At 36.4% G+C, this 288,358-nt stretch overlaps 4 protein-coding genes across 9 annotated transcripts in view; 2 read left to right on the forward strand and 2 right to left on the reverse strand.

The window, feature by feature from the left end:
* Positions 1–5,688: 5,688 nt before the first annotated feature.
* On the reverse strand, positions 5,689–76,836 carry POLK (DNA polymerase kappa). 2 transcript variants are annotated; one of them, XM_045847737.1, is made up of 15 exons: positions 76,502–76,836; positions 50,901–51,072; positions 42,977–43,096; positions 36,345–36,497; positions 31,201–31,332; positions 28,474–28,627; positions 24,531–24,770; positions 22,312–22,436; positions 20,855–21,021; positions 18,380–18,412; positions 13,734–13,830; positions 10,782–10,953; positions 8,099–9,046; positions 7,481–7,523; positions 5,689–7,306 (listed from the first exon to the last, which is right to left on the reverse strand). In XM_045847737.1, the coding sequence occupies exons 2-15, from the start codon at positions 51,033–51,035 to the stop codon at positions 7,222–7,224; spliced, it is 2,604 nt and encodes an 867-aa protein (XP_045703693.1). In that variant the 5' UTR covers positions 51,036–51,072; positions 76,502–76,836; the 3' UTR covers positions 5,689–7,221. The 2 variants fall into 2 exon arrangements, with proteins under 2 accessions (XP_045703693.1, XP_045703691.1); XM_045847735.1 differs by having other exon boundaries at positions 76,487–76,836.
* Positions 76,837–76,935: 99 nt separating this feature from the next.
* CERT1 (ceramide transporter 1) lies at positions 76,936–189,612 on the forward strand. 2 transcript variants are annotated; one of them, XM_045847739.1, is made up of 18 exons: positions 76,936–77,287; positions 83,442–83,576; positions 100,418–100,534; positions 130,033–130,140; positions 131,002–131,140; positions 136,029–136,112; positions 149,041–149,198; positions 154,780–154,872; positions 165,805–165,891; positions 167,798–167,890; positions 168,408–168,485; positions 174,441–174,536; positions 177,152–177,284; positions 178,175–178,245; positions 180,770–180,898; positions 181,473–181,602; positions 183,051–183,187; positions 186,515–189,612. In XM_045847739.1, exons 1-17 carry the CDS (start codon positions 77,192–77,194, stop codon positions 183,176–183,178), a joined length of 1,875 nt encoding a protein of 624 aa, XP_045703695.1. In that variant the 5' UTR covers positions 76,936–77,191; the 3' UTR covers positions 183,179–183,187; positions 186,515–189,612. The 2 variants fall into 2 exon arrangements, with proteins under 2 accessions (XP_045703695.1, XP_045703694.1); XM_045847738.1 differs by lacking the exon at positions 168,408–168,485 and having other exon boundaries at positions 77,044–77,287.
* A 6,190-nt stretch (positions 189,613–195,802) lies between these two features.
* Positions 195,803–219,031, reverse strand: HMGCR (3-hydroxy-3-methylglutaryl-CoA reductase). Of its 4 annotated transcripts, none has more exons than XM_045848030.1 (20): positions 218,910–219,031; positions 213,895–214,083; positions 213,325–213,436; positions 212,744–212,831; positions 211,732–211,816; positions 208,134–208,239; positions 205,749–205,855; positions 205,523–205,639; positions 204,945–205,105; positions 204,573–204,820; positions 204,280–204,458; positions 203,060–203,254; positions 202,531–202,689; positions 202,223–202,380; positions 201,434–201,539; positions 199,279–199,449; positions 198,817–198,957; positions 198,576–198,734; positions 198,011–198,165; positions 195,803–197,871 (listed from the first exon to the last, which is right to left on the reverse strand). In XM_045848030.1, the coding sequence occupies exons 2-20, from the start codon at positions 214,057–214,059 to the stop codon at positions 197,817–197,819; spliced, it is 2,667 nt and encodes an 888-aa protein (XP_045703986.1). In that variant the 5' UTR covers positions 214,060–214,083; positions 218,910–219,031; the 3' UTR covers positions 195,803–197,816. The 4 variants fall into 4 exon arrangements, with proteins under 4 accessions (XP_045703986.1, XP_045703985.1, XP_045703987.1 ...); XM_045848029.1 differs by having other exon boundaries at positions 218,857–218,929; XM_045848031.1 differs by lacking the exon at positions 218,910–219,031 and adding an exon at positions 218,738–218,844.
* Positions 219,032–251,768: 32,737 nt separating this feature from the next.
* The window catches only part of ANKRD31 (ankyrin repeat domain 31), a 119,241-nt gene continuing 82,651 nt past the window's right edge, over positions 251,769–288,358 (forward strand). The window contains exons 1-8 of the mRNA XM_045848253.1: positions 251,769–251,872; positions 261,103–261,176; positions 265,166–265,275; positions 270,942–270,982; positions 273,987–274,060; positions 279,157–279,200; positions 284,004–284,642; positions 287,468–287,739. Coding sequence (XP_045704209.1) covers positions 251,769–251,872; positions 261,103–261,176; positions 265,166–265,275; positions 270,942–270,982; positions 273,987–274,060; positions 279,157–279,200; positions 284,004–284,642; positions 287,468–287,739 — 1,358 coding nt within the window. The remainder of the gene's footprint in view (positions 251,873–261,102; positions 261,177–265,165; positions 265,276–270,941; positions 270,983–273,986; positions 274,061–279,156; positions 279,201–284,003; positions 284,643–287,467; positions 287,740–288,358) is intronic.

Genomic DNA, 288,358 nt, shown 5'->3' on the forward strand with positions numbered 1-288,358 from the left:
GTGTAAACCTTGGTGTCCCATTTTAATGCAGTTGTAACTTACGGGTATTATTGCTTTCTTGGTGGATTATAAAATAAAGAACTTAGGAAATACAGCAATCTATTCTGGCCAGTCTTGTGCCTTGCTAAAATTTCTGATCACGCGCAAGAGCAGAATGTGGAAGGTCGACCAGGATCCCTGCCCTGATTCCACAGTGCATACAATGGACTACAACAAAATAAAATAAACCTGTGGGAAGTTTTGCATATTCTAGCAGGGGAAAAATTTTGAGAGACCTCATAATAAAACTAGATTTGATCCTAGAACTGACGTACCTTTTTTATGTGTACACGCGCGCACACGAGTACAAAAAAGTGCTATTAGGGAAGCACGGTCTATAAAATGCACAAGGCGGTCAAGAAGGGAAAGAAACTGATGAAAGCTGGGAAATGAATTGGAAGGCCAGAGATTAAGCACCTGATATAAAGGCTTGACAAAAGGAATGAAAAGTAGTAGATCTTTTCAAGAGGCCCCACCAGAATAGACAGAATTCAATAGCAGATACGGGTTTAGCAGAGGTTGTGTTTGTATGTGTGTGTAGTGTATGTTCATCTATGTATACGTATGTATGTATGAGTTTGAAATTATAATAAGTTTAAGAGATTGCAGTCGGAAGGAAAGGTTTAGCAACACCTGCCTCTCAATTATCTTGTCTCCCTGAGACTTGTGTGAACAGCAAGCAACAAGGAGATAGTGTCATAAATGAGCGCACACTTGTAAGGTGGGTAGTTCAATATTGAGGTTAGCTTAATAAATGGAATCATATTTCCAATTCTCACCCTACCATCTGAGTTTTTCTTGAACTGTTAATCAATCCATTTGTATATTTCAAAGAAAAGTGATTATCCTTCAATTGCACAGCAAAAGAAAAATTTGTGCTCCAGGGAAATAAACTCCACCTCTCTGTGAGGTTCATCAAAATCCTGGCAGGTATGTTTAAACATATTACTGCTGTTAAATGGAGCATTACTTAAAAAAAAAAAGAAATCAGCACCAGGCACCAGGTATTGTTTTCAAAATGGACTATTTCCTCAAAACTCACTTTAAAGCTCTAGGTTAACTGTCATATTTTGAGACTTCTTCTAAATATTTCTAAGCCCCCCAAAAGGACAAATAATAAAATATTTATAAAGTAAACCATTATCTAAATAAAAGAAATGCAATTCCCTCTTTCTGGAGTGCCCATCCCTTAGGGCCCGGCTTGAGTGGAGCCACCTACATCAGCCACAACCCCGTCTTCCCAGGGCAAAAATAATAATATAGCAATAGACACCACTCTTTGGGCACATATAGCAAAGCTACAGCAAAGAATATTTCAGGGTCTTTATAGAGAGACAAGACCATGAAGGAGTGTCTGATCAGTCTTTCCAGAGGACAGGGATCCTTTCCTGAAGGTGGCCCTTGGGATGAGCTGAAAGAATAGTTGTATACAGTGGGAGAGGCCAAAGGGGCATTCAGGAAGCACATTGTGGGCAGAGGGAGCAACTGAGCAGGACTCCAGAAGGAAGAAATAGCATCATCTATTCAGGAAACCACAAGCTATGCAGTAGGATTTGATTGGCCTTGAATGCCAAGCCCAGTGTTTGGTGTACATCATGGACAGCGATACGTAATGGCTTGTAATGGCTTGCAAGAGCTGGCTGCTGAGTTCTCGGGAATTTTTTGAGAACTGGTTGACATCATGTCCACAGCTTAAAATCTGTTATGGTATTTACACCACAGGAATCATCATTCACTGAAAATCAGCTCCCCTTTTCTCACCCGCTACTGATCCTGGAGAGAGCTGAGAGCTTTGAAATCTTTTATTTGTTTTGTTTCTAACATAAGAGTGACATTATGAAAGTGCTATTTATGGCTAATCTGCAAAAAAAAAATGCACAAAACAGTTTAGACAGGGAAAGCTGAGAAATCAGTTGGAAGGCCATAGTTTAGGCAACTAGTAAGGGCTTGAAAAAAGAATGGAAAGAAATGTTTTCAAGAGGCCCTACAAAGGTAGACAGAACTCAACAATAGACGGCTGAGTGGGTTGGGTGAGGTTCCCTGGTTGGCAGTACTTTGCTGCCTGCATTGTGCCTGGTCCCTCCTGGACTTTGCCCATTTACCTCTTTCCCTTTGCTGATTTTAATATGTATTCTTTCACTGCAACAAACTGTAACTACGAGTATAACAGCTTTTTTGAGTCCTGCAAATAATTCTAACAACATATTTAGCCTGAGGGTAGTCCTGGAGGCTCATCACATAGTAGTAGAGATCACATTTTTAAAAAATCTGTGGATAACCAATCATGCATGCATCATTTATTTAATAGTCAATACTTTTTTGTAGTGAGTCATCTACAATGTCCACACCTATGTCAATACCACTCTGTTAATATGCTGTATTACTACAACTTTATAATAAATCTTGACGTGTAACAAGGCCTGTCCTTCTACCTTCTTATTCTTGGGCCTTTGCTCTTCCATATACCATTTAGGGCCTACTTAACAACTTCCCAGAAAAACCATGAGGTATTTTGTTTTGAATTCTACTGAACTTATAGAATAATTTGAGAATAGTTTTAAGGTAGTCATCCTTCCTATCCTTCCTATCATGTACAGGGTTACACTTCTCATTTACTCAGATGTACAAGTTCATCTTTCAGTAATATTTTGTAGTTCCCAAGTTATTACACATTTTTTGATAGATTCCCCACCTGCTCTTTAAGTACCTTGTACCTTGTTGTTACATAGGAGATTATTTTTATTATATGTCCTAATTGGTTATTACAATGGTACAGGGATGCTACTTCTTTTGTGTATTGATCTTGTAGTCATAACCTTGTTGAACTTTAATTAAACGTAGATTTTAAAGAATGTAGACAAACACACCATCTGACAATAAAGTTTTATTTTTATTTATTTGTTTCCAGTTTTCATTTATATTATTTATTAAATTGACTAGGATCTCCAACAAAGTAATGGAGGGCACCCTTGTGTTATTCCTAAGAAATGCTTCTAAAATTTCACCATTAAATGTGATAATTTATATAGTTTTCAATAAGAAAATTCTTTAGAATTATTAACAGAACCTGGTTCTATTTGGGGTAGCAACATGCCCAACTAAAAACTGCATTTGCAAGTTCCCTATAATATGGGGAAGCCTTATCAGTTGCCCTATGACAGTTTGAGATATAAGTGGAAATTATGTGGGGCTTCCAGGAAAGCTCCTTAAAGTGGGACAAACTTGTTGCCCTTTTTTCATTTCCACTTTCTTGTCTTCCTATCTGGAACACACGTGTAAGGCTGGGTGTGGAAGAGCCCATCTTGTAACCACAAACTGACTGTGAGGCTGAGAAAGTCAGAGACTTTGAGCTCATCTCTGAACTACTGAGCCAATGCTAAGCAATGAAATTCATATTTCAAATGCAAAGTAGATCCAATTTTTTTAAAAAAGACTCTGATTTGGGTCTTTGTAATGCACAGCTGAAGTGAAATTCTAAACTCATACAGAAAGTAGGGTGCTGCGAATAACAAAACCTAATATATAGGATTGACTCGGTATTTGAGGGAGAATTTTGGGGAGTGGGGACACAAACATCACTGGCTAAAACGTTGGTGACTTATTTGGCAGTGACAAAGTATTTGGTCAAGTTGTCAACGGCTGTCCTTTGAAAAGCAGACCAAATGCTGATTGAAGCTGTAGCATTAGGGGAAGTACTAGGAGAAAAACTCAAAATGATGGCTCTCTTTTGCTGTGTTCAGCAAAGTCCTAGAAAAGCAAAATGTACTTTTTTCTCTATTAACACTAGTACATTACAGAGACGGACAAAATATCTTACCAAGCAAAGCAGTTTCTGCCATTTTTTTCTCTTCACTTTTTGTTGTGATACAGGTCACATATGAACAAGAGTGTATAAAATATATTTGTACAGCTTAAGGTGAATATACATGCAATTACCACTCATGATTAGAAACAGAACGCTGTCAGCATCCCAGAAGCTCCGTGTGCCATTCCCTGATCACATGCCCCTCCCGCTCCTCAGAAGGAATCATTATTTTAATTATTGGGACAACTAACACACTTGCTTGTGTTTATAATTCGATCTCATATGAATACACCTGTAAAACAGCATAGTATAGCTTTAACTGCTTGAACTTTATATAAATATGGAATCATTCTGATTGCATCCTTCTACGACTTGCTTCTTTTGCTCCCTATCTTTGTGATATTGGTGCACATTCTGATGAGCTATATCCTTGATTTTCACCACTGGGTAGAATTTTTGTTTGAATATACAATGATAGAATTTAACCATTCCTCCATTGCTGAATGTTTGGTTTATTTCCCATTCTTGGTTCTTACAGTGCTGCCATGAACAATCTTGTATGTGCTGCCTAGGAAACATGTTCCATAGTTTCCACAGGACAATGTATTTGTTAGGGTTCTGGCAGGAAAAAATTGTAATTTGAGATGAGTTTAAGAAAGGGACCATCTACATAGGTGCGGGCAGGGTAAGGGAAAATCATAAAGGATAGTGTAGCACCCCAGGGCTAACGAGGGCAAGGTTCTGTTGCCACTCCTAGCTGAAGAGGTGAGGGAAGGAAAGGACTATCACAACTTGGAGAGACAGCAGAGAATGCAGTGTCACTGTGGCCACGTACAAGAAGTTGTGACCTTCGGTTAAGGGACTTAACAAAAAGGTACATGAAGGCTTAAATACCCAACTTCATCTTTCTTCCTTCCCAAATCTTCTGCAGTGCCCCACCGCCCCCCCCCCCGCCCCCACCCCCGCCACAGCACCTTGCTGAATATAAGGCAGAAGAATGATCTGGAGGGCAAACAGAAAATAACCAGCAAAGGTGTATATTTAGAAGTGTAGTTGCTGGGTTACTGAGTGTGCACACCTTCACACTTACTAAAGAAGGGCATAGTGTTTTCCAAAGTGATTGTTTTCAAAGTAAGAGTTCACATTGCTCCACGTCTTCACCAGAACTTAATTTTTAATGGACCTTTTCATTGTTGCAACTCTGGTAAGGATGTAATGACACATCTTTGTGTTCTTACTTTTCATCTCCCTGTTACTAAAATGCCTGAAAATGGTTTGCATGTTTCTTGGCCATTTAGATTTTTTTTTTATGTCAAGCACCATTTAAAGTATTTTATCCAAATTTCTATTGGCTGTCTTTTTCTCACTGATTCACTGAAGTCATTTACATATTCTGGATTATACACTCTGTTTTTTCCCCAGTTATTGTGTTACAAATATATTCTCCCAGGTGCTTCCTTATATTCTGACCCTATAAGTAGTAAGATTATAGGTGTTTATTCTTTGTTGCTTTGCTGCATTTTCTAAAAATGCCCCAAAGGAAAATTATAATAAAAAGAAAAAAGTGAGTTGGATATTAGATAAAACAGGTAAGAAAAAGATGTGAAAAAAATTTTGGGCAAAGAAAATAGGAGTAAAAGCACTGAGGAAGGAAAAGAGTGGAAAAAGGAAGGAAACCATTTCTATTGGCTAAAAGATCAACTAAATATTTTAAATTTTATTTTGAATTATTATTAAATATGTCTAAATGAAGGGAATATAAGGGGACTAAATGATAAATACAAAAAGACTAAATAAAAAATAAATGTCTAAATGATAACATTCAATTAAATAAGTCCTCTAAATAAAATAATTTAGTATTTAATGTTGAAAACAATAAAAATTAACTTGAGGCAAGACAGAAAACATCTATGGTACCATCTATTTTTCAATACATTAAATCGGTGTTTCACAGAACTTAATTTTTTACAGATCCTGCATAAGTAAATCACACAGTCAAGAACCACAGCACAATGCTGTTTTCACACTTGTATACAATAACAACAGGCATGTGATCGGCATGCTAATAAACAGTAAGCCTTATTTTAAACAATCTAGAAATTTAAAGTCAAGTTACCACTTTTGCCAAAGGCTGGGCAAGATCGTAATTTAAGCTATTCCTAAAATATGATTTCTTTATAAATTTAAATGAGGTGAATTTAGATGAAAAGTAGGTATACAAATATTAAATCATTGTTATAACCTGTAACTTTTCATTTCCCTATTATATAAGGTTGTATGTCAACTAAAAAGAAAAGTAGGATAAAAGAAAACAAAAATCTAAGAGAATAAAAGGTATGGTTCTTTAAAGCAGTCACAAAATGGCTACCATCTTCATGTTTCAGATAAATAATTGTTTCTGATAAAAATTATTACTCATAGCACAAAATTATCTGGAGCAACTACTTAAGCTAACTACTTACTGTTAAGCTGTCTTCTTTCATAAATATTAATAAAAACATGACAGAAATATAACTAAGATACATGATCTAGTGTAAACACATTCATCTTTTGAATTGTGCATTTTTCTCTATAAGGTTTTATAAAAATAAAGTGAGTGCACAATTTATTCTTTATAGATTTGAGAAGAGTACACGCATAACTGCCAAGAAATTAAATATTGCCATTTAAAAGTCCTAAATAAAAAACAATTACTTTATATCTTAGACTAAATTTTTTAAAAAGTGGACCAAGTGCTTATTCATAAAAAAGTAAGTTTAAATTAAAAAAATCAAATGAATAATTTAAGCAAAACTCTTTTAACACAGAAAATAATACTGTGATATTATTATCCTGAAAGGAACAGAACCTCTCATGCTAGTTCTGCTAAGCTTTTTTCATAGAATGTATGATAAATATTAATCAAGAATGCTCATGAGGTACCTGAAGGTAGTAGGAGCTAAAATACAAATATACAAAGTTGTAGAAGATACTAAGATCAATTATGGCAGACCAGTGCCAACAAAACAGTTAAGTACTGAAAAGCTTTTATGCTAAAAAAGGTTTCTGTGAATATCAGAGCCCTTATAAATACATGGTTTTACATTCACTATAAAATTTAATAAAGAAATAAATCACTTATTGATCTATTGATCCCATTCCTAATTTCTCATTTTAAAAGTATCTCTAACAGGAAGTGTGCAATTCTTGTGGTACCCAAAAAGTATACAAAACATTAGTATATATTCCAAATTCATGTAAGGGAAATATCACTGGGGAAGGATTACTACATTGGCCATTTCGCTAAATGAATCTGTAAACTTAAAATGAGCAAGAATACCTTCAGTGATTATAAAAAATAAGTTCCAATTAAAAACTAATGATAAAAAGTTCAATGTTCATTTAAAAAATATATCAAGGGTATGTCTGGGATTGCTTGGTTTTATTTTCTTTGATGCTGAGTACTTTGTCATGGATCCTGATCTGAAATTAAAAAAAAAAATCATTAAAATACAGGAAGAGATTTCAAAAATAATTTTGCAAATAATTGATTTTAAAAAAATTTACTTGATATAAAAGGAAATTTTAACATCTAAAAATTCAACCTTGAAATATGAGTTTTTTAGGTAGCTTTACTCAAGCTCAAATTAGTCATACCTCTTTGTTTTTGTTACAGCCTTCTGCACTCTGCCTGAGTTACCTTCAGAGAGAAGAGAAATGAAGAAATTCCATGATGAATAATAAGAAATAAAGGATTGTATAAAAATTTAAAAAGTTAAAGCTGACTGATATAAAGATAATAATAAAAAGTTCCTTAATACTACCTAGTTCATATTTATACATACCAGAAACTAACTTTACAGCATGATTTATTTATAATTGTTTTATTAGTATTACACTTAATTTTATTTTTGAAATTTGGCCAGAATCATAGCTACCAAAAAACAAGTTAAAGAAGCTTTCTGGCTATGTAATTATCATTAATTTACCACTGTGCCTTGACAAATGTCTGAGTCTTTTTTGATTACATCACTCAGCTCCCTCAGCCTTTGAGTTCATTCTGTGCTAAATCAAGCCCAAACCAAAGTTTGCCCCAAACATAACATCTACTGGCTTCACTTAATTCTAACTTATGGTAAGGTAACTAACATTGACCTAAATGGCAGCATACATAAACAGTCCCTTTAAGAGTGGGTGTTTCAGACCTAATAAAGATTTCAATTTTAATAAAATATTCCTAGAAAATCAAGTTCTTTAAAATGACTACAAACTCACCAGTACTTTTGGTGCTTTCTTTGGGTTGGTTTACTGGATTAACTTTATCCTTTTTAAGTTCCTGGATTATGCCTTTATTTAAGCAAATATCCACATGCACATTGAACTGGGTAAGATCTGAAGTTTTTTGCTCTACATTACAAACAGGACAAATTAGAGCCTGGTCTGTCATCTCTTCATATAAATAAGGCTGGGGGGGTTCTTGCCTTCTCAGTGACCCAGCATCTTCACTTTCCAGTGCAACAGAACAAGAATTCTGATGACAGTTTTCAATATTAAATGACGTGCTTGGAAGGCTAGAACATCCCTCTTTGCTATACTTATTACTTAAAGCATCTATACTTTCTACTTCAGATGGATTGCCTACAGTCTCTACCAATTCAGCACAATCTTCCGAATTGATTTCTGTATTCTTTTGATGGGTTTCATAATCCTGCTTCTCACAGAGGGAAAAAGAATGATGTATGTGTCCTTTCTTGTTAACTTTTGTAGAAGCAGCATGTGAATATGAGAACATTTCACTCATCGAAGGTCCATTAAGACATGCATCTACATGTTTATTAAAGGCTTCCAGACTGATGCTTCCTTGCTCCCGAAAGCAAACAGGACAGGTAAATATCTGATTGTTATCTGAATTCTCTGATGTTTCTAAATTCTCACTCATCTTCTTCTTTAAAACTTGGAATGATTGTGATGTCTGTACAGCGTGTCCATTCACAGTTTCACACTTAACTGTGTCTTGGTGGCTCCATTTCTTTTCTGATCGTTTTTTATCAAAAAAACTCTTCTTATGAGACATTTCTACAGGTTTTAAAAACTGATCTTTGTCATTTTTCTCTATACACCCAGTGCCTGACAGGGTTGGGTCTCCAGCCTGTAAGAAACCAACAATACTCCTTTGTTGGTGTTTCTTATCTTCTTCATTGAGAAAACTAGATAGCCGAACACCTAAATGAAACCAACCACAATGAATCAGTTTCAAATTCAACAAAGCCAACTCACTCATAATCCATCAAAACATTTTGCAAATACTTTTGTGACATATATAAAAAGGGCTGTTTAGAGAAAAGTAATTAGCAACACTATATTTTCTGAATTAAAGGATGTTTTCCCAAAACTGTATTTTGAGCTGAAATTTATACTTTTTAAAATAAAATTGGGTATCACTAATTAGCAGTACCTGCTGGAGTTAGTATGATTATATAGGTCTTTCAATTAAGCTCTTGACACATGATACCATTTAATAAATACTAAGTAAATAGTTGGAGTCAACTACATAGATACTTTAGCTCCTTTTTTTCAATACGTTTTAATTTTTAGAGCAATTTTAGGTTGAAAACAAAATTGAACAATAAGTTCAGAGTCCCCAGATATCCCCTACCCCACACACATAGAGCCTCTCCCACTATCGACATCCCCCACCGGAGTGGTATGTATGTGACAACCGATGAACCTATGCTGACACAAGACTATCAGTCCAAGTCCATAGTTTACATTAGGATTCACTCTAGGCATTACAGTCACTTTGGGTGTTACATATTCTAACGTTGTGACAAATGGCCAATGACATGTATCTACCATTATGGCATCATATAGAATAGTTTCACTGCCCTAAAAATCCTGTGCTCTGCCTATTCATTTCTCCCTTCTTGAAAATCCTTGATAACTACTGATACTTTTAGTGTCTCCATAATCTTTTCCAGAATGTTATATGGTTGGAATAATACAGTATGTAGACTTTTCAGATTGGGTTGTTTTTTTTTTTCAGTTAATAATATAAACATAAGGTTCCTCCATGTCATTTCATGACAGCTCGTTTCTTTTGTGGCTAAATATATTCTACTGTCTGAATGTACCACAGTTTCCACTGACCTACTGCTGAAGGACATGTTGGTTGCTTCCAAATTTTACAAGTTTTAGTAATAATGAATAAAGCTGCTATTAACATATACCCTTTAGTTCTTTTTAGTTAACATATTTTACTCAATTGATCTCAGTGTGTGCTATCTTTCATAAATGAAAGTATGACTAATGAACCACTCTTAGTAGTATACTAAGTTGGCATTTGGGATGCTTATCCATAAATGTTGTTTTACACAGTTTACTTTAAAAACATTTTTCTTTTCTTTTCTTTTCTTTTTTTAACCACACAGTGGCTAAGGATGTGGTTTTATTAGCACCATAGTCCCTTATCTGCAATTCCAAAATCCAAAAAGCCCTGAAAATTGTAAGTAACATACAATAATTGATAGCTGGATTGATGGGAAGCTCTTTAGTGTGTTTACAACTCAGTGTGAATGTTTTTTTGCTTTGCTAAAGAAATATTAGTGTGTTTGATCATGAAGTGCTTCCCCATATTCCAAAGTAGTATTACAAAATATATTCAATATGCTTTCTAAATCTGAAAAGTTTAAAATTTTGAAACAAACCTAGCCCCAAGGATTTCAGCAAGTATTGATAGTAAGGAAAAGAACAACTTTAATTGATTCTTACTGGAATAAGAATGGAATTATAAACTAATAATCATAGCTTCGCATGCATCAAGTTCTAAGAATTAAGGAATATGGCAGCAGTTAAGTAGAAATTCCTAAAGTTTTAAGAAATAAAATGGAGATGAAAATATATCCAAATTGATTCTTTGGGAAAGTATATTTAAGGAAAAGCCAGAAAAGAAAAGTCATACCCATAAGCCTTAACCTCAAGGGATGTGGAAAATCAGCATCAATTTCTGTTCTTAGCAATTCTTTAGCAAGAGCAAATATTTCTTCTGCAGTAGACACAACAGATGAAACTGTAGATGCACGAGTTTTTACTTCAAAATTCACATTCTTCAGCTTAATGGTAACAGTTCTACCCTATAATTAACAGAATACATTATTAAATAGGGCTTTCTAACTTCTGGAAAAAAATATTTTACAGTTAAAAAACTCATGAAGCTCACTTATGTACATATAATACGGAAATATAATCAATTCTTCCTAAAACATAGTAATAAAATTGTCATAAAGAATAACTAGAATCCCAAAGTAATAAAAAATTCCGCCCTGGCTGGTGTAGCTCAGTGGATTGAGCGCGGGCTGGGAACCAAAGAGTCCCAGGTTCGATTCCCAGCCAGGGTACATGCCTGGGTTGTAGGCCATAACCCCCAGCAAACACACATTGATGTTTCTCTCTCTCTCTCTATCTTCCTCTCTTCCCTCTCTAAAAATAAATAAATAAAATCTTTAAAAAAAATTCTATTTTAGCCAATTACTACTTCCCTCCCCAAATGAATTTTTATAAAAGATATTTATATAAAGGGCAAAGTTAACTAATCATATTTTTCCAAAAACCTCTTTTAGAGGTCAATTTAGTACCTGAAAAAAGAAAAAAAATTTTCTAAAGGAGCCCATTGAAAAGGTCTTGTGCACAGCTTATACTTATTGTGTGGCAACTGTATAATAGATAGTATGTTAATTTACATGTAAGAACTCTCTGTACAGTTACTGTTTAATGGACATAAACTTTCAGCTTGGGATAATGAAAAAGTTCTGGAGATTGACAGTGGTGATGGTTACACAGGATGAATGTACTCAATGCCACTGAAATATATACTTAAAAATGATTAAAACAGTAAAGTTTATGTTACATATATTTTACTACCTTCTGGAGATAGTAAGAGTGTATTAAACTTATTGACTCACTTCCAAAGACTAGAGTACAAAAGAGAAAAACAGTAACTTCACAATGGAGAAGCCTAGCAAACATTACCCTAACCAACTGACGGAGGTTAACATCGCCCATGATATCATGTGGTTTTCATACGCAGTAGCTGCCCCTTATCTGTGGGGATTTGTTCCACCACCCCAGTGGGTGCCTGAAACTGTGGACAGTATCAAACCCTATTGATATATACTATGTTTTTTCCTATCATATATACTTATGATAAAGTTTAATTTATAAATTAGGCACAGTAAGAGATTAACAACTAATAATAAAATAGGATATTTTATAAAATTATAAAATTATAACAATATTACTATAATAAAAGTTATATAAATGTGGTCTTTCTCTGATAATGATTTGATAACCAAGACCACCACTAAGTGACTAATGGGCAGGCAGCATATGCAGCGTGGATACACTGGGCAAAGGGATGATTCACATCCTGGGCAGATTAAAGCAGGACAGCATAAGATTTCATTATGCTATGAAGAATGATGTACAATTTAAATTTATGATTTGTTTAATTTCCAGAATTTTCCATTTAGTATCTTCAGACCGTGGGTAACTAAAACTACAGAAGTAAAGTCTCAGTAAGGGGACACTACTGTACCTCCTAGGATGGGATGAGAAGGACTTTGCCTCTGTGGTATTCTTTCTAAAACTCATGCTGCAGTCTGATCTCAAGAAAACCACAGATGAACCCAAATTGGGAGATATCTGGCCAGTGTTCCTCAAGGCTATCAAGGTCATGAAAAACAGGGAAATACTGAGAAACTGTCACAGACTAGAGGAGATTGGAGGAGACAGGACAGCTAAATGCACTGTGGTTCCCTAGACTGAATCCTGGAACAGAAAGAGAACATTAATGGAAAATAGATAAAATCCAAATAAAGTCTGGAGTTGTGTGAATAGCTATGTACTAATGTCAGTTTCTTAGTTTGGACAAATATATTCTGGAAGTATAAGATATCAATAATGAGGAAAACTGGGTATATTGGAGCTCTCTATAGTATCTTGGCAATTTTTCTGTATATCCAAAATGATTCTAAAATCAAAAGTTTATTTAAATATTTAAAAAACAACTCTTCTTACAATCAAGGTATGATAGAAAAGGATTATAAGAAAAATATCAATTATTCCACTCATTGTAATAATGTTTTAATACTTTAAAATTTTTTATTGAATTTATTGGAGTGATACTGGTTAATAAAATTACATGGCTTCAGGTATACAATTCTATAATATATCATCTGTATATTGTACTGTGTGTTTGCCACCAAAGTCAAGTTTCCTTCCATCACCATTTATCCCTCCTTTACCCTCTTCTACTTCCCCCTCATCTGCTTTCTTTCTGGTAATCACCATTACATTTTGTAATTACTCTAAATAACTCTGGTTTGAGAGTGTTAGAAAAACACTAAATGTGGATTGCTCTGAGTGAAGAATATCAAATACAAAGGTCGAAGCCTTCCAGATGTTGTTCTCAATGTGTTAAAAAACCTGCATTAAAGCCTTGAAACAAAATGCTTACTGTAGAAAGTCACTGCCTACATGAGAAAAACATTAATGGATGATGGGAAGTCATTTGTAATATGTAAATACAGTTCTAGGAAAATCCTTCCTTCTTTGCTTTATTCTCTAATACCAGCATAACTCTGATTTTGAACTTATTCCAATGTACTCCCAAGGCAGTATAAACTCCTCTGGAGTTATACTGGAATCACTCTACCCTGCAACTTGTTTCTTCACAGAATGACAGAATGACCCCTCAAATAAGGGTAAGCATTAAATTTCTTTGTTGGTGATGACAATACCCTTATCTGACATTTCCCACTTTGTATTCAAACACAAAATCTAATTCTTGCATTAAAGTGCATTTTATTATTAGAAAACTTTAAAACGGAAAGAACACCACATTACAATAAAGTACCTTAAGTCCTTCTTTCTGCAGATCTTGAGCAAGTTCACTGCAAAGTTCCTGGCACAAGCTGTACTGTTCTTCTGCTTTACTTATCTCACTGAATGTCCTAGAAAGACAAGAATGATTTTGGTGCACAAAGTAAAACTATAATCCAGGATAATTTAGGAATGATATAGTATGTTTCAATGGCTTAGCATTAAGTTATATTTTCTGTAGTACTGAATAAAGTTTTCAGATGAGTTAAGATATAATTAAGTAAAAAACATTTAAGATCTACTTAATAATTGAAGATCATTTAAATAGTTAAGCTGATTAGCAAAGGTATACTTTTATACTTTTTGCTCTTTCTGTAATATTTTTTTTAAAAAGATAATTAAAGCCACCAACAGGTAATAATGCCCTCAGAAACTCCAAACACATTAAGGTATATATGTAGATAGACTCTGCTATAAAGGATTATCTTAAGAAAGTTCAGATAAGAACATCATTCCAATTTATTACACAGGTATTTTCTGAAAGAGCGATATCTTCAAGTAGATTTAAGGGGTTATTTAATGGCACCTAGGTATAGTTATCTAATAATTGAAAATGGAGGGCTGATTAAATGTAGAAATTTTTAGTTCATCTGCACAAGAGTGTTAAAAGAAGTTGAAAGGTCAATTAACCTAAAAGAGAAGGAAACTACAGAGAAATCAGAGTAATAAGTAACAAATCATGTGCAAATGACCATTCAGACCTCCCCTTCTAACTACTCAACTACCCTGTTCTCCCCCCAGTGCAGGTCCAGTGTTGCCAGCTTTCTATTCTTATAAATTCCTCCAGTAATATTTTATGCACATATAAGCAAACAAGCAAATATTTTCCCCTCATTTTTATATAAGCAGTAGAATATTAGACACATTATTTAATGCTTTGCTTTTCTCAGTTAGTCCTGGCCAGAGTTCCCTATGAGTAAATAATTTTCTCATTTTTAATATTCTAGTTTAAAGATGTAAGGTCATTTAACCAGTCCTCTATTCATGGATATTTAAGTTATAATACTTTCAATCTTTTGCTATAGTAAAAAATGCAATGAATAACTTTGTATACATGTGAAATGACATGCAATTACGACTATGGAATGAATTCCTAAAAAAAGAACTGTAGGATGGAAGTACATATGCATCTGTAATTTTGATAGATACTGCCAAATTGTCTGTCCCCTGTGGGAGGCATAATAATGGTCCCCAAAGATGTCCAAATCCTAATCCTCTGAACTGACTACATCACGAAATGGATTTTGCAGATGTGCTTAAGTGAAGTCAGGGAGATTATCCTCAATTATCAAGGTGGGTTAATGGAATCCCAAGGTTCCTTATTAGGGGGAGGAGGTTCAGAGTCAGACAAAGAGAAGATCCTACATTTGAAGACAGAAGGTGGGTCCATGAGCTAAAGAATACAGGCAGCCTTTAGAAGCTTTTGATAAAGAGACGGATTCTCTTCTGGAGCCTCTAGAAGGAATGCAGCCCTGCCAATACCTTACTGTTAGGACTTCTGACCTTCAGAACTGCAAGAGAATAAATCTGTGTTGTTTTAAACCACTAAATTTGTTAGAGTACCAATAAGAAGCTAGCACCCACCCCCCCTCAGAGTTTACAGCTTTTTCACTCCCATAGTCTTGCCAGTTGGTTGTGTTAGAATCTTTCCCAACCTCAACAGTGAAAAATATTATCTCAGAGAACTTTCAATCTGTATTTCTTTTTTTAATATAGTTTATTGATTATGCTATTACAGTTGTCCCATTTTCCCCTCTTCACTTCCCTCCACTCTGCATACCCTCTCCAACCCACATTCCCCCCCTTTAGTTCATGTCCATGTGGCATTCTTATAAGTTCTTCAGCTTCTACATTTCCCATACTATTCTTACCCTCTCCCTGTCTATTTTCTACCTACCATCTATGCTGCTTATTTTCTGTACCTTTTCCCCCTCTTTCCTCTTCCCACTCCCCTGTTGCTAACTCTCCATGTAATTTCCATTTCTGTGGTTCTGTTCCTGTTTTAGTTATCTGCTTAGTTTGTTTTGTTTTTGCTTTCGGTGTGGTTATTAATAATTGTGAGTTTGCTGTCATTTTACTGTACATGTTTTCTATCTTCTTTTTCTTAGATAAGTCCCTTTAATGTTTCATTTAAGGGCTTGGTGAGGATGAACTCCTCTGACTTGACCTTATCTGAGAAGCACTTTATCTGCCCTTCCATTATAAATGCAAGCTTTGCTGGGTAGAGCAATCTGGGATGTAGGTCCTTGCCTTTCATGACTTGGAATACTTCTTTCCAGCCCCTTCTTGCCTGTAAGGTCTCTTTTGAGAAATCAGCTGACAGTCTGATGGGAACTCCTTTGTAGGTTGCTGTCCCCTTATCTCTTGCTGCTTCTAGGATTCTCTCCTTCATTTTTACCTTGGCTAATGTAATTATGATGTGCCTTGGTGTGTTCCTCCTTGGGTCCAGCTTCTTTGGGACTCTCTGAGCTTCCTGGACCTCTTGGAAGTCTATTTCCTTTGCCAGAATGGGGAAATTCTCCTATATTATTTGTTCAAATAACTTTTCTACTTGTTGCTCTTCTTCTTCTCCTTCTCCTTCTGGCACCCCTATAATTTGGATGTTGGAACGTTTAAAGATGTCCTGAAGGTTCCTAAGCCTCCCACATTTTTTTGAATTCTTGTTCCTTCCTTCTTTTCTGTTTGGTTGTTTCTTTCTTCCTTCTGGTCCACTCCATTGATTTGAGTCCCAGTTTCCTTCCCATCACTATTGGTTCCCTGTACATTTTCCTTTATTTCACTTAGTGTAGCCTTCATTTTTTCATCTAATTTGTGACCAAATTCAACCAATTCTGTGAGCATCCTGATCACCAGTGCTTTGAACTGTGCATCTAATAGGTTGGCTATCTCTTTGTCAGTTAGTTGTATTTTTTGTGGAGCTTTGATCTGTTCTTTCGTTTGGGCCATTTTTTTTTTTTTGTCTTGATATGCCTGTTACGTAGTAAGGGGTGAAGCCTTAAGTGTTCACCAGGGCGGGTCAACCCAGTTGCTGTGTTGTGATGTAGTATGTGGGGGAGGGGTCCGAGAGGGAACAATGGCGCTTGCTCAGCTCTCTGCTGGATTTCAGTCCTTTCCATCACTTCCCCCAAGCAAACTGGGCCCCTCTGGTGCTGATTCCTGGGTGGGTGGGTTTGTGTACATTTTAGGACCCTGTGGATCTCTCCAGTGAACTCTCCTGTGAGGCTGGGAGTCTCTCCCAGCATCTCAACCCCGACAGGTATTTTCAATAAGTGTTTTGAGGCTTTATTTCCACTCACTGGGGTCCTGGGTTGCTTGGTCTGTCTCGGTCCCAGTTTTGCCTGGCTTATCTGCGCACGAATGTGGGACGCCCGGTCCACCAGCCGCCTTGTGCGCCAAGTCCCTCCACAGTCCACCGCCTTGCTTGGTCAGCCCGCCGCCGCCTTGCGAGCCCAGGGTCCACCTGCTGCCGCTTTGCTTTGAGTCCTTCTCCGCCCCACCCGGCCACCCAACTCCGCCCCTCCTACTGGCCTGGATGAATGTTTCTCCTTTAACTCCTTGGTTGTCGGACTCCCACACAGTTCAGTTTTCTGTCAGTACTGGCTGTTTTTTTGTTTCTAAATTGTTGTTGTCCTTATTTTGGTTGTGCGAGGAGGCACAGTCTACCTACGCCTCCATCTTGGCCAGAAGTCCTGTATTTCTTAAATTATAAAGCAAATTGGGAATATTTGTACATGTTTTAAGAGCCATTTATACTTCTCTTTCTGTTAACCAGATTTTTGTTCATTTTTTCTATTGATTTCCTAGCCTTAACACATGTTAATAGTTAATATTTTTGTATACTAAGCAGTATTCTGAATAACAGACAAAATGGAAGAAAAAATTCATTAAATAGGACAATACTATCACACTCTCAGATGGTTTTCCTCCCTTTTCCTTTGATTGCTTTTATGTAAATCACAGCCTCAAGGCAATTTTGATCAGTCATTTACTGAGTACATCATCTTGTCAGCCGTCATTCAGCTTTTCTGAATACAGCCATATGCTACGTCTGTAGTTTTGAATGTCTCAGTGGAACTTCGGTGCTTGGAGAAAACTGAGGGACTGCACAAACAATGAAATGTTTTCCAAAACAATAAGGTTTCCATCAAGATTCCACTTAACTTCTAAATAAGACTGTAAACCAATGAAATAGATCACTTCTAAGCTCTCTTACATCGATATCTATTTATTTGATGACTCAGCTGATTCACCAATATTAGAAGAGTTTTAGAAAGAATTTCCATGGCCAATTCTTAAATTTCCCAAATAACTTCTCAGTATAATTTTTTTTTATAAAATATAGAAATAAGATTTAGAATCCTAAAATACTTGTTTTTCACTGAATAGGAACAAAACCAACATTTAAAAAAACAACTGTAGTTAATTTTTTTTCCATCAAGAGCATAGCAAGTGAAGATAATAAAGCACTGTACAGGGATATTTACTTCTGGAACGTGACATGCTGAGAATTGTTTTGTGGTTTGAAAATAGGTATTTTAATTTCAGTGATACTTTTGTAAAAATTAAAAATTAGTTTAAAATAGCATGAATTATGAACAATTAATAATATAAAAATATTACCTCTCAACACTCATGCTTTTCCTCTCTCCATCCCTTGAAATGAAGAAAAAAAAAGATTTTATTTGCTTTTTCAAAGACTGAGTTCCTTTTAGTCGACCAAGAGGATTTAATATACCAAGTACCCTTTAGAGATCTCAGTGTTTGACTCAAATTTATACATCACAAAAAACAGTGAGTTTTTAAAAATCTGAGAATAAATCACCCAGAGAATGTGGGTAGATAAGATGCTAATATGGTTACACATGTCATGGATCAAGTCTATACCTATCAAAGAGAACAAATTTGAAAACAGCTTGACATTGCCCTGGCCGGGTAGCTCAGTTGGTTAGAGCATCGTCCTGACATGCCAAGGTTGCCAGTCCGATTCCTGGTTAGGGTCATCCAAGAAGCAACCAATGAATGCATAAATAAGTGGAACAACAAATCGATGTTTCTCTCTTTGTCTTTCTCTCTACCCCCTCTGTCTAAAGACTAATATATAAAAAAATTTTTAGAAGAAAATAGGTTGATAATATAAATTGCTTCTATTAAAAGCCTGAATATCAAAACCACAATGTACAAAAACCAATAGCAAGTGGTAATGTAATGGCTTGCAGTTATAGGATGTAATTAAATTTTAAATAATTTAATATCAATTATCTAGTTTTTGGCTGAGTACATTAACTTCTCTCTCCTATAGCCTATTCATTATTCATTATATCACTCTATAGAACCTCAGTCAGAGTTTGGCACACAGCAGCAGGATGAACATTGGGAATCTGAAACGTCTAGTTTGGTAGGATTCCACCAGCTCTGACAGGAGTAGTTGACACGGAAAGGCTGAAATGACAGTTAGGTTATTCATTTCCAAAGATTCAATTAACCTGTTATGAATGAAGCACTGTTCTAGGCCTTGGGGATACAGTAATGTAGAAAACAGACCAAGTGCCTGCCCTTAAGGAACTTGTATCTTAATGGAGAGAGACGAATAGACAAATAAAAAGTAAATATGGAATATGTTAGAAGGGGAGAAGTACTACAGATTTAAAATAAGGTAGATTTGTTATTTTATATTATTATATTATATTATTATAACCCTGTGCAATGTTTTATCAAGAACTTTATTGTGTTTAAGTACTACGGAAATAAAAAGAAGTTGATTTTTGTATTAAAAGAGAAAGGCTATTTCTCATTATGTTCAATGTGTGGTTGCCCCTTGAGCATCCCCTACTGGGGACCTGGCCCACAACCCAGACATGTGCCCTGACTGGGAATCGAACTGGCAACCCTTTGATTCACAGGCTGGCACTCAATCCACTGAGTCACACCAGCCAGGACTCATCATTATCTTCAAAATACTAGATTATATATAGTACTGTGATGTCTTTTTCTTATTTTTCATTATTTCCACTGAAAATCAATGTCAGCTAATTGTGGACTCAACTGATTGAGAAGCACGGAGTGCTAAGAAAAGCAATACCACAAGCCTTACAATCTCTGTTAAGATTTAGCAGGTTTAATTGATTACTAAAACTTATTTTACATGCCCCGAGTAATCTTTTGTTCTCCTTTCGTCTAAGACTATAAAGGAACTATTTTGAGGGCAGGCTGACAGGATGATGACAAAACTGTAAAAATAGTGCTGTGTTAATTCCCATTCTTTTTTTAACTCCCTTTTTTGCCCACTCCCAAAAGTACACCCTTCTAGCTCTAGGATACTTCTTTTTAAGACCTAGATAGAACAGAGTAGCAAGGAAGAAAACACAGGGCCCCTCCTCTAGTCACTTACCTGCTAGATCTCCCCGTGGCCGTAGAGATCTCTACGAGAGCCCCTGAGGGTTCTGCCTCTGGATGACCGCAGCCAAGCCCAGCTCTTCCCCAGTCCCCTAGTCATTTTTTAGGCCCTCACTGCCTCACTTCCTTCATTCATTTATTTGGTTACTTTCTATCTCCCACACTAGTCTGTAAACTCCAAGGAGGCAGGACTTTGTCTTGTTTACTGCTGTTATCCCCAGGGTCCAGAACAGTGCCTAACAAAAAGTGAGTATTCAGTACCAAATGAACAAATCATTATGAATCTGGGGGGTCAATAGTTAGTTCATGAAGGTTTTCAAAGAATCATTCAACCTCTTTGTTTAAAAAGTGAACTCTAGAATATAAGCCTTCTTGCTTTTCTGAAAAATCTGACCACTAATCTTCCAGTATTCTTCTGCTCTGAACAAGGAACGAGGCATGTACAGAAAAGAAAGTACCCATCATTCCTCTTGTTTCATGTATCCAACTGCTGTAGCCAACAACCTAGGAGTGATTCTTTATCTCTCTTTTCCTTTTCTCCCACATCCAAACTTTTGACTCTAATTAAAAAATTATATTCCAAATTGAACCAGCCCAAAATAATTGAAAAACATGTTATCCTTATAGGCTCCACTTCAATGGTTAGAACTGTTATTTTGGCAAATAATAAGTGAAAAGTGGAATGAATATACATATAGATACCTTGTCAGGTGTGTTGAACCCAGACCCATGGAAATCTGTAGGAAGTAACGCCAAGATGTTTCAGAGAAAAGAAGAGAAAGTAATGCCCTCTGTTGGTAGAGTTCTGTACAAGTAATAATTCCAAGAACCTTTAACATTTTCTCTGTAACCTTTCCTATTCCAGAAACCTAGAAGAGAATCAATATTTATCATTAACACATTTTTAAATTGAGGTAAGAACCGATACTGTAATCTCATCATACATTTTATAATCAATAAAAGGCATAAATAATATGACTGTATTTCATAAGTTATTTTCATAAGAAAACTGCTTTAATTGCTTTTTGGCATTTCCTAAATTAGTGTTACATGAAAACGTAAATGTAAAATTCCATGAAATTTTTTAAAGCATTAAAAAAAGAGGAGCTCTGTGGTCAAACTTGGGGAATGCTAGGATAAACAAATTTACATTGAATTCCTCACTGTAACAGTTATAAATCTTTAATATATTAGTATCTTTGTGACCCACAAGGGTGGTAGATTCCAAGTTATTTGACCCCAGAACCTTTTTATGGAACACCTATTCATACTTTAAAAAACATATTGGAAAACACTGTTGTATAGCTACACCTTATGTAATAAACTATTCAGTAATCATTATACATTATATATTTTGATACAGTCTTCCTTTTGAGCACTGAAAATGCTTTATTTAAATTTACTCGTACATTATGTTGAATGAGAAAAGTCCTGCCTCTGAGGTGTCCAACTTTTTGACATCTCGGCCACACTGGAAGGAAAGTTGTCTTGGGCCACACAATAAATATACTGCAACACGTAATCACACACAAAAAAATCTCATAATGTTATAAGTAAATTTATGATTTCATGTGGGGCTGCTGGTTGGACACCTCTGTACCTAGGACATCAAATGGTATATAGTACAACTATTGTTTAAATAGCATATATATACAGAAAATCTAGAAGCTTTAAAAATAATAAAATACATCCCCCTTCCTATAACCCCTAAAGTATCATTTTACCATTTTAAACATGGTAAAGTATTTTGATTTACTTTTGTTAAAATGGGTAAAATTCTAAGTCTCTCTGAAGTATCATATGTGTTAATCTAGCAGCAATCTGTACTTTAGAACTAAGATTGTATATTGAGTTATAGTTGAAAGAACTCTTCTCTGTATTCTTTTCATTCCTCTTCTCCTTAGGAGGGGTAAGGTTAAAAGTCTGTCATCTATTACTTTCTTAAAATTTTTCAGCAAACAAGATTTCTAAACCTCACATATTAAGGGTTCAATTGAAAGATTTCTTCCAATTAAATCATCCATTATAGTTCTTGCTTGTTACCTACTGTTTTAAAGCTTTTCAGCTAAGAATTACTATCACCCTAAATAGTATCTCTTCAGAACTCAGACACACACACACACACACACACACAGAATAAATTTTATATAAAATCTCACCTTTCTAATGGGTAAGTCCTTGATGAAATCCATCACAGCTTGTCTGTTAGGGAGAATTTGGTATTGTCCATTTGGTTTATTCTTATCACTGCATACTTTTGCTAACATTGTATTTGGGGCAATGCCTTAAAAAAAGAACACTCTGTGACTTAAAGAAGTTGATATGTATAACTTTAAATGACATGATGACAATATAAGAAAACAATAAATAATGTTAAATGCAAAATATCTGAAATGATGTGAAATGCTATTTTAAAAGTAACAGTGGGTAAAAAAAAGTGTTTTAAAGAAAAACAGTGTGATTAAGCAAAAACATAAAACAAAACAAAAACACTCACAGTCACAGACAACAGTATGCTATTACCAGAAGGAAGTCGGGAGGGGGAAAGTAGAAAAGGGTGAAGGGGGAATAAATGGTAATAGAAAGAGACTTGACTTTGGGTGGTAAACACACAATACAATACAGTTAATGTATTATAAAATTATATACGTGAAACCTATATAATTTTATTAACCAATGCCAAATAAATTCAATAAATAAAAAATGCATCTATGTTTGAAAGAGAATATTTAGATAATAGCAATAAGTCATAATAATATGCCTTGTTAAATAAATACATAAAAATAAAAATAACAGTGGATTATTATCTATCTCCCCTGGGCTTCCTATGGTTTTAGGAAAAAGAACTTTGTTAGTTATTTTCACAACAGAAATGAGGACTATTTAAATCTCTGTTGTATTTTAAAGTCTAAGAGTAATTCCTGAGTTTAAGTGATACCAGAAGGTACCCAAAAACCCCAGAAATTTATTTATAAAAAATTGTGTATTTATTCTTATGTGTTTAAACTTCAGCCACCTTCACATACTCCTCATCTGATAAAATACATCTATCGAGATGTTTTTTCCACTGCTCAAAACAGTTTTTGAACTTGTCGATTTTGATGACTTTTGGTGTTTCTGCCATTTTTTGTTTCACTTCTTCCACATTGGCAAAAAGTTTCCCTTTGAGAATTTTTTTCATCAGGGAAATAAAAAAAAAAGTTGTTTGGGGCGATACTGGGTAAACAGGGAGGGTGGGGCATGGGGATCATGCTGGTTTTAGTCAAAACTGTTGAACATTCAGCATGGTGTGGGCAGGTGCGCTCATAAATCACCCATCATGAAATGGGCAAACGTGTTGAAGGTGTCTTCAAAAAAAATTCACTGAAGCAAATCGAAGCCTCTTACAACACCACCAGCTGGTGCACTGAGACAGAGGGGTTCCTAGAACACTCACCTAGTGGGGCAAGTCTGTACTATAAGGAGCCCACCCTCTAGAAGATAATTCTGGTTTTTTGGGACCTCCCCTTCATATTGTTAACTTACATACCAACTGTAGTAAAAACATAGGCTAGCTTATAGAAAAGATCCAGAATATAAATTAGAATGTATGTTTACTCTTTGAAAAGGTCTTTTGTATAAATTATCCACATAAAAATATCAAAAATTCTGGGTTGTATATTTAAAACAATAATAATGAAATGTGTGCATCATTTTTATGTTATAAAGTACTACTTTTAATGATTAGTAGGAATTGAAATAAAAATATTATAATATAATCATTAAATAGTTCATTGAAATGTTTATACACATCTTCCTAAATTTTATTATTGTTCTCACACTGGTGTATAAAGAGAAGACCAACCTCATCTTAATATGGCTTATATAAGATAATTTAGGATCTTTAAGATGAATATCAGCCTCTATGCTAAGCAGTGTTACCCTTATGGGTTACTGACATATGTAAAGCTCTTTTTCCCTTCACTGGATGGTCCTAGGTTGTTATGTGCCAGTTGGTGATTCTTCAGTCTACTGCCCTGTGCCCATCTGGGGTCTCTCCTGCACTGTAACCCTGGGAGGGCTGCAGTCTTCTGAGGGAAAAGTAATAAAGCACTATGTCCAAAAATAATTAAAATATAATTTGTGCTTAAAAAATAAAAGCTACATGAGATTTATAAATAGTTTCTTTTTTCCTTTGGGCTCCAGGGCTTTTTGGCTTAATTCCAACTTACCTGCAGGTTCTAGGCATTCCAAATAGGTTGTTAGAAGTTAAATTAAAAAATAATGGATAAGTAAATTGTTACTCTATACTTATAATGACAAACTACTAATAATTACACATGACTTAGACAGTCCCAAAATTATAAGTATTACAGCCATCAATATCCTCTTTAAGTACCTGCACTGGCTGTCAGTGTTGTTTTTTGCTCAATTCTGAAACGAATTTCCTTTACCACTTCCTCGGCTGATGTTCCAAAAACAACTGAGTTTTGAATTGTTTGAGGATTATTTTGTTCTTCACTGTTCACCTGGGAAGTGTTTTCTGGGGGCTGCAAATCAGGAGGACTATCTTCAAAAAGTAATGGAGAGATGGATCGTTCATTCTCACTCAGTTTATTAAGTTCCTTTTCTGGCTTACCTAAATTAGAACAGGAACAATAATTCACTTTCATTTTAAGAAGCATATACTTTGTAAATCAGGTTTTGCTACATTCTTTCTAAGCACAAAGTAAATATAGTTTAGTTTTGTTTCTAAGGACTAAGGTCAGTAATGTCATCATTTAGATTTTATAACTGTTTTAAAAAGAAAACAATGATTCTAAGGTTTTTTAAAAATATATATTAGCCATTTCCATTGTATACATTTTAAAAAGAAATATACTAAGTAAAACCCACTAATTATTGTGCCTATATCATATTGCTTTTTTCTTAGAAAATGACAACTTTCTTTTTGTTTGTTCACTTATCTGTAGGGGAAAAATATCCTTCTTAAATTAGAATTTAATAATGAGAAGATATCAAGCAATCTAAAATAAATTCCTGAAAAAATAAGTTTTGTTTTTAGAGGAAAAAAACTTAAATTTCCTTCATTCATGGAACACGCTTTTCACATATTAACATAATCTGAATTTTCTTCTTTCAAATGCTGGTTTTAATTTTGACTTGTCTGTTAATAAAGGATCAATTTTACTAAAGGCATATTTGAAAGAAATAGGAATTACTTCTGGGTATTATATAAATTCTTTTTTTTAATTTACAGTCTCTATTTTACATATGTATATCCATTAAAATATACAAACTCTTAAGGTCTGATCAGAGTAACCATTGTCCCAGGTTCAGAGAAAGAAGCCTTTATTACTATTAATAGGCTGCAAACTACTGTATTTTGCCATGTATAAGGCACACTTTTTTGTCTAAATTTTTGAGGGAAAAATAAGTATGCACATTATACATGGATAGTATTAATTCTGTATCTATACAAATGTTTTTAATTTCCTTAATTTATGCTTATGCGTTCAAAGTGTAATGCTAGAAAGTGATAGCAATATCCATATGCAAAACAATACCCTGGAATACAATAATTGGTTTCCTTCAAATATAAATAAATAAATAATTAGAAAACTAAAATGAAAGATTTTTTTTCCTGAAAGCTTGGGCCAAAATCGTGGGTGCACATTATACACGGGAGCACATTATACATGGCAAAATACAGTAATATTATTATTAGAAAGTAGAATAAAAATATCTATCTGGTTATTACCTCATTTCCTTTGCATTTTTCATAAATGGGCTATAAAATACACTTAAATATATAGTGGTACTAAAATGTCCTTATGAACAAATCCATTAAAGACTTTATTTTGTGGGCTTAATGGAGGAGAAATGCACTTTAAACACACTTATAACTAAGATTAACAACAGAGCTTTCTGATCTCATTTCATAATTTTATTAGATATAAATGCTTTCTAAATTAAGGTAAGTGCAGAAGCAAAAATTAAATTTCTAATTTTAAGACACATATGAATGCATATTACTTGAAAAATGAACTTGGAAGATTTTCTAAAGATAATATAAGCAATATGACAAACATCTGATTCATTTCTAATTTTAAAATATACAATACAAATTAAGTTACAGAGAGATGTTTTCCAAATCTGAATCCCTAGGCCATTACGAAATAAGCCTTACATTAGCTGTTACTTGTGTACTTCAGTTCCTTCCATTTGCCATGTTCTGATTTAAATTGCAAAGCAATTCAGAGGGAATTAAGACTGGTGGTTGAAATGCTATTTACTTAGACCCCCTGTCCCCACCTGGATGGGTGGAAGTCAAGGCAAAGAGAGAAGAAAAACTGCAGCTCAAGTAAGGTATTATACACCTGTCCTATTCACAAGTCCCTTCTGAAGAGCCCTCATGCCATTTTTATGTTCCTCGTGGCTCTATCACCCTGCCCTTGGGTGAGTCACACTGAGAGTAGAACACTACATATGGCAGGAAGCAAAGCATGCAGCCTTCAGTTTCATTGTTAGAGCTGCTGAGTGACGGCATAGTTACCTTTCGAGTCTGTCTACTTCTCTGTGAGGCATGGATGAGCAAGTAAATGCCAAAGTGGTTTCTTATTTGCTTTCTGAAAGAAATATCCTTACAATCCCCTAACTGAGGTGGGTCAGAGTCAAGAACTAAGGTTTCTTATAATCTGAAACACTAGGATTAAAACATCCATTTGGATGGCAAAGTGCTAAAAATGTACAGTATTTTAATTTCACATATTCCTTGACACTCATGATTCAGATTTACATGGCAGAATAAACATAAAATAATTATTTTATTTGTATATACACATAGTAGTTAGCAATACTTTTCCAAAGATCACATCTTTTAGAAAAGGGGCAAACAGCAGAAAACTGTCTTGGACTTTAGAGGAAGCTGCATTGAATCACCTGCATGGCTCCAACTCTCGGCTTCCCATGGCACAATGGGAAATCAGATATGCTCGAGAGTCAGCCCACAGATACTTATATATTTCAAAAAAAGTCAAGCTATTTAAATTGCTTAAGAGTATGAAACATAAGAATAGGAATACATAAATATGTTAAAACAACAGATATTAAAAATTCACATCTTCATAGTGATTCTAGACACATTATAATAAATAAAAAGAACATGAGTAGAGAATGAAATCATTGACCTTAGTCCCCATGTAACTTTTAAAAAACATATATGAAAGTAATTGTTATAGAAGGCCCCCAGGGGATGCTTTGACATAATCATTTAATGCCCCCCACCCCTTTCTCTTGTGAAAAGTAAGGAAATAACAAAGTGAAAATTTAAGCAAAGTGACGTGAGGCTTTTTGTGCCACTTCCCCAAACAATCCAGTTAAACTACGGAAATAAAATGTTTTGTTCCAAGCCTCTGTGCAGAAATCATCCTTGTTTATTTTTAATGTTTCTATTAAAGAGACTTACCTCTTAGAACTGTAAAGAAGGTAGAGAAGCGGCTCCAAAGATTTGAGACCCAAGCAATGTAAGAGTTAGAGTTTTTGCCATCGAGGGCCCACTGCTTTTGCTTTGGGGGCACAGACAGTGGTGCCCGCTGAAGCTGTCAGTGCGTTGTGCACATGGAATGTGGCTGTCGTTGTGAGCAAAAACCCTCTGTTTCTACCTTTTAATCCAGGTGAACTTGGCTCAGGAACCCAGGACCCCTCAAATATTTGAAATAATCATAAGTATGAGAGAAGGCTGAAAGCAGTATTCATAATATCTTCATGTTTCTTGGTATCATTCTGGATAGGTAATAAGGGGACCATTTTAAAAAAAAATCCTCTGGGTCATGAAACTTCTGCTTCATCATATATAAAAGAATAAAAGTAAGGTCTAAGGCAAAAAAAGGGAGTTGGGAATTGTTCATTTGGGAAATGAAGGAAAAAAATACCCAATGTTGTGATATGTTTGAAGCAAATTTTAAAGAAACTATTTGCAATTATAACAAAAGGCCACTTTAAGGAGATAAGCCCCTCAGATTCAATGTATTCCAACCCTTTGTTAGTTCGATTTTAGGAAAAGAACTGCTATGAAATGGCTTTATTCAGGGACTCTGCACAGTCTTAAAGTCTAGATATCTAACAACTGCATTTGGTTTAAGTAGCATTTCACATATTTAACTCAGAAAACCTATTGGTATATTATAAGTTTCTGATTTTTCATTTTTAATAATTTTTCATAATAAAGTATAGCTAGCTAGTCCTACAACCTATGCATGCTAATAGGTTAACTAGGTTAATTCAAATTCAAAGGGTTTTTTATTTGTTTGTTAGTTTGATTGTTCTAATAAATTGCTTACCATTTTCTAGAGAGGTCCCTGTTTTGATGAAATATTTTCTTTTGTCCTCAGGCCAATTTTGTCTTTCCTGTAAGTGCGTTGTTATATTCAAGTAGGCTTCATCAAGACTCATGGCCATAAAATTGGGATCATAATCAGCAAGTATTTCCTTAACCTTCAAAATGAACAAAATAGTTTAATGTTTGCTGCCATAACAAAATCTGTTACATACAGCTAATAAAAAAATTATATTCTTACTTTGCAACTATAGTAACAACCCTGCAATCAATAGTTCATGGATTTAGGAAATAAATGATTTACTGCCAGGGCAAACTTGTCCAAATTCTCTTCCATATGAAAATAGATCATGAATGCAGAAGACCAGGTTTATTTGATACAACCTCTATTTAGCCACCTATATCTAGATATAGCAAGTGATTTAAATAAGTCTCAGACAACACCATTCTGGTAGGCACAGAAAAAATGGTTAACCACTGCAATTCTAAGTAGTTGATCAAAAGTGGAAGTAGGAAGGAATAATAGGATCCTGTTCCCCCTCACCTTTTATGATGGTTTTTGTATATTTTTAAAAGGAATAATCTTACATAATGGTACTATGTTGCTTTCGAAACTAGTTCTATTTCAATTAATTATAACATGCACATAAAACTCCACTCAATACACACATTAATGCATATATCCATTCAAGAAAACAGAGCTCAATCATCAGGATTTATAGTGAAAAAGATGACAAAAATCTGTAGTGCCTGTGGCTGAAACAAATGATGGAGAGAAGTCTGGAGTTGTATCTTAGAATAACAGAAATAACAGAAATAGAGAGATCAGAATCTCTGTATGATTCCAGAAATGACTTTTACATAAGATAGTTTTATTACTCATGAAACCAATTTTTTTTTACTCATTCACCTATTTATTTTTTCTTTATTTCTTAACCTCTGAAATATTAGCTGAAATTAGAGGGAATGGTTGCCAAAATAATATGTATGTTAGAAAAACATACTTGCTAAATTATGTTATGGTTCCATCTAGTATTTAAAAGCTGTCTGCTGCACCAGGAGAAAGCCTTTCTTTATGATTTATAAAAAGAAAGCTTTTTAGCTTAATATAAGTATGAACAGCTGAGTGAAAGGTAATTTTAGAAAATGGTGACATAAAACTTGGCTATGCTTTGCTCAGAGAGAACCTTAATTAACTCTGTTCTTATAGAAGAAACTGTTTTTATGATGTATTCAAAAAGAATCTTTCTAGTGAAAATGAAACTCTGGAAAGTCTGTAGTTGGCAGGCGACTAAGATTACTCTGAATGAACAGTACTCCTCAGAGGCAGAGTACTCACTAACTTCCTTTACACAGGACATGGCTTTAAGAATGAGAATAGACATGTTCCAGTAAATAGCAAGTACTTAGGCTTCAAGAACACTTCAAGCTATCCCATTCTTTTGAATGAAACAAAATGGCTTTCCCTAAACTTATAAACAAAGGCATAAATATTAATATATTTATAGTCAGGGAATTTATGCTATAGTTCATCTACACATAAAAACCCTTTTGTTATCTGCAAATAAACTAGCTAGATCCTACTGAAATTTGAAGAAAGATTTCTCCAACTTATGCAAATAACTAAAGATAACTAAAAACAATTTAGTTCTTGTCATACTGTCCAAAGTTTTATTGAATTAAAGTAGAACTTAAAAAAATCTTTCTTACAAAGTCTTTGAAAGATTTTCAAATTTATTAAAGGCCTACCTTATCATACGTCAGCATTTTATCTCTTTCTAATTAGGAATACAGTAAAACGGATAAGCAGTAACCAAATGTGAATGTGTTTCTCCAACTCACCCCTACCAGAGGTAGGCGCAAAAGTGCTCGCTGCCACAGACTGTTCATAAATTTAAAAAAAAAACTTATGAGGGATATCATTTTAATTTTGGGGGGGTTCATTTCTAGGGGAAATTAGGTGGAATACAAATGAGAGGAATGAATCTAAAGACCATCTGCATGACTAAAAGAGAGTAAGTACTCGGCCATGGTTTTTTCAATGTTTCAATTCAGACAGCAGTCTATAACACATTGCATTTTACCTCAATTGTCTAAAGTGTTTGAGGTAGCATTATAAAATTTTAATTTATGACTTACATTCCAGCACTGCTATGATAGCTAAGTTATCAAAAATAGAGAAAATGGCAGTTTTTCGTACATGATAGTTTAGGCAATTTTAATGTATAATCAAATCTTTATACTTCGGAGATCCTTTTCAAAGCAATAGATTATTCCCTTTTTTCTTTATCAGTCTCCTAGACATTAAATGCTCATAAGCATCTTTACTAGGTTGTGGGCCAAGGAAAGTAGCTAATCAAAATAAGTGAAGTGTGCTCCTGTTTAAAAACATGGATAAAAAAATTATTCAGAAAAGAGGTTCAAATTACCGACTTGAGTAGATTCTGTAAATTATAAATATTAGGTAGAGTCCATATGTATAGTGCACATTAAGGAAAAAAAGCTAAAGTTAATTTAGGTTATAATTAAGGCAATTCCAAATTTTCTGGGGAGACAGAGTTTTCTAAGCAGATGAAAATCACATGTGGAAGAGCAAAGAACTGGGAAATAGAAGGATGAATTCCTAAGGCCAAATTCTTACATGTAAAGGCATGTGGACTTGACTTTGTAGGTGCAGGAAATCAGTGAAAGGCTATAAATAAGTAGGGGGTGAGACATTCATTAGCCTTACCTCTCTACTCACAGCTCGGTATTTGTCAAAGTTTGGAGGCACTATAGTAAGTTGTGGGCAGAGTTTTTTAGCAATAAATCCTGGCATGGCTGCACGAACTCCAAACCTCCTTGCATGGTAATTTGAGGTACTCTGAAAGAAAATGGACCACATGGGAAAAAATATAGAAACCTAAATGAACATATTGATCAATACATTCAAAAGAAACACATTACTGATGTGCATTTTCAATTCAAGGACATTTCTTTTATTGGTCACTGTCTCAAATCAAGCTTATTTTTATCCTATCATGGTTTGTATTACGATAGCATGACTCTCTCACTGCTGTCCTGTATTTATAATGTGACACCAGGTAATAAGCAAGATTGTGTTAATAAAAAGGTTCCTTTATATTTCCAGTAACTAAACTTCATTGGTTTTAAGGCATACCCATAATATAGTACTATATATCAAAGTTTGGATGATAGTGGGTGATATTACATAAAAGTAAGAGTAGAGCCCTGGCCAAGTGGCTCAGTTGGTTGGAGCGTTGTCCTGTACACAAAAAGGTTGGACGTTGATCCCCAGTCAGGGCACATACCTAGGTTGCAGGTTCCATCCCTGGTCAGGGTGTACATAGGAGGCAACTGATGATGTTTCTCTCTCACATTGATGTTCTCTCTTGCTCTCTCTATTTGTCCCTTCCTCTCTCTCTAAAATCAATAAACATGACCTCAGGCGAGAATTTAAATTTTTTTTAAAAATATTTAAAAAGTAGTAAGAATATAGTAATAATAGTAAAATATAATTATAAAGTAACATAGTGCAAACAACATAGATGGTACATGCAATTAATAGTATGGAAAGTAACCATATGGTATAATAGTACATATTTGAAATTTGGTCTATTTGGAATTTTGGAAATTTTTCATCTAGAACAAAAATCAAAGGTCTAATATATGGTCAGTAAAATTAAATCTCCAAAATGAAGTAATAAAACCTTAAAAGAACTTTAAAAGTTAAGTTTTATTTCTTAAGACTTGAATATCTTCTTTGGTGAAAACATTTTGACTAGGAGATAGAAGTAAAAAACTGAGAGTAAAGAGGAGGACATTACTCATTAAATCCTATAAATGACACCTGGCAACAGTCTCTGTCAATATGGTAGACCATAGTTTTCATCACAAATGAAATCTCTGTTTGGAATTTTAAGTGCAAAGTGAAAGAAATGCAAAGCAGAATCTGTCAAATGGAGTAATTATTTCAGAATAATAATATTAAATAGCCGTTAATGTTTTTTTAAATAGCATTAAAAAAACCCTGATAGTATTCTAAACTGTGTAATCCATGGTCAGTATTCTGGAACAAAAAATGCAGATGGCACTAGAATGGCAAACTAATGCTTAAATATAAAGAAGTCTAATGGAATTGATATAAAAGCTAGATCTACAGTAGACTAGAAACAAAATTTTAGATATGACTTCCTTTAACTTTTAGGTTTGTGGTAGATGGTAAATCATAGCCACAGTATTTTACAGTTCCTCCTATCAAAAGGTGGGTTCTAGTTCCTCATGCCAAGTGACTTGCATTGTGACATGCTTTGACCGAAAAAATGTGAGGGAGTGACATTATGTGAGCCATGAAGCCTAGGTGTCACAAAGTCACCTAGCCTCAGCCTTTGTATTTTTGGGATCCTGCAACTATGTAAAGACCTTAGGTTAGATTAATGAATAATAATGTACCATGAGAGGGGGAAGCTGAATGACTGGAAGCCATTCCTGCCACCTCAGTCAGCCAAAGTGCTGAGCATGTTAGTGAAGCCATTTTGGACTCTGCAGCCTCAGCTAAACAGCTCTAGCCAACCCCAGGTAGAATAGAGATTATCCATCCCCATCCCCATTGTACTCTGCTCAAATTACAGAATCATGAGCTATAAATAAATGGTTGTCCACTAAGTACTGAAGGGGTTCATTATGCAGCAACAAATAAGTGCTACAGGGTCTAAGTTCTAACTATGAGTGTTAACTTAAACATTTCAAGCATCCATCAAATTTATTCAAAAAGAATTCTAACTGTAACAGACTGTGTTAATCAAATCTGTGTCACCACAACCACTACTGCAAAGATACATTTTTATTAGTTTAATAGGACAAAAACAATTAAGCTTCAAATCTCATTAGAAGGAAAATCTATTAGGTCAGCATACATACAAGGGGAGTAATTTTGTTCAAATATAACAGATAATCATTTTGAATTTGGAAACATTAACCAATTGTTAGGAGGATAAAAATTATAGGAAAGAAATGTTTTGTGAATTTAACAGTGGGGTTAGCTTTAACAGGACTATGACACATGGGTGTAAATATATGTATACACACACACACACACACAGGCATATGTGTGCATATATGTAAATATACACACATAGTATGCATCTATATACTATATATTTGCATGTATAGCATACACACATAATTTAATATATGTTATAAATATATACTCATATATTATATATAGCATTATTTTTTTTTTCATTTTTTATTTGTTGATTCTAGAGAGAGAGAGAACAAGGGGAAAGAGAGAAACATCAATTTGTTGTTCCACTTATGTATACATTCACTGGTTGATTCTTGTATGTGCCCTGACAGGAGACTGAACCTGCAACCTTGGTGTATGGGGATGACACTCTAACTGACTGAGCTACCCAGCCAGGGCCTAGTATTATAAATTCCTAATGAAATTGAATATATTTATTAAAATATTAGTTGATGATTTATAGGAAAGGGAAGTATCCTTCCCATAAACACTGTTTTGGGAATAGGACTATTAGTTGCCTACATACTCATGGGAGCAGAGATAATGAACAGATTATAGTTTTGTAATAAAATAACAACTTAGTAGGAATTAGGTTTATAGCTAAGGCATTGGAAGACGTTAGGAGACAGGGAAGAACTTTCCTTGTTCTCTTGCATGTTTTTTTAATACCAAAACCCATCTATTCCAGTTCTACTTTTAATTCCCAACACATTTTTAGCTACATATGGCTATCTTGGTCATCTTTACCTTTTATGGTCAGGCTGGAAATAAGGAAGAACAAGATAGTAATCAGAAAAGCAAAGGTTCCAAGTCAAGGGAGAAACTACTTAATTACAGTACTACATCAATGATATATGTTACTCTAGAACTGGCTGGCAAACATTTTCTGTAAAGGTCCAGACAGTAATTACTTAGGCTATACATTCATACAGTCTCTATTGCAAGCACTCAGCTAAGCTCTTTTAGTGAAACAACAATAATAAATTAATAATGGGTGTGACTGTTTCAGTAAAATTTTATTTACAAAAAAGGTGGCAGACTGGATTTGGCACACAGGACATTGTTTGCAAACCTCAGCATTATAATATCATTTTTCCTTTTTCTTCAATTTTCTTTAACCAGAACAGTTACAAGGTGAGCCCTAAAAACCCTGGAATTTATTCATAAAAAGTTGTTTATTTATTCTTATATGTTTAAACTTCAATTACCTTCAAAGTATTCTCCATTTGATGAAATACACCTATTGGGACATTTTTTTCCACTGCTCAAAACAGTTTTTGAACTGTCAATTCTAATGCCTTTTAGTACAGTTTTTTTTTTTTGTTTCACCTCTTCCACATCAGCAAAACATTTCCCTTTGGGGACATTTTTCTTGTCTTTTTTTCTTTTTTTAAAATTTTAATTGTTGTTCAAGTACAGTTTTCTGTCTTTTACTCCCATCCCAGCCCCCCAAGTCATCCCCACCTCCCTCCCATTCACCCCCATTTTTGTCCATGTGTCCTTTATACTTTTTCCTGCAAACCCTTCCCCTTTTCCCCTGAAATTCCCCTGAAATTCCCTCCCCTCTTTCCTCTGAACACTGTCAGCCTGTTCTCTATTTCAGTGTCTTTGGTTATATTTTGCTTGCTTGTTTGTTTTGTTGATCAGGTTCCTGTTAAAGGTGAGATTATATGGTATTTGTCTTTCGCCACCTGGCTTATTTCCCTTAGCATAATTTTCTCTAGTTCCATCCATGCTGTAGCAAAGAGTAGGAGCTCCTTCTTTCTTTCTGCTACATAGAATTTCATTGTGTAAATGTACCCTAGTTTTTTTATCCATTCATTTCCTGATGGACACTTAGGTTGCTTCCAACACTTGGCTATTGTAAATTGTGCTGCTATGAACATTGGGGTGCACAGGTTCTTTTGGATTGGTGTTTCAGGGTTCTTAGAGTATAATCCTAGCAGTGGAATTGCTGGGCCAAAAGGCAGATCCATTTTTAGTTTTCTGAGAAAATTCCATACTCTTTTCCATAATGGTTGTACCTGTCTGCAATCCCACCAACAGTGCACTAGGGTTCCCTTTTCTCCTCATCCTCTCCAACACTTGTTTGTTGCTTTGTTTATGATGACCATTTTGACTGGCGTGAAGTGGTATCTCATTGTGGTTTTAATTTGCATCTTTCTGATAGCTAGCGATACTGAGCATTTTTTCATGTGTCTCTGGATCCTCTGTATGTCCTTTGAGGACATTTTTTATTAGGGGAAACAAAAAAAAAGGGGGGGATAAAAAAGACGCTTAGGGTGATATCAGTGAATAGGGAGGGGAGGGCCTGGGGGTCATGCCACTATTGGTCAAAAACTGCTGAATACTCAGCTCCATGTGGGCAGGTGTGCTCATAAATCACCCATCATGAAACAGGCAAGCACAATGAAAGAGTCTTCAAAAAAAAATTCACTGAAGCCAAAATATGACCTCTTACAACAACGATACAGATGGGTTCCTAGTGGGGAAGCCTATACTACAAATGGCCCGCTCTCCAGAAGACAGTTCTGGTTTTTTGGAGTCCTCCCTTATACTTAAAAAATATAATTTGCAACAGAAAGATATAATGCCTCTCTACCATTTACCAGGTTTGAAAATTTAGGGAAGTTATAAAATACTTCTCTGAGTTCATTTTCTTATCTGTCAAGTGGAAACGAAAATCTGTACCTTAAGGGATATTGAAAGGATCCAGCAATTGAACACATAGAGAAACCAGAAAAATACTCAGTAAACTGGTAGAATTCAATAAAGTCTTTCCACTTCATAAACCAGTAAGGCTTACTTGAATATATTATGAAATTTACTTTTTGTCTTTATCTACTTACCAACATACTAGATGATCCTACAGCAATGGGTTTATCCTTCAGCTCTGGATTGTCCCTCATTTCCACAGCTGCATAGAAAGCATCCATGTCAATGTGCACTATGGTATTGTTCAGGTCCCGGCTCTGTTCTAATTCCATTGCACATCTGTCGACCTTAATTTTTAAAAAGTTAATGAACTTCTGACAACATAATATTGTAACACTACTAATCATAACATTAATCTTTTACTAGGCATCTGTTTATCTGTCTCTGTTCATCTATCCATCTAGCATTCATCCATCCGCCCACCCATCCATCCACCCATGTATGTGTATTTGCTTGTTGTATTAAGGCTGATAATTGCTTTAATTTTCATAAAGAAGCACTCTGTTCTCAACTATCATTCCCTACCAACTTTTACATTTCTCAATACCCACAAGTGTAAGAGATACTTAACATTTATTGAATGAATGAACTATTCCAACTGCTTATATCAAATGATTCTACTGCTTTATAAATTTGGAGGACATATTGTAACTAAAAACTTTAGTTCAGGTAAAATAAACAACTGCTTCCATCTGACTCACAATATTCATGTCTTAAAATAGCAACAAAGGAAATGAATAACAAAAGATTATACCAAAGTATATCTAAACATTCCCTCCCTAGAACTGCTTTTATAAGGCTAAAATTTGGTAACGTTAGTCCATACAAATCAAATGGAAAATTTAAAGTATAATTTATCCTTTCATAAAATTTCAATATAAATGCCAAATATAACAGTAAAGAGTATTACATTATAAAGAATTTTTTGTTTCTTTAGAGAAAAATAATTGGATTGATAAGAAGAAATTAAAAGGGGAAGAGATAAGCAAAGTGGGGCAGTAAGAAAAGGGTGTATGTAGCCAACATACCCATTCCCAAGGGTTCTTTTTTCATAGCCTCTACTATAGAGGCTGAAGAAGCTAAATATGCACTTTCTCAGGTTCCCTCTAGTTGAGGGTGGTTTTGTGAACGTTTGATCTACAAAACACATGAAGTCAATAAAACTCATAAAATTATAAGAAGAGAGGTTAGAAAGCTATTGAGGGCGATGGAATACAAAAACAACACGAAGAGTAGCTGGCACGTGGTACAAGTTCAATAAATGCAATCTATTACTAAAAGGATCAATGGCTAGCTGCATAATAAAACAATAAAAAATTTAGGGGAAAACAGCCAGAAATGTGTAAGTAGGGTGATTGGAATAAAAGCAATTTCCATTACGTAGAAATCCCCATAGTAGGTTTCCTCAAAGGCAGAGAGTTACAGGGGTATAATTTAGCTTTTCCCCTCGATGAACTTGAAACTTGCTTCTAGCATTGCTTGTTAGCATTATAGTGAGCATTAGAGTGACACTAGGTGCCCACCAGCTGCAGGTTACGACTGCAAAGTCTCTTTTAGACACAAGGCACTGAACCACATTTGTCTCTAGTAGCCACAGTAAGACTCTGTAGAGGTCTGCTCCTATTTAGGTTGCAACTCACTGAACAACCTGGGGTGCTCCCTGCCTTTTTTAGCCTGTTTCTCTGTCTAAAATGCCCTTCCTAGTTCTGTCACAGAGTCTTCGAGTATCAGTTCAGAAGTGTCTCTGAAACTTAACTGAATCTCTGTCCTCTGTATCACAGAATTTCATGTTCCCTTATTTGTTTTTCTGTTCTTACAATGGCACTTATTGCATTAGAGACTAAATTGTGAGTTCAGTACCTAAGAAGAGACCTTATCTCAGATAAGGAGGAGAAAGAACTTATCTGCCTTTAAATTCTTTCCTCATAAGAGAGAAGGGGGGAGAAAAGGAATAAAATTTATACAATTCATTATATATGAAAGTTAAAAAAAGAAGGCAGTATTCATAGAAAAATTTTGGAGAAGTCTGATCTCATTCAGCAAGATACCACACCTAATAAATGAAACCTTCCAACATTAATCTAATTTATCATATAGATTTAAAACAACTATTCTTCCAGTTCAATTTTAAACTACAGAATAGCAACCTGACATAAAAAAAAAGATGTAAGCAAATCATGGAAACTAATAAAAACAAGGGTCTGAAAACTATTAATCCAGGAAATATGCCTAAGATAAAGTCGATTGAGAAAAGAGAAACATCTGAAATATCTTAACCCAGAATCACTGGAAAGGAAAAAGATAATAAATAGAAAGCAAACTAAATGGGGAAAATTCTCCTTAGACTCATAAATTAAAATTGTGGCAGCTTCTTCAGCAATCTACTGACTGTTGATGCCTGCAGCAAGTGAGCAGTTGCCAAAAGGAAACCTCCCCACCAATGACTCATACGTTCCATTTTCCTTCACTATCTCTCATTAGTCACCCTTCTCTGCACTCTTCTCTTTCCAATCTAGCAAATGCCCACCCTTGCTTTTCTCAAGTTCCTTCTACTGAAATCCTCCTTCATGTTTTCCTTTCTTCCATTTATTTATTCCTTCCAAATGATTCCCGTCCTCACTTTCCTTACTTGTGAAATGGCACTAAAGCAACATTGAAAGGTTGAAATAATTAAAATAGACACACACGTAGTGAACTTATCCAGGGCTATGGTAAGGGCTTAATGATAATATCCATTATTTTGAAAGTAGAAATGACATTTACTGATTATATTATATGACATGTGTATATTATAAGTGCTTCTTATGTTAATGCATTTAATGGCCAAAATAATTTTAAGATAATGATCATTATTCCCATTTCATAGATAAGGAAATTAAAACTCAGTAAAATTAAGTAAATTTGCCCTAAGTCATACAGCTGGTAAATGTTAAAACTAGACCTGGAAATCAGGTTATTCCTAAGTCTGTGCTCTTTCCATTAATTAATGCTTCCCTAAAATCGATTTTTAAAAGTTTTTATCACTGAAATGAGCTGAAACCAAACTCTGATGTGATATTTTTATATCCATATTACATCTTTTTAAAAATCCTTTTATCTATTACATCTAGGAGACTATTTCAAGAAATATTGTTTTTCATTTTTTTAATTAGTAGTACCCTAAAAATTATTGAGTAAATCTGAGTTCATAAAATCAATTGTTAAAATGGTCAAAATGCACTGACTGGCTGTGCAGTTGCCATTTACTATAATATGGATATTAATCTATTCAATTATGAACACATTTATAACAAGATGTTTTGGAAGATACAAAAAACGTGCCTAGAAGTAATCTAATGAAGATGGGGTTGGGGATATTTAGAGAGGTTCTGAATACAAATCATGGGAGTCCATGACTACAGAAATTACTTACATCAGCTTGACTGGCAATAGTTCATGCTATCTTATGACACATAATAAAATCTACTATTTGGAAATTTTGTAACTCTAAAATAGAAAAGCATTTCCTATGAAAACTTCTCTGTTCTCTCAGAACTTCTAGACTCCTTAGGATTTCCTCAATCCCCTCCCATTTATACAAGCTTTTTAAAGGAAGCTCTCAAAAAACAAAACAATTTAATAATCAACACAAAACACATTTCCTGCCATTCCCCTTGCAAAAGATGCCAGAAAGCCTCCCATGAAATAGTCAACTAAAACAGTAACAAAATCTGAAGTTCTATTCCACAATGTAAAGTTATTTTCTTTTCCTCCATATTATCAGGATATTTAAAACTATGAGTTCTAAAATATGAGTATGAACAGTAAAAAGTTGTTATATTGCACCACTCACATGTATATCTTTAAAACTTAATAAAAAATATTTGTAAACTATAGAGCAATAAAGCTTACCAAAAAAAGGTCAATAGTAAAAAGTAAATAGCTTAAGGATTAACGTCAATTTAAAAACAATATTGTTATGGACAGAATAGAATTTTTTTAAAAGCTTGATGAAATGATGCTTAAATTTATTTTAAAAATGCATGAGAAAAAATAATTTTTTAAAGAGTAGTAAAGATATTAAACTATATTATTATCCTTTAATAATTAAAATTCATGGTACTGAAAGAGGAAAAGATTCAGTTGATTAGAAAAGAGAGTCCAGAAATAAATCCAACTACAATGAGAGATTAGTATATGAACATGCCTCTTCAACTCAGTGGAGAAAAGACTCATGATTCAATAAATGATGTCGGGACAAGAGAATCATTATTTAGAAATAATAATACCATTCAGGGAAAATATAATACTCACTATTTAAGAAAAAATACTTCACACCTTACAGCAAAACAAATTCCAAAGAGACTAAAGATTTGATTATAACAAAATCTGTAAAAATATTAAAAGCACATACAGGCTTGTTTGTGAGGAATAACCTCTATGCACAATACCAAAACTAAGAAAATTTTTAAAAGTACTGTTTGATATTTACATAAACATTTAAAACCATATATAGAGAAAAAAAACTCTGCAAAGTTAAGAGAAAACAAACAGGAAAAATATTTATGACAAATGGCAGAAAAAAAGTCCTTAACATATAAGATCAATAAATCAAGGAAAAAAAGATACAAACTCTTCTAGAAATGTAGACAAGAGTGTGTTTCTTTGGACTGCTAGCTGAACCCCCAAATCCATTCTCTCTTCCTCCTATAGTAATAAAGTTTTAGCTGGGCATGTGGCCACCCAGCTATATCTTACAGCTTCTCTTGCATTTAGGTGTGACGTGAAATTTAAATTCTTGCCAAAAGAATGTGAACTGATGTGTGCAACTCCTTTTTCACTGTGTAATAGCAAATAGTTTGCTTTTGATTTTTCCCTTTTTCTTTCTTCCTTACTAGGAGCTGGAATCTAGATTGGGGCTAACCCAGTTTTGTCAATCCCAGTGAGGATAACACTTTGGAATGATGGAACAGCGTGATGCAGAACTTGGGTCTTGAAATTACTACGGTGATCAGAACTACCAGCCAGCTGGGACTACTTATGTATTATGTGAGAGAGAAAGAAATTCTTATCTTATTTGGAGCATTATATCTTTGGGTCTCTTGTGCCAGTTATTTAGCCTATGTCCTAACAAATAGAATAAAAGAGGAAATTCCCACAAAAAGGAAATATTAATGGCTAACAAATGTGTAAAAAGACAATTATCTTTTGTGACAGCATGGATGGACCTAGAGATTATTATGTTGAGTGAAGTAAGCCAGGCAAAGAAAGACAAATACCATATGATCTCACTTATATGTGGAATCTAAAGAACATAAACTAGCGTACAAAATAGAAACAGAGGCGTGGATACACAGAACAGACTGACAGCTGTCAGAGGGGAGGGGATTGGAGGGCTAGATGAAAGAAGGTGAAGGGATTAAACAAAAGAAACACACACACACACACACACACACACACACACACACACATCACATCACAGAGACACAGACAACAGTGTAGTGACTTCCAGAGGGAAAGGGAGGTCAGGTAGGTGGAGATGGGCAAAAGGGGGATAAATGAGGATGACCGAAAGAGTCTTTGCTTTGGGCAATGGGTGCACAATTTAGTGTGCAGATGATTTTTGTTGAGTTGTACACTTGAAACCTGTATGGTTTTGTGAACCAATGTCATCCCAATAAATTCAATTACAAAAAAGGGTAATCTGTCTCTTTCATGATCAAATGAGAGCAAATTAAACCAACCATGAAATAAGATTTTGGACACTGTATCAGCAGAAAGTAAAATAATGATAAAATTGATCAAATCCAACTTTAAACATGTGAGGAAACCAGCACTCTTACGCTGAAATTGTAAAATGATTCAACCTGTGGTGAAATTAACAGGACAGGAGTGCAAAGACATATAAGTAAGAATGACTGTTACAATCTTGTATCTAAAACAAAAAACTGGAACCAGGGTGGGTTAAGGTAAACTAATTATGGTGCCTCCATAGAGTGGCACGCTATGGAGCACTAAAAATGATGATTTGACAGACAAGTCAATCTCTTGTCATGGTAGCAGGCCACTTAACACAGAAGATAAAAAATTAGCTTGTGCTCTGAGAAAGCATATGTTTAAAAAAATCACACATTATAGTTTGGTAAAGAAAACATAAAATTTATGATCTCAGCTCTATCACGAGAACAATTTTATAGCATATCAGATTAATACTATAATTTTATCATTATGTTATAAAGTACTTTGTTAAATTGAATCTGATTTGATAAACTTACCATAAAACATTGTGTTTTATCTTAAAAATACATGCACATAAGGCCTTCTACCCTTCAGGTGACTTTGTTTTACTATAACACAATTATGTTTTAAATTACCTTTTAATTTAATTAGTTAACATGTTCCTCCAAATATCTTTTGCAAAATCAGCAATGCAGAAAACACGTCACATTAATCCCGTGATCCTTCCAGCTGCTTAATACGTATATAATAAAAAGAACGTAAGCTCTGGCTTTGCCAACTAATTGTCATATGAAGCTAGGCAAGTTACTTAACCTAATTAAGGCTCCTTTCTCTCTTCTGTACAATGAAAGTGATAATGTCTAGATGTGAGGTCTTTATGTAAAGTAAAGCAATTTTAACAAAATAAAGTATACATTTTTGTTTTATAGTATAACAAACATTTTATTTACATTTTATCTTGTTTTTGCTGATAACATGACCATAATGCATTTAAACCATCAATTACTATTATTCCAGCTGCCACTTTATTTACCAAATAAATTAATACCTGTAATTGTGCTTTCCTTAGCTGTTGGCTGGTAATTTGAGCTTTTTGTTGCATCATAGTTTCAATTCGTTGGTTGACTTGCTTTTCTTTCTTGAGCTCATTTTCATAAAATCTGGAGCCCTGTGTAGGAAAACAAAACACAACATAAGAAAGATATCTGAAGGAAAGCGTCACTGTAGGAGAATCTGGAGGCTGAAGAGTAGAGACTGCATAGTCTGAATGACTGACTTCAAAACTTAACTTCACTACTTCTAGTTAAACAACCCTAAAATTAATCTTTCTATGCCTCAGTTTCCTTATCTGTAAAATAAATTTATAGTTACCTAAATGACAGAATTGTTGCCAGTCAGTACTAAGCACAGTATGAAATGAGACAAGTGCAGATCTGCACTGGAGAAATAACGTGTCCTAGGCAGGATCCTCAGGGCACATCCGGGCCTTAGTCCAATGGCTCATCAATTCTCTCCTTCACTTTTACTTTAAAGGTTATTTTTAAAAATTTAATGTTAGTCACTGAAGAAAATAACTTTTAGAAAATTATCTATCATCCCACCACTGAACATATTTATCTATCCAATCATCAGGCCGGTAGACATTTGGATTATTTTTACTTTTTGGTTATTACGAAAATTGCTGCAATGAATATCTGCCTACACATTTTTGAGTAGACATGTTTTCAGTTCCCTTGGTTATGAACCTAGGAGTGAAATCTCTGTGTCCTATAGTAATTCCATGCTAAACCTTTTGAGGAACTGCCAGATTGTTTCCCAAAGTGGCTGAATCATTTCACAATCCCACCAACAGTGTGTGAGAGTTCCAATTTCTCCACATCCTCGCCAAGATTTGTTCTTGTCTGTCTTATTTATTATAGTCATTCTAGGTTATAATAGTGTGGATGGTATCTCATTGTGATTTTAATTTGCATTTCCCCAATGACTAATGATGTTGAACATCTTTTCATGTGCTTATGAGCCATTTTCACAGCTTCTTTAGTGAAATGTCTGCACTTTTACCCATTTTTCAAATTGGGTTATTTGTCTTATTAATGAGTTGTAAGAATTCTTCATATATTTTGGATGTAAGTCCTTTAACAGATGGGTGTTTTGAAAATATTTTACACTAGTGTGTTACTTATCTTTTTATTTTTTAATGGTATCTTGTGAAGTGCAAACTTTTTGATATTTGATAAGGTTCAATTTGTCAACTTTTTCTTTTATTGACTATGCTTTTAGTATTGTATCTAAGACATGTTTGCCTAACCAAAGGTCTCAAAGATTTTCTCCTTTCTTCTACAAGGTTCATTGTTTTAGTTCTGATATTTAAGTCTATTTTGAGTTAATTTTTTTGAGTATAGTGTGAGGTGAGGGTCTAAATTCATCTTTTTTTAATGTGGATATCCAGTTGTCCCAGCATCATTTGCTGAACAGACTATCCTTTTGCTTTGGTACTTTTGTAAAAAATCAGTAAGTGACAAAGATTCACTTCTGGACTCGGTTCTGCCCCATTGTTTTATCTATCTGTCTGGCCTTATGGTAGTCCTGGACTGTCCTGAAAACTGTAGCTTTATAATAAATTTTGAAATAGGAAAGTCAAACACCTCTATGTTTTTTTTCTTTTCAAAACCATTTTGGCTATTTTAGGTGTTTTGCATTGCCATATAAATTTAGGATCTGCTTGTCAACTTCTGCAGGAGAAAAAAAGCCCCTGAAATTTTGATGGGGGATACTTTGAATGTATGGATCAGTCTGGGGAGAACTGCCTTAACAATATTAGTCTCCTTGTACCTCATCATTTTTTTAGATCTTTAATTTCCCTCAGCAATTTCTTTTGTACTTTTCAGGGTATGTGTTGAAATTTCTTACAGTTTCCTACATATAAGATCATGTCATCTGCAAAGAGATAGCTTTAGTTTTTCCATTCCACTCTAGATGCATTTCTTTTAATTGCCTGACTACACTGGCTAAAACTTTCAAGACTGTTGAATAGAATAGGTAAGATTGAACATCCTTGCCTTGTTCCTGGTTTCAGGGGGAAAGTTAGTCTTCTACTCCAAAGTATGATGACAACTACAGGTTCTTATAGATGCTTTTTGTTACACTGTGGAAGTTCCCTTCTATTTCAAGAGTTTTTAGCATGAACGAATATAGGATTTTGTCAAATATACTTTTTCTGCATCTATTGAGATGACAAGGTATTTTTTATTCTTTATTCTATTAATATGGCGTATTATATTAATTGATTTTTGGATGCTAAACCAAACTTGCATTCCTAGGATAAATCCCACTTGGTCAAGGTAATCTTTTTTTATATATTGTTGGATTCAGTTTTCAACAATCTTGTTGAGGACTTTTAACATTTATAATAACCTAGAATCTTCTGCTTCTCTGGTTTTAGTATCAAAGAAATACTGGTCTCATGGAATGAGTTGGTAAGTGTTGCATCCTTCCTTATTTTCTGGAAGAGCTTGTCGAGTGTTGGTATTATTTCTTCAAATGTCAGGTAAAATTCACCGGTGAAGCCATCTTGACCTGCTCTTTTTTGCTTTTCTTTTTTTGGGGCAGAGGGTGGGATGGGGTGAGAAGATTTTTAATTACTAAATTACTTTATTTATTATAGGTCTAATTAGATTCCTATATATTCTTCAGTCAGTTTTGAAAATTTTTAAGTTTCTATAAATTTGTCCAATTTATTGGGATTTATTCTAAATACATCCAAAATTCAATAGGGGTGAGGTAAGTGGGATAGAGAAAACAACATTTGTAAAAATGTGGGTACTGGGTGATATTTACCCAGGGATTCAGTTTAGTATTCTCTTTAGTATAGTGTATGTTTAAAATTTTCAGATAAAAGTTTGTAAAAAGTAAAGTGCACTGCTATGGAGAGGCAACAATTAGAAATTTCAATTTAAAAAGATATTTATGGTAAACTCTCTCCCAGACACATATACTAGAGGAATATATACTACCATATTTTATATGATTGTAATATATATCACATGATATATATCATTATATGATATATGTATATATATTTTTCCTATGATGAATATATACATGCAAATTTATATGGAAGAGCAAAGATTCAAGAATACCCAAGATACTCTTAAAAATAAAAAAAACAAAGAGCAACAGAACAACTTGTTCTAGCAAATATCAAGCCTTATTATAAAGTATTTTAGTTAAAATCATGATGTATAAGTACAAGAACAGAAACATAATCCAGTGGGTCAGGAGAAAGCATTTTAGACCAGAAGGAAAAGGATAAGCTGAGAAGCAAGTTGTCCACACTGACTGTGTGCAGTGAGTGTGTGTGTGAGGGTGTATAGTGCGTGTGTTTGTACCCATGAATTAAGGAGCAGCAGTGAGCTAAGCAACGACAGTGTAACTACCACAGACTAACTTGTTTGTATAACTGAGCTGCTCAGGGATGAGCTGGTAGGATGGCGGGATAAAGACACAGCATTGTATTACCTTTTGTACTTTCTAAGTTTCAGACCATGTAAATGGAATACCTATTTTAAAGCATAAATGACATCAATACTTAAAAAGAAAAGAAGAAAAAGGATAGATTATTTAATAAGTGGTACTGGGACATAGAGAAGAGAGAGAGAAGATTTGATAGAGACATGTAGGATATCTGCAATATTTTATCTCTTAATCTGAAAACCAAGCTTATAGGTTTTATTCTTTTCTTCTTTTTAAAAAATTGCGCCCTGGCTGGTGTAGCTCAGTGGATTGAGCACGGGCTGTGGACCAAAGCATCACAGGTTCGATTCCCAGTCAGGACACATGCCTGGGTTGCAGGCCACGGCCCCCAGCAACCGCACATTGATGTTTCTCTCTCTCTCTCTTTCTCCCTCCCTTCCCTCTTAAAAATAAATAAATAAAGTCTTAAAAAAATTGCATGATCAGCCCTGGCTGGTGTGGCTCAGTAGACTAAGCACCAACCAGTCTATGAACCAAAGGGTCACCGGTTTGATTCCCTGTTAGGACACATGCCTGGGTTGTGAGTCAGGTTCCCAGCTGGGGGCACGTGAGAGGCAACCACACATTGAGGCTTCTCTCCCTCTCTTTCTCCCTCCCTTCCTCTTTCTCTAAAAATAAATAAATAAAATCTTTAAAAAAATTTCATGGTGAAAATTTCAAAGAAGCCTCAAACAGAAAAATAGATTAGTACAATAAACACACATATAAAATTATCACTGAGATTCAACAATTAACATTTTGCTATGCTGCCTTCATTGAATTTTTTGAAGTGAACTATTTTAAAGTAAATTACAGATATAATAGCATTCAGGTATTCCATACAGTATTTTAGCATGCATTTTTTAAAATAAGGCCATTTTACTACATAATCATAACACTTTTATAACTAATAAAATGAACAATAATTCATGAATATATTGTAGTACCTTCTCCTTATCAAATGCACCTGTTTCAAATGTATTTGTTTAAGCCAGGATCCAATCAGGATCCATATGTTAAATTTGCTTATTTCACCTCGTAATTCTTTTTTTTTATTTTAATTCAATTTTCATTTATTTATATTTAGAAACAAAACTGATCATAGTACTCCAGGTTATTTTTCCATTTTTATTTTTTTAATATATTTTATTGATTCCCATTAAGTTGTCCCATTTTCCCCCCTTCACTCCCCTCCACCCTGCACACACCCTCCCACCCACATTCCCCTCCTTTAGTTCATGTCCATGTGGCATTCTTGTAAGTTCTTTAGCTTCTACATTTCCCATACTATTCTTGCCCTCCCCCTATCTTCTACCTACCATCTATGCTGCTTATTTTCTGTACCCTTCCCCCCTTCTCCTCTTCCCACTCCCCTGTTGCTAACCCTCCATGTAATCTCCATTTCTGTGGTTCTGTTCCTGTTCTAGTTATTTGCTTAGTTTGTTTTAGTTTTAGGTGTGGTTGTTAATAATTGTGAGTTTGCTGTCATTTTACTGTACATGTTTTCTATCTTCTTTTTCTTAGATAAGTCCCTTTAACATTTCATATAATAAGGGTTTGGTGAGGATGAACTCCTTTGACCTGACCTTATATCTGAGAAGCACCTTATCTGCCCTTCCATTATAAATGCAAGCTTTGCTGGGTAGAGCAATCTTGGATGTAGGTCCTTGCCTTTCATGAGGTGGATACTTCTTTCTAGCCCCTTCTTGCCTGCAAGATCTCTTTTGAAAAATGAGCTGACAGTCTGATGGGAACTCCTTTGTAGGTGACTGTCCCCTTATCTCTTGCTGCTTCTAGGATTCTCTCTTTCTCTTTCACCTTAGCTAATGTAATTATGATGTGCCTTGGTGTGTTCCTCCTTGGGTCCAGCTTCTTTGGGACTCTCTGAGCTTCCTGGGCTTCCTGGAAGTCTATTTCCTTTGCCAGAATAGGAAGTCCTCCTTTATTATTTGTTCAAATAACTTTTCTACTTGTTGCTCTTCCTCTTCTCCTTCTGGCACCCCTATAATTTGGATGTTGGAATGTTTAAAGATGTCCTGGAGGTTCCTAAGCCTCTCCTCACTTTTTTCAAATCTCGTTCCTTCCTTCTTTTCTGATTGGATGTTTCTTTCTTCCTTCTGGTCCATTTCATTGATCTGAGTCCCAGTTTCCTTCCCATCATTACTGGTTCCCCGTACATTTTCCTTTATTTCACTTAGCGTAGCCTTCATTTGTTCATCTAATTTGCAACCAAATTCAACCAATTCTGTGAGCATCCCGATTACCAGTGTTTTGAACTGTGCATCTGATAGGCTGGCTATCTCTTCATCACTTAGTTCTACTATTTCTGGAGCTTTGATTTGTTCCTTCGTTTGGGCTAATTTTTTTTTTTTTGTCCTGACACTCCTGTTATGTAATGAGGGACGGAGCCTTAGGTGTTCACCATGGCAGGGTAACCCACGTGGTTGTGTTGTGACGCAGTATATGGGGGAGGGGTCTGAGAGGGAAGAATGGCGCTTGCTTCATTCTCTGCCAAATTTCAGTCCCTTCTTCCGCTTCCCATAAGCAAATTGGGCTCCTCTTGTGCTGATTCCTTGGTGGGTGGGCTTGTGTATGTTCTAGGACCCTGTGGGTCTCTCTAGTGAACTCTCCTGTGAGGCTGGGAGTCTCTTCCGGCACCTCAACCCCCGCAGGTATTTTCAATTAGTGTTTTGAGGTTTTATTTCCCCACACTGGAGCCCAGGATCGTGCAGTCTGCCTCACTCCAAAGTTTCGCTTGGTTTATTTGCTTGAGAATGTGGGACAGCCTGGTCCACCAGCCGCCTTGTGTGCTGCACCCCTCCACAGTCCGCCACCTTGCTGGGTCCTCCAGCTGCTGCCCCATGCACTCGGGGTCTGCCAGCCACTGCTTTGCCGTGACCCCTCTGCACCCAGCAGCCTGACTCCGCCCCTCCTACCAGTCTGGATGAATATGTCTACTTTAACTCCTTGGTTGTCGGACTTCTATACAGTTCAATTTTCTGTCAGTACTGGTTGTTTTTTGTTTCTAAATTGTTATTGTCCTTATTTTGGTTGTGCAAGGAGGCACAGTGTGTCTACCTATACCTCCATCTTGGCCAGAAGTCGTTCATCTCTCAAGTTTTTCCTTTTAAAATTGTGTCTACATTTTATATTCTTAAATTATTCTTCCCTCAACTTTTTATTTTGGAATTTCTAAATCTTTAAAAGTTGAAAAAAATGGTAAAATGCACACTTATATTTCCTCTTTCAGATACAGCAAGAATTAACATCCTGCTGCATTTGATTGCTTCCTTAAGTCCTAAGTGTGCGTGTGTGCACGTGCACACACATACAACCTTCCTCCCCACTTTTGACTAAACCACTTGAAGGAAGCCGCTGTAAATATCAGCATGCATTTACTGAGAAAGAGGATATTCTTTTACATATTTATACATTTCTGCATGTATATTCCATAATATATGTATGACACCAAAAAAGTGGGAAGAGAACTATTAAAGAATTCTTTCATGATCTTTAAGAAAACCATATGTAGTTGACAGATTCGAGTACATAAAAAGAAGCAAACAAAATACTTCTGCCCAGGAAAAACTACCATAAGCAAAATAAAAAGTAAAGAATAATAAAAATAAACAGTAATCCGATGGAAAACTATGCCAAGGCTAAAAAGAAGCAGTTCGTGAAAAAAGAAATACAAATAGCTTTGAAAAGATGCACAATCTCACTTTTCAAAAGAGAAATACAAATTAATGGTACACTCTGTTACCACTGATCGACAAATCCAAGTTTCATAACATGCAGTGTTGGCATGTTTGTGGCATGATAACACATACTCTCATATATTGGCAGTGGAAATGTAGACAGATACAACCACAATGGAGGACAGCTGGGCAATTCATAACAATTGCACATGCATATATCCATTAGTGCTATCTGCACTTGGTTGAATGAGTTCACTCCTGGGACTCTCTCCTATAGCTTTACTCGCACATATGTAAAGTTATAAAATACAAGGTTATTCATTGCAGTACTGTTTGTAAAAACAAAAGACTCGAAATGATGTATGTCCAACAATCAAGATTCTGACTGGTTCAATAAATTATATCCACACATATAGCATAAAAAAAGAATAGAGGACTTTAATTCTTCAGAAAGATCTTCAGAAAGACCTCCAAGTTATATAAACTCAAACAAAAATAAAAAATGCAACAATTATAGTATTCTACTGGGATTTTTAAAAGAGAAAAAATGCATGTTATTTTGCTTTTACATACATATTATGTACACATGAAGTAGAAGACTGGATGGCAAGAGCAACAGACTAGAAAGGAGATTATTCCATACCTTTCTGTAGCTTAACAATGTTTTAACATACTAAAAATTACAATAAAAAGGATGTTTAAAACAGTGATTTTCAATAAAAATTACTAAATTAAAGACATTGAAAGAAACAAGAAACTTACCTTTGTGGCTTCCATTATAATTTTGTTTATTTTCTCTTTATCTAATCCTTCCATCCCAGCTTTATTATCATTAAGTCCCATCCTAAGCAGAAGATCATCTTTGCAACTGTCATTCTTTTCTTTTGTGCTGTCCATTGTGTAGACTTAACATTAAATGGCTTTTTTTTGTTACCTGAAAAAGCATACAAAACAAAAACTGCTTTTCAAAACATTGGGGATGGGAGGGAGGTGGACACTTACAAGTTAAAATAATATAAAAATCAGCAAGGCAAATAAAAATTGATTGTTAAGAATTTTTAGCTACTGAGAAATTATTATTCAGCTTTTAAAATTACTATTCCAAGATTATTGTACTATTGGAGAGAAACAAGGAATTAACATTTCCTGCAAGCTCTGTTCCAGCCACTATGCTTGGTGCTTTACACTTGAACCTCACATAGCAGCCCTGAAAAGTAAATATTATCCCCAATATCCAAAGAAAAGAAACCTAAAACTTAGAGCATGTTCACTGACACAAATTTGTTAGTTGGTGACAACTTCTGTGTTGAAACCCAGGATGAGTTTCCCCATATGTTTTCCCTATGTTAATATACTGTACAGGAAATAAATCTGAAACAATACTTCCTGTACTAAATATGTCTAGTTAATAGCATTTATTACCTACTGTATGCAGAGCTCCATTCTTATGGCAGTGAAAAAATAACAATCTATTCACTTTTGAGAAATTATTACATTTTGTAATGTTATATCACTTTAAGGTTAAGAAGAATCCTTTCAAATAATAATTCTTTAATATCTTTATATAGTTCTTTATAATTTACCTTCATATATATTAACTTTAAAAATTATTTATAATAACCATTCAAAACACACTTACATGTTAGGAAGAAAGAAATTGGAATTACAGGAAGGTTAAATGAATTGCCCATTATAATTCTGCTAATGAGCAAAAGAATTGTGATTTGAATCCAAGTCTTCTTACTCAAAAGTCTAATGAAGCTACCATAACATCCTAGCAGCCTCCAATTTGAGGTTCACCTCTGCTATAAGTAAATGACCAGGTGAACAGTTGCCATGAATCCACAACAAATCACGTCAGTGATTTCTTATTTACATAATTTAGAGCTCATTTACTTTTATCTAGTTAACAGCCATCACCATACATAAATTTTTTTCTTGTGATGAGAACTTTTAAGATCTACTCTCTTAGCAACTTTTAAATATGCAGTACAGTACTATTAAGTTTAGTCACCATGCTGTACACTACATTTTTGTGTCAATTTAAAACTCTAAGTTTTTACCTTTTGACCACCTTCACCCATTTCACTCCTGCTTCACTCTCAACTACCATTCTGTTCTCTGTATCTATGAGATTAATTTAGTTTTTTTTAAAAGATACCACATATAAGTGAAATCATGTAGTATTTTTCTATCTTTCTTTGACTTATTTCACTTGGTATAATGCCTGTGAGAGGACCTTTTCTCAATGTTGCTTCCATTTTTGGTACCAGCAAAGAATGAAAAAAATTATGAAAGGGAATTTGAATAGTGTGATTATTAATGACAGTTCCATTAGAAAAAAATAGTATACATCAAAGCAGTTCCAAACTTTGGTGTACATTAGACCCACCTGGAAATATTCTAAAATTCTTGATACCCATCTTGTATCTCATACCACATAAATCAGAGGTCTAGGAGTATGAGCCAAATATCAGTATTTTTAAGAGAAGTCCAGGTAATTCTGACATTCCCCAAAGTACAGAAACCACCAGTGGCATTGTTTTTCAGTGCCCAAGGGAATAGAGGTTAGTTTTCTGTTTTTATCATTTGAATTTTTTCTCTTCAACTATCATATTCAGCCTAATATTACCTAATATTTTGCCTTATGCTTTAGTAACCCAAATACTTGTCATTTTCTAGTAAAACAGGTAAATGCAATTCATTCATAATTTCCCCAAACCAACACGACCAAAGAGTGAAGAAGCTAAATGCAGACATCTGCATTTAAGCTGCCTTGTCCTTTAAATGATAAAATTTAATGAATGCTTACTACTTCACATATGGTATACTGTTAGGTCAAAAACTCTGAGAAGAGTTGAATTTGGTTCTCAATTAGGTCAGAAGAACTGAGCCATCAGCAATACTGGCAATAGGAAAAGTTGTGATAGAGTTAATTTTCAGCTATCATCCTGTCTCATTGATGTCCAGTTACCAGCCAATTTATGTCCCATTTCATGGGCATGGGCTTACTATCATCTATAGGCTAGGACCTCCAAGTTTGAAGATCCAGTCCAAATCCACGTCCGACATCTCAAGTTTAATATGTCCAAAACGGATCTTTTCATATGCCTCCATCCCCCAAAGCAGATTCAATTGCAGCCTTTCTTATCTCAGTTGAAGGCAAGTCTAATCCCTTTCCATTGCTCATGCAAATAAGCTTCTAGTCATTCTTGACCTCACTCTTTCAAGTACATCCCACATCAAACTGTCAGGAAATCCTGTGGGCCCTGCTTTCAAAATGTGCCCTGAATTTAACCACTGCTCGTTATTCTCACTCTAGTCTAAACTACCATTATTATCTCTTCCCTGGATTATTGCAATAGCCTCTTGAATAGTCTCTTGTTTCTGCCCTTTTCTTCCCGCTGTCAATTATCAACACAGTAGCCCGAATGATTCTTTTAAATCACAAATTAGGCCATGTCACTCTTCTGCTAAAAACTGTATGGTGGTACCTCATTTCACTCTAGAATAATCCAGTCTTTAATAATCTGGATCCCAGTTTCTTGTTTCCTGTCTACCCTCCTATTCAGTTTATATCATTTCTCAATCTTCTATTCACATACCAAGGTCATGGTATGTGAAATCACATTAAATCACATTAAAAGATCGGGAGAAAAACTGCTTTTCTTAAGTTAATAATTTAAAAATATTTGTAGTTTTTCCGTATTTCAACATTAAGTATGTAAGGAGGTCAAGTATATGAGCTTAAACAACCTCCAATTTTATAACTCTTATTCTCCTAAGATATTTAATGGTTAAACTAATTTTTTAAGCTTTTAGGACTTGTATGAGAAAATAAGAATATTTTGGATTTACATAATAGAATGCTTGCTAGGCTCCATTAATATTCAGAAGATCCTAGTTTATATTTATCCTTTGGGAAATTAAGTTGCTTTGTTAAATTTAATTTCTTTAACTAAATACTTCCCAATTATATCTAAATCTAAGAAAAATTATTCTTCTGTAATAAACAAAGTAATAAACAACAGATTAAGTTTTAGTATACTTGGGTCCCTATCAGTTCCTTTTGGTATTTTCATTCATGTCACTGTGGTGAGCCTGTTTTCTGTTTCTATTATTTAGTATTTCTGTTATTTACAAATTTCTAAAATCTCTCATTAGTCCTAGTTATGTCTTTTCTTCCCATTAGTTCTTACTGAGTTTCTTTATCTAGAAATACATAAATCGAAAGGGAGAGCTTCTAGCAGAGATGATCACATAATACCACAAAGTATGAAGATTTTCCATATTTCTCTGGGATATGAGATTTGATATTACAAGTGGCATTAGAAAGGCAGCATATAAAGTCAGTGATTAGTATGGTGTTTGCTAGAGGATAAACTCACTAAATAGTTGTTAGTAAGTTAAGCAAATTTTCAAAGCTTAAGAAATCACTTGCCTTACTTTCTTCTTTTTAAGATAAAGAGACTATATAAGGTAACAGGGTACACTGTAAGTAAGCATCCTTGAAAAAATGTCAAAGTTCACAGATCATACAAATGAATTTTGTTTTGCTTCCAAAAAAGTATTTGTCCTATGATTACTATGCACTATCACATATGAAGTCCCAACATCTATGAATGGATATAACTGTGACTTTATAAACAAAATTTTTTTTGAAAAATAAAACTGTCAAACATTTTTATAGCTTGATATTACAGAAAAACCTGTTTCACTTCAACTCAGAAGCACAAACAGTAATACACATCTCAAAGGAAAGAACTCTCAGTTCTTGTGGTGTAAGCATATTGTTTAAAAGCACTTTTCTCTGGAAATGTTCAAATTCCTCCCAGTCTGATTCTACCACTGACTATTCAGGTTACCGCTTAAAAAACATAAGGCCAACCAATACTTTTGGTGGTAATAAGAATGGAAAATTAGGATTTTTCAAAAGGGATTCTAAGGAAGTTTTTGTGTGGTAGGGCCCTACCTACCTATTTAAAAAAGCACACAAAATCTGTGTAAACAATATCACAAGCACTAAGCATATTGACCAAAGTCACTTACAATTAGTATCAGAAATGTATGCAAAATATACTAATAAGAGAAAGAGAGGGAATGGAGCCGAAAAAGAAAGAAGAGGGTAAAGAGAAGAAGGAAACATGAAACTATAGGGAAGTTCCTAGGTAGAACTTGCTTCCTATTTCTAATATACTATAAGTAACCAAACCCAATAAGCCCCCCCCAAAATCCCTATATGCTTTAAGAACAAATATTATTTTTAAACCCTCCAAATGTTCACACATTTAATGTTTGTTTGAATAGATTAAGCACCCAGCACAAAACTTCAGATTGTGATTATATTTTCTTTTTACTGTCTAAATTTAAATACAATAAGGTAAAGAGTAGTACCTTAATTTTAAAGTAGTAATTTTCAAATATCTGGCTTAAAAAATTTTTTTTCAGTTTCATTTCTTATATATTTTTTAATTTTCAAGAAAATAAAATCAGAAGCCCAAGACTTTAACAGATTATGTTCAATGTTTCTCTCCAATTATTTCATGCAAATGTGTGCACACATACTCTCAAACCACATACCTGCCATTCTTCTATGATAGGAACAACTATATTTTTTAGCTTCAGCTTTTATTAACTTTACAAAATAAGATGTACAAAAATTTCAAAATTACTTCAGAGTGGATTATTTGAAAGATTTTTAAAATATGCATGTGTGACCGAGAGAAATAACTAAAATATTATAACCCCACAGATCCAAACCAAGGATACATAAGCTAAAAGAAAACTCAAGTTTTCACCAAGGACATAAAGACTACTACTGTGCAACAGAGAACAACGCGCGTATTTTTTCAGGTGCCTTTTCCTTCCTGTGTTTTCTATTCATTTAACTTATTCCAGAAAAGAATGGGCAGAGGTAGTTAAAAAACCTACACTCTACCTAGTCTTAGAGGCAGATAAAATGCATTCTTATAGAATAATAAATTGAAACTATTTGTTTCTTTAGTACAGAACGGAAAGTATCCTGACACAAAACACATTAACTAAAGGGCCAATTCAAAGGTAAATTACCCAAAGTGAAGTTCCTATTTTGATGATGAGTTGCATATTTTGTAAAAAGTCTGGCAGGTTCTGTAACAATGAAAACTTTGTTTATACTCAGAAATAAACACACTCAAGATATTTAACAACTGTGAAAAACTAAATTTATATCTTATAGAAGTTGATTGTTTCTGGGATGTTGATTTATTAACATGAAGGAGTTAGGCTGAGAGGTTCTTTCTTTGGGTACTAGAGCAAGTCAGCAAAAAAGCAGCAGTGATAATGTACAGACTAATTTTGTTTTAGTTGAAGTATTATAGTAAAGTGCACAATGTTTAAAAGATATTTCAATACAACTATTACCCACAAGTTATTGTATTCTCAATAAAAGGAGGAAAGTGTTCTTCTGCAGGGGTGTCAAATTCATTTTCATGGGGAGCCACATCAGCCTCATGGATACCTTCAAAGGGCTGAATGTAATTTTAGGACTGTATAGATGTTAACTCCTTCACTAGGAGCAAGGAGCTCGGCACTGCCGCTGGGTAGAAACAAGGTGGAGGGCCAGCTCTGTCTCACTGGCCTTGTGTTTGCCACCTGTGTTCTATAGTATAGTACCTTTTTAGATACTGTAATAATGTTTTAAAAATTTTAAAATATATTGGTTTTAGAGGGAGAGGGAGGGAGGGAGAAGGGAGGGGAAAGAGAAGGAGAGAGAGAGAGAGAGAGAGAGAGATGGGTGTGTGTTGTTCCCCTTATGTATGCACTCATCGGCTAATTCTTGCATGTGCCCTCACCTGGGATGACACCTGCAACCTTGGGGTATTTGGACGATGCTGGAACCAACTGAGCACCCAGCCAGGGCTAGTACAGTAATAATTTAAGTTTTACACAAATGTCACCATTTTAATATAAAACTACATAAAAAGCCAGGATAATAAGATAGGGTTACACTACTACTGGAAAATTCAGCCGTTATACTCTTTATTGCTATAATGTATTGTGTTCTACATCATTGGAAGGAAAATACTTGAAAAATAAATTTAATAAATTATGCATTATTTTATTTTATTTTCCTATCCTGGAAAAATAATCCTTTCAATTACCCACCTCTGACAAACTGCTCCAGTTTTTATGAATTTTAATCTTGACATTATTTCTTGGTTTGCTGCTGATTTCTTAGGTTTCTTACAGCTCCAATAGTCTATGGCAGGAGTTGAAAGCACTTTCACAACCTAACTCTTGGCAAATGAAATCTTAAGTAAAACCTCAAACTTTTCCTTAAATCTTTATTCTAGGAATGCTGTGGAGCTCTCCTACAATTCCTTCATATATGTTCTACCGCTAATGTAAAAGCATAAATATATAGCCTACAGAAAAGGGAAAGTTAACAGTAACCTTCATTTCTTTGATTTTCCTAATTCCTTAGAAATATCTATTGAACACTGATATACAATATATTGAAATGGTTATCAACTCCAAGACTGCATTAATAGTTTCCAGATAACTTGTTTACTAATTGATGAATTTTGAAAGGTGGTTTCCATAAGAAGCTCTGAAAATCATTAGTTAGTTTTTTTATTGATCTTATACAATTCCTGAAAGCCAGAAACAAAAAAATTAAACATCCAGAAAATAGTACTCCAAAATTTGTCAAGCATGGGGAAAAAAATCAAAACAAAACAAAAACAGCAGCAAATTGTGATTTTGGAGTGATTGAACCAAAATGATTTAAAACACACCCTCATACCATCCCCTTGCTTTAGTAAACCAAAAGCCCACAATAATCTGACTTTTTAAAAATCACACTCTGTTAAAGGACTTTGGTTTAAAAATATTTACAAACCATTTACAAACTATTATTGACACTGTTATGAAAATATACTTAGACAGATATGATATAGAAGAGCATCTGATAACAAAACATCTGGAATTTACATTAAAGTAACAAAAATATTTATTCTCAATTGATGAGATGATCTCTCCTCTTCCCAGGGTTATATGCTATAACTGGGGGCTGGGGGGAGGAGGTAATAATGATTTGTATTTAGTGATATTTGTCTTGAAGTTTCAAATAACATTAAAGGAAGGTTTGTAAAAGGAAGTATTTGGTTAAAAAAAACTTGCAAAACACTGAGCTAGAATAATTTATTAAACCATCATCTGTTATACAATAAATAATTTATGTAGCTAAAGAGAACTATTAACTCATAAAAGGAAAAGCAGTCCATATTTACTGATATTTATTGTTTCCTTAATGAGAGCTAAATACACTAACTGCTTATTTTAACCTACAGAAGACTTAATAAAGAGTTCAGTTCCAGGCGGCATTTTGATAGAGTGCAAAGAGTGCATGCTTTGAAGCCAGATAGTTCCTGGTTTTCAATTTAAACTCTGAAGCTTAGTTAGCTGTGTCTTCTTCGTCAATTTATGTGATTTCAAGGTCTATAAATCTTGGTCTCCTGGTCTGTAACACTTTCTTTCCAGGGTTGTTGAGGGTTAAATGACTAATATGTAAGAGCCCTAGCACAGTAAACACACAGTAAGCATGCAAGAATGCGGATTCTCTCCTCTCACTTTCATTCTTGCTTATTTCTCTAAAATGTGACTAAGCCTACTGGGCTGGCTGCAAACATGAGCATGTAACTGAGAAGTAATAGAAAAACAAGAAAAATCAGTATTCCTAAATAAATGACAAGGGAAAAAAAGTAACCACCACCAACACATATTCAAAATGCTAGGTGAAACTTAAAGGAAGTCAGAAAGAACAAATAACCTGCCACTCCCTCCACCCCTCACTACCCCCACCTCAGAGCTTGTGGAACTCAGTAAACCAAGAGAATATTTTTCATGGCTCTAAGGCTTTACTATTGACATGATCCTAAAATTCAAAGGAAGGTATCAAGCAGCAGTTATATTAGTTTACTTTAAGTCAATGAATGCAGTATAAAGGAAGCCAGCTCTTCAGATACACATGAAATTTCACCATTAATATCTAATGTTGAGTTTGATCTCATAATGATTAACTATATGAATGCACTGACATAATGCATTTTTAATGACTGATTTAAACATCATATATATTACTGTCTAGAATATATGCAGAAATGCTTTATATTATTGAAGTTTGCCAAATATATGTATTTTTAACGTAAAAATCAAATTAATATACTTATAAGAATAAATCAAGTTCTCAAAGTTTTTAATTAAATCTCAGAATATCCCCAAGAAAATTTCTAGAACTCTAATTTATAATGTGCTTATTAAAAAAATGTAAATATCTGACAAATGCTCGTATTAACAGATCATTCCAATCCCTTAATCTAAAAATGCATTTGGTATTATTTAACCTTCACAGGTAAGTAAGACCACCTCTGTGTATGGAGAACACCATACTTTTCTTAAAAAACACAAAATGAATCCCATACCTTGGTTTCCTTGTGAAACTTTGCTTTTTGATTTTCATTACAATATTAACCTTTCTGACCAGGCCTCAAAGGGTTAGGAGTCAAGCAGACTAAAAGCAACATCCATTTATTCAACAGAGATTAGACAAAGATAGCTTATTACCTTTTTTACTAAAAAGGTTTAGAGCTAAGAATAATAGCAACCTAGTTTTGGGATTTAAAATCTGGCTTCTTGCTACGTGACTATAATTTCTAAAAGGTTAAAATAAAGCATTACTCTATATTAAAGTAAGAGCTTAAGTTTATCAGATTTCAGAATTTTAAACAATAATGGTATTAGCATATTTACAAAATCTAAAATAATCTTTTTTTCCATCCTCACCTGAGGACAGGCTTATTGATTTTAGAGACATAAAACATGGATACAAGAGAGAAACATTGATCAGCTGCTTCTCCTGCATGCCCCAACTGGGGCCTGAACCTGCAGCCTAGGCATGTGCCCTGACAGGGAATCAAATCGGCGACCTTCTGGTTTATGGGATGATGCTCCAACCAAATGAGACACAACAGTCAAGGCTGAAACCTAAGTTAATCTTAATCTTTTTGCCAAAACCACTTGCCCAACTCCAGTAAATTGTTGATTAACTCTGACCCTATTATTAACTCTGCACATAGTATAGCACTATAAAAATTGATCAAATGTCGACAGTAGCCTCCAGCATATAAAGCATTTATTTCTACACTGTCACACTAAAAACACTAAAAAACAAAATTTCATCTACAAATGAACTATGCATTTCCTGATGCTACTAAAAAAATTACCTTTAATGATACTTACAGATGCCAGGAAAACAAGATAAAGGAACCAAATGCTAATGTGTAATTGACTCACTTCTTACAAACAGAATATAGCAGAAGCAGAAGTGATGACATTGCACGCCTAAAAATTGGTTATAAAAGGATGTGACTTCCATCTTTGAGGCTCTCAGTCTTCCTTGGATTACTCGTCTGAGGAAGCCAGCTGTTTGGTAGTGGGTCCTCCTCCAGTCAGGTCTTCAGAAAAACCTGGACAAGTCTGACCACTACCTTACAAGCTAGAGGAACCCAGCTAAGCAAAGCTGGGATCCTTGGTCCACAGAAACTGTGAGATAGTAAATTTTAGCTTATTCTCAAATTCTGTGATTATCTCATCACAGCTCAATGCTGATCTACAGACCACATTTTAAGTAGCACTACCATAAAACAACTGTACTAAAGATTATTGTTTTCATTTGAATAGATGAAAATTTAAAACATACTAATAAACTGATCAACTAAACAACTTTTATGCCACATGACTATTTTCTCCTAGAATCTGTGAAAGAAAAAAAATAACAATATTTTTTGTAGTACTTAAGACATTTAAAATACAGATTTCAAGAGAGCAAAAACTGGTACTGTGCTAGGCCACTGAGCCTGTTATTTAATAAATGTATGTTGAATGAATGTTGGGCAGATTAATAGACACAAAGGAATAAAATTAATGGAAATACCTCAGTTAAGTATTTTTAATGCAATAACTGTAGAAGTTAACATTTACACACATTAATCCATTTAATCTTCATAAAAGATGAGGAAACTAAGGTGTAGATTTAGTAGGTACCTTAGATAAGGTCATACAAACTAGGGACTGTATTTCAGGTCTGGCTTAAAAGCTATCACACTTACTATAAACACAAAGAAACTAAAATAGAAAATTAGTGGAATCTTACCAAAAAAGATGAAACAACACTTGTTTTGTTGACTGATAATGGAAGTAACATAAAAGTGGTATGAACAATAATAGATAAAATATCACATATTACTGTAATAGAAAGCACAATCTATGTTTAAATTTAGTCTTAAATGATGTCATAACTTTGAGCACTCTCTAATAGCCTAAGTCTTCAAATGAAGATATGAAATGATGACAAGGAACTCAAATAAAGTTATGAAAATATGTTCATTCAGACTTTTCTAAAAAGCCTGACCTTTTCAGAGAAACATTTATAGATGAGGTTTCTTGAGTATCCTAAAATGGGAGAAAGATTGCACAGTGAAAAATACACTTGGGGATCAACTGCAGATCTGAAGAGCAATTTGTTCAATAATCATGGCATCTAAAACAAACAGTTCATTTTTACCAGGCATTGCCTTACCTAATAACATAGATAAAAAAGAGTAATAACAAAGCCTAAAGCAACACAGAAAATAAAGAAAAGCATTATACTTAAAAAGAATGACTTCTTTTTCCTGAAAATGAGAGCTTCCTAAATCTTATCTTTGTACAAGTGAAAGTAACAGCAAAAATGATTTCTCTTTTATAGTACTGTCAGTGGTTTCTTCCTTTCTCATGATACAGCTGGAAAAGCTTAATAAAAACTTTTAAAATAAAAAAGCTTTTCTCTAAAGTTAGAGAATATGAAACATAAAAATAAAAATTATTAAATTCCATAAAGGTTGGCTGCTTTGCTAAAAATATGCATGATTAACAGTTTTTAAAAAACTATACCGTATGCCAGGCAGGTACTAAATGCTTAAGTAGTATGCTCTCAGTTATTCCTCATGATTACTCACCAATTTAGATATTATCCCAATAAAGTATATATTAGTAAAATATGTAAGGAAATTGCTCCACTGTTTTCTAACCTCTTGTTATTTCCGTTAAGACCATGATCTTTCAAATTGTTGCTCCCTGTAGGTGATATTTCTTTCTTTCTCTCGCTCTCTTTTTTTTTTACTGCTTTCAAGTTTTTCTCTTAATCTTTGATTTTCAACAGTTTGACCATGGTGTGGCTAGGCACGTCCCTTCCTTCAAAGGACAGAGCTGGACCAGGTTTCTGTATTTTCCATGAACACTTTACACCCACTTTCTCTTCACCAGTCCTTCTAAGAGCTGGAAGGTTTTCTCTGTTCCTAACATGCAGCCAGGCTGCCTTCCTCATCCCCTCCTACCCTTATATTGCGTATATTTTCATGTTGTTCTATTTTTCCAAAATACCCCCAAATAAGGAAGAAAAAGGAGGCTTTCCAAGGCTTCAAAAATTCCCAGTTCCTTTTTCAAGAGTGTGACCTACAAAAAGCTGTTTGAATTATGTACCTCTTTTAACTTCTATGTGCAATATCAAGAACTATACTAATCCTAATCACAAAATAATTTGGGTCTCCTTCCATAAAAATCTAGCAACAATCACTGGAAAGAAGCAAAGGTCTTTTTGAAGAAAGCCTTTGTCTTTGGAGTTCAGCAATATTTCTTTACTGCTCACATCTCTTCAAGCGTCTGCCTGGGGGCTAAAGTAAATATTGCTACATGTCAGTTATCGATCCCCTTGACGGCACTTGATTTTAGATGATTCTCTCAGGTTGTGATTGTGAAGTATGATTCTACTGTGAAATGCTTGCTACAGTGGGATCTATATGATAGCCATGCTTTTATATGTAAAAAAAAAAGAAAAATTCTGTTACTTTAGGTATTTCTAACAAAAATAGCCTATTCAAATGTCTCAATGGGCAAATATTTATTATATATTTTACATGTGAATTTTTATACATCTATTTTTTACTGTAAAAATTTCACTAGATTAAGCAAAGATAAATGAACTAGTAATATATTAAGCTGTGCTTTAATCTTTAAGATAAGTTCCTTATTTGGTCAACTTATTATTTTGGAATGAATTACAATGGCTAACCCTTTCACCTGAGATAGGAGAAGGAAATACCAACTGTTCAGGTTTGATTATGAAATAAAATTTAAGAAATGTAATTATATTAACCATTGGTGTACCACAAGGATCTATTAGACCCAATTTTAGGTTTTGAGTTTCTTTGAGCAACTTCATTTGTAAGCATTAATGTTTCATATCTTATTTTTTCTTAGAAAGCTTCCAAAAGAACAAAAACAATAAAAAAAAACAATTTATTCATTTTCTAACAGACTAAAATTCCCTCTATCTTGCAAAATTTCTATATGGATCTATTTTATCATCCTCGGAATTATGTAATCATTATTCATCAATTATTTTTAAGAGTTAAGCTCAGAAATAAAATAATAAAATGAAATAATAGTATGACCTAGATGGATGATCTAGTAGTAAAATAAATCATCACTATTACATCATCTTTCAGTTTTCTTATTGTATTTTGCTCACAGTATCAAATCTTTGAAAGAAAGTATAAGAGTAGTACAGAGACACCATTTTTGCAGGAATTTTATGAGGGGTATCTTTTGTTAAACATAGTTGAGTTCTGAATTTTTCACATCAGCAAAGAGAAGAAAATTGACAGAGGAGTTTCACATTATTAGACAAATCAGAAGACAAATGCAAAGAGACTAATAGCATTCTAGACTATAATGATGGTGAAACTGACCTTATATGCAAAATCTCACACTATGAATTTTCAGATGATTCAAATATATTTTCTGAAGCTCAAGAATCAATGAGTAAAACAATGCATTTTTAAGAATAAAAAGCAAATATGGCAATCCCACCCGGTCATTCATTCAACAGGAAGAATATCACAAAGTACTTTGCAGTAAGAACATGGAATACAGCATTTTGCTAACAGGATGTATGACAGTATTCTTTCATCCTTTATGATGTTTGAGCACTAAGTTACTTAAAATAGTTTGTAAGTAAGCAAATGCTTAAGGTAGATGCATATAAAAGGGAATAGGAAGAGAACAAGTGATGTAGAAATGAAAGCTTATTGGACTTACAATTTTAACTGGTGTTTGTATATATAAAAATGAAAATGTTTTGCAATTATGGAAAATGGTTGCTTTCTCTTTACAAGGTTATGAGATATCAAAGTTTTCAATGTTATTGTATTTTGACCATATAACTGCAAGATAAAAAGGACCATAAGTAATGATAAGCTAGATCTATTAAAGATGCATATTAAGCCCTAGCTGGTGTGGCTCAGTGGACTGAGTGCCAGCCTGTGAACTGAGGGGTTGGTGGTTCAATTCCTGGTCAGGGCACATGCCTGGGTAGCAGGCTGGGTCCCCATTTGGGGGCATGCAAGAGGCACATTGTTGTTTCTCCCCCTCTCTAAAATAAATAAAATCTTTAAAAAAAGATGCATATTAAATTTGGAACCTTTATTTCAAGATGGATAGTTCCAGGACCATGCATAAAAGTTGATGAGCAGCTAGTTGCTTTAAAGGGACACTACCTATTTTATGGAAATATGGAATAATAAATTTGAGTTTATTTAAGTTTCAATTTTTATTACTACAATTTCTAATGAAGTTCACTATCCCTTGGTTACTTCTCAAGACTATTAATAAATTATTCAAAGTATAAATAATTAAAATGATGATAAATGCCAATGACTATTTTTCCTAAGCTAAATCAAAACATAGTTCCTTTATCAACATTAGACAAAAGGAAAATTGCAACAGTCTCCCGAGATCACTTAAAGTATCTATGGGTAATTAGAACATAGAAAAAAAAACATAAACTGGCTACATAATAAGCTATTATTGCAGCTTAAAAATGTATATGGATGCATTTTCTTTTAGGAAAATTGTCAAATTAAAGAAAAACTATGCAACATATTAGAATGTAATCTGGCTCTAACAGGTGCTCAAATGTTTAATCATTTTAGGATAGCTTGGTGGTTTTTTTTAGTCTAAAATCAATTTTATATGTATCGAAAGTACATATTATAAGCCTCTGAGGTTGAAAAGTCTGGAATCAATTATTCACCAACTATAGGCATCCTAACTTTTGAACTTTTATTTCTTGATACGTAAAATAAAGATAATGTCTATCCTGTAGGATTTTTGTGAACAGCGAACACTAGATGTAATAATCCTAAAACAATGACATTGGGTAGGTCCTTCTTCCTTACATGAAGCTGTGATGGAATCTGGTTCTTCAGTTTCTCTTAAATTTCTACCATGCTAGTGATTTCAATTCTGGACCTTGTTGATTGCCCTTCCTACAGCTTCCTTTCAATCATCAACCGACTAAACTTATTCCATTCATCTGTAAATATTTCCTGAATACTTACTATGTGACAAGAAGTTTTAAATCTTTACTTGATCTTTAATAATGTAGCTGTTAAAAGCATATCAATATCTTTATACACTTAATTATTGCCTATATTCCTAGATGTAAAAATGTTACAAACAATGAATCCATGGAAGATGTGGCCTATATGTCATATTTATAGCACCTCAACCAGGATCATCAATAATATAGCAGATTCTAATGAGGATGAAGATAAACTGTATAATCATAAACTGTCTGTATCACCATAACAACATGTGTTTCTATAGCAATAATTTTCAGCATACTTGACTAAGAAGAAGAGGATCTGAAATTATAGTAAAAGTGAAACAATGAAAAGACTGGGAAGTAAAAGAGGAAGCAAAACACATTTACACAATAGCTATCATAAGGATTCTACTAATACTTAAAAAAACACATTGCTTTACACAGTGTGACTAACGTATTAACAAAATAATTTCTCAGTGTAACAGCAAAAGAAGTTAAAAGTTAGAGATTCAAAAGCTTGGGGAAGAGGAAGCAAAAACATTTACAAAATAGCTATCACAAAGATTCTACTAATACTTAAAAATAACATTGTTTTATATAGTATGACTTTATAAAGTATGACACGTTGACAAAATAATCTCTCAGTGTAACAGCAAAACAAGTTAAAAGTTAAGAGATTCAAAAGCGTGGGGGAAAAAACAAAAAGAAAGTATGTACATGCAGAGTGGATGCTAATATCACTGTTCACCTATCATTGATGCATACTGTGTACTGTTTAAAGAATTTTTACTGTTATAGTGAAACCTAGAAAACACTTCTTGATACATTTTTTTCCTACAAAACCAAATACATGTAAATAAAAGATAATGGAATACAATTTCAATTTTATTTAACAGCAAGAAAGCACATTTCTGCTTGGACCATGCCTAGCTTGGCTCTCTCTCTGTACAACAGGAAATATAATAAAAGCATAGCTCTTTGAAATTCTTTTTCTGAAATCATTGTCTTATTGCTGAATGTCAGAACTTTCTGTGGGATACAACACATTCCTAAATAACTACATGCAGTGCATTAAGGCATCAATTGTCCTCAGGGAGTTAAATAGTAAAAGTCATCACACAAGGGAGTCTATGATATACATGCAAAGTTATCTTGTGGATCAAAATAATAGAGTAAGACCAGGCGGTATGAGCATAATTCAGTATTAATAACTGAAAGTAACTGAAGATTCTTTGGGTCCAAATGGAGTGTTGGTGGTTAGAAACAGAACAAAGAAAGCAAGCAATATTGGTCACGCCTACTTAAATACCCATCCCATAAAATGGATAACCTAACTTAGTGCTATTAACCATTTAGAATCAAAATTATTCCCCTTGGACAAAAACAAAATATAAGACTGGGATGTACAAAATCAAGTCTATATTTGAGACCAGGATATAAATATAAATCACAGGACCTGGGAAAATGAGGAGAAGATGAGGGGTACTCGGAATGCTGAGGTGAGAAACAGGATCGAAGTCAGAATTATGAACAGGCATAATATAAGCTTCTCTTCCCTATCCCCGTGAGTAAAGTAAAACAGGATAGAAGGCATGTTACAAAGTTTCTATTGTAACTTATTTTTCTCCCAGCTTCTATGCTCACCTACTCCATCCTCTAATTTTCCCATCACTGCTGCCAATGCCTGCTATGGTAGAGGAGGAATAAAGGAAGAGGAAAGGTAGTAACAGATAATAGTAATACACAACACACATAAACAATAGTAATGCAGGGAGAAAAGGGAGGAATGAAGAGGGAAAACTGTGCAGTAGTTCCCTCTTATCTGTGGTCACCCATGGTCTGAAAATATTACATGGAAAATTCTGGAAATAAACTATTGGTAAGTTTTAAATTGTGCACCATTCTAAGAATCATGACAAAATCTCATGCTATCCCCTTCCATCCTACCATGGATGTAAATTGCCTCTTTGTCCAGTGCATCAATAATGTATGTACAAAACATTAAGATATTTTGAGAGAGACCAGTGACATAACTTTTACTACAGTATATTGTCATAATTGTTCTATTTTATTATTTGTTATTGTTCTTAATCTCTTACTGTGGCTAATTTATAAATTAAACTTTATCATAGGTATATATATATAGAAAACACATAGTATATAAAAGGTGCGGTACTACCTTTGATTTCAGGCATCTGCTGGGGGTCTCAGAACTCATCCCCGGCAGATAAAGGGGGACTGTGTACTAGCATATGCAGAAAAGAGTCAGAAATTTTGCAGCTGTTTTGGCTGTGGGGATCATTCACATTTAAAGAATGCACATAGAGGGAGGAGGGGAAGAAAAAAAGAATGCATATATATTGGTCAGATTAATTACAAAGTTGCTTTTATTGATCTAGATTTTCATGATCACAGCTTTTGGTATTTTACTCAGCAACTGAAAAAGTTTGTTGTGCTATATAAAAACCTGATGACAGATCCTTTAAAATTCCTTCATTGACTAGTACACTTTGGTTTCTTACACTGGATGTAAATATATCAGTTAAGATCTAAGTCTAACTGAAAAGCATTAATTTGGAAGATATTGATATTGCCAGATGTTGATTATAGGCTGGAAAAATACAATATTTTTTGTACCAATACAGAAGATTAGGAGAGCAATCCCCTCTATATTCCTACATTCATTTTACACACATTTGTGTCCCACTTTTGTGAATATACTTGCAAAGATGTATTACAATAATGCTGTATAATGTCATAAAAGATGAATATATGCAACTTTCTGGCAGTTTCTTATACTTCTGAACCTAGCATTTACAACATTAGAAATGAACATAGATGCATTCACCACATTGCATATAAATGAATATTGGATACACTTATGCAAATATCAGTTTAGCAATGCATGTAATAGCACAATTGGGATAGACATAGTAATGAAAAAGAAACCAGTTACACAAATAATGCCATTTATTAAGTCAGCATATATTAAATACATATCCAAAATTATGTGGTTATTAAAGATGAAGCCAGTTAGGATGCTTGCTCACTTTGAACTCATTGTGAATCACCATAATGACAGAAATGACATGATTCTTTAATAGGACTGGCAGAAACATTGGGAGAGGCTAATATGATCAATTAGTAGTCAAAACAGAAAAAAAATGTGCTCAATGAGACAAGCAGTACAGGCTAAACTGAAAAAGGCAGAGAGACTTGCAGAGGAGCATACAAATCTTTTAAATTTCTGAACTTTATTTAGGGAACATGTTGACAGGTAACACATAGTAACAAATCGAAAAAGAGAAATCTACCAGCTTATAATATTTCTAATGTGACAAGACTCATTAACTAGTTTACATGATAACTTGGTAAAAAAGGATCAACAAATAAGGAAAATCCTTTTTCTTTAAAATTCCAAATAGTGCCCTGGCCAGACAGCTCAGTTGGCTAGACTGTCATCCTGATATGACATGGTTGCAGGTTCGATCCCTGGGCACATACAATACAAAAAATCAACCCTTCCTCTCTCTCTGAAATCAACTGATAAAAATATAAATAAATAAAATTAATCAATAAAGATAAATAAATAATCCATTATTAATCCATTATTTTTATAGCCATTATTTTAACTTAAAGGACCTGGGGCAAGTGGCTTTACAGACACCCAGTAAAAGTAGAATTAGAGAACAGGGTTTATCACTGTCAGGTAGTAGGAGTAAAGGTTACTCTTTTATTCCTTTACTTCTCTCAACTTAAAAAACACTACTTCAGTTATCCTAGTTAGATATGTAACTTTCTTACCTTGTTTTCTATTATAATCTCCTTAAAGGCAGAACCCCCAAAGCACCCCCTTTTGATAACCTTTTACTATCTTAAATTCACCCACAGTAGTCAGCATATTTTGCATATTGTATGCTTATTGAATTAAATTATTAACTGAAAGAGAAGGTATAATGCATTAATTAGTTATACTGAATGCCTTCTATGTGATGAGCACTATTCTAAGGACGAAGGAAAGAAAAAAGTGATGGAAAAAATGGATGAAAAAAAATTGTTGTCTCCATGGAACTCACATTCTAGTGGAAGAAAATAATATATGCAGTCTAATACAAGCATTTAAACATTTATCACATACTATTATGTGTTATTCCCTGTGTATTGGGTGACAATGGGATTTTCATGTATGTTAAATGGGTTGTTTCCCCTCAGAATGTCCCCTCCTCTCCCCCTGAAGTTAGAAACAGACAATGAAATTATACACACTAGATACGTTGTTTCCAGTTGGCCTCCCACTCCCAACAAACCACAGAACCAGCAGCTTTATATTCCACATTTTGGGAAAAACTGATTAAAGGATTGACTGGCCAGCTACCTGTTTCTTTTAAGAATCTGAGCTAAGTCTGTGAAAGACAAATACCACATGATTTCACTTATATGTGGACTCTAATGAACAAAATAGAAACAGAAGCACAGATACATGGAACAGACTCACAGATGTCAGCGGGGAGGGTGGTACTGGATAAAAGGTGAAGGGATTAGCCAGAGAACATATATGGATGACCCATGTGTGGGGACACAGTGTGAGGATTGCCTCAGGGATGGGGAGAGCTGGACGGAGGTAGGCAAAGGGGGAAAATTCGGGGACAACTGTACAATAAAATACAATTAAAAAGAAAGGAATCTGAACTAGAAGACACAGAGATGGTCCTGAAACTAAGAGGTACTTAAGCCAAATTTGGACAGCATGCAAGATATCAGCTGAAAGAGACCAAGAAACAGAGACTGAGAACACAAGATCACAGAGATACCACCACAGCTGAGAGATGGACAGGCAAACACCAAGTCCTCATTTCCAAGTTTTCAATATGTACGAGGCCTAGTTGAGGGCTTACAGGTCTCAACAATAACTTTCTCTTATTTCAGCTACCCTGAATTTATTTCTTGCCCCCTGTCAAAAAAGCCTTGATAAGACCAACAATAGTAAAGTATCCAACTAGTCAACCAAAATCAAGCATTCACTATTTCCAGTGTGGGTTCATTCTGAAACTATAAACTCCTATCACAATCTCCTTTCAATAGCTTACTCAGCATCCTACCACCATCATTTGTCTTCATCAGGGGAGGGAGAACTCAGACACACTATTCTGTGGGGGTGGGTAAACTAGCAACCTTTTTGGAGAACAATTTGATAGTATCACTATGTAAAATGTACATGTTCTCTACTTCAGCAGTCCACTATTAGCAATTTACTCCCCCCACAAGAGCTAGACAAGTATACAAGAATTCAGCTGGTGTTCTGTATATTTTTGTAATAGGAAAACATAAAAAATTTTGTACTTCAATGGAGAAATTTTATGCAGTCATTAAAAAGGCCATGAAATACACATTCACAATATACTGTCAAATTTAAAATGTATTTTATATAATGGTATATAAATAGTCTCCACATATATGTTTATATTTTGAAAATCATAGTGATCTCAGGGAAAAAATGAGGAAACACACTTAGAAAAGTAGGTACCATATGTCATTGCTTCAGGGACACACATTTTTTTGCACATTTTAATATCTGCAAAACTGGGCCACTTCACATTATCCTTGCCAGTAAGAGAGCGGTTGTGACACAATTGTCATTACATATGAAGCAAAATGTGAAGAATAAGTGTCAACTTGGGGAAAAACCTGAAGACAATGATGGGGCATTTTAAAGGAATGTTGCAATCATCAGTTCTCTTGATTGTGAAGAGGAAAATGTATGGAAAAACAGGGACATTACAGGAAAAACATTAATGACTCGAAATTGAAAATTAATTTAGAAGACTGTGAATGTGGAGAGATTACCTAATTCTTAACTAATTTACAACACTCACAATTATCTTTTCTTCTATCACAAGTGATACATATACACATGCACATACATACACCTATATAGTTTTTTCTTCATACAAATCAGTATAAAAAAGAATATTCAAATGGTCCATAATTTCATCATCCAGATAATTATTCAAGACATTAATAAAGGGCAAAAAACATCAGCTGTATTAGTCACATGCTCATCTGTCCTCTAGTGTATTAGACTGTTGCTCTTCATGGATTATTACCTCTGTGACATAGATCAATGTTTCTAAGTTTGCAAAATCAAGTTTCTTAGGTAAATCCCCAATTTTTAGCTGGTTATGTTTCAGTTTGAAAAAGCACAATTAAAGCACAATTAAAAAACTATTAAATTCCGGGGTTAGCTAAACAGAACTATGGAACTCAAAACACATCTTTAACATAACAAATACTGTGGGAATATAGAACCTGTAAGCTCTGTTATGAACTAAATTGTGTTCTCCCACAATTCACATTTGAAGCCCTAGCTCCCAATGTATATTTGGAGAGTTAATTAAGAACTCTCCAAATACTTCATAGGGAGAGTTAACTCTCCCTATGAAGAGTTAATTAAGGTTAAGCACAGTTGTAAGGGTGGGGCCCTCACCAACAGGGCTGGTGTTCTTATGAGAGGAGGAAGAAAGACCACAGCCACCCAGTCATTTTGCATGGCAGCCTGAGCTGACTAATAAAGGGTCTTTATAGCATTATCTTTGAAAAAGTAGTATTTTCTATTTCAACTTAGGATATCCTCCCTTGCTATAGTTCTAGAATCAAGAGCAAATATTCCCCTTCATTGCTCTACCTGCTAATCAGTAAAATTGCAAACATTCTTCTTCCAACACCTCTGGTTGTTTTACTTTTGTTTTGTTTGGCTTCAGCATCTTGGCAGTGAGAGTGGAGGGCCAAGATGAAGGCTTTGGAGCTGGTGTTTAGTGGAGATAAAAGCTGAGAGAATGAGAAGGTGTGGGAGACAGGACTCTAGTGGGATGGGAAGGAACACTGCAATCAGGATATTTGGGCTCAAACAGCAACTATGCTTTTTACTAGCTATTACCTTCAGAAAGTTATTCAACTTCACTGTGGATGAGTTTCTTCATGTAAAATATCAGAAATGGACATAATAAATTCTAAAATGGGGATAAATTAAATAGCATAAATTGATGGTCAAATCATTAGCTGAATTAAGAGCACAGCTGCTCTGATATGCTTATCTACAGTATATGTTATTATTCACATGATTCTTCCTTTTATAGAGGTATTCTGGAGCAAAGAAAATAGTTGATCTTTCAAGTCATATAGATCTGTATTCAAATCCTAATTCTGCCAGTTAGAAGCTATATGACACTGGGTTGACTTCAGTTTCATTCTCCTTAAAATGAGGCCAATAATATTCACCTTATATGTAAGGAATAAGTCAGATTAGGTGTATGAAGTGCCTGGCCAAAGATAAGAATACTGTATAGACACTATTTTCTTCACAAGTTAAGTGCTTTCTCAATCTAATTCCCAGCTGAATATCTCATACAATTTGCAAGCTGTTCTAAAATTCATCTAGAAGAGAAGATACACAAAAATATCCAAATGCAAAAAAAATTGGGAGAATTTTGGAGATATATAGGGCTGTATATATCTATATAGGTGCATAGATATATAAATATACAGATATATGAAGTTAAGTAATTAAATCAGTATGGTGCTAACACAGGTATAGACAAACAGATCAATGAAAAAGAATGAAGTCCAGCTCAGCAATTCTACTTCTCCATATTCATCAGAAGAAACCCAAAACACTAATGTCTTTGAAAAAACATATACACCATATGTTAACTGCAGCATTATTTACAATAGTCAAGATATAGAAGCAACCTAATCGTCCATCAATAGATGAGTGGATAAAGAAGTGGTACATATACACAGTGGAATATTAGCCACACAAAGAATGAAATCTTGCCTAGGAGATATTATGATAAGTGAAGTAAGTCAGACAAAGAAAGACAAATACCAAATTATTTAACTTATATGTGGAATCTAAATACATAAATAAATAAACAAACAAATAAAACAGCAACAAACTCAAAGATACAGAGAACATTTTAAAGGTTGTTGGATGGGAGGGCATTGCTGGAGGGGGTGGTGAAAAGGGGGAAGGAATTAAGAAGTACAAACTGGTAGTTACAAAACAATCATGGAAATGTGACATAAAGCACAGGGAATATAGTCAATGGTATTGTAAAAACTACATATGGTGTCAGATGGGTACTAGCTTTATCAGGGTGATCATTTCATAAGTTATATAAATGTCAATTCACTAAGTTGTACATCTGAAACTAATATGATATAGTATGTCAATTGTAATTAAAAAATAAAAAATTATTTTAAAAAAGAAGAGAGTCCCCAAAAAGATGCATATATACAAATATATATGGATTTTACATATCACATAGATATAAGGATAAGAACAGACTATTCAATAAAGTGTTGGGTCAAGTGGCTGTCCTTAAAAAACAAATTCCTACCTCACTTCATATACAAAAATAAATCCCAGGTGGATTCAAGTTTAAAAGTTAAAAAAAAATTACCATGAGAAATATTTTTAAGAAAGTTGGGAAACACTCTAAGTAAGAGACAACTCAGAAGCTGTCACTCACACCACAGAATAAAGAGAAAGGACATATATTTTATTATTGTATTGCATTCCCATCAACTGAAATGAAATGAATCCCAACCTCTAATGTGGTATTCTATCCTAATCAGTATACAAAAATCCTTCTTAAATTAAAAAACAATTTAAATAGTTTTTAAATATGAAAAAAGATTGTGGCAAGTATCTTTTTAAAAAGAAATTTCTTGACACCAATGAAAGCTGGCAGTGACTGTCAGGAGTACAATCTCAAAACAAAGCCCTCAGACACCTGTATAAAAAAAAAGCTGTGGTACAGCTACACAATGGAATACTACTTGACTATAAAAAAGAAGGAAATTTTATGCTTTGCAACAGCATGGATGGGCCTTGAGAACCTTTTGCTAAGTGAAATAAACCAGTCAGAGAAGGACAAATGCCATATGATTTCACTCAGATGTGGAATCTAATGAACAAAATGAACTAACAAGCAAAATGGGGGCAGACTCATAGATGAACATGCTGACAGCTATGTGTGTCGTGGGGCGGGGGGATGGAGGGACTGAGCAAAAAAAGGCAAGAGAAAAAAACTCATGGACATGGACAATAGTGTGGTGATTGGGGAGGAAGTGGAGGAAGGTAAAGGGAGGATAAATGGTGCTGGATGTAGACTTGACTGGGAGTGATAAACACACAATACAGTGTACAGATGATGTATTGTAGAATTGTGCACCTGAAACCTGTAGAATTTTGTTAACCAGTGTCACCCCAACAAATTCAATAAAAAGAAAAACAGGAAATTTTTCTCATATTAATACTAAATGAAATGAAACAATTTCTGTTGAGTAAGTGGGCACCTTAGTACCCAGCATGGCCTAGAAATGCATAAAATAAAACAGAAAATTCAATTTAAAGATATACTACTCTCCCATGATTCTAAATTGCATTATGAAGTGAATTTCTCAACAGTCCACAATAATTTCCTTAAGACTAATGACATTTTAAAACCCAAGCTTAAAAAAATCAGAAATAGAAAGTCTAACTATATTAGGTAATTGCAAAGCAAAGCAAAACTTAATTGCTATAGCATTCAACATTCTAAAGGTGTAATTTAGTAATTCAATACAGAGGAAAAATGTGCTAATTTTTTTCTCTTTTGAATGACAACTTTGGAATTATGTTTTAATTATCACGTTGACAAAGTATCTTCAAAAGCTTTATATCAAGATTTTATTCATCTAAATGACTTTCATTGATCGCTTGATTACCATGAAAAGCGATGTGTAACTTCTTTACAGCAGATTCAGCATCTTTGTCAATCTTGGGAATGGAAGATAAGTACTTTTCTGACACACATCCCATCATTCCATTCTTGCCTTAAGATCCCAGTTAAGTTGGTCTCTATAGCTATCATTGCTATTTTTGGCTGCAGTGCCTTTTCCACCAAACTCAAAATTTCACTCCTATACAGTAAACTGGGATTTTCTCTATGGTTTAATAATAAATTTTATTTTTGGCAATTATAAGAAATTGACAAAATTGTAAAAGTAGCAAAAGAAAGACCTGAAACTACAAAGATCAAGATCTCATAATTAAAGTTGTTCTTATAATAAATGCAAAAAAGACTAGATAAGATCTGCTAGACTTTCTATTGCTTTTGCCACTAATTCTAGTCTTTAAAAAAAAGTTAGCCTCCTATTCCCTAATCCCTTGGTGTTCAACGTCTAGTGCACTGTGGTCATTCTTAGCGAACCAAGTTTCTATTCCAACCTTTTTTTTTTATCTTTCAGAGAGCGGTAGTAGGTTGGTAGAGATGTTTAACCTGAGTCTCAGGAAGACACTCACAGCTAAAAGGAAATACCAGGCTATCACCTCACATTCCTATTTTACTTTGAAAATTCTTCAGGCATGATTTATTCCCTGGTACTTTCATAATTACTTTCCACAAAATAAAACTCTAGAAATCTAACCATGCGAAGTGTTGGCTCTGGTGAGAAGGAACTGAAAAATTTCTCCTTCAAAAGCGGGACGTCAAGTGTAAAGTCTAATTTCTAAAGAGCGAGATGAAAGACAATCGAAATTTGCAGAGGTGGTTTGGGGGAACCCTTTGTCACTACAAAGGTCTCAGACCGCTGGCCCTGGGTTGAGGCGGAAGGGTCCAGTACACACTAGCCCAAGTTAGCGGCAAAATGCTCCCGGGCTTTTAGGAAGGCAGGCCCGGCATCCTCAGCGGAGAGTTAGCTCACGTCCGGCCCCGCAAGCCCGGCGGGTTCGTCATAAACACGCTAGGCTGAAAGAGAAGCGCGGCGGAGGGAACCACTCACGCACCTGTCAAACAAAGCCCAACCAACGCAAGATCGTCCCCAAGACAACAAGACTTACCGGGGATAAACTCACCAGTCGACTCAGAATTGCGACTACAACTCCCAGGAGGCAACGCGGCTGACAGATCTGGCCCTCCCAGAATGCAGCACAGCGGCTTTCCCAGCCCATCTCTCTCCGCTCCTCCCACTTCTCTATCAGGCGTCACCCGGGAGGGCAGGAGGTAGGGTGCGGGAGGGACCCCAAGCCTTTGGCGTGCTGCGTCAGACGTTGGGAGGGGACCGGGCGGAGAACCGGGGAGAATGGGAGGACGAAGAGGAGGGAAGAGGGGAGGGAAGGGTAAATAGTGGGCCAGGCAGGAAGATGGCGGCGGGAACAGAGGTGTGAGTGGACCCGGGTCTCTGCAGTTGGTTTGTCTCTTTTCTTCTTCCTCCCCCTTTTCTTCTCCTTTTGAGATTGGCATCGAAGGAACTGAGTTCGGGTGGCGGCGCCGGTCGCAACGCAGGGGTCACGGCGACGGCAGCGGCTGACGGCTGGAAGGGCAGGCTTCCTTCGCCGCTTGTCCTCCTTCCCCTGTCCGCTCGGTGTCAGGCGCGGCGGCGGCGGCGCGTGGGGCGGACTTCGTCCCACCTCCGGCAACCCCCGGCACCAGAGCGGGCACTATTCCCTTCGCCATCCCTCGACATTTCACCCCGGGGACTGGGCGCCTCCTCCGGCGCAGCTCTAGGAGCGGGGGTCGGTCTCCTGCGCGTCTGTCGCGCCTCCATGTCGGATAACCAGAGCTGGAACTCTTCGGGCTCGGAGGAGGATCCGGAGACGGAGTCCGGACCGCCTGTGGAGCGCTGTGGGGTCCTCAGCAAGGTGAGCAACCCGCGGGGCCAAGGGCCCCTGGCCCAGACTCACCTGCCGCGAGGCAAGCCTCTGAGGGCATGGGGTGGGGCTGGGCGGGATGTACGGTCTGTCCCGGGGCGGAGGCTGCAGAATGCGCCGGGGTGCAGGGCAGAGTTCTGCCGCTGGAGTGCCCGGGTTAGGGGTGGAGTGGGGAAAGGGAAAGGGACTGTCCTTCTTGTCTGCCCTGGGTGTCGGCAGTGGCCTGCCGCCGAGGACTGGGGGAAACCTGTCCCAACGCCGGATCCAGTTAGGGAGCGGGATGCGCACCATGACTTGGGACTCGGGGCGGCAGCTCTCCTGGGTATAGGAATCCGGGTTGAGCCACGGCAGTGTCCGAACAACTGGGTATGGGAGCAATGTTAAGTTGGACCTCAAATGTGGTTAGTGCGGAGATGCCCAGCAGGGTAGGGTTAGGGGGTTCTGGGAATGCGGCTGTTTTAGACAGAAGCCGTCGCACCTAGACTTGGTAATAAAATCTGGGGTGGAAAACTATGCCAGATTAGATGTAAGGGAGAGATCTCACTGAGGAGGACTTTTGTACCTATTCCCTCGCCCTTTACCCCTATTCGGAAAAGAGCTATTGAATCGCCACGTAGTAGGTATAAAAATGTATAGTAACTTGGAACATGTTGGAATGGAGGCTGACCTTTATAGTCCAGGAAGGAGAGCATTATTTAATAAAATATTCTTGCAGTAATACTACCTTTCCTGTATCTTTTATAACTTCTCTTTCAAAATTTTAACAAAGCAGATAGTTCATTTGTACGACTCTAAGGCTAATTAGTTACAATCGATGAGTCTTTTGAAGAGAGAAGGTGGGTAGTCTTTTCTTTTAATAGTGCATGGGGGGTGTTTTTTATTCAAGTTGTAAGAAGATTCACGTTGCGGGTTTTTTTGTTGTTTTTGTTTTTGTTTTTTTACTTCCTTCTCCATTCCTGTTAAACTTTTAGAAATGGCTGGAGCTAGCAGTTAACCTGGAGAAGAGGGAGCTGGGGCGAGTCTTTCAACAAGCTGGTCATAAGATACTAGGTCATGTGCAGCTGTTAAGAAATCACCCTGCTTCCAGTATACATACTTTGGCTAAGCATTTGGACATCATTTGGAATTGTTTCGTATTAGGTGTTTATAATGTATTCAGAACGCTGGTGAGAAAGGCTTAAGAAAGGCATTAATGTATCAGAACTAAGGCTTACAAGTGTTAACTTACTTGCATAGCAGAAAAATTATGGTGTGTCTTGATACTGTGATCATTACTGGAATTTCACTGAAAGGTTTTCAGTAAAGAAGCTCTCTAGGGTTCTCTAGATTAAATGTATCTCGTAATTTAGGAATCTGTATGGAACTTAAGGTGTAATAGGTATATATTTTCAGACAGATTATCATGAAATGGGCTTTTTGCTTGTGGGTGATTCTGGTAGTTTCATCACTTTTCTCATTAGATGATAAGCAGACTTTCAAATTAATATTGTGGTGGTGTTAAGTATTTGACAAAACAAGCCATGCTTTAAACCTATTCATCATGATTAGGGGGCGGGGTGGAGTGAATAGTGGAATTACCAGTTCTCTGAGGATTTACCTTATTCAGAGTTGTGTATTAGGTATACTGTATGGAAATATAGAAAAATGGAAGACTGTCTCTTTGATACTTAAATGTGTGGAAATAGAGTTTTTGACCACTTCTATGGTAGATAAATAACTTCAGTGTTTCTGCATACTTAGATCAACAGAAATACAGGTGTTGGTGTTATTCTTTTAACAGCTTTGAAGGTAATTTCCCTGAAATTTAATAATTTATGATCATATATGGTATTTTCTGGAAGCTTATTAATGAAGACTTTTATATTGAGTACATGTTTTAAAATTTGAAGTACATACCAGTATATATTTTGAGTCCCTTGCATTCACTTGGTGATTAAACTATGAGTTAGAGCTCAGCAACTCTTCGTTTCCCTTTTTTTGATTAATGTAGATACGTCCTAATACTAATTTGATTAGTCTCTTAAGCCAGTCCAAAGTTTTTTTCTATTTGGTAATCTAAAGTACCTGTGAAGCTTATTTTTTTTAGCATTTATAATTAAGTATGTAGATTCCAAAAATACTAGATAGACAGTAATTCTAGGTAACTCTAAGAAGTATCAGGATGAATTATGGTTGGGAAAAGCTTCCTACTTTAGTAGGACTTGAGAGCAACTAAGCCTAGATAAAATAAATTGCATCCAGCTTCTGAATTTTCATTTTTTGAGGTTTAATTCATCTTCTGTTTCTCCACACATCTGTTGACTAAATTCTATCCTTTTTCAGAGTCTACCTCAAATACTGTTCTTTCTATGAAGCTTTTATTTCACCAACTATTCCAGATCTCCTTCCCTTGGATTCTCATAGCATTTTGTGTGTAACTTATTTCTTTTTATTTTAAATGTGGGTTTCTTTTTCCTTTTGAAAATATAGCTTGGGAACAAAAATCTTTGATTTCTTTGCAGTGTCCAGCACATTGCCTTGTCTCTATTTGATATATGGGGAAGAGGGAAGGTACTTTATGAGAATAGAGAAAGGTAAAAATCTGCCTTCTAGGTATAATAATAGTCTAACATTATTGAGTAAAGGGTCCTGAGGCTTATGTAATTTATTGAATCCTTTGTAAGGAAATAATATAAAATTGTGGACACAAAGTTGCTGGGGCACCTTTTGTCACTTCGGAAGGGGTCTAGTGAGCTGCACCGAAGGTTAAGCCTCATTAGCTATGCATGACTGCCTCCAACTCAGAAAGTACTATGTGCTTGGCAGTGTTCTAAGTCTATTCTTATTTCATCTTAACAATTCTAAGGTACAGTTTAACAGAGAAACAGAGAGAATAAGTAACCTAACCACAGTCACACAGTTACAGGCCTTCTGAAGGGCAATAATTGGAAGTAAGGTGGATTAAGATATGCCAATAAATAATATGTATTATTGGCAATCGGGAGTTAGTTGTTCATGTAAGATGTGGAACTGAAGGTTCAATGAGATTAATGTAAGATAAGTAGGCAAACATGCTCATAAGTAAATAAGATAATGTAAGTTGTGAAATAAATTGCAGAAGATACTAGAGATTAGGTTATTAAGTCATCTCAGGAATCCAGGAACTGATGATTTAATTGGATTAATTGAAAATAGAGAAGAGGAGCCAAATTTAAGAGTTTAATGTGAAGGAAAGATGCATAGGAGTTGATAATGGGCTATAAAGATTGAGAAGGAACCTTCAGGTATTGAGTATCTCCTATGAATATAGTAAGCATTTTCACAATTTTATTCAGCCATTAACATCAAATAACAGGCAAAGAAACTGAAGTTCAGAAAAGGTAAATAATTTCAAAACTCCTCACGTAACTAATAAAGTAGTTGAGTCTCTGATTTTGCATCCACTACTCTGTCAATGAATACACAAACCCTCAGGCAGGTTTAAGTCTAAGTGACTGCCAAAGTGAAGGAAATAGTCTTGACTGATTCTCCAGAAGTCAAAGAAATGGGAACATAAGAAGGTCCTTAAGAGAGGAGGTGCACTCAATTTTGTATTTAAGAATCATTCTTTTTTTTTTTTAACTGATATTTAGAGAGACACAGACAGACACGTTTGTTGTTGCACTTACTGATGCATTCATTGCTTGATTTGTGTATGTGCCCTGATCAGGACTTGAACCTGCAATCCTTGCATATCAGGACGATGCTCTAACCCAGGGGTCCCCACCCTTTTCACCTCAGGGACCAATTTTTCTCCCCGGGGGGAGGGGGAGGGCTGTCAGGAGGTGGAGTTCAGGTGAGCTTCTCTTGTTCCCTTGGCGGCTGCTGCTCACCTCCTGCTGTTCTGGGTGGGGGCCAGAAGAGGCGGGGTAGGGCCTGAGCACAGACAGGAGGTGGAGCTCAGGCAAGCTCCCAACCAAGGCCAGAATCTTCATTTCAGTTTGCAGTTTAAGTCACAGGGATTTGAAAGTAAAGAAATGGCTATTAGGGAGCCCTTAGGAAAGAATGAGTTTAATTTCCTGCAAGGATGGACTCTAAGGGAGGGGTTGTAATGATGGGGGTTAGAAAATTTAAGACCAGAACCATCTCAAACGTGCTGAATTAGAGAATAGAAAAGTAAAGATTTCTCAATGGGTAAAGAGCCTGAACCATTGCAATATGTGTATGTTTAACAATCCATTTGAATTAGTTTTTGGCAGACAGTTTTGGAATTGTCTATATTTAAACCCCCAGAACATGGAAATATGCAAAATCAACAAGAGGTACATTTCTGCTATTGCAAGTTTATTGTGATCTTCAGTGTGCAGCAAAAGTTTAGCAAACAAACCATTTATAGGTACTGGGAACAGATAATCCAAGTATGTTTTTGAAAAACCAGTTTTATATTTGTATTATAAGTTTTGATTTTGAACAGTGGATCTTCAGAGAACTTTGGAAAATGAATTAACTTTTAAGTATTACATGTTGAGTTCTGTGGAGGAAAAAATGGAGTTGATACAGACTTACCAAAGATTAATGATCTAGTATTTTTACGTTAATGTAATTATGAACATCATAAATTTTTATATGGGAATGACTTACAACAAAAGTACAGTTTTGGCCATGATTAGCATCATAATTCTGTTGTTTTAACAGGTTTCATGCAGTACTTGTAGGAGAATAACAGACTGTATAACCAAACTTACTTTTCTGTTGAATGTGTTAATTGTAGCAGGGACCAAAATAATTTAAGTGACATGATGGTGGTGAGGAAGGAAAGATGAAAGCATGCAAAGAACAAAGCATAGTTTTTAAATTAATTTTTTAATTGAGATCACATTGGTTAATAACATTGTATAAATGTCAGGTGAACAATATTGTACTTCAATATCTGTATACTCTGTCATGCTCAACGCCAAAAAAAGTCTTAATTTCCATCTGTTAACCATGTATTTGACCCCCTTTATCCATTTCACCCTCCCACCACCTCCCTTCCTTTTTGGTAACTCATTCTGTATCTATGAGTTTCTTTTTGTTTTGTTTTGTTAGTTTATTTGCTGCTTTTTTTGTTTTATATTCTACATATGAGTGAAATCATAGAGTTTTTTTGTCCTTTTCTGTTCCATCTGACTTATTTCACTTAGCATAATAACCTCAAGGGCTATCCATTTTGTTGATATGGCAATATTTCATTTTTTATGGCCGAGTAGTATCTCTCTCTCTCTCTCTCTCTCTCTCTCTCTCTCTCTCTCTCTCTCTACATCTTTATCCATTTTTTCATCAATAGATATACAGGTTGTTTCAGTATCTTGGCTGTTATAATACAGTGAACTTAGGGGTACATATATATATTTTTGAATTAGTGTTTTCATATTTGGATAAATACGCAGAAGAGGAATTGCTGGATCATATGGTAGCTCTATTCTTAATTTTTTGAGGACCCTCCATACTGTTTCCCATAGTGGCTACACCAATTTACAATCTTACCAGTAGTGCACGAGGGTTCCCTTTCCTCTGCATCCTCAACAACACTTATTTGTTGTCTTTTTGATAAAAGCCATTCTAACGGGTATGAGGTAATATCTCACTTGGTTTTGATTTGCATTGCCCTAACTTTTAGTGACGTTGAACATCTTTTCATGCCTATTGGTCATCGGTATGTCTTCCTTAGAAAGATGTCTGCATACTCAGATTCTCTATCCATTTTTTAATCTGATTTCTTGTTGTTGCTTTTGTTATTGTTGAGGTGTATGAGTTCTATGTATATTTTGGACATTAACCCTTTATTGGAAGTGTCATTTGCAAATATCTTTAACATATGAATGGTTGCCTTTTTGTTTTATTGGGTTCCTTTGCTGTGCGGAGCAAAGCAAAATTTTAAACTGAAATCGCCTTCTGTTTTATTCTTCAAATGTTAGAAGAAAATATTTTATTTTTAATTTTGTAAAATTTACTGAAAAATATTTAAAATTTAGAAAATATCAACTTTCCACTTTTTATAATAACTTTTACTGTTTATAATTATGTTAGAACTTCTCACATTTAAGTCTTAAAATTATAGCAATTGCTGTTTCAGAAAGTTTGGATTTCTAAAATATTAAGTTGTTATTTTTTGTTTTCCTTCCCCCTGCTTCTCCTTTACTCCCAGTGGACAAACTACATTCATGGGTGGCAGGATCGTTGGGTAGTTTTGAAAAATAACACGTTGAGTTACTACAAATCTGAAGATGAGACAGAGTATGGCTGCAGAGGATCCATCTGTCTTAGCAAGGCTGTCATCACAGTAAGTTTTTGTTCTCCTTTATTTAACAAATATTTATTGAGCATCCACTATATACTTAGAACTATTCTAGGTGCTTGGTATACATCTGTGAACAAAATAGGTTAAGATTCTTGCCTTTGTGGAGTATACTTTTCTGCATAAAAAAGTCTAATACTTTTTTCCATAAAGTTATTTTCTAATACTTTTTTCCATAAGGTATTTTAGAGTGTTTATTAACTACATACTATTATTTTATATAGACATATAATATTTATCTAGTTGGTAAAGCAAGCCCTTAAACAAGGCATTCAAGAAAAAAGTTGTTAGAAAGTCTTATGTCTGTTGAGATTTGTAGGTTATTGAAAACATTAAAGCAGGAAAATAAAAAAATACAGATCTTAACATTTTAAAATTTTAACTTAAAATATATAAATCTATATTTGCCAATTTTTTGATACAGAGCTAACACCATCTCTTTGAATATGGAGTTGAAAGAAGTTGATCTTGTATAAACTATATCTGTAATGCATGATTTGCAATTTCCAGTTTTCATATCTCTAAAGTGGAATAAAAGCTTAGATACTTTTGAAAAAACCTTGATATACATTCTTTCTGGATTTTTATGAAATTTTTCCTAATATTTTACAGATGTCTCACCTTTATCTAATTCAATACCTTTTAAAAGAATGGCTCACTTTTACTGAATAATCTACTTAGCTTACATTCAACTCAGTTTACATAGAAACAGATCTCTTTTTGTACTTGTGTTCCATACACTTACATAATATTTAAGGTATGTAGGAATTACAAGTAAACTTGCATAAAGAGGCTTGGGAACAACCAACTGACCTAATAAACGTGTATCAATTAGTGGGATCAGAAGTGCCTGATATGCTAAAACTAGCATACATGCTATAGCATATTTAATAAAGGGGAGAAAAAAGTGTTGGTTAAGGTAGGTCAGTTAAATAGAGGTAAATTAAGGTAGCAATTGTTAAAATCTAAAAAATGGGTATGTTAAAACTTAATCATAGATTTTACTGATATGTTCAAAGAGAATTCACATGATAGACTTTAAGGCTTATAAAAGTAAAAAGCACTTTGGATCAGTATTATATAAGTCTGACTTACGTATGTTTATGTTACACATTTAAGAAAAATCTTACAGTATTTTTCCATCATTTGTCATATGTTCTGCTTCTTTTGGATATTCCAAGTGTGAAAACAAAAACTTAATTGACTGTTGAGATGTAAAAACTTAGGAATTATTTGGAAATGTTGCGAATGAGGCTACTAGTCTCCATTCTTAGGGGCAATTTTAAAGAAATAATTTGAACGTTCATTATCTATTTTAACTGGTAGGTGGTACATTATAGTGTATTTTGAAATTGTATCTAGTATAGTGTTTGGGGGTCTTATTTATCTTTAAGATAGAACATTATTTATGCTAGAAGACAGAATAGTTAATAGAAATGTACTGTATTTTTAGGACTATAAGACACACCTCCAAATTTGGGGGGAAAGGGGATGCATCTTATAGTCCGAATGTAGCTTACCTGGCTCACTGTGGGGGTGGGTGGCGGTGGAGCAAGGTCACAGGTTATTAAATATTTTACCACGTTTTTTGCTTCAGAATATTTTTTCCTATTTTCCTCCTCTAAAACCTAGGTGTGTGTTATGGTCAGGTGCATCTTATGGTCCTAAAAATACAGTACTTTCTTGAAATGGCTTTCCTAGGCTCCTCTCCTCCCTCTTTTTGCATATTGTCACACATTTGTTAGTTACAATGCTTTATACTTTGAAAATACAGTATTACCTTAGTATTTTCAAAGTATAAAGCATTGTTCCAGACCTCGTGATGAGTGCCAAAACCCTTGAGTACCCAACAGTGAAGCATTTCCTCTTGGGGGGCAGTGTCGTGACTCATACAAGTTCTAGCAAGTGTGAACAGTCCCTTGCTAGAGCAAGCACCGAGTACTCGAACATTTTTTTCTTGTCAAAATGCAATGAGTACAGGGTTTGACAAGTTCTGAAGTCAGCTAGCACTGATGTTGATGGCTGATGTGAAAATAGGAAGGAATGAAATTTTATCTTTATTGTTTAGTAAGTAGTAGTATTTGTAGAGTACCATGCTAGTTATGTAGAGTTAAATATAGTTTTCCTGTCTTGAATTATGGACAGTGGTAATAGTGTGTGGATTATTTGAGGAAAAGGAATTTTTTTTTTTTTGGAAAATTTTAAATAAACATTTACATTGTGTTTCCTCATTAAAAAAAAACAATGTGTTAGTTCTTTGTAGAATTTTTTGTTATATTTGCATGCAGAACTTTTTAAAAAAAATTTTATAAAAATTTATTTGAGCCAAACTGATAATTGCCAAGGAGTAAGATCTCAAGGATAGTTAACAAGATTATGTGCCATCTTGAGGGTGGTTATTTCAAAGATGTGTTAACCTAGGTGCACAGAAACAATGGGCAGGGCTTACTTAAGGCAAAGATAAACATTTTGCTAAAAGGTTTTATGTCTGGGGCATGCCTACCCACCATGACCTACCTAGTTAGGAATTTATAATCAGAACACCCTGTGGGATTACTTTCTATAGAACTCCTTTTTCATCCAGTTTTCCCTCTTTATCATAAATAATCTGAAGGATGCGTTGATGATGAACTTTTTGTTTGGATAGGGTGGTCTCACAGTGCTAGGAAGGCTCATTCCTAGTAAGTCTCAGTATCAAGGTCATCTTGCTGGCCATTGGGAATGGGGCAGTCCTGTAACCATGGGATCCAAGTTGAGGCCAGAGTTTTCTCAGAATGGAAGGTCAGGTAAATGGAAGGCTTCAGGTTGTCACTGGCATTAGGGTTCTTTGGTTACCCAAGATAGGAATCAAGAGGAAACCTTAGAGAAATTTCCAAACAGATTTTTATTAAGCTTATGCTCAGGTGCAAGGGAGGCAGCACAGGGGAAAGGAAAGTTCTCTGAACTGGCTCAAGGGTCTGGCTCGGTTGTCTGGTTTTATAAGTTGGGGATGAAGCAGATTTGTGCAAGAAGGTGGGCTTGTGGAATTTTCCACATATGATTGGAGAAAGGAGTGGAGGGGTGGTGACATTCTTGTGGTTGGCTTATCAATGTTTCTTCTGGCTTCCTGGTGTCCTTGGTATCAGGTGAGGGGCAGCAGAGTGATTCTGCAGTTTTTCTTTTCCATTGTTCTTGAGATTCTGGGCCCATGTTCTGTGCCATCTCAAGATCTTAATGGCCTTCATTGAGAAAAATAGACTCTGGATCATTTTTGTCCTGTGGACTATCATGATAAAAGTTTCTGTCACATTTTTCTATATATGGCGTCTAGTATAACATTTACATAAGTCATGAAGAGCATTAACAGTTATACATGTTCAGTAACCATAAATAGTTGGACTATATAGAGAAACCCAAAGAATAAATACAACTATTATCATGACTAATATCATTAGCAGTCAGGTAAAGATAAACAGAATGGTTGCTGAGGTCAGTATCAATCTGTAGATGTACAAGTCTTGTTGATGTCTTAGGGTAGTCATCTACCCCTGGTGTCAGCTGCTTTTTGTCCTCAAGGTGTGTCTTTGATGCATGTAAACAGGAGTAATATGTCTGTTCACAAGTGCCTGGCAAGGTCCCTTCCAGTGAGGCTGGAGAGTGTCTTTTATTTGAGGCCCTTTTCATTAAACAAAATCTCCAGGTGGCGGTCAAATGATCTTTAACGTCTCTGTCTCGTGGGAGCTCTCTGTGAAAGGAAGGGGTTACCAACTTCACATTTTCTTGAAGTGACTCTATCAAACCTTGGCAATAGTATAAGATGTCTCTTTTCTTTTTTTTTAAAGATTTTATTTATTTATTTTTTAGATAGGGAAGGGAGGGAGAAAGAAAGAGAAAGAGAGAGAAACATCAATGTGCGGTCGCTGGGGGCCGTGGCCTGCAACCCAGGCATATGCCCTGACTGGGATTCGAACCTTGCAACACTGGTTCGCAGCCCGCGCTCAATCCACTGAGCTATGCCAGCCAGGGCTTAAGATGTCTCTTTTCAATAATGTCGGCTCTTAAGTTCCTTCATCTAAGGTTAGTTTAAAGGTACTGTGACGCATGGAGAAGTGCAAAAACCAAAAAATGGGGAACCAGAGAGCAAGAAAGAAGCAAGCTGCCGTCTTGGGTTTTTTATAGACCTATTTAGTTTACAACCATTGTTTGCCCATACCCTACACCCTAAAATTTTTCTACATATATTGGGATTTTAACCTGTAAAACTTGTTTCTTTTTTTTTTTTTCATTTTTTAAAATTTTATTGTTGTTCAAGTACAGTTGTCTGCCTCCCCCCGCCCCCGTCTCTCCACCCCCACCCCAGCGATCCCCACTTCCCTCCCCTGATTCCACCCCCTCTTCGGTTTTTGTCCATGTGCCCTTTATAGTTGTTCCTGAAAACCCTTCACTCTTTCCCCAGTTATCCCCTCCCATTTCCCCTCTGTTAACCCTTAACACTTTAGTTTCTAATGAAAATTAGTAATTAAGCAATTAACCATTTTTTAGCTTGGCAAATTTATGAAGACATTTTATAACTGCTAGAAATAGACTTTTACTGGCAAATATAAGACATTTTACAAACTGGAGGAACATATTTCATAGACATAAAGTCAATTATTAACATGGACTTAAATAAAGGCAGTGTGTGTTTTACCTAAACCAACAAACTTACGCTAGCTTTTGTTTACTAAGGATTAATCTTAGATCACATAAACTTAAAAAAGATTTGTGTTAGTTTTCATATTTCTGACAATTTTAGAATACCCATTTCTTATAAGTGCTTGCCTTTAAATTGATTTTAACAATACCATTTGGAGGTAGAAAATTATCTCACATATACAACATATAAAGAGAGACACAGAGACAGACCTTTTAGCCATGGGGAAGAAAAACTCACTAGTTTATTTTTTAAAAAGAGTTGAATCCTAATGCCCTGGAGGCATTTACAACTTATCTTTCCTTAACAAATCAAGTTCCAAGTGATCTTCCTCCTTTTAAAATAAAGGTGGCCATTTTTAATGCCTCAAAGAATTTAGTTGACTTCTAAACAACATCACAGGTTGACCTATTTATCTAAATCCTCTTTGAAGCTTTGAAAGACCAAATAGATTTTTCACATATTCTGCCTAATTTTGTAGCTACCTTTCCAATTGTGCACAAAATTAATTTAGAAGTATCAAAGGATCTTCATTTTGGCCATCTCAGTAATAATGAGAGGCTGACAATCATGGGACTCATTGGCCTCAGAGACACGCTTTTCCATGTTAATTTGAGATCTGTAGAGTCTGAACAGACTTGGAGGAAAAATCAGCCCATATGCCTCTGTACTTCATATAGGACTGCCCTATAGGGGAGTCCTATAGGGATGTCCAATATAGGATATCTTTTCCTGTATCTTTTCCTTTCTTTCCTGGAGGAAAAATTTCCTTAGGCAACCCCACAAAGATTGTCACCTAAGGATACCTAAGCAAGGGCTAGCTAGAGCTTACAAGATGCCGCCAGAACCACAATACTTGGCAAGGCATGAGTTCCTCTCTAAGGCCCCCCTCTTGGTGTGAACCCATTCCAGGGAGCCCTGCCATTCTCCCTGAGGCTCCCCCCATGGCTTGTCTGGAATGAGCTGTGCCACCACAGTAAACAACGCCCAATGCCCATCTCTGCCACTCCAGATTCAGGGGTATGAAACAATTGTTATCACCCCATTGGGATGGGGAAGCAGGTTTCCTTTCTCTTGAAGCTGAGAGAGTTTAGTCTCTCATTAAACCATCAAAGAGTTTGTTCAGACTCACTGAGCAATCTAGTAAGCCAAATTAAAAGCAGCAGCCCCTTATTTATTTATTTATTTATTTATTTCACTGTCCCTAGGTTATCTCAACCCTTATCCACCTTGAGGATTTTCTAAGAACAGCGCTAATAAAGTCATGGCCTCCCACTTAAAGCAAGGAGGCCCTCAATTCTGAGAGAAATGCACGCAGGTTCACCTGATGTGGAGTGAAGAGCTGGTGGGGCACAAAGGGCTTTTGCTTATACCTAGCACTGGGTCCAGATTTCCAGGGTAGTATAGTCCTGGATGGGCTTCTTTGGAATCCTGCTAACTATGCTAAGTAAATGTCAACGTAAGAAACTCCCAAACCTATAGAGAATTTTTGAGTTTATTTGAGCCAAACTGAGGATGTATGTCAGGGAGCAAGATTTCAAATGCTCCTCCAGCTCTTTCACTGTAGTACATAGTCAGAGAAATGGCTAGGCAAGTGGAACAATTTGAACACTTTGAAAGGAGAGATTAGGAAGAGACCTAGTGAAAATATTCATTGGACTAAGTTTTAATAGAGAAGGTAAAACGGCCAATGAGACAGCAGAATCTGAGTGGTAGTCATAGACACAGTGATAAGGTGGTAGGGAGAAACACAAGCATTTACATTTCTGAATTCCTTCAGCTTTGAGTCTGCCCCTTGCCTGTGGGCCTCCAGGTTCATTGTTACATATTTCAAGGAAATTAGAAAATATGACTGAATTTAGTGAACTTCTCAGAATGAAGTTTACAAATAGAATATGTATTTGAGTTAATTTAAAAATATATTGCTAATATCTATTAAATAGGCATTTTCTCTTTCTTTGTTTTGCTTTTCTTAAATATAGTTTGTTATATCACCTCATCTCTGAAGACAAAAAATAAATACCAATGATTAATTTTGCACACAAGAAACCCTTATGAAATTGATTTATATAGAAATCTGGACTTGAAGAGTTGTGACTTGACTGTAACCATTCATTAATATGTATTATTAGTTGATAAACCTAGTGTCTGAGCCCATCTTTTCTGATGGAACCTAATTCATTGTTAACCTCACTCTTATTTGGTTTAACAATTAAGTCATTCTTAATTTATTCAAATCATGTTCTTTGGCTATGTGGCATTAAATTGGGTGAAATACATTCAAGGGATAGGTTATTTCTTGAGAGAATTTGTTACCTAGAAATAATCCTTAATGTGAAAGAAGTGGGAGAAGAAAAGCAGTACATTTTCACTTTGCGAAAAATGAATTACTTGCGCCCCAATTCGAGATTGAACCTACAACCTTTTTGTGTACAAGATGATGTTCTAACCAGCTGTGCCCACCCAGCCAGGGTAGATCTGAAAAGTTTTTGCATATGGAATTGTAAAGTAATAAGTTGTGCTATAGAATGATGTTCAGCAAATTGAGCATCATCAAAGATGAGCAGTGCCATAAATAGTTATTATAAAAGAACTCCAGGTCAGTGAGAAATCCCAGCAGTTGGCCTTTTGTCAAGCATGCAGTGTTGCTATACTGAGCTCTGCTAGTAAGAACTGAAGGAAAGAGGAAGGCGTATGCAACAAGTAAAAGCACTAGATAAGATACTAGATAAATATTTCTTATTTGAGGAGTGTTTGCCAGTGAATTTCTAAATAAATTAGAATCTTGTAGTAGTAAGATTTATGCCTTGAGAAATTAATGATACCTGCTTCACAGTTCATTTGGGAATATTATCTTCCATCTTTAGGTAAATTGAGTATAACTCTAATAATGTAACTCAAATAACTTGAACATAGTGGGAAGTATTTCAAATATTTGGTAAGTTTGGGGAGAAGGAAATAAAAAGGGATACGTACTGAAATGTGGGACCCAGAGTGTTCAAATAATTTACCCAAAATTATATAATTAAAAAATGTATTCATTTGCTAGGGTTGCCATAACAAAGTACCAGAAACTGGGTCGTTTAAAGAATGTAAATTTATTGTCTCACAGTTCTGGAGGCTAGCAGGCTGGATCAAGGTGTTGTCAGGGTTGGTTTCTTCTGTTGCTTGTGGTGTTCCTTGATGTTTAGATGTAGATGTACCACTCCAATCGCTCCATTTGTGTTCATACAGTACTCTCCCTGTCTGTGTATGTGTGTCCAAGTTTCTCCATTTTATTAGAACACCAGTCATATTGGATTAGGGGCCTGTTCTACTCCACTGTGACTTCATCCTAACTAATTACATCTCCAATTACCCAATTTTCAAATAAAGTCACATGCTAAGATAATACAGGGTTAGAGCTTTAACATACTGTATAAATTTGTGAGCACACAAACCTGTTACACACACAAAGTATCAGAGTTAAGACTAGAACCCATGCCTCCTGATTACCATCTGGTGTGTTTTTTTAAATCACATATCACTGAGCATAGGAAAAAATGCATATTGAATCATTTTATTTTATGTAAGACTTGCAGGAACATGGCTGTTAAGTATTTATAAAGCAACTCTTTAAAATTTGTGTTTTACTATTAATGCCTTCTATTAAATCTCTAATAAATGTGGTCTGTATTTTATCATTCAGATTTCCTTAATGCAAGGACTACACATAATTTTCTAGATTTGCCTGCTTGAAGTAGTTAACAAGAGGCTTGTTTTCATAGTTTTCTGGAAGGTCTTTTAAGCTTCACATACATCAGGTTTTTTTAGTGTTTTTTATTTAGTATTTTATCTTAATTTCCAGAGTGCGTAAGTATTATTCAGGAGTTATGAAGTCAAACTTTAGGCTTTAGATCTTGGCTGTGCTTCTTATGGCTAGAGGTACCTTTGGGCAGATAAAACTTAAATCCTCTGAGCTTCACCTTTCTTAACTGGTTAAAAGTGGGGGGATAAGATCTGAGAATGGGGTGATTATGTATATTAAATGAAATAACATAAAAGCACTTGAACAGTTCTTGGCACATGGTAGGCACTCAAATTTCTTTAATTTTATTTTGTGAAATAATTTGTGTTGGAAATAAAGCCTGTTTTAAGAAAAGAAAGTATAGAAGAAGCCAGCAAAACCTTTTATTAAAGGGGATAAAATGCGGGTGATTTGTTAGAGCCAGGTATGTGTCATGTCATATTTGAACACATGCTCATGCATCCCTATAGGCATGTTCCTTCTATCAAGTGGTTCTTTTTCACTGTGTGTGCGCGCACACACACACACACAACTTCTTACATGCTTTCTGAATGTTCCTGAAAGACTGTTTTTTCCTTATTTCAATTTTAAAGAGGTATATTGTGGGTTTTTTTAAACTCAGATGTATTGAGATATAATTTGTATCCAGTAAATTCACCCTTTGTAAGTGTACAGTTATAGTGTTTATAAATGTATACAGTCACATAATCATTACAACAGTTAGGATGTAGACAACTTCCATTACTCCAGAAAATTTCCTCCTACCCAGTTGTACACAGTTACTCCTGGCAACAACTATGCTTGTAGTTTTGCCTTTTCCAGAATGTTATATAAATGAAATCATACAGTATGCAACTTTTGGTGTCTGGCTTTTCATCTAGTGTAATGTTTCTGAGAATCGTCCCTGTTGTTGCCGTATCCTCAACTTGTTCCTTTTTATTACTGAGTACGATTCCACGGAATTTAAGTGCCACAGTTTGTTTGTCCATTCACCACTTAATGCATATATATTTCTATCCTGTTTTGGACTACCGTAAGACTGCTCTATACATTCATGTGTAGGTCTTTGTGTAAAGATACGTTTTTATTTTTCTTGGGTAGATACCTAGCATGGGATTCCTGGGTTATACGATAAATGTATGTTTAACTTTATGAAAAACTGCCAAAACTGTTTTCCAAAGTGGCAGTGCCATTTTATAGCCTGTCGTCAATGAGAATTCTAGTTGCTCAACATATTTGTCAGCTCTTGCCTTTTTTTAAATCTTAACTATTCTAACAGGTATATAGTAATACTTCATTGTGGTTTCTACTTGCATTTTCCTAGTGATGTTGCACATCTTTCCATCTGCTTGGTCTTTGTATTTCTTTGGTAATATGTCTGTTCAAATCTTTTGTTTCTGTTTTTTAAAAAAAATACATTGAATTATCAAAGTTCTTATATATGTATTCTGAATACCATGATTTTTATCATATTTGTATTTTTATAATTAGACAAGTTTGGCAAGTATTTTCTGCTAACCTAACAGGTTGATTTTTGTCACAATCAGAAAAACATATTTGAATGTATATTTTGCTAGCGTTGTGCTCTGAATTCTTAGAAGCCCTTGAAGTCTCTTTATCTTCTGGTATAGTTTTGCAAAGATACCAATATTACTGGTTTTCTGTGCAAAAGGCAACATTTCTCAGGTTTTTTAAAATTTCATTTTAATTTTTAGTTTGGGTTTACTATTGCACACTTTTGTGTAATTAAAGCAACAAAGACTTAGGCTGTAAACTACCTCCTAACAACTCATGGTGTAGTGAGTTCAGGGAAGTTGGTATTTCTGTTGATCTTCTTCATTGGACTGAGAGCTATGAAGTCTCATTGGTTCACTGAAGGAATAAGACCATGGCTGATAGAGAATGAGATATTCTCTTGGTCCCCAAGTTAGACTTTATATTATCCAACATTTATTTGTTTTATAATTACACTTCGCCACTAGTGAGGGTTCATCACTTTAAAAAGATCACTTAATAAATTGACTATAAGAAACCAAGAAAGTACAAAACCATGACCAGTTGATGCTCATCCAGTAATTAAGGCGCTGTCTAAAGCGATCATGTCTTGAGGATGGGATACAGGGTCAGGTAATGATTCCTGGAAACTTACATATAAACCCAGTTTTATAAAGTGAGTTTTCTCTTGTTGTGAAAGAATTCAGGTGGTTTCATTTGGCTTTTAAAAAATTAAGAAATATTTCTGGGTAAAGATGCATCTATTTTAATCTTCTTATCCATGAAAAGAGTAGTAAAGCAGTTAAAAAAAAAAAACCAAAAAGGGAGAACAGGTGAAGAGACAATAGAAGATATCATTTTAGAAGCTGGAAAAAGTATGGACAAGTACTAAGTTAGTAGACCTGAGAAGCTCAAATTCTAAGCAATCAGTTTCAGAAGCTTAGAAGTAAATTTATGTAACAATCACATAATACTTGAGCGGTACAAGGTACCTCTTGACATAAGAATTTTGGGGTAGAAGTTGTTTAAAATAAGGAGGTTGCATTAAGTATAAATTTAAGAAGTAGTTGGATCCCTAGATTTTCCTTCCCCCAACTCTGGCAATTGGGTGATTGACCTACCCCTGACCTGGCAAAGATGGGAGATTTATTCTGTAGAGAAGATAAAACAGTGGTCTCTGGCCTAGTGACTTGGGCAGTAGGCACTAGAAACACTTGAAAGCAAGGAATCATATTGAAGGAGGGAGATTAAGGGAAGTATGTGAACTGGGTACTGAGACCTCACTTTACCCCATCCCATGCCAAGAGCTTTGATATTTGAACAGCAGGAGCATCAAGAGGAGAGATCAGAGGAGAAAGGAATTTTCAGTGAAAGAATACAAGAAAAATTCATAGAAATAAAGGACATGAGTTTTCACATTGAAAGGGCCAAGAAAGGTCCAGCATGATAGATGAAAAAAATACCTATATTAAAGACACATCATTGTGGTGAGTTAGACAGCTGGAAAGACAGATGATTCTGAATGCTTCCAGAGGAAAAAACAATCACAACAAAGGATGAGGATTCAAAACAACTGTGGACTTCTAAAGAACAACACTGGAAGCTAAAACACAATGAATGCGCCAAGCCTTCATTTTTCAGAAGAATTATTTTCGACACTGAATTCTGTATTTAGTCAGCCCACCAAGCAGGTTTTAAGGCACATAAAAGCATTTTAAAATACTAAGGTCTTAAAAAAATTATTCTTTGTGGTTTTCAAAATATCTTACTTTACAGATACATACTCATACCTACAGATGAAATGGTATGTTTTGAATCTGCTTCAAAATAATCTACTTGGGGCACTGGCCAGGTAGCTCAGTTGGTTAAAGTGTTGTCCTAATAGGCCAAGGTTGTGGATTTGATCCCTGATCAAGGCACATTCAAGAAGTACCCAGTGAATAAAATAAGCAGAATAGCAAATCGATATTTCTCTCTTTCCCTCTCTCTCTCCCTAAAATCAATAAATAAAAATTTTAAAAGATAATCCACTTGGGAGGGTGTGTATTAGGGGGGTTTATAGAGGAAACAAGAGTGACTGAGTTAATAGCTATCAAAGCTGGATAGTAGTACGTGGCATTTTCCTATTTTTTTATTTTTGCATATATTTGAAAATTCCCATAATAAAAAGTTAAAAAACACACAAACATTCTACAAACCTTACTTCTGAAAAGTGTGCCCCTTCAAAACAAGGAAGTATTAAATAAGAGGAAGGTTTGGCAGAAGATACTGTCCTCACATTGTGATCTCCAGGCCAAGTAGCATCAATATCAGCTGTGAACTTGTTAGAAATACAAATTCTTAGCCCCAAGCCCAGACATTATGAAGCATGAACTCTGGGTAATGAGGTCCAGCATCCTGTCTTAACAAACCTTCAAGTGATGTCAATGCATGCTAAAATGAAGAACTATTCTTCTAAAGCAAGAAAAATAGCTATGCTCAAGTAAAGAGTGAATATTACTAGTGGTTTATTCCATCTCATTTTCTTAACTGCTTGCTCTTAAGACCTTGATAGTCGATCTGACATTTAAATGAATGGAGTCGTCATACATAAAGGCAGAGAAATTGCTATTCAATGTGCTATTGGTGCTAGCAGTCTGAATTGACAGTGGATGTAAAAGGTTCAGACTTTGGGAAACTCTTAAGTATAGTGATTATCTCAGACATTGAGTAGTTATAGGGAGAACAGATGACCATCCCTATACCAGCCTGGCTGCTTTTCTTAACTGGCACCTTGATATTCTGTGCTAACATTGCTCATTGAATTTTACATTCTTGAGAATAGACTGTCTTTCCCTTCCTCCACTATCAAAAGCCTGTCTTTCCTCTGGGCCCAGCTAGCCCACACCTTTTCAATGAATCACTCCTCATTTTTTTAACTATAAGTTTTGTGGGGTTTTTTTTAATGTACTGAGTAACTATGGTAATCATTTTCTAGGTATTTTACTTGTTACTTCCTTTGTTGTCACGACAATCTCCTTATAGCGAAGCTAAATATACTGTGTTATACTGTATATTTAACCTTTTCATGTATGTTTTTGTCTTTTTTTGTCCCTTTCATTCTTATTATAAAGAATAGTAATTGTCTCCTCCTGTTTCAAGGTAGAAGGATTTCCATTAGCACAGTGGTTCCCTACGTTACGGGGTGTGAAAAATGAGGAGTCAGATGATTTCAAGTCTAAGCAGTTGGTAGTTACCTTTTACAAAATTCTGGAATCCTGCAAGAGGAGAAGTTTAGGGAACAAGGCAAATCAGGTGATCAGTTTCAGATATATTGAGATGCATCTTAGGCTTTCAAGAGAAAATAATAGAGGAGGCCGATTTCACTCATATGTGGAATTTAACGAACAAACTGAACTAACAAGCAAAACAGACAGACTCATAGAAGGAGAATAAATGACAGTAATGGGGGTGGTAAAGGATGGAGGGATTGAGCAAAAAGGAAAGAAGGACTACTGGACATGGACAACAGTGTGGTGATTGCTGGGGGGAGGGTGGTATAAGGGGACTAAATGGTAATGGGACAAAATATTTTTTAAAAAATTGTAATCCAAAAGAGAAAGAAAGAAAATAATAGAGGAAGCGACTGAGTAAAAGTCTGGAGGCCAGGGAAGAGGGCTTTTTGATTTTGCAGCTATTTATATTGCCTGTCCCACCCAATCTTTTCTATGATGATTGGTAAAATGGTGATTTTCCTACTCTACAAACTCCTTCTACATTTATCAGCATTCTACTGTAAAAAAATACAACACAAAAAAAAAACCAGGCCCTTTTGTCCAATTTATTATCAGAATGGACTCATTATTCTTGATTTATTCAGTGGATTATAATCCATTTCTGTATTTACATATTTTGATGATAAAATTATTATATGTTTGGCTAATAAAAATATCTTCAAGCTCATTCCCTGTTCCTTTTGACATGCCTCTGTGGAGCGCACCCCCCCCCCACCCCCCCCATAGCACTTCATTACCTTTAGGCTCAAGATTTTCCAGGTTCATCATACACATTACCTGCCGCAGTTCCGGAGGAGCCTTGGTTGCTTTGGGTAGGGATATGGTATTAGAATGGGGTGGGAGTCTTAATAGTCAGTACAGACTTTGCCTTAATCTTCCTACTTTAAATGTTGTACCCTTTTCTTCAGTTTTTCTTGATAGCCCTTAGTTTAGGGGTTCCTTAAATTCAAAACACCTAAATAGAAAACCTCTAGTCTTCTGCTAGAGGGATAATTTGACTATCTTTCAAGATGGTATCTAGGCAGACTAAATGTTTCCTACTTCTAATCAATTCTTCTGTTTGTAGCTTCAGAGGAACCTGGAACTTCAGATTATTGGTTCTCATTCTTTTCTTCTCTCTATGGCTCTTTGACACAAATAAACTCGCTACTTAGCCTGTCTTCTCCCCACTGTACACTTAGGTTTCCCTAGTAGCCTGTGACATACCAGTTTGCTCATCTCCTTTCTGTCTTCTAAAATTTGATCAAAATCTTTTTTGCTGTTCTCTTCTATTTATTTCTTTATGCCTTTTCTTATTATTTAAATGGGATTTGATGAATGAATGGAGGTGAATATATTTAGTCTACCATTTTTAACTACAAGTTCTACATATTTTCAAAATAAACTTCATCTTTTAACAGAAGTATTATATGATTTATAGAAAAATTGATAGGTAAGCAAATTAAGACAGTGAGCTCTAATCGTACAATTTTAAAATACTGTCAGTCTTTCATACACTGTATTAAAATTGCTGTATACTATTCCATGGAGTAAGTATTCTCTTCAGCTTTTGTTTTTTTTGTTCAGACTGTTATCTTATTATCTTATTAGACTGTTACTGCTATCAAAATGAATACATGTGAGATATGTACCATTATGATCAGGACATGGGGGTAAACAATAAAACAACCAGAAAACTCAGAAATTTTTAGAAATAACCTGAAGAATTTTAAATACTACGTTAGGAGAGATTTTGGTAGTACCACAGTTCAGGTTGAGTGGGATGCAGTTTTAAGGAAGTACAACTGAGTAGAAACCTTAACTAATTGTACCATGTTTTTTCTAAAGAACTACTGCTGTGTCATATATAGACTTTAAGCCTGCCCTGTTTTCATCCCATTTGCACCTACTGTATATTAATGAATTAATGGTGAGACATAGCAGAATGGATGAACCTCAGTGTTATACTGAGTAAAAGCAGTGAAGCACAAAGGAATACATATTGATTCCATTTACATAAATTTATAAAAGTTGCAGACAGTATAGTGCAAGAAAGCAGATTTGGGGGCTACTTAGAACAGTAGACTGATTAAGTTAAATTATTTACTTGGTTCTTCAGAAAGTGTATATGCTTTACTTTCTCCAAGAAGTTTTTCTCAATAACTGGACTCCATTCGTAAGATTTCTGAATATTTGGCACTCAGTTAAATTTACAGTAGTTATTATGTTTGTGAGTATTAAATGTCTTTTATGCATTTCTGTTTTCATAATTATTGAACAGGGTATGCATTGTCTCGTTTTTTCCTTTTGCATCGTTTTAACATACTCTACCTCCTACCCATGGTCCTAATCATGATGCCCAGCACATAGTGATTCAAAAAATGTTTTTGTATATTTTAGCCAGTCAGACCACGATTTGTTGTCTTAATCTTAAAGATCTTATTTATTTATTTATTTTTAGAGGGAGGGAAGGGAGGGAGAAAGAGAGGGAGAGAAAGGAAACATCAGTCAATCAGTTGCCTCTCTTAGTCGCCTCGATCCGGGACCAAACCTGCAATCCAGTCATGTATCCCAACTGTAAATCAAGCCAGCAACCTTTTGCCTGGCAGGACCACACCCAGCTAACTGAGCCACACCCATCAGGGCTGTTATGTAAATTTTAAAAGAAATTGTTTCATAGGCTAAAGAACATTGTGGGGATATATTATTTTTGCTAAATAAACTGATAAAGAGATAAAAGATGATGCTGTTAAATGGGGAGAGAATAAATAATAAACTCTGGAAGTACAGTGTGTAGCTTCTCTTCAGCAAATAAGTTTCGTTACATTGAGGACTTGCTGTACTCTCTATCTGATGGATGAAGACATGGTATGTGATGTGATCCTGTCATATTTTAATTCATTTATTGGGCACAAAACAAGGATATAAAATTTTAATTTTATGTATTCTTATGAAGACTGTAAAACACAACTAAATAATTGACATTTCTATTACATTTTTACATTTTGATACAGGCAGTTTCCTCAAACTATCCTATATAGGTCTGATGTAATGTTCATTTTATCTCGGCTTTTTATTGAAAACTCTTCTGGCCATTACTTTCAAAGACATATAAAAGCCTAGAAGTTAATTTGAGATACTTGAGAGGAAATGCTAACATCATTTTGTGATAAAATATAACCATATCTTGTTTATAAAAGTTAATAAAATCAAAGTCTTCGTTATGAGAATTTACCTTATTGGAGGCAGGAAAAAAGTAGTAAATGACTTTCCTAAAACTTATTTTGGACCTTTTTTAAAAAAAATTGTGCTTTGAGTAGTGTTTCCACCAGTTAAGCTGACTAAAAGCATTTGATGAAAAATATTCTCTCTTTTTTTGAAATATGTTTGTAGTTTATGTCAGCTCATTTGTAGGAATGATGAATAAAATTTAGTGTTTGGTAACTATGCCCTTCCTGTGCTCTTTATCTGAGACATCTTCACAAAAGTTATTTGAGTAGAAAAAATAAGAGTGTCCCACCAGCCAGAACGGGTATGTTCATGTTTTTACTATAGAGTATGATACTTCTAAGAATATAATTAGTTTTGCTTTTCATTTTCTACTTTTTTTCCCCCGTAGCCTCATGATTTTGATGAGTGTCGATTTGATATTAGTGTAAATGACAGCGTTTGGTATCTTCGTGCTCAGGATCCAGATCACAGACAACAGTGGGTAGATGCCATCGAACAGCACAAGGTAAGGGTCTCCAATGTTTACTTCCATCCCCTGATACACCATGTGTTACTGAAAAGTTATACATTGTTTGGGTGGTAAAGATTAAAGCAGTACAGAAGTAAGTTTTTGAAATAAATTTTTTTTAAGTGTTTCCCAGATCTTTTTTTTTTTTTTTAAGATTTTATTTATTTTTAGAGAGGGAAGGGAGGGGGATAGAGAGAGAAACATCAATGTGCGGTTGCTGGGGGTCATGCCCTAAAACCCAGGCATGTGCCCTGACTGGGAATCGAACCTGCGACACTTTGGTTTGCAGCCCGCACTCAATCCACTGAGCTACACCAGCCAGGGCTTAAAATAATTTTATTTGTGACACTTGAGCTGCACTAACGGAATTAGCTGTGATGAGTATTTTTAATTGTTGACTAAAACAAAATATGCCCTTTTTAGTAAAACAAAACTTGATTTTCATATTTAGGATTTGCTTCATAATAAAAGTCATTTAATCCTAATGTTTACAAGCTTCAGTGTTAATTTTGTAGTCATCTATAACCATTTGGGTAAAGTCTTAGTGTAAACATTTGCAAATCATTTTTTTGTAAGTATGAAGCTATTTAATAGTAAGCCTTTAGAAAGTCTTTCTTATATAAATATATAAGCCACATTCTTGTAATTTAAAGCTAGTCTTTGACTTCTGTAAGTGGTAAATAGACTAAAGAAATATATTAATAAATCTGCATGATTAGGTAACTCATTATGTCATGGTAAAACAAGGAATAAGGAAAGTTATAAATTTACTGTGCCATTCCTGAGTATGATTTCAAGAGAACTTTGCTCTTGTTCACAAACTTGTCTGTACTTGTTCATTCGGGTTTCAGAGCTGTAGGTGAAACACCTGTTTTGGTTGACAGGCACAAAACATGTACACACACAAAACAAGAAAAACCAGTCTGGCCTGGGGTACCACAGGCACGTTCTTTTTTGATACTGATCATGTGTTAGGTTTTTGTTTAATTAATTTATTTTTAAGTATATTTTATTGATTATGCTGTTACAGTTGTCCCAGTTTTTTCCCTTTGCCCCCCTCTGTCCAGTACCCACCTTGATCATGTGTTAGTTTTTATTGTCTCATTATTGACTGAATTTTTCCCAGCATAAAGACAACTGACTGTGATGCTAATCTTTTTCTCCTTATTTTAGCTTTAGTATTATATTGGTTTTAAAACTTTTGTGACTCTTAATTATCTTGATATTACTAGCTTTAGAAAAGCGTCTAACCATGGAAAAATGGGATACAGTTTTCTGTTATTTCAGAGAGAATTATTTAAGCTAGAATTCCAGAATCTTACTGTTTTGGAGCCGGGCCTACCTGGAATTAGACAGTGCAGCCTACCATAAATTGTTGTGATAACTTCTCTCTTAGTGCATGTAATCCCATGGCATATATAATCCCATGTTTTTTCTGTTTAAGTATATTTTGTATATTTTGCTTGTTTTTCTTAGTAAAGCTGAACCAGAATTTTTTGCATACTCCCATTTTGTGTTTCCTTTTCAAGTGAAGAAGTATACATGAATCATATATTGTTTTCATATTACTGATTTTTTTGTGTCTTTGAACAATAGATAGAATCTTTGGTTCTCTTTCAGAGCACCGTGACTTAAGCTGAGATAACAGATTTTTGGTGAATTTAAGTTCTTAGGAAAAAGGTTCAACAGCAGGGTTCCAGACACAATGTAAACTTTTCCTTTCTGATTTCCAAAGATAGTTTATAGCCATGATTCTTCCTTCATAGCCATGGAAGGAAGAATCATTGTTAATGGTTATTCTTATTAATACTTAATTACTCAATTTTAGTGTAAAATACATGATATGTGCCAACTAAGTAACATATCAGTGAAAATTTAAATTGCATGTGAATTCTAAAAATAAATTGAGTTGTTAAACTAATATCTGAGAGGGAGAAAATTCAAATGCTGTCACCAAACATAATTAGCAAAGTTTTTTTTTCCATAGACCAGAAATAAAGAGGTAGTGGGAGATGTTTTCTAATTCATTCTTCAATATCACTAAAGAATGTTGAATGTAGAAATTAATTTTTTAATTTTACTATTTAAGCATGCTTTGGTATATTGCTCTTCAAAATTTATATCAAATATTATGGCATTGTGGTAATGTTGATGATGATAATGATAACTAGATAATGACAGTGATTGGAGTTCTACTATTTATTGAGGATCACCGAGTATTAATTATTTTATTTGTACTTCATGTGCTTTATTTTCTCCCTACTATCCTAAGAGGTGAGAGAAGTATTGTTTTACAGAAGAGAGAGCTGAGGTTTAGATTAAAATTAAGTAACTTGCCTGAGACTGTACTACCTTTTAGTTCATGGATTCTTAGGATTCAGTTTTATGTTGATTCTGCTTTCTATCATTTACTGTTGGTAGACTGAATGTTTGAAAATAATTTCCATAAGCTCACTTCTTGTAGGTTAGCGTATATCATCTGAGTTTTACTACCATATATATGCAAGACAAATATGAATTCATCTTCCTGCCCATGGAATATCAAAAAGAGCATTTTATTGTATTAATTAGTGTTCAAATACTGGATTCTGGGGTCTGACAAGTCAGGGATTGAATCCTGGCACTCTTACTAAGTAGCTATGTGACACTGGAAAGTTGAAGAAGGAAAAATGACAGTCAATATGCAGGATGTGCCTCAATATCCCCCCACCACCAGCAGAAACAAATAAGCAAAATAATGTAGTCCTGATAAACCAGGAGTGTTGTACTTTAAAGTTGACCTGGGTTTCCATCATGCCGACTCATTCAATTAATGGTTACTTCCTCATTGTACCACCTGTTCTTATAATGGTTAGACAGGACACTTGGAATAGTGGACCTGTCTTTCTCTTCTGATATCATGAGATGAGCCTTCATTGCCTTTTTGTTGTTGTTGCTATTGGGCCTTTGTTAGGGCTTCCCTGACTGGTTTAAGTAATTTTCAATTTTCAGTATTAGGAAGAAATTTGAGGTTTCTGTTCTTTTCTTTCCCAGGTCTTTATACTCATTATAATAACTTCTATATAGTAGTACATCTCTCTCCCCCACCCCTCTTATCTCTCCCTCCCTCCCTCCCACTCTTCCTCCATCTCCATTTCTCTCTGTCCCCCTCCCTCTCACACACACACACCATACCACCCCACCCCACACCTGCAGTTCTATCTTACAGGACCTTTTGAACAATAATAATGGGGTGATGATGATGATAGCCACCATTTTTGAGAATTAATGTATGCCAGATGTGGTAATAAACACTTTATATACATTATCTCACTTTACTCTCACAGCCCTGTGAGTTTAACAGTATTATCCTATTTTTACAGAATTGGAAATGGAGACATAGAGAGGTTAAGTAACTTGTCCAAGGTCAAATGGCTAATTAATGTAAGAGCCAGTATTCAGACCTAGGTCTGTCTGACCTGCGAACCAGAGCTTTTGGACAGCAAGCACTTCTGCCATCCGTTAAGGATGTATTTATTTGACATATATTTTGTTGACTTAAATCTTGGGCTTTTTGAATTACAATATTCTCATATTAATATACATTCTTCATATCTCGAGTTTTTTTTTTTACACCATAAGCTCATAAAGGCTCAGATATACTGCTTCTTTGTAGTAATCAGCAAAGCTTTGGGCACATAAGAGTTTTCCAGTCAGAATAACTTAGAGTATTGTAAAACAGATTTTTATAGAAGAAATACGTGATTTTTGAAGTTTTTTCTTTTAATCTTTAGAGTTAGTGTTAGAATGTCTACTGACAAAAATACAATATAAAGGTGTATATTTTCTGTTTAGCTCTGGTGATTTGCACTCCTTCGTATTATTCCAGGATGACTTGCTCACTACAAGAAAAGTTTTAAAGTGGTAATTCTATGATACAAAATTTTTCAGTATATTAAAAATTGCATAAATCATTGTGACATTAGACAGTGGTCCCTGTGGAAGATATTCCTGAGGTCATTCTTAAATTTGAAGGATCTATTTCAATTTAAAATACAGAAAGGGACATACACATGCCAGACCAGTAATTCTTTTTTGAAATGGCTCGCTGGCTTTATTGTGTGGGGTTCATTCATATTCTGCATTTCTACTAGGATTTAAGACAGCACTAAATACCCCTGGCTGGCATAGCTCAGTGGATTGAGTGCAGGTTGCAAACCAAAGTGTCGCAGGTTCGATTCCCAGTCAGGGCACATGCCTGGGTTGCAGGCTATGGCCCCCAGCAACTGCACATTGATGTTTCTCTCCCTCTCCCTCTCTCTCTCTCTTTCTCTCTCTCTCTCTCTCTCTCCCTCTCCCTCTCCCTCCCTACCTCCCCCTCCCTTCCCTCTCTAAAAAATAAATAAAAATAAATAAAATCTTTTTAAAAAGACAGCACTAAATAAATGATTTTTAAAGATGTGGTTTTATTTTCATTAATAAATATTTTGGCCATCTCTGTTGCCTTGAGATGAAATGAGATGGTGCTTGTGAAAATTATCTAAAAACTAAAAACCGTATGAAACTTAAGTTTTTGGTTTTGACAGTTTGTGATAATCACGATATTCCTTTATGCCCATAAGGGAGCAGCCTTATTAGACTCTGATATTTTGCTGGTCATTGGGCCACACAGACTTTCCCCCCATTTTGGAAATTACCCAAGACTTAAGGAGTCAGAGGAAAACGCACAATTAGGGAGAAAGAATTGAAATGGTAATTTTTACAGATACTAATTTTCTATAGTGGGAATCTTTGGGCAGTTGTTTTGTAATTTAGTATTTATGGATTTGTACTTACCCTTTTAGAAGGCTCACTAATTTATATGTGAAGCTCCATTGACTACTTTCAGAAGAAAACTTTATTCTCAAACTGAGAAGCTTAAGGATTTCTGTCTGAGGAAATAATATTGAAAACAAATTTTGAAACAAATTTAATACATTTTACTTGAAATGGATGTGGAAAAAAAGTTTCTTACCAAAAGATTGTCATGGTGGAGCCATCTAAATGTACCCAATACTCATTTTAAAGATCTTTTAAAAATTGTGTTGCTGTTTGCCATAATGAAAATTTTCCCCATGCTACCTGAGGGTCAGTTTGATTTTGGTGCTTTTCCTCTAATTTTAGGAACAATTTCTGCTTATTTAACACCTTAATTTCTTTTGTGTTAAATTTGATATACTCTTATTAGAAAGCTATTTTAAAACAACTAAATGGCAAAATATACTTGTTACTACTTAATATTTTAAATATCAAATCATATAAAGCTATTATCTGTTTGCCATTTTTAAATTTCATATTTATTATATATTTTTTCCATTACTATTTCGTCCCCTTTCACCCTCCACTGCTGAGCAGTCACCACACTGTTGTCCATGAGTCCTTTTTCCTTTTTGCTCCAGCGCTCCACCCACTAACCTCCCTGCCCTCCCCAACTAGCTGTGATCTACTGTCCTTCTATGAGTCTGTCTGTTTTGCTTGTTAGTTCACTAGATTCCACATATGAGTAAAGTCAGATGGTATTTGTCTTTCTCTAACAGGCTTATTTTACTTAGCATAATGTCATCTGCTTTCCATCTATGAGTCTGTCTCTGTATTGCTTGTTTGTTCATTAGATTCCACATCCGAGTGAAATCGTATGGCATATGTCTTTCTCTGACAGGCTTATTTCACTTAGCACAATGTTCTCCAGGTCCAAAAGGTAAAATTTCCTTTTTTTAGAACTGAGTAGAATTCCACTGTGTAATTGTCCCATGTTTTCTCCACTCATCTACTGATGGAGACTTGGGCTCTTCACATACCTTGGCAATCATGAGTAATGCTACAGTGAACATAGGGGTGCTTATGTTCTTTTAAATTAGTGTTTCGGGTTCCTTCAGCTATATTCCCAGAAGTGGGATCACTGAGTCAAAAAGCAGATCCATTTTCAATTTTTTTAGGTGTCTCCATACTGCTTTCCACAGTGGCAGCACCAGTCTGCTTTCCCACCAGTAGTGCACAGAAGTTCCCCTTTCTCCACATCCTCACCAGCACTTGTTGTTTGTTGATTTATTGATGATTGCCTTCTGACAGGTGTGAGATGATATCATCATTTCACAGGTGTGAAATGTGGTTTTCATTTGCATTTCTCTGATGATTAGTGATGTTGAGCATCTTTTCATATGTTTATTGGACATCTGTATGTCCTCTTAGGAGAAGTGTCTATTCAAGTTCTTTGCCCATCTTTTAATTGGGTTGTTTGTGGTTTTGAGTTTTGTAAGTACTTTATAAATTTTGGATATTAACCCCTTATCAAATGTATTGGCAAATATGTCCTTCCATTCTGTGGGTTGTCTTTTTATTTCATTGATTTCCTTTTCTGTGCAATAACTTTCTAGTTTGATATAATCCCATTTATTTGCTTCTTTTGTTTCCCTTGCCTGGGGAGACATTTCTGATTTTAAAAATTGCTACGAGCAATGTCTGAGATTTTGCTGCCTGTGTTTTCTTCTAGGATTTTTATGGTTTTGAGTCTAACCTTTAAGTCTTTCATCCATTTTGAATTTATTCTTATATGTTATGAAGAAGGTGGTCTAGTTTCTTTCTTTCTTTCTTTCTTTCTTTCTTTCTTTCTTTCTTTCTTTCTTTCTTTCTCTCTCTCTCTCACTCTCTCTCTCTCTCTCTCTTTCCTTCATGTATCTGTCCAGTTTCTCAACACTGTTTATTGAATAAACTACCTTTAATCCATTGTATGTGCTTGCTTCCTCTATCAAATATTGACTATAAGGTTGGGTTTATTTCTGGATTCTCTATTCTGTTCCATTGATCCGTGTGTCTGTGTTTATGCCATTGCCAGGCTGTTTTGATTACTATGGCCTTGTATAATTTGATATTAGGTATCGTGGTTCCTCCAACTTTGTTCTTTCTCAGGATCATCACCCTTGCCATGTGGGGCCTTTTGTGGTTCCATATAAATTTTTGAAATATTTTGGTCTAGTTCTGTGAAATACATCATTGGAAACTTGATAGGAATTGCATTGAATCTGTAGATTGCCTTGGTAGTATGGACATTTTAATGTTAATTCTTCCTACCCATGAACATGATATGTACTTCCATTTATTTGTATCTTCTGTTTCTTTCTTTGGAATCTTACAATTTTCTGTATGTAGGTCTTTTACATCCTTGGTTAGGTATTACTTAACCAAAGTATTACCTTTCTTCAGTATCTTAAAACTCTCCAAATATAGGTCTTTTACATCCTTGGTTAGGTTATTCTTAGGTGTTTTATTATTTTTGATGCAATTGTGAATAGGATTGTCTTCTTAATATCCCTTTCTGTTACTTCGTTACTGGCATATAAGAATACAGCTTATTTCTGGATGTTAATTTTGTGTCCTGCTACTTTGCTGAATTCATTTGTCAGTTCTGGTAGTTTCTTGGTGTCTTCTTTGGGGTTCTGTATGTACAGTATCATGTCATCTGCAAATAGATTTACTTCTTCCTTTCCAACTTAGATACCTTTTATTTCTTTGCTTGTCTGATTGCTGTGCCTAGGACTTTCCAGTACTATGTTGAATAAGAGAGGTAAAAGCAGACATCCCTGTCTTATTCCCAATCTAAGGGGAATGCTTATAGTTTGTTAGTGTTGAGTATGATGTTGGCAGTGGGTTTGTCATATATGGCCTTTATTATGTTTAGGTATGTTCCCTCTATTCCCACTGTGCTGACAGTTTTGATCATAAATGAGTGCTGTATATTATCAAAAGCTTTTTCTGCATCTGTTGATACAATGTGGTTTTTATCCTTCATTTTGTTTATGTGGTGAATCACATTTATTGATTGGCAAATGTATCAACCTTGCATTCCTGCAATAAATCCCACTTGATCATAGTGTATGATTTTTTGGATGCAGTGCTGTATTGAGTTTGCTGATATTTTGTTGAGGATTTTAACATCTAAGTTCATCAGGGATATTGGCCTATAATTTTCTTTCTTTGTATTGTCCTTATTTGGTTTTGGAATTAGGGTAATGATTGCCTCATGAAATGAATTCAGAAGCCCTCCCTCCTCTTGAGTTTTATGAAATAGTTTGAGGAGGATAGGTGTTAGTTCTTCCTGGAATGTTTGGTAAAATTCACCTGTGAAGCCATCTGGTCCAGGGCTTTTGTTTGCTGGGAGTTTTTTGATTATTGCTAAGTGTAACCTTGTCTGTTCAGATGCTCTAATTCTTCCTGATTTAGTTTTGGAAGCTTGTGGGTTTCTAGGAATTTATCGATTTCGTCAAGGTTGTCCAGCTTTTTGACATATAACTGGTCATAATATTTTTAGTTGTTATTTCTCCCTTTTCATTTCTGACTTTATTTGTTTGGGTCCTTTCTCTTTTTTTCTTGATGAGTCTGGTTTAAAGTTTGTCAATCTTGTTTATCTTTTCAAAGAACCAGCTCTTGGAGTCATTGATCTTTTGTATTGTTTATTTTTTTACTTTTTTTGTTTATTTTTCTGCTCTGTTCTTTATTTCCTTCCTTATACTTAATTTTGGCTTTGTTTGTTGTTCTTTTTCAAGTTCCTTGAAGTGTGAAGTTAGAATGTTTACTTGGCCTTTCTCTTGTTTGTTTTTGTTTTTGTTTTTTTTTTCTTGTTTGTTTGTTTTTGTTTTTTGAGATAGGCCTGTTACACCATGAATTTCCCATTTAGGTTTGCTTTTCCAGTGTCCCACAGATTTTTGATTGTTGTTTCCTCATTTTCATTCATTTCAAGGTATCTTTTGATTTCTTCCTTGATCTCATTGTTGACCCATTCATAGTTTAATGACATGTTATTTAGCTTCCATGTCTTTGCATGTTTTTCAGAGTACTTGTGATTGATTGCTAGTTTCATAGCATTGTGTTCAGAGAAGATGCTTGATATGATTTGTATTCTTAAATTTATGGAGACTTGTTTTGTGCCCTAGCATGTGGTCCATCCTAGAAAACATTCCTTGTTCACTTGAAAAGTATGTACATTCTGCTGCTTTGGGGTGAAATGCTCTGGAGATATCAGTGAAGTCCATTTGATCCAGTGTGTGTTTTAAGACTGCTGTCTCTTTGTTTTTCTGGCTGGAAGATGTATCCATTGAAGTCAGTGGAGTGTCAAAATCCCTGACTATGACTGTATTTCTGTCCCTTTTTGTCAGTCAAGATTTGCTCTACATATTTAGGTGCTCCTATGTTGGGAGTGTAAATGTTTTCTAGGGTTAAATTCTCTTGTTGGATTGTTCCCTTTATCATTTTGTAATGTCCTTCTTTGTCTCTTACTATAGCCTTGGTTTTAAAGGCTATATTGTTGGTTGTAAGTACTGCTACCCCGGCTTTGTTTTCTTGTCGTTTTGCATGAACTATCTTTTTCCAACCCTTTACTTTTTGTCTGTGTGTATCTTTCCATCTGAGATAAATCTCTTGGAGGCAGCATGCATATGGGTCTTGTGTCCTTAACCATTCACCTACCCTGTGTTTTTTGGTTGGAGCATTGAAGCCATTTATATCTAAGAGTGATTATTGATATGAATGTAGTGCCATTTTATTGGTTTATTGTTTTCCTCTTTTTCTTTCTTTCTTTTCTACTCTTTAAAGCAAGCCCTTCAACATTTGTTGCAGTACTTGTTCGGTGTTAGCAAACTCCTTTAGCTTTTTCTTGTATGGGAAAGTTCCTTATTTCTCCTTCGATTTCTAGCGGTAGCCTTGCTGGGTAAAGTAGCCTTGGTTGTAGGACCTTGCTTTTCATAACCTTGAATATTTTATGCCACTCCCTTCTGACCTGAAGTGTTTCTGTTGAGAAATCAGATGATAGTCTAATTGGTGCTCCCTTGTATGAAGCTACCTGCTTTTCTCTTGCAGATTTTAGGGTTCTCTCCCTGCCTTTAAGCCTTGTCATTTTAGACGAGATTGGGCGCAATCAGGGTAGTATGGCCGTAGAAAGCCTTGTCATTTTAATTATGATGTGTCTTGCTGTAGGTCTCTTTGGGTCCAACTTGTTTAGGACTCTCTGAGCTTCCTGGGCTTGTGTGACTTTTTCCGTCACCAAATTAGGGAAGTTTTCAGTCATTATTTCTTCAAATAGGTTCTCGATCCCTCACTTGCTCTCTTTTCCTGGTATTCCCATGATACAGATATTATGATACTTCATGGTGTCTAAAATGTTTCATAAGCTCTCCTCATACTTTGTAGTTCATTTTTTTCTTTTTACTGCTCTGTCTGGGTTTTTTTCTATCTTGTCTTCCAAACCACTGATTTGATACTCTGTTTCATCTAACCTACTGTTTGTTCCTTCTAGTGTATTATTTATTTTAGACAGTCCATTATTTATTTCTGACTGGTCCCTTTTTTATGGTTTCGATGTCTTTTCATGCTATTGAGTATCTTATAATCATTAAACTTATTATCTGATAAATTGCTTGCCTCCATTTCATCTAGTTCTTCTGGAGAATTCTCTTTTCATCTAGGATCTGTTTCTTTGTCTTCTCATTGTCGTTGCTGCTTTGCATTTTCTGCTGTAGCTGCTACAGTAATCAACCAGTTTGTTAATCTAATCAAGCTGTAATTAGCAGCTGGGCTTAAGTACCACAGGCTGGGGCAGAGTACTGTATTTCGCTGTGTATACTGAGCACTTTTTTGCCCAAATTTTTTAGGGAAAAATAAGGATGTGCATTATACATGGGTATAATAATTACATACCCTAGGTATAATAATCCCATAAATATTGTGTACAAAAACATGGGTATACATTATACACGGTAAAATACAGTAATTCCTGTGGCAGGGCTATTGCTTCCCCTTAGGCTGATACCACTTGGAGAGGAGTGCTCTGTCTGAGAAAGATGGCTCCTGCGGTCTAGAGAGTGACTCAGCACAGGGATCCTGCTAGCTGTTCCTTCAGTTTCCTCCCCCAAGCCATCTTTAGTTCACTCTGCCCTTTAGTTCTAAAGTGTCTTTAGTTCACTCTGCCCTTCCTCTGCTGGAACTCTGGGTAAGTAGCAGCAAATGCAATTTTGTGCATTGGCCCTTTAAGAGAGACTCTGCATCTCTAGCTTTTTCTCCCTGGCCAACAGAAACCTTGCTGCTTTTCTTTCTTTCTTTCTTTTTCTTTTTTTTTTTTTTTTTTTAGATTTTATTTCTAGAGAGAGAGAGAAAGAGAGAGAAACAAACATCATTTGGTTGCCTCTCACACGCCCCCAACTGGGGACCCAGGCATGTGCCCTGAGCAGAATGGAACTGGCAACCTCTTGGTTTACAGACTGGCGTTCAATCCAGTGGGCCACACCAGGCAGGGCTCTGCTGCTTTTCATAGCTGGATGTTACCTGAATTCCTTTCCAGCTCTGTTACTATAGGCTGGGAAGTGCAGCTTAGGGTTTAGACCCCACACTTCTCAGGAGAAACCCCCTCCCCCTACCGCAGAACTACCCCTCCACAACTTAAGCTGCCGCCTGTGGGAGCCCAGCCAGCCCTCTCACATTCTCCGCACTCCCTATCACTCTTGCGGTAAGGTGGTTTCTTCTGTCTGTCCTTGGTTATAAAGGCTTTTCTCCAGCTGGTGTTCAGTTGGTTATTCAGAATTTCTCTACAATTTAATTGTAATTCTAGATTGGCTTTGGGAGGAGGTTAGTGTAGCTTCCACTTACTCCTCTGTCATCTTGGGTCAACCTCTGTTTGACAATTTTTAATTAACTATAATTTCAGAAAATTTTCTTAACAAATAGTAAAGTTTCTTTGTATACTTGTCTGCTTTATAAATGATTTTCATATAAAGTTAGCTTTGCATTTTGAATCTGATTTAATTAGCAAAGGCATAAGAATGCAAATGCAACTTTTTTAAGTACTATTTTTAGTATATGTTTTATGTAAGTAATTTTATGAGATCTATGGATTAGAACCAATTCTCCATTTACCTATTTGCATCATACCACATTGATGGAGGGAAGAAGATGGAATCAAATTTTACTTCTTTACATTCAAGAGTTTTGATTTTTGAAGGAAGTGTAAATCTGGTAGCTCCTGTTGTCATCAGGGCTGTCAGATAAGTTGTAGAAAAACCCAAGTGCATCGAATCACAGCTGAAGTTGATTAACCAGCAAAGAAGCGACATTGTGTCTCTGCATGTGTTTCTTATTAAGATCAGGAATTTGCTTAGTTCCCAGCAGTGGGAGGTAATGGGTAAATTGCTTGCAAGCAATTCATACATGGCTAATAGTTTTTTTTTAACATCTAAATGTAGATGGTGTTACACTACCAGGACTTTTATAGTTGATAAAATCAAGGAAGAAAACAAGGTACCAACCCTCTTTAATATTCGTAGTGTTCTGGAATAAAAATAATTCAGCTGTCAAGGGCTTTTAAAATAACGGTTCATTTTTGTTATCTGCAGTTTTGAAATCTGAATTCACCTGAGCCAACATCTGCACTTACATTTCCAATTACCTAAATACTTAATAAAAAATATATTATCTTGAAAGGGGAAATAGATGTCAGTAATTTATAGAGTTTTCATCCAAGTTCTTTTTTCTGAGGAAGGTGTTTATCATTTACCATGATGATAAAAAAGGAATTGGAGGATTTTACATGGTACAGGTAGTGCAGGCCCACTTGTGTTACCTTGAGAAATAGGAGTATTGCCAGGAACCAGGAAAATTTAGAATGCTACCTGTACAGATATCCCAAACTATATTTAGCTCAGAGTGACCTTATTGTTAACAGAATCCAACTACTCTCACCCGAGTAGGTTAGAATCATTCTATTATTCTCTTTCATAGTTCTGTTTTTTCGTAACTTTTGCCCTCCCATCCTATTCTTAGTTTCTTCTTCCTTGGTTTGTCATGACCTTTTCTTATCGCTGGCTTTTTTCCCAGCTTCAACTCCTACTGCTAACTCCCTAATCTCTTGGCATTTCCCAGAGTAAATGTCTTAAGGAAATTTGATTGCCTTTTCTCTCTAGGTTACTATGAATTGGCCACCTTAGTCCATTTATAATCAATTGTGTATTTACTTATGCTTAAAGCATAGGATAGGACTGGCATTTGCACAAATAATGTCCTGAAAGCATATTGTATAATTCAGTATAGCGTTTACCAAATTTGCAAGTTTTTATCATGTTGAGCACATATTATCTACTAACAATTCAGATGAATATTACTAGATTTTCAGCTTATTTCTCTAGTCTTTATTAGTCTGTAATTTCCTTGCAAACTGTTTCTTTAGATAAGAAAGGTAAAAAAGGCAGTTAATTGGAATTGAGTAACTGTTCTATGTTGTTACTACAGAAAAATATCAAAGAAAATAAGGTTATGCTACAAAGTTATTTTTTTATAAGTGTTTCAATATTGCATTTGAATTTTTATTTAATTGGGAGTGGAGATTTCTGACCGTTACTGGGACAGGTGAGGTTCTGCTTTTTCTACATTGGATGTGGAAAAATAATGGTGGGTGGCAGCAGTCAAAACCATTTTCTACTTTTATTTACTGGGTATGTTGGCTATTAATGGGAGAAAGTGGTTTTGTTTGTTTGTTTAATTTTTTAAGTACATTTTTTAATTTATTTTTAGAGAGGGAAGTGGGGGGAGAGAGAGAGAGAGAGACATCAATGTGCGGTTGCCGGGGGTCATAGCCTGCAACCCAGGCATGTACCCTGACTGGGAATTGAACCTGCGACACTTTGGTTCGCAGCCCGCACTCAATCCACAGAGCTACGCCAGCCAGGGAGAAAATGTTTTTCAATATATTTTATTGATTATGCTATTACAGTTTTCCCATTTCCCCCCTTCACTCCCCTACTTCCTGCACACCCCCTCCCACCCACATTCCCCCCTTTTAGTTCATGTCCATGTGTCATAAGTTCTTTTGCTTCTACATTTCCCATACTGTTCTTGCTCTCCCCCTGTCTATTTCTTACCTACCGTCTGTGCTACTTATTCTCTGTACCTTTTCCCCCTCTCTCCTCCTCCCAGTCCCTGTGGCTAACCCACCATGTGATCTCCATTTCTGTGGTTCTGTTCCTGTTCTAGTTGTTTGCTTTTGTTTTTGTTGTAGGTGTGGTTGTTAATAACTGAGTTTGCTGTCTTTTTACTGTTCACATTTTTTATCTTCTTTTTCTTAGATAAGTCCCTTTAACATTTCATACAATAAGGGCTTGGTGATGATGAACTCCTTTAACTTGATCTTATCTGAGAAGCACTTGATCTGCCCTTCTATTCTAAATGAAAGCTTTGCTAAATAGAGCAATCTTGGATGTAGGTCCTTGCCTTTCATGACTTGGAATACTTCTTTCCAGCCCCTTCTTGCCTGTAAGGTCTCTTTTGAAAAATCAGCTGACAGTCTGATGGGCACTCCTTTGTAAGTGACTGTCCCCTTATTTCTTGCTGCATCTAGAATTCCCTCCTTCATTTTACTCTTGGGTAGTGTAATAATGATGTGCCTTGGTGTGTTTCTCCTTGGGTCCAACCTCTTTGGGACTCTCTGAGCTTCCTGGACTTCCTGGAAGCCTATTTCCTTTGCCAGAATGGGCAAGTTCTCCTTTATTATTTGTTCAAATAAGTTTTCCACTTGTTGCTCTTCCTCTTCTCCTTCTGGTACCCCTATAATTTGGATGTTGGAACGTTTAAAGATGTCCTGGAGGTTCCTAAGCCTTTCCTCATTTTTTAAAAATTCTGGTTCCTTCCTTCCTTTTCTGTTTGGTTTTTTCTTTCTTCCTTCTGGTCCACCCATTGATTTGAGTTCCAGTTTCCTTCCCATCACTATTGGTTCCCTGTACATTTTCCTTTATTTCACTTAGCGTAGCCTTCATTTGTTCATCTAATTTGTGACCAAAATCAACCAATTCTGTGAGCATCCTGATCACCAGTGCTTTGAACTGTGCATCTGATAGGTTGGCTATCTCTTGGTAGCTTGGATGTATTGGCTCTGGAGCTCTGATCTGTTTTTCTGTTTGAGCCTTTTTGGTCTGGTTGCGCCTGTTAAATAGTGAAGGGCAGAGCCTTAGGTGTTCACCAGGGCGGGACAACCCAGTCGCTGGGTTGTGAAGCTGTATGTGGGGGCAGGGTCAGAGAAGGAACAATGGCACTTGCTCTGCTCTCCTATTTCAGTCTCCTATTTCAGTCCCTTCCGCCGCTTCCCACAAGCAAATTGGGTTCTTCTTGTGCTGATTCCCGGGGGTGGTGGGCTTGTGTACGTTCTAGGACCCTGTGGGTCTCTCCAATGAACTCCCCTGTGAGGCTAGGAGTCTCTCCTGGCACCTCAATCCGCGCAAGTGTTTTCAGTCGGTGCTCTTAGGCTTTATTTCTGGTGCTGGTGCCCTGAGTTGTGCAGTCTGTCTTGGTCCTCGTTTTCACCTCGTTTATGTGCTCTCAGATGTGTGTCCGGGGTCAGCCAGTGGCCTTGCGCGCCTCACTGGGTCTGCCAGCTGCAGCCTGGGTGCTTGGGACTACCAACCACCACTTTTTCCTGCCACAACCCCTCTCCCCTGGCCGCCATCTCCGCCCCCTTACCAGTCTGGATGAATGGTTGTCGAACTTCTGTACAGTTCAGTTTTCTGTCAGATCTGGTTGTTTTTTTGTTTCTAAATTTTTGTTGTCCTTAATTTTGGTTGTGCGAGGAGGCACAGTGTGTCTACCTATGCCTCCATCTTGGCTGGAAGCCCCATTATAGAGAAAATGTTTTTTGTTTTTTTTTAAATAATACAAGACTACTTTCATCAAGTAAATCTTTTAGCTAATAGCTTAAAAAAGATATTGCTTATTATCTTCATTGCCTGATAAATACTCTGGGTTTGTTTGGAATTGAGGGATGAAACACAGCATTTGGTTAGGAATAATAGGTAGCAATGTAAATGAAGGTTCTGCATGTTAATGTTACCATAGCTGAAAACAATTCTGTCATTTTTCAGTCACATAGAATGTCCTTGTTCTTGCCAGACAAGGTATAGTCATTGATAGGAATGCTCATATCACTCTCCTAGTCCCTTGGTCCTTTTGGCATCCCTTTCATCTATAGAGTCATAGAGCAGTAATTAGTGGTGGTTATCATTTAATCCTCCTGGAAGCCATTCAGTGTTAGTGCTAATTAATTGCATTCTGCATTTAAAAAAAATAATCTAATTGAATATATTATGAGAACATTGATCAGTGAGTAGTAACATTTTTCCAAGAGCTAACAACCTCAATTTTTTGTAGTACTCCCCCTTTCTGGTTAATTTCAGCTATTTTCATGGATGCATAGTTGAATGTTAAAAGATAAATTATTAATCAGCCCCTTTAAAAAATACTCCCCATACAGTTAGATCTAATAATTTTTAACAAGTCTTTTAAAACCATTCCTGCAAAAAGTTTTATTAATTAGATTTTATTGCTCCCCTACTCTTTTTTAAGTAATATTTGCTCATAAGAAAAAAATACAAAAACAATCTTCAACTTATAAGTAAGACAATTACTCTCCTTTTTAGTGTATTTCCTTCTTATTCTTTATACATTTTACCCTCAAAACATTATGGAGATAAAGTTTATATCCTGCTTTTTTCTCCATCTGACATCATTTTCTCCTTATAACACAACTCTGTTAATATTTTATTGTACTGTAATTTTAGTGCTTGTTTGCTTATTATATCTTTCATTATTTTAATATTTTAAATTGACTGCCTTCCTACATAAAGCATTTTACTGCAGTGTAGTTACATTTTTAGATTCTCAGAAGTAGAATTGATAGGTTTAAGGATACAATCACTTTTGATATATGTGTTGCTAGACTGCTTTCCAGAAAGATTATACTGATGTACATTTCTTGGACAGGATGTGCAAATCTTATATCACTGCAACTTTACCAGCATTATTAGTTTTTTAACCCATATTAAGTGAGATAGGTGAAGAATGTGTTCTGTGACCTTATTTTTATTTTAATTTTTGTAGACGTGATATATGATTGCTGTAAATAATTAGAATAATATAGAAAATGCTAACATAGAACTACAAAAAAATGAAAATTTAGGCCACACACAAGTGACCACTATTCATTAGTAAAGCTTCCTTCCAGATATATCTTTGCATGTGTACAGCCTTACAGTTTTACATAAATGCTGTGCTGTGTATTATGTATTTTACATAATACTGTACTGTATTATAGCTTTTTCTCCACTAGCAATGTTATGTGTTTCTTTTCATACTTGATATTGATATAAGTCCCAGTTTCTCCCATATCCTTAAGAAAGAATGCATATTTAGTGTAGAAAGTTTAGTTTGGGACCAAAGCCCCAGAGTAATAAAGAATGTTCATCTGCTGACCATTGTTTTATGTGCACATATTATTTTAAGGTTCATTGCAAAGAAGATTTAATGGCTCCTGTCCCCTAGCCAAATGCAATCTTAATATTTCAGCCATCCTGCATGTACTACTTAAACATACTAAACCTGTTTTTTCTCTTACTGGGACATTTAAGGGAGTTTCAAAAAGTAACATTAACTGTTTTGTCACTGTCATCTCTTTGCAATTACATAAAAAGAACAGAATTATGATGTTTTTATTCTGTGCCCGTGAAACTTCTATCTAAAAGAAAATATGCACTGACCCTTTTTCTAGGGCAAATCATAAAATAAGAAAGTTAAAGATCATTGTTGGTATTTTGTAGCATCTGCTGCTAGCTTCTCTGTTTTATTTTTCCCTATGAAAGTGTTCCCAGAGATGGAAAGGTTTATCTTGCCTTTGTGGGGGATGAAGAGACAATAGTAGCTGATATTATTAAGCACTTAAAAGTATTGCAAAGTATTATTAAAGATTTCTTCACTATAAGCACGATTCTTATATCCTTGTCTGTTTCTTCAAGTTCTACTGTATCAAAATAGGTAATATCTCCTTACAGCAAATACATACTGGAACAAAAGACCCCCATTACAGCAATATTGTTGCAACCACATTTTAAGTAATGGATTAAGAAGTGAATATAGAGGCTGATAGTAGTTAGTATAATTTTATTTCTACCTCTTACAGGATCTTACAAGCAATGTAAGGATTTGATCCTAAGAAAAATAGGGAGCCAAATAGGATTTAAAACAGGAAAGGAAGAATTAAATGTCTGTTTTTAAAGGACTGCTTGGCTACACTAGAAAGGATTTCAAGAGAAACAAGACTAAAAGCAGTTTGAAAACTGGAGAATTTATCCAAAATGAGACACTCGGTGACCAGAACAAGAGTATGGCAGTGGGAAAATACAGAGAGGGACAAACTGGAGAGAAGTAGAAACAAAAGTCTTTGGATGTCGAGGAGCATAGCAATGATTAATATCATGGACACTTGAATGTGGGATTAAATCCTGGCTTCCTTCATGATTGTGTGAGTCTGAAGACATTGCATAAAGTCACCAGCAAAATGGGTGTAATGATAATACTCATTTTACACACACTATTAAAAGAATGAAATAAAATACTGCACATAAAGCTTTGGCATCATACCTGGCACAAAGTGTCCTGAATATTTGCTTTTACTGTTTCTGTTGTTATAATTTACCCAATGTGTTTCTCTGGAATGAATATATAAAATAGCCATTTAAAGTTACTGAACTCTTTCATCAGCCCTCCTGTCAAAGTAAAACAAAAAAGATCTTTCTTATCCTTTAATATTTGTTTTCTAAAACTAGGATGGAAAATTGTTTAACACATTTTTTTATACAGCCTCATTAGATTTATCTATTTACTTTTCATCTTCCTTTTAATATCACTAAGAAAAAAGACAGTTTAACCTCTAGTCTCCCTCAAAAGAGGAAAGATGAAAAAAAGATAAGACTGAATTTCAGAGTGTTAAATTTAGCTTTTTTAGAATCATCTTTTGTATCACAGGTTGGGCTATGGGCTTGGTAGTTTACTAATTTTCCCCAGTAGATAAAAGGATATATTATGGAATCCAAAGCCCATATGTACTTACAAGTACAAGAAAGGAAGGTCTGAAATCAAGGAGAGAGTAGGAAGAGCTGCTGTTACCTTCTACTTCTACAGTACCATATTTTATTTGAGCATTGTTTTAGTACTTTCAATTGTGATAGACAGTGTCTTATTTTCCTCTGCATTCTTTTAACACTTAACCAAGGGTGTGTGATAAAGGTCCTGCTTAACCCTTCCAGCCTCATCTCACTGTAACATCTTGCCTACTTAGATATGTCTGTAAAGGAAAGCTCATGTAATGCTGTAGTAGAAGAAAATGCAAAATGAATAACCAAGTTCTATAAATGATTTTTAAATGGGGTGTTACATTATTTTTTTAAAACATGGTACAAGAGTGACTACTATCTGAATAGGAAAGAAAAAGCTCTCTAGAACTAATTTGAGAAAATATTCTGTTTCTTAATATGATCTGAGAAAAGTATCTTTAGAGTAAGTAAATATTCTACTCAGTGAAGTTAATTGTATTGCCTTTGGGTTTTATTTAGACAGAATATGATAAAATCCTCTTTAATACCATTTTCTTACTTGAATATACTTGATTTATGAGATGCTGCAATCCCTGGAAATCATTGTGGATTGAATCTCTCCTCATCTATACATGATAAATGTTAGTTTTCTGAGTGAAGTATCTTTCCATCTGATTCAACAAAGAACTGCCTTACACTTGGACTCCATTGGATATAAACATTTTTAACCTAAGCTTTGGGTATTTACATTTAGTGTGGAGAACTGTAGTATTAAACCAGCCATATCATTTTAAAAATAAGAAAGCTGAGCTCAGGAACTTATGATGACCAACTTGTCTTATTCTCTGTAGTGGTTAAAGTGATATTAGAACCTGTTTTCTCACTCTTATACTTGTGTTCTTCCTATTTCAGCAGCTACTGATTCTCTAGGGAGATCCATAAGTATTTGAAAAGCTAAATAGATGAGATTTTTAATAATTCCAAGTATGAAATTGTTGTACCAAATATTTTCTTCCTCTCTAATTTTATTTTAATCATTATTCAAGTACAGTTTCAAATATTCTTAAGTCAAATATTTTATTATATTGACCTAAACAAGAATAAAACTGTTGCCATTGCAATTTACAGTATTTTAAATCATTACCCTATTGATTAATTTGTTCTGCTGATTGTCCTGGTATGCTTTAAAATAATAATACTGAAAGACTTCCAGTCAAAGTAGAGGCATAGATAAACATGACTTGCCTCCTTACACAACCACAACAAAAATTACAACTGTACTACAAAAGAAATATCACCCAGAATCATTAGAAAATTGAGCTGTATGGAAGTCCAACAACCAAGGAATCAAAGAAGTCACATTCATCCAGACAGGTAGGGGGTGGTGGAGACAGACAGATGCTCTGGGAGATGTGGAATGGATGGTCCCACACCCACAAGTGGTGGATAAAAATTGGGAGGGATATCTGGGAATGAGGGATCCCAGCCCCACCCACCCTCAGGTTCCAGTGCCAGGAAGATAAGTCCCCATAACTTCTGGCTATAAAAATTAATGCAGTTTGGGTAGCAGAAGAAACTTCAGGAGTCTCAGGAATCTCCTCTTAAAGGGCCCAAAACAGACTTAGCACTCACATAGACTTACTCCCTCTGGGCTTCAGCACTGGGGCAGCAGCTGGAAGGGCATAGTGGCATAGAGGAAATAATAGAAGTGTCTGGCATTGGGGTGTGTGCTGGGGGACAGTTTCCTCCCAGACAAAACTCCAGAGGTCAGGCAGCAGCATTGCCCCTTTTCTGAACCCTCCCCAACACAGATTGAAGAGTAGCAACACCATATTGGAATCTCAATCAGCCTGATTCACACAGGTTGCCCCAACCTGTCCATTATTTAAGGTTCTGCCTCAACCAACCTACGGAAGTGTTTTTCTTCAATAGGTTATGGTACTAAGACGGAGAGTCAAAGCAGTTCTATCTAATACATAGAAACAAACAGGGAGGCTGCCAAAATGAGACCAAGAAGTAAGGCCCAAGTGAAAGAACAGAACAAAACTCTAGAAAAAGAACTAAACAAAATGGAGGTAAGCAGTCTGGCAGATGCAGAGTTCAAAACACTGGTTATTAGGATTCTCAAGGAACTCATTGGGTACTTCAACAGCATAAAAAAGACCCAGGCAGAAAGGAAGGTTGCACTAAGTAAAACAAAGACAGATTTACAGGAAACCAACAGTGGAGTGGATGAAACCAAGATTCAAATCAACGATTTGGAACATAAGGAAGAAGAAAATAGTCCATCAGAGCATCAAGAAGAAAAAAAGAATCCGCTTCCAGCCAAGATAGAGGCATAGGTAAATACACTGTGCCTCCTCCCATAACCAAAAGAGGGACAACAAATTCAAAAACAAAAAGCAACCCAAACTGCCAGAAAATTGAACTGTGTGGAAGTCATACAACCAAGGAGTTAAAGAAGAAATCTTCATCCAGACCAGTAGGAGGGGTGGAGATGGGCAGCCAGGGTAGAGAAGACTTGTGGCAAGGCAGTAGCTGGTGGACCGGGCAGTCCCACATTCATGTGCAGATAAACTAGGAGGCACAACTTGGTAGCAAAATAGACCATGCAACCCCGGGTTCCAGTACAGGGAAATAAAGTCTTAAAACCTCGGACTGAAAAAAGCTGTGGGGGTTGAGGTGGCAGGGAGAACTCCCAGACTCATAGGAGAGTTCGTTGGAGAGAAACACAGGGTCCTAGAATGTACACAAACCAACCAACCCAGGAATCAGCACCAGAAGGGCCCAGTTTGCTTGTGTGTAGTGGAAGAAGTGACGGGTAGCTGGCAGAAAGCAGAGCAAGTGGCACAGTTCCCTCTCAGACCCTTTCTTCCACACATACAGCATCACAACGCAGCAACATGGTTTGCCCTGCCCTGGAGAATACCTAAGGCTCCACCCCTTACTACATAACAGTCCTGCCGAGACAAAAAATCATGGCCCAAATGAAAGGAGATCAAAGCTCCAGAAAAAAATACAACTAAGTTATGAAGAGATAGCCATCCTATCAGATGCAGAGTTCAGAACACTGGTAATTAGGATGCTCACTGAAATGATTGAGTATGGTCACAAAATAGAGGAAAAAGTGAAGGCTATACAAAGTGAAATGAAGGAAAATGTACTGGGAACCAACACTGAAGGGAAAGAAACTGGGGCTCAACTCAATGATTTGGAGCAGAAGGAAGAAATAAACATTCTACCAAAACAGAATGAACAACAATTCAGAAAAATGAAGAGAGTCTTAGGAACCTCTGGGACAACTTCAAAGATTCCAACATCCCAATCACAGGGGTGCCAGAAGGAGAAGAAGAAGAGCAAGAAATTGAAAACTTATTTGGAAAACATAATGAAGGAAAACTTCCTTAATCTGGCAAAGGAAATAGACTTCCAGGAAGCCCAGAGAGACATAAAAAAGTTGGACCCAAGGAAGCACACACCAAGGCACATCATAATTATATTACCCAAGATTCAAGATAAGGAGAGAATCTTAAAAGCAGCAAGAGAAAAGGAGACAGTTACCTACAAAGGAGTTCCCTTAACTATCAGCTGATTTCTCAAAAGAAACTTACATCTTACCAGCAAGAAGTGGCTGGAAAGAAGTATTTGAAGTCATAAAAGGCAAGGACCTTCATCCAAGATTCCTCTATCTGGCAAAGCTATAATTTAGAATGGAAGGACAGCTAAAGTGCTTCCCAGACAAAGTAAAGGAGTTCATCACCAAGCCATTATAATGTGAAATGTTAAAGGGACTTATCTAAGGAAAAGAAGATAAAAAACTATTAACAGTAAAATGACAACTCCCAGCTATCAACAACTGAACCTAAAAAAACAGAGACAGACTAAGCAAACAACTAGAATAGGAACAGAATCACAGAAATGGAGATCACATGGAGGGTTATCAGTGGGAAGGGGGATGGGGGAAAATGGGGGGAAAGGTACAGGGAATAAGAAGCTAAGTAGTAGCTACAAAATAGACAGGGAGTGGTTAAGAAGAGTATAGAAAATATAGAATCCAAAGAACATACATGTATGTCCCATGGACAGGAGCTGCAGAGGAGGGAATGTATGTGGGTTGGGGTACAAGGTGGAGAGGAATAAAGGGGAGGGAAATGGGACAACTGTAATAGCATAACCAATAAAATATATTTTAAAAAATAAAATAATAAAAAAAAAAACAAGGATAAGCTAAGGAGCCTTTGGGACAACTTCAGACATACCAGTATTTGAATTGTAGAGGTGCTGAAAGGTGAAAAGAAAGAGCAAGAAATTGGTAACTTTTTGAAAAAATAATGAAAGAAAACTAATTTGGTGAAGGAAATGAACATACAAGTCCAGGAAGCATAGAGAATCCCAAACAAGATGAATGCAAAGAGGACCACACCAAGACATATCATAATTAAAATGCCAAAGGGTATAAAGATAAAGAGAGAATCTTAAAAGCAGCAAGAGAAAGCAAGTACTTACAAAAGAGTTCCCATAAGACACTCAGCTGATTTCTCAAAAGAAACTTTGCACACAAGAAGGGACTGGCAAGAAGTTTTCAAAGCAATGAAAAGCAAGGACCTGCAGTCTAGATTACTCTATCCAGCAAAACTATCATTTAGAAGGGCAGCTCTTAAAGTGCTTCCCAGACAAGGCAAAGGAGTTCACCATCATCAAGCCATTATAATATGAAACGTTAAAAGGACCTATTTAAGAAAAAAGAAGAAGATGCAAATTATGAACAGTAAAATGCCAATAAATTCCCAGCTATGAACTATTGAATCTAAAAAACACTAAGCAAACAAGCAGAACAGGAACAGAATCGTAGATATGGAGATCATTTGGGGGGTTGTCCATTGGGAGGAAGAAGGGAGAGAATGAGGGAAAAGTTGCAGGGATTAAGAAATACAAATTGGTGGGTACAAAGTAGACAGGGGAATGTAAAGAACAGTATAGGAAATGGAGTAGCCAAAGAACTTACATGCATGACCCTTGGACATGAACAAGAGGGTGGGATTGCTGGAGGGAATGGGGGTACCGGATAGAAGCGGGCAAAGGAGGAGACATTGGGACAACTGTAATAGCATAATAATAAAATATATTTTAAAAATAATATTGAAGATGTATGGACGCTCATAACACAGCAAGCTTATTTGATTTTATTACAGGTTTCAGAATTTCAGTTTTGGGGAAATTCTGTATTCTTATGTTAACCATTTAATCTTGTATTTTTCTCTTTTTCCATAATTAAAGTGGAAAAATACAGTATAGTTTGGGAGTGAGGGAACTATGCCATTAATAACTATATAATTTTTGACACTGAGGAAGTTCATTTCTCTCTCTCTCTCTCTCTCTGCCCACCCCCCTCTCTTTTCTGTATTTCTTGCTGGAGAATATTACTAGGAGAAATAACCAGTTTTTCAAAAGCTAGGTGTCATTAAAAATATAAGCCAATCTTTTTGCCATATTTTATACCACTGCTTTGAAGTGTGGATGGGCTGATTAACAGAATGTACAGAATAGTAGATTAATATGGGAGTTTTATTTTCAAATCAGTTTTTAGTAATTTTTGGTATTTTATTAAGTTCATAACTTGTGAACTACATTGATTTATTATGTTTTTCATTTTTCTCAAAAAGTTAAGATACAGAGGATACAGGTAAATGTAAAGCAATTAGTCTAAACTAGGGTTACTCTTGTTCTTTGATCAACAGCAGTATCAACTCTCCAGGTAGTGAGTATACTGTCATTTGGAAAATACTACTGACCCCCTCTAGTGGCCAAAAGACTGTGCTATTTTAACTTTTTTTTAAATAAAGAGCAATATTGTAACAAAGAGGTGTGGTTTCATTACTGTAGTATTTAAAAGTAAACCTTGTTCTATATAGGGTGTATTCACTAAATGTTTTAGTGAGTCAAAATGGCCCTTTTTATTTATGCAAAACACATTCAGGAATATTGCTTACAAACTCGCAATTTGGGAAAGTTTTTACACAGCAATTCATATGGTGGCAGAGCTTAAAGCAGATATATTAGAAGGGAAAAATATTCCTGCATTAACTGCATTGGAATTTCTCATTAATTTTAGATAGAATTTGGTATTTTCTAAATACTACATTGGAGATTAGAGATTGTAAGTAAGCTCAACTTCTATTTTCTGATGGAAGAGTGAGTGGGATTTTTAAAAAGCCAGCATGCCTATGAAGTATTATCCATAAAAGTCATACCAATAAGATTCAAAAGCGTCTTATAATTTTAAGAACATTTATGAGTTGTATCAGTTGTGACCATAAAATAATGTTTTCCCATTTTCATCCCTGCTTCCCTCATCCACTCTGACTTCAAAAAGCAGATGCTATAAATTCAGGATGAGTATTGTTGCTTTTAAAGTGGACATTTTGGGAAGCAAAAATAAATGTATCAACAACATTTTGCCACTTTTCAGAATAGTTTTACAACTTCTCTTTTAGAATTATTTTCAGCCCCACTGTTTATTTTATAAATACTGAATCTTGAGGCAAGGCTGCCCCTTGCCACTCAAGTATTATGTAAATGTCCATGAATTAATATAATTTAAAAAAATATGTTTGTGTGCTCTATCAACTTTGAAATAAACTGTACATGTTACCTATTGCAGGAATGCTATGGTTAATTTTTTTAATAGTAAATAAATGCTCAGAAATGGAGTGATTCTGTATTGAAAGATACTGAAACATTGAAAGATATTGATAATCTTTGTTGATAGATTTTTGGGAGAAACTCAAAACTGAAGAGCCATGTTGCATAAATAAGAAAGCCATTCAAGCTTAATTAAACATTTTGAAGCTGTTCCTTTAAAGAATGAGACAGTTATTTAATTTTTATTCTGAAACTGATTTCAGGTAGCTTCATTTTGTAGCTTTGTCATAAAATTACACTAAATGTTGTGGTAAGACCATCAGGAATGTTTTACACAATGAAGAAGCATTTGTACAATTATAGGCATTTCTAGAATGACTACTTTTTAAACAGTGAGGATTCATTTGTGTGTGTGCGTGTATATGTATCTGTTAAAACACTTATTTATATTTAAAGTTATCTTAGTACAATTACTGACTGAAATAATGACAAAATGATTCATTATTTAAATTCAGTAACAATGGAATTGGTATATTTTATTTTTCCTTGGAATGATTTATATAATTTATAGTAGAATTTATTTAAGTGAAACTTTATTAAAAGTAGAAGCACAGTTATACTAAACTCTTGGCCTCAACATTTATTTACTCCAGTTGCGGAAAATGTCAATATTACTATGGTAGAGTTTTGTTCTATGTCTTTGTTGTAAGGAGATATTACTTTTTTGAAGTAGTGAAATCTGAAATAGACAAGGATATAAGAAGTATGTTTTACAGTAAAGACACACTTACTGAAGCTTTGTAGTGTTTATTTTTGTTTCAAGATCTTGAAGTTTGATTTGCTGTTTAAGACATTGATATTAAAGCAGGAAATGAGTAGGTAGGAAAAGCAGGAAATAAAGCAGGTAGAATCATTAGATTTTAAACTTCACATTGGTTTTGAACTTTTTCAAATAAACAATAAATATTAATTGTAAATTATAGGGTCATTTGTATTTAAACAGAGGATTCAGATTAATTTTTGTTTAGAAATGTATGACACACAGGTATCTGAGATGTTACTTCTGAAGCACCTTATATTTTTAACCTACTACAGATGGATTCTTACTTCTAATTCCAGTTTTGTATATTTAAATCCAATGAAAACATTTACCAAACCAGTTCAATTAAAATGTTGAAACACTACACTTAGAAAGTGTTATTGTCACAAATAGTAAGAAACTAGAGCCATTTTAGTTAAAGAACCTACCATCTCAGTATGTTTGTTCCAGGACATTATTTGATAGAAAGTCTTACTTTTTGTAAACTGTATGATTATTATAATTAGAATTTTCTTTTGGTAGATTCTGTTGTATTTAAACAAGCTTACCTTTATTTCTTTCTCTATGTTGTTGTGATATAATTTAACATTCTTAAAATATATCTATTTTAAAGCCCTGGCTGGCAGTAGCTCAGTGGATTGAGCGCAGGCTGCAAACCAAAGTGTCGCAGGTTCGATTCCCAGTCAGAGTACATGCCTGGGTTGCAGGCCATGACCCCCAGCAACCGCACATTGATGTCTCTCTCTCTCTCTCTCTCTCTCTCTCTCTCTCTCTCTCTCTCTCTCTCTCTCTCTCTCCCTCCCTCCATTTCCTTTCTAAAAATAAATAAACTCTTTTAAAAAATGTATCTATTTTAATTGGACAGTTGAGTATTGACAATTGTTACCTACACACTCCCTGCTGTCCCCCACACCCCAATTTTTTGTTCCTCTTTGTGGTCAATGCCCCTACTGTACCCTGGCCAGCTTTCTTTTGTTATATAATAGCTGTGCCTTTAAAATAAATAAATAAATTTTCTTGAGGTATAATTTGCATACAATGAAGTACATGCTTTCCTGGTACCAAAATACTTGCTTCATCGCTAAAGACATTGCTTTGCTTTGAGTGGAGTGGTGTATAATACACATCTTGGAGAAGGAATTAGATTCCATATAGTCTTGTTTACATGTAATTTGTTAGTAAATTAAGTGTTAAGATATTGCAGTACCTTTTAATAGTAGAATGTTTTGTAAACAAGCATCATTATAGTATGGCGGTTTCACTTTGACTGTTTGGTGACTTGTATATGCTGAAGTTTGAATTTTATGAGGATGCTTGTTTTCACATGGATAAATTTCTAGTGTATTTGCCTGAAGATACTCATTTTTTTTATGAGTTGTTTTGCTATTTTTGTTATGGATTCTTTCTCCTTTTTCCTTCTCACTTCCTCTTCCTCATTCTTCCTAGAGTATTAAACTTAAGTTAAATGAAGTGATACTGAACTGAAAAATGTTTTAAACTAGTGTTAATATTATTTACATAAAAATAATATAATTTCATTTATGAAGTCAGTATAAAAGTTTAATGTTCTTGTACCTAAAAGAACATCGTGCAGTTGGAATAATGTCAGCGATAAACCAATACCTATATAGGAAATATAATGGATTTTCAGGAAATAGAGCACACAAGATATAAAATGTCAATGGGAATATTTTCTATAATACATTGTACTGAATTTTAATGATTCCTGATCTTAATCTTGAAAAATCAAGTAACCTAAAACAACTACTATTTTAATTAGATAGTTGAGTTTTGTAGTAGGTGTATGATACCAAAAAATGATTAGATGTTATTTTACCTCTTTAAGTTTAGGGACTGAGACTAAAACCATGCACAGTACTTTACAAAATAGCAATAGAAAGTAATCAGAGATCTAAAATACTTGAGCAGGTTTCAGGGTGGAATATAATATTGATGCTCTGAAGAGTACCAACTTCATCAAAATTAGATAAAAGTATTATTATAGTGCCAAGTCTGAGTGTGCTCCAACATCCAGGAGGTTGATTATTTTCCATTGTGTGATTACTTAATACATCGGCAAAATCAGTAACTTTGTGACATAAACTGTTGAGGTGGCTACAAAAATGAAAAAGATGCAGTCTTCTTCCAGAAGAACCAAGTTCAATAATAATTATAAAATGTAAATATAATTGAATGATAAATGCTATAATAATTGTGACATATTAAAAATGGTTGAAAATACAGAGGCAAATTGCCTGATGTAATAGAAGAGGCTTCATTGAGACAGTGATAAGTGACAGCATTAGAAATAGTACTATAAAGAAATACAGACATAATGCGGTACAAATACTGTACTTTTTGCATTTTGATGAGAAAAAAAATGTTTTAGAACTTGGCCACTTGCTTGCAACTCAGTGCCTTTTTCTTGCAATAAAACAGAGGTCGATGTGTCAATCTCATGGCAGCTTGGGAATAGTTCGTCACTCATCACAAGTTCTGGAGCAAATTAATGATGAGTACCAAGGTACCACTGTACTACAGCCCTGACTGGTGTGGTTCAGTGGGTTGGGCATCTTCCCACAAACCAAAAGGTCACAGGTTTGATTCCAGGTCAGTGCACATGCCTGGGTTGCTGGCCTGGTCCCCAGCTGGGAGCATGTGAGAGACAACCTCACATACCGAAGTTTCTCTTCCTCTCTTTCTTCGTCCCTCCTTTCTAAAAATAAATAAAACCTTTTTTTAAGAACTTAAGGAGAAATATTATTGGACATTGTCCTCTTTTTTAAAAACTTATTGTTTATTTCTTTGTTATATGAAGAGAATTAAAAGTAGTTCAAGACTTAGCCCATCTCCTATTGTTTTTACTTTTTTGTACTTGTTCTACCCAATTTTTATAACAATATTAATAATTTATAGAAAAACTTTTAAGTGTTTTCCAGTTTTATTGAGGTATAATTAACTTAGAACCTTTTATTTAAAGTGTACAACATAATGATTATATACAAACACATACATATATATCTAGTGAAACGATTATAAATTAACATCTGATATCACACATAGTTGCAGTTTTTTTCTTGATTAAGTATTTTTTATTTCTTTTTCATATGGTTTTCTTTCTTTTTTAGACTGAATCTGGTTATGGATCTGAATCTAGTTTGCGTCGACATGGCTCAATGGTATCACTGGTGTCTGGGGCAAGTGGCTATTCTGCAACATCCACCTCTTCATTCAAGGTTTGTAGTTTTGACTGTTTTTAGGTGAGGACCTCATAAGTTGAATTTAGTACTGAGTGTTGTGAACAGAACTTACTTGGTAGTTTTTTTAAAGAACTTTGCTACAATATAATTTATTTGAAGTTGTTACACAGTAGTTTTTAAGGGGTAAAATTTATGGTTCATACAAATATAAGATGGACAGATCAAAGATTTTGTTTCATTCATTAACAGATAAGATGTAAAGAAAAAGTTTAGTTCAAGGGAAAATCTTAAAAATGCCAAAATGATTTTGCTAATATATGCAGAATTGTTCAATATCCATAAATTAGTAACTAGGCTATCTCCACTGAACAAAGTTTATTTGCATATCTATCGACAAGAATCATTTACATAACTCTTAGTTTTCTGTTACTTAAAGAGTTATAAAATCGATCAAATGTGATGAAGTCAAAGACTTCTATCTGATCAGACAACAACCTAAGGGTTCCAGAAGTGCTAAAGGTGCTACAGATGACACACACCATTCCTTGAAAGGGCATCTAGTAATATTTTTGCTCATTTCAAAGTCTTTCACTATTTTTCCTCACAATGACAGTAATTTGAAAATACTCAATTTTATGTGAGAAAATTGTCAGGCTTCTTTGCTCTTACTTCCTTCATGCTTATCACTGTCTAGCCACTGTTAGTCGGCTTCGAGTTAATACCTGCGAGTATTACATTGAGCTTGACCACTCTCCTTACCCCGTTGCCTTCATTAATAAGATGTTGGCCTTATGGTAAAAGGCCATAGATGTTGGCCAATATGGTAAAATACTGTAGGACTGAATAAATTACTGTTTTATAAACTTGGATCATGTCCCCTGTTTTTGTATTTTGCAGAAAGGCCACAGCTTACGTGAGAAATTGGCTGAAATGGAAACCTTTAGAGATATCCTATGTAGACAAGTTGATACTCTGCAGAAGTACTTTGATGCCTGTGCTGATGCTGTCTCCAAGGATGAACTTCAAAGGGATAAAGGTTAATTAGGCTATTACCACTATTTTTACTTGGAGAATGAATGGATTTAAAGCCTCTTGATCTTAAAGGGTAATGTCTTTAACTGATAAAGGTAATTATAGTCACTTTTGCCACAAACCCCAGATGTAACAGATTTCAATATCTCTATGATTCGTGTACTTGAACAACACATCTTAATTAATTTGATTACTCATGCCAAATTCCAGTGAAGATTTTTAGATGGTTTTTAGCTCTTTATTTTATAAAAAAGAGTATTTGTCATCTTAGTAATATGGGGTATTTTACATGATTATGTCTGATAAATTTACCCCATGGTGAGTCTTAAAGACAAGCATATATATGTTCGTGTTAAACCCTCCAGCCTGGAATCAATTGATCTCTTTCTCTCTCTTTGTTCTTTCCTCCCTTTCTGTATTTTTTCACCTTTCTTTCTCTTCCTCCTCATTACTCTCCCTTACTGTGGCCTTTTTTTTATGGAAGAGGAAATTAATAATTGAGCTATGTATACATTTTAAAACAATTTATACAGAGTTCTTTTAAAGAGAGATATCTTCAGTTAACTTACAATGTGTGTTTTGAACTTTTTCTTGGTTACTGCTGAAGATATTACTGATAGTGTCAACATTTGTTCTTCAATTTTCTCTTACTTGCTATTAAGGCAAAAGTGCACTTCTCACAGAATTATTACTGAGCAGCACCAAGTTACTTCCCAGTATAATTAAGTTGCTTGACATGGTTTCATTTCTTGGTCTTATTAAGTGTGTTCGATATGAATTCAAATCTTTTTTGTCTTCTCTGTTCTTTGTTTCCTTTTTCTGTGTGTTTTGGGATTGAGCATATTTTCATAATTCCATTTTTTATCTCATTATAGTTGTTATTTTAGTGGCTAGTTTATAGTACGCATATTTAATTTATCATTCTACCTTGAGCAATGTACCACAAGTACATTTTTCCTTCCCCTGTGTTGGCTTTGGATACTGTTTCTTGGAATCCCTTCAAGTGCTTCTTTCCCTGACCTCTGTAGTTTCCTCATTTGTATGTGCTATCAGTACTCCACTGAATACTCAAGGAGACCTTCTGTCAGTCTCCTGGGTTCTTCTATATATAACTCTCTCCTCTCTAGTACTCTGCCTTGTGAACTCTGGTTGCCTTTGTCTCTCTGGACACTCAACTCCATTTCCTCACCTCAGAGAGTCTGCTGGGCTCCTCCTGGGTTCCTCCTCCTTACTCTACAGCTTGGACTCTCTCCCAAGGCAGTAAGTTGGACAATCATGGAGGTCACATCATTTGTTCTTGCCACTCAGGGATCACTGTCCATTTTTGCCTAATAGACAATGTCTTGAAAACCATTGTTTCATATGTTTTGTGCAAGTTTTAGTTTCTTGCTACTAGAGGGTAAATACTTTATTCCATCTTGGCCAGTAGCAGAAGCCCATATTCTTAAAATTCAGACAAAATTAAATAGCTTTGAAGTTCTTTATGTTTGATATGCTTTAAGTTTTTGGTTCGTTAACATTTGATGTTTATTGCTCTAAAAATAAATGTAGGTAAACTATTTCTCCTTCATTTAAAAGTATATATATATATATATAAAATAGTCCCTCAGTATTCATGGGGGATTGGTTCCAGGACCCCCAGCCGCTACCATAGTCTGCAGATGCTCAAGTCCCTAATGTAAAATTAGGAGTAGTGTTTGCATACAATCTACACACATCCTCCTATATACTTTAAATCATCTCTACATTGCTTTTAATAGTCAGTCCAGTGTTAAATGCTATGTAAGTAGTTGTTATAATGTATTGTTTAGGGTATAATGACAAGAAAAACGTATGTTCGTGTTTAGTAGAGATATAGCCATTGTAGGCCTAGCCACAAAGTACTTGTCAGCAGCAACATAACTTTTTTAAAAAATACTTTCAGTCCATGGATACAGAGAACTGACTGTATAAAACTTTTTTATCAAATTAAACACTACATACCCACCTTCATTTGTGTGAAAATACCCCTTTAAACAGAATCAGGATATATTCAGAATTGGATTCTTTGACTATTTTTAAATGATCCACACCAAAAGTATACAGCATTTGAATGACACACGCAATAATGGGAGGAGTAGAAGGTGGAAGTCAGTTGTAACCAGTTCATGTAGAAGATTCGAAAAATTATTTTAAACATTATTCATTTTTATTAAATAATAATAACAGTGGTAGACTAGTTGCCAAGACTGTTGTCATAAAGTACCACAAGCTGGGTGGCTTAAACACCAGAAATTTATTTTCTCACAGTTCTGGAGGCTAGAAGTCTGAGATCAAGTTGTTGGCAGGGTTGGTTTCCTTTGAGAGCCACGAAGGAAGGAGCTATTCCAAGCCTCCCTCCTTGCCTTGTAGATGTTCTTTTCCCTGTGTCTTTATGTCATTATTCTTCTGTGTCTATGTCCAAATTTCTTCCTCTAATAAGGACACCAGTCATATTGGATTAGGGCCCACCCTGGTGACCTCATTTTAACTTGATTACATCTGTAAAATCCCCGTCTCCAAGTATAGTCACCTTCTGAGATACAGAGGAGTTAGGACTTTGGCATATGAATTTGGGGGGGTCACAAGTCTACCTATAGCAATTATTTTTTCTGTAAATGCTATTTTAAGAAATACTGATGTTTTTAAGAATATATGCTGGATAAAGGTGAACTAAGGACATAAACCTTAGTTTTCTACTTTGTAGATCAGAGTTGCTAAACTAAGTCTAAGGATCTCTATAGGTACACTTTTATCAAATTATCAAAACTAAGACTGTGAATTGTAAGAATTATGGTACTCTTTTTCAGTAAGTGTCATTGAAATGACAATTGCAAACTTTTTTATTGTAAGTGATCATCAGTGTTCTCATGTAAAATGTTTCATCAGAATTGCTAGTAAGGCAATCCTAATGTGTTCCTCTACCACTCCCACACATACTTCAGTAAGATTTAATTAACCCTTTAGATCTTAGCTACGCTGGGACTACAGAGATAGATGACATTATCTTTAACCTAAACATACTGCTTGATTTTAAAACAAGACACATGTACCATGTTAAAGGAAAGGCTCTTGTATTTATTGATAAAACATTTCTCTGTATCTCTTTTCTTAGTTGTAAAAGAGATGTTATATCCAGCATACAAAATTGTGACAGTTAAACTGAGAATTTACATGTTAAGTGTGCTTAATAGCAAAAAAAAAAAAAAAGAAAAAGAATAGCTCGTATTAACATAGTTAATTTGGGTTATTTCAGGGATAAGGAAAGCAGGGATTTGCAAGATCCAGAGATAGAATTCAGCACAGTTGATATGAGTGTTGGCAAAGGAAACCAGTCTCATTGGGATGGGAGACAATGGCTTCAAACCATGTCAGATATTCCTCAAAGGTGCCTTAAGAATAGACAAGGAATGCTTGGTTGGGAAGGAAATAGGGAAGGCCATTCTTTTAAGCAGAGAGGCTCTTATGTTCATCTGTTTTATATATTTTGGGGCTAGAAAAAGAAGGTTCAAAATCTCTGTTGGTACTAAGCTGTTGAATGATTAGGGATATGAAAGTGAATCTTCAGTAACCCAAAGTAGGTACTAATGAGTTGAGCAAAAGACAAATCTTTCACTATTTAAGAGCAGTTAATCAGAGTAGTACTGAGTCAAGGTCAGAATCTTACCTGATGGTGAATACTGATTTAAAAACAGAACAGTGTGCTGTGTTAATGAATTTCTAGAATTGACCATATTTGAAAATGATTGTTGAGACAATGAAGATCCACAGAATGTGGGAATCCATTTAATCTTGGGATTTAGGTATCTGCAGAGGCTTCAATATGGATATTGAAGTCTGTGGAAATGATGGGCATGGAAAAGGAAAGTATAAAGTCAGATATTGGTACCAGCTAGCTAGATAGAAGTGAATAACAGGTGTTAGTAGATAATAGCAGCTTATGGTTTGAAAAAACTGTTACGGATGAGTAGCAAAATTTTCAAGTGATGAAAAAATGAAATAGCCCAGTAATTGGAAATGGCAACACAGAATAAAGGTACTTTTCATAGTGATTTCTACCATTTTAGTCAAGGGAAGGAATAAGGAATAGGAATGGGCTTTGCACCTATTGGAGAGAAGCTAAAATGGATGAGATGTTCCTTGTAAAGCCACATTACCTCTGAGGTAAAGAGATACAATCAAGAACTTTGACAGTTTAAGATGAAGAATGTTTCTGTAGAAAGAGACTTCCTCAAAAATAATAAAATAAACCATAAAAACACTTGATAGAAAGCAGAGGATAAGGTCTAGAAATTTGCATTTAAAGTAGAACATGTAGTACAGAAAATTAAAGTATGTTAGGCAGTAGAAAAAGAGGATGTAGAACAAAGAGGTATGCAGAGGAGAACACAGGGGATTTTGTTTTTTCTAGAATTGAGGAAGTTAAAAGGGATCTTCAAGTACAGATAGATACACTGGGATGAATCATGAAAATTGATGTCACATCTGTAAGTCATTATATTTTCCGTGCATATTCAGAAATGGTAAATTTAGGAACTCCCAAAGGCAAGCTAAAGTATCCTCTACATGGAAGTTACACTCTTTCAATCCTGCTCACCCCTTGTAGGCCTCTGATGGAATTATGAAATTGCCCCAAGGGAGATGGGAAGAGGTAGGAAGACTAAAGGGCAAAATAGGTACAGTTTTTATAATAATGTATTGAAAACTTTCTACAGCATATTTACTGGTCATACCTTCGTAAGCACTGAAAATACAGAGATGAATAAAATCTTATATTCCAAGAATCCAGAATATATTGACTCAGCTGAATGTAAGAATAAACTGGTTAATTTCTATTTCTTTCATCCTAATATCCTTAAATATATTTTATTCAGTGGTAGAAGATGATGAAGATGACTTTCCTACGACACGTTCTGATGGAGACTTCTTGCATAATACCAATGGCAATAAGGAAAAGTGTAAGTATGTTTTCCCACCATGGCTGGATAAACTATAGCTTTTTAAAGTTATATAATCATTAACTATATAACAAGAATAATTACCTCCCTTCCTGGTGTGGCTCAGTGGATTGAGTGCCAGCCTGTGCAACAAAGGGTCACTGGTTCGATTTCCAGTCAGGGCACATGCCTGGGTTACATGCCAAGTCCCCAGTTGGGGAGGGGTGTGAGAGGTGGGGTGCATGAGAGGCAACCACATGTTGATGTTTCTCTCCCTCCCTTTCTCTAAAAATAAATAAATAAATAAAATCTTTAAAACAAAAAGGAATAATTACCTAAATGAGTAACTTTTTAATTTAATCTTTATTGTATTTTTTTTTCATTACCATTTAGTGACCTTGTACTTTCCTCCCTGCAGTAGTCACCACACTGTTCTGCATGTTCACAAGTCCTTTTCCTGTTTGCTTAGTCCCTCCATCCCCTTACTTCCCCCTGACCCTCCACCCATCTGTCATCCTGCTCTCCATCTATGAGTCTGTCACCATTTTTCTTGTTAGTTTGTTCATTAGATTTTACATATGAGTGAAATCATTGGTATTTGTCTTTCTCTGACTGGCTTATTTCACTTAACATAATGTTCTCCAGGTCCATCCACACTGTTGCAAAGGGTGAAATTTTCTTCTTTTTTTATGGATGAGTAGTATTCCATTGTGTAAATGTCCCATAGTTGTTTTATCCACTCATCTACTGATGAACTTGGGCTGCTTCCAATCTTGGTGATTGTAAATAACTGCTGCAGTGAACATAGGGTGCTTACATTTTGTCAGATTAGTGTTTTGGATTTGTTTGGATATATTCCCAGAAGTGGGATCACTGAGTCAGAAAGCAGATCGATTTTTTAATGTTTGAGTTATCTCCGTATTGCTTTCCACAGTGGCTGTGCCAGCCTGCATTTCCACCAACAGTGCCAAAGAGTTCCCCTTTGTCCACATCCTCACCAGCACTTGTTTGTTGATTTATTGATGATAGCCATTCTAACATGTGTGACTTGATACCTTGTGGTTTTGATTTGCCTTTCTCTGATGACTCTCTGATGACGTTGAACATCTTTCCTGTGTCTATTGGCTGTCAATATGTCCTCTTAGGAGAAGTGTCTGTTCAAGTCCTTTGGCCATTTTTTAATTGGGTTGTTTGTTTTTTTGGTGTTGAGTTTTCTAAGTTCTTAAATTTTGGATATTAACCCCTTATCAGGTATATTGGTGAATATGTTCTCCTTTGCAATGGGTTGTCTTTTTATTTTGTTGATGATTTCCTTTGTTGTGCAATAACTTTTTACTTTGATGTAGTCCATATATTTTTTTCTTTTGATTCCCTTGCCTGGGGAGATATATCTGACAAAAAATTTCTATGAACATTGTCTGAGGTTCTGCTGCCTATGTTTTTTTCTAGGATTTTTATGGTTTCAGATCTAACATTTAAGTCTTTAATCCATTTTGAATTCTTGTGTGTGTTGTACAGTGATCTAGTTTCATTTTTTTGCATGTATCTGTCCAGTTTCTCAACACTGTTCATTGAATAAACTACCTTTAATCCATTGTATGTGCTTGCTTCCTCTATCAAATATTGACTATAAGGTTGGGTTTATTTCTGGATTCTCTATTCTGTTCCATTGATCTGTGTGTCTGTGTTTATGCCATTGCCAGGCTGTTTTGATTACTATGGCCTTGTATAATTTGATATTAGGTATCGTGGTTCCTCCAACTTTGTTCTTTCTCAGGATCATCACCCTTGCCATGTGGGGCCTTTTGTGGTTCCATATAAATTTTTGAAATATTTTGGTCTAGTTCTGTGAAATACATCATTGGAAGCTTGATAGGAATTGCATTGAATCTATAGATTGCCTTGGTAGTATGGACATTTTAATGATGTTAATTCTTCCTATCCATGAACATGATATGTACTTCCATTTATTTGTATCTTCTGTTTCTTTCTTTGGAATCTTACAATTTTCTGTATGTAGGTCTTTTACATCCTTGGTTAGGTATTACTTAACCAAAGTATTACCTTTCTTCAGTATCTTAAAACTCTCCAAATATAGGTCTTTCACATCCTTGGTTAGGTTATTCTTAGGTGTTTTATTATTTTTGATGCAATTGTGAATAGGATTGTCGTCTTAATATCCCTTTCTGTTACTTCGTTACTGGCGTATAAGAATACAGCTTATTTCTGGATGTTAATTTTGTGTCCTGCTACTTTGCTGAATTCATTTGTCAGTTCTGGTAGTTTCTTGGTGTCTTCTTTGGGGTTCTGTATGTACAGTATCATGTCATCTGCAAATAGATTTACTTCTTCCTTTCCAACTTAGATACCTTTTATTTCTTTGCTTGTCTGATTGCTGTGCCTAGGACTTTCCAGTACTATGTTGAATAAGAGAGGTAAAAGCAGACATCCCTGTCTTATTCCCAATCTAAGGGGAATGCTTATAGTTTGTTAGTGTTGAGTATGATGTTGGCAGTGGGTTTGTCATATATGGCCTTTATTATGTTTAGGTATGTTCCCTCTATTCCCACCTTGCTGACAGTTTTGATCATAAATGGGTGTTAGATATTATCAAATGCTTTTCCTGCATCTATTGATGTGATTATGTGGTTTTTCTTTCATTTTATGTGTTGAATCACATTTATTGATTCACAAATGTTGTACCAACCTTGCATTCCTGTAATAAGTCCCACTTGAAAACAGTGTATGATTTTTTGATGCATTGCTCTATTTGATGTTTTGTTGAGGATTTTAGTGTCTATGTTCATCAGGGATATTGACCTATAATTTTCTTCCTTTGTAGTGTCCTTATTTGGTTTTGGAATTAGGGTAATGATGGCCTCATGAAATGAGTTTGGAAGTCTTTCCTCCTCTTTAACTTTATGAAATAGTTTGAGGAGGATAGGTGTTAGTTCTCTCTGGAATGTTTGGTCAAATTCACCTGTGAAGCCATCTGGTCCAGGACTGTTGTTTGCTGGGAGGTTTTTGATTACTGCTTCAGATTTACTAGATGTAATCTGTCTATTCAGATTCTCTGAATCTTCCTAATTTAAGTTTGAAAGCTGATGTGTTTCTAGGAAATTACCTATTTTGTCTAGGCTGTCCTGTTTGTTGGTATATAATTGTTCATAATATTTCCTTAGAATACTTTGTATTTCTTTGGTGTCAGTTGTTATTTCTCTTCTTTCATTTTTTTATTTTATTTGGGTTCTTTCCCTTTTTTTCTTGATGAGCCTGGTTGAAGATTTGTCAGTCCTGTTTGTCTTTTCAAGAACCAGCTCTTGGGTCCATTGATCTTTTGTGTCATTTTTTTTTAGACTATTTTGTGTATTTCTGCTCTGATCTTTATTATTTTGTTCCTTATACTTAATTTGGGCTTTGTTGTTCCTTTTCAAGTTCTTTTAAGTGTGAAATTAGATTATTTAAGCTCTTCCTTGTGTTTTTGAGATAAGCCTGTAAAGCTATGGATTTTCCTCTTAGGGTTGCTTTTCCAGTGTCCCAAAGATTTTGGGGTTTTGTGTCCTTATTTTCATTTGTTTCATGGTATCTTTTGATTCCTTCCTTGATCACATTGTTGACCCATTCATTGTTTAATAACATGTTATTTAGCTTCCATGCCTTTGTGTGTTTTTCAGTGTTCTTATTGTGATTGATTTCTAGTTTCATGGCATTATGATCAGAGAAGATGCTTGATATAATTTTAATCTTAAATGCATTGAAACTTGTTTTGTATCCTAACATGTGATTAATTTTTACAAAGCTGTGGAACTGATGGAAAGTGAAAGTTTCTTTTGGAAAAAGACATGTAGATAAAATACACATTCTTTCATTAAATAATAATTAAGTTAGTCTGTGCTTTTTTGCTGAAGTTATGAAAGACTAGGAAGTAAAATCTGTGACTGTCATGTTTTCAAATAATTTTTTCAAACTGTTGTATGCATGGAAGTAATTTTTTATTTCAGAGAGCACATGGGGATATTCTACCTGAATATTGATACTAAAACATAATGCTTCTTTCCCCAACCTTTTCCTTTGCTTTTCTTATTTCTTAATTTCATCATGGCTCTCTACTTTTTTTTTTTATAACCTAGCTCCCTCCCAATTTTACAAAATACTAGCTTATTACAAAGTTGTCCTTATAACTTGGGACAGAAATGTTGAATATTATTGAGTCACCTAGGTTTATATATCTTTATGGAATTAAGGGCTTCCTTTGGGAAATTTCTGTCAGTTACATTTTAATTTCACAATGAATAATCTGCTTTAATAGAAAAAAATTTGGATATTGAAAATATTATTGAAGGAAGTTGTAAAACTCACAGATCCTATCTTCCATGATATACCCACTTGTCTACCACACCTACATTCCCCAAAAGAGAATAGAAGCTTATTTCCTTTAGAGACTGAACTGGAGAGTTACAGATTCAGGAATACCTAGCACAGCAAAAGACAGGTATATCGGCCTTTTGATAAAGTGATTAGTGGAAATTTACATACTGATTATTGAAATCTAACAATGTCACTAACTCTGTTTATCTCCAAGAATCTGGTAGCCCAGGACTACATCAAGTTTACATACTAAAAGCTGCAATCTCCAGCTTTCTTCTGTAACCCTGTTTCCAGAATACCTATCAACCAGACATATTTTCTGATGCAAAATTAGAAAGTAACTCTGGGGACATTAATGGATGTAGAGAAAGACCTATAAATAGAGATTGTCAAGGGTCTTATCGTGACAAAGCTGTCTCACTACCAGGGCACCCTTTGATGAATTCCACTTGATAAAAATTCCTGCTAGTACCTACAGAGTTTCCAGTTTCAGACTCCTAAATGTGAACAGATAGTCAGATCTCCAGACATTTGAGGATAACCCCAACATCTCTCTTTTGAAGAGAAGCCCGAGACCAGTCAATAAAAGGCAGAATTATTGCTGTCATTTAGAAGATATCCTACACAAGCTATCTGCATAGTTTTTGAAATTTTGAGTCATATTTTCAGTACACTTGTAGAAGTCACTGTTCAAAAAAAAATTCCTTTCTTAGTGTCATTGGAAATTAACTCTTGTTAGTCACTGTAGGTGTAAAGTATCTCTCTATGATTAACCTCTAGAAGTAAATAAGAAGCATTGTATGTAATTTGGTAAAGTAAGTAGAACATTCAGTCTTTAAATCTGGTACTGTTGATTGTAGTCTGGGATTAGGTTACATGAGTCATCATCTCTCACGTACTGATAGGGTTGTAGGGCTAGCATCCAACAAGCTTTGGCTTACCAACTAATGGCATCTTCAAAGAATTGTAATGAGTCTCACCATTAAGGCCATCATGAAGGACTAGGTCTAAATCACATATACCACATATTGTAGTAGTGAGTATGCTAAAATTTAAAAAATTTAGAACTAGTTAGTAAGCAGTAAGTATTACAAGAACAGGATTTTGGGAGTGGGGAGAGAGAAAGACTTGAGCAGGAATAAAACTTCCAGAAGAAAGGCAATTAACTTGAAGATTGCACAAGAGGAAAATCTTGTATAAGAAAACACCTTCCATGGTTAAAGACCTCAACAGTTATAGATGGTGGTAAAACTGTTTCCTTAATTTTCTGTGAACAAGGTTCTTATTTATGTCTAATGTAAATTTTCTTTTATGTCATCTTAATTTATTGGGTTGGCCAAAAAGTCCCTTTTTGTGTGTGTGTGACATAAAAGACACACTTTTTCATTTCCACCAATAACTTTATTGCTTTGGATATTTCAAGTATATTGGTCGTCTCCTCTGCAGTGTAACGTCAGTTGTTCTCAATGTCTCAATTTGATTGCTATCAACTTCATCTGGTCTGCCCAACTGTGGATCATCATCCATTGAGAAATCTCCAGCATGAAACTTTGCAAACCACTTTTGACACGTTCGATCAGTCATAGCACCTTCTCCATACACTGCTTAAATTTTTTTTCCTGTGTCAGTTACATTTTTGCCTTTCTTGAAATAATAAAGCATAATATGCTGAAATTGTTGTGTATTTTCTTCCATCCTCAATATTAAAATGACTACACAAAAATTCATCAATTTTGATAAGTTTTTGTTTAATGCAAGCTGATATGACAGCTGTCACAGTACAATCTAACAAAATGAAGTTATTTCAAATATTCATTTATTTTAAATGAAGTTAGACAACTAAGTGCTACTAGAGCCTCTTACCTGTAAAAAAACAAATAGACTTTTTGGCCAACCCAATATGTTTCTAGTGACAAAGGGTAGATTTTATGAGATTATAAAGGTCAATTCATAAAAATGATACAATTATACACATAGTTACATGTAACAAAAGAGCCCCACAATACATGAAGAAAAAACTAACCAAATTGAAGAGGGAAGAAAATAAAATTCAATAGTAATAGTTTGAGACTTCAATACCTAACTTTCAATAATGGACAGAACAAGTTGGAAGACAATAAGGAAATAAAATAAATAGTATAAACAAATAGATCTGGTAGACATCTACAGAACATTCCACCCAGCAACAGGAGATTATGTATCCTTCTCAATTACACATGGAACCTTTAGGATAGACCTTATGCTTGGCTCTAAAACAAGGTTGATTTAGAAGGATTGAAATCATACAAAAGCACGTCCTCCAACCACAATGGACTGAAATTGGACATCAGTAACAGAAATTTGGGAAATTTACAAATATGTAGAACTTAACGCTCTCATAAATAACTAGTGGGTCAAAGAAGACGCCACAAAGGAAATTAGAAAGTACTATGAGGTGAATAAAAGCAAAGATACCAAAATTTATGGGCTGCAGCTAAAGCAGTGCTTAGCAGGAAATTTGTAGCGGGTACACCTTTATGATAAAATAAAGAACATTTTAAAAAATACAGACATTCAGTGAAATTATAAGTTGGTTCTTTGAAAAGAACAAACTGATAAATATTTAGCTAAACTGATCAAGAAAAAAGGGAGAAGACTCAAATTACTAAAATCAGAAATGAATGGGAGGACATTACTACTGACTTCACAGAAACACAAGGGGATTATAGGTGAATGCTATGAACAAATGTATGCCAGCAAATGTAGTAACTTAAATGAAATGGCCTAAGGTACTAAAAAGACACAAACTATTGAAACTGACTTAAGAAAATGCAGACAGACCAATAGTAAGTGAAGAGATATATGAGTAATAAACTTCCCACAAAGAAAAGCCTGTGCTCAAATGGCTTCATTGGCAAATTGTACCAAATGTTTAAAGAAGACTTAATACCAGTTATTCACAAATTCTTTCCAGAAATAGAATTGGAGGCCAGTTTTACCTTGACTTCAAAACCATGCAAAAATATAACAGGAAAACTTCAGATCAATATATCTTATGAATATACATAAAATCCTCAATAAAATACTGCTGAACCAAGTCCAGGAACATAGAAAAAGGATTATGCACTGTGACCAGATGGGATTTCTCCCAGAATACCAAGTTAGTTTACATTAAAAAATCAATTAATGTTATAATATCAGTAGAATAAGGGCCAAGACCAGTGATCATCTCGGTGGATGCAGAAAATCATTTGACAAAATCTAATACTCTTTCATTGTGTGTGTGTGTGTGTGTGTGTGTGTGTGTATAAACTAGGAATGGATACCCTGATAAAAAGTGTCTATGAAAAGCCAACAATTAACATTACACTGAATGGTCAAAGACTGAATGCTTTCCACTTAAGATGAGGAGCAAAACAAGCATGTTCACTTTGCTGATTTCAACATTGTACTAGAGGTTCTAGGCAGGACACCTGGGGGACAAAAATAAATAAAAGGCATCCAGATTTAAAAGGAATACGCAGCAGAGAGAAAGAAGGCACTCCTACCTTGACAGCATGAATGGAACTGGAGAATATTATGCTAAGCGAAATAAGCCAGGCAGTGAAAGACAAATACCATATAATCTCACCTTTGACTGGAACATAATCAACAAAAGAAAAAGGCAAGCAAAATATAACCAGAGACATTGAAATTAAGAACAATCTGACAGTAACCAGAGGGGAGGTGGGAGGGGATAATGGAGGGAAGGGTTTTCAAGAACAACTGTAAATTACACATGGACAAAACCAAGGGGGGATGGAAGCAAGGGAGGGAGGGAGGTTTTGCTGGGGTTGTGAGGGAGTGGTGGGGAGTAAATGCAGACAACTGTACTTGAACAATAATAAAATAATTTAAAAAAAATAAAAGGAATAGATGACATATTCTGAAGAAGCCATTATCTTGTATAGAGAAAATATAAGGAATTCACTAAAATAGCTTAGAGGTGATAAATGAGTTCAGAAAAATTACAGGGTATATATAAAATCGATATAAAAAATCAGTTGTATTTTTAATACACTAGCACCAAACATTGTGATAATAAAATTTAGTAACCAATTTTATTTACAATGGCATCAAAAAGACTTAAATACTTAGGAATAAGTTTAACAAAAGAAGCACAAACCTACTCTGAAGATAACAAGGCATTATGAAAAAATTAAAGACCTAAGTAAATGGAAAGATGTCACATGTTCATGGAACTTATTATTAAGAACTCAGTATTCTCTATGGCTGGGGTTGTGGGGGAGTGGAGGGAAGAAAATGTAGACGATTGTACTTGAACAACAATAAAAAAGAAAAAATAAAAGAATTCAGTATTTTCCAAATTGACCTATAGATTTAATGAAGTCCTTACTGAAGTCCCAGGTAGTTTTTTTTTCTTTTGTAAAAGTGAACAAGCTGATCCTGTAATTCACATGGGATTCATATAATACAGATGACCCAGAATAGCTAAAACAGTCTTGAAAAAGGACAAAGTGGGAGGACTCAGACTTCTGGCTTCAAAACTTAGTGCAGAAGCAACAGTAAAGTATGATACTAGCATACGGACAGACATATAGATCAGTGGAATAGAATTGAGTTTAGAAATAAACACTCACATTTGCAGTAAATCAGTTTTTCACAGGATTGCAGAGACGATTCAATGAGGAAAAACAGTCTTTTTGAGTGATGCTAGGCAGCTGGATTTCAGTATGTAAAAAAATGAAGTTGAACTCCTACTTCACACCAAATACAGAAGTGTACTCAAAATGAATTAAGTAGCTAAGACTATAAAAATCTTAGAGAAAATATAGAAGTAAACTTTTATTTTTAATGTTTTCTTACTAATTTATTGATTTGAGAGAGAGAGGATGAGAGAGAAAGAAACATCAATTTGTTGTTACGCTTATTCGTGGATTCATTGGTTGATTTCTGTGGCCTGACTGGGGACCAAACCCGCAACCCTTTGGTTACAGGTCGGTGCTCCAACCAACTGAGCCATACTGTCCAGAGCTAGCTCTCAGATTTTTTCATGTGAGAATATTTTAAATACAGTTTCTTAGTTAAATGTGGTTTATTTTGTTAGAATAATCAAATCTATAATAGGCTAGTAGTCTCAAACCAATTGTTGACCCTATTATAAGTAATATCAGGGTCATAGTAGACAGGTGAGGGGAGATTAAAATGAATATGTCATCCTGTATGTTCAAAAGGACTTTCACACCAGTTTTTTTCTGCCCCTGTATGGAGGTGCATGGTCATTTGGAATACTTCATGTTCAGAAACAAAAAACTCCTCAGCATGGAAACTTTGAGGATTGCTCCTTAGGTTGTCTACTATTCAAAATAGTATATTCGAGAGTCTTAATGAAATGAAGGGATTACAGTGCTTCTACCAGCATTTTTTCTGACATGTTATCTTACAGGTTCCTTGATTGTCTGATTGTTAGTACCTTTAAAAGATTATTGAAGTTACCCTGGCTGGTGTGGCTTAGTGGATTGAGCACCAGCCTGTGAACTGGAAGGTCATAGGTTTGATTCCTAGTCAGGGCACACGCCTGGGTTTTGGGCCAGGTCCCCAGTTTGGGGCATGTGAGAGGCAACCAATTGATGTATCTCTCGTGCATGCATTAATATTTCTCTCCCTTTCTTTCTCCCTCCCTTCCCCTCACTCTAAAAATAAATAAAATTTTTTTTTAAAAAGATTATTGAATTGTGTATGGTCAGGGGTCAACTGAAAGAAGTATAAATCTGAATGATAATTTTTAGAGCCTAAGTAATTTAAAAGTTATAGATCATTTTTTTCATTTATTTTGTTTCTGCCATTTATATGCTTGGTTACATTCGCATATTTTCTACTTCTTTTACTAAAATGATCATTATTCCAGTAGACATGGTCACCTTGCCTTTTTAAGATCATCTTTCCCTTATTTTCAGCTGCAATATTAGATACATTTGCTCATCTAAAATGATCAAGTATTTTGATGTTTTGCTTAAGTTTTGCCATCAGTGTTAATATAGTTTTACAAATTAAGGCATAAGAGGCTCGGAACAAAAATCAGAGTAATCAGTACTTAGGAGGAGCCCAGTGAATGACCAATTAAGATGATTCCTTGTCTTCATACTTCCATTTCCAAACAAATGTAACATGAGACATTTATTTCAGAGACTTTACTATGTGTGAAACACTAAATGTTGAAAATGTCAACTATTTGAAAGCCTAAAAGTCTGTTACATAACCCCTATATCATTCTTGAAAGGATTTCAGGTGTCTGCTGAAAATATTAAGTGCAGCTGAAACGGTACATTTCTCTATTTCTGGTGGGGTTTTTTTTTTTGTTTGTTTGTTTGTTTTGTTTTTTTTTTTTTCACAAACATTTCATGTTGCTCTTTCATCTTGTACTGACAGGTATATAAATTAACAAGCATTTAGCAGGGAGAGCCCATTATTACAACTGCACACAATGTCTTGTATAGGACACAGATGACTTCAGTGTTTAAGTTAATTATTAATAAAAGCAGTTAAAACAAAACCACAATCTTGGTATGAGTGGTAGAAAATATAGAAGTTACAATGACAGAAAACTTTTAAGGGAAAATATAAGAATAAAATAGTATGCTTTTAACAGCTTTATTAAGGTATAATTGACATACAATAAACCATACATATTTAAATGTACAATATGGTAAGTTTTGACATTATTGCCTCAGCCCAGTGAATTAGTTGGTTGGAGCATTGTCCCATACACCAAAAGGTTATGGGTTCAATTCCCAGTCAGAGCACAGACTTAGGTTGTGGGTTTGATCCCCAGTTAGGGAATGTGTGGTGCACAGGTACAAGTGATCAGTGTTTCTCACTCTCTCCCTTCCTCTCTCTCTAAAATCAATAAAAATATATTGGGTAAGGATTTCTTTAAAAAGTTCATTATCATGACCATCACCCTCAAAAAATGTTCCTACATCCCCTTTGTCATCTCTCCTCTCTTCCCAAACAACCACTGATCTCTTTTCTGTCACTGTAGGTTAGTTTGCATTTTTAAGAATTCGATACAAATGGGCTTACACAGATTATGGGGTTTTTTTGTCCTGTCTTCTTTCTTAGTTTCAGATTCATCATTGTTATCACATATTATCGGTATTTGATTACTTTTGACTGCTGAGTAGTATTCCCTTGTGTTGATACACCACAATTTGCATACTCACTCATCTGTTTGTTGGAGTAAATACCTAGGAGTGGAATGGCTAAATTATATGGTAGGGGTATGCTTAACTTTTTAAGAAACTGCCAAAGTATATTTCACCAGCCATGTATGAGGGCCCAGTTCCTCCAGATCTCAGTCAGCGCTTGGTTGGTCAGTCTTTTTAAATTTTAGTCTTCTCATACATTGTAGGAGTATGTCACTGTGGTTTTTAATTTGCCTTTCCCTCGTAACTAATGGTATTGAGCATCTTTGCATGTGCTTATCTGTCATCTCTTCCTTGATGAAGTGTGTATTCAGATTTTTTGTCCAATTTTTTATTAGGTTATATATTTTCTTGTTTTTGAGTTTGGAGATTACAATATATAGCCTATATTGTAATATAGAATGTTAATAGTCTATATTGATCTATAATGTAGCTTTATAAAGGTTATAAATCCTTTATGAGACAGACTTTACAAAGATTTTCTCTCAGTTAAGGTGTACAATGTGATGATTTGGCATACATACAAAAATGATTACTATAGTTAAACTAATTAACATTATCTCACATAATTACCTTTTCTTGGTGATGAGAGCACCTGAAATCTATTTGTTGGCAAATTTCTAGCATTCAGTGCAGCATTATTAATTATAGTCATGCTGTGTATTAGATCTCTAGATTTACCCATCTCACATAACTGCAATTATAATTCTTTTAGCTATGCCTTGAAGAGCATACATTTTAAATTTGGATGAAGTAGTTTATCAGTTTGTTCTTTTATGAATTGTATTTTGCTGTCATGTCTACATATGAGTTTTTAAAGGTAGAAGTATCCTTATTTCATTTATAAGAGTTCTATTGCAATGCTTTCTTAGTAGCTAATAGTAGAAGACGACTGTGTTCTTGTTCATTCAAAGGCTAACTCCTAATTAATATTATAAAATATGAACATAAAAATGATTTAATGTGTGCATTGGTCCTAGACTTAAATTTGGACATTTATTTAAAAATTGTATATTGTTTTATTCAATTGTGCAGTTTATCTTTATTTTTAAATTCTAGGTTTTGCAAAATGTAACATAGTTCATGCCATAATTAGGCCATACTCTAAGCTGTCAGAGTGTTATTATTAAAGTATTACTCCTACAATTTTATTCACTGAGTACAGCACAGCAAATAGATTTCAGAAAATAGAATCTAGAAGAAAGGGATTATTTGCTGCTACAAACTTCTTTGATGATAGAGTATTGATGGAAATTTTTTAATGTTGGCCAACAAGAGGCAAAATATATTCTGAAAGCTTACTCTGATTTGCTAGTTTCTAAACAGTCTTTAATTTTAAGTTTCAAAGAATTATTTTTTCATTAGAAGGATTTTCAGTGAATAATGTTCTTTTTCAGTGTTTCCACAGGTAACACCAAAAGGAATTAATGGCATAGACTTTAAAGGGGAAGCAATAACTTTCAAAGCAACTACTGCTGGAATCCTTGCTACACTTTCTCATTGTATTGAACTAATGGTAAAACGTGAGGACAGCTGGCAAAAGAGACTGGATAAGGTAGGCCTAGGTTTTCTTTCTCTTAAAAAATAATTAGATTTTACTTAAGTTTTATGTGTGGATTGAACATTTAAACCAAAGTAACTTCTTAGGGAAAAATCCATTGGGATTGATAAAAGTAGCAGGTGATACTACTCCCCTGAAACTTTGTGGGCATCTTAACCCAGTTTTGCTAATGAGATTTACCAGTTAAGTGTTTAGTTACTGTATAGTATGCATTCTTGATAGGATTTTAATATTAACATTTTGTAATGCTAATAGTAATACTTTGGAATAGAAGTGATGAGCCATTTAACATTATCCAGCTTTATTGTGTGATATATGAAACTGCATTTAAGATATATGAACTAACAAACACCAATTAATAGAGTCAAATATTAACTTACTCCATTTGTAGCTATGTATATTCTCCAAGGTCATTGTGATATCATTCATCATACATTATATTCAGTAAACATTTGCTTTCTGTTTACCTTTTCTGACCTTTGTTTATCTGTAGTACTAATAATATTACAATATGAATATTTAGTTTCTGGTATAAAGTATGGCTTAGTGAATTTGTTCAGTAGGAATATTTTTGTTTATAATTCAACATCAGTAAAATTGTAAAATGTTAGAACCAAAACATACCTTAGAGAATTTGTTTAGCTATAGTTCAGTGCCACCGTAATGGAAAAGAGGAACTGGGGCCCAGAGGTGTTACGTAGCAGAATTACAAGAATGTTACTGTTTTCTGTATTTCAGTTCTAGATACTAGGCCAGACATCAGTCAGAATCTTATTCATCAGGAAGTCGTATTGCTTGTAGTGTTTGAAGGTCATACCAATTTGAGCAGGACACTAACGAAAGAAAACAATGTCATCACTGATGTAATGGCAGAATGGCCACAGGATTTGAATATCACTCTTTACTTAAGTGGGTCCCCATGTTTAGAAGAAAAGAGAATTGTTCAGAATTCTCAAGTGCAGTAAGCCATATTGGCTGACAAAATATGCATATGTATTCTTTAAAAACAGGCAGTAGAAACATCCCTCTAAGGTACAAACATTTCATCATTATTCTGGGGTCATATTATTCTATATTCAGAGATTTCAACTCTATACCAATGTAAATCAAATTGAAATTTTGGAAGTTTCCCTGTGCACCAAAAAAATAATGTATTGAGAAAACAGGACAACTGCTTAAATCTGTTAGACTAATGGTTGAAGAGAATCATTTAACTCATTTAGATTAGTTCATTTAAAACTTTGTGTCTTTAGTCTCTTTATCCTTCACAAAGGGATCATTATCTTAAGTCATATCTAATCACACTGCCTAAAAAAGTCTATTCATTTAAGGTGTCTGCTTATCATTATAGACTCCTAAGTGTGTAATTTCACATGCGTTTTCACTTTCCATATGTCTTTTTAATATATTGCTATGCTGTTTTGTTTTATTTATTTTTCAGTTAAGATATATTAATAACATATAGTGAAGTGAAACCACCTTAAGTGTATTGCTTGATGATTTTTGTACATTTGTATATACCCCTGTAAGCACCACTCAGATCAACATATAGAACTTTTATACCACCCGAAAAGGTTCTTTCATTCCCCTACCTATTTATGCTACCCCCTCAAGAGGATCTAACTTACATAATCATAGATTGTTTTTGTTTGTTCTTGGACATCATATAAATGGAATCATACAATAAACACTCGTGTGTCTATTCCCCCCTCTCCCCGGCCAATATTGACTGTGAGATTTATTCATGTTCTTAGATTTAGTGGTAATTTATTCCTTTTTAGTGCTGTGTAATATTTCAGTGTATGATCAATTTTCATTGTATGACTTCAATTTGATTATTTGTTTTTCCTGTTGATGGACATTTTGGTTTTCATATTTTGGCTATTGTGAATAAAGCTGTTGTGAACATTCTTGTACATATGGTGGACATATGCACTCATTTTTCTTGGGTATGAGATCTGTCCAGAGAGTATCCAGCCATGTAATATGAAAAATAGAGACATTTACTGAAGAATATACAAATACATTGTACATAAGTGACACTTCAGTCCTCTCCAAAGTTACGACTTTCTTGAGGAAATCTGGTTCATTGGTAGCAGTTTAAATCAAGTCATTAGCAACTGCATCATGATGTTCCTTCTGTTCTGGTAGCAGAAGCCATGGAACAAATTTTACCACAACATATTTCATGCCAAGATCCTGCATCAGAATCTTGGATACAGTAGTTTGTGGAATCCCCAGATCAGCTTCTAGTTCTCACACTGCTGGTTGCCAGTCTTTGTTGATTGCAGCCCATACACATTCAACATTCTCAGGTGCTCTGCTTGTTGCAGGCCCTCCAGAACACAGATCACTTTCAACAGATTCTTGACCGTCTTGGAAGGATTTGTGCCACACTTCTATTTGCGTTGTATTCATTGCATCATCCTTGAAAGCCTTCTGAATCATCAGAATATTTTCCATGGTGGAATGTTCAGGCTTAACATAAAATTTGATGCAGATTCATTGCTCTCTTTGCTCATTTTGAATGCGACAGCCACATAGTACACATGCTCACTCAACAGGTCTGCAGCCCCTACTAACTAGTACAGTGAAGTCATCATTATGCATGCATGCTCATTTCAGTCCACTCTCCTTGGCTGCTGGGTTACATCAATGTCATGCAAACTGTTTTCATTAAATTAATAATAGCTGGACATTTTCTGCACAGACCTCATACCTAGGAGTACAATTGTTGATTCATGGGGTATGTGCTTAGCTTTAGTGGATATTAGAGAAAGTTTTCTAAAGTAGTTACATCAGTTTCACTTTAGCCGGGTTGCTCAGTTGGTTGGAGCATCATTTGGTGTACTGAAGAAAGTTGCTGGTTCGATTCCTGGTCAGGACACATACCTAGGTTGTGGGTTTGATCCCTGACTGGGGTGTGTATGGGAGGCAACCAACTGACCGATGTTTCTCACATCAGTGTTTCTCTCTCTAAAATCAGTAAAAAGTATATTCTTGGGTGAGGATTAAAAATGAATGAATGAATGAATGAATGAAGTGGTTATATCAGTTTAAACTCCTACCAGCAATAGCCCTAGCTAGTGTGGCTCAGTGGATTGAACTCCAGCCTGTGAACCAAAGGGTCGCTGATTGGATTCCCAGTCAGGGCACATGCCTGAGTTGTGGGCCGGGTCCCTAGTAGGGGCCGCACGAGAGGCAACCATACATTGATGTTTCTCTCCCTCCCTTCCCCTTTCTAAAAATAAATAAAATCTTAAGTAAATAAACTTTCACCAGCAATAGATGAGAATTCCAGTTGCTTTTCACCCTTGTCAATACTTAATACTGTCATTTTTTTTGTGGATATTCTTAAATTTTTATCCATTTTGGTGGGGTTTTAGTCCCATTTCCTCTTGAGTATACAATAAGCACTTAATCTTTGGATTAATGAACTAATAGTTTTATTTCAAGGAGAGTATTTGGAAGTAGTTAGCTTGTGTGAGTTTAGTATGAACTTTTTAGCCCTTGAGTATTGGAGGTAAGGCATTTGACTAAAGGCATTAGTTCTTTAAAAGCTTGTCAGACTTCAGTATCAAATTTGACACAGTGCAGCCCATTGTTGAAATTAGTGTGAGATTGGTGCCAGGGCTAGCTTTTTTCTTTTAAGTGCTGACCTTGGGTCTTTTAACTTCTTAGAGCTATAGACAGAATCTGTAAAAGGAGAGTGTTTAAGTAAAAATGTAAGCTCTTTTTCAGCTCTACAATAGTTTTAACCAACAGTGGGAGGGTACAAGAAATTTTGTTACCAACCACAAAATGTGGAGTTCGCCTGCCTGCTGCCACAAAAGCCAAACTTGAAGTAGGTGCTGAAGCAAAAGAAAAGGGGTTTTATTCGTATGTTGCACAATCTTGGAGAATGGGATTCTTCCTGTCTCATAGCTCACCTCCTCTGCAAAACCCAGACAAAGCCCAGCCAACCTCAGCAACACCAAAATAAAAGGCAGTGCCCACAGTTTCTGTTCCATTTTAAAGTACCAACCTTTGGAGCCCACAGGCAGCGGTCATCTAGTTAGATTAGCTTGTTTCCAGCTGCTATCCAACTTCAAGCTCCCTCGTGGAGGCTCTGTGTAGAGCTAGTATAGCCATGTTCATGCAGCTCCCAGGGCTGCAAAGTTGGGTGCTCCTGGACAGGAGAGTGTGCAAACACATGGGTGAATGCCTCACCAGGTTGGTGAGAGAGAGACTCCCTCCTGGAGGCCATGAGCCATGCAGCTACTAAGGCCACTTGGCCCATGGAGAGGATAGGGCAGTGCACCCTCTTGAGTGCAGGTCCCAAGCAGTGAGTAATGAGCTGGAGAGCATTTCTTAGTTCCCCTGGGACTGTATTTGGTTTGGGTGTGGGACAGGCCAGGTGCTTTCTCAGAATGACCAATTAAATTTCCAAACTTTCACACACTTTGGGTGGGTCCACCTCCCAACCAATTCTTCCTTTCCCCAGGCTAGACTTAGGCCTCTTTGGTCCAGCACCTCTCCATGCTGCCATCTTGACTTCTGTGGTACAAGTACCTGCCTTCCCTGGTCCCACCCCCAATCTGGTACCTGAAGGACAGGGGCAAGAGGTTTTCCCCTTATCCAGTTATCTTGTTAGCCTTTCACATGCTCAGTGTAAGAGCCTCCCTCTGCCACCATCATGACTAATGGGGGAGATTCCCATGGTGCTCTATCAACTCTCTGCCTCCCATGCCCTAGTCCCTGCTTGTGGCAAGTTGCGCACACCCGCAGAGAAAGGAACCCTGCAAATCCCACATAGCCTCTCAGGCAGTGTCCAGGGCTGCTTCAGCGGGAGGGACAGGGTGTCTGCAAGGCACGTGTTTGTTTACCTGGGCAATGTGGCCTCACAAGCCCATTGAAGTGCATCCTGGCGCTGTGCTGCAAAACTCACTGTGCTTGCCATTGCCATGGGTGGTTAATGAAGGCATTCTTTTGACCTGCTTGATGCTGTCAGTCCTCGAACCTCCGACCTTCGTCGCAGACCAGGTGTGTGGCTCTGTGCACTACTGGATCCCAGCTCCCATTCCCATGGCCTACCTCTGTCTCCGTGGCGACCCCTTCTTTTTGCCTCCCCCAGCAGCACACTCCCAGCAGTCCGGACAGGCTGTCTATCGGTATCAGTTTCTTTCCTAGAATATATTTTTGGCATTCATTGATTCTCCTTGATTGGGTTATTTTCTTCTTGGCATCCATTACTTACTTGTTTGTTTTTTCTTTATACCAAAGTATATGTTGGTTTTATTTTTTGGGAAACAGACATGTGAATATATTAGAGGCATTCCTCTGGTGATAATTTACCTTTTTTAACACATAGATACTTTGGCAGTTATTTAATCCATTTAAATACATAACCTACCTATCAGGTGATTTTAGTGGTGATTTAAATGGTAGCTTGTATATAATATGTAGCCCAGAAAAATACTCATTTTTCATAGAAGCAAAGTTATTTTTTGGCTAAGTCATAACATTTCAGTGAAATGCAAAGAAAATTCCCACTTTAAATGATAAACATGTCACTTTCTTTTTTTCTTTTAAATAGGAAATTGAGAAAAGAAGAAGAATAGAGGAAGCTTACAAAAATGCCATGACAGAACTTAAGAAAAAATCCCACTTTGGAGGACCAGATTATGAGGTATGAATTTAGTTATATTTTGATTTTAGAAAGAAGAACACATAGGCATACCTATTACAAATGATTAAATTTTATGTAATACTTTCATAAGCTTTAAAGATTCTAAATATATACTTCTTTGATTTTTTTTAAATTAAATGTATATTTGATGATATATAAATGCTAGGCTTACTCTGAAATTGATATTTTGGTATTGCCTATAAAGGTTAGCATAGGCCTTAAAAGGCTCATTATTTGGCCAGTTCACTTTATAGAACAACATTTTATCTCCCCTGTAAGGACCATAATTTGTAATGTTATCTTGTAACTCACTTTTTTAAACAAAAGCAACCTTTGGAGGAAAAAACTGAGTACTTTATACGGACAAAAGATTTCTGTTTGTGCAATATATTGTGAGGTCTTATCCATAGCAGAGCATGAACTGTTCTAATTGCCTTGCCTTTATGTTTGACAATGTGTACAACTGACTTCTTTCCTCTCATTTTTCTGGTAAGCATTTAATAAAGTTTTCTTTCCATATGCACGCACACACAAATTAAAATTTTATGAGCTATTTTTTCATCACACAATTTTAGAGAAAAGACATGTAAAGAAATATATCTGGTAATTGTCATTAACATTGTTGATATTCCTGAAATGAGGCATTTTTTTAACGGAGTAGTAAGGAGTATCATTGAAATAGGATGATAAAATAGATTATATTTAAGGAAATAGAAGAAAACTTTCTTGTTATTTTTACTCTAGAAAGGGGAAAAAAGTTACTATTGACTGAATATTTTTTATGTTGGAATTTATTTCCAGCTAAAAATCCATAGTGATGAGACTTGAGCAGTAATATTTTTAAATTAAGCTGTCAATTTATTCCTTCTAGATGTATAAAATTATATAATTAGCTATTCTCTGGGGTTTTAAACCAGATTACTGAAATACAAGCTATTACAATTTTAACTTTTATTCTAAAGCTAAGCAGATTGTTTTGCCATTTTAGGTTTGTTTGAGTAGAATTGCCAACTTTTAAAAATTACCTTAGTTTTTCATATTATAAATAAAATAGATATTTATTATAGGAAGATTATAGAAAATACTTAAAAAGCCCAGTTTTAAAAATTTAACACTATGTGGCACCAATTTACTTCTTACCAATATTATATAAGTAGAGTTTACATACTTGTTTTTTCACTTCTGTGAACACAGGTTTCTTTCAGGGGTTAAGAGCAGGCAGAGTAAAGGGAGGCCTTGTGTTTACTAGATTCAAATAAAGAAAATTGCTTTATTTTTTAATGTGACTGATTTGGGCTCTGTTACAAAAATGTTTTTTGGTCATTCCCTTCTTTAAAGACTCACTTGTCCACGTCCCTTGACATTTTTTATTAAGACTTTTTTCCTATTGATTTAGATGTGTGGGGTTGGCTTTTCATTTTTCAGTTATTTTCTTCCTTCTGTAATTTTTAAAAGGTCTTTTGATTGTTGGTTTTGCCATCTAAAAGTTGTAAGGGTAGCCAGTGACTCCGGCTGTGAAAGAATTCACAAAGAGCATAAAGAATAGAGAATAAAGCTTTTATTCACTCTCCAAGAAAGAAAGGGGTATGGTGTGAGCGGTACACCAGCATTGAGGGGTGGTAGCTTTGAACTTCTATTGGATTCTAACTGGATTTAAAAAGGGTAGAGGCTTGCTGTTGTGTGGCCCCTGGGCTGTTGGGACATTGTACAGTTTGTTCCAGTGTTACCTTCTGCCTGTGGCTGCAGGGAGCAGTTAGTTCTGTTCTTGCTTCTGGTATTTTCCAGTCCTGGGGACAACTCAGAAGAGTAAAATTGGAGTCTTGTTGAACAAGATCACAGTCCTGCTCAGAGAATGATGCCACAACAGCAAGTGCCTCTGGCTTTACCCTTTCATTCCCCCCTCTTTAAGATGGACTTATTCTTACTGACCTGGCCTAGTTTTGGTTTTGGTGAGTAGGGACGAAGGTCTGTTCTGTAACTGCTTCAGGCAGTCTAGGGCTGTAGAGTTTTTCCTTGCTCGTGGGTCTGGGTATGGCTCATTAAGGGGAAGAGGGTGGGATTTCCACAGCTGGAAAAGCTAGAGCTGTGACCGGAGGCCATTTGTGGAGGGAATCTCCCAGAGTCTAGATGTTCCACTGAATGAAGGATATGAGATATTTGAGGAGATACAGCCTAAAAACAAGAATAAAGAAAAAGGCTGCTATAGGTCCTCGGAAGAGTGTTAGCCAGGAAAACCAGGACCAGATACTGACCTTAAAATCCCAAAAGGGAGAGGTGGAGTAGTAGGTAAATTCTGTGTGGCTAACACTGCATTAGTAGTTTTCAATAATTTCAAGTCAAAGGATAAAAGAAAATATGAAACATTAGGTTGGTAGAAAACTAGAAAAACTAGGATTTAATCAGTTTGTGGTTGACAATTGGACATGGTGATTTCCATTGAAACACAGTTTCTCTCCCTAAGATTACCCTCATTTTATTAAAGAGACTGCACATAAGTCCAGTTTCAGTTTGCCCTGATTATTTGCATGAACACAACAAGAATAGTAATTGGTCACAGGCACTTTCAGAGCTGCTTTGCTGGCATTTTACAAGGATCCTTCAAATAGCACTTTAGTCAGTTTCTCAGGGCAAAGAAGCCAAGTGACACAGTTGCCATCTGGCTTTGCCTGTAATACCAATAAGTTTAGTGGATTCCTCAAGTTCTTGAGGTCCCCAAAATGTCTTGAGGTTCATTCCTTGACATCTGTCAGGAATGAGACGGATACCGAGCCAGCAGTATCCATCGCTGCAGATGCTTGTCGAAACATGAGAAAAACATACACACGGACAACCGAGTCCTGTGGAGAAATAGATACGAAACAGCCACTCTCTCTAGTGGAAAGCGCCTCCTTCTCCCGCCCAAGCAGGCTTTCATTCAAAATACCGATACAGTTAAGGAAGTTAAAACAAGTAGTTAACTTTGAAAGGGAGTGGCAGATCTCCCGCTGGGATTCTGAGATTTTGGGGTTTTATCATTTAAAAAGACTACAGGACCTAAAAGGCTAGTTTCATTTCCTGCCTGTGCCTTCATATTCTAATTAAAGAGCATCCTCCAGCAAGCAGATCTTACAGGATCTTTCATATTCTATGTCTCAGGTCTGATTACCTTGGGTGTCCTCCGACTCTGGTCTGGACTGCACCATCCCTGTTATTTCCGCAGGCCTGAGTCGGGCAGAGGAGGCAAAGACAGCCCGGGAGACTTGGATTTCTCACAACCAAGAACAATGACTCAGGCTTTGACAAAGCTGAGGGGGGCAGGGGTCAATGTCGATCACCCCTTCATTTCCACAGCCCCCCAAGTCCTTCCCTAAGGCCTCCACATGATCATGCCTGTCTTTGGTGATTCCCTCCATGGGAAATCTTACCCGTCATTGGCTAACTGATCAAGCATTGGGGGCCGGCACAGAACAGGCAGCGTTCATGCCAGGGAAATAAGTTTTGTCTCCTTAGTGTCTCCTGGTTCGGAGTTCTCTTATTCAGCCTTAGCCACGGGCGGTTACAGTTTCCTGAGACCAGGCAGGACGGACCTCAACACAGGAAAGCAACCTTCATTCCTTACCTGGAAAGGCTGCCATGAACGACATGACCAGGCAAAGTGTCAGGCCATTTCTCCAAGGGGCTGTTACTGGCTTCAAAAGTCAGTCTTAATTCCTTATGGTTCTCTGGCAACATCCAGAGTTCAGTCATGACTCTTTTGATCATGACATTCCAGACAAAGACTTGGTTAATAACACCACATTTGGAAATTGGTGCTATTATAAACAGAATAGACTCTTACTGGATTCATGTAAACAAACATATTGCCATGAAAATAATACTTATTAACAGCTGCCAAATTCTAGAGGGATTAGGGAGGGAGAAAATGTAAATGTTTCAGTGTTGTTTATGAGGGTATAACATACAGATTGTTCTAGGAGAAAAACAAGTTTCCTTATATCTGGAAAACAAAAAAAAATTAAAATTAGCCATATTTGGAACAAAATCATAAGAATAAGAATTATCTTTACTCCCATATAACCAGTTTTGTTTGTCTTATTTGCTAGTTATCTCCATGAATCCAGTTATTCCTTAAGGTTCTATAAATTTTCGTTTACTTTAAAGATATGACCTACTTAGATATCTGTATTTTAGAGTAAGTCAGAGTCTTTTTCGTGAACCTATCCAAAGATACATTTGCAAATACATTAGAGTTAAACAGTGACTGTTTATAAATGACCAAATTTAAAATGATATGATTATAGACTTGATTGAAATGCAGTTGACAAAGAACTTTGCCTCTTTGTAAAATATAATATTTCAAGATGTAAGAGGGTGCAGCCAGCGGGGGAGCCCAAAAGAAGGATGTTTAATGGGGTCCAGAATTCAGGGTGTCTAGGAAATATTAAAAATATGGGATGTCTTCACCCCCACAAGTCTGAACTGGGGGATGGGACACATGGAGCAGGGCCACTGAGAGTTAATTTACATAGCAACAGTTTTGCAGGTAACCTCTAGAACGGTCATTTAACATATCTATAACCTTTAACTGGTTTCATAGATATGTTAAATAGCTGTGGCCATGCTTTAAGCCAGGGAGAAGGGAGTGACTTTCACCCAGGATGTAACTGGGAGGCAATTCCCCCTGGTTACAGCGCCTGCATAAGAGCTTGGAGATGGTTGGTTCCACACCACAGGGCCATGCCTGCCCAGACTTACTATGGCAGTTGAGAAAAGCTGGAAAAATACAGTAATGCTGGCAACTGTAGCCAATTGTGGGAGAGGAGTCGGAAGTGGGGCTGCAGAGGAAAATTGACACTGGGATTTAAACCCAGTGTGGCAGCCATGACAAGAATCACAATGTGGCTTTAGCAGAGAAGAACCATGCAGCTTTGTCAGGAGAGAACCATGGGGCTTTGGTTGCCCTTTGCCATGCAGCTTAGGAAGGTGGGATGCAGAGCTCTCTCTTAGCAGCTTGGAAGAATGCAAGAGGGACACTGCAGGAAGGAAAGGGGTAAAAGGACTCTTGCTGGTGGGCCATGAGAAGGTGCCATGTGGTTTTGGATTAAGAACTGGAGCTCCCGGTGACACAGCTGGTGGTGCTGGGAACCAAGGGAGGCCTGCCAGCTGAGCATGGATTACTGGGAAGAGCTGGAGACTATCTGAGCATGGACTTCTATTTCTTTTTCTGAGATACGGTACCCCTGGACCAGGCAAAGGGGAGAAGGAAGGACTGTGTGTGTTTGTGGGTGTTTTAAGGGACTTTGGGATTTTAGTGAAAACATTAAGTTGTTACTCTTAACTCTGTATAACTTTTGAATAAATAATTCCTCTCCTTTTCACCAATCTCTGACATGGAGAGCTATAATTCCCTGGCAGCAGGCAAGGAGAACCTAGTACAGGAGACCCCCGGGGGGGGGGGGTGCATTTGGTAACATTGTACGACCCTTCTCCAGTGGACAATCAGGGGAAACTGTGGGAGACCACATGCACAGTAGCTTTAAAGTAATACAACTACTTGCATATGCGCAGTAAAAGCCCTACAAAACTAGCCAGGAAAGATCTCCCCTATAAGAATAGAATCCATGTAGCCCATGAGGTCAATCTGTTTGGAGTTGTTTTGCTCCTGTGTTCTCTGCTATAAACTCTGTGTGTTCAGTTTAATTCTTTGTCCCTATCACCAAGAACCTGGTTACCTGTGTCCACCTGTGAGAAAGATACTGATTTCTTGATAAGTAATAGTTACTATGAAATGATACAAAAGAACAGTATAAGGCCCGTATTTTTTAGACTTAACACAAAGTTTTGGGGTTTTTTAAAGATTTTATTTAATTTCTTTTTAGACAGAAGGGAAGGAGGGAGAAAAAGAGTTAGTGTTTTGAACTGTTCATCTGATAGGTTGGCTCTGTCTTCGTCGCTTAGTTGTATGTTTTCTGGAACTTGAATCTGTTCTTTCATTTGGGCCTTTTTGTCTCACACGCCTGTTACATAGTAAGGGACGGGGAGCCGTAGGTATTCACTAAGGTGGGGTAACCAACGTCGCTTTGTGGCGACGCTATATGTTGGGGAGGGGCCTGAGAGGGAACAGTGGTGCTTGCTCCATTCTCTGACAGCTTTCAGTCACTTCCTCTGTTACCAAAAGCAAAGTGGGCCCTTCAGGTACTGATTCCTGGGTGGGTGGGTTTGTGTACATTCTAGGGCCCTGTGGGACTCTCCAACGAACTCTCCTGTGAGTCTGGGAGTGTCTCCCACTGCTGCCTCCACCCCCACAGGTGTTTTCAATCAGAGGTTTTGAGGCTCTATTTCCCCAGGCTGGGATCCTAGGTTGCGCACAGTGCCTTGCTTCACAATCGCCACCTCACTGGGTCTGCCAGTTGCCACCCCTCGGCCGAGGTCTGCCATCCACCGCTTGCACACCCAGGGTCTCTCTGCTGTGGTCTTACTCATCCGATCCCAACGCTCTTTGTACCGAAACCCCTCTGCCTGGCTGCCCGACTCCGCCCCTCCTACTGGTCTGGATGAATGTGTCTATTTTAACTCCTTGGTTGTCTGACTTACATACAGTTCAGTTTTCTGTCAGTTCTGGTTGTTATTCTGTTTCTAAATTGTTTACGTCCCTATCTTAGTTGTGTGAGGAGGCACAGTGTATCTACCTATGCCTCCATCTTGGCTGGAAGTCAGGGAAGAACAGTTTTTAGACATATTGCATATGAGTTGAGATACTCATCTGAGGAGGTCTTATATTATTAGATGTGAAGATCTTACACTTAGGAAAGGGATGGACAGGCTGTGAATTTGGGAAATCGGCAGATGGTGACTGAAGTCTTAGAAATGAATAAGAATGTTGTAGGGAGAGAAGTATGGAACCCAAAGGAATGCCCACGTTTAAGGAATGCATAGAGAAGGAAGAGCCTGCCCAGGAGCCCAGAAAAGAGTGCTCAGTGCCAGGGAACTGGGAACTGAGGAATGCAAGGGCAGAGATCTCTTCAAAGAGAGTCATTGGAAATGCTGCTAATAGGGCATGTAAAATCAAGACTGGAGTGTCCCATCGATTTAGTAATAAATAGCTCTTTTCCTTGGTAAACATGATAAGATAGAAGGGATTCTTTCTTTAAGTTTTTTAGTAAAGGACATTTTATACAATTACTTTAGTTCGCAGATTTGCCATTCAAGGAAAGAGGTGCCTGTCTTATTTGTCCATTTCATTTGTCAAAGTAGAATTTTTTAATTTTTTAATTAAATGTACTGGGGTGACCGGTTAATATAAGTTTCAAGTGTACAGTTCTATAATACATCATCTTTATTTTGCATTGTGTGCTCACCCCAAAAGTAGAACTTTTTAATGTTAAATTTCCCAATTAGTACATTCCTGAGAGTCTGACAGGATTGCATGGATTGAATGAATATTATAATTTTTAAAAGTGTAGATGTGGTTATGATCAATAGAGTTTAGTCACTAGGAAATGTGTTAATGTTCAGAGATTTGGGTTATTTTGTATTTTTCTCATATCAACAAAGACCATGTTAGAAATGTGTTAGAAATGTTTTAACTTTATACAGAGAATCCTGCATCATAGCCTCTGGAATATTGTTACTGTTCTTGTTTCATGATCCAGCTGATCATTAGATGTTTATATTCACTTAATGATAATTCATTGAGATACACACTATCCTATATGTATGTATAAAAACTTTTTGTGCATTTTTTTCTTTTCAAATGGGTTGTGAGGGAGTCCTCATAACACTGAAAGAAACATTGCATTGAATCAAGATTTCTCACATGCCTGTTCCAAATGACAGGCACATTATACCATAGTTCCTCCCCCCTTCCTCTGTGGCCCCAATTTGTGGCAGGGATGGGATCATGTTGCTAGATTTTTTCATGGAGTAGTGATGACTTGGAGTTATCAGTCTAACTGGGAAGATTGTAGGCAGACCAGCAATCATTCATATGCCGTATTTGTATATTTAAAAATTTAGGGAAACTTATACCTAAGCCCACTTTTTTAGCCTTCACTTTTACCTTAATGTAACACCATTATTCATCTTACAGTCCACTGATTGTTTCCCGATAGCAGGAACATACCTTGCTTATTTCCATTTTGCTGCTATTCTTTATATTTTTATTTTCTTTTTTTAAATATATTTTATTGATTATGCTATTACAGTTGTCCCATTTTCCCCCCTTCACTCCCCTCCACCCTGTACACCCTCTCCCACCCATATCCCCCCCTTTAGTCATGTCCATGTGTCATAATTATAAGTTCTTTAGCTTCTACATTTCCCATACTATTCTTACCCTCCTCCTATCTATTTTTAACCTACAATCTATGCTACTTATTCTCTGTACCTTTTCCCTCTCTCTCTTCCTCCCACTCCCCTGTTGCCAACCCTCCATGTGATCTCCATTTCTGTGGTTCTGTTCCTGTTCTAGTTGTTTGCTTAGTTTCTTTTGGTTTTGCTTTAGGTGTGGTTGTTAATAATTGTGAGTTTGCTGTCCTTTTACTATACATGTTTTTTCCTTATCTTATTTTCTTAGATAAGTCCCTTTAACATTTCATAAAATAAGGGCTTGGTGATGATGAACTCCTTTAACTTGACCTTATCTGAGAAGCACTTTATCTGCCCTTCCATTCTAAATGACAGCTTTGCTGGATAGAACAATCTGGGATGTAGGTCCTTGTCTTTCATGACTTGGAATATTTCTTTCCGGCCCCTTCTTGCCTGTAAGGTGTCTTTTGAGAAATCAGCTGACAGTCTGATGGGAACTTCTTTGTAAGTTACTGTCCCCTTATCTCTTGCTGCTTCTAGGATTCTCTCCTTCATTTTTACCTTGGCTAACGTAATTATGATGTGCCTTGGTGTGTTTCTTCTTGGGTCCCATTTCTTTGGGGCTCTCTGAGCTTCCTGGAAGCCTATTTCCTTTGCCAGAATGGGGAAGTTCTTCTTTATTATTTGTTCAAATACGTGCTCAATCTGTTGCTTTTCCCCTTACCCTTCTGGTACCCCTATAATTCAGATGTTGGAACGTTTAAAGATGTCCTGGAGGTTCCTAAGCTTCTCCTCGTTTTTTTGAATTCCTATTTCTCCATTCTTTCCTGCTTGGTTGTTTCTTGCTTCCTTCTGGTCCACTCTATTGTTTTGAGTCCCAGTTTCCTTCCCTTCACTATTGGCTCTCCGTGCATCTTCCTTCATCTCTTTTATGGTAACCTGCATTTTTTTTCATCTAATTTGCACCCAAAATCAACCAATTCTGTGAGCTTCCTGATCACCAGTGTTTTGAACTGTGCATCTGATAGATTGGCTATTTCTTGATCGCTCAAAAGGATGAGTCCTGGGGGACTGATCTGTTCTTCTGTTAGAGACATGTCTCTTTCTCGCTCCTTTTTTTTTTTTTTCTTCCTTCAGTCTGGTCGCTCCTGTTATGGTGAGGGGCAGAGCCTTAGGTGTTCACCGGGGCTGGGCACCCCAGTCGCTAGATTGTGACGTTGTATGTGGGGGCGGGGGTGGGAGGGAACAATGGCGGTAGTTCCGTTCTCCGGGGATCTCAGTCCCTTGTTTGGGATCCTGGGTTGCGTGCTCTGCCCTGGTCCACAATGCCGCCTCACTGGGTCCGCCAGCCGCTGCTTGCATACTCAGGGCCCACCGCTGCAATCTTGCGCGTCCCGGAAGGCTTATGCGCTTCTAGTGCCTTATGCATTCAGTTCTCCCCAATCTCCGCACGCCTCGACCCGCACCAGCTCCTCCTCAACGCCCCTCCTACCGGTCTGGATGAATGGGTCTACTTCCACTTCTTGGCTGTCTGACTTCCATTCAGATAAATTCTCTGTCAGTTCTGGGTGTTATTCTAGCTCTAAATTGTTGTTGTTCTAATCTTGGTTGTGCGTGGAGGTACAGTGTGTCCACCTATGCCTCCATCTTGCCAGAAGTCCTATATTTTTATTTTCTAACACAGCTGAGATTATACTTGAATGAGAATTACTTGGAGGACTTATTAACGTGCATATTCCTGACTCCACCCAAGACCTTCTGAGAAGTAATTTCTGTGTATGGGGCCCTGGGAATTTTCATTTTAACAAGTTCCCAGTTGATTAAGAACCACTGCTCTGCATCTAACCAGGCTTTCAGCTCAACTTTTCTTTCTCTGTGAAATAATTGTCATTGCTTAGGAAGATCCCTCTCAGAACTCCTATCTGTATTTCTCATTGCTTTTGACTGCAACTTTTTACTTACCTTTCTGCAATTTTATATGGTTTCTGTTGCCAAGTATTCAAGTTACAAGTACTCAACTCTCTGTACCATGAAAGCAGGCGTAGACAATACATATGAATGAGCAAGATTGTAGTCCAGTAAAACTTGGTTTTCATTTTATGTAATTCCCACATGTCATGAAATGTTACTCTTTTTTTTTTTCAGCCATTTAAAACATGAAATTCTTAGCTGAACCATTGTACAAAAGTAGGCAGTGGACTGCATTTGACCCGTAAGCCATAATTCACCAAACCCATGCTGTAGATCAAGGGGGTCAAACTCATTTTCACCGGGGGCGACATCAGCCTCTCGGTTGCCTTCAAAGAGCCAGATATAATTTCAGCTCCTTAGGAATTTCAACTGCGAGGCTGATGCAGCCCCCGGTGAAAATGAGTTTGACACCCATGGTCTAGATTATTGCCCGAACACAGTATTGGCCGATAAGCAGTAAGTATACGAGTACTGAGTGAATGAATTGTTATACTCAGGATTCTGAACAGAGCATATTTTACTCATCTTTTATTTATATACTGAGTGTACTGACTGGTTTATAAATGTTTGTTGGGTCACTTTTCAGCTTTCCCCTAGAGTTAATGCCAGGATTATCAGTGTTTTACATTTTTCTACAATCAACTGTTTAGGGTTTTTTTCTGTGTATTCAAATAGGAAGGTCCAAACAGTCTGATTAATGAAGAAGAGTTCTTCGATGCGGTTGAAGCTGCTCTTGACAGACAAGATAAAATAGAAGAACAGGTATATCTGTTATTAAAACTTCTAACACTAGAATATTGTTTTATATAAATAGAATTTAAAAACCATGAAACTGTCACAACCTAGAAAATGAAGTGTCTGCATTTAGTCACAAACATAGAAGAATCTTTATAAGTTATTTCCTTCATACATTAATTTCCAAACAATAGAAAAACCAATGAAAATATTCTGCCTATTCCTCTTAAAGTTCCAACTTTATCATCATCCTATTAATATCAAGTATATATTTACTCTGAGTAAAACAACCTGTTTGAATTTCTTTTTACCAAGTGCCATATAAATTCAAAAGGAAAATGACCAATAATGTATTTTTCTTCTGTTAGTACCATTCATTTTTTATTACCTCCTCTATTGCTTTCACTTGGCAGACAGATTGCTTCACCTTCAATTGCTTACTCACTTTTAAGTTTGCTCAGTGATTTATCATCATTAGATTCACAGAAGTTATATCCAGCTTGTTCTGTGGGAGTGGAAGGCAAGCATTTCTTAAATCCTTTAACTCTAAAGATTAATTCGATCATTTCCTGCAATTCTGCTACAGTGCAGTTACCATGTACTACCACTAGATGGTACCTAAGGATGAATTTTAGTTACTTGTCCCAGGACTCGAAGCATCTTGAAAATAAATGATACCTATATATTGGTTTTATACCACAGATTTGCTTGCATAAAAAAGCTGGCATGTTCATTTCTTGTCGTTGCAAAGGCAGTCATGGCCATTATGCCCGTTAGTGGTCCATCTACCTGAGGGTAAATCACCTGCAATAGTGACTGCTATTCACATTCGTTTTTCATTATGTTTTTAAGAAATCAGTGGTAAAAATTCATGTCACATTAATTTATAAAGCTTATTGTTCATTTTTTCTACTTAAAAGATGCTACAGAGCACTCAGTGGGAATTTTCAGTTTCTAAATGAGCTCTAATTTTGGATGCTCATTTAGACCTCGGAATCAGACTGGACCTTGGTACTTGAGTTCTGACTGAGAAAGAATTTAGAGTCAAGACTCAAACACAAGCAGAAGTTTATGTAGAAAGTCACAGAGTTGGAAGAAGTGAGTGGTTGAAGAAATAGGCTCAGGAAACAAATCACAGAGGCAAAAGAAGGACTCTTAGAGCTGAGGAAAGAGAGGCAAGGAAATTGCGTCTAGGGGAAAGGCGCTGGTGTGATCCATACAGAGCCCTACTGGGTCCTCCATCTGGAGGGGGGAACCTCAGAGGGATGATTCTAATAGAATATTCATCAGGTTTTCAGGGTCATGGAGTCTACTGATTGGTGCACCTGGACAGGGGGGTCATCATTAGTTAGTGCGGCTGGTCCTAATGTCAGCCACGTGTCACTTGTCTGGTTTTCCTGCTTTTCTGGGACCGAAGCTGAAACAGAACTAACACAAAGTACACTAGATGTTATCCCTACTTTGACTAAACCTCTGTCTCTGTGGTCAACAGACCCAAGGATTTGTTCCTCAGATTATTTGATGCAGGTCAGAACCTCGTTGTCCTGGGGGCTTAATGCTTAAGCTAGTGATCATGCAAGGGCTTATATGGGAGTCGTATAAGGCTATTCTCCTGCCCCCTTGTTCATCCCCTCACTAAGGGGGTGTAAACTGCATGACTTCCGATATGCTAGGGGAGGAAAGGTTACCCTGGGGGTGAGGTCCCTGTTTTTCCACTTCTACACATTGCTAGGCACCTGTGGCTTTCAGCCCTGCTGACCTTCTGTACCTGGCCATTGGTCCTTGCTTTGCTTGTGTTGTCTGACTGCCTACCACATAAGTACTAAAGTGTTCAATAATTAAATGTTGATAGTTCCAGGTTTAGTTTATATTAACCATTCTTTAGCTGCAAAATACCCTTTAAAACCCTTGCATTTTAACATTGTTTTCTTAGTCACAGAGCGAGAAGGTCAGGTTACATTGGCCTACATCCATGCCATCTGGAGATGCCTTTTCTTCTGTGGGGACTCATAGATTTGTCCAAAAGGTAAGTCTAATGTCAGAGTTTACTGAAATTACATGTTGTATTGTTCTTCACTCTTGATGGAACTATCTTTTTGCATAAGTTTTCTCCCTTTTCTTGAATTTCATTAATGAGATTTTTTTTGGTATCGTGTTCCTCCGTATACATCTCCAAAACAGACTTCTAAATCTTCTTATGATCATAATGTTCTTTTTTCTTTTATTTAAGGGGAAAAGGGGGCTGGTGGTAGTTAATAGGGAATGACTAGTCCAAAATAGTTAACCAGAAGCATAGGCAGATATATAGATTCTTTTTTCTTTGGGGTTAAGTGGTATTTTGTATTACTGAAAGCACTGAATTCTTTTTAGAAAGATTTTGGAGCATAACATAACAGGTGCATGGAGTCAGCACTTGATGCTGAGTTTGTTTCATATAGTGCTTTGTTCTCTCCTTCTTTATCTTGTGTTTGGAAGTTGGTACTGAATGCTCTGTTGTGCCTTTGTTCTGATTACTTGGTTTTTTCTTTGTCTGTCTCTGGTAGCCCTATAGTCGCTCTTCCTCCATGTCTTCCATTGATCTAGTCAGTGCCTCTGACGATGTTCACAGATTCAGCTCCCAGGTACTGTATGAATGTATAGAGTGGACTTGAGTCTTTCTGTACTGTATTTCAGCCTGCTCTCTCAGTTCCGAGAAATCTTTTGGCTAGGCCACTTGTTTTCATTTTGAATTTTAAATAGTGACAATAAGCATTAAAAAGGCCTTCCTTGTCTATTAAACAGTTTCTCTATCAGTCTTGCATGTGCCCTTTGTATCATTACTGTGAATACAGCTTGAAATTTTGCCATGTAGGAGGCACACCTGAAAGATTTCAAATTGAATTGAAATAATTAGAGATACCTGGTTTTAAATGTCATGTAATATCTGATTTCTTTGACAGGATTCAGCAACTTTGATGGATATGATTTACAGGATATGATAGAGTATAAAAGCAGGATTCAACAGTCTCATGTCTAATTTAATTTAAAATACTATATTCAACAGAGATAACTGTTTAAACAATATTTGTATTATCACCATTATAGTACTAATCACTATTGAACAGGTTGTACTTATGCACGTTACTGTTGGTTATGATAAATTAATATTCCTGTTCATATTTAAAATTTCCTGTTCATATTCCTAAATTTACGGAAGTTGGTTTTAATTGGTTGTTTGATATCGTCAGTAAGGATTTAAGACAGGAAGCTGGATGCTTGCAGTCTCTGCCTTTGTAATAAAATCATTGGAACAATATATTTTAGCATCATCATTAATTGGAAAACAAGTTGTTTTTTTTTTACCATCTTCCCATATTTGCAATTCAACTTTCTATTTTTATGGTAATTGCATTTTATTGGATTCTATCATGTTATTTTAAGAAGCTAAATTCCCAAAGTGACCAAGTTTAAATTCTGGTTAGCTGCATAATGTTGGACAGCTCTCCTCACTCTTCTGTGACCCAGCTAGGACTCAGACCTACCTAGGGCCTGGCGTGTAGTAAGTACTCAGCAAGTTAGTTTTTAATAACATTATAATAACACAGTTTCTTTGAGTTAATCAAAGTTATCTACATTTTTCCTCTATCAGAGTATTCCAGTAAAAGTTTTTAAAAGTCATAACTTAAAACATTTCTATTAGTTTCCACATATGAATAAAATTTATATTAGTTTTTAATTATGTAGTAAGAAAGTAAATCTAAGAATCAGATTGTGTTTTTCTAACTTTTGCAGCTTTTTTCTCTTTTTGAGAAAGAAATATATTAATTTATCAGAAATCACGCATAGTCAAACTTATTCCCATATTTCTTACCTTTTGCTCATTCACTTATTTATGCATGTCTTTTAAAAAGTGGCTTATACATGTAATAAATCACAGACAAAACTAGAAAATCCTGGAAGATTCTGGTTTATTCTGCTAAGTTCCACCTTCTATTAAAATAGTAAATTAACAAACTAAAACTCATCAGTACTGACCACCATTTTCCTTTAAAAATATAAGAATATAGAGGCTATAAATGAAAGAAAGGTAATAAGAGCAGGAAGAGAATATAAGCCACTGATAGGTGCCTAACAATTAGGGCTTCAAAATCCAGGCTTAGGACCCTGGCTATAGAAAGCTATAGAACAGCTGAAAGCCCTCAAGGACCGATGACTCTATCACTGAGAAGTGGGGGCCCAGATTTTTATAAGACTTCTGCCAAATTATAGCTTACTCCATCTAACTTTTTTGTGTAACTCAGGTATGTAAGTTGAGAGGTCTTTCTGGTAATTTTTTTCTAATATGTGATGCTCGTGGTTGATCTGATTCTGTTTTAGCTTTTGATTATTATACTATATTATATGCCAAAAGAGGCAAAAATGAAGACAAATAATATTGAGGTCTTCGAGTATTTATTCTTGCTAAAGTATTTGTTGTCATTAGCAGACTTGGGCTCTGGCATTTTAACCATTGGTTAATTGGGCTTTGGCATCTGTGTAAAGTCTCGGCTCATGACTGCTTTGTTCTTGTTGAAATTATGTTCTTAATCCTGACTGGATAGGATAATTAAACATAGAATTATAAGATGCCCTGAAAAATAACTTCAAATAAGTGATTCAACTAGGAAATTAATAGCAAATCATGAATCTGTCTGCTGGACAGAAATTGGGAATGAAGTAGCTCTAAATCAGAGTGTATAGAAGTAGTAAGGACTTAGATTTATAAATGGATCTTTTGGTCACATTTGTTTGTATAACACAGTTCCCATCTAAAGATGTCACCTCGAAAATCAAAGAAGAAAAAAGCCATCTGTTGAAAAAATAAAATCAAAGGGTGTGTGGTACAGCTGCAGGTTAATCTATGGTGAGCATCACTGCAAAAACAGTTCTGAGTAAAGCTCTTCTACTTTATGTCCATAGTCACACATTATTGTTGTGTTAATTATTTATTTTACTCCTCCCCTATTTATTGTACAGTAGTGCATGCTAATTGTAGCAGAACTAGAAAGTAAATAAAAGTAAAATACTACATCACTATTGATATATATTCTAATGCATATGAAAAATCAGGCACATATTGATAAATACACACACCTTAATTGGCTTTTTCTATCACAGTTGTTAATGCTATATATGCTATTTTGTAACCAGCTTTTTTAAATGTATAGTTAGGCCCATCTTCCCATCAGTAAGTAAAGGCCTTATCAGTTTATGGATATATAGATACTGGGTTTACCTTCTCACTCAATATTGAACATTTAGTTTATTTTCGTTTGTCTCTATTATAAGTAGTGCTACATAGGCATCCTTGTATATACAATATATTTGTAAACTCAATTATTTCGTTATACTATATCTCTAGAAGTAGAATTGTTGGGAGAAAGGCCTCCACATACATGAATTTTTACATTAGAATACCAAATCATTAAAAAAGTTGAATAAGCTATATTCCCAGGTCAGTTTTCACTGTTATTAATGTGGAATATTATGATTCAGTTAATTTTTGTCATTCTGATATACTAAACATGGAATTTTGGTTCTTGGATGTTTGGACTATTTATGTCCTTGGTCATTTTTCTCTTGGGTTAACAGTACACTGTTAACTTTTTATTAATAAACTGTTCTATCCAATACATCTCTTTTTGACTCTGTAACTGTAATAATAAACATAGTTGTATTTCTTTTAAATAGGTAAGAGAAAGAGATCTGAGCTGTGTTTGAGTCCTCATAGATTTATCTTTGTTCAGTAGAATTTTATTCATTACAATTTTGTTATCAAAGAACAATTTTCTATTAAAACTACTATATTAGGAATGTTAGAAAAATTCAGTTAGACACCTTCCTAATATGGCATACTGAGTGAATCAAGTGTAGGGTGAAAGAAAGGATTATAATTGGAGTGCTATCACTCCTTATTTCAAATATGTTTCATCTCCAGTTTTTTTTTTTATAGTTCGTTTGGTATGAAGATGCTGTGTGTGTTAGCTTGCCATGTTCATCTCTAGGCCCCAGAAAATCAAGAGCATGATTCCTGAAATTATGCTTAGTCTAATTAAAATTAATACTTTTAATAAAAGTTTAATACTATTAAAGCAGGGAAAACCTACTGCAGTAATTTTGGTCCAGTCTCTTTTTTTTTTTTTAAGTAGCAACAGGATTTACTAGTATATGAAATTTTGAGCCTAATAAAATGGTAACTTTGGCTTGTGTTTATTTTTGTCATCCAACTTCATGGTCCCTGATTTCCCACTTACTCTGTTGTACAGAATTACAACTGAAAGTGACTGGTCATGAACACTCTCGTCACTGCTCCTGCCGTAAGATCAGCTACTTAGTATTTTATTGCAATGAACATGAAATTTATTAAAATGAGATTCTATCTCTCCTCTTAATGTTATTACCTAGAGGAAGATACTTGGATAAAGATTTCATGATGAAGGCTTTGCAGAAGTGGTTACTACAATAATTGAATATTTCTTTGATTTCATAGTACAACACTGAATACATCTGGTTTTTTTCTTTATTGGACTTTTTCAAGCCTTCTTAAGTCAAGGAAGTAGATAGATAAGAGCAGGAGACTGAGAAATTCCATAGATAGACACAGTGATAACTGTGATAGGAATACTATTTTTTTCATCTGTCTAAAAGGACAATGTTAAGTGTGCTTGCTCTACATTATTTTAACTTATATTATCTCCTGTCAATTTATACTTATAGAATCTGGTTTCTTTTGGACCAAAACAAATCATTTTTCAAACTTTTGAAATTGCTAATTCAGGAATAATCTCCCAAACAAAAACACAATTACCTGCATAATTTTCAGCAAAAAGCTAAATGGCACTAAATTTTTAAAAACAGAACTCTTTTTGTTTTTTAATGGAATAAAATCCTGGAAGAGGGGAGGTTAGAGGGTGAAGGTATTGAGGAAAAAGGATTCGTGGACTTGGACAACAGTGTGGTGATTGTGGGGGAGAAAGGGGATATGAGAGGACTAAATGGTAATGGGAAAAAATACAATTAAAAATAAAAATAAAATCCTTCACACTTTTTCACAGGTAGTCCATTAGAAGTAGGGCTTCTTTGGGGGAGGTATTTCTTTCTGCCTCTAATCATATAATAAATATAGGTGTTCTTAACTTCCAGTGTCTGACGTAAAAAGTACATATTCAAATCTAAAGATTTTTAAGATCTTAGGATCTAGAATGGGTAAAAATTCCTCCAGGTCACTATGTATGAGACACAAAGAAGAAGGCAGTGCTTCTGCAGTGTTTTAATTTATGAATACTAACTGGGACTGTCTTTGTTCTTCTTACTTTGAGAGAGAGCTACATTTTGAATGTATTCGTCACTTGGAATCCCACATCAGTCATCCTTAGCTTGTAAAAGCGTATTTCAGTATTACAGGGGCACTCTGGTTTTTCCAGGCAGCCCCTGAAGTTATGTTTTCTAATCCAGGCTTTGTGAAGTTATTAGTAACACTTTACATTTTCTCTCAGGTCTGTAACCCAACACCATTCACGATGTTTTGAATATTATGTACTTTATTTTGAGAAAATAAAGTAATATGTTAGTGTTTAGTACAAATACAGATTTTAGAATCTCAATTAAGGAGACACTTAAAGCCACCTGCCTTCAGTAATCAAAAATGCATTCTGAGATCCAGAAAGCTTGATGTAGTAGAAGTACATGTCACAATACCATATCAATAACATACTTCTATATAGAAAACTCATATCCCCAGAGTTAATAATTTTAAGAGTTTCTGCCCTCACCTATTAATTTTGTATTTAAAAGATTTATTTCAAAATATGTAGAAACCTGGTTCCTGGTTTTTACCCCTAATGAACACAATAGACTTGACGTAAAATGTAAGTAAACAGTCGAAGTATAATATGCATATTTTTCAGTTCTTTTGTGCCTTCTCTAATGTATTTACTACATAAAACAATATTATGAGTAAAAGATTAGAAAATAAAGCTTAGAAAAAGTGTCTTTTCGTAGGTCGTAAAGGAGCCAGTTCCTTTAGAGACAATCTTTATAATTTCAGTGAAAAAACAGAAGTTTTATCACTTTCTTTAGGGAAATCTTGGCATATAATGAGCTTTCTAGTATCTCAGTGTGATCTTAAAGACAGAAACACTGGCCTAGGTGGTCCCTTCATGCTTCTTTTATCCTTAGAGTTTAATGATTTTATACTTTAAGGAAGCGTTCTCTCTAAGAAAGTATTTACGGTAAAGGAAGGAATACTTTTTTCAGAAAATGCTTATTTTGGTCACTTGGCACACATTAGGTCTGGTATACAGTGTGTTGTTGGATTGAAGCATCTTACTTCCCTTCCTTTCTCCCTTCTGTCAATAACCTGGATATGATGGTATCTGGAATGTGGACTAAACTCTCCAACACTATTTAAAACCTACTAACCATTGTGCATTTGATTGCTCACCTTTCTAAGAATAGCATTTCTGAAGTGAAGTAAACTGAGTACCATTCTGTTTTAGAGATTATGTCATACCTATTAATTGGAGGTGGATTCTTACAGCTTTATTTTTTTTTTCAAGGTTGAAGAAATGGTACAAAACCACATGACATATTCATTACAGGATGTAGGTGGAGATGCCAATTGGCAGTTGGTTGTAGAAGAAGGAGAAATGAAGGTAATTTCCAGTGAAACGTTACAAATTGCTAATTGCAACTCTTACAGTCGTATTACTTTTAAACAAATTATTACATATGATCAAAGAAGCACCACATATTGAGAAATAAAATGTCCTTTTGCTTCCCTTGTTTAGCTTGTATATAATTTCTTTATGGTCAAATCTATGCACAAACCATTCTGTTTTGCTTAGGTCATGGAAAAATAAAATTTTGTGGTTTAGATATGAAAAGTCACAATTAGCTGATAGCTCTCTATTTGGATCTCTCTCTCTCTCTCTCTCTTTTAACTATGCTAAACATTGTGCCCAGATGTCACTTTGTATACTCCTGTTTGGTCTATACCTCATTTCTTGTCCTTTCCTTCACTACCTTTTTTTGGTATTTGGACATTGGCCAGCTAATGTTCACATCCCTAAACACAAAAGACAGAATAAGAGCAAGGGCCAAGAAATCAGAGATTGATTGAAAAGCAGCAGCATTGAGCTTTGGATTACCCCACAACAAAGACACTGCTAAAGAAAAGGAGAGGTTTAATAAGATTCCCTCCAAGCTGAAACTTTAGTTGGGTAAAGAGAATACTGACATTTAAAAGATGGTGTGACTTGGCTCCATCTAATAGTGTGCCTAATAAAGAATACATATGAAAAGTGGAGAAAAGCTGGAAAAGAAGGAGAACTATGTCTAAACTTGAGAGCTGATTTCTTTTTTTTTTAATTTAAATTTATTTTCCAACTATAGTTTACATTTAGTACTACTTTGTATTAGTTTCAGGTGTACCCACCTGGTACTGAAATACATAGTTATTACAATATCCTTGACTGTATTCCCTATGCTGTACTTTACATCCCCATGACTATTTTGTAACTACCAATCTGTGCTTCTGAATCCCTTCACCTTTTTCACCTAATCTCCTAACCCTTCTCCCCTCTATCAGCCATCAGTCTCTTCTTTGTATCTGAGTCACTTTATATTTCATTTGTTCATTTATTTTGTTCTTTAGATTCCACATATAAGTGAAGTCATATGGTATTTGTCTTTCTCTGTCCTAACTACTTTCACTTATTGAAAGCTAATTTCTTATTCAAAAGATTCATATAGACTGTGTTAACCAGAATTATTCTAGTAAATGGGATACAGTGATAGATATTGGAATTTCTGCTCCTTCTGAATAAAGAACAAATTAAGAAATAAAATAGAGGAGACTTGCAAATGAAATACCAAAATGTTATGATTCTTATAAGCTGATTTGGTTATAGGGAGGCCAGCTGTCATGGGTCTTGCTAATATGTTATCTCTAAGCATAATGTTTCCGACATGCCTGGGTGATCACAGGCCTTCCCCACAAGAGCAAGCCCTAAAGCAGACCAGGGTGTATGTTCTCTACAGAAGAAGGGATTGAGCCACACCTGCTCACTGTCCCTCTGTACTCATCATTCAGATAAGTTGCTGTTTCTCCCTCTAGGAAGGTTCCAGGAAGTGAAGGGACTAAGTAACAGAAAGTAAGTTCTTCTACAGCCCACAACATTAGAAAGAGAGAAATTGGGGCTGGATTATGGGCAGTATAAAATAACCAATTAAAGAGAATATTCTGTCATTTGTAGCAATAGGTTAGTCACTACAAAAAGGAACACTTTCAAAAGATTATGCTGATAGGGAATAAACAGGAGACCAAGAAAACCACTTGAGAGAGTCAGATACAGGATGATGAAAACTTACCTGAAAGGGTAGTAGAAAAGTCAAGCTGTTGGATGTCTTACAGAAGATTAGTAATAAGCTTAATAGCTATGTGAAGTGTGAGAAAAGGAATCAAAAGTCGAAAGATTTCCAGTTTAGCTAACTAGGAAAATAGTCCCAATAACAAATAAATAAGCATGTGGGAGAAAGGAGTTTGGTGAGAGAGATTGTAAAAAAAGAAACTATATGTGAAATGTCTAATAGTATCTGACCCCATAGGCACTCCATAAATTGAGAGTTGCTTCTCCCTATGATAACATGTTTATTCACTTGTCAAACTTATTACTTAGTTCTCTAAATTTTGGAATAATTAATTGTAATCAGCCTGTTAGATATACAGCCTCAGTACTTAAAGCAAGAGAGTAAAGATCTTTATTCCATTGTAGCTTTCAATCATCAATTCAACAAATAATTGCTTTACTGTGTTTTACATACTGTTCTGGATGCTAGAGATGTATCAGTGGAACAAAGCTGCCTTAAGTCAGCATCCCTAAGGAGATTATGTATTAACCAGGCTTATTTCTCCTCTTAGCAATGTCAAACAGCCTTTGAGAATGTTCAGTAAATAATGCCTGGTTTAAATTGATATATCTATTTTTTTAACAGCTCAGGGTAATTATTTATTACATACATATTTTTCGTAGTTAAAGTTTACCTTGGGTTTGTAGTTTTAAATATTTTTTGTGTTAAATAATATTTGTGTTTATGTGTTAATAATCTAAAATTTTAAACTTACTTTTAGAAGAATATTTATGTTCCATAAAGAGATTTTCATAAATAAAATCCTAAAATGCTGTTAAATTTAAAAACATTTTCAAGTTTGTACTTTAGGAGTTTGATTTTTATTTTTTAAACAGGTTTTTAACTATGTCCTATGTAGGTATATAGGAGAGAAGTAGAAGAAAATGGGATTGTTCTTGATCCTTTGAAAGCTACCCATGCAGTTAAAGGAGTTACAGGACACGAGGTCTGCAATTACTTCTGGAATGTTGACGTTCGCAATGATTGGGAAAGTAAGCAGCTGTCATTAATATATTTAAATATAATTACTGTTTTTAATTTAATAGCAAATCCAACCTAGTTTTCTGCTTATAACCTCTAGTTTACAAAATGAGTGTAGAATATATCTGGAGAATCATATAGGGAACTAATAAATGAACTATTTAAAAGTTCATTTAAATAGAACTTTTCACAGTATAAAATTCTTCTTAGTATACTATACCATTTGATTTAATACCCCAGCAATCCTGCATTGGTAGGTAATGAAGTAAAATTTACACAGGTCAAGTGATTTGTCAAGGCCACAGAACTAGTTAGTGGACAGTCCAGGACTAAAATTAAGGTTTCTGTTTTATCTACTTTTTTCCTAGACTGTTTTGTTTCCCTGGTGAATCCTAGGTGAGTCCTGCTGTGGTTTATTTAGCTACTTTGGCATGGGCTTTCCCTCGGGCACCACATTGCATAAATAATGCTTCTGAGCATCATGAGATGTATACCAGTGGCAGTTTGGCATTCTTTTTGCATACAGTAGTCACCTGAGCCTAGATAGAACAGTTTATTCAGCTTCAGTAAATTGGGGATTATAGGGAGAGGTTACAGCATCAGGGAATAACTTGTGCTGCATAATGTAGTATGATTAGAATTAAATTGCTTCCTTGCTATGGAAACTAAAGAGTGGGCCAAAGAAAATGTGATTTGCCAGTGGTCAGGTCTCACAGCACTATCTGTAGCCCTAATAACTAGGTATTGACTACCTTCAATGTCAGCCTAGCTCAAGTGGGGCAGAATCCTGTTTATTCTACAATAATGTTCATTTATAATTGACTTTCAGTGTAAGTGAATTAATCACATTCTAGTAAAAAGAGAATATGTCTTTTTGACTAATATTTTCTCTTTATTTTAGCAACTATAGAAAACTTTCATGTGGTGGAAACATTAGCTGATAATGCAATCATCATTTATCAAACACACAAGGTAAATATATCTTTGGTCCAAAAGGATTCCACTGTAGTTCAAACTGAGGCATAGAAATTGTCTAAAGTAAAATTGGCAGAAAATTAAATGCCAGAAAAGATCTAAAAATTTTATTAATAAATCAGGAATCCAAATATTTTTCTAGCCTATAATCTCTCTCTATAGGAGATACATGATAGTTAGTGAATATGAAAGTGAATCATAGTTTCCTGTGATAACAATATAATCAAGAGAAAGGAAAATATGTTATTAGCCTATGTTAAGACTAATGGATGTGAAAGTGACCTTAAGTGGATTATCTGAAAGCAATGGAAAATTGCTGAGCATGACTATTGAGAGGTTGGTCATAAAGCAGAGTACACAGAAACATGGTTATCTAAATTGGTTCCCTTTCCCTTCATTTTTTTCTCTGTTAATCTAGGTTTAAAATTTTAGAATTAATATTTATCTTACTCTGTCCTACTCTCTTCCCCTTCTGAAAACTGCCAAATAGTATTTCAAATAAAGAATAATAAAATACCCTGGCTGGTGTGGCTTAGTGGATTGAGCGCTGGCCTGTGAACTAAAAAGTTGCCAGTTCAGTTTCCACTTAGGACACATGCCTGGGTTGCAGGCCAAGTCCCCAGTTAGAGGCATGCAAGAGGTAGCAACCAATTGATGTTTCTCTCCCTCCCCTCCCTCACTTCCCCTCTCTCTAAAAATAAATAAAAATCTTTTTTAAAAGAATAATAAAATTAATTAAATCCCTGGCTGGTGTAGCTCAGTGGCTTGAGTGCGGGCCTGCGAAGCAAAGGGTCACCGGTTCGATTCCCAGTCAGGGCACATACCTGTGTTGCATGCCAGGTCCCCAGTAGGGGGCACATGAGAGGCAACCACACACTGATGTTTCTCTCCCTCTCTTTCTCCCTGCCTTCCCTTCTCTCTAAAAATAAATAAAATCTCTAAAAAAAAAAAAAAGAATTAAAATTTTGGAGAGATCCACCAAAAGCAATATTGTATGTTATACAGGAAATACAACAATTCAATAAGTACTTTATTCTTCTTTTTCAAATGATTTTTTAATTGAGCTGAATATATGAAAATATTTGAGATTTGCCTGTATTTCTTAAGCTCAGTCTTATCACCTGAGGCATCTTATATCTAATAACTATGAGCCATGCTTCATTTTACGTGGTAGCTGCTTAAGAAATGTGTAATAGTGAAGATTCTATTTTAGCATACAGATTTGAGGGAGGGTCTAAGTGAAATCTAAAATTTAGTAGATGTTGTTAAAATATCAATTACTTGCCCTGTAATTTAGAATGAAAATAAATGGCCAATGATTTAGATTCAAAAGAGTGTTATTACCTGAAGATGACTGATCCTGGAAAACAATCTGCTGCAAGGATTTATTTCACCTGGTAAACAGTAGATGGGGGGGAAGATTACATAGGTTGTACTAAGTTTATTTCTTAAAAAATAAAACTAAAAAGTATTAAAATAATTTATAAGTAACACAACTTGTTATAATTATTTGAATAAATAAATTATCCTAGCAATTTTTTCCAACAAAATCCAAAAACATGATACATCTTTCTCTTTAAACTTGGCTTCTTTTTATAAAATGGCCTTAAACAGGGCTACTCATCTCCTCATATTTAAGTTATTTGCACCTTTTAGATTTGTCTTATCTTCATCTCTGTGGATTTTCATTTATTAGCTTTAACCTGGCCAAATTTTCATTTATATTGGCTTCATATTCATTTCTCTGACACTACTTTGGTTGACTTCATGAAGTTTTGTATCTTTAAAAGATAAACCATTTCGCTTTGCAGATGATTTGTGTTGTATTGACACTGAGTTGCTTGCTCTATTTTATACTCAGTTAGAATCTGTCACTTAACCCATGCATAGTTCCAATTCTCTGAGATCTAGGTACTGCGTCATTCCAACAGTACTTTTCCCTCGTGTACCATGAAGTTTAAAGGTTCTGTCTCACTGATTGGGAATTCTTTAAAGTGACTGTGCTATGAAAGGAGCGGACTTCTTTGCCTAAAATCTTTGCTTTAAAGTCTCTGAACAGTTTAAACTGAGGTTTAATACTCTACTTAAAAACAGGACATTACCAGGGCCTATAGAAGGGGATAATGGTGTGTCTGTCATTGCTTAATGGGTAGAGTTTCTGTTTGGAAAGATAAAAAATTTTGGAAGTAGATATTGGTGATGTTTATGTAACATTGTGAATATAATTAATACCACTGAATTGTACACTTAAAAAGGTTTCAATAGCAGATAACCACAATTTAAAAAAAAAAAAAGAAAAAATAGAACGTTATTCTTTTGGTGTAATTGTTCAACAAATCCATTAACTCAGTGTTCGAAATTAATCCTTTGGTCGGTGACGTCAGGTGCTCTTCATTTAAAATTTGACATATTTTGCCTTCAACTAAGATAATTTATTGATTTTACATTTATTTCTGTTAGTTCCATATTACACATGAGTAAAAAGTAGTTAAATTTTCAAATGATTTTACTTCTTTCACAGAGAGTGTGGCCTGCTTCTCAGCGAGATGTATTATACCTTTCTGCCATTCGAAAGATACCAGCCTTGACTGAAAATGACCCTGAGACTTGGATAGTTTGTAATTTTTCTGTGGATCATGACAGTGCTCCGGTAAGTACAGTGTGTAAATGTGTATAGTTGTAGAATATAAAGCTAACTATACAATGCAGTGCAAAAGTGACTAAACACATGCCACACACACACACACACACACACACACACACACACACACACAGATACTAGATTTGATCATGATTTTTAGATTCTGTGTTATGTTGGCTTCATGGAATAAATAGTCCATGTGCTGTCTGAGGGACAGTGGTCATGGCTCTGACCATTTCAGCAGGTCCATTTTCCTTTGCTGCTGAGGTGAAGTGAGACAGAGCTGATGGGTAATATATGTAGACTAGTTCTCACAGTTGCCTCTCAAGCCATTATCAACTACTGGCAAAACCTCTGGTTTGTACCTTGATTTAGCTCCATTTACTACATAATAGGAGGGAAAATCTTTCCTTGTGTTGTATCAGCTTTGCATGTGTTATTTCTTGGTATTTCCAAGATTCTGTTGGAGATTTTGATGAGTTACAGTTTCGGTGAAGCTAGTGTAAAATGAGACCCGAAGAGATTACAAAATACTGGGTATCTGCTCTACTGGTGTTTTGTTCCTATTTTTTTGTTTTGACAGCTGAACAATCGATGTGTCCGTGCCAAAATAAATATCGCTATGATTTGTCAAACCTTGGTAAGCCCACCAGAGGGAAACCAGGAGATTAGCAGGGACAACATTTTATGCAAGATTACGTATGTAGCTAATGGTATGTATTTCAGTTGTTTGTTTTTGCTACTTGGTAATGTGGATGTTCTTAGTATGATCTATGTGATGTGGTGATTTCTCCACTGAGAAATACCATCACAAATGCCTTTTGAGTGTTTATTCTTTAGATAAGTAATTTTTAATTTGGAAAGATGTATATCAGAACTATTGGGAAACTTTCGATATACACATACCTAAAATTAACCCCAGAACTACTATATCAGAATTTTTAAATCTGGGGCTGTATAGGAAGATTGTTTTAAACCTTTAATAAACCTCGATAAAAAGTTGTAAAACTTTATATCAAGAATACTAACCTGGCTGGCGTAGCTCAGTGGATTGAGTGCGGGCTGCAAACCAAAGTGTCACAGGTTCGATTCCCAGTCAGGGTACATTCCTGGGTTGCAGGCCATGACCCCCAGCAACTGCACATTGATGTTTTTCTCTCTCTCTCTCTTTCTCCCTCCCTTCCCTCTCTAAAAGTAAATAAATAAAACCTTTAAAAAAAAAAGAATACTTGTTTTTTTGTTTTTTAATCCTCACCCAAGGGGTTTTTTTTGTTTGTTTGTTTGTTTTACATTTTTAGAGAGGAGGGTTTCTAGAGAGGGAAAAGTAGGGGGAAAGAGAGGGAGAAACATCAATTGGCAGACTTCCCATATATACCTAAACGTGGTCCAGCCAGAGACCAAACCTGCAACCCAGGTATTTGCTCTGACCAGAAATTGAACCCTCAACCTTTTGGTCTGCAGAACGATACCCAGCCAACTGAGCCACCAGCCAGGGCTATTCTTGGTTTTCAGAACCATTTTATTAATTTACTTAAGAGAGTATATGTAGAATTGGGAATGTACGTAACAGTGGGGAAGGAAATTTCTTACTGTCAGGCTTGCTCATTTCTGTGTCATTGATTGGTCCCTCATACCTAATTAGTTGCTAGGTACATATTTATTTATGTCAGCCTCCTGCTGGGCAGCCCTGTCCCAGCCCTGGGCAGCTTTGATTCCTTACTACACCCATTTTCTCCCTGCAGTAGTTTTTGAAGTCCATCTAATCAAATCCTCATATCTTCTTTATACAGGACCCTAACTGCTACTATGTTTAAAGAGACATTTATGCCTGAGCAAGTTACTATTTGATTAGAATAGAGTTTGATGAATAAATCTGTCTCAGGTAACCTAAAATGTAGCTATACTAATATTTACATATAATTTAGGGAAGTAAGAACACTTTAGAAAGATAATAAATGCTATCTGTTCCTGCCTGGTGGTTATTTGCTATCTGTTCCTGCCTGGTGGTTAATATTAAGGATTAATGGTTAAAACTTTAAGAGATGCTGATTGTTCCAACATGAAGAATTTTTTAAAAGCAGAGGAACAGAATGAGTGAGTGCTTCGTGTGTATTTGGAGAATTATATCTTGATATATTTAAATTTTTTCTTTAACTCACAGTGAACCCTGGAGGATGGGCACCAGCCTCAGTCTTAAGGGCAGTGGCAAAACGAGAGTATCCAAAGTTTCTAAAACGTTTTACTTCTTATGTCCAAGAGAAAACGGCAGGAAAATCTATTTTGTTCTAGTATTAACAGGTACTGGAAGATATATGTTATCTTTTTCTTAAACTTTGTCTAACATGATTCTATAGATATTAAAATTTAGTTAACTGTTGAAAGTAGTTTCTGTGTTTTATGATGTTCCCAGATAAAGAACGATATCAACGATATCACGATACAACGAATTAAAAGAGTTGTAGTTTTTATAGCCTTAAAACTTACTTTTTTATCTTTCTGCTTATATTAAATAATACTTGTTTATTTAAACAAATTTTAACATTATAGAACTCAAGAATTTCAGAAGTATAAATTTTCTATATCTTTTCCTCCATTGAAATTACTGTTAGGTTTGTGGTATATTCTTCTAGAATTTTATATATAATTATATACTTATATGTATGTATTTTTGATTGTCTTAAAAATATGTTTATATTTATTGTTTTGTAGCTTTTCTACTTAATATATTTTAACTATCATTTCATATAAAGACATGAGATATATATACTGTCTCACTATATTAATATCTGTTACCTGAGTGTTGCAGAATTTATTAACTAGCCCCCATGGTAACATTTGTATTGGTTTCATATTTTTACTGTCAAGTAATGCTACATTGAACATCTTTGCACAAAGAGCAAGAATCTAATTTTCTTTAAGTCATATGTTAATATGATTCAGAAGTCAAATGTATGCAAAGGTATATAGTAAAATTCATCCCCTGCCCCCTGTTCACCCAGGTTGGTCCCCCATCCACATACACAAAAGTATATAACTGATATTACTAGTTTCTTGTGTATTTTTCCAGAAAAATTTTTAAAGTTTTTATTTATTTAGTTTTAGAGAAAGGGGAAGGTAGAAAGACAGGGAAAGAACCATCAATGAGTGGTTGCCTCTTGCACACCCCCAACTGGGGACCTGGCCCACATCCCAGGCCTGTGCCCTGACTGGGAATCCAACCCTCATCCTTTCAATTCTCAGGCGGGCACTCAAGCCACACCAGCTAAGGCGAGAGATTTTTTTTTTTTAAATGCCTGAAAAAGCAAGTACAATTGTATTGCTCCCACCCATACTCTGGTTGAAGAAAACGTAGCACACTGTACACATCATTCTGCATCTTGTTTTTGCACTCTTTATTGCCTTGAAGCTCTTCACATACAGGCAGGGAGCTTCTTTTTTTTTTTTTTAAGGTGATTCAATATCTCATTGTATAGATATACATAATTCATCTAACCTCCCTTTGTAAATATTAAACTTGTTTTCCATTTTTTGTTCGAACAAATAGTGTTGCAGTTATATCCGTATGTCATTTTGCACTTGAGAGTTTATATGCGGGATAAATTAGTTGTGGCGCTGTGGGTGTTTGTGCTTTTGTAGTTCAGGTATTGCCCTCCACAGAGGCTGTAGTAATTCACCATCTCACCAGCAGTAATGTGTAGGAGTGCCCATTTCCCTGTACCCTGTCCCACAGTGGGTTAAACGAAGCTTTCTGAGTTTTTCCAACTTGATAGGTAAAAAGTACTCTCACAATACAGTTTTAATTGTATTTCTCTTATTATGAATGAGTTTGAGCATTTTTTGGTCTGTTGGAGAACATTTGTATAATTCTGTTTCTATGAACTCTCTTTGTGTTAAACTTTTAATAGATATCACCGCAGTATAATTTACAGGCAGTAAATATCTATATGAACATCCTCTCATTCTTATCTACATTGAATGTTAGTTAAATAATTGGCTAAGAAATTTATATTCTTGGCGTCAGTTTCATTAGATAAAATATTAATAGTAATGAAATAATGAATGCCATTTTTAATTAAATTTGGTTTCTGATGCTATCTGTAGTATGTCTTTTAAAAAAAAACTAAAAAGCTAAATTTATTGTCAGATGTTAACACAAGGTTTATTGCATTGATGTCCCAGATACTTAGTTTTTCCTGGGAAAGAACTGACCTGAAAGTGTTAAACAACTTCTGTCCTTACTAATCTGAATGCTTAGTGTTTTGGTATATATAGCCTGACCTTTGAGGAATTCTCTCTCCTGAGGCATAAGTGTGTTGCATAAATGCACTATTTTTAGAATATTTTGTACTTTAGAATTCTTGTGGCTAGATTCTGGGCACATAATTTCTTATAGACTCTATCTCTGCACTGTATTTGTCAAACCAGAAACCTGATTCCACACTGTGGCAGCAGGCTTGTGACCTTGCTTAGGTGTTCCTTCTCACAACCTTAAGATTTCCAAAACGTTGCTGTTTGCTGTAACCAAGACCGAGCATGCAGCTCTATCTGCTTTCTCTCTTTACCTCTACCCACAACCTTGCTAATAAAGCAGGACAGAAAATATAACCATGTATTATGCAGAAAAAAATCAGAATATAGGTATATATAGAGAGAACATGCTCTCAACTATGTTTGAGAAGAATAGTGATTTTCTTAAACATTTGAAATATACATACTAACATACTACTATTTTGGGGGGGTCAGTGTTCTATTGACTGATTCTGTGTGTGTACACACTCTCTTCTTTAGTAGACCTAGAAGGATGGGGTTGAAATCCTTTGGGGAAAAAATTTACTTCTGAGGCAGGAAGGTAGCATTGTTTGTGGACCTGTGAGCATATATATAAAGATAGAAATGAAAAGACTCATTGGTTAATACTCAGCTCAGCCTTGAGTCCCACTTAAGCTCCTTTCCAACAAAGAACTAAATTCAAACTTTAACATGTGAGGAAAATCTTTGTTCACCTAAAGTAATATTTGTTTCATAACAGTTTTGGAAGATGTATGTATGAAGTGGATTCTAGCATTGAAACCTTAGGAAAACTAGCATTCCTGATTTTGGTGATGGAGAAATAGTAATTTTCAATAGTCAGAATCATCTTTAGAGAAATTAGATAAAATTAATGATGTCCAAAGATACTAAAACCTCTTAGTCAAAATGCTTACACATTTGATATGATCTGAGCATGTTGGTTTTCTACATTAAGTCAGGCCTCTCTTTCAGAGCTTGAGTAAAATTTTAAAATTCTTGAAAAATTATATAGCATAATTTTTACTGAAGACTAAGAAGAAGGAAATGCCAATGTGTGGGGTACAAAGCCAGAGACCTCTGGTTAATTCCCTTTGCTTACCTATAGCACATTACCCTTTTAAAGTTTTTCTAACTTTCACAGATTCCTTATACTTTCTGTTCTTTCTGATGGGATAATTTTTACATTCTTAAAGTTGAAAACTTTAAACAAATTTTAATAGAGAATATGTGCATTCCACAAATTCAAGGAGTGGGAGGAATCTGTTTTTGGTAGTCTAGTAGCTGTTGGTAATAATATATGGCTGAATTTTTTACTTGTCATTTTCTTTCCTACAGTGACTGAAGCAAGGCTGTGTGACATTCCATGTTGGAGGGAAAACTTTAAAAAAAATTGAATGCTCTAAGCTGGAACGTAGGATCTCTAGCCTTGTCTATGGCCCAGCACCTTGGCCTTGTGTACAAAAACGAAGAAATACTGCAATAGCAAAGCTGAACATCTAACACTAGCTGTCTCCTGCTAGCTCTCCACACTCAGCATATAACTATAAATACATGTACAATTACATGTACATGGCTATATTTTTATTTGCTTGCTCCTAGAAGAGGAAAAAAATCAACTTTGAATCACAACTAGAAATTGATGCTTTAAGTTTTGGAAACTTTTTCAGAATTTTTAATTTAGTGTGGTCCAGCCTAAGATCCTCAGTTGTATCAGGTTTTGTGCACAAAAGAAAAGCACAGAAGTTGAACGCCCATAGGCATACGCTTTCTGTGCACCAGTTGCCTGGATGGGGTTCTCATTTCAGGCCTGCAGTTAAACCTGTTTCCAGAATTTTCTTTTTTTCTTTTTTGCTTTGCATAATCATAGAATTCGTTGCTGCTGATTTCTGTAATGATTCATGTTGTCATGAAAAGTGTCTCTTAATGACTGAGGGCTGTCAATAACCTGTGATTTTTTTGTTTTTTCTGTAGTCTTACTCCCATGAAGAACTTTGGTTCTGATGGAGAAAGAAGGAAAAGCTTTATTTTTTTTTCCTTAGCTATCTTTGTATTTCCTGTATTTTAAGTTGTACACTGTTGTGCTACAGACTTTTTTGTTTGTTTGTTAGAAATACAATTTGGCAACTCCTAAATTGGTTCTTTCTTACCTTCAAACAGAAACATCTGTGCAAATCTTATGGGTATAAACTGCTTTCTGGTAAAATGAACGGGGTAAAATGAGCTTACATTTTTATGAAATTTGTGAGAGAATATACAGTTACTGTGAAAGCATATCAGACGGATTTTGACCCTTTGATTCAATATTTGTAGTATTCAGTAACAGGTATGTTTTTTGTTTTTTCTAATTTGGGTTAGTTTGTAAAAGATATGTTGCAAGACATGCCTAGAAAATGTGAGCAATGTCCCTATTTGCCTCTTGATCAGAAACTGCAGCAGAGCAGTGAAGGACTCCCTGTGAAATTCTTTCCTTCGTTGCTATAAGAACGTAAATGTATAATACTTTATTTAGTTTTATTAGTTTTTAGCCTCTGATAAAAACCTTGAAGCATGGAGTTGAGGCAAGGAATTTTACTCACTGAAGTAGAAATGACTGCCCACTTCAAAATCTTCATTATGTTTATACACAAATGTGCTTACATAAGTCAGAGGCATTTTGTAGATGCTTTTCTGACTTGTTCATCTCTGTAGAAACACAGAAATCAGATCCATTTTGTAAAGCAGAAAGTCATGTCACGTGGAACATGTCTTGTATATATTTCATACATGGTAATGGAGTCTTAATGATAAATGCAAGGTGATAATTTAATGATGGGATTAGTCTGATCACTTAATATGCACAATCCTGGAAGTGAATTACTTGCATCAGATATAGTGCTATTTATTATTCTGTACAGAGAGAAAAATACATATAAAACATATGCTTAACATTACATGCACGTGGATTTCATGCTCCATAAATCTTTTCTATTTTTAATTTACCTTTCTCTAAATGATGTGCATGGACTATGCCTTATTATAGAAAAATGCTGTTCATAATTGGACTATGTGGAAAAGTGCCTATGGTGGTAATGCTAGTCAGGCAAACAACAAATTATCATATCAGTTTACTACATCACCATTTAACATTTTGTATTGTGATGTTTAAAAAAAGAAAAGTTTATACCTCAGATGTGTATTTTATTTTACAATCAGCTGTGGGCTGGGGTGTGGGAGCATGGGAGGGTTAGGGAGGGAAGGTATATTCACCATAAACACTGATGGAACCTTCAAAAAAGTTCTATATGCCCACTATAAATATTTCTTTGTTTGCCATTTTTTCTGGTAACTATCATGAACACAGACAAGTAACTCTTTCATAACTAAATTGGATAGCTTTATTTTACAAAGGTATGGAAAGTTTACAAAGCAGTATCTAAATCTAATTATCGTTTGTTGCATTTGCACTAAATGTTAATGATATACTTTTGCAGTTTATTCTGTAAATAAAATGATTACACTAAAATATTTGTATTAAAAAAGAAAAAAGATACATTTTACCTTTAGATAATTGCACTGGTACTTCACTAGAGTTAATCCTGTCCAACCAGATACAGAAATTAGGAGAATGTGAAAAGAATTTAAAAGTGGTCAAATTTTAGAGAGGTGCTAGCCCTTTAGACAGTATTCAGACCCTCTAGAATTATTTCCATATGGCGAATTCCTGCATACTCTGAATATACATGATGTTCTCTCATCCAGTTATTTCCTACTTCTCTTCCCCAAGCCAAAAAAAAAGGATCTTTTTACTCTCTTTTCTACTCAGTTACCCTTTTATACTGCAATAGAAACTTTAAAAATATTGGTGATGAGGGGGTTTTGTTCCCTGAGTGAGAACACAGTGTTTTAGTTAGAATGCAGGACTCCCAATTTGGAGGGCAGGGTCATCCTAGCAGCTTCCGAGTTTGGGATCGCCAGACATACAGGGGCAGCCAGAGCAAGGAAGGGGTATGGCTGGGAGAGGTGTAAGAGTCAAAGTAAGGAAAATGAGGAAAGGGTTTCCCATTTGTTTGGTGTCATCAACTAATCTCTACACCTATACAACATCAGTGTCAATTGCAGTTGAAAATTTTTAGTTGGGGTGAGCTGGGTCTCTTGTGAAATCGTGCTGGTTATCTTCAAGCTTATCAGTTGTTTGTCCAATTAAACACTTTAACCAGTATTTAGTCCAAGTTGTACAGATGATGTATTTGGATTCTTGTCATTGTTCATCCACAAACTCAAAACATAATCATTTTAAAGTATCTTGGGAGTGTATAGAGTGTAACTATTCTATAATAACTTTATGATCCTGATGATGTTTTTAAAAAATAATAAAAGTTGGATCTTCCATGTTACAATCACAAAATTAAAACCAGTATTTAAAAGCAGAAAAGTATTAAAATATTATGGACAAATGTGCTTGTTTTGGTTGTTTTTCTTAACCTCCAGATACTGCCCTACATAATTCTCTTGAGTCAAGAGCTTGAAATACTCCAAGAGCTTGAAGACACTCAGTGGTCTTCATACTGCAGGTTGTAACCCAGTTAGGGATCAAGAAAACTGTTAATGAGTTGTGACCTGATTCTTTCTTAAAAGCAAAATAGAACAATGGAATAATCAAGAACATAAAATGTAATAAAGGTAAATATTTTGTGAATTTTTTCGTATGTATAAATGTGTGTGTAGTGGGTTACAATTTAAAATGAATTTCTTACTGTGAGTTGTGGTCCAAAAGTTTTTGTTTTGTTTTGTTTTGTTTTAAGATTTTATTTATTTATATTTAGGGAGGGAGAGAAACATCAATGTGTGGTTGTCTCTCACATGTGCCCTACTGGGGACCTGGCCTGTAACCCAGGCATGTGCCCTGACTGGGAATTGAACCAGCAACTCTGGTTCACAGGCTGGCACTCAATCCACAGCCACACCAGCCAGGGCCAGAAGTTTTTGTTTTTGTTTTGTTTTGTTTTCCCCAGAACAACCGTGAGATGGGAAGTGTGGATTTGCAGTTAATTCAGGGAGTTTCTCCATAGTTATTTTGAAAGACTGAGCTTCTTTCCTAGTGTTCATAGATACACACCATCTGAGCAGTATGACTCCTGAACACAAGCCAGCTACTAAGTCTGGTGGGATGCTGGAGCAGGTGGTGTGGCTCTTGTGTTGATTGAGAGAAGTAGCATGTGGTCCTCATGATGAAGGTTTTCAAGAGTGATTTAACCATGTGCAGTTTTTGTCTTAGGCTTGACTTTGTAATATAACCTACAAATAGATGTAGTTCTAGCTAGCTATTTCTAATTGAGTTGCTTTCATAGGATCTTCCAGGTTTTCTGGCCATTGTTCAAAACTAGGTTGCAGCAGGACTCATTGTTGGCTTTGGCATTGTCTGCCCATTGAAACAAATTTTCTGTGAACCCTCCATGTCTGTATACATTGAACAGCCCTGAACAAATACCACAAACTATTTGGTGTCTTCATTCTCTTGCACAGAACCCTGAGTTTAGTACTAGAACAACTCTTAAAGGTCTTTGAAGTTACCAAAAATGCCCAACTGAGATTTTCTTAATCACCCAGTATTTGTTGAGGCACTGACTGAGGATGTCTCCATCAGGTGTCTGTAACACACTCAGCCTGCATTTTACCTAACTGTTCTGCTGGGGCTGGGCAGGGGCAGGTGAGTAATAGGAGGGTCGGGGAGGTGGTGGTGAGGAGACGGGCCTGGGCTCCAGGCCTACGAAGTCTAAAGTCTGTTAGACTGCCACTTTTTAATGCCTCGTGTACTTAGTATGTAGAATATATTGTTTGATAGGCTAAAAAGCAGACATGCTTGGAGCACTTTAGAGGCGTGGGTCTTCACATTACATATGTCAACAGCGGCTTCACAAAATCCCAAATACCTGTGTCCTAAAATCCCACCAGATACATAAACTGTATCTTAAAGGTTAAATTGGACCATTCTTCGATTCCTTAACTGCCCTCTGTCTCCTAGATTAGAGTGATGAAATAGAACTCAGTCATAAAACAGTAAGTACCACAAGAAGGGTATTTAGCCCAAGAAGGATATTTTACCTTGGGTTTTTCAACCCATCAACAAGCACCGACAGAGCCAGCACCCACTGTTTTGTGAGCTGCCTGCTGCAAAATGACCACTAAATTTGGTTATGAAGACAAGTTTTGGATCCACAACCGGTCAGTGTGTTGTGGTTATTTTCTACTGCCCTTTGGCCCTGAGAGGCTAAGCAGTACCTGGGTTCAGCAGTAGGGAATCAGTGTAGCGGCTAAATTGAGCTGTGCACAGCCAAACTACTTCAGCATGTGGGCAGACAGCACTCAGAACAACTCCCAGAGCATGTACCTACTGAGCACCTACTACTTGCCTGTCATGCAGCGTTCCAGGATTGGGAATACAACAATAAACAGACCATCTGGTCTGCGTTATTTTTGTCATAACCAAGCTTTTTAGAAATGTATCTAAACAATGAGGAAATAGGCTTTGAGGTCAGGAACTTTGAATAGGGGTACAGTGAACTACAGACTAAGCCACAGAATGAGATGTACAAAATTTTCTTTCTTTATACTTGACTGTCAGCTGTGTTCTCTAATAGGAAAGGAGTTGCTGTGTTTTAACAACTTTGCCCATTTCTGTGCGAATAGCATGAAATTAATTGGTAAGTTCTACTCTACTGATTATTCAATTTAATCTAAAACTACAATTTTATGGTTTGTGACAGACTTTACATTCCTAACATCTGGTAGACCTGTTATTTCTAAGTATTTGTCTCCATGTACCACGTACTGGACATACCAAAAGGAAATGAGACTTAGAGTCTGAAGGACCAGTTTTTTTGGCTCGCTCACTTGAATAGCTTTGATCTTGCCAAGTCATTTCTTTTTATTTTGTTAATCTTTTTTTAATTTTTATTGACATTTCACCGATGTCTCCATATCCTGCCCCCCTCCTCCCAGCTCCTGCTCCCCTTCCCTCTGACCATTTCCACACTGTTGTCTGTGCCTGTGGGTTATACACACATGCCCTTTGCTCCCTTCCCCTTCTTTCCTCCAGTCCCCCCTTCCCATGTCCCCTCTGACAGCTTTCAGTCTGTTCCATGTAGCCACGCCTCTGTTTCAAAAATTGCCAAATCATTTCAATGTCTCTAAATCTCTGCTATAAAGTAATACACAATCCTCTACCATGGTGACATCATAGGGATGTCTGGAGAAGAGTGAGATAATGTATTTAAAATGCTTTGAAAACCCTAGAGCACTATGCGATGATAAGGATTCAGTCCACCACAGGTATGTGTTAGGTACTGCCTTCTGAATGCTAGAGGTATGAAAATGAGAGATGGGAATAATGACAAGGATGCATGCATTTATGGTTTTGAACCCCAACTAAGTCTGTTGGCTTGGAGTTGAGAGGGGCAGAAGATTTTTAACTTCCCCAAAAAGTTACCTATTTGACAACAGGAGTAAATGGAAGAGGGTAGAGCTGTCCAGGAATGGTAAGTTCAAAAGGGTGAGAACCAGGAAGAGGGACATTATCTTCTATTCCCCTGGCAGGGGTATCCAGCCTTTTGGCATCTCTGCTCCTCACTGGAAGAAGACATATTAAATACATTACGACACATAATCACACACACAAAAAATCTCAATGCTTTAAGTAAATTTACAATTTTGTGTTGGGCTGCATGGGACCCACAGGCCGCAGGTTTGACACCCCTGGGTAAGACTTCTTCTTTATAGAGGTCTGAATCTCCTAGCAAAATGTGCAAAGATTTGTAAAGCAAATGCTGCAACAGCCCACAGGGTCCAGGCTGCAAAGAGTGAAGTAGCTGTGCAGTTCCTGAGGAGACATGGTGAAAAGGGAGATGACTGGCTAAGCAACTCTGCTGAGAACCCCTCAGTGCTCAGTGCTGTGTGGGCGGCACCGGGCTATTCCCTAAACTGGGTAACCATGAGATCCTTATCACAGCCACTGGAAAAATGCCTCATCTTTGGATAATAGAATGAGTCTGTATATACATGGGAACAAATGTAGCATTTCGTAGAGTATGTAGAGCTAGACAGGCCTAAGTAGTGACCTATCCAACTGCCTCATTTTACAAATAAGGGAACTGAGAAAAATGGACATGAAGTGGACAACTGGAGGTCTCCCAGGTCTGGATTTCCAGCTCCCTTAACGCAGCCATCATCTCATTTTCAGTGACCATTACCTTCTCTTTGGGAGAAACCCTGCTTATATTTATTATTAGCCATTCAACATCATTGAGTGCCTTTAAATTTGAGGTCCTATATACTAAGTTAACCAGAAAAGACACAGTTCCTGTCTTGAGACCTTGATCTGAAGGAAAATGCAGGCAAACTCTACCACTGGAGTACAGAAACAGCTAATTTTTATTTGTATATATTTTTATATTCTCATTTTTTTGATAATGTACATAAGTCAATAAAATCTATCAAGAAATACATTTATTGGAGGTGTGTGTCCAAAAGGTTTTTCTGATGGGGTGTTCAAGGCTTGGACCCTGCTGGGCTGGGCAGGCACTGTCCTGGGTTGAAGGTGGCCCTTTCCCCAAGAGCTCTGCGCTGATCCAGGCTCTGCCAGCAAGCCAACTATAAGCTTTGGCTGCTCCCCATGGGTGCAGAGTGAGCACCCTGACCTGTTGAAGGTGCCATAGCCAGAAGTCAGTAGGCTGCTCTGAACAGATCTGAGTATATTTTACTATTAATAGCAGTAAAGGTTTAAGAATGAGGTAGGGCTCTCACAGGTTATATCCTGGATCGGAAAAGACTGAGGCAGAAAGTGGACCAAAACTTGATGGTTTCATTAGCTCTTTGAGGCTACATACAGCCCAAGTCAGACAGTGAAACGGGCAGAGGTAGAGGCTGCTGTGAGGTCATCAGGCTGAGACTGAGCTGGGAGTACGGCTCACCCATCACACGTCACTTAGGACTGACAGTACTCTGGATTTGCTTTATTGTGTCCAACACTTCTGACATACAACCCCGCTGAGTTTAGAGTGGAGGCAGAATTGCCCCCCCGCCAACCATCCCCTACCCACACCCCATCCGCCAAGACGTTTACCATTTCAAACTTCAAGTGACAGGAAGGCAAAGGAATTCCAGTCAACACAGGTTAGATGTCTCCCTGGAGTATTCATTGCATTTGTTGACGATAGAAGACCTTTAGTGTTTGGTGGGGCAGGGTGGGGGGCGGTGGTCATAGGTGGAGCTCAGGGAGACATACATCCTTTGGTGTATGTTACACCAAATCAGGTAACATACTTTCTAGTTGTTACTGTCTCTCTAGGAATAACTGTAATTCTTATTAACATTTGATCTCTCCATGATGTCTTCCAACTGTGTTTCTGAAAAAACACAATTTCTTATACCATCCATGGAAAGCAGGCACCTAACACTGAAACCCACAAAGGTTGGAGCTGCAGCAGCACCACTGGAACTGCCCAAGTCCTGGCTGCAGCCCAGACCGAGGGAAGCAGGAACCCTGGGGATGGCCTAGCAATCTCTTTTGAAAAATCTGAGTGTGTTGCACACTCAAGTTGGAGAAGCCCTGAATTAACGTATTCTTTTGTGTTCTACCTAACTCCAGCTGTCAGCACAAGGCCCTCTTCCATTGGCCCTGGGGAGGAACTGGGATCCTGACACAGGAGTGCCCACACCTGCCCCGGCAGCTCTCAGAATGGTTCAGGAGGGAGAGGGCACGTAGGAAGCATGTTCCACTACAAAGGAGGAATTGGCTGCGTAACTGTGTATTAAATCGTTTGCCATCTTCTCCTGGTTTCCACTGTAGAGGTTACCCATTAATTATCTTTGCTAACTTCACAAAGTTTATTACTAATAAATTAGTCTTGGCCTGGATAGACAGGTCTTGAAAATATTTTTCTATAGTTAATTTACTGTTCATTTCACCTCCCATATACAGTGGTTTTGTACTGTTTTGCTGCTCTGCATCCTCTCGAGCTCAGACTCTTCAACAACATGAGATGTTTCCTCCTAAAGATGAGGAAAAGGCCTGTCCTCCACATTCACCTCACTGTTCGTGAAAGCACCCAAGCTGAAAAGGGGATGAAAATCCTTCACTGCTGCCTTTCCAACTTGCCCGGTGCTGGAGGGGACATAGAAGTGCTTGTGTCATTTGGGAAGGAAAAAAATCAGATTTTGTTATCTTGGCCTTTGTCCTTAGAGGCTCACATGTATCTTTTCGCCTCTAATACATAAGTATAGTCAATAATCGCAAATACACGGGAGTCAGCATTTAAATAGGCCAATGCTGTACTCTCCGATTCAGCTCATACGGCTTAAAGGCACACCTGCAATGGTATTTGGTTGTGGCTGCCCAATCTTTACAACCTCTTGCTCACCACCCCAACATCCACAAGTAGTTGAGATGATAAATCTGAACTGATCAAACTCTCTATAAGGAAGTTTTAATGCACATGCAATACCATCCTGTCATCAATGCTGCAGTTGGAGAATATAATGGAGAACAGTAACTGGCCATGCGACCCCTGGCGGGAATCACTGCTTACCACCCAGCTGTATTTTATAAGCTTCCAGGGTGCAGGTTTAATTAAAAAAAAAATGTTACTGTTTACACTTACAAGTATTAACTTCTCATAATTTACTGGAACTGGAAAAAAGTATAACAAAATGTATACAATTTAGTAATTGTACAAAACATTAATTTAGCAAGATGATATTGGTTATTCACCAAAACGAAGACTCAACATGTTTTCCACTGCCACTTCTCTGGAAAGTTCAGGTAAGTAAGAAGTCACTGGCTGAAAAGTCACAACAGAAGCAAGTTCAAGTTTACAGACAGCTTCCACCATGAGACCGCAGGCGTGGCCACTCGGAGGCGCTCATGCTGCCGTGACAGCCACTGCTGGAATGTTCTCCAGAGTCCATCTTCCACACGAGCCATCGGCTCTCCAAGACCAACAGTTGAAGCATCAGATGTAATACAAAATAAGAACTTCTTTTATTACTTATACAAAACTTGTACATTAAAAAAAATGAAGATCCAACAACTCCACCGACCCCCTGAGAAAGCTGAGTGCTTCTATGGATCCACCAAAGAGCCGTATGTGCGGGTCTCAGTCACCAGCCTCCTGGCCACAGGAACAAGGCACACTCCTCAGGGCCATTCACACGGCGCCTTCACTGGCGCTCACCCCGACACACCCTTTCACTGGGCTCCTCCAGCGAGCCAGGGCTTCCTGCCCAGCACTAAAGAACACTATCATCTCTGGTCTAAGCACAGAGTGTCTTTATCAGTATACAATTTGATTTTTATTTATTCCTTGAACACTTTCAATAAATTGTCAGAAGCTTACAACATATACAGATTTGATACAGTCCTTTACAAAAAACTGTCTAGATTTTTCAGCTAAATTAAGCGTCATTTAAGAAATTAAAGTTGATTTAGAGAAATGGCATTTTTCTGTCAAACCTAATTTTCCATCCTCTGAATTCCGAGAGGGGTCACAGACTTGTGTGTTCTTGAGAAACAGAGTCACCTTTGTCTAAGCCAGCGATTTTCAACTGGTGTGCCACAAGAATTTTTAAAGCATGCAGTACCTATTGAGTCAGGGATACTGACCTCTTTTCCCTTAGAGAGTCAAATGAAAAAATGGCAACAGCCAACACAACAACAGCCATCCGGAGTGAGTGATTCAAAGTTATACCTGTTTTTTTGTCAGATCGGCAAAAAATATATTTTTTGGTGTACAGCAGAATTTTAGTAATCAGTTTATACATGCCATAAGATGAAAAAGGTTGAAAATTGCTGGTCTAAGCAGTATTAAGAGCTCTGGTATCTTTAATAAAGAACACAAACTCTGTTTCTTAAAGCCTTATACTGAAAGATATGTTATAGCCAATCTAGACATACATTTACATTTCGACAAGAGGCCTCTCTGAACAAACAGCCTGCAGAGATAAATGTAGTGATTTGTTTTCCTGATAGAGAACTATTCTGCACTGCACAGCACATTCTTCTGTGGTTGGTAATAAGAGGAATTCTTCGCTTGAAGAAAGGTTCTCTTCTGAAGAATCACATTGGCTACCCCAAAAAAGACCAGCACCAAATAAAGTATCAGTTTACAAAAAATAAACATATTTCTTAAAGTTCTACAATCGAGGCTTAATAAATTACTAAGAAATCAGTTTTGTCAGCTACAGTATAATTTAAAAATCCATTTTCAACCCAGGGTGGTGGGGGTGTGGGAGAAGGGTCAACTCGTACTGATCACCATGAACTCCATGAATTTCATCAAAAGAAAACACTTTTTCCCCCACGTGTTTTCTCTTTCAGAGGTGAGCTGTCGGTTACCATCTGTGACGCTTGAAAGCGTAATAGCCATGTTGAGATCTTTCCAAAGAGCACAGCACCTAACGCACTAAGCTGTCTTCAGAGCTGAGGAACCTGCATGGAGAGAAGGCCCTCAGACCCTCCTGAAAGAGCCAAACACCACGCAGTCGTCTCACTGATCACATCTATTCATCCTCAACAAGACACAGCCTTGAGCTTTTTAATTCACAGATTTTATGTTAGTCCTTTAGAACACAACACCCGTATTTCAGTTCAGAACTGTCAGGCTATTCAAGCGGCCTGCTTGGTGCAAGTTCCTTGGAGGTCTTGTAAATTTATCTTTGACCTGTGGGAAAAAAAGACAGTGAGATATACAAAATATCAGTACTGCAGAATTTTAATTGGGGCTATTGTATGTGAACACTAGTTTTTATACTGCCTATTTTAAGAACAAACAACATGCTAAATAAATCGTTCCGTCTTACCTGTTGTGAATCATGTGACTTTTGACAAGATGTCCTGCTGCCAACGCTGCCATCAGTGACAATTCCCCAGCCATCACCGTACCACACACAATTCTGGCGAGCTGCCGGGCGTTCTCCCCAGGATTGTCTTTGCACGCTCCTTGGACACCAAGCATCTGCAGCCAGAGGGAGACACAGCAGGATTGACCCTTAAAGTCATGGCAGCCATTTCCTACTCAAGTCAACAAAAGTGAGGGCAACTACATGACATTAGAATAGAGCTAGACTCCCCTTAATTTCCCAGGATTTGATGGCCAGTACTGATGTACTGTATGCACCACACATAGTTAACACACACCCACTGCCTAGCTGGCAGCACTTAGAGTACATGACCATTCCTCTGCATTCATAACCTACTTGCTCAATTTACCAAGCATATGCCTGAAGGTGCTGACTTGGACTAGGCTGATGGGAAACAAAAGAATGAAAAGACAGCTAAAATACAGAGGTGAGTCACATGCTGTGTCAGGCAGAAACAGATCTCTAGCCCTAGAGAACTAGGCTCGAGGTCACCGACGCTTCATACCTGCAGACAGGCTTGCTGAGGGAGCAGGTTGGTCCCACCACCCACAGTTCCTATTTCTATAGAGGGCATGGTGCAACTGATATACAGATCTTCATTGGTGGGACCACTTGCTTCCATCAAAGTGATACAGTTTGAACTACCAACATTCTGTGCTGCATCCTGGGGAAAGGAAAAAAGGAAAACTGTAAAACTGCTCTTACTTAGAACAACAGAAGAGAGAAGTGGAGGCTGGGGCCCTCACCTGGCCACAGGCAATGTAGATGGCAGTGACGATGTTGGCTGCGTGGGCGTTGTAACCTCCGATGCTCCCGGCCATGGCAGAGCCCACCAGGTTCTTATTAATATTCACCTCAACCATAGCTTCTGTAGTAGTCTTCAACACCTAGAAAAGAGAGGTGCACACACTTTACATTCCCCCCCAGAAGATCCAGGGGTGCGTTACTCCTATCTGTCTGTACCTCCAGAAAACAAGGTAGTTCAGGTGCGGCCCCTGTGTCAGCCCTGTCCTCAGTAAAGAGCCCATCAGTTAAGTCTGCTCCTGTGAACGCCACAGACAGACAGGGGGCGAGACATGACCAACAGTCATCTTTAACGCAAACATACACCCTTATATTAAACTTCACTTAAAATGTTAATGCTCTTTTCTCCAATTTTTTAATCGAATTAAAGATTAATACAATAAAATATTTATCCAGTCACTCACTTCTCTGACAACCTTGGCCGGAATAACAGCTTCACAAACAACAGACTTTCCTCTCCCCTCGATCCAATTTATAGCAGCAGGTTTCTTGTCGGTACAGTAGTTACCACTAACCGCAAGAACCTGCATTTCGGGGAAATACTCATGGAGCTTCAGAAGTGCTTTCTCTGTACCCTGAAAACAACAACAACAAAACATTACATTAAAATGCAGTTATTCACAGATCAGAGGCTTTATTTGTATCTAATAGTAATACTTTTAAGTGCAGTAACTACAGTAATCTTAGCTTCTAATACAATAACTATACTTGAAATAAACTGAGCACAAAAGTAACAGCTTAGGTGTAGATTCCTAATGGTTCTTTCTAGGTATGAAAACAAACGTCTTTCTAGTGAATGATGAATAGAATGTACTTATGAATATTAAAAAATACTCAATGAGAGTATAATAATTATATTCATGCCACTGGGGAGGGTGTTACCCAACCTATGATCAACATTTCATAAATTCCTTCTTCTGGTTATTAAATTATTATCAAAAGCCCAATTTACAAAGCCTGGAAGGAGAGGTTACATATGAAAGTAAATCTCATCGTTAATAGAAAGTTGATGGGGTTTACAGTACATGAAATATAAACAAGGCCTCTAAATGATTTCTAATTAAGTGAAATTAATTCGGTTAACTCACACCTCAATAACCCAAAACATACTTACAGGAAATTAAAAAATATTTTTAAATTGTGGTAAAATACACATAACATAGAATTTACCATCTTAACTATTTTCAGGTTTATGGTGAAGTAGTTTTAAGTGTGACCACCTTGTTGTACATCCAATCTCCAGAACTCTTTCTATCTCGCAGAACTGAAACTCCATACCCATTAAATAACTCCCCATTCCCCTTTCTCCTTAGCCCCTGGCAACCACCATGCCACTTTCCATCTCAATGAATTTTACTAATCTAAGTATCTCTTAAGTGGGAACCATACAATATTTATTTTTTTGTAACCAGAGTATTTCACTTACCAAGTGAACCTCAAGGTTCATCAACATTTAGCATGTCAGAATTTTCTTTATTTTTAGGGTTAAATAATATTCCATTGTATATACACAGCACATTTTGTTTATCCATTCACCCATCAATAGACACGTGGGCTGCTTCAACCTTTTGGCTATTGTGCATAATGCTGCTATAAATGAGGGTGCACAAATATCTCTTTGGGACCTCCCTTTCGATTCTTTTGGGTATATACCCAGAAGTGAGATTGCTGGATAATAGTAAATATATTTTTAATTTTTTGAAGAACCACTGTACTACTGTTTATTGGCAATTTTTAAAGCTTATGCATTCATCCCTCACTGGAGTACTGGTGTGGCTCAGTGGGTTGGTGTCATCCTGCAAACAGCAAAGTCACTGGTTCGATTGCTGGTTAGGGCACGTACCTGGGTTATGGGCCACGTTCCTGGCTGGGGGCGTGCTGCTTCTCGCATACATCAATATTTCTCTCCCTATCTTTCTCCCTCCTTCCCCACTCTCCAAAAAATAAATAAAATCTTAAAAAAAAAAAACAACACCTTTTCATTTAATCACTATGCTCTCTCTTTCCAAAAAGTTTTATAAACGGGTAAACCAAAAAATAAATGTTGCTAGCCTAATTGACTTTAACGTTTTGTATTTGTGCCTGGTAAATGACAAATATCAGTAGAATAAAATGTAAGCCATAAACAATCTTTTTATAAAGGAGATAAATAAAATAAATGGACTACACACAGAAGGGTGGCCTCTTAAACACAAGTCTTAAAGTTCCTGAAAGAGGTCAACTTTCAAGGTTTATAGGGCAAAGTTCTGAAGTGAGAACCCCAAGATTCTTCCCATCCCCTCTGGGCAGACCCAGAACACGTATAATGCGAAGTCTAAATTAAATGTATCAAATCCAAACACCACCAATCAACAAATGCCTGATTTATATAATGAGTTATATGAAAAACCTTTCAATCAATGAACTCTTTGAGTAAACAGATGCATGTGGTATAATATGAAAAGTACAGGAGGGTACTAAGTGGACAGCAAGTCTGCACCTGACTTCTGTCTCCCTGACACTGAGGTTCCCTTTCCTGGGACACTCTTGCAAGCTCTGGTGGAGCCTATCCTGACTTACCTTGGAAATCATGTTCATCCCCATGGCATCACCTGACCGGGACTGGAAACGAATATACAGGTTGCGCCCAGCCATACTCATATGGAGCTTCTGCAGACGTGCAAACCTGTAGACAAAAGCAGCAAAGATTTTTTTTAAGAAGATGGATGTTATCTTAAAATCTAATTTAGTGGGTTCATTTTATTCATAAGAGAAATCCCATGGAGATTCTTTATTAATGTGTTTTCTTCTTTATGCATGATATTAGAATACTGTATCAACTCTCTCATTCTTAGAGCTGCAAGGAGGGAGGGCTACAGACAGTCACTTCATCACAGATGAAGTTTAAAAGGCCAAATAAAGGCAAACATATATGCTTGAACTATACTGGGGTTATCATTTGTACTGCTTATTCAAAGTAAATCAACTATACTAATATTTACTCCTCCTTCTATCCTGCTTCCAAGATCTTTTTCTCAGGCAATTCTGCCTCTTGACAATCTAAGTTAAAACGTTTTTAGAGCAAAGTTAACAGTCTAATCAAAGTGAGCCTTGTAAAAAACCCACACACAAACTTACTAGCTCACACTATAGTTTTCTAATTCCCTTCTGTGGAGGTATTCATTTAGATTAACATTCTGCTCCCCCACCCCAAACCAAGCATTAACATTACTAACTCTGAATAATTCAATTTGAAGTTGATATTTTACGTCATTTTAAGCTGGCAATATGTTACATTTAGTGATCAAAGAAGATGGCACTGGTCCTGAAATAGACATAAATGCACTTACAACACCCCCACACACACACCTGCTGGTGCTGTCGAATGCTTCCTTTATCACTGTGAACCCTTCAGGTGTCTCAAGCCAGGCCTTCACTTCTGCAGAGTCAGAAGCACGGGGGAGACGCACCACCGGGCCACGCGTCATCCCATCGGCAAGGATTCGGCTGCTGGCGCCCCCACCGAGCTATGCAGAACATGTTAGAGAAGCACACATTAATGTTGAAAACACTTATGCTCATCGCAGTAGGTGTGTCCCCGATGGTCCCCCGCCTCCTCCCATCGCCTGGCCTAGAGTGCTTCCTAAAGCAGGCAACTATGAAAAATGCCAACGTACGCCTATCGCTCTGCAGCCTCTGTTGGTGCTGGCCACAAGGCAGCCTTCTGTTGTTGCCATTGGAACCTGAAACTCTCTTCCATCCAGGCACAGAGGCCCCGCCACTCCAACAGGGATGGGCATGTACCCAATGACGTTTTCGCAGCAAGCGCCCATCACCTAAGAGAGAAAGTCAGGAACCGAGTGAAAATCTGTATTGCAAAAACACAGTTCTTGCCACTAAAAACTTCCTTCAACTTTACCCTTTAGTGTATTTTTCAACAAAATTTTTATTTACTCTTTAAAAATATTTAAGATACTAAATATCTGAGTAATGACTAAAACAACAGGAAGAATATTTTGAATTTCTATGACCTATATCATAAGCAGAATACAAAATTACAGTGAGACGACTTTAAAAGGAAAGTATTTTATAAAACTATGTACTCATGTAAAAGACCAGTCGGGGAGAGTGGGGGAAGCTAAAGACTAAAACTACAACAGTAGTAAGTTACAAAGCAAACCTTCTAAAATCAGTAAAATAACATACCAAGGAGTAATTATAGTCCCTGTAAGGTAGATACTGGAGAGAAGAAGGCTCTGGAAGTTTTCTGGAAAGTAACTGTCGGCGAATAGATACACCTCGCTCATGGCTTTCCATCAGAGTCTCCAATTTGTATGCTGGGATGTGCTTAGCATTGACTAACTGGATGATCTCAGCATCACTAAGGAATTTTGCACCTTTCTAAAGAAATGGGGAAAAAATGGAAGGGAGTTGAGGGAGAGAGAAGACAAAAGACTCCAAAAAACTGTACTTCACAGTATTCATATTAAATAAACCATTTAATATGAATAACGCTCTCAACAGAGCTAAACACAACAGTAGAACCTAAAAGACTTTTGGAATCATATTCAAAGAATATGATTTGAGAAGAAATAAGAATATCAAAATGAAAGCAAATTCTTCATGCAAATGTGACAATTAAACAAATATAAGACCAAAACACTAAATTTTGAAAGTAAGGTTCATAGGAAAAAAACTCCTAATTGAAATTCTGACACCCACCCTATAGGTTTTGATAGCCCTGAACGTAGCAGGACAGCTGAAATACTGCTGCACACGTTAACAGGATGAGGGAGAGTGAGAGAGAAAACAGACACAACTCTATTCTCACTCCCATGTGCAGAAATTAAAAATGAACCAGATGGAGCAGATACGGACAGAACACAGCATCACACTAAAGCAGGAGTGAACTCTTACAATCAATCACATAGGCAGGAATCCTGTTCAAATCTCAGAAAGGAAAATAAACTTCTTCATGAGCATTAAGCTTACTTTAAAGAAAAACAAAAATAAAACCTTGTATCTCTGAGGCTCGTTTCTATGTTAAACCTTTTCTAGGCCTCAACACAAATACGAGAGTAAAGCAGCTGCTCTTCCCCACGATAAACAGTAATAAAATAGAAAGAGCACTGACTCTTGAGCCAGTAAATCTTGGACACCACTTGGTCCCAGCTTTACCATTTCCTAGATGTATTTCTTTGGGAAATATTTAAACCACCTGGCGCCTCAACTTGCTCATCTCAAAAAGGGGTAATTCCACCCAATAAGGGAGTGGGGAATAAATAAGACCAGTACCTGTAAACCATGTAACACAGTGCCTAGAACTTAGTAGGTGCTCAGTAACTATAACTCCCTTTCTTCCTTCACTAAAAAAGCTCCTTTTCTTAAGAAAGTTACCAAGTCTGAGTGTATTTCTTTTTCCTCACCTGTGCATTCCCAAGGATCTGTAGACATTCTTCATTAGGCCGAGGCTCCTTGGGAAGTTCAACTTCAGGCTCCTGGGCCTCTGGTTCTGGTGGAGCACTAATGGAGGAGGGGTCGCCGACCACAAATGTAGCTCTGTTTGAGGCGTCAGTTTCCACCACTAAGGGTTTTATAACCTCAGCTGTTCAAAAAATCAAACAAAATCTCACAACTCTGAACGTAAGTTTTAACACTGACTCAACTTCTTAACAAATTAGCATTGTAAGACAGGAAAATGAAGAGAACAAGAAATCACCTTTTCTTTCCCTGTTTGCCTTTGCCTCCTCCTCCACTGCCTGGAATTTCTGGTTATTTCTGACCACTATAGGGTCACGCCTACAACAATCGTCTGGGACTTTCTTTTGGGCCACTACAGGAGATGTGATAGGGTTTTTTAATGAAAGTGTAGATTCCGTCTCTGCTTGTTCAAAGAAGATGTACTTGACAGCCAAAAGGAGAGCTAAACTTAGGGTGATAACTTGTTCAATATCCATGCTGATCATTCTAAATAAAAGAAAGCAAATTAAAATGTTATTACTCGAAAATGCAAAGGGCACAACCTAAACTTTTAGTAGCACAGAGTAGTACCAAGATTAATATGCAACAAAGTAGGTCTCAGGTAACTTACTTAGAGAGATAAAATTGCCAGAGGGAAACACTTGGTTCAATTCTCTTGGACACATTTTCATCCAATCCTAAGGGAACCTTAGAATTTTCTGCTGTACTGTTTTGAGGAGAAGGATCAGCTATCCAGCGACTGTGAGCATGAACAAGAACCAAGCCTAGGGACTGAAATAAAATTTTTAAAAGATTATGTATTTTCTGCATATCAGTGAAACTTAAACTTCTCATCCTTAGCAACCGGATAACTAGATGCTATTCCTTGGCCTCCCCTTAGCGTGAAAAGGCCCAAGCTTGCTGTGTGACTTAAGGACTGGCCTCACTGGGTTACTGAACACATTCCAAAGAACAAGTTTTCGGTGAGAGAAAGTGGAGGAACCTGTAAAATCTGTTTAGCTGAGAGACACTAAGAAAGACCAGGAGCTTCTAAGAAATGAGAAACAGCAGAAAAGGGGAAGAGAAATATCGGTGAAAGAGCCAAAAATTAAAGAAAGATGGCAAAAGAAGAAGAAAAATCAAAACTGAAAAATGGAATATGATATTGGAACAGAAGCTACTGAAGGGAGAAGAAAACTATGTAATTACCATAATCATCTTAACCCTCTGAGTAACAGGATTCGGTTTATTTTCCTCTTCTTCTAAAACTCGGGCAAAATGGCTGAGCTGCCAAATTGGACGACCCTCGCGGCTCTCCCGAGAAAGCTACAAAGTAAGTCAGTGTTGCATTAGAAGATATTGCTTTTATTTAAGTAAACTTACATAATGAGAAATATTAATCTTCTATTAACGTTGCCATAAGAACTGCTCTTACCTCCAAAACCAAGGACACACAAGCGGGGAAGAAAGTCATGAACACGAAGTAGTTGGCAAGAACTGACATGCAGCCAAAGCAGCACATAATTTCAAGCTGACGCACCCCTGGTAAGAGAAAAATCAAATATACAATTATTAAAGTAAGTGTATTTTTGATGCTGTATCTATATCACAAGACTCTTCCCACAAGTATAAAAACATATGAGAATATTAGTGTGTCACTCTCTCTGTCATCCCCTGGAAAGAGAATCAGGAACTCAGTGGTGATCTCAAGCCTGAGAGCACAGATGATCATCTCCTGTGTCACCAAAATCACAGTGCCAGGCAGTATGGTAGCATTTAATATATATTTAATAATTGACATTTTAAAATTCTATTTTGAGATAATGATATCTAATGAAGCAAACCTTCCACAGTTTTATACTATTAATCCAATTACACTCGTTATCACAAAAGCAATTCACCTGTGGACACAGGACTTTTTATAAAAGTAAAACATACTGCCAGTTATACCTTTCCTGATATGATGTTGTAGTAAATATTTTATGTCTACTACTAAACTCTAATTTAAACATAACCTCTATGGTCCTTATTGATGTCCTTATATTTTTGGTGAAATTTATTGCTCTGTTTGAAAAATGACATAAAGCAAAAAGACAACTCAAGATACAAAAATAACAACTGTCCCACTAGAAAATGGTTATCATTTAGTAATCTTCTCAAATAGAAAGTAACAGAATTATAGAGCTGGAAAAGACTTCAGATAACCAAATCCTACTCCTTCACTTTCCAAATAAACTTTAATATAAAACATATTTCTGATGTCACTAATATTAAATATAAAAATATTTTAAAATGCAAAAATGATTTTTTTAATAAAAACTGCCAAATAGAATAATATAAAAAAACTTGGTTTTATTTTATTTTCTGTATTGTAATAAACCATTGGACTAATAGAATAAGAGTATAAACTGTATTTTCTAAAATTCCATAGCAATTCCTCTAAAACATGGAAATTTGGGAGACTATAAAATTACAATAACAAAAGCATTAGAAAGAGCTTACATTTTAAATGGCAGTCAAATATAACCTTTTCATCCCTGAGATCATGGAAACTATACTTAACCAGTGCTTTTTACAACCTGCAACCTCCCATTTCCCCTGGACGATAGCGACTACTGTTGCCCCATGTGCTCCGTGCACTCTTCCCTACAGGCAGCGTCTCTGAGCCACTTCGCTACCATGCAAGGAGCATTAATCTATATACTTCCCGAGTTAAGGCTTTTTCCTTTTTTATTGGTTCCCCAAAGGGTTACTTCCTAGTTGAAATGTGTTAAATCTGTCCTTTAAAAAAATTTTTTTTTACCTTAATCCAAATCCCTAACAATTACACCTTTTCTATACAGCTATACATGTCTCCTGACTGGCTTCTCCAACTACAGTCTTAATGGCTTCACTTGTCCACTTCTCTGACCTACCACGACAAAACCCATCCCCCTACTTTCCGCATCAGCTTCAAAAGATTAATCCTGGGTTTCATGGCCTACTACTAGTTTCTGGCTGATCTTCCTCTCATCCTCTTACATATTCCTTTGCTTGAATAAAACCAACAGGTACATTTTCACCTAATCAAAGCATTTTTCTTGATTGTCGTGGTAGTTACATGACTATATCTTTGTCAAAACATAGAACTTTACCCAAAAGGACATTTTAAAGAATGTACATTTAAAAAATTGGTTAAAAAATATCTTCTTTACTAAAACACTGACCCTCAGAAAGTTTTAATTAATGTTATATATATCTCAATATGATACACTACCTAGTGAAAAGACCTCAACTAATAGACAACTAACCACTGTCTTAAAAGTATTTTGCTTCTGAAAGAATGAATCCCCTTGATATTTAACATCTAATTCTCTATTGTTGAACTGAGGATATACCACAGACTATCTAATTAAATCTTCTCAAACATCCTATTAGGAGGATCTAGGTTAGTTTTACCCGACTCCTAACTCTCGTGCCATCTTCTATGTGATGCAACATGAGCAACCAAGTCAGTAACTTATTACAGTGTAGGTGGCAGCAGGGTCTGGAAGGAGCTTTCCAGAAAAGCCCTGGAGTACACTCTTTCAAAACCAAAGAACAAAAACACCACAGACAAACTCATCAGAAAGTGGTGCACTGTAAAAGATGGCAAGAGGAAACAATAAATCAGTAATCTACTACTAAGTTTATATTAAAACAAACAGATATAACCACATACTCATACAATCAAAACATTTTAAGAGTCAGGATTTAAGAATAACCAATGCAATCTAACATGTTTTTTTTTTTCTCTTTACTACAAACTTATTTTAAAATATACTACAAATTGCTCACAAACCTGACATGGTACCAACTCCAATCACAAGACATTCTACGAGAGCATCAAGAGTGAACGTAGGGCCTAAAATGGCCATTCCACGAGCAATATTTTCCCGTACTTCATCCTGAAACACAGACCAAACATATCAATGAAGGTAAGATAAAAAACAACTTTAAAAAATGTTAAAGAGCATGTTAGCAATCTAACTTACTATGCAAAGAATAAAATATACATTATGACAAGACTAACAGGCATTCTAAATGCAAAGTACACTAACAAAATAATGGACTTAAAAGAAAAACATATACGGTACTCTGTTTTTCCTTTATACCCAGCAAGATATTTCTTGGAAAGATTCCTTTGAGGTGGTGCATTAATTCTGCCATTTAAACCTCACATAATTAAATTTTACAGTATTTTATATTTTTGCTACCATTGACAAAAGTTCTTAGTTGCAAAAATTTTGAGACCATGTTACTATTATGAACCTAAATCATATCCTTCTCAAATCATATCCTTTCTCAAATGGTCATAACTATTCATCAGATACATAATCAAGGCAGAAGTACATGCTATTTTATACTCAGATACTCTCATGGAATATTGTTCAAAATGTTAGATTCTTTAAAGAGACTAAAGAACACCAAGATAAAACTTTAGGTGGGAAATAATACTAGTGTTTTGGTGGGAAATAATACTAGTGTTTTCAAAGGGCTTAGAAATAAATCTATCCTGAGGCACCTTTTTATTAGATCATATCCTGTGTTTCACTAGGTAGATACTCATATTTATCCAAAAGTCCAAAATATAACCTTTATTTCTGAAACCTTCAAAAAAGTAAATGGAAAAGATTACAAATTCCAGAGGCTATGGAATTATAATTGAGTTTTCAAATAAATAGGACAGTTTCTAGGACACTTAGGAAGGCCAGTCTTAGGACTTTATAATTAAATTCACAATTATAGAAAGACTTCTGGTCAAGATGGCGGTGTAGGCAGACATGGCTACCTCTTCAGACAACTACATCAAAATTACAAATAAAATTTAAAATAACCATCACAAATTGAGTCTGAATAAAAGTCTGATGACTACGGAATTAAAGAAACCACATCCATCCAGACCACAGTGGGGACACACAGGTAAAATGGGATGGTCCCACACCCACATATGGCGAATAAAAATTGGAAAGGAATATCTCAGGAGCAAGGAGTTCCAGCCCCACACCAGGCCCCCCAGCCCAGGATTCCAGTGCCAGGAAGGTAAGTCCCCATTGGCTGCAAAAACCAATGGGGATTGAGTCCGTGGAAGAAACTGCTGGGACCCCAAGCAGTTCCTCTTACAGAATCCACACATAGATTCACCTGTTCAGACTCACTCCCTCTAAGCTCCAGCACTGGGCTAGCAGCTTGGAAGGCACCAGTGGCATACAGGGAGGAATTGAAGTGTCTGGCATCAAGGTATACAAAGGACACTGTCCTTTCTCTGGACCCTCCCCTGAAACAGCTGGCAAGCTAATGCCATATCTGAAACTCTATCAACCTGACTAACACCCTTTGACCAGCTTTGGAGATCAGCAGAGACTCCACCCCACCCAACTAACAGACCCACCCAAGCTGCTTTTCCATATGAATGGCTGGTCTTGGCTCATGCTGCATAACTTCCTAGATCTTATCAAATGGGCTATAGCTGGCCTCAGTGAGCCCCAGGCCTGGCACTAGCAGCAGCCAGCCTAGATTCACAGCTTGGCTTTGCCTGGGAGTCTTCAAGCCTAGCACAAGTGGCAGCCATCTCAGATTGCTTTATAGCTCAGGCAGGGTGGCCCTGGGCAGCACACAGGTTGGGGCTTCCCTTGGCCTGCATCACCCAGGAAACCCCAGGGCCAGTGCACCCAGCAGACAGCTACAGACCATGTCGGAGTACCACCACCCTGCCCCTACACACCTGATCCTCCACAGAGGACAGAGGTTGTTGATCAGTTGGTTACAGCCAATCCTTAGAGCTGACCAGCCTGGGTAAATCTCTCCCACTGATCTGCCAACAGCAACCAAGGCTCAACTACAAGAGGAGGGTGTACTCAGCCCACACAAAAGGCACACCTTGATTACCCACCTAGGGTGATGAGGGAGGCTATGCCACTGGGCCCTACAGGACACCTACTATATTTGGCCACACTACCAAGACACGGAGTCAAAGCAGCTCTACCTAATACATAGAAACAAACAAGAAGGCAGACAAAGAGACACGGCTCAAAGTAAAGGACAGATCAAAACTCCAGAAAAAAGAACTAAACGAAATGGAGATAAGCAATCTATCAGATACAGAGTTCAAAGCACTGGTTATAATAATGCTCAAGGAACTGAGTGAGGACCTCAACAGCATAGAAAAGATTCAGTCGAAAATGATAGATACAGTAATTGAAATAACAAATTTTAGGGAAATAGCAGAGTGGATGAAGCTGAGAATCAAATCAATGGCTGGGAACATAAAGAAATAAAAAACAACCAATCAGAAAAACCAGAAGAAAAAAGAAGTTACAAAAAAATTAGGAAAGTATAAGCAGCTTCTGGAACAACTTCAAGAGATCCAACATTCACATTATCGAGATGCCAGAAGGAGAAGAGAAAGAGCAAGAAACTGGAAATCTATTTGGAAAAAATAATGAAAGAAATCTTCCCTAATTTGGTGAAGGAAATAGACACATAAGTCCAGGAAACAGAGAGACTGCCAACAAGATGGATGCAAACAGGCCCACTTCAAGACACATCATAATTAACATGCCAAAGGTTAAAGATAAAGAGAGAATCTTAAAAGCAACAAGAGCCAAGTAGTTAGTTATCTACAGAGGAGTTCCCACAAGACTGTCAGCTGATTTCTCAAAAGAAACTATGCAGACTAGAAAGGATGAGCAAGAAATATTCCAAGTCATCAAAAGCAGGGACCTATAGCCAAGACTGCTCTACCCAGCAAAGCTATCATTTGGAATCAAAGGGCAGATAAAGAGCTTCCCAGACAAGAAGAAACTAAAGGAGGTCACCATCACAAAACTATTATTATATGAAGTGGTAAAGAGACTTATTTACAAAAAAGATTAAAACTATGAACAAGAAAATGACAAAAAATACATATTTATCAAAATTGAATATAAAAAGCAAACTAAACAAACAAGAACAGAGGCAGAATTATGGATATAATGAGTGTTTTGATGGTTGCCAGATGGAAGGCAACCATCTGTGGGGAAATGGGTGAAGAGGTGAGGGGATTAAGAAGTACAAACAGGTAGTTACAGAATAGCCGTGGGGATGTAAAGGACAGTACAGGAAATGGAGTAGCCAAAGAACTTACACACATGACCCGTGGACATGAACAAAGGTGAAGGGATTGCCTGAGGGAGTGTGAGGTGATGGGTGGAGGGGGGCAAAGGGGGAAAAATTAGGACAACTGTAATAGCGTAATCAGTAAAATATAATTTTAAAAATAAAGTAAAATAAATTTACAATTATAGGTGATTCCTAAATCTTGGACCACAAAGAAACTCTATTATAGCCTTCTTATTAATGTAAACAAATTGAACAAAAAAGAGTGCTATTAATATATATGTCTTATAAATAATACTTACCTGTGAGTTGGAGCTGAGGGCAAACTTTGCTAGTGCACTTGCTCTGGAAAGGTCAATCAGAAGAAGGAAAAAAGGCAAAGCTTCACTGAAAAAAAAAAAACCAAGACGATGAGGTACATTTAACAGAGGAAAACATATGGCTTTAAAATTCTTTCTAAAACAAAATTTTCCCCTGCTTACTTTGTATGATTCTCTAGTGTGTGTGCCTTTTTGTAGATCAAAAGGTCTACACCCTATATTCCTGACATCCTCAAAGGTATTAACGTTTTAGTTGTTCAAAACATTTGTTAAAAATGTAAATATATTTATACAGAAACACTTTTTGATAATTTTATACCAAAATATCACTTAGTAAATAATGTCTCCTTGAATTAGCATGAGGAAAAAAGTAGAATATGCATAATTTTCTCTTATTCATCATTACTTCTGAGAGGATAAAGTAAACAACCTTACTGCAGAGTAAACTGGCAAAAATGGCACTCGAAAATCCTACTTACTGTACACAACCACTGTCTCATTCCTAAAAATGTATCTTAAGAAAACAACTATGAATATGAACAAAAATTTATCTGCAAAAACACTCGTTATAAATGGAGGAAATTAAATAACCTAACAATCCAATTTTACATGATTAAATAAATAAATCACAATATATACATACATAGCTATTAATACTAGGCAGCCACAACAAATAACTTAGTTTAGCATTACTGACATGCAAAGATGTTGATAAACCATTATTTGGTGAAAAGAAGTTATAAAGCAGTATATATAGTATGATCTCAGAAGTTTTCTTGAAGTATTAAAAAAAATGGCAAAGGATATATACCAAAATGTTAACAGTTTTTAAAAATAGCTAAATGATTACATAAAAACTTCCCTCATATTTTCTAAAACTTCTGAAAATTTATATATTACAACTTTGTAAGTTCTTAATATTGAAAAAATACATATAAATGTATAATATATAAAAATATTTTGAAAAAAGTATACCTCTGCTTTCAATACTTACTTCAAGCCTGTCAATTCTTTATCTAGGAAATGAATGACAACTGTACTAAATACAAAACTTGAGAAAATTGTGAAGAGGCCAGCAATACCTAAAACAACAAAATTCAACAAACTGAAAATTTTCATCCTTTATTACACAAGTACCAACATATAGTCCTATCAATATTCTGAAATATTATTTTCTCCAGATTCTTAAGGTCTCAAATATCAGAATGTTTCACTCCCACTAATGACAAAGTAAACTACTGAATGCATGCAGCACACTGTAAGCAATACACACATTTCCAGACATGTGATTTGAATAGACAGGTGTACGGCCACAGCAAATAAAAAAATCTGATGGCACACAAAAGTCAAATGTATAATCCTAACAGGTGTGGCTAGTGGACTGGGTGTCTTCCCACAAACTCAAGGTCGCCAGTTCAATTCCTGTCCAGGGCACATGCCTGAGTTATGAGCCCAATCCGGTTGCAGTGTGTGAGAGGCAATCGATTGATGTTTCTCTCCGCTTTCTCCCTCCCTTCCCCTCGCTCTAAAAATAAATATCTTTTAAAAAAGAAGTTAAATATATAAAAGGATTACCCAAAATATATTTTGATCCAAGCTGACGCAAATTCTGGAACTGGAAGTAAATATACAGGATTGCTATGCATCGCGTTATTGTCAGAATTATAATGTCACTGCTCAGAACATCCTATAGGGAGAGACAGGAAAAAAATCATAATAGTTATAGCTTTTAAAATAAGCAATCAAAAATAAAAATTTTTATTTTGTATGCATCCTTAGTTTATATACTATGATAATATTATAGGCATATTGTAGGCATAATATAAGTCAAGTAAAAATATTAAATATGCAAATCAAAAATTAAATCCAATTTTTATACAATCCATTGCTTAAAGCCAATCACTTTCCCTGTTAATTATAAAAACTATATTTCTCAAGTCAATTACACTCGTTTCAGTAGAAAAAGGCAAAAGAAGTGTTTCTAGTGCATTTCCATACTATATAAATACATGAAAATTTGAAGTAAATTTATAAATACTAAAATATTTTAGTCATAGCTTTTTTGGTAATATGGTCTCTAAAAGATACTCTTTAGAAATTGAAAATTTAATTTTCTTGAGCTAATATTAAATTAATTTCACAAACCTCTTCAAACTTTGGACACTCATAATTCCAACCACAGATCTTATTGTTGCCGGTAAACATGTTCATGGACATCATACAGATGGTCAGTGTCACCGTCCCCACTATGACTTCCCAGGGGTGGGAGGCCACAAAGAGGCCATGCATTCGGAAAAGTCTTGACAACATTGTTAACTACAGAATCCTTGAATCCTGGAAGGAATACCAAGTGTGAGCAATTAGTATACAGCTCACTGTATTTTTAGGAAAAATGTTGTAAACCCTGCTATAGTATGCACAGTGTCTTGTACATATGAATAAGGCTATTTGATAGTGCTCCTTATAATTGTTTACTCACAACACTTACATCCTCTATTATTCATTAGCAACCAACTTAAAAGCAGGTATTTCTTATAAATTGTATGAATTCAGGCATTTAAAGTCAAACCAAATAAATATCTCAGCCCTTGATATTATCTGAGCCAAGGAAGAAAGCAATAAAGTAGAAAACAAAAGTCAGAAACAACTCTTCATATTTCTTTTCTAATTACCCTGATGTAAAATGTATACAAGCACCCTGTTCATTCTCCACATTCTGGCTATGCAAAACGTAAATGCCAAAGAACCTACTCTTTGACACCTATAAATTATCTTAGTTTATAAAGCTCCTCAAGGGAGGGACCCATGACACTTTAACATTCCACCCAACATATGGCGTAATGTCACCAGCCAAATGATGTTTAATAAACTTTCTTAATGTTGCAGTCACCAGAGAAAAGCCTTTTCCCACAGTTTTACTGCTCATCAAAACACTACAGCATTACTAAAAGAAGATGGCTGACCCAAGGAGGTGTCTACAGCATCCAAAAATTCCCTACTGAACATAAAGTAACTTTGATCTAGACTACTGTGACTAAAGTTCCCCACATTTGCTGGCTAAGTAGTAATAATAATTTTGATATTCTGGTTTTTAAAAAATCGAATACAGTCATTGATCCCTAACATAAGAACTTGCAATTCTTACTTCTTACTCTAAAATTAATGCTTATGATAAAGCATATAAACTACCCATAAAAATCAATTAAAAATAAGATGTAAAAAGTAAGTTGATTGACACACTAGCACACTAACAAGAATTCAAATGAATCTCACATTTATGACAATAACTAAGAAGGTGATTCATTCATTGAAGACAGAAAGTAAAAAGGGAACAAAATGAGGTGAAGAAAGCATTAATCAATCTAAAGGGACCAAATCTATCTAAAGAAACCAAAGCAGTCACCTCTCACTGCATTCCTCTATGTTCTTTATATTTCAACCATACCAGGCCACCAGCCAGGTATCTGGTTTTCAAAGTTCAGGCCGCTGGGTCAATTAGATTATGAAATCAATTTTGAGTCAGGAAAAAAAACTTTTTTTAAATAAAATAAAATAGAAAAACACCTGTGGTAAGAAATTACTTCTTGAAACTTTGTTTCATGAAACTCTACATACGTGAGTGTGTGTATGTAACATGTACACACCCCCCACACACATAGATTTCACACTATGGGCCTCAATATTAAACGTCTGGTGGTCACTAAAGTATATAAATGTGCCATGCATCTGCCTGTGTTTATTCATGCTTTTTCAACCTTCCCCCTGCCCCGAGTCTTACGCTTTTATCCTCAGCACTTGCACTAATACATAGCAGTTGCTCAACAAATACCTGCTTAATTAAAAATATATTCTTAAACAGTAGCATGTGTTTTATTGACACACCCTGAAACAGACCTGAAGATTTCTTTTTAAAAAATCCTCACCCTAGAATATGTTTATTGATTTTATATAGAAAAGGGGGGCAGGAAGAGATCAATGTGAGAGAGAAACACTGATCAGTTGCCTCCTGTATACACCCTGATGGGAGATCGAACCTGCACCCTAGGTATGTGCTCTGACAGGGGATCAAATTCAAAACCTTTTGGTGTATGGGACAATGCTCCAACCAGCTGGGCCACCCAGCCAGGACAAGATTACTTTTTTTTTTTTAAGTCACCAAAATATAAAGATAACCCTAACCCCCTTCTTGTTCCCTAATTAAAGGCTGAATGCACAGCATTCAGGGAATATATTAAAGGGAGACGAGGTAGGGAAGAGAGGAAACATTTTATATATCAGTAGTATTCTGGAAAATAAGCAGTAACAACAACACTTTCTATTAAATTAGCAGGGACTTGGCCTTAAAGTATTGGAGAGTATTAATCACACCTTAGACTTGAACCCTACCTCATTACAACCAAAAGCCTCACAGAAGACTAGCTTTTTGTGATGGTCTTCTGTCACATAATTTCTTTCTTATATTAAAAAAAATGACAAAACAAAAACGAAACTGTCTAAAGAATCAAATTAAGTCAATGTTTCAGAAAATGAGTTAAAAACACATTTCAAAACTAGGTTAAAATGAGTTCTAACACTTCCTCTCCTAAAACCCCTCAATTAGGTTAATCCCTATTGAGTCAACATATCCTTCACTATTAAAAAATTAATTCAGTTGAATTAAAATCTGACCTGCTAGCATGAAGGTACCCCAATTTGATCACGTATCAGTTTAGCATTATTAACCTATAATTATATTAGGCACTTATAAATTAATTATATATTTTCCCTCAAAAAGATTTCACAGTAGCACTTTCAATTCTGTGTTCCTGAGATCCTGTGAACTATACCCAAGGCACAGAGAATCTGACTTATTTGGAAACAGAAACTAAGTAATGGAATGTACAAAGGTGCATCAAAATAATCATAACTGTAAACTCATTTCTCATGAGCAAGCACTCTCCCCATTTCACTGTGATTATGCTGTAAAGCATTTAAATGCCATGGACTCAAATCCTCCACCTTCATCAGCAGTTGCAAGTGGCACTGGCAGGCTACAGGAGGGCTCATGCAAATTCAATCGGGCAGTTATTTATGCCATGCTGCAATAAAAATAAAATTTACTTTAAAAATCAGGTTAAACAGGCAATGCATGCCTTGCGTATTCAGAATGAAGTATGATAAAAACATTTCACAACACTTTTCAAAAAAATGGATAATTTAAATACAATGGAATCCTCAAACTCTAATCTAGTATGCTATAGAAACCACCTACCATGGCCGATTGCAGAAAAGGATGCTTTCACATCCTACCCTAATTCTTTCCTTTGACTCAGCACCCCTCCTGTGCTACACATTCCAGTATTTGATTAAACACTTGTTTACAATGCTCTCAAATCAATTGCTGTGTATATTATATTAATTGAAGGTAAGCACCTTGCCTTATGCTGAGCCATTTTTAATTCCAACAGAGTTTAACATCTGTTGTTCAACCTACCATCCTGGGGAAAAGATAATTTCTTGCACTGAAAATCAGGAAACCTGGATTATCCAATTCTATTACATGCTACCTGCTTGTAAGTCACATCTCTTCTTCATTCACTTATAAAGCTAGAGCTCCAAAGTTTTGACAAAGTGTTAAGTGGAACTATATGAAACTGCTATTTTTGTAGGTAAGAAACAGTCAAATTTCAAATATCATCCATTTCATATGGGTAAAAGGACATCCATATACAGGATGTGGCAAAAGTAGATTTACAGTTGTGAGTATGCAAGAGTTTATTGTTGTATTACTGTTTATCATTGTATTATTTTCCAAAAGAACTGTAAACCTGCTTTTGCCTCACCCTGAAGATGGATTATCCATGGTCTATAAACTACATCATACAAGATTAAAAAGCGCAAACACAGCCATCCCCACACAAACTTTATCTTGAAATAATCATGCCACACATCAGTTGGATGTAATGATGTAACCTTCGAACAATTTTTTTAAACCTTCATATTCCTAATCCCCATTTGTCCTTACTAGCAAGTTTATCATAAATTCTGGAAAGACACTACAACAAAGCGGGTCCTTAAAATCCAATCTACCTGCACTCCAATGTACACTAGGCCTTTGCTAGATCACCTCTAAATTATAAAATGTCTTTCTTTGGAGGAAAAAAATAAATTCACAAGCAAACAAAAAATACATTCTCTACATTGTGAGATGCTGACATTATTTAGCATGGCCCGGAAACAAATGTTTCCTATAACTTTTCCGGCATCAAGTCTAAGAAGTCACGTCCTCAAGCCCTGAAACATTTCAACAGACCGCTTAAGATGGAGTACACATCAACTTTCTCCTACCGCAGAAACTATCCGGTATTTGAATCTCCAAGGTAGGTTTTTCCTAACTAAAACCAAGTAATTCCGAAAAACCTGAAGTTCTGGACTAAAGGACATCAACACCAAAGAAACTACACCCCTTACAAAAAAAGAAAGAAAGAAAAGAAAAAGAAGAATCCTTTAAGTTCCTGGGCGACTCCCTACATTGGGTTCCTCATCCTTTCAACCCGTTTATCCTAGCCATCACCGGACACAGCTATGCAGATCCACGGTTTTCTCACGGCTCTGAGTGAGTTAGTTACATCATTTATAGACCTCTTCCACATCACTTCAAAGAAAGGTGCTGACGAACAGCACCGCCTGGGCGTGGAAGACTGCACAGAAAAGACCTCGCGTGCTCTCGGCGAGCTGCGGCCGGGTCATCCTCCAGCCGCCCAGTACTTCTCGAAACAAGGGTCCTCCAAAATCACCCTCCTGGGACCCTTTCCGCCCAGATGATAGTGACCGCGCAGCCAGCACTGTTTAAATCGAACAGGGACGGCAAAGGCTGCTCCACTCCGCCGCCCACCGCTCAGGCCCAACCTAGCTCCTAGGCTCCCCGCGCATTGGTGTCGGCCACCTCTCCGCCAGCCGCGCATCAGGGTCGTCAAACCGAAGTCCCTGCGGGACAGGGCTGCCATACCCGGAAATCCACCACCGCAGCTCCCGCCAGGTCCGCAGGGGGTGCCTGCTGCCCCTTCCCAAGGCCTAGTGGAGATTGAGAACCGCCGCCAACACGGCCCAAATCCCGCTGCCACCCACCGCTGCCCGGCTCCCGCCGACCGATTCCCCTTCGCGGCCACTGTCCGCCTCACCTCCTGATCTCACTAGAGGTCACCGAACACCGGCACCGCCGGCGCTCCTCCCGTCTCCAGTCAACAGAGACGCCGAGCGGAAGGAACCTTCAGCTGACGCACTCTTGGAGCCAGCCGAGCCTGAGACCAATGAGAAAAGATCGTCCGATCATATAGCCAATCATCTGGAGGCTACTCGGCCTGGTGGCTCTGCGTCACGAACGGTCGCCTTAACAACCTCTCAAAGCTCTCACCCTCGCAGAGATCCGGCACCGCACCATCTCTCACCACGGCTCGGCCAACCAATAGCGAGTCGAGTACTAGCCCTAGGGCCTGCCTATTGGTCAAAGAGCTGAGAGGCGCAAGCCTCGAAGCTGCCCGGGCGAAGATGGGTGGAGTAATTCAGATGGAGTATTCTATAGCCCAGGACCTGAACTGTGTCATCCTGGCAATGAGAGTACTGTGAGAAGAAATAGCGAAGTGTGAAGATAAACGCAGGTCAGGCTGACGGTAGAAAGCTGCATGACTTAGAAGAGAGAGATGGAAGGAAGTGGAGGTGGCCCTGAAAAAAGGGATATAAAAAGGGGAAGATGGCAGCGAGGTGCAACCCAAACCTCAAATGGACCAATATCCAAAACCTAAACCAACATTATGCTGGGACTTAACCATTCGTGTAAAGACCTTGTCTGCCCGGTCATTGACTAGTCTCTTGGTTTCTCTCCCTACCCCACCACGTCCACTGCCAGTGTGAGGCAGTTGTCACGTACTGTCAGTTATCTATGAAATGTGCCTCTCCCGCATCTTTGCATTCCCTCTGCCCTCCCTCTGATGCAGGCCTTTATTATCTCTTACCTGAAATAATGCAATAGCCTCTCCTAACTGGTCTCTCCACTCCTGGCGCTTCCACCTTCCAATCCTATTACAGTATCCCACAGGCCTGCCTCCAAACCATCAAGAGTTACCCATTGTCTGCTAGGTTGAAGTAACTGGCACCACCAGTATGGCCCCACCCACATTTCTTGCGTATCTCTCACTGTTTCCCTGTGTCAACCCTGCCTTCCTGCGAGAAGAATCACACTCAGTACCTTTTATTCAGTCACACTCAGAACCTTTTTTTCTCCCTGCATATGATTCTATGTGTAATATGGGTATGTCTATGCATTTTAATTGTTGAAATCTTAACTATCCTTCAAGGACCATTTCACATGCCACTTCCTTTCCTGATTTCCTCAAGCACACTCCATCTTTCCCTACTTTGAACACCCATAACATTTTGTGACTTGTCTTATTGTCTTATGTGGAAAGTTATTAAGAACAAGAATTGTAATCCATTCGATTTTTGAAGCTGGGTATTTTGAAACACAGCACCTAGGAAATACTATATATACACACAATGGGAGTTTTCATTATATATTGATACATTCTTATAATCCTTATAAAATAGACATTACCTCCATTTACCAAAACATATGGTTGATTAAGCAACTTGCTGTAGATCACACAGATAAAATTGGAAAAACTAGGATTTGAATCCAAATCTAAAACTTATGCTGGCTCTATAATGCTCTACTGCTTTAGTATGAAACCTTTATTCATATCCCTTTACCAGATACTTTCAGAATGCCCATTGTGTGAAATGTACCATACTTGACACTGAGATAATAATGATAATAATGACAAATATGAAAACTGCCTTTATGAACCTTACATCCCTTCACAAAATAGATGATTATTAAATACTTGTTGAATTGATTACCATGAAAGGAGTTTTCACAGTGAAAAAGACCAAGGTGAACTAAAGATTGCAATATTCTATTATTAATCTTATCCAAAGGAAGAAGAAAAGAAAGATCTGTAAGTACTAAAAGCCTAGAAAATTTGTCATACTTTTAATGTTCCTAGAAGTTTAAAGGGTCAGATATCTCAGAATCAGAGTCACAGAATATATAGATGCTTACTGATATAAATTCAAATAAGGATTATGAAGGTGCTTCCACAAAAGGCCTTAGACCAAGATTTGGAAACTTCCTATTCCTAAACTTTGCTTAATTGAGAACTCCAGTGAGCATATAAGCTTAAAAGCAAGCAATAAATAAATTCTAATTGTTCTTAAAACAACTTCTATATAATTTCCAAAATGTATTTCAAAAGAATCTTTATTGCACTTAACTAGTAATTTCTATTTAATGGTAAATCACAAAATTTGGCCTGGACATGACATAGAGGGATCAGTAAGGGGTAGGGCCAACAGAATCTATGTATCTTCTTCTCTTGTGGGCTTATGCTCAGAGCAAAGAGTTTATAAAAGTATAATTTTAAGAGTCTCTTCTAAAGTAGTGAGTGACCCACCCTACAGCCTCACATTGCCCTTAGCATTTACTTGTATAAATGTGCTAGACCTGCAACCTTCACTTGTCCTTCTTTTTGTGGCCAAGGATCCTACTTTAAGAAGGGAAATTACAACAATAAAAGTAATAAATAAGACATATTGGCATTCCTATATACCAGCCCCTTTTCTAAGTGCTTTATTTATACTTACTCCTTTAATTCTCATAACAGTTCCATGAAGAAAGTATTAGTAGCGTCTATATTTTACAAATGATGAAGCTACAGAAACAGAGAAATTAAATAACCTGCCTAAATTCACACGGCTTGGAAGTGGCAGAGCTAGAATATGAACTTGGAAATGTGACTCCTAGACGTGCTCTAAACTACTCCACTGTACCATCTTTTTGCATTAGCATAAAGTGCAATGCTTTATATTAGCACATATCAGTATGATTTAATCTTCTGACCCTCCATTGTAAAAAACCTTTCATAATATCAAGTTTTACTTATCTATTTCCCATTCACAGCTCACAGCTGTGTTCAAATTTATATCTTCCAGTCTTGGGTAGTTTTCTCTCTTTTTCTGGCACAATCTTTCTTTCATTTTTTTTAGTTCAGTGATAATTTTTTTAACTAGTATATTTCAAGCGATGAATTGGTCACTTAGCTTTTGGCAGATACTGTGATTGATTATCACGTCCTGCCCAAAGTCAAAAAAATATTCACTGAGAAACAACTCTGTGCTAGTCAAATGGCTAGGCACTCAAGGTACATAGTTAAATAAGAAAACTTACACGAATAGATCCTTTCCAGATAACAATGGTAAGTGTTCTGAGTGAGGTGTGGAGAGGGTCCACCGAGAAAAGAGGTCCTGGAGTTTGGAGTGTGGAATGTTTTGAACAACAGGAGGAAGTGCTTCGGCAAAAGGCTATTCCAGCCATAGAGACAAGATTGTGAGCATGAGAATGGGGGTAACGTAGATACAGGAGCCGAGAAGCTAATTGCGCAAAAATCTTAAAGTATTGTAGAATGTGAGAGATCTGAAAGGCGAGGAACTCCTGAGTAGGCTGGTGATGATCTCAAGTTTCTACTGGTGACATCTCACATGGGCTAAAAGTCTTGGCCATTCCCCTTCTTTTTGCTACTTTACTTCAATATCAAAACTTAAAATTCTGCTTCTTCTTGTTCCTAAAACTTTCAAAACTGAAATTAGCAGCTGGAGCCTCTCTTGAAGTTAGGAGCAAAGGTCTCTAGAGGAGATGGTACACACAGTGAAAGATTTCTTATGTCCACTGAGACTGCTTTCACTGTTTAACTGTGTTTTTGTTTTCTTCTTCACAGTTCCCTATTCCTCTCTTTAGGCCTTTCCCAAGCTTTGTAGAATCAGTTGGGGAGTAGGTATGAACTGTACTGGAATACATTTTTTTTTCTTGTAAAGGGATTTATTGCCCTCCTGGAAAAAAGAACACTCACACAACATAGAAACAGCCTATCTATAATTGGAAATGAGAATCCATCCCTAAGATTCTCGGGGATTCTTGGCTAAGGTGACTCATTCCCAAAGGAGTCAATGAAAGACCAGAAAAGGAGGTAAAGAAAAAAAATTCTGACCCAAGTACGAGCACTATTTTTTTTCTCTCAATAGCAAACCTGGTCCTGGTTTTAGTCGATAAGAGTGAAGTGAACCATTTACTACAAGGCTGGATCCAGCTCAGTTGTCAGGTACCAATTCCCTTCCTCCATTTGCTTTCATCCTCCTAGTTCCAACTTCTCCCTCTAGCTGTTTAGCTCCCAGCTGAGAGAGACCAGAGGAAATTATAATTGGAGGGAGGTGGGGGGAGTTGAGGAAGCCTGGAAGAAGGTAACTAAGATTTTACCAGTCAAAAGTGAGAGAAAATGAAGGAAAATGGCCCAAGGGGGCTCTCCTTAGTCTTCCTGAGCAACCCCATTGAAGCCGAAGCCGAAGGCCAGTTCCCCAAGACGGCACACTATAGGCAATCTTTTAATACAGAAGAACTGTCACTTACAGGTAAAAGTGGCCCAAACAGGGTACAGGACCCTAACACTATCTGCTACAAATTGTAATGAATTTGGCTACAAGTAACAGAAAACCTAAAGTAAAAGTGGCTTAAACAAGGTAAGCATTTCTTTCTTTCTCAGATAAGGGACATTGGAGATAGGCAGTCTAGGATTAGCATGGCAGCCCAGGATGCTCTCTCTGTCCCTCTGTTCCACTGTCCTCTGCATGTGTCTTCTACACTCAGGGTCACCTTACTGTCCAAGATGGCCTCTGAAGCTCCTGCCTTCATATCTGCTTTTCAATCTTTCCGAAAACAAAAAGGAACAAAAGGGCAAAAAAGGGCCCTTCCCAGTTGAGTCAGCTCCATTCTCATAGTTTATTTTTTCAAGGCCAGAAGTGCAAGGCTGTACCTAGCAACAAGGGAGCTGGGGAATGTGTTCTTTATTTTTGGCAACAGTGGGTCCAGCTTAAAACTAAAGAAAAGCTCTCACTTATATATCCTCCATGGTGTCCCCATCCTGGGTGAGCACACAATAAGTACCCAATACAGTTGTTGATCACTTAATTCAAAAACAGGAAACAATCTTAATATCAAGATTTTAGGGTCATAAGAAATGACATAAACCTGAGATCAAAGATCTGTATTTTATAAACATTAGCTTCGAAGTCTCATTAACACCTAGATTTGACTTAGCTAAATTCACCAAAAATATATAATGTTATAAATGGTCCAACATAAGGAAGCCATTTGGGAACTTAGCAAAGTGGGCTCGCTTTTTAGAATAAAGGGCTTCACTGATCTTACTCATTTCTCTATCTCCAATACCTGTAACATTAAATGCATGAGTTACAGCAACTTCCCACCAGACTGTGGTCTTGATTTCCAGATATGCTGCTTATTCCTCTGCATTTTTAATACCTAGCAGGATTTCAGTTGCCTCCTCTTGCTCTGAAATTTATTAGGCCTGTGAGTTTTGCCTCCCTGGAAAGGTTTCCAGCTCCTTCCACATTTCTCTCAGCATGACTGAACTAAAGATACAGTTACTGCCCTGACCAGTGTGACACAGTTGGGTGGTCATCCCACGATTCCTGGTTGGGGCGAATGCCTAGGTTGCGGGTTTGGTCCCTGGTCAGGCTGTGTACTGGAGATGGCCAATCAATGTTTCTCTCTTACATCCATGTTTCTCTTCCTCTCCTTCTCCCTCCCTTACCCTCAATAAAATGAAATGAAATGAAATGAAATAAAATAAAATAAAATAAAATAAAATAAAATAAAATAAAATAAAATAAAATAAAAAGAGACAATTATTGATGCTTCTAAAGCCCATGTCTTTGGAGGCTCAGCAAGCACTGACAAGTCTTCTGGCTTTGGCTCATCCCTAAAATCTTACTTTTTAACTTTCACTTTGCACTTTACAGGCTTTGGGTAACTAGTTATTACAAAGACAAATTACTTCATTGTTGCTTCTTATAACTTCAATGACAGCATGTTCCTAGCAGGGTGCTAACAACCCTAACTTACCTTTCCTTCTCATGGACAGCGAAAGGGATTAGTAAGCTACCCACCTTTCTCAAGACAGGCATTCCCAAGGTCTCTGTGCTTCCTGCAGAAATATGGATTGCTCATCTTTCCCAAGGGAGGACACAGAACATCTGCGCAGACTCTGCTTAATACCTGTTTGCGCAGAACACCCACTTTCTTGTTGTTGTTGTTTTTAGTATGTGTCACTATAAATAATTTAGGAAGAAATTTGACCCATGTACCCCAAGGAAATTGTAATTTATGTCACCGTGGGCTGATAATTTTTGCTTTAAAGAAGGTAGTGAAAGCAGTCAGGACAACCCCTCCCCTTGCCCAGCCCTGTATTGAAACAATTGCCCTGGGAAACTCTACCGGGGCTGGGCTGTGGGCTGTGGGCAAAACTGTGTGCCTCTACCCCATTCCTTGCCAAGGGAACTATCTTTCTTTTGGAATCTAGGACTGACTGGACCACCGATAATCCCAATGTCCGTAAAGAGCTCAAACCATGTATTCTAATATTTGACCATTGCTTGCCATTGTATTTCATAGGGGATAAAGGGAGAATGAAACTATTTGGCTGGTCTCTGTCTTTAGGTGCCCTTCTCATTCCAATAAAAAAGAGAAAGATAGAAGTACAGTCCGGCACAGAGAAGAAAGACGTCCTGATATTGGCAGGCCTTAAATATAGGAGAAGCTCTCCTTTCCCCCCTCTTCCTGCATAAATGTTAAAGACCACTCTGGTTTCCGAGACTGTAGCCCTGTGAGAGCAAGCTCTGAAAGGGGCAAATCTCCCTGGAAAACCAGGCAAAAAAGCAGGTGGCAGACATGACCCAACTCCAACACCGAGGGTTCCCGTAGGAATGAGGCCTGATAAGTACATTTTATCCTTTGAAGCTTGCTTTGCTTAGTATAGCCCTGTCCATATAAACTGGATGTGTAAGTTCAAGACATAAGGAGTAAACTCCTTCTCTCATGAAATATGTCTTAAAGACCCTCTGGCATCAACATGACTAACAGACCCTGACCTACGACAAATCTCTGTGTTCCTTCAACTGTTATCTATAGATAATGCCTGTTTTTGTATGACTATAGTCTTTTGACATTGATTGATGAGCTATGCATGTATGCTGTGTACACCTACACATACCATTCCCAATAAAAGCTGCCTGGGAGAAGGGCTTGAGGCATTCTCCACTAGAGGGAATTGCCAACCCCTTTCCTGCCAGAACAGCAAGATTGTGTCTGGGACAACTTATTTCTCATCCATGGCAGACAGGAGGATTCTGTGGGCCAGAGTTAATCCCATACATAAGTATGATAGTCTTACTTTTTTCTGGTCCACTCTTCTTTTCAAGCAAGCCAAACTGAGTCTAAAACTTCAACCTGTTTCTTCCATTGATCCTGTTACTCCTTTACCATGAGTAGGACCATATTGGTTTGGGTTCTGCCCAAGGCAAAGACTGAGATAAAAACCAGGGTGCAATAGCTCATCTTGGGGATGACACTAGGGTATCAGAATGTGAGTGCAAATTGTAACAGGGAGGAAGGAAAGGCGAGTGTACAGTTAGTTACCATCATGGGGAACTGGCCTCAATCTTGCTGGGGACCCACTGAAGAACCCTATAGGAAGCACCTGTGAAGGATGGCGGGGCGGGGGAGGTGGGACCACTTATCTACCAGCTCCAGCCACTCTTTGGTTGAGAAATGTCTGCTGGGGCATACTTCCAGCTGCATGTGTGGAAGGGCTGGTAAACAGAGGCTTTGGAAAATCCCAGAGGCAAAAAAAAGTTGAAAGACTTGATGGTAGACACTTGAGAGGGAAGGCTTCAGCCTGGCAGGAGCAGTCTGCCTTACTTGGCAGGTTAAGGTACTGAGCACATGAGCAGAAGATGTGGCAAAGGGTAGCTTTCTGCTGTGAAGACGGTATTATGGGTCACTCTATCAGCCTTTTCAGTCCTTTGCCTTTCCCATTGGGCCTCTTTTAGTTACACACCTTAAACAGTTTCAGAAGCTGGCCCTGTTCCACCTGGAACTTTTAATGCCTTGCAGTGCCGGGGTAGTAGGGTTCCACACACAAATCGTATTCTAGAGACCTCTTATTTTCTCACTCTGGGTGTCCTTGGTCTCTGAGTAGGACTGGTTCTCATAACTGGTGGCCGTCAACATTTTTAAACTTACAAATACTCTAGTTTACACCCGGAAAGTGATCAATATACGTTTGTTGATGATTCTAACAATAGTGAAAACCTGACTGATAAATACTGTTAGTCAGGAACTTGTTTGGTCAAATGAAGTCAACAAATGTTTCTTGCAAAAAGTATTTCAAAGAAAGGACGAGAAAGCTGATGGCAGTTAGGTAGGAATTTGAGAAGCTAATACATACAGGTAAAGTTACAATGTTTCTGATATCTAAAAACCTCATGTTTGTCAGACAGAAGAGGCATCTTATTTGTTAGGATCTAAAATCAGTGTAAAAAAAGGAACTCCAGCAGGATCTCAAGGTAGGGAGGGAAAATGTCAGAATCAAAAGTATTCTTGAAATCTCTTTGTGTTTCATAAAAATAGTGTGCATATTTTATTTTACACTGACAGAAATTCCTATGCATACCATGTTCTGAGGCCCCTGACAGAAGAGCTGGTCTATAGACACTTGAACATTCCAACATTTCTACCCATGAGATTGAACTATTAAATTCTAAAATGAGTGGAAGTTAGGCAGCAAATGCTAACGTGTTACTGCTTGCCTACAAGGTTGCTCTAATCCAGCAATTTCCAACCGGTGAGCCACAGAATTTTTAAAACATGTGATACCTGACTATTTAGTCAGAGGCACTGATCTTTTTCCCCTTAGATTGTCAAATAAAAAGATTGCTACAGCCAAAGCAACATAGCTGTCCAGTGTGAATGAATCAAAATTATACCTATTTCTTGTCAGATCAGCAAAAAATATATTTTTGGGTGTGCTTCAGAATTTTAGTAATTATTTTACGTGTGCCATGAATGAACAATGTTGAAAATTGCTGCTCTAATATCTGTCTCTGTTACTCCTCTTCTATGCTATTAGATTTGAAATGTGCTTCTTGTTAAGACTATCAGTCCATTATTTGTGACATAATGGCACAAATAATGCCCCTTTTTTATTACAAAATTATAAGCATGTAATTCTGCAACATAACAATATCACACTCAAGCACACCATATGACATTTTAGGTGTAATGTTCAAATTAAAACTAGAAATTATTACACCCATGTTACTACCCTACCAACCACACACATACAGGCATTACTTCTGCCGGACCCTGTATTTAGCAAGTTTTTTCTTCCAGTTTCTCATTCGATTTGGCTTCTGGTGATTTTTGCTGCACCAGAAGTTTTTTTTTTAATGTAGTCTTTTATTACACCTGGATTTTGAATTATAGTTCAAAAGCCTTACCCACACCAAGGTTATAAAGGAATTCATCTGTGTTTTCTTTTAGTACTTGTTTAGTTTTGTTCTTTACATTAAGATCCCTGATCCTTTGGACTCTATTCTTGGGTGGAGTGTGAGGTGTACATCCGATTTAATCTTTTGAACAGTGGTTATATTCTCGACAGCCACGCACCTATGGGTTCTTTCTTAGGGTGAGTCACTTCTGCATATAGTGAATCACATTAGGTTTACTGTGCATTAGTTGCATGTGTACTCTTGAAGGCCTCATAGAACTAGTAGGATTTCCATTCTGGGTTACTGCCTAAATACCAGCCGGTATTTCGCTGCACTAGGGCAATCAACCTTTATGGAGGAGTTGTTTCTGAATTATTCATTTCTATTTTTTCTTTTTATTAACTTTATTGTGGTAACCTTGGTTAATAAGATTATATGGGTTTCAAGTGTACATCGAAATGTACTATGATACATTTCAGCTACAGGTAATGAAGAACTTAACTCACAGAGGCTTAAACATTTTTTCCCCTTCTCATATCAAGAAATCCAGGAGTAGGTGGTTACTAGCACTGGTTCAGCAGCTGGACATTGTTAGGGAAGCACCTTTACTGTTCTGTTGGCCTTTGACACATGGTTCCAACATGGCTGCTGAAGCTCCAGGTATTCCATCTGGCTTCTGAAAAGTAGCAGAATATACTACCCCGAAACATGCCACTTTGGCATAAGGACTATTTTGAGCTACAGGCATTTAAAGAATAGCAGATGCAAGAAGGGCACTCTAACCTCTCCTTTTCCTCGTGAATGAAGGAGTTAAAATTCCCTTCTAAAAGATGTCCTCCCCATACCAAGAGAAGAGCTTTATCATCAGAGATGGGGAGCTGAGGCCAGGAGAAACCTGTACAAACTTTGTTAAAAATAACCCTTATCTTCCTTTAGCTTCCCCATATATTTTAGTTACATTTTCACAATTACTGCTCTTTGTTCAACCTGGTATAATAAGTGCCTTAAGTCTAAATGTTTTTTGGGTCTTCATTTTCCTGTGAAGGTTTTCATGTAAAAGTAACATTTGAATGCTTTTCTTCCTTAATCTGTCTTATGGCAATTTAATTCTTAGGCCCAACCAGAGGCCTTCGGAAGGCTGAGAAAAGTTTTGTCTTCCTTATGGTTCAAAGGAAGAGTAAGGTGAAGGGGCATACCAGCTGCATCTGTCTCTTTTATCAGGAAAAAACTTTTCCTAGACTTCTTCAGAAGACTTATGTTTCCTTGCCCAGGACTCTATCACAGGCCAGCCCTAGATGCAAGAGAAGCAAGGAAATAGAACACTTGAGTTTTTAAATTTCTATCAAGAGAAACAGCAAGGGAGAGAAGGTTGGGAAGCTACTCAGTAAGCCAACCAATGGATTTGGCCACACTGAAGTATCTCATTTCTGCTTGCTGAAAACAATGTCTAGTATGGTATAAATCTGAGTATGTAGGGCCAGATCTTAACAAATCTCTTTAAATAGGGCAATTGCATGTGCTATTAGGTAGGAATATCTTGATTCCCAGTTTCAGAAACTTAGCAGGTGATGAGCTTGTTAGTGTTCATTTTGTTTGGGATACTGTGATATAATATTTTTTTAAAAAGCAAACATTTGGCCTTTGTTCCTCATTTCTGGCACAGAGCTACTAAAAACCTTGGAATCTCTGGAGTGATGAAAGTATGTTTAGTATGCTAATGAGATGACCAGTGCTGGGGGCTCCTAGGTAACATCAGGACGTGGGTCTGTCACCAGAAAGACAAAGGCATGATTAGAGGGTGGAATTTTTAGCTCCCCTCCCACCTCCAAGAAGGAAAGAGGAGCTAGAGATTAAGCTAATCACGCATGGCTGATGATTTAGTCAATCATATCTATGTAATGGAAACTCCAGGGGAATCCTTAAATGATGAGGCTCCGAGGCTTCTGGGTTGGTGAATAGATGAAGGTGCTGGGAGGGTGGCGCACCCAGGGAGGTTGTGGGAACTCTGTGACTCTCCCCTCACACCTTGCCCTATGCACCTCTTCCATTTGGCTATTCCTGAGTTGCAGGCTTTCTAGTAAATCAGGTCATGCAAGTATTTTCCTGAGTTCTCTCAGTTATTCTAGTGAATTATTAAACCTGAGGAAAGGTTTATGGGAACCCCCAAATTTATAGCCAGTGGATTAGAAGCACCTGTAACAACCTGGGACTTGAGACTAAGGTCTGAAGTGGGGTGGTCTCATGGGACTGAGCCCTTAACTTGAACTGACTCTGATTCCAGGTAGATCATATCAGAATTAAATTGAATTGTAGGAAAGCCAGCCAATGTTGGGGAGCTGGAGAACTGGTGTTGGAACAGACACCACACATTTGGTGTCAGAAGTGTTGTGAATAAAAATAGCTCGGAGGTACCAACAGACAAAAATGTAGATAACATGAGTTAGAATAACTCTGGAGGCCTCCCACTCTAACAAATTTGAGCCAGCTTACTCAGCCAGAGGGTAGTTGTCTTGATCTGTAATAGTGCGTCAAAAGGACAGATGGTGGTGGAATTAAGAAAGAAAGAGAGACAATGCTTCAGGGAGATCAAGGATGATAGCTACTGATAAAAAGGTGTTGAAAGGACTTGAGGCATGTGATGCAAGTTGATTCATGGCTCTGAGGTAGATATTTTTGACAAACTATGGGGCTGAGGTCAGAGGCTTGAAAAGTAGACTAGGAGTAGTAGGCTGGCCATGTCAGAGCCCAGAATGGGTGACATACTAAGGGCCAGAGTAGGTGGTGAGGAACCAGTGTCAAGGAGAGAAATTAGCTCTAAGTCATGTCCCTGAAAATAATTTCTTAAAAAACCAGTTTGTCAAATGATCAATTTGCAGTAAGTCATCAAACACTATAAATGAGTCTGCAACAATGTCAGGTTCCTACCTTTCAGAAACCAGAGCAAACTGCAGGAATATTGTGGATTTGGCCATCTTATTGGGTCAGATCTCCTCAGCCTACCCCAAGTGGGTTAGCCACTGTTTGAACTCCAAGAAACACGTAACTGCAAAATTATTTTCCCATCAATTAATGGCAGCTAATGCAGCTATGGAATTAAACAGATGAAGAAATTCACAAAATTTCTTGCATACTTCAGAGCCTTCTAGGACCATTAGCATTTGGGTGGCAGCTATAGAGAAAACTGCTCTTGTATATCTGCCTTTTTATTTTCCACTCCTTTGGCCTACATCTCAGAAGTGGTTCCCAGATGGTCTAGGCCAGCTTTTTGTTCTCTCATAAACTACCACTGTGCAAGAAAAACCTGATGGCAGATATAAACAGCATTTGTGGAGATGACCCTCTCCTGGCTGTGAGAAATGAGTGTTTGTGTCTGACTAATAACTCTGTGATTACTCAGTCTAGCAAACTGCAGAGAAGTCCCAAATGCAGCACTTACAGGGAGTGTAGTGTTTTTGTGGCTCCTTCCTTGCCACAGTATTTTGGCTCTTGACTGGACTGTTCTTGTAGAGACATCTCTCTTGTTTCAGCCTTCTTCCTTGGGGTGTTGTTAAGATGAAAAGACTGTGTCTATTTGTTGCAGATGGAGATGGGGTCCAGGCAACTGTACTTGAACAACAACAACAACAACAACAACAACAACAACAGCAAAGAATTGGACTGACCACACATATTTTATAAAGCAAAGCAAGTGGGAAATTTATTCAGGAAAGTATACTTCCCAAGACAGTGGAGCAAGTCATCTGTGGCCAGGGAATGACTCCCTTCTACTGAAGGGGTACAGGGTTTATAGAGTTTTTACTTAAGCTTCTATATATGTGATTTTCTACAATCCTCCTTGATTGCCCACTCAGGGAGAAAAACCACAATGCTAATTATTATCAGGTGTCACAAGGAGATTCTCAGAAATGAGATGCTGACTGATGACAGCTGCTGTGTCTCAGGGTTTCCTATTCTTGCTCCTGCATCAAATTCACTCTGAGAAACATGGTTTTCAAAAATTCTTTTTTGGGGTTGCTGAGGAAGGACGGTCAATCTTCTGTATTTAGTTCCTGCTGGAATGGGACAGTAGACCCTGAAACTCTTGCCCTATCTTATCTAGTGGTTGGGGAGGAATTCCTGAGTTCGGCATGGATGCTGGGTACTGTAAGGTGTTGGTGTCAGATTCCTTAGGGACTGGTTGAAAACCCTGGAGCATCATCATCCTGATATGGCAAGTCTGGAAGATATAAATTTAACCAGCAGGTTAAAGATGCAAGGGCCAAAGATTAATAAGTCCCAACACAGGTAGAAACCAAGTTACTGAGGGAATGTATCCCTTAATGCTATTCCAGGTAGTTTTGGGGTTCCTGGGATACAATCCTTTTAGTCACGTTGTTTGCTGTAATATTTTGTCAACACTTGTTTCCATTTGCCCTGATGAGATAATAAAGAAATATTAGCTAGGGGACCCTCATAGGCCAATAAGTAATCTATTTAAAAGTCCACTTGGGTTTATGGGCTGGCAAGAGTACTTTGAGGCTTGGATTGTGTGTTAGTTCATTTGGCCCAAAGTACTGTTAGGATATTCCTCCTAATGCTGCCCAGATTCTCTGTCTTTGCCCAGGTCTGGGTGCTGAAGTTGGCATGACTGACTTGTTTCTCTGTCAGGTCACCCACTATATTGTGGTTGACAACAGCAAATGCAGCAATTGTTAAAAGTATTGCCCCAGAGCAAATCCTGGGTAATTTGGAAAAGAGAGTTATTGACCCAAGGAGTAGCAAAGGTGCAGATTGTTAGCAAGAAGAGGTTTCATATTGACTTATCTTTAAGGCTTCTTCTTCTTGAACAGGGATTTGAGGGCTTCTAAAAATTCACAGGTGTAGGTGGAGTCCAGATTCTTCTGGTCTGGGAGAGGACCTGCTGATTTTACTCTAGAAATATGGACCCAACTATATATCCCTAGCAGCTTCATAGCCATTGGGGTACTTAGAACATCCTAGTAGGGTCCCTCTTCACTGAATAAGCTCTAACAGTTAGGATTAAAATAATAATAATAATAATAATAATAATAATAATAATATAAATTAAATAAAACAAAAGTTTAAAGATTAGATGGTAAAAAACAGAATGTACTAAAAAAGGAAATTGCAGTGCTTCAGAAATGAATCAAGTTCTAAAATAATACCACTATAGAATTAATAAATTATAAATATCAAAGAACTGACTAGATATAGAATCACTGATAAAGAGAAAGGCTTGAGAGACCATAGGAAATATAGAGCACCCTGGCTAGTGTGGCTCAGTGGATTGAGTGCCAGCCTGCGAACCAAAGGGTCACAAGTTTGATTCCTGGTCAGGGCACATGCCTGGGTTGCAGACCAGGTCTCCAGTAGGAGGCTTATGAGAGGCAACCACACATTGATGTTTCTCTCCTTCTCTTTCTCCCTCCTTTCCCCTCTCTATAAAAATAATTAAATCTTTTAAAAAATTTTAAAAAAGAAAATATATAATAAAAAATCAATTAAAGCAATTAGATAATAGAATATAAATGTGTATTAACTAAAATGAGGATAAGTTGCTATCCTTAAAGTAAACAACTTTCCAAATAAAACGAAACGAGTATTCAGAAACAAAATAGAAGGATGATGATAGTGATGCTGGATGATGGATAGATGGGATACCATTATCATTCCCTCTACATCTGTGTAACTTTTAAAAAACATCCAAAGACAGTAGGAAAATATATTTATAAACTCAGCCTATTGATTTGCCAGATGAAAGGGCATGCAATGGATTAGAAAAAAATAAAAGAAAGAATGGTTGTAATCAAGACATTGTCTGGTTTAGTTGCTAAACTTTATTTTATTTTATTTTTTAAAGACTTTATTTATTTATTTTTAGAGAAAGGGGTTGGGAGGGAGAAAGGGACAGAAACATCAATGTGTGGTTGCCTCTTGCACACTCCCAACTGGGGACTTGGCATATGCCCTGGACTAGAAATTGACCTGGTGACCCTTTGGTTCACAGGCCTGTGCTCAATCCACTCAGCCACACCAGCCAGGGCTAGTTGCTAAACTTTACATATAAAGAAAGAACTCTTTGGATCCCAGGCACAAAAACATAAGAGGAAAAAATGTTTACCTCAGATTTCTTCTGTTCCATTGATCTATATGTCTGCTTTTATGCCAGTACCATGGTGTTTTGATTACTATGGTCTTGTAGTATAGTTTGATGTCAGGTAGTATGATTCCTCCAGTTTTGTTCTTTCTCAAGATCGCTGTGGCTATTTTGGGTCTTTTGTAGTTTCGCATATATTTTTGGGTTATTTGTTCTGGTTCTGTGAGATATGCCATTGTTATCTCAATAGGAACCCACATATTTTTAAAAGATAAACAATAGCAAGCATTAGCAAAGCTTTAAAACAATGGGAACTCTGACATGATGTCACTGGGAACATAAATTGGTACAATTTTTCTGAAAAACTATTTGGTACTATCTACCAAAGCTTAACATATGCATATTTTATAACCAGGCAATCCTACATATGTGTGTAACAGAAGTTTGGAATCTGTACAACAAAATATAAGCATGAGAATATATTTAATAATCCAAAGTTGGAAACTACCCAAATTTCCACAAATAGTAAGATGGAGAAATAATTTTCTTAAAATATATTTTATTGATTATGCTATTATAATTGTCCCATTTTTCCCCCATTCACTCCCCTCCACCCTGTACACCCTCTCCCACCCATATCCCCCCCTTTAGTTCATGTCCATGTGTCATACTTATAAGTTCTTTAGCTTCTACATTTCCCATACTATTCTTACCCTCCCCCTATCTATTTTCAACCTACATTCTATGCTACTTATTCTCTGTACCTTTCCCCCGCCTCTCCGCCTCCCACTCCCCTGTTGCTAACCCTCCATGTGATCTCCATTTCTGTGGTTCTGTTCCTGTTCTAATTGTTTGCTTAGTTTCTTTTGGTTTTGCTTTAGGTGTGGTTGTTAATAATTGTGAGTTTGCTGTCCTTTTACTATACATGTTTTTTTCTTTATCTTCTTTTCTTAGATAAGTCCCTTTAACATTTCATAAAATAAGGGCTTGGTGATGATGAGCTCCTTTAACTTGACCTTATCTGAGAAACACTTTATCTTCCCTTCCATTCTAAATGAAAGCTTTGCTGGATAGAGCAATCTGGGATGTAGATCCTTGTCTTTCATGACTTGGAATATTTCTTTCCAGCCCCTTCTTGCCTGTAAGGTGTCTTTTGAGAAATCAGCTGACAGTCTGATGGGAACTCCTTTGTAAGTTACTGTCCCCTTATCTCTTGCTGCTTCTAGGATTCTCTCCTTCATTTTTACCTTGGCTAATGTAATTATGATGTGCCTTGGTGTGTTTCTTCTTGGGTCCAACTTCTTTGGGGCTCTCTGAGCTTTCTGGATTTCTTGGAAGTCTATTTCCTTTGCCAGAGAGGGGAAGTTCTTCTTTATTATTTGTTCAAATATGTGCTCAATCTGTTGCTTTTCCCCTTCCCCTTCTGGTACCCCTATAATTCAGATGTTGGAATGTTTAAAGGTATCCTGGAGGTTCCTAAGCTTCTCCTCATTTTTTTTTTGAATCCTTACTTCTTTTTTTTTTTAATAGCATAAAGAAAGAGGGGAGGTTTATTAAGTGATAGTACACACCACAGGACTCGGGAGTGAGCCAGCTCTGAGCAGAGGAAAAAGGGACATGTGGGCTGGGGGATTCTATTCTTATAGGAGCAGAAGCCCCCTTGCTAGTCTTTGGCGGGCTTTTCCTGCGCAGGTACAAGGAGTTGGATTTCAAAGCTACTGCGCATGCGTGGTTTCCCATGACTTTCTTTTTTTTTTCTTTTTTTTTAATTTATTGATTATGCTATTACATTTGTCCCATTTCCCCCCTTCCCTCCCCTCCACCCTGTACCCCCTCTCCCACCCATGTTCCCCCCCCCCTTTAGTTCACTTCCATGTGCCATTCTTATGAGTTCTTTAGCTTCTACCTTTCCCGTACTATTCTTGCCCTCCCCCTATCTATTTTCAACCTACATTCTATGCTACTTATTCTCTATACCTTTCCCCCCCTCCCCTCCTCCCACCCCCCTGTTGCTAGCCCTCCATGTGCCCTCCATTTCTGTGGTTCTGTTCCTGTTCTAGTTGTTTACTTAGTTTCTTTTGGTTTTGCTTTAGGTGTGGTTGTTAATAATTGTGAGTTTGCTGTCCTTTTACTATACATGTCTTTTTCTTTATCTTCTTTTCTTAGATAAGCCCCTTTACCATTTCATAAAATAAGGGCTTGGTGATGATGAACTCCTTTAACTTTGACCTTATCTGAAAAGCACTTTATCTTCCCTTCCATTCTAAATGAGAGCTTTGCTGGATAGAGCAATCTGGGATGTAGATCCTTGTCTTTCATGACTTGGAATATTTCTTTCCAGCCCCTTCTTGCCTGTAAGGTGTCTTTTGAGAAATCAGCTGACAGTCTGATGGGAACTCCTTTGTAAGTTACTGTCCCCTTATCTCTTGCTGCTTCTAGGATTCTCTCCTTCATTTTTACCTTGGCTAATGTAATTATGATGTGCCTTGGTGTGTTTCTTCTTGGGTCCAACTTCTTTGGGGCTCTCTGAGCTTCCTGGATTTCTTGGAAGTCTATTTCCTTTGCCAGAGAGGGGAAGTTCTTCTTTATTGTTTGTTCAAATATGTGCTCAATCTGTTGCTTTTCCCCTTCCCCTTCTGGTACCCCTATAATTCAGATGTTGGAATGTTTAAAGGTATCCTGGAGGTTCCTAAGCTTCTCATTTTTTTTTTGAATTCTTACTTCTTCATTCTTTCCTGCTTGATTGTTTTTTTCTTCCTTCTGGCCCACTCTATTGTTTTGAGTCTCAGTTTCCTTCCCTTCACTTTTGGTTCTCCGTGCATCTTCTTTCATCTCTTTTATGGTAACCTGAATTTTTTCATGTAATTTGCACCCAAAATCAACCAATTCTGTGAGCTTCCTGATCACCAGTGTTTTGAACTGTGCATCTGATAGATTGGCTATTTCTTGGTCACTCAAAAGGATGAGTCCTGGGGGACTGATCTGTTCTTCTGTTGGACCCATGTCTCTCTCTCTCTCTCTCTCCTTTTTTTTTACCCGGGTCTAGTGGCTCTTGTTACGGTGAGGGGCGGAGCCTTAGGTGTTCCCCTGGGCTGGGCACCCCAGTCGCTAGATTGTGACGTTGTATGTGGGTGCGGGGGTGGGGGTGGGCGCAGGAGGGAACAATGGCGATAGCTGCGTTCTCCTGGGATCTCGGTCCCTTCTCTAGGATCCTGGGTTGCGCGCTCTGCCCTGGTCCACAATGCTGCCTCACTGGGTCCGCCAGCCGCCGCTTGCGTACTTAGGGTCCACCACTGCATCCTGGAAGGCTTATGCACTTGCTCCCGGTTGCCTTATGCACCCAGTTGATGGAGAAATAATTTGTAAATGATATTTACACAATAAAATACTATATAGCAGTAAGAATGAATGAGCTACAATACAGGCAACAATGTAAATAAATTTGACAAACATAATTCTGAACTCAAAGTAGCCAACACAAAATAGTATACTGTATGACTTAACTTACATGAAGTTTCAAAACAATCAAACAAATTTCTGTTGTCAGAAGTCACAACACTGCTTTTATGAGAGTCAGAGAGGGACTAGGGTGTGAGAAGGGGCTCCTGGGCCCTGGAAAATTCCATCTCTTAAGTTGGTTTCTAAGATGTCATTTTGTGAAGCTTTCTACATCTGTGATTTGTGCACTTTTCTTCAATGATAAAACAATTTTTAAACTATACTGAGGTACTATTGTTCAGCTATTAGATTGGTAAAAATCTAAAAGTTAGACAAAACTGTATAACAGCAAGACAATGGAGAAACAGGCACTCTCATATGTTGGTGGTGGTGTAAAGTACATTGGTGTAAATTGTGGTAACTCTTATGGAGAGCAACTTGATAATATATGTCAAAATTATAAATGCATGTACCCTTTTACCCAGAAATTCTACCACTGGGAATCTACTCAAAGTTAGACAGTGGTACCTCGGTACTTGTCAGCTTCAGAACTCATCAAACCTGGTACCTGTTGCATTTTGACAAGAAAAAATGTTTCAGCACTTGGTGCTTGCTCGCCACTCATTGCACTTGCTAGAACTTGTATGAGTCACAATTCCACTCCTCAAGAGAAAATGCTTCATCAATCCTTGCTTGCTCACCACTCATCAGAATGAATTAATGATGAGTACGAGGTGCCTTTGTATCTGCATATAAAATGATTGATGTACAAGATTATGCATTGCATGTTTTTTGTAATAGTAAATTATTGGCAATAACCCATTTCCAGGGATTGTTTATCGGTAATATATCATGTTACATTCACACTAAAGAATACTATGTAACTGTTAAAAGAAGGTTCCTATGTGCTACAGAATATTACCATCTATTAAGCAGAGTGAATTAGTCCCTAAATTCTGGGGTTTGATTACCTGTTTTTACATCCAGCCTCACTACTTATTTTTCTATGCCTTAGTTTCCTCATATATAAAATGAGGATATTAATAAGTACCTACCAGTAGAATCAATGTGATAGTAATTAAATAATTAATTTATATAAAGCATTTAAGAACAGTCCTTGGCACAAAGTAAGCACTGTATTTTTTTTATTGTTACTAATATGGCAAGATATACTATATGTATACATATATATATTTATTTTAATTTATTTTCAGAGAGAGAGAGGGGATGGAGAAAGAGAGGGAGAGAAACATTCATGTATGAGAAATATCAAATGGTTGTCTCTTCCATGCCCACAACCAGGAACGTGGCCTGCAACCCAGGCATGTGCTCTGACAGGGAATTGAACCAGTGACCTTTTGGTTTGCAAGCCAGTGCTCAATTCACTGAGCCACACCAGCCAGGACTACAGTATATATTAAGGTTTTAAAAAGTGCTGAACATAGTATATAACATCCTTTTTGTGTGTGTAAAATGAGAGTATATATATATTATATATATATAATATATATGTGAGAGATACATAAGAAACCCCCAATGGGGAGCAGGGAACAGTGCAGTGCAGATGGAACAGATTGTTAAACTTTTTATGTGTTATAAGTTTTGAACCATAATTGTATTACCCATTCAGATAATTTACAGAAAAAAGAGAGAGCATTAGCTACGGAGTCACAAGGTTTATGTGCCATTTCAGCTCCACCAACCAACAGTATTTCATTTCACAATTTTTTTAAAACTTTTCTGAGGCTTAAGTTCCTATGAGTCACTGAGAAGCAGTGATCATAGTGAAAACAAATTTATAAAACATATATCTGCTGGGACTCTGGGTTGTTAAATTCAATGCAAACTGGCTTGCCTCAGAAAAGGAATTTGTTGATTCTCTTTACTGAAAAGTTCAGGAGGTAGATCTGACTTCAACTCAGCTATGTTCAGGCCTCCAAAGATATCCCAGTCTTCACTTTTCCCTAAGTCTCTGCTCTGCCTTCTGCTGTGCTGGCCTTTTTGCTGAGGGGAGGAGTGCTCCAAGTACAGCCCCAGCCATTTCCAGATGTTTCCTAATGGTGACAAGATAGTTGTGGGTACTCGATCCTCAAACGCTCTCATATTCAAGTTTAGCAAGAAGAGTAAGAGAAGCTCCTTGTAGCTTCCATCCAAGTGTTGAGATTTACTCCAGTGGGCTCAAGTCATGTTCTGAGGGAGGGTGCAGGGCTTTGATTCCCTGGGCTTGATCCCTGAAGGTGATATGGGCTGCTCTCTAGGAAAATAACCTTTGTCAACAATATGCACTGGACAGCAGTGGGGAGAGTGCTGGGGGGAGTGAGGGTGGGGGAAGGTGGAGGAGGGTATGGGGGTGATAAATGGTGATGGATGGAGACTTGCTTTGGGGTAGTGGACACATAATACAGTGTACAGATGGTGTGGTTGGTGGTCTAATCTTCAAATCTTCCCAGGAGGTGAGGTGTCAATATTTTAATTCAATTTTTATTGTCTAGAAAGGGGAAAAACATATAAAAATTATGTTTCACATTTTAAAAGTCTGAATATTCATATAGTGGGAGAGGAAAAACTCCTTTCCCTCTACCCTTCTAGGTTTCTGAGGCCCTGTAAATTAGACTGACAAAAGACAGACTAACAAGCAGAAGCTCATTAGCATGTGCATTGAGCATCCATGTGAGAACTCAGTAATGAGTAACTCAAAGGGGTGGTTAGTGCTTGAACTTTAATAGCATCTTAACAAAAGAACAATAAATATTTAGAGAAATGGTAAGTCAAAGGGGAAAATTGCATTTCTAGAGCAGCAAACTGTGGGAAGGTAAATATTAGGGGAAATAATGGAAGATAAGGACTAGTTAGTCAAGTTTGTTATGTAGATTTCTCTGCAAGTCTCTAAGCTGATAAGGGTCTCAAGTTGTCTGTGATGTTTGATTCCTGTCCTTCCAGGTAGAGCTGTGATACTGTGACATAATAAACAGTATATATATATATTTTGGTCTTTGTCCACAGCTCCTGGGTCACAGCTCCCCAAATCCTTACAATTTCTTAAATTATTAGAGTAATGGGAGCATCTTTTGTTATAATGTTTGGTCTTTTGTCCTCAAATAGCGCTAGTTCCTGAAATAGTTATTTTGTTATTCATAACATATCCCTGGACTACACATGAGTTTATGTTAATAAAGTAACTTTTGGAAAGCCACTAGATAGGGGCTGATTGCTGGAGGAACCAATTATGTGACTAGAGGATTGGAACTCTCAGCTCCATCCCCAAATTTATAGGGAAGGGAGAGAGTCTGGAGGTTGACTCAATCACCAAAGGCCAATGAATTAATTAATGATGGGAATGACTCCTACATGATAGAATTCAGAGAGCCTCCAGCTTGTCGGTGAACACATGGAGGTGCTGACAGGGTGGCACACCTGGACAGGGCATGGGGGCTCTGCGCTCCTTCCCACACACCTTGCCCTGTGCTCTCTTCCATGTAGCTGTTTCTGAGTTGTATTCTTTCATAATAAACAGTAATCTAGTAAGCAAACTGTTTTCCTGAGTTCTGTAAGCCATACTAGTAAATGATCACACTTGAGGAAGGGGTCCTGGGAACCTCCGATTTATAGCCTGTTGGTTAAAAGCACAGGTGACAACCTGGACTTGCGAGTAGTGTCTAAAGAGGGGCAGTTTTACAGGACTGAGCCTTACTTGACCTGGGGGACCTGACACTCTCTCCAGGTAGAGTGTCAGAATTGAGTTAAACTGTAGGACACCCAGTGGTGTCTGAGAATTGTGTGGGAAATCCCACACACACATCTGGTGTCCAAGTATTCTTAAAGTAGAATGTGAGAATAAAGAAGAAACATGAGAATTTTTCTTCTTCAAGAGGAGAGGAGAGCACCTTTGTAAATTTATGTCCTGCTTTTAAGCAAATGAGGGAGGACAGAGCTTTTCTGTATCTGCTTTTCTTCAATTGCCCTCAGCTCAGAATAATCCTTAGGCCAATATGGAATATTTTGGGGTGCCACATTTCAGTATCTTGACACAAGATATTGATATTTATCAGAACCTTGGAATATAATAATTCAGAGCTCTTCTCAATTTTGATATACTACTCAATTTTCAGTATTATATTTTCTTAAAAAGTGTATCCTAGCTTTTAGATTAGCACTTTTATAAAAGAGAATGTTCTTTCACTGTTAGATGGACTCAAACATTACTTGTGTTTAATTTCAGATCAGTTTAAATTTATTGAAGAGGTCTGCAGTCCACAGACACAGAAATTTAAAACATGATTATTAATCAGCATTTTAATTTTGGATTTTCAGAAATGGTAACTTAATTATTTCCACCCAATAGCTATGCAGTATATCAGTCTGTGATTTCATTGAACTAATGGTAATTAAGCAAAGAGAAAGATTCATATGTTCAATTTCTTCTTTAATAATCCATCTGTCTGATTTGAATACCTACATTCCTTCAAACAGCACTCTTGATCCCAATGGGATCCAATGGTGTAACAGTCAGTGCTGAGCTTCAGGCACTGACTGTTAAGCTGGAACTGGGAGCAGATCTGTTCTCCGCCTCCTCATTGCCCTTCACTCACTTACTATTTCTATGATTTGGGGCAAATTGACTCACTTCTCTGAACCCCCTCTTTACCTGTAACATCAGGCGACTTACGACATGCCATGGTCTGGCTGCAGCTGGGTCCAGGGGTTCCTGAAAGGTGGGTAAGGTGTCGGCGATGGGAGACAGATGACAACACGACTCAGAGGATGGTGAAGCTCTGTTCTGTTTATTGCAAGTACAAGCAGGTTTTTATATGTTCATTTTTGGTAGTGATTAACATTTGCAGTTAGGCGAAGCAGGATATTTTCTACCCGGATATTGGGTCACGTTAGTCTAGTGACCTCAAACAATTAGAAATAGCTGTATGTACAGAGTTTGAATGTCTTATTGTTTATTAAAGTTCTTAGAAAAAGGATATGCTAGATTGAGTAGAGGTTACAGGAAATTTATTATAAGGCCTTTGTGATGTCTAACTTAGCTATCTATTTTTTCTATTTAAAATGTTTCTCTATATACTATGGACTCTGACTCCCTGGTAATTGTTTCTATGTGCTTAGTTTGTAATAGCTAACCAGCTTCTCTTATTTCTTTGCCTGTATAATTCTAATTGATATATATTCCTATTCAAGGTAAAGGAGGGGCTGTTACTCCAACAACTTTTAGACATTCAGGGGTTATTTCATTAGAGGGGATTTTTGTTCTCTGGTCAAGAAATTATTTTGTACAACTTTATTGGAATCATGCAAATCAATAAACCTGAAATACAGGTGTCTAACAATCCCACCACCTTTTGATCACCAAAACAAGCATGTAAGGAGAGATAAACAGGAAATCCAGCCACAGTAAATTCTTTTATGGGAACAGTCGGGGATAATTTCTTACTCAGGTTTATAAACACCTTGTTTAAACAATTTGGGCATGATTCAATAGTCTGGGGAGAACTAGTTGTCCCTTCAGAATTTCTCTCAAAATTAATTATTGACTCACTTCGAGCCTCTTTCTCCTCATGGCCGGTTCTTAAAGTAAGACCATGATTAATATCAGCAAGGAAATTATTAAGAGCAATCTCCAGGAAAATTACCGCCCCCCTTTGTATGCCACGTTCTCCTCCAGGAAGATGGATTCCTTGAATTCCTTCTTTCCACATTTGGACCTTGTCAGACAACATGGTTGGAAGAGGATGTGGCAGCGATGTAGCAGGGCTTTTGTGAGGTTGAGTGTATACATAGTAATTGGCATGTTCTTGCTCAGTAAATGGTTATGACTATAACTCTATCTTAGAACATTCCCAAACAATATTTCCCAGATTTTCTACAACCTAGCCATTTGACAGCATTCAGACAAACTACACCTCCACTCTTTGCTTTAACTGCTTTAGAATATTCCATGCAGTGCTGGCCCCAGAGTGGGAGCATCTTTATACCACTGGTTCAAGCAAGTCTTAATGTGGTGGAGCCACATAATGTGGTGCATGGCCACAATCATGGTGGCCTTGCAAACTGAAGAAATTCCTGGGAAAAAGTTGTTCTTAATCTCAGGAGTTAGGCCACCAGAGGTTGGTCGGAAAGAATTAGGCCCTGTGGGAAGGGGTAATTATGAAGTCGGTAGCATATGTGCTGACCTTACCCCTTAGAAGGACTTGAAGAAAAGTGAAAAAGGAAAAGAATCGGTGCCACTTTCACCTCAGTGCTACTCTGCAGTCTAGGAAGCATATGTAGGGTGAAGTGTAGAAGACAGAGGACAGGCCACCATGGTTGTGGGGTCTGTGCAGCCAACACCAGGAGCCTGAAAAGGCCCCAGAAACCAGGAGTGGAACCGCACAGTGGCAGGCAATGTCAAGTAATGGCCAAGTGTCCTTCAACCAATTGCACAGGCAGATTAAGAGAACAGAGAAGCACCCTAGATGACTTCCTGTAGTGTGTTGAAAGGTACCTGAATTGATGGAGGAAGGGCATTCACCCAATTTACCATGGACAGTTGAACAGAGGACTCCTGTTTGAAATTACTTTAGCCCTACTCCAAGCTGGCATGACTTGGAGAAGGTGGGTTTCAAAATCAGCTGATCCCAGATAGATACGCAAATGACACAATCACAGCCACTTTTTTTATCATGCAATAAATCTGACTTGCAAAATTTGCACAAACTGTACAAATAAGTGGTGCAATGGCAGCTTAGACACCTACCTTCACTTTGACCTGAATAAATGTTGAAATTAAGACAAACATTATTGCTTATTCTCTTGAGCAACTTTGCCATGTTCAGACTAGTTTTATACAAAATCATATGGGATGCTTACTAAAAATACTGTTGAGTCTTTCTCCTGGATAATTAGGCCTTATTAGTTAACATATGAGAGCTAATTATATATTTTTACGTGCTCTACCAGAAAACTTAAGGTATGTGCCATAACTGAGGTGGGTCATGCAAGCTCTGCTGATATAAGGCATCAGGAACCCAATGAAAGGACTCTAAAAATACCATCCTCCATCATCACCCTCTGATCAAGACTCAAAATTACATTCAGACACGTGATGTCTGGACATGGAAAGGGGGAGAGAGAATGTCTCTCTCTCATCCTTCTTTGTTCCAGGATGGGATTGTCCGCATTTCTCACCATGTTTGCTTGGCCAAGAAAACCTGCTTTTGGTTAAGAGAACAATGACTGGAGTGCTATTATCATAAACCTGCCACTCTTCTCTTCTTCCTGTGTTCCCTCCCACATCCCTTCCCTTTTGTTCTCTTTTGTTTCTTCCTCCCTGCTTATATTCCTGGAAACTTCTGTTCTTACAGATGCCATTCTACCCAAGTTCTTACTTTTTGCTTTTGAGGTTTTGACACTGCTCTGGTCTCTTGTTTAGGACTTGTTATATGGTTCTCCATGATAATGTTCATTATATAATGTAGTAATGACTGTTGTTTAAGCTTACAGCGGGCTAGATGGGGAAATGCCAGATATATTTGAAGGGCTTATATACATACCCATGTATGCAAAGTGATTTAATCACAGGAGATATCATATTTCTCTTGAGGATTTAAGACCTTTTCTTTGCTAAGTCAGATTTGTTGTCAAAGCTGTTGCTCTTTAAATTACGTAGGAAAATGTTTGCCTTGTCCTTATCTTTGAATACCCACTAGATGTTGCTAAAGAGTTATGGAAAAGGCAACCTTCATTTTTTCATGCAAGGCTTCTGAGCTACTAAATTAGAGCTCAAAGGAACCTTAGAGCTGTCAGAAATAGTTAAGATAAAAGCCTAAACACAGAAAATGGAAATATATCTTTAAAAGATAGACAAAGTAAAAGTGACTAAGGAAGACTGAATATTAAAGGCACCGCTGGCAGAGTTGAAACTTGTGTGTTAGCATTTTGACATCTATTTTTCAGCTACATAACAATGTTAACTCTTTAGAGATTATTCTTCTCAGAGCATCTAAAACTTGGCTGAAGTTTCTAGTCAGGTTTCAAAAAACAATACAGACATCCTAGAGATCCTAAAATTTTTTAATCTTTAAAGTTGCCTTTTTTTCTGATTATAAAAAGTATTACATGACCATTTAAGCAGTTTGGAAAATGTAGAAAAGTATAATGAAGAAAATTTCCCAGAACTGTACCACTCAGGCTTAGCATTTTAGCACATTTTTCCTAACCTTTTAAAACTATAAAATATTTCATAATATGGTGTGTGTGTGTGTGTATATATATATATATATAGTGTATATATATATATAGTGTATATATATATTATATATAAAAGTGTGTGTATATATATATATATATACTTTTGATTATATATTGTATATGTTCCACATGTATACACATATACATCTTATGGCAGCTACAAAACATAACAAAATAGACATCTGTGGTGCACTACACAATTCAAGACATAGAACATTACCAATTCTTCTGCATTTCCTGTGAACTCTTTCCTATACTGTTCCTCTGCTTCTCCCAGAAAGGTAATTACAACCCTGAGTTTTCTTTTTAAATTATTCCTTTGAGTTTTACTACATGTGAATGGGTCCTACATAATGTATTGTTTAGTTTTCTTTGTTTTTAAACTTTGAAAGACTGGTTTCTAAAACTCATCCATATTGACATGTTCATTCTTTTTGTCAGTGTGTAAGATAGCCCGTTATACAATACACCACAAGTTATCTATCTTTTCTCTTGATGAACATTTATGTCTGTTCTCTCATGGAAGGGTAATTAGGTTGTCTACACTTTGGGGCTATTATGAATGATGTACATGTGCCTGGTACCAATGCACCGATACTTCACTAGGAGTAGAATCGCTGAAGTATAGAATTCTTGTTCTGTGATTTACCTCAAATTACTTTTTGTGCATGTAATGAGAGAGGGAACAAGGTTCATCTTGTTTCTCCATACAAATATCCTGTTGTTCCAGTACGTTGTGTTGAAAAGGTTAGACTTTATTCTGATTTGGCACTTCCACTTATTTTTAAAACAGTCATGGCATGTTCCCTCATGCATGACAGCTGCCAGAGTTAAATATTGATGAAGCATATTTACATTATTAGGTGAGGGTTGGTCTCTTCTCCTACCATCTGTATTACAAAAAATGTGAATGTGTGTCCTTTAGTTTAAAATATCACAGTGTAAACCATGATTATGAAGGGGGATGTATGGCTCGGTAGAGGAAAGCATTAAATGAGATGAGGGAAGATGGAGCAGTTTTCCAGACAGAGAAAAGGGAAGAGACATTCCAGTAGAAAGACTGGACATCATGGCACAGGCCCAAAATGCCATAAAGCATTTGGATCTTCAGTTGCAGTGCATCCTAATAAAGAAAAAATAACATGATTTCTTTATGGCAGTTCAAAACTGACATCTAGTTAGTCACTAAACAAGCCAGTTACATGATTAAAGATATAACAGTCAACCAGCGTTGGCAAACCTTGGCTGAGGTGCATCATGCACAGTAAATGTGATCACAATTAATATAAACCCAAGTAGAGTGGCCATTATTTTGTTTTGTCACCTTTCTCCTTCAATATTCATTTTACCTTGTTTTTCTTTCTTGCCTGCCACCCTGCAGCCTTCCTCTTTTTACACAGTCTTCCTAATATAGTGTTCATATTGTTAAATGAAGGACAAACTCACTTCCCCCAAGTAGGAAACTCAAAGAACTGAGAGTTCCAAAACTTATTCTACATATTATTATTTATTTTCTGGTTCTCCTTGTCCCCTTAGCTAAGGGCAAAGTCTAACCCTCCAGGATTGCAGTGTGAGGCAGATAGGAAGACTGGGGGTGGAGGGCAAGGCAGGAAAGTCCTTACTAGAGTAGCGTCAAAGGTGTACTGGAGCCAGCTTCTACTAGGTTGTAAGAGCCGATTGTTAAATTTTCAAGAATTTGTAAGTCAATTTTTAAATGCAGTCACTATTTAAAATTAAAGTATATGAAGTTATTATTGAACAAATCACATTAAAAATAATGGCAATAGATACAAAAACTTAGCAGTTACTAATTATTCTTTTATATTTCACCAAGAATTGTCAGCAAAACCAGAAGCTAAGAAAAAGATATGGAATAGATTCTCCTCTAGAACCTTCAGAGAGAGCATGGCCTAGCCAGAATTGTGAGATAATAAATTTCTGTTATTTTAAGCCACCCAGTGTGTGATAATTTGTATGGCAACCCTAGGAAACTAACATAAACACTAACCATAAAATAAAAAATTAATAAACTGGACATCATCCTTTTTGCTGATCAAAAAAATCACTAAGAAAATGAGTACGCAAACCAGAAACTAATAAAAAATATTTATGATACATATATCTGACACAGCCTCATATCCAGAATATGTAAAGGACTCCTACTAATCAACAACAGAAACATAAAGAGCCCAGTTGAAAAGTGGGAAAAAAATTTGGACACTTCATAAAAGATATACAAAGAGCCAAAAAGCACACAGAAGTCTGGCATCATTAGCCAGTAGGGTGAGATACTATTTCATACCCACCAGAATGGTTAACACATTAAAGATTGACAATATCAAATGTTTGTGAAGATATGCAGCAAATGGAGCTTCCATACATTGCTGGTGGGAGTGATACTCCTTTTAGAGTACTGAAAAGCAGCTTTTTATAAAGTAAAACATACATCCACCATGTGACCCAGCAGTTTCTTCTTTAGATATTTACCTAAGAGAAATGAAAACATGTATCCACAAAAAACACTTCAACTAGAGTGTTTATGGCAGCCTTTTTTATAATAGCCTCCAAACTGGACAGAACTCAAATGTCTATCAACAGGAAAATCAACTAAGCAAAGATGGTATGTTTATACAATGAAATAGTACTTAGCAACAAAGAGGAATGAACTGATACAATGACATGGGTTAATCTGAAAAACTTAAATCAGTAAAAGAAGGCAGTTTAAAAAGATGCATGCAGTATGATTCCAGTGGTGATTGAAAAACTACTCTACATGATAAAAAAAATCAGAAAATGTTTGCTAGGGGTAAATATTGAGGAAGGTAGGAAAGATGAAAATTATCTTTTTTAAGTGGTGGTTACACACACACACACACATGCACAACATAAGATCTGTCTGTGAAAAGTCCAACCATTGTTAATATAATGAGGATGGTTTGAACAACATTGATGTAACCTGGCAGCCAAGGAGAGTGGACTGGAATGCATGTGCATGAACAATGATGACCTCACTGTACTAGTAAGTGGGTGTGGTAGACACTGTTGAGTAAGCAGTGTACTGTGTGGCCATTGCATTCAAAATGACTGAACAAGTAGAACAATGAATCTACATCAGATATTGCATTAAGCTTGAACAGTCCTCTGCTGGGAACTATTGGATGACTCAGAAGGCTGCAGCTATGGGGAACTGGTGATTGGCAACTTCATCACAACAATGCACCCACTCATATGCATCACATCTCGTGCAGACATTTTTGGTGAAATATCAAATCATCCAGGTGACTCAGCCCCAAAACAAATCTGTAGGCCCAGATTTGGCGACCTGTAACTTCTGACCTTTCCCAAAACAAAAATCACCTTTTAAAGGGAAGAGATTTCAGACCATTGATGAGATTCAGGGAAATATGACAGGGCAGCTGATGGTAATTGGGAGAACTGTGTGAGATCCCAAGGTTCCTACTCTGAAGGGGACTGAGATGTCATTGTCCTATGTGCAATGTTTCCTATATTTTGTATCTTCAATAATGTTTCTATTTTTCATAGTACATGGCTGGATACCTTCTGGACAGACCTCACATATATTCAAAATTATTGAATTGCATTTACTACATTAAAATTCTGATTAACCTCTGTGGCTAGGATTTTTGTGTCTTTTTTTTCTACATTGACATAACCACTGATACATTAGCCTAAACATGTTCAGAACGCCGTTTTAGTTGTGCATAAAGATGATTCCATTACCATGTGTAAATCTAGCAATCCCATCAGTCCAAAATCAATTTAAATTTGTATTTTTATTATGTATTTATGTAAATTATACATTAGTGATTTGAGGTACTGCTTGCACATTATCTTTTCTCCACCTACAGCTCCCATTTTAAGGGCCCTTCCCTTATTGGCCCTGCCATCTAATGGATGAGGCAGACAATAAACAAGTATATGAATGAATGAAATAATTCAGAGAGTGATGTGTGCCTGAAAGGAAAAAACAGGTTGCTGAGGTAGAGAACACAGTTAAAAGATGGCCGCTCTGAGGAGGTGATGTTTGACCTTAGACCTAAAGCGTGAACATAAGTGCAAACGCTCTGAGACATCCTAGAAGAACAAGAAGGAGGCCTATGTGCCTGGAGTTGGGGAGAAACGGGGGAGTGATATGAAATGAGGCTTGAGCACTAGGAAGTAGAATGTACACACTGAATGTAATCAGACTTGTTTAAAAGAGTGGATTTTGGAAAACAAGTCTTACTGGTTTTACAATACATATTGCTTTTTAATTAAAAAGATTTCCTGCCTATAGCTTCAAATCATTTATATACCCTCAAGGTTATTTTAGATCCCAGAGTTGTGAGAGATGAGACTTTCATAGAAGATCTGAATTATCATAAATATCACACAACATGAACCTCCGATAGTATTATTTAGATTTTCCATCTAAATAATATCCCCCAAATAGTTATATAGTGTTTTACCAAATATTCTATAAGTATTTTAAAATACTTTTCCCCAAAAGACCCTCCATTTTCTCAAAAATGTAGACATTCTTTTAGAAAAAAATATGATCTAAGTAGTAAAATGATAAGAATGGTAAAACCGCTCCATGTATTTAAGAGCAGTGAATGAGGGAGTCAGCCCCAGTTCCACCCATTTTCTCACAAATCTTTAAAGACCCAATATGTGCTAGACACTGGGGATTCCAAGGTGAATATTAAATAAACACTTGTTATATCCACAAGAAGTTCTGTCTTATCCTGAATCTTTCTCTCATATGGCAGGTGGAGCTCACTTGGCTTTGTTTTCAATTGTTTCAATTAAAAACTTCCAAACAGATTGAAATTAGACAAATACATAAAGACTTAGAGATTCATTTAAAAATAATAATTGGCTAGGCACCACTATTATTCTAAAAATTAATGCATGGAGAAAAGAAAGCATTTATCCTGCCTTTCCTACACAATTTATATTACAGAGTGACTGAAGAGTTGAAGTTAAAATACAAATACTACAATACACCTCAATTGGATTGGTTCATGACCTAAAAACTTCTGACAAATGTTCTTGTTTTGCCTACCTCAGATTACAGTTGGGGAAGGGATGTCACAGGGATTAAGGACAAAAGCAGTTTTTGGTGGACTGCAAAAACACTTTGGGGTCTCAGGTAACATCCTGGCTTCCGAATGTCGGATTCCGAGCCAGGGTGCTGGGTCCGGCAGGAGCTGACGGTTATTTCCAGGTCTGGGTCTCCAGCAATTGATGCGCCGCAAGAGCTCTGACCCGGGACTCCCTTCCTGCCGAAGGCTCTAAGACAGTTAGGCCGGCGGGGTGTCCTCCGCACTTCCGCTTTTCTGGTCCTCGCGGCCCCACACAGCCGAGCCTACCGTGAGGATGCTAGTCTGCTCCTAAAGCAGCGCTGCGGCGGGCCACGCCCAACACACAAGGGAGAGCCAGAGCGGGCGGGCGCGCGGCCCGCGACTTCCGGCGGCGACTCCCGCCCCACCTAGGGAGTTGAGGGGGCGGGGGCGGGGGCGGGCCTCTAGCAGCGCGCGACTATGGCGCAGCGCGCGGCTCCCCCTGCCGGCGACGGCGTGCATCGTCGTGCGGTGAGACCTGTGTGCGGCGAGACCGCCGTGTGGGGCCGCCTACTCAACGACGGCCTTCGCGGTCCACTACTCCTTCAGCTCCCAGTGTAACGTCGGGCCTTTGCCGCGAATTTTATTTTTAACTCACAACTTATTCCAGCGCTCAGAGCGTTTTGTTTGTTTTCGCGGCAAGGGGAGAGTTAGAGATGGAGAATAGGAAGATATCCACGTGTGACGTGAAGATGGAGGAAGGCGCCCAGGCTTCAGACTGGGACAGCGATGAAACTGTGATAGAGGGGTCGGTGACAGAGAGTGACCTGGAAGAAGAGGAGCTGCCCTGGAGAAGGTGATCACCATTACCGCTGGGAGAAAGTGACCACCGTTAGGCCTGGACATAGGCATCAATGGCCCTCTCAGATATGCGTAGAAATTATTACTGGTCTAACGTAGATCTTGTGAGGCAGCGAGGCCCGAGCTAAGAACTTGTAAATAAACAAGGCCGCAAACCCTCAGTTTAGGACAAAATGGGCTTTATAGTAGCTGGCTTTATGGCATTAAAAAAAAAAAGCCTTTACCCATAGCCTGGGTATGCACATCCTTTTGGATGGACCAAAACGTATTGTTAGGTCTAACTCAAGTGCATTTTGTTTCAGACAGCTCGTAACTCAGGTCTAGGAGATGGCCTGCCTTTGAGAAACCTGCAGGCCAGGAAGGACACGTAAACAGATCATGTCAATGTAATATGGGAAGTCTAGGCATGGAAGTGTGCCCAGACTGGCTTAGCACAGAAGGTCTTTTATCCCAACCTAGGTGGCCTTCAGAGTTTGTTAGGGTTGACTTCTGAGTAGAGCCTTGAAGATGGGTTGGAAATTAGCCAGGCGAGGAACAGGTACTCTAGGCCCAGGGAATTGCATGGGTAAAGGTGTAGCTGTGGAACATACTGTGATACCTGTGTTGAACGTACAGTTTAAGTCTTAAGTAAGTGAAGTGCTAAATGATGAGGTGGGGAGGGGTGAAAGATGGGCCTGGAGAGGAACGTAGGGAGAGGTCTTGTAGGGCCTCCTGTGTCCTGCTTTTGTCTAGGTAGGGTGCTTGTGAGGTATTAAGTGGAGGAGCAGCATAACTAGGTTTTTGTTCATTTTAGCATGCCCTAGGCTAGACTTTTCAAATTTTAATGCCCTTATAAATCACTGTAGAATCCTGTTAAAATGTGGGTTCCAATTCAGGAGTTCTGTGGTGAGGTTTGCGATTTGGCATTTCTAGCAAGTTCCAGGTTAAAGTTCGGAGAAAGGGTCACCTTTCGCAAAGCAAGGCTACAGAGGTTAGTTTTGGGATCAGAGTAGTGACAGACTGGGATGATGAAAGCTCAGCTAGGAAGACACAATGCGAATGGAGGGAAAAGGGAAAACTTGAGAAATCTTTAGAAAGTATATTTGGCAAGAGATGGTGGTTAATTAAATATGGAGGATGATACCCAGGTTTCTGGCATAGTTATGTATGTATGCGTATACAGTAATATTTGCTCTAGTTGGTGTCCAGGGAACATTTTGACCAATATGTGGAATCTTATAACAAACACCACAATCAAGGTCCAGAACAGTAGTTTCATCACGCAAAAAATAACTCCCTCGTGCTGCCCCTTGGTAGTCAAGCCCCACCCCCAATTTAAATAATTGTTTCTATATTTGTATATATTATCTTTGGTTCTTAGCAGTTTGATTATATGATCTGTCTGGGCATGATTTTCTTTGTGTTTTTCCTGTTTAGGGTTCACTGATCTTGAATCTGCAAATTTATGTCTTTCACCAAACTTGGAAAGTTTTTGGTCATAATTTCTTCGTATCTATTTTTTCTGTACCAATTTCTTCTTCTGGGACATAAAATGACATAAATGTTTGACTTTTTGATATGGCCTCCCAGGTGCCTAAGGCTTTATTAATTATTTTAATTCTTCAGACTGTATAATTTCTGTTGCTCTGTCTTCAGGTTTACTTACTCTGTCCTTGGTCATCTCCATTCTGTTGTTGACCCCATCCAGTGAAATTTGCATTTCCATCTGATTCTCTTATACTTTTTATTTCTCTACTGAGAACAATGTTTTCATCCATTTGATGTGTATTCAACTTTATCTCAAAAATAATGATTATAAAAGCTGCTTTAAAGTCTTTGTAATTGCAACATTTGAGGGGGTGGGAGACATCTGTTAATTATATTTTCTCTCAAGAATTACTCAGGTTTTCCTATTCTTTGCATGTTGAATTATTCTGGATTATATCCTGTATATTTTGAATATTATGTTCTTGACTCTTCATCCTGTTAAAATCCTCCATAGGATTTTGTTTTTTGTTTGTTTTGACAGGCAGTCAATCTGATTAGGTTCTGACTGCACATTCTGTTTTGCCTTCTGTAGGTGGTGGTTATATCAGTCCATTTTCAGAGCCCTGCCTATGCTGATAGATCTCTCTGACTTGTGTGGCACTCAGGAGTTAATATGGAATGTGGGCAGTAGTTATTATCATTGTTCAGTTCTCTAAGCCTTTGTTATGCTTCTTTGGATCTGCTGTGCATGTGGACAGCTCAGGGTTGATCCTGGGACTTAGTGTTGGATCATATACAGAGTTAGATTATTCCCCTTTGGTGCTTGCTGTTTTCCAGGATTCTCATGCACCCTTTCCTCTCTCTACCCACATGCTGGTTCATGTGACCAGAAAGGCAGATTTCTCTAAGAGTGTTAGCCTTCTCACTGTGGAGCAGGTACCCATAATGGGGGCGGGTACCTTCAGGGCAAAGTGATAAGGCAGAGAAGAAAATAAAAGAGATTCTCTTCATACTCTTCCGTGTGTGGGTATGGTTCCTCTAGCTAGAGAGGCAGGTTTTCTCTTGGGTTTTAAGTGCCCAAGCTGCCACAGTTGGTAGCAGTATAGCTCTGAGGCCAAAGAGAGAAAACTAATAAAGAAAACCCAGGATTTCCCCCCACACTTTCTGTCATTCAAGGGTTCCTTTCCTAGTCTTCTGGATAGAGATAGAAAGTTTCTTCTGGAGTTTTTGCTCTCTGTATTCACTGTACAGTTCTGGAATTAGGCCTTGGATTAAAGCTATAGGCCAAAAACCAAACAAAACAAACTTGAAACTCAGTAATACAAGGTGGTTTTATAAATTTTTACTTCAGTCACCAATCTACTTTTTACCATTTACTGTTTCAGTTACTCAGGTAGCTTTTAAAAACTCTTCTACCAGTTTTTAGTTGTAATGAGTGGAGAAATAAGCTCATTCTGTCTTGGCTGGCCAATCTTTTGGTTTTCCCTCTGATTTATTTTAAAATGCTTCTTTGCAATGCCATAGAATCATCATTCTTTCAGACCTCAAAATTAGTGCTCTTTTTATTGGAGCTGTTATTGCCATGGCTGGTTTTTTTATTTTATTTTATTTTATTTTTTTGCTTCCCCCCCCGTTTATCCTCTTTGATTACTTGTATGCAGTGCATTCTGGCTGTTTTTCATGTACAAGCTTCTAATTTAGATGGGAATGAGGAGAACATCTAGTAGAGCAGAGATCCCCAACAGGTAAAACATGATACAGTTTCACATCACTCAGTAATCCTTAAATGTTACAATTATCCAAGGTCATTTTGCTAAGCACTGAGAAAGGATTTGGTAACCTTTGGGACTAGAAAAGGCAGGGCTGTCAAAGAATCAGGATGCCAGGATCTCACTCTTTGAGAGCCTGGACTTGGTCCTAGCCCCACCTGTGGAAACAGTGTCCTAAAATGCATCCAGTCCTTTTTTGTTGCTCAGTAGTTGTGCTACTAATCTCTAAATATTCAGGTTGCTGATAATAAGGCTTTGTTTGCTTGTAATTTGTTTTCTAAGTGGCAAGACTCTTTTTTTAAAATTATGTGTCATTGGGAACTTTTAATCCTTATTTTCTGCCTCAGCTTCTGGTAATATTAACAAACTATTCAATACCATTGAGGGATGTATCTCAAATACTATTCAGCACATTTAAACAGAACCACCTTCTAAAACAGTTCATTGTTACATGGATTTGTGTATATATTCAGGTTAAATCCTGTACTCTGAACATTATAATTGCATGTGGTAAAAGGCTAATTCAGCATAATTACTCTGTAAGGTGGGTGTTAATTCTAACACTGATTGCATGTGAATTGTCTAGATAGAATATACTCACCTTATAATTCCATTTTAATATTGAAGATGGAAGAAAACAAGCAACATTTTTGGCATATTATGCTTTATTATTTCAGGAAAAGTAAAAATGCAACTGAAATGCAAAAAAAAAGATTTGTGCAGTACATGGAGGAGGTGGTGTGACTGATCAGAGGTGTCAGAAGTGGTTTGCGAAGATTTGTAGTAGAGATTTTTCACTGGACACTCCTGGTAGACCAGTGAAATTGAAGCAGTCAAAATTGAGACATTAATTGAGAACAATTAACATTCCATCATGCAGGAAATAGCTGAAATTCTCAAAATATCCAAATCAATATTGGTGAAAATGAAGAATGTGTTTTTTATTTTACAGTAAAAACTAAAAGGACTTTTTGGCCAACACACAGATTATTAGATACCAGTCATATTAGATTAGGTTCCCACCCTTATAATTTCATTTAACCTTAATTGCCTCATTTAAGGCCCTGTTTCCACATGTAGTCACTTTGGGGGTTAAGGCTGCAACATATGAATATGGGGGGAGGGACACAGTTTAGTCAATAACAAGTGATTTCAGGTCAGACAACACCTGAGTCACTTTAACCAGGCTCCCATTAGCTAAAAATGGGGCAGTTTGAGCATTGATAAGAACAGTAACAGCAGTAGATTTAAATCTATGAGTTTGCAATGGTTTTTAAAAACTTATTTCAATATTCTGAAAACCAATAAGGAAAGAGAAAGAAACACACATTAATCTTGCCTTTCCTTTGCAAACTGTACCTAAGTTATCTGAGTTAGCATGGCTTGATGGAAAGTAATTGTATAGTTGATGAGCAAAAGTTTTTTAAAAGTATGTATTTCCATTAATCATTGAAGACAGTGATAAAGAAGACTATTGCTATTTTATATATTACCAATAATGAATGTCCTAGGCAGTGGTCATCAGTGGTCACTAACATGACAAAACGAGTTACAACCATTTTGTTGAGCAAGCAGCATGTTGCCTATCACCAGGAGTGGAATCCAGACACCTCTGTCCACTGCATTTTGGTATCAGAGTCACCAATGCAAACACAGTGCAGTAAAGCATTGGCCAAAACAACACTTTACCATAGAGAAGAAACAGAGCAAGATTAGCTTCAATAGTGGACATTGGTCCCCCAAGGCTAGCAGCTGATGGTGAAGAGCCATCGGCTTGCACACTCCCCTCTTGTGCCACAGAATGAAGAACTTCATCCTCTCCTCACAGGAGGCAGATGTAGTAGTGGGGTTGGCTAGATGCCATATGACACTTAAAACAGAGCAAAGGAGTACAAATTCTGTCTGAAACAGTGAAAGGCATTCCCACACAAGGTAATAGGCCCACCACAGCCCGGGGGAGGACTCTTTATCTCTTGCTAAGAAAGTGTTCCTGGCCCAAGGTGGTTGATAGACAGCATACACAACACTGCCTTTCCCAACACACACCATTTTTTTATCTCCTATAGAAAGTACACATATGCTTCTCCAAATGATACTTGAATTAGATGAATAAGCAGTTTACAGGAAATATACAGGACAGAGGAACATGTTGACATGCAATCAATAAATCCAAAATATAGAAAACCCTACAGGAAAAACAACCCAGTTTCCTAAAACAAATAAATTGCAAAGGAGTTGGGGAGATTGGGGGTATTTTGTAGATTTAAGAAGAGACTTAAGAGACATAGCAACTAAATTCAATGTGTATACCTTGTTTGGATCTTGATTGAACAAAACAACTGTAAATAGAGACAGTTGGGGAAATGTGACTACCATCTGTTTATTAGTTTTTCATTGCTGTGTAACAACTTCAAAACTTAGCATCTTAAAACAATAAGCATTTGCCATCTTGGTTTCTGAGGGTCAGGAATCCAGGAGTTGCTTAAGTCATGCTCAGGGACTTCCAAGGGTGCATTCATCTCAAGGCTGCCTGAGAAGGGTCCACTTTCTATATGGTGGTTTCAAGAATCAGTACCTTTCTGGCCTTAGTTCACCTCTGTTGGTTGGAGGCCTCTTTTACCTTCTTGCCACAGAGGCTTCTCCACATGGTGAAGGGCATTTCACAACATGGTGAGCCAGCTTCCATGAGAGGGAAGAAGCAAGGGATTGGGAGAGGGAGACAAGATGGAAGCCATTGTCTTTTTGTAACCTAATCTCAGAAATAACATCCCAACATATTAACAGTGGTATGACTAAGAATTATAGCAAGTTTAGATATTATAAAAATGACAGTTAAGGTTTCATATTTTTATGGCCAAGTTGTATTCCATTGTATGTATGTGCCACTACTTTTTCATCCACTCATCTATTGATGGGCACTTGGCAGGTTTTCAGATCTTGGCTACTGTAAATAACACTATAGTGAACCCAGAGTGCATATATTCTTTCAAATTAATGTTTCATGTTTCTTCAGATAAATTCTCAGAAGTGATATCGCTGGGTCATAAGGCAGTTCCATTTTTAATTTTTTGAAGAAATTCCATGATGTTTTCCATAGTGGCTGCACCAATCTGCATTCCCACCAACAGTGCATGAGGGTTCCCTTTTCTTTACATCTTCACCAACACCTATCATTTGTGGATTTATTTTATTTCATTTTTATTTTATTGATTATGCTGTTACAGTTGTCCTATTTTTCTCCCCTATATTCCCTTCCACTCTGCACCCACACCTCTCTCCAACACCTCCACCACCCTTAGTTCATGTCCATGGGTCATGCATATAAGTTCTTTGGCTTCTCTATTTCCTATACTATTCTTAACATCCCCCTGTCTATTTTGTACCTACTAATTATGCTTCTTAATCCCTGTACCTTTCCTCCCATTCTCCCCCTCCCCACTGATAGCCCTCCAGGTGATCTCCATTTCTGTGATTCTGTTCCTATTCTAGTTGTTTACTTAGTTTGTTTTTGTTTTTACTCTTTTAGGTTCATTTGATAATTATGAGTTTGTTGTCATTTTACTCTTCATAGTTTTGGTCTTCTTTTTTTTTAGATAAGTCATTTTAACATTTCATACAGTGAGGGAGTGGTGATGATAAACTCCTTTAACTTGACCTTATCTGGGAAGCACTTATCTGTCCTCCCATTCTAAATGATAGCTTTGCTGGATAGAGTCATCTTGGATGTAGGTCTTGGCCTTTCATGACTTTGAATACTTCTTTCTAACCCCTTCTTGCCTGTAAGATTTCTTTGAAGAAGTCAGCAGATAGTCTTATGGGAACTCCTTTGTAGGTAACTGTCTCCTTTTCTCTTGATTCTTTTAGGATTCTCTATTTATATTTAATCTTGGGTAACTTAATGATGATGTGCCTTGGTGTGTTCCTCTTTGGGTCCAACTTCTTTGGGACTCTCTGAGTGTCCTGGACTTGCATGTCTAGTTCCTTCATCAGATTGGGGAAATTTTCCTTCATTATTTTTTCAAATAAATTTTCAATTTCTTCCTCTTCCTCCTCTTCTTCTGGCACCTCTATGATTTAGATGTTGGAAGGTTTAAAATTGTCCCAGGTTCCTAAGCCTCTCCTCATCTTTTTGAATTCTTGTTTCTTCATTCTATTCTACTTGAATGTTTATTTTTTCCTTCTCTTCCAAATCATTGAGTCCCGATTTTCTTCCCTACACTGTTGGTTCCTTGTATATTTTTTCTTTATTTCACTTTGTATAGCCTTCACTTCTTCCTTTATTTTGTGTCCACATTCAATCATTTCTGTGAGCATCCTGAGTACTAGTGTTTTGAGCTCTGCATCTGATGGGTTGGCTTTCTTCTTGTCACTTAGTTCTTTCTCTGGAGTTTTGATCTGTTCTTTCATTTGGGCCATATTTCTTCATCTTGGTGCACCTGTTACATTGTGAGGGGCAGAGTGTTAGGTACTCGCCAAGGTGGGGCAACCTATGTCACTGCATAGTGGCTACATGTGGGGGAGGGGTCAGGGAGGGGACAATGCCCTCTCTGCTTGGCTCTCACCCTACTTTCAGTCACTTCCCCTGCTACCCAAAAGCGAATTGCGCTCTTCTGGTGCTGATTCTTGGGTGGGTGGGTTTGTGTATGTTCTAGGATCCTGTGGGCCCCTTCAACAGACTCTTCTGTGAGACTGGGAGTTTCTCCCACTCCCATAGCCCCTACACGTTTTTACAGTCAGAGGTTTTGAGGCTTTATTTCCCTGTGCTGGAACCCTTGGTTGTGTGGTCTGTCTCACTTCCCAGTTGTTCCTCCTGGTTTATCCACACATGAATGTGGGACTGTCTGGTCTGCCAGCCGCCACCTCACCCACCTGGTCCACCAACTGCTGCCTTGCCAAACATTCTCTCCGCCCCTTCTCCACCCCTCCTACCAGTCTGGATGAATGTTTCTTCTTTAACTCCTTGGTTGTTGGGCTTGCATCCAGTTCAATTTTCTGGCAGTTCTGGTGGTTTTTTGTTTTTAAATTGGTTGTTTCCTTCTTTTGGTTGTGTGAGGAGCAAAGTGTATCTACCTACACTTCATCTTGGCTGGAAGCTGTGTTTTATATTTCTCAGGGCATACATACATAAAACTGCTGCTGGTTGGCAGCCAGACTGGTTACTAGTTTTGAGCACACAACATTCCTTTTTCCAGGTTCTCAACCACATTATTCCTAAGCACAGATTTTCTGAAAGGAGGCAGAAAAGTAGAGAAGTGATAGTAAGAAGCTAATGAGCCACACTTCATTTTGCTGCAAGCCTCAAAGTGGATTTGTGGACTTATTGATGATAGCCAGTCTGACAAGTATGGTGATATCTCATTATGGTGTTAATTTTCATTTCTTTGATAATTAGTCATGTTGAGCATCTTTTCATATGTCTATTGGCCATCTGTGTGGCCACTTTGGAGAAGTGTCTGCTCAGATCCTCTGCCCATTTTTTAATTGGATTGTTTGTTGTTGTGACAGCATCATTAGACCTAGAGGGTATTATGCTCAGTGAAATATGTCAGTCAAAGAAAGAGAAATACCATATGATTTCACTTATACATGGAATCTAAAGAACAAAATGAATGAACAAACAAAATTGAAACAGACTTATAGACACAGATGGATGCCAGAGGCGAGGGAGTTTAGGGGACTGGGTAAAAAAGGTGAAGGGATTAAGAAGTATACATTGGTGGTTACAAAATAGTCATGGGGATATAAAGTAAAGCATAGAGAATATGGTCAATAATATTGCAATAACTATGTGTGGTGCCAGGTAGGCACTGGAAATATGGAGGGTAACACTTTGTAAAGTATACGATTGTCTAACTAGTAAACTGTACACCTGAAACCACTATAAAATAAAATTGACAGTAACTTGTAAAAAAAACCTTGACAGTTAAATTCTTAATATTTGCTTAGGAAACATGATAACAATCTGTACCTTCATTTTGGTATTTGAAAGGTTGCTCTTTGATCAAGACACATCTCTTAGATCTGAGTTCAGTCTCCATCCTGATATAAATGGAACATGCAAAGGTGAGGAATAATTCTTTTCACCAATAGTCCCTTTTATTTCCCTGATGGTGTTATTCCATTACTATCTTCTTTTATATTTAGTCTTGTTCTTTAACTTTACAGAGTTAGTTTCTTTTAGGTATCTGTAATAGACCCTAAAGCCTATTACTATGAGGACAACAATGGGCATCATAACTTCTGGAAGATGTTTGCAACTCCTAGAGAGGGCAACAGAGATATGGAAGTGATACTCAGATAACTCTTCTCCCTGCCTCACCACACCCCCAGTTTAGCCCTAGAAGCTGCCTATTTGCAAAAGTAAATGGTACTTTTTAATAACCAGTCTGATTCTTTTAGACAAAATTAAGTTTCAAATATCCTTGGCGTATATTTTTATTTATTTTTATTTTATAGTATTATTTTTATTGAAGTATAATTGACATATAACATTTTTAGGTGTACAAAATAATGATTTGATACTTATATATATTGTGAAATGGTCACTACAGTAAGTCTAGTTAACATAGTCACTAACATTATATTAGTCTAGTTAACCTAGGCACACAATAAGTCTAATTATATATCTGTTTTTAAAAAGTGCCTTTTACCTACCAATACTCCATACTTCCTGAGTCCACTTCTAGATCAACTAAAAAATGCATCTACAAAAGTCTATCACTAATTGTTACTGTTCAGAAGGATCAGTTATGCAGTAGTTGTTTAAAATGGTAGATTATTTCCATTTATTATTTCTTCCTGTGAGCATTTTCATTTTGGAGGATGTCTGGAAATAGGTGTGGAATAGAAGAAAATTTTCCTAAACATCATGACGATCTTTTTGTTGTGACTTACAAAGTTTCTTCTGTGCACACTACCTTACCTGATACCCCAGTGGCAAGTTACAGTTTCATCTTGGAGTGATTTTTCTTTCTTGTAATTGGAAAGAACAGTGTAATATTGGTCTCCAGCATGTATTCTTTGATGTGTAAAATGCCACAAGGAAAAAGCTAGAGGTCTGTTTTAATATTCCAGCCAAGTTTTTTCTTTCCTTTTCCAAAAAGATAGACCTTTATTATTGTTGCTAAGTATTTAAAAAGTATAAATATTTAGAAAATACATAATTATATGGAAAATGAAAGGTGCTATCTAATATTCTTTCCTATAATTCCACTCCCAACAATGCCAGTGTTTAGTATTTGTATATCCTTCTAGACTTTCATATGCCAACATAAACATTTCTTTTCATAATTGTCATTGTACTACATAATATATTTCTTGTTATATTGATCTACCTCAACCTTTTAAATTGCTAAATATTATTTTGTATGAGTATACCCTTAATGAATCGATTACCTTTTTGATGTTTGTCAATACTACAACAAATATAAATACTCTAATGCTTATACCTTTGCCTACTTTTTAATTATTTCTTTAGAATAAATAACTAGCTAACATTAGATTTGTCTTTAAAGAATGTATTCTAATTTTAAAGGATCTGACATGTGTCAGATACTGACATATGAGGTCTGTCCAGAAGGTACCCAGCCATGTAATGTGAAAAATAGAGACATTTATTGAAAAAGATGTAAGATAGAAGAAACATTGTACACAGGACAATGATGCCTCGGTCCTTTTCAAAGTAGGCCTCTTGGGACCTCACACAGTTCTTCCAATAGCCATCAACTGCCCCTTCGTATTTCCCTGAATCTCATTGATGGTCTGAAATCTCTTCCTTTTCAAAGGTGATTTTAGTTTTGGGAAGAGTCAGAAATTGCAGGTCACCAAATCTGGGCTGTGTCACCTGGGTGATTTGATATTTCACCAAAAAACTCTGCACAAGGCATGATGCATGAGCAGGCGCATTGTCGTGATGAAGTTGCTAACCGCCAGTTGCCCATAGCTGAGGCCTTCTGAATCATCTAAATAGTTTCCACAGAAGAATGTTCAAGCTTAACACAAAAGTTGATGTACATTTATTGCTCTACTCATGCAGTCATTTTGAATGTGATGGCTACACAGTATACATACTCTACACATACTCACTCAATGGCATCTGCTGACCCCACTGACTAGTACAGTGAAATCATCACTGTTCATGCATGCGTATTTTAGTCCACTCTCCTCAACTGCCAGGTTACATCAGTGTTGTGCAAACCATTCTCATTACATTAACAATGTCTGAACTTTTTCTCCATAGACCTCATATACAGCTCCCTAAAAAAGATTGCTTTTTCCTCTCTAGATCCAACACAGGATATATTCAGTCTTCATAAAACTGGTAAATAAAAAGCATCTGAATATTTTAATTTGCATTTTTGAGAATATTTATACATTTTAATATTGACTATTCACAGGGTTTTATGATTTTCCTTATATATCTCCTAATTATTCTCATTTTATTATTGATTTATAAGAGCATTTTGCATAATAAACAAAAGTTTTGTCATATGTGTTGCAAATAGTTGTACACAGTTTCCAAGTTATATTTTAATGTTATTAATGATATATTTTGTATTGCAGAACTTTTAAGTTTTTATCAATATATAGTAAAATCTGTTGGTCTTTTAGGGTTTATTAGTTTTTTCAAATTTAGAAATAGTTTACCTACCTCAAGACCATAAAGATATTTTCTCTTATCTTTATTTCTACTTATTATATTTATAACTTTTACAAATTATCTTTGGAATATTTTAGCATAGGGGAACATAGTTCTCTAAATTCATTTTTTCAAAAAGTTAACCAACTTTTCCAATATTATTTACTGAATACTCATCTCAGTGCCCCTGTTTAAAATACCATTATTGTTACATATTAAATTCCTGGGTATATATGCCTGTTGTATACTTTTTTTTTGTTTCATTGATCTTTTTGAGTATTTCTACTTCTGTGCCATTATTATATTATTTTACCAACTTCAGCATTTAGTACATTTCGATATCTGGTCAGGAAGATATCCTCCCACACAGAGTAGCTGGCTATAACATTCATCCTAAACATCTTTGCTACAAACAGCAAGCTCAGTGAAGTATGAAACTATCCACTGTGAACTTATAATTTACCCTCTTCCATCTTTTGTTGGTGAGATTTGCTCTGAACTGGGTGGTTCTCAACAATTCTGATTCCATCAGAATTTCTTCCAAAATCCATGTAATTACTTCTGAAGGACCTACTCCTTTTCCTATGTTGAGTGGCAAGCTGTTTACTAATTTTTGATTTCTCTGTAATCCATTTTTTTCTTTTTTTATAGAATATCTACTTTATTTTTTTTTAGATTTTATTTATTTATTTTTAGAGAGGGAAGGGAGGGAGAAAGAGAGAGAGAGAGAGAGAAAGAGAGAGAGAGAGAGAGAAAGAGAGAGAGAAACATCGATGTGTGGTTGTTGGGGGCCGTGGCCTGCAACCCAGGCATGTGCCCTGACTGGGAATCGAAACTGCGACACTTTGGTTCACAGCCCACGCTCAATCCACTGAGCTACACCAGCCAGGGCTCTCTGTAATCCATTTTAATCTTCTAATCTATAAAGGATATATTTCCTTTTTTACCATTGCTGCTTCAGATTTTAAAAACTAATCATTTCTTTGGAATCTTGATAGGAACTAGGAAGGGGAGAAAGTTAAAATATGAGCTAAATTTGCCATCTTGCAACAGAAACTTTGAATTTTCTTGAATTATATGTTAGCATGGTGGGTTTTTAAAAAGACCTAAAATGAATTTTTTTAAAAAGAAGTATTCTTTCTAGTGTGATTTAAGTCTGTATAAAAATATATATAATATATATCCTTTTCATCATTCATCCTGAAAGAGGAAATATCAAGTATTAATTTATTCAATGTAATGTATATGTTTCTTCCTAGTTAATAAGTTAAAAATCATAACACATAAAAGTGACAGGAAATTATAATTTACAAAATGATCTTTAAACACATTTACTATCTTCAAATCCTTAGGTCATTGTCAAAGCAGAGCAGCAAAGCTGTTATGAATGACTTATGATTATATTTCATTCTAGGCACACGTTCTCCTGAGATTCAACTTAGGTTCAAGCTCAGAGAGGATCTGCAAGAGCAAGTAAGTAAAAAGAAGATGATGCCTGTCCTTAGTGAGGATGCAGTCTTACAGGTGATAAGCATATTGATTAAATATAGACTTATTGAAAATTGGAAATGCTATTAAAAGAGTACAAATTACTAATGATTACTTCTTTTCGTCTATTATTTTGCTTCTTCTTTCTTCTCATATTCAGTTTTTTTCTCTTTTCTTAGCTAACCATTCTACTTCCTTGCTGTAAATTTGTTGAAAGACGGTTGTTTTAGGAGGAGGTGTTTAATCTTTAATCTTTTCCCTTTCCCTCTTTCTTTTTTTTTTTCTCTTTCTGGTATAGATTTGAAAATGAGAGAAACAGTGTTAAAATAGGTAAAATTAGGATATAATAATTATAGTTTTCATCTGCATTGTATGTCAGAGGTCATCTTAAATTTGTGAAGAGGATACTAGTCAATGTGATATATAGTATGGACCACTGAAAGGCATTTCTGTTGTCCTATGTATGTGAGTACATGTGTGTGTATACACACTTATATACATAAATTTTTGTTTATTTGTTATGTAATCACTTAGGGGAAAGGTAATGGGTAATTTAGTTAGGACCTTGGCATAAATAAGTTAGCTAACCAAATACCTACAAAGTCTTGAGGAATGGAAAGGAAGATACATTTTAATAGCAGAAATTGATAAAAATTCCAAAGAGTTGACCATGAGGATCTATTTAATATTGTACTTAAGGACGTGTATCACTTGAATTATCTCTATTAAAAGTAAATTTTAATATCAAATATTTTTTCTTGAAGCTGAAATGTCTATATTTAATTTCTAGTCATGAGCTTAAAAATCAGTTCAGCAATATTTGAGTTAAGAAAAAAAGAACATATTTTCCTTTAGTTTCAGTAACTGAAATGGGAAATAATATTTTTAGTTTATTTCAGAAGCATTTGCTACATGAAGATTGTAATTCAGAACAGTGATTTTGAATGTTTATTATTAGACTCATTTGGATAGCTGTTAAAAAATGTATAGACTCTCGGACTGGACTTGAGTGAAACTTAGGAATCTCTGCTTTGAAGGCTCTTCAGTAATTTCTGATGATTAACAGTCTTGGAACAGTTGCCTTACAGGACTTTAGGAATTAATGAATGTATATTTCAAAGATTGGACATCAGATAGTAAATCAGCCATCTGCTGGTTCTGGGCTTATAAAATTAGGATAAGAAGGAAAAATGAATTATTTTGTCCCTCTTTTTTTACCTTCATGGGAACTCATTGGTAATAAAATAGATATCTCCTTTAACTTCTCCCTGCCCCTCTTTTTTTGTCCACAATAAAAGTTAGACCATATAGTCAAAGTATTTAAAAATCTATAGTGAATTGTAATATTTAAAAAATTGACATACGTTGCTCTTACAATTTTTACTTTTATTCTATGAAAATATGCCTTTAGGGGGAGGGAAATATTCTTTTCTCCCTCTTGAAAAAACAGACCCCAACATTTTCCCACTGTTATTCTTTATATCCCGACACTCAGAATTCTTATGACATTAGCCTGTGGGGGCTTGTGGTTGTGTAAACCACGTATGGAAATCCAAGTGGGCTTCAGCCAAGGAGACAGACTTGAGTTTCTTTCTTTCAACCTTGACACATGGTCAGCTTGAAATAAAAAGTCCACTCTGGAGGAAAAAAAAAGAAAACAAACCTTTAGTAATTTAACTATATGAGAAAAACTGATTTTATCAAATAAAGAGATGGAGAGAACAGAAAAGATGCTTTCCCAGAAGTATTTTAAAAGAATAAAATATATTGCTTTATACCTTGATTTCAGTTTCTAAATAAATTCTAAGTAATTATTAAATGGATTTCTAAATAAATTCCTCCTTAGTACTCAGATACAACATTGATATTTCAATTCAAAACAGGCTATTTTAGAAATGATGGGCTATTTTAAATAAGGAGAAACTATGTAGAAATAGAGGAACTTCAGTTTGTTATACACCATACTAATTTTTACTTTTTAATTTTTTATTGTTATTCAAGTGCAGTTGTCTCCATTTTACCGGCACTACTCCCCCTCACCCCATCCACCACCACCTCCCATCCCTGATTCCACCACACCTTGGTTTTGTCCATGTGCCCTTAATTTTTAAAAATAAAGGTAGCATCTTTTAAAATATTTCATACTCATCATTTTTGTTGGGTCTTGTTGCAGTACCTTTCCTTATTACTTACAGGTGCTATAAGGCAAGCAGTTTTTATTTTTTAATTTTTATTTTATTTGAACATTTATTTTTGTTGGTATATACAAGGTGAGGAATAGTAGATTTACAGTTGAGAGTACGTTAAATAGTTTATTCTTATATTATTATTTATTAATGATTGTATTATTTTTCATATGAACAACTTGCAAACCTACTTTTGCCCCACCCTGTGTAGTACCTTATATTTCTGGCTGAATTTTTTTTTTTTTTTTTTTGGCAAGCACCTTTTAAACTTTACATGGAAAACTTACTTTGTTTGGAGAGTTTAGTTTGGAAAACTAATATGTTTGGAGAATAATTTGAGACATTGGTGTCTATCAAAATTAGGAGGTGCGATGGTTAATTTTATGTGTCAGCTTGGCTGGACCATGGGGTGCCCAGATATTTGATCAGACATTATTCTGGCAATTTCTATGAAGACGTTTTTGCATGAGATCAACATTTAAATCATGGATTTGAGTAGAGCAGATTGCCCTCTATAATGTGGGTGGGCCTCATCCAACCAATTGAAGGCTTTAATAGAACAAAAACACCAGCCTCTATGTGCAAGAGATGATTCCCCAGTAGGTAGCCTTTGGACTTCATCTGCATTATTAGCTTCTCTGAGTCTTGAGACTTGTGGCCCGCACTGTACATTTGGACTTGCCAGTCCACAAAACCGATTCCTTATAATAAATCTCTTTCAGTATATATGTGCATATTCTGTAGTTTTGTTTCTTTGAAGAACTGTGATTAATGCAAGGGCATCACTGGTCTTATTATCAGTTTTTGATCATCTGGAAAATCCTGGTTTAATAGGAAGTAATGATTAATTCATTCTTAGGGATATTTCTGTGTTGGATACCGTCCAGCAGTATCCATCTCGGCTGCAGATGCTCGTCAAAACACGAGAAAAAATATACACAGAGACAACCAGGTCCTGTGGGGAAATAGGAACAGAAGGGCCACTCTCTCTAGTGGAGAGCACCCCGACTCCATTCCCAAGCAGATTTTTATTGAGAATACAGACTTAGTTTGTAGATTCACAGTCTGGCAGAAAAAATCAAAAGAAGTAGATGACTTACAAAGGTGCAGACAGAACTCCTGCTGTGATTCTGGGCAGAGATTGGAGTTTTAACATACAAAAGGACTACAGGTTCCAAAGGTTTCCTGTCTGTGCCTTTAAATTCCAATTTAATAACATCCTCCAGCAAACAGATCTCACAGGATCTTGCATATTCTATGTCCCAGGCCTTATTAGTCCGGGGGGCCACTGTTTCTGGTCTGGGCTGCACCACCCCTGCAGGCCTGAGTTAACAGAGAAGACAAAGGCAGCTAGGAGACTTGGATTTCTCACAAGGACTCAGGCTTTGACAAAGCCGAGGGGGCAGGGGTTGATGTCCATCACCCCTTCATATCCACAGCCCCGAGTCTCTTCCCTTAGGGCATTCTCACGTGATCAAGTCTGTCTTAGATTCATTCTCTTCTTAGAGAATTATTACCCGTCATTGGCTGCCGATCATGCAAAAGGGAAGCCAGGCATTAGAACAGGCAGCGTTCATGCCAGGAAAATAAGTTTTGTCTCCTTAGTGACTCCTGGTCCGGAGGTCTTTCACTCAGCCTAAGTCATGGGGGGTTACAGCTTCCTGAGACCAGGCAGGGCGGTCCCTGACATATTTACAGCACACTGCTTCTTCTAACTTCTGCTCTCTGAAATGTGGTACTCTTTATCTGAGAGGTGTGAATCCAGTTGAATATCACTTTCCTTCTTTTACCTTCCATCCTTACCCATATGTAAAGGTGAAAGCAGTTAAAATGAACCCTAATGAGAACCCTGAAGGAAATGAATGACCACAGTCTTGTTTGTTGATCATATAATAGAAGGAGGATTGTGGTTGGCAAGTCTAGAGCTCATGGAGGGATTTATATGTATATATAGTACCTGTTTTATTATATATCTAGCTGACATATTTGTGTGTATCAGTCTTTTTAAGCCCCAGTATGCAGGTAACATTCTCTCTTACTAGCTACCTCTCTGGGGCATAAATTGCTGGACCACCTAAATGCAGGATGATCAGAATTCTTGTTTATTGCTGGTAGGCAATGTAGAATGGGTCAAGCCTCTATGGAAAATGTATGGTGACTCCTCAAAAAATTACACATAGAATTACCATGTGATCCAGAAATTCCACTTCTGGGTTTACAAGGTCTGTGAGAAAAAAGTTCAACCATTGTTAATATAATGAGGATCGTTCGAACAACATCAATATAACCTGGCAGCCAAGGAGAGTGGACTGGAATGCGCGTGTGTGAACAATGATGACTTTACTGTATTAGTGGGGGCAGTGGATGCCATTGAGTGAGTATGTGTACTGTGTGGCCATCACATTCAAAATGACTGAGCAAGTAGAACAATGAATCTGCATCAGATTTTGCATTAAGCTTGAACATTCTTCTGCGGAAACTATTAGATGATTCAGAAGGCTGCAGCTATGGACATCTGGTGACTGGGACCTTCATCATGACAGTGCACTTGCTCATGCATCATGTCTTGTCCAGAATTTTTTGGCGAAACATAAAATCACCCAGGTGACTCAGCCCCACTACAAATCTGTAGGCCCAGATTTGGCGACCTGCAACTTCTGGCCTTTCCCAAAACAAAAATCACCTTTGAAAGGGAAGAGATTTCAGACCATTGATGAGATTCAGGAAAATACAACGGGGCAGTTGATGGCTATTGGAAGAACTGTGTGAGGTCCCAAAGGTGCCAGCTTTGAAGGGGACTGAGTCATCATTGTCCTGTGTACAGTGTTTCTTGTATCTGGTATCTTCTTCAATAAATGTCTTTTATTTCTCGTACTATATGGCTGAATACTTTCTGGACAGACCTTTGTGTACCTAATATAAATGGAAACAGGGACTTGAAAATATATTTGTTTACCCATATTCATAGAAGCATTATTTACAACAGCTAAAAGGTGGAAGTAACCTAAGTGTCTACTGACAGAAGAGTGGTTAAACAAAATGTGGTACATACAATGGGATTCTTTGGCCTTAAAAAGGAAGTGAATACAGATACATGCTGCAACATGGATGAACCTTGAATACATTCTACTAAGTGGAATAAACCAGTCATAAGAGGACAAATATAGTATAATTTTTTTATGAGATACTTAGAGCCAGAAAGTAGAAGGGTGGATATTGAGTGTTGGGAGAGGGGTGAGTGCACAATTAGTGTTTAATTGGTATGTAGTTTCGGTTGGGGAAGATGGATAGATTCTGGAGATGGATGGTGGTGATGGGTGTACATCATTGTAAATGTGTACCATACCATAGAACTGTTCGTGGTTAAAATGGTAAATTTTATGTGTGTTTTACCACAATTTAAAAAAGATGCTAAGAAAGATTACCATTTGAACTACCTTAAATGTTAAAGTTTTAGTGTGTTGCATTGGGTTAGCATTCATCAGTTGGAAAAAAATCTACTGTTTTTTTTTCTAGGAACCTCAAGATGAAATGGAACAAAGTCAAGTTCTATTACAGTAAGCATTCTAATTTTTGGCTTTATAATACTATAGATATTTTTATTTTTTGCACATCTGAAATGAATCTTCATTTTCCTAAGAGTTTTGGAATTATGTTTTTGAAAAATTACCCCTTTAAAAGCAGCATAAATATATATTATTTTACAAAGATTCTCAATAAGTTTTATTTCACAAGAGAGATTGATCAGATTAAGTTGATTCTGTGTATTAATATTATTAAAAAATTTAAAGCATAGCATGAAATAAGAATTTGTAGAGCTTATTGAAATTGGACTTCATACAACTATTGTGCTTGAGGAGACTTTATCCTTTCAGTTCTTTTAAAACAATGATTTGCAAAATATGGTCTATGAGCCTCCTAGGAATCTTTGAGATTCTTTCCTAAGGGTATGTAAGGTCAAAATTATTTTCATAATATATACCAACACATGATTACCTATTTCACGGTATTGACATTTGCACTTACAGTGCTAAAAGCAAATGGGTAAGATTCCAGAGCCTTAGATAGGAGTCAGGACAGTGGCACCAAATAGCACTAGTAGTCACTGTGTTTTTCACTGCCATGTACTAGCAGTTAAAGAAAAAATAGTTTCACTTAATGCATTTATTGAAGTAGAAAAATTATTAGTTTTATTAAATCTGATGAAGTGGGAAGTATGCTTAAAGTACTTTTGTGCATACTGAAGTATTATGGTTGTATAGAGGAGAGCACTTGTTTGAGTTGTAAGCATTGTATGAAAACTAGCCTCACTTTTTTTATTAACTTGAAAAAATGACTAACAGACTAACTAGTTATTCACACTTGGGTATATGGCAGACATTTTCTTGAAAATGAATGAAGTAAGCCAGTTACTTCAAGGAAAATAGCTAATAGTTTTTGTTGCCAATGAAAATATTCAAGCTTTCAAAAGAAAATTAGAGTTTAGAAAAACCTGTCTATCACTTTGACTTTAGTGGCTTTATAATACTTAAATTTTTCTGGTGAGATCAGTGGTAATATTTATGAGGGTGATCTTTTTGATACTTTATAATGAGATGTACATAAGATTTATATAATTCAGTATTTTCTAAAAGACCAATGCATGTTGCCACAAAATCAGGCACAGATAAAAGATCTGTTCAATGTGCAAGTAGATCAAAGGGTTGTAATGTAACAGGATACAAAACGTTCATTGATTTTTCATTTCAGATTTTACATTTTCAATAACCTTTAAGGAAGTTACTGCTTTGAGAGTTTTGGTGGGATATCAGAAAAGAATATCTACAATTATCCAAAAAGGCTACTAAAGAACTATTTTCTTTTCCAAGTGCATATGTTTGTTAGACCAGATTTCCATTATATACGCCAAACAAAATATATGGCAAAAGATCAAAAGCAGTAGCACATATGAGATGGTAGCTGTCTTGTAATAAGCTATGAAGAAATTTGTAAAAATGTGAAATATTTTGAAAATATAGTAATTTTCATAAAATATATTAGTGTGTTACTAAATTATTATTGTTACTTTTAAATTGATGATTATTTAAAAATTTTCTCCATTTTAATTTCTAATATGTAAATGTACAAATATAAGCCACACAAACAAAAACTTTTTAAGAGTACAAAGGAGTCCAAAATCAACAGGTTTGAGAATTGCTGTTTTAAAAAGACCCTTTTACTGATTATATCAGCAATATAAATTCATCTGTAGAATAGAAAAAAGAAAAGACTAAGGAAGACTAACAAAGCATCCATAATCTCACTGCCCAGGGAGAATCATTGTTAACATTTTGTTACATTTGGTTTTAGGCTTTCTGTATATTTTTGTTTTCATATTTTCTACAAAATCAGGATCATTCTGCAGATAATTTTATTTCTTGTTTTTAAGTATTAAGTAATGGTTTAGCATAATTATTTTCTTTATAAACATGGATTTTAATGGCCTCATGTTTTACTGTATAACTTGATTATACTATAATTTATTTAATCATTCTCTGTCAGACTTGTGCATTGTTTGTAGTTTTGCCTAATATAAATAATTATTTTTAATAATTTAGATGAAAGTTTGCTGTATTTTTAGACTTATGTCTTAAATTCTCCTTTCTCATTAAGGAAAATAATCTGTTATTGACTCAAACTATGATTTTATTTTGTTGTAAATCAGCTTGTTCTAAAAAAATACCACAGTTTAGGGGGAAAAAAACAACATTTAGTTCTGTTTGTCTCATAGAAATTATTTTACATGAGCAGTGTCTTTCCAAGATAGCATATATTGATTACATCTATTTTTAGAAAGGAGAGCATGTTCAATTTATTATTCTTGCTTAGGATTGAAGTAAATATGCCTGGTGCATAACAACTGCTCTTAAAACAACTGAAAATAGAGGCTTTTCTTTTTTGTAAAGGAAGATATCTTGATTGCATTTGTGTAGTAAATTAAACTGAGAAAAAGTTAACTGACTGATTTTCTTCAATGAACTTTTAATTATCTTAAGGCAGATTATCAAAATTGCAGATTAGGCATGACTCTTATTTTGCCTTCACACTCTCCCCTTCAATATTTCCTGTCTTTGCCTACTGTGAAATACAAGAATGATTAATGTCATTAGTTACTTTCACTTACATCTTCAACTATAATGACAAACTTTCAAAGTAGTTGAAGATTTAGATAGTCAAACTATATGTCAGAGCAAACTTTTTTCCTGACCCCACCACACATATTTGGCAGATAGTCATCCCCAAAGTTACTTTCAGAACTAAATGTGGTTTAGCATGTTTATACCCCTGAAGTTCATCCATTCATTTTTCAGCTGCATCCTTCATTTTTGCAACCACTTGAAATAATGTTTACAAATTGGTAGTAATTGTAAAAGTAATTAGAATGATGTAGCAATAAAAACAACTTATCCTATTTTGAAATTCCATTAAATGAAGGGAAAAGTTTAAATTATATGAGTGAGAAAGTGTTTTTTTCTTTCCATTTAAAAATTTTATTTATTTATTAATTTGTTTATGTTTTAGAACTGGAAAATGTCCAATGTTCACTGTGTCATTTCCCCAGTCTGACCTTTCACTGAACCACAAAAGCATTCAAGGTATGTTTTCATGGGTAAAGTCATTGAAAGTAAATTTGTCTTGGTCTAAAAATACAAGGCCTAATTAGATATACATTTGTTTACAACTGGGCTAGTCTGCTACACATTGCTACAATACATTTTTACATATGAAGTCAACGTTGGTGTTGACCTTAGATCATGCTGTATAGTCTCCCATATGAGAAGCAGCTCAGGTGCAGTCAATGCCTGCTACTTCAAAAGTCTACTCTTTTGACTTGTAATTTTGGGATTCCAATTGAAAACAAGGTTTGTTTTCTCTGTTCATAGCATTTTTAATTTTATGTTTGTCATCTCTTTCTTGGCAGGCAATCATGCAGGTCATTTAACTGAGATTCAGATGTATTAGAGAATGGCTGACTTTGTCTCTGAGGTATCTCTTAGTGACTCCTCCAGAGTGAATATTATGTATGTTGTATAGCAGTGTAGTAAATATTCTTGGTGGCCAGTGAAATCTGGTATTATAATAAAAGGACTCCAGAACATGGTATCTTGAAATTGAAAAAGTTAAATCTTAAAAGCTCTGTCTTCTCTTACTTTGTTGCTACTACAAAAATATCATTTATGCCCATCACCAATTCTTATACTCTTAGTGCCTAGATTTTGGTCTGTAATATTTATTCATATTTTAACAGATATTTATTGAGCCTACTGTGTACTAGGTATATGGGTGCTGTGAGTGTATGGAATGCTGAATAGACCAGGAATCCTTACAGGACAGTCGATTTGTCTCGGAACATGAAGATATTAGAATGTGTCTGAAACATCCTACTGTTGTTGGAAAGCAAGAATGCTTTCCAAGATGTCCAGAAGTGCAAAATGGATAAAGAGCTAGGTCACTGGTGCTCCAACTGGCCAAGCTATGATAAATTAAGTGGAGGAAAAAAATGCAGCAGTAATTTTAGTTCATGGGAATAAGTGTGGAAAAAAAACCATGAGTTAATGATACTCAAAAATGTTAACAGTGTTCAAAAGGTAGTCTCAGTGCAAAAATAAAAGCCACTACAGTAGAGTGTTTAAAACATTTTAATGACTTTAAGAAAGAGAGGCCTGTTAATACATGTGCATTGTATTTTCTCTATTAAATAAATATCTGTTTATAAAGCATAGGATATTTATGTTTATCACTGTGTAAGTAGAGAAGAAAGAAAACAGACTTGTTCAATAAGTCAGGTAATCCTGGGATAAGAATTGTAACAAGAAAAAGAAAGACTGTATAGCATCAGTGGTCATACATAAAAACATGTAAGCAGTTGGGTCTAATTATGTTCCAAGATGGCAGATTAACTTTATATACAATTAAGGAGGCTTTCTGCACAGATTAGATCCCCCATCTCTAAGGAAATTAAAGTGATGGCCCTGCTAATCATGATAAGATTTTTTAAAAATATTGAGTGTCAAAAGACACTCAATAAATTAAAAGAAAACTTTTAATTTATTGTTGTTCAGTTACAGTTATCTCACCTTTTTCCTCATTGCTCACCCCTACCTGGTCCCCCGCACTCCCTCAGTCAATTCCTCCCATTGTTCATGCCCATGAGTCCTCTCTTCATCTTCCTTTCCTCGATATTAAAAGAGCAGGCGTAAGCTCACAACAATGCTAATAGAACATGTCAGTATGTAATCAGCACAAAAGCTTTTGTAACACTGGCCGTGTAAAACTTAAGATAGCATTCTTGGACAAAACATTAGATTTCACAAAAAAAATAACCTTTGTAAAGTTTAAGGCAGTTACTTATTATTAAGTAAAGCCAGATAACTGGCTGTACTTTGAATTCTCTTGGAGGAAGTGGTACCATGACCCAACAAAAATCAGTTGGTCAGCCCATGTTTCTCTTTCACATCAATGTTTCTCTTTCTGTCTCTCCTTCCCTCTTTTTCTTCTATCTCCCTTCCCCCATCCCCTTCCCTTCTCCCCTTTCTCCTTTCTATCTCTAAAATCAATAAAGCATTTTTGGATCTCATTTAATTTCTTAATCCTGTAGAGGTACCAAAATAAATATGATTTTAATCTTAAGAAAACATAGGAACAAGTATAGAAATAATGTAGAATAAATTACACCAATGTATTTTTATTTTAGAGTTATATTAAGAGCAATAAGTTTTATAACTATCATATTCATGTGTGTTTTGTCTAATAGGTAATATGTTTGAAGAGGTAAAATGTTAAATTTGTAGTTTAAATTATTTAAGGGAATTTAAGTTTGTAATTAATGTTCAAGTGTTAAAGAAACAGTAGTTTTCAAGTTTTCCTGTATTAGATATAGTAGTTTTAAAAAATTGACCATTGAAAAAATATAAATACAAATAATAATGGATGTTTCCAAGTGAAAAGCCTTTGTGGTTTTTAAGTTGTCTAATCAATAGTAAATAGGCTAATATAATTCAAAGTATTCCAAACATACCCTCCAAAGGTGGTGAAAACCTATTTAGCATCTTTTACAAGATGCAGTTTATAGGTCTAGTGTAACAATCATGAAGCTATAGAGGTACCATCTTAGAGGTTGAAGTCCTTTTTTTGAAAGTGTGTCTTGAACAGTTTGAGAGAGAGGTGATACAAGTGACAGCATGCCTTGGGCATTCTTTCTCTTTTTTGAGTTTTGATCATGATAACAGGTGTCACCAACAGTTAGAAGTTCTATTCTCATTTTTCTCATAGTCAATCCCAGGGAAAACAGGGATCCACTATGTTCTGCATTTCCTACACTTCCAACCTCCTATCCATTTGATCTTCCTAGGGCCATCAGTGCCTTATGATACTATAGGTATCCGTGCACTTGCCCACCAGTAGCATCATAAGGCACTCATTGAAGTTCCTAGTCACAAATCTTACTGGCTGTTTCTTTAAAACTACCGTGGACACCAGAATTATAACTTTGTGGTATTTCTTGCTACCATGAAGCTTTTGTAACTTGAGACCCAGAAATGGTAATTCCTTTCCCTTCTAGCCATTCCTTGCAGCCCTCTTGCCTTAACCCCTTTCAGAGAGTTGAGAACCAGAAGCTCATTTTGTTAACATCCTAGACATGGGTTGATTTACATATAAAGAAGCTATTAAATTGTTAGCTAGTATAACTGACTCTGTTCTAATACAGTTCTATTTTCTCCCTCTCAATTCAGAGTAATTCCAACCAAGTTGTAGACTGATCAAATTAAGTAAATTATCTTTACCAAGTATGATAACGTTGGCCGTAAAATAGTTTGTTTAGAAGTTAAAGTTCAGCTCCTCTGAATATTTTCTTTTCATTTGGCACTTTAGAATTATTTCTCATATGTTACATTTTATCTCTTTCAAGTGGTAAGTAGAAAATGTACAAAATCTTTTAATAATTTATTAAAGGAGGGACAAGGATTCAAGAAAAATGCTTTTTTGTAATTTGTAAGAACTGTTTTAAGTAAATTTTGTAGCCAGAAAATGAGAGTTCCTTCTAAATATGTTTTTAGTATAGTAATCAAATTACTATAATATACTTTATTATATTAATTTACCAAGTTTTAAAACTAGAAACTATTAGCATAAAAGAATGATCTTTTTATGTTGAGGTGGTTAAAAACAACATAGAAAAGGTGACTTTAAGGTTCTTTCTTTACAATTCAGAGAAGTAGGAAGAGGATAAATTTTTTTTTTAACTTTAACACCCCCAGGATCTGAGAGTTTGTTAAATACAAAATTCTCCTTGCAAAGATAATTGAAGATGTATCTATTGTTTTAAAATGTTCCTTTATTGGTATTAAGTTTTAAGAAACCAGAGATATAAAAATAAGATAGAATGTAATATATCATTATTGCTTGGCACAAAGGACTGTAGTGCAAGAATAATAAATGTTTTATTCTTATGACTTATTGCTTATCATCCTGTGAGGGACTTGAATACTGTGATACCATTAATCCTTCTAGCTGATCTTCATAGCTTTTCGTTATCAAATGGTAAAAGTGAAGCAAAATAATAATAATAATAATAATAATAATAATAATAATAATAATAATGGTTTTTTGCAGGATATAAAGCTCAGTAAGCTTATAAGCTCAGTATGCTTATCTTTTTCCCTGAGAAACCTGTCTTATGAGGATGCATTCTGAGGTTCAGAAGATAATTACTTGCTTATACTTTGGTTGTAGACATTGTATAATTTAAAAAAAACCAAAATAATCACTTAAACATATGCCAGTGATCCCTGAATTCCTACCTAAGTATGTTAGAGTGCCAGGGCCTTGATGGTGAAGGTAGAAGGCAAGAGGAATAGAATAGGAGAAATACCTTTTTTCTTGACCCTCGTTAACTTCTTGGGAATTGCTGTCAGCTGGCTCAGTTTAGAGGCCCCAGACCAGGTGAGGAATCGTTGGTGAAGGTGAAGTCACATTTAAGACAAATCTCCTGACTCCTCTTGGCTCCTGCATGGGGCACTCCTTTTCATGCCTAACTCAACAGCATAAATTGATTTAAATTCTATTACCTATAATGGAAGAGATAATAACACTGTGAAAGTAGGCATGGTTTTTCCTCATGTAGTTATTTTTTTAAACAATTCTTCTTTTTCTTAAAAAAATATTTTATTTTATTTAGTTTTAGAGAGAGGGGAAGGGAGGGAGAAATAGAAGGAGAGAAATATCAATGTGTGGTTGCCTCTCATGTGGTCTTCACTGGGGACCTGGCCTGCAACCCAGGCATGTGCCCTGACTGGGAATTGAACCGGCAACCCTTTGGTTCACAGCCCACGCTCAATCCACTGAGCTACACCAGCCAAGGCTCTCATGTAGTTATAAATAGTTAGAATATCTTAGCCAAAATAGTAAGGTTGGCTTTTAGCTAAACTCATCCCAAATAATTAGAATTTTTCTTGGCTTCATGTAAAATATTTTTAAGAAATGACAAAATTTTATTTTATTGACTTTATTGCCAACATAATGATACTTTAATATCCAATTGGTATTATGTTTATAAAATATTTGAAATGTTACGTGAATATCTGAGGAAATCTTTTCAAGTTATGAGATTAAGCAATGCCAAGTGAGAAGATATGTATGTTTTTAGTATTTTAATAAAACTAGAATGTAAACATATGTTATTATCTTCTAGGGCCTAAGGATGAAATTCCTGACCTTTTGCCAAACCCAGAAAAGGTTAGTATATATAACTGAGATTAGCTATGAAGATCATAGGTTTATATATATATTTAAAATTATGTTTATTAAAGTCAAGCCCATTTAGACTCTTTTTTTTAGGCAGGAATATGACTAAACCATTTCAATAGGTAGAAATCTAATCTTATCTAACAACCCCTTCCAGTATTTATTCTTCCTATCTCTAACAAAATAGTATTTTCTTGACTATGTTCCTTCACTTGATCTTAGCCAAAAGGCCGAGAAGTGATTGACTATGTTTCTTATCTAACATTTAAGTCTGTTGTTCTTTATCTAGAGGAGAAACATATAACTTATTATAAGACTAGTTGCTGAGATGATGTAGCAGAAATGCCTTCATGAAATGCTGTTCTTTTAATATTTCCTTGTACATACCACTTTTCCATCTTCTAGTTGCTAATTGGTAACCATGTATTGAGTTCTTGTTTAGGCTTTGCTTTCTTCTTGGTGCTATGAGTAATCAGAGGATTGTAAGACTGGCTCTGCCCACAGTGGACTCATGCAGTCAAGGATCACCCCAGGTCAACACTACTATACCTGTACCTTACTTTACATCAGTTGTACCTTACACATTCCTGGCTCCATGATTTTATTCAGGTCAAGAACCAGAAACCAAGGGAAAGAGCATAAAATTTGGAACCAGATAGGTGTGTTCCAAGAGCAGATGTGTTATTTACATGTGTAAAATGCCACTAGTACTATTCATTTCACAGGATTATTGAGAGGACTGAGAGCAATGATAGTTCATCGTTCCTGGCCCTAGTTGGTGCTTAATAAATATGTGTTTCTCCCTTATTTCATTCATTCACAAGTCATTGATTTCTAGCTCAAGTCCCTTTTTTTCTGTGATTCTGTCTCAGATAACTCTGGTGATTTTTTTTTTTTATTGTTCAAGTACAGTTGCCTCCATTACTCTGGTGATCTTTTTTTTTTGCAATCATTTTTTAAAATATATTTTATTGATTATGCTATTACAGTTGTCCCATTTTTCCTTCACTCCCCTCCACCCTGCCCACCCCCTCCCACCCACATTCCCCCCCTTTAGTTCATGTCCATGTGTCATAAGTTCTTTAGCTTCTACATTTCCCATACTATTCTTGCCCTCCCCCTGTCTAATTTCTACCTACCGTCTATGCTACTTATTCTTTATACCTTTTCCCCCTCTCTCCTCCTCTCACTCCCCTATTGCTAACCCTCCATGTGATCTCCTTTTCTGTGGTTCTGTTCCTGTTCTGTTTGTTTGCTTTGTTTGCTTTTGTTTTAGGTGTGGTTGTTAATAACAGTGAGTTTGCTGTCTTTTTTTACTGTTCATATTTTTTATCTTCTTTTTCTTAGATAAGCCCCTTTAACATTTCATATAACAAGGGCTTGGTGATGATGAACTCCTTTAACTTGGCCTTATCTGAGAAGCACTTGATCTGCCCTTCCATTCTAAATGAAAGCTTTGCTGAATAGAGCAATCTGGGATGTAGGTCCTTGCCTTTCATGACTTGGAATACTTCTTGCCTGCAAGGTCTCTTTTGAGAAATCAGCTGACATTCTGATGGGAACTCCTTTGTAGGTAACTGTCCCCTTATCTCTTGCTGCTTCTAGAATTCTCTCCTTCATTTTTACCTTGGGTAATGTAATTATGATGTGGTGTGTATACCTTGGGTAATGTAAGTATGATGTGCCTTGGTGTGTACCTCCTTGGGTCCAACTTCTTTGGGACTCTCTGAGCTTCCTAGACTTCCTGGAAGTCTATTTCCTTTGCCAGATTGGGGAAGTTCTCCTTTATTATTTGTTCAAATAACTTTTCCACTTGTTGTTTTTCCTCTTCCCCTTCTGGTACCCCTATAATTTGGATATTGAACGTTTTAAAGATGTCCTGGAGGTTCCCAAGCCTCTCCTCATTTTTTTGAATTCTTATTTCTTCATTCTTTTCTGTTTGGTTGTTTCTTTCTTCCTTCTGGTCCATCACTATTTGTTCCACGTGCATTTTTCTTCATTTCACTTATTGTAGCCTTCATTTGTTCATCTAATTTACGACCAACATCAATCAATTCTGTGAGCATCCCGATCACCAGTGCTTTGAACTGTGCATCTGATAGGTTGGCTAGCTCTCAGTCACTTAAAAGTACTGGCTGTGGGGCTTTTAATTCTGTTTGAGCCATCTTTTTTTTTTCTTTGGTCTGGTCGTGCCTGTTACGTATGAGGGGCGGAGCCTTAGGTGTTCACCAGGGCAGGGCACGCCAGTTGCTGGGTTGTGGCATTGTATGTGGGGGTGGGGTCCAAGAGGGAACAATGTCGCCTGCTCCGCTCTCTCTAGGACTTCAGTCCCCTCTGCCACTTCCCACAAGCAGATTGGGCCCTTCTGGTGCTGGCTCCTGGGCGGGTGGGCTTGTGTACTTTCTAGGACTCTGTAGGTCTCCCCAAGGAGCTCTCCTGTGAGGCTGGGAGATTCGCCTGGCCTCAACCCCCACAGGTGTTTTCAATCAATGCTTTTAGGCTTTATTTCCCTGCGTTGGGTCCCTGGGTTGTGCAGTCTGTGTCACTGCCTGTTTTATCTGCGAAAGAATGTGTGACTGCAGACAGCCAGCTGCCTGGCGCACCTCACTGGGTCTGCTTGTTGCCTCCTGCGCCCAGGGTCTGCCACTGGGTCCACCAACTGCTGCCTGGGCCCTGCGTGCCCGCATCTGCCAGCCACCTCTTTTTCCTGCCAGGACCCCTCGACCCCTCTCTGTAGGCTTCCGACTCCACCCTCACCCTCCTTACCGGTCTGGATGAATGGTTGTCAGACTTCCGTTCAGTTCATTTCTCTCTGTTCTGGTTGGGTTTTTTTTTTTTTTGTTTCTAAATTTTTGTTGTCCCTAGTTTTGGTTGTGCGAGGAGGCACAGTGTGTCTGTCTATGCCTCCATCTTGGCCAGAAGTCTAGTCTGGTGATCTTAGCCAAAGTAATTGCTTCCCTTCTAGCATTCATTATTCACTGACTATATCAGTATTTCCCAATCACTTACATCCTATAATATTAATAGATCATTAGAAAAAAAGGATTTTTTTGAATAAAGAAGTTTGGAGAATGCTGTATCCTAACATTTCTCAGATTTATAATGTGCAAGCTGTGAAAATTCTTGTAAAGAAATCTGTTTAACTGCATTTAACTGAGGATTTTTAAAGCAATCATGAAAGCTCACAACATACTCCCCTTTCTGCGCCGCCCCCCAAAACTGTCTTGTAACACACTAGGCTCTATGGTTTATGCCATTCATTTGAGTTCATACAGTGTTTTTGACATTATTTACACTTTATTTAATGTCATATATTCATGCTTTAAATCTTCAGTTAGAAATAGAATTTCTTTAGTATAGTGACCAAGGTATATACTTGATTACATCTATGGCCTTGAATTAATAGATAGAAGGACTTCAAATAGAAGGGAGACTTTGACTTATGACTTAAAGAATGGATAGGATCTGGTGTTTTTAATTCCTTCTAAATTCCTTTTATCTTTCAGAGCAAATAACAGTTTGCATTACTGCTAAATAAGTATATCTTCTTAGGCTTTATGTATTATGTATGGAGAAGATAATTGACGGCAGGTAGAAAAGGAAGAGGGAGAATAAAATAGTTTTCACCTCTCTTATTCAAATCAAATCAGAATATTAGAGGCTTACAATTTACAGTTCATTGTGTTGGAGTGGTGAGTCAATGGAAGGTGGATTTGATTTTAGAGACAGACAAAAGTCATTGGAACCCATTCAGTTATTTACGGTCAAGCAAATAAACAGTTTTTATTGAAAAGAAGTTCAATGCCTTTAATATTGAGACTGATTTTCTTGAATGGCTTATAAAAAGATATGAAAACACTTTAAAAAGAGGAAGTCTAATAACTTTGAGCATTAGAAATATTGTGAGAATAAGTATAACCTATTAAGATGATGTCTTTGAAAAATAATAGTCATTTAGAAATACAGGTTTTGTGTTTTTTTTGTTTAAAAGAAGCACAACCCAGAACCATTTATTTGCAGCCAGTGCTCATAATATGTACAAAGAACTGTGTCCTCATTTCTTCTCTTTTTCCTTCTGACCTTCTTCTCTTTTGTCCTTTTTACTTCACATTAACATATTCATACAGAGGTGGGAAATAAAAAGGTGAAACTATACCAATTTTATTCCTGGTTAATAATTTTTATAAAATTCAATAGATTTTTGAAGCCCTGGCTGGCGTAGCTCAGTGGATTGAGCGTGGGCTGCAAACCAAATTGTCGCAGGTTCGATTCCCAGTCAGGGTACATGCCTGGGTTGCAGGCCATGACCCCCAACAACCACACAATGATGTTTCTCTCTCTCTCTCTCTATCTTCCTCCCTTCCTTCTCTAAAATAAATAAACAAATAAACAAATAAATAAATAAATATCTTTTAAAAAATTCAATAGATTTTTTACTAGGTTTTTGAGAACTATTACTGCAGGGAGGTCTTGAGATCATTGGTTAACTCTCCGTGCCATCTCTGCTTCTATTAGCACATTAATTTAAACTTAGCTGAACAGATAATTTGCCATTTGTAATAATGATCCAGCCGATTTTGCTCTTGGTCCACTATTCTATATTTAGCCGTATGTTTAGAGTCATCAGTTATTTGGTGTAGTAAAGGGTATTTTTATTTATAGGAGAGGAGGAAAATTGATAAAACTTTTTGGTGATAACTTACCAGCATGATAAACTGGAAAACTATAACATTTTCATTTTAAATACTTCTTTGTATGTGCTATACTGATGGAATTTCTTTTTGGAATACACAGGAACTAAATGCAGACAGAGATGCTCCTGAAATAAGCCTTCTTTCAGATACTGGTATTAAAGTATGTGATGTGGTTGCTGAAAAGGAGAAATCTTTAATAGAGCCACAGATCTTGGCAACACCAAATACATTTTCTGAATCTGGAAAGGAAGTCACATTGACCATGACTTCTGAAGAAACCAAAGATGAAGAAAGTTCTCTTGAAACTTTTGTGTCTGCCTTAGAAAAGTTACTAACACCACCAGAAAGCACCCAGGAGGAAAGATTGTTTGAAATAATGAGTGATTTTGAATTTAGAGAATTGATGAACCCATCAAGCAACTCTCCGAATTCCACATCAATACCGTTGACTTGCCACAGGGATTTACTAGAAAAAACAGAGGATGATACATTGCCAGCTGAGTTGTTAGCAGCCCTGAACACATTGTCAGAAGCCAAGGGGGGACCCATCTGTCACAGAAAAGAGGGAGGCAGCAGTCTCAGTGCTGGAAATGAATGTTTAGAGCTCAACATGTCTCAGACTGATGAATATTGTACACAAGTAGCAGAGGTGAATTTTGAGTCTCTCTCTTCTACTCCACCATTTAAACAAGGTTCCAAGTTAGTTGAGCTACAGGACAAGCATCTTTCAGTGCAGCAAGTAAGTGCAAGTATGAGTCTATGATTTTTGCCTCTTATAGTGACCTTTAACAAGTCTTCATTTCCCATATACTTGATTTTAAATTCAAACCTTCTATACAAATATCAACACTCAGAAATTACTTTTTGACTTGGAAGCATACAGTGGTCTTTTTAGATATTCTTGGGGTAGAGTTCTCAAGGGGTAGAAGTTAAAGTAGGTACGTTTCTCCCCAGAATACCTGTGAAGATACATTGTTAGATTGCTCATATATGGGAAAGAAAGAATTTTTTACCAGAATTTTACCTATTAGCTTGAAAATCACTATGTCTACCCAAGTCAGAGTAGAGTGAGATACCCCACATTAATTTCTAGTTGGACATATAATATACGCAGTTGGGCTGCTGAGAGAGGGAAAAATTATGCCTGGCTTCAGCAGAACTTTGCATTCTGTGTCTGAGGATACTGCCAAGGGCACAGTTCCTAAAGTACTATGCCTGGAGACCCTGCAGTGGCCCGCTTGCCAAGTCCCTTTTCCATGTTGACAATTAAACAATAATAATCTTTATTGTTTTTCTTATTAAAATAGTAATACAACCTTGCCCTGGTCAGTGTGACTCAGTTGGTTAGAGTGCTATCCTGTGATCAAAAGGTTGCAGTTCAATTCCCAGTCAGGGCACATGCCTAGGTTGCAGGTTTGATTCCTGGTCCAGGTGCATACGATCTCCGGTCCAGGCAGGAGGCAGGCAATTGATGATTCTCTCATTGATGTTTCTCTCTCTCTAAAAGCAACAAAAATATATCCTCAGGTAATGATTAAAAAAAGTAATACATCCTCATTATAAAAAATTTAAACACTACAGTGATAAACAATAATATATATAGTCTCCCACAATTCCACTTTCCAGGGTAATCACTGTTAACAGCTTGGTGTATCTATCTCCATTTTATTCTGTGCATTTTCTGTGTAATTTTATTTTATGCAAATAGGATTATAATACATGTAATATAAATATATAACTTGTTTTTTAAATTTATCAATAATCTTGGTTATCTTTCTGTGTCAGCAAATGTAGCAGTACTCAAATATTTTTTCTTAATGCATGGTATTTCATTATATGGATTTTTTATGTGTGTGCATGCATATAGTTTATTTGACCAATTTATTTATTTATTTATTTATTTTTAAAATATTTTATTTATTTATTTTTAGGGAGGGAAGGGGGGGAGAGAGAGAGAGAGAGAGAGAGAGAGAGAGAGAGAGAGAGAGAGAGAAACATCAATGTGCGGTTGCTGGGGGTTATGGCCTGCAACCCAGGAATGTACCCTGGCTGGGAATCGAACCTGGGACACTTTGGTTCCCAGCCCATGCTCAATCCACTGAGCTACGCCAGCCAGGGCTGACCAATTTATTAATTATGGTTATTTGGATTATTTTTCTTTCCTTTTTTTTGTGTGTGTGTGTATTACTAAAATGCTTCTGGGAACATCCCTGGGAAGATTTAAATAACATTATACTAAGCTCATATTGTAACACACACACATCTAGAATCATAATATTATATGTAATTCTGGTAAAATTTTTCAAAACAGACATAATAGGACTAAAAATATTCAGAAAAATAGAAACTAATCACAGAAATAGGGCATGATGATTAAACATTTGGGGGTTGTAATCTGAAATGAGCAATATGAGTAAAATATAGGAAATTATGATAGAGTAGGCATGAATTTAGCAAGTCTTCCAGAAACAAAACATTTTTTTAAGAAAAAGAGCTGACAGCTCAGCGGGGGCTGGGGAGTGTGGTTAGGGGGTGGAGGGATTGAGCAAAAAAGAAAATGGACCCATGGACAACAATGTGGTGATTGTAGGGGTGGGCGGGGGTTGGAGGTGGAAGAGGATATAAGGGGGATAAATGGTAATGGAAAAATTCAATAAAAAATAAATTTTAAGAAAGTAGAAAGAACAAATTCTTTTACGTATTGCTAGAGTTTGCTGATTTACTTTTGAATAGATAGAACCTCTTTGTTCAGTGAGTTTTGTCTCAGTGACATTAAATAATCAGTTGATTATTGGTTGTTTATTGAATATTGTATTTAATAATTATAACCAATACCATATAAACTATTACCAATAAAAAGTGTTAATGTTAAAAGAAGCCATGATTAAAAGAGATATCACTCAAAAAATAAATGAAATTAGAAAGATTAATTTAGAACAAATCCAATGCTCTTTTACACAGCTATAATAAAAGTATGGACCTTGTTACCTTGAAAAGCTTTGCAACTGGATATATAAATAATTCAGGAAAGGTTTACATGGTACTTATTTAAAAATATGTCATTATAAAAATTAAATCTATAATGATTTATTAAGGGGAAGTTAGAGCTATTTATATCATACTGTTAACCTTTTAAAATCAATATAATAAAGGTTATATACTATCTTGTTCCTGCTGCTGTCAAATTAGAAAACACTAGGCTTAATCGAACATATTTCTGGCCTAGTGTGACATCTCTACCCTTTGTATGTGTCTCTCATCCTATGCTACCCTTTTCCTGTGAAATTAAAGTACCCAAAGTGACATTTACCATTGAATTCTAAGTAATGAATATTGATAAAAATAATTTTTACTTAGGTTCTGCTTGCCTTAGGCTTTTAAATATACATTGTCCTTTATTATATTGATTATACAGTTTTTCATTATATTCACATATGTCTGGGTTTTTGTACTTTCATCTTGTAAGAGGCATTTTTATGTAATCAAAAAACAAGATAAAACTTAATTTCTCTTAGTTTTAATATTTTTGTATTTTTTTCTGTATATATTTATATTGTATTACAGACTCTAGAAGGTCCAAATCCATTTGGATTGCAGACTTCGGTTTACCAAAATGCAATCTCTTGTGATGCACTAAATAGTGAGAGAAATTCAAATCCAGTGGAAAATAGCTCTGACCAGGACACTTCATGTGTATTGAGGAGATCATCCAGAATGAAAGTAGGCAGATATACAAAGGACACAGATGACATGTATAAGATGCCAGAAGAGATTTTACCAAAAATACTTGGCTGTGAGAATCAAACAAATAATAACTCTTCAACTGAGACTTTCAGGTATGCTGTGAAACTATACTTTTCTACCCAGGTATGCTGCAGAACTTATAAATAATTCTGTGTTTGGCACATTTATAAGAGTCAGTGTATAGTTAACCCTATGTAAAGAACTTTACTTTTTAGTGTTGTTAAATTTTTATTTGGCAGTTGCTTTTTTTAAAACTAGAAAACTCTTACTTTTTTATTTTTAAGACAAAATAATGGAGATTTGTTGTACTTCAGCCTAATGCTAATTTTCTATCATTTTAAAAATAAGTTTTAGATAACATCCATCACCACACATAGTTAGTTTTTTTTAACCTGTGATAAGATCTTTTAAGATTTACTGTCTTAGCAACATTCAGATATACAATACGGTATTGTTAACTATAGCCACCATGCTGTACATTTTATCCCTCAGACTCATTTATCTTTTTAAAAAATTTTATTAAATTTACTGGGGATGACATTAGTTAATGAAATTATGTAGATTTTAAGTGCACAATCTAAATACACCATCTGTGTATTGCATTGTGTGTTTACCACCCAAAGTCAAGTCTCCTTCCATCACTATATAGTTGACCCCCTTTATCTTTTATGATTCCCCCAACTCCCTTCCTTCTGGTTACCACCATACTGT

This window comes from Phyllostomus hastatus, unplaced genomic scaffold, assembly GCF_019186645.2.
Source record: "Phyllostomus hastatus isolate PE091 unplaced genomic scaffold, TTU_PhHast_1.1 phas_contig_58, whole genome shotgun sequence".
Lineage (NCBI taxonomy): Eukaryota > Metazoa > Chordata > Mammalia > Chiroptera > Phyllostomidae > Phyllostomus > Phyllostomus hastatus.

Coding starts and splice junctions, on each gene's coding strand:
- HMGCR (XM_045848030.1), bottom strand. CDS start 214,059: ATGTTGTCAAGACTTTTCCGAATGCATGGCCTCTTTGTGGCCTCCCAC. Junction 205,640..205,748: donor GTGTGTCCTTGGTTTTGGAG/GTAAGAGCAGTT, acceptor CTTACTTTGTAG/CTTTCTCGGGAGAGCCGCGA. Junction 204,459..204,572: donor GGCAAACAGGGAAAGAAAAG/GTGATTTCTTGT, acceptor TTTTTTGAACAG/CTGAGGTTATAAAACCCTTA.
- CERT1 (XM_045847739.1), top strand. CDS start 77,192: ATGTCGGATAACCAGAGCTGGAACTCTTCGGGCTCGGAGGAGGATCCG. Junction 180,899..181,472: donor TGGATCATGACAGTGCTCCG/GTAAGTACAGTG, acceptor TTGTTTTGACAG/CTGAACAATCGATGTGTCCG. Junction 181,603..183,050: donor GATTACGTATGTAGCTAATG/GTATGTATTTCA, acceptor TTTAACTCACAG/TGAACCCTGGAGGATGGGCA.
- POLK (XM_045847737.1), bottom strand. CDS start 51,035: ATGGACAGCACAAAAGAAAAGAATGACAGTTGCAAAGATGATCTTCTG. Junction 36,498..42,976: donor TAAGGAAAGCACAATTACAG/GTATTAATTTAT, acceptor TTAAAAATTAAG/GTCGACAGATGTGCAATGGA. Junction 21,022..22,311: donor AGGACTTACCCATTAGAAAG/GTGAGATTTTAT, acceptor ATTCTCTTCTAG/GTTTCTGGAATAGGAAAGGT.